General features: G+C 61.0%; 4 protein-coding genes across 21 annotated transcripts; 3 read left to right on the top strand and 1 right to left on the bottom strand.

Moving 5' to 3' along the window:
- Positions 1–1,685: 1,685 nt before the first annotated feature.
- On the top strand, positions 1,686–8,281 carry PMVK (phosphomevalonate kinase). Of its 2 annotated transcripts, none has more exons than XM_045982258.1 (5): positions 1,686–1,985; positions 3,190–3,253; positions 4,773–4,925; positions 7,020–7,149; positions 7,893–8,281. In XM_045982258.1, the coding sequence occupies exons 1-5, from the start codon at positions 1,891–1,893 to the stop codon at positions 8,075–8,077; spliced, it is 627 nt and encodes a 208-aa protein (XP_045838214.1). In that variant the 5' UTR covers positions 1,686–1,890; the 3' UTR covers positions 8,078–8,281. The 2 variants fall into 2 exon arrangements, with proteins under 2 accessions (XP_045838214.1, XP_045838215.1); XM_045982259.1 differs by lacking the exon at positions 1,686–1,985 and adding an exon at positions 2,634–2,736.
- A 25,056-nt stretch (positions 8,282–33,337) lies between these two features.
- KCNN3 (potassium calcium-activated channel subfamily N member 3) lies at positions 33,338–157,696 on the top strand. Of its 6 annotated transcripts, none has more exons than XR_006815485.1 (10): positions 33,338–34,463; positions 65,409–65,504; positions 102,415–102,833; positions 129,612–129,753; positions 135,474–135,584; positions 142,917–143,044; positions 143,689–143,758; positions 148,388–148,627; positions 148,869–149,409; positions 149,607–156,163. XR_006815485.1 is itself a non-coding variant. In XM_045982229.1 (10 exons), the coding sequence occupies exons 1-10, from the start codon at positions 33,591–33,593 to the stop codon at positions 157,346–157,348; spliced, it is 2,640 nt and encodes an 879-aa protein (XP_045838185.1). In that variant the 5' UTR covers positions 33,338–33,590; the 3' UTR covers positions 157,349–157,696. The 6 variants fall into 6 exon arrangements, 5 of the variants coding, with proteins under 5 accessions (XP_045838185.1, XP_045838186.1, XP_045838188.1 ...); XM_045982229.1 differs by lacking the exon at positions 149,607–156,163 and adding an exon at positions 156,891–157,696 and having other exon boundaries at positions 148,869–148,971; XM_045982230.1 differs by lacking the exons at positions 33,338–34,463; positions 65,409–65,504; positions 149,607–156,163 and adding exons at positions 90,572–90,673; positions 156,891–157,696 and having other exon boundaries at positions 148,869–148,971.
- Positions 157,697–180,768: 23,072 nt separating this feature from the next.
- LOC123927567 (translation initiation factor IF-2-like) lies at positions 180,769–188,862 on the bottom strand. 8 transcript variants are annotated; one of them, XM_045982251.1, is made up of 4 exons: positions 187,276–188,862; positions 185,504–185,630; positions 181,139–181,304; positions 180,769–181,037 (listed from the first exon to the last, which is right to left on the bottom strand). In XM_045982251.1, the coding sequence occupies exon 1, from the start codon at positions 188,755–188,757 to the stop codon at positions 187,627–187,629; it is 1,131 nt and encodes a 376-aa protein (XP_045838207.1). In that variant the 5' UTR covers positions 188,758–188,862; the 3' UTR covers positions 180,769–181,037; positions 181,139–181,304; positions 185,504–185,630; positions 187,276–187,626. The 8 variants fall into 8 exon arrangements, with proteins under 8 accessions (XP_045838207.1, XP_045838206.1, XP_045838210.1 ...); XM_045982250.1 differs by lacking the exon at positions 181,139–181,304; XM_045982254.1 differs by lacking the exon at positions 181,139–181,304 and having other exon boundaries at positions 187,479–188,862.
- Positions 188,863–188,927: 65 nt separating this feature from the next.
- On the top strand, positions 188,928–225,084 carry ADAR (adenosine deaminase RNA specific). 5 transcript variants are annotated; one of them, XM_045982227.1, is made up of 15 exons: positions 188,928–189,398; positions 208,213–209,612; positions 211,198–211,381; positions 211,736–211,884; positions 212,292–212,436; positions 212,536–212,726; positions 218,802–219,024; positions 219,200–219,371; positions 219,720–219,813; positions 220,105–220,227; positions 220,426–220,559; positions 221,952–222,134; positions 222,368–222,480; positions 222,769–222,896; positions 222,987–225,084. In XM_045982227.1, the coding sequence occupies exons 2-15, from the start codon at positions 208,924–208,926 to the stop codon at positions 223,222–223,224; spliced, it is 2,766 nt and encodes a 921-aa protein (XP_045838183.1). In that variant the 5' UTR covers positions 188,928–189,398; positions 208,213–208,923; the 3' UTR covers positions 223,225–225,084. The 5 variants fall into 5 exon arrangements, with proteins under 5 accessions (XP_045838183.1, XP_045838181.1, XP_045838182.1 ...); XM_045982225.1 differs by lacking the exon at positions 188,928–189,398 and adding an exon at positions 203,644–203,797 and having other exon boundaries at positions 211,736–211,812; XM_045982226.1 differs by lacking the exon at positions 188,928–189,398 and adding an exon at positions 203,644–203,797 and having other exon boundaries at positions 218,802–218,949.
- The last annotated feature ends 573 nt before the right edge of the window (positions 225,085–225,657 follow it).

Genomic DNA, 225,657 nt, shown 5'->3' with positions numbered 1-225,657 from the left:
TCCCCCTCCGCAGCACCCGGCCTGCAGACCAGGCCTGCTACCCTAGAAGGAGGCCTCACGTTTGTGCAGAACCGCACAGCTTGCAAACGCTTTTCATGCACGCTAACGTATGTGAGTTCTCTCGGCGGTGGCGGGGCCCGAACTTCAAGGGCTGGCGGTGTCTCTGCGAGGGAAGCACGGCTTTGTGGAGTAGGTGAGCGAGCGGCCCTGGAGAGCAGGGCGGCTCCGTGGGGGACTCTGCAGGCTGAACGCTTCTGGGGACAAGGCCCAGGGTGTTCCAGGGGAGCAATGTCTGAGGTGAGGAGGAGGAAGAACCCTCTGGCCATCTGAGGTCAAGGGTCACCCTGCCGCAATAGGCCTGGGAGACAAGCCAAGCTGCGGTGCTGGGAAGTGCTGGGACTGCCGGCTGCCCGACCTGACCAGGGAAAAGGCCGCCCAGCCGGGTGGTTAGGAACCTTGCAGGAGCTGGGGTTTTCCACGAGGCAAGGGAAGCCGACATGGAAAGGAGGGAGGCCTCGGACACGAAGTCTGTGCTGAGGTAGGAGGGCTGGGGGGGAAACCCTCCATCCGAGAGGGCAGCGGGGGGACACTGAGGCGACTCTGAGAAGCGGTGAGACTATTTCCGATGGGATCGTCCGCTGGGAACTCCTGGGAGCTCCGCGCAGCGGGGACGGGAGAGGATCCGGGTCCGGTGCAGGAAGGACCCACGCGGAGTCCCGAGTCCTTCTAGCGGTGGAGGAGGGCTCCGGGCCTTCCGTGGGCCCCGAACGCGTGCTTGCTGGGGGCGCGCTGGGAGGCCGAGTCCTCGCTGAATCCGGACGAGGGGACAAGGGGCGCCTGCCCCACTGCGCGCTGAAGACGCCGCAGCCCCGCGGCCCGCGTTCTCGCCCCAGGCCCGAGCGGGTCCGAGCTGGAAGGGAGCCCCACGGTGTGCAGCGCCGAGCCACGGACGAGCGCGGGCACCGCACGCTTGCTTCGAACCGGCCCGAACACGGCACCTTCCGGGAGCCCGTCCTCTCCGCGTCCGGCCGCGCCCAGGCCCCGCCGGGCTTCTGCGCCCAGGACGCCGCGAGTCCCGGGCTCCCCCGCCCACGCCCCCTTCTCTGCCCGACGGCCTCGGCCCTGGCGGCTCGCAGCAGCGGACAGGCGCAGACGAGCAGGCCGGCGGGTCGCTGCTCTGGGCCAGGCCGCTCCCGCCGCGGGCTTCCCGGGAGCCGGCGGACCCCCGCACCTCCAGGGTCCCGGCCCGACTCCGCGTAGCACGAGGTCGTCTGGGCCCGGCTGACTCCCACCCCCTTCAGCGCCCCCCAGCGACGCCAGCGCGCCAGGTGCGTCCCACCCGGCCAGCGCCCGCCAGCCGCCCGCGCGGGGATGCGCCCGCGGGAACCGCAGCGGCAGCTCCCGCGTCCGCAAACCCGCGAGCGCACCCCGCCCCGCCTGACGTCACAGACACGCCCCCCCGGAACCGCCCCCTCCCGCCCCTCCGGGAGGACCCACGTTCACCGCGGGGCACGGACGAGGTCGCTCTTAGTCCGTGCGCCTCGGTGCCCCACGAGGAGGGAGGCCCGCAGAGCTGCTCAGCCTGATCTCGGCTGTTCTTTCTCTCCGGTTTCCAGGGCTGCGTGGCGCAGCCGTGAGGCTCAGCTCGGGGCATTTCAGGGCTTCACCCCTAGAAGGAGAATGGTTGTGTCCGGGTGACGTCAGGCTCCGGGCGGGGCCGGGCCGTTCCGAGGGAGCTCCGCGGGGGACCGTCCTTCGGGCGGAGCCACGCCCCCCGTCGGCGTGCGGCGCTGGGGGCGTGTCCACGGCGGCTCTCTCTGCGGCTGCGCGGGCGCTGGCCGGGGGTCCCGGCGCGGGCGGCATCCTGGACGGCGGCGGGAAGGCGGCCGCATGGCTCCGCGGCGAGGAGTCCCGTGCCTGGTGCTGCTGGTCAGCGGGAAGAGGAAGTCCGGGAAGGATTTCGTGGCCGAGGCGCTGCGGAGCAGGTGTCCGCGGGGTGGGGCGGAGGGGCGCCAGGTGGCGCGAGGGCTGGGCTGGGGGAGGCGTCCGCGGGCGTCCGGGAGCAGGTGACAGCTTCAGCGGCGGCTGCCGAGTGCGTCCCCTCTCTAGCTCCGGCCTGTGTTCTGTCTCAGCGAGGTGCTGTGATCGGAGCAGTAATGCCGGGCAGGGGCGGGGCGGGGGTGCTGGACGAGGTCGTGGGGGGCCCGGGCAGACGTCGCCCTGGGCTCACACCAGGGACCCAAACCCCTTTCCCTTAGCTGCATTTCTCCTTGCCCCCACCCCGCCCCGCACACACGAGTCGACTCGGTAGGCGTCAGAAGCAGGGCCTGTGCAGTGCACCCCTGGGGTTTGCAGCCTGACTTTCCACCTCCTTGTTCGGGATCTTGCAGAGTCTTAGCCGCTGGCGTCCCAGTCTCCTCATCTGCGAACGGAGATCATCATAGGCTGCTCATAAGGCTTCCAGGAGTCACACCTGCGAAGAGCTTAGAGCAGTCCTTGGCGCCTGGGAGAGACCGGAGCGGGCTGGTGGCCATTGCTCCCTGCCCTGTTGCTTTGGGGCTATCAGTTCCCACCCTCAGGCTCCTCACCTGAATGGTGGAGGTCAGAGCGCTGGACTCCCTGGCCGGTGTGGAAGGACGGGGCAGGAGCGGTGTGTTCCCGGGGTCCAGATCCAGCGCCCCACAAATGGCCGGTGGAGTAACTGAACAGGGGAGTGAATGAGTGATTCATGCTGTGGTGAGCACCGCGGTGGAGACCGAGATACCCTGGCTGTGTGAGAACTAGGCCAGGGGCCGGGCAGTAACCTCACCCAGGGAACATGGCCAGTGGAATTCTGGTTGTGTTTGTCCTGCTTGTTAGTTTCAGGACTGTTGACATGCCCCTGTTTCCTAAAAATCCCTCAGGACACAACAGAAAGTGCTGTCCCCACCTTACAGGTGAAGAGTTAGAGTCAGGGAGGAGGAGATGTGACAGTCACAGAGATACACAGCAGAAATGCGACTTCAGAGGGCTGCCTGGCTGGCTCAGGCCGGAGCGCGTGTGACTCACACTCTTGCTCTCAGGATCATGAGTTCCAGCCTACTGAAATAAACAAAGAAAGAAGGAAAAAGGAAAGGGGACCTCAATGCCCTGGACTTGTTGGGGTCCTGGAAACTAGGTTAACTGGGTTTGGTTCTGCCCGTCCTGCAGACTCGGCGAGGATGTCTGTGCCGTCCTCCGACTCTCGGGTCCACTCAAGGAACAGTACGCTCAGGTAGGTGAGGGCTCTGGGCGTCGGGTGGGTCTGGAGGAGCCTGCTTGTGTGCTGGCTGTCATCCTGAGCACGGTCCCCACGACCGCTGGCGGCAGGGGGTGGACAGCTCCTGCTTTTCTGTGGCGTGACTGCTAGGGACAGTTGCTCCTTAAGCTTCTGGCCACCTCCCCAGAGTATGTTCAGGAAAGCCTGTTCAGGAGAGGCTGGAGAAGCGAGCTGCCAGATCTGGGGCTGGGTTATTATGAGGGCCTGGGGTTCTTCCCCGAGACATCGAATCATCTGGGGCGTCAAGATATCTCATTAAGTGAAAAGCAGGTTGTAGGACTGTGCACAGAAAACACTACGTTTGTATAAAAATGGAGAAAAGTTGTAAATATATTTGCTTGTATTTTCAGCCACGTAACAAGTATTTCTGGGGTGCTTGAGGCGTGAGAAGCCAGGGTGGGGTACGTAGGAGGCTCTGTCCTGGGCTGCCTCCAGGGAGGGGAGCAGTGGTGGGAGAGAAATCTTTCGCTGTAAACAAATATGCATCTTTTGAACTTTGAACCATGTGGATTAAAAAAAAAAAAAAGATTGTAAAAAAAACACTCGGGATCTCTTAGAGCCTTGGCGTTCAGACAGGAAGCCCCGAGGGTGAGACCAGCTTCCCAGACTGGAAGGGGCCCTCGTGGCTTCCCTTTCTGCCCCTGGCTTCTCGGTGCACCTGTCCAGGGACCTGTGCGCCGGCCCCTTGTTCAGCTGGCCTGAGTCTGGCCTTCTCCATTTTTATACGTGGGGACCTAGTTTCCCGATGTGGGGTGGCGGCCGGCCTCACTGTGGAGCGGGGCGCAGGAAGGTGGTGGCCCTTTAGTCTGCAGACGAAGAAACTGAGTCTGGGAAGGTCCAGCTGCAGCGAGTTAGAGGAGCCGAAATCTGCCCCGAGTGGCGAGTTTCAGACCCCTTCCCACCCTGGCGCCCCTGGGAGGACCCCTCCTGTACTCTGTGTCCCCAGGAAAGGGAAGGCAAGCAAGGATGGCCTGAGCGGATGGTCTGAGCTGCCCCTCTTGCCCCCAGGAGTCCCTGGAGCCAGATGGAGGAGCCCGGACCTTGGGGGTGGGGGAGAGGAGGGAGACGGTGCCTGGGGCGGGGCTGGGGGTGGCTGGGCATGCGCTGTTTTCAGGTTTCTTGCTTTGTTGGAGGCCAAGCCAGTGCCCAGGGGACGCAGACTAATTTCAGGACTAGTTTAAGCCAGAAATACTTGGGGAGGTAAAGCTGTGCGGAGAGAGAAAAGCCACATCACCCGTTTTAAAGATAACCCGGATCAACTTCCGGATCGCCCCAGGCTGGTCTCTCTCTGCTGCTCTTCGGGATTTGTGTTTCCAGCTCCCTGTCCCTGCAGACTGGGTCTTGGTGGCAGCCTCCTGGTCCTTGCACTGCCCCCGCGGGGTGGAAGGGGGAGGGCGGGGACGGCTCTTCCCCTGTTTCGGGAGAGACCGGGGAGGCGGAGGCTGGCAGTGTGGACATTGTGCGCTTTGGGCAGGAGCATGGCTTGGACTTCCAGAGACTCCTGGACGCCAGCGCCTACAAGGAGGCCCACCGGAGGGACATGATCCGCTGGGGCGAGGAGAAGCGCCAGGCAGACCCAGGCTTCTTCTGCAGGAAGGTTGTGGAGGGCGTCTCTCAGCCCATCTGGGTGAGTGGCTCTGGGCGGCCTGTGGCCACTCACCTTCTCTGTCCGCGTCTTCACTGCCTTCGCCTCCTGCTGGATCTCACCGGCCGTGTTCGCTCCTGCCCTGGCCCAGGCCTCCATCCTCGTCCCCTACGGCCCCTTCCCCACCCAGCAGCTAGAACGGCTGTTTGGGAACAATCCAAGACCGGTCACTGCTCTGCTGAGAACCTTTGTCCATTGTTCTGTTCAACCACGCTGACGTCCGCAACAGGCTTCCGGGCCCTGAGCCGTCCGGTCCCACTGCCCGATTAGCCGCCTGCTCCCTGCGCTGCGGCTGCGTCGGCGTTCTCTCCGGCCCGCGAGTCAGCCTCCTTCTGGAGTCAGGGCCTTCGTGGGTGTTCTGCCTGCTGGAGATGCCCCTTCTTTCCCTCCTCACCGGGTTCACCCCAGCCTGGCTGGCACGCCACCTCCGCCAGGGAGCCTTCCCTGATACCCGGGCCTCGACTGATGCTTGCCGTCCAGTGCTCCCACAGCACCAAACCCCTTCCCGACCTCCTCGTTCTGGCAGCCCGTATGCTGTGTACCGGCCTGGCTCCTGGCGATGTGGGGGGTTCGTCACTGCAAACATACGACAAAGTCCCTGCTCTCGGGGAACTGCCGTTATCACCCAGGCGGAGGGAGTTAGGAAGACAGAACATGTCAGGTGGGGGTCGGTACTCAGCAGCAGGGCGAAGCAGACCGGGGCCGTGAGGCTTCCCCGGACCCCACGGCACGGAGCGGGCCCGTAGGAGGCGAGGGCCTGAGCCAAGTAGGAATTCCCGAGTCGGGGGCAAGTGGCAGGAGGTGAGGCTGAGTCAAGCCGGTGCTTTGGAAGAGTGGGGTCGGCTCCCGGGAGGCACCTGGGGGTCAGGCGAGGAAGTGGAGGCCAGAGTGGGGTCTTTCTGGACGGGTAGAGGGGCCGGGGTCAGATGCGGGGACGAGGCAGGCTCTGCACAGGCTGCGGACGTGGGTGTGAGGCGGGAGGCCGTGCGAGGGTTTGGCTCCGAGCAGCCGGACAGAAGAGTTCTCTGAGCCGGGGGAGGTGTGGGGACAGGACTGGGAGCTCGGTGTCGCTGAGGGCACCCGTGGCACGGCGGCGCTGGAAGCTGCCGGGCTGACGTCTGGGCTCTGAGGCTGTGAGCACCAGGTTGGCGCCCTCCCGGCACGGGCCGAGGGCCTGCATACCAGCGTCGCTGTGACATACCAGCGTCGCTGTGACATGCACGTGGCTCCTGGGGAGCCAGTGTGTCAGCATCAGCAGCGGCCGCTGGTCTCTCTGTTTGCTGCTTGGCTGGTTCGTGGCCACGTGCTGCTGCTGGGAGCGTCCCCAAGGCCTTCCGTCGTGGAGCGGACTCCGGGGAGGGCAGCCACCGGCCACGAGCAGCCTAACAGACGGTGATGGTTTCAGGGCCCTGCTGCTTGGCGGGACGTCCCCAGGGGGCGGGAAGGGAGCCAGGGTGGTAGGAAGCGTCCCGCAGGAGGAACACTGCGACAGAGATGTCTGCCGGCAAGGGAGCCTGGCCTGCGCTTGGCCGGGCAGCAGGGGCCGCGTGCGTCCCTAAGAGCACGTGGGTGGCGTCTGGGGACAGACCAGAGGGGTCCAGTGAGGGGGGTGTTGCGGGAACACGGTGGGTTCCAGGTCATATGGGGCGCTATAAGCTGGCCGTAGACTTCAGATTTTCTTAGAGCAACAGGAGGCCTCTGAGGGGCTTAGGCAGTGATCTGTCTTCGGTGGTAGAAGGTGTTGGGAGCATCTCCGTTTCTGGCCTCCGTCTGTTCATCTGCCCAACAGCAGCGCTGGACCCGCTGATCCGACCTCCAGGCCCGAGCCTCGGCTTCAGCTCAGCAGCGGCCCCAGAGTGTGGCGGGCCCATGGCGACCGGGAGGGCAACCTGCAAGTGGGGGACAGCGCGCGACCGCGGGGTCACGGGTGACACCTGTCTGGCTTCGCTAGCCCCTCCTAGCCCTCTGTGCTGGCTCGTGTCGGCGCGGGGAGGGGCTGGGTCTTCCCGCCACCGCCTGGGCCCTGCCCCTCTGCCCTCTGTCCTGCTGGTCACCTGCCTGTACTCTTTCCTGCAGCTGGTGAGTGACACACGGAGGCTGTCAGACATCCAGTGGTTCCGGGAGGCCTACGGGGCTCTGACACAGACGGTGCGCGTGGTGGCCTCGGAGCAGAGCCGACAGCAGCGCGGCTGGGAGTTCACCCCAGGTGAGCCGCGCGGCCTTCGTCCCAGCCCCACGCTCTCCGTCTGCGCTCTTCTGGCGGGCTGTGGCGGACCGAGCCTGGGAGGGTAAGAGGGGATCTGGGGCCTGGGGCTCAAGACTGCCTCCAGGTAGAGACTGGAGTGGGGTTGGAGAGGGTGTCCTTGGGGCTGACGGTTTGCCCATGATCTTGGCCTGGTGCCCTTACCTGGGCTGGCCCCTCTAGGCCAGTGGGACCCGCTGCTGGGTCCTTTACCTCTGTGTCCCGGGTGTTTGATGAGCAGCGTGTCTGTGTGGGGCAGGCAAGCCTGGGTCCTGCCCCGTGGCTTCTTTGTGCCCGAGGTCCCAGGACCCAGCGGGCGCTGCTCTGTGAGGCTGCTGTCCCCTGGTGTCTGCTGCAGACAGGGCTGTGCTGGCATTTTGCACGCACGATCTCACTCTGCGGTTCCTAAACCTGCCCGGCAAACCCTCCCCGGAGGATGGGATCAGAGGCTTCCTGTAAGATGAAGCCGCCCGTCCCACTGGGTTCTGTGGTTTCAGAAGACCCATCCACGCTCCGTGGACAGTGGCCACAAAGGGCAAAGTCAGGGGACACTCTGGGGGCGCTCGGCCGGCTGCGGGTGGGTGCAGGAGGCTCTCCGGTGGCCCGAGGGAGGCCAGGAGGGGCAGCTCCATCTGGGGCCAGCAGGCCCTCGTGCCCAGGGGCCGCCCACGTGGACGGGGCCTGACCTCACCACGCCCCCTGCGCAGGGGTTGACGATGCCGAGTCAGAGTGTGGCCTGGACAACTTCGGGGCCTTCGACTGGGTCCTTGAGAACCACGGGGACGAGCGGCACCTGGAGGAGCAGCTGGAGAACCTGGTGGCCTTTGTCCAGTCCCGGTGTCCGTGCCGGGTCCCGGGAGCGGCGGCCGCTGCGCCTCCCCTGGATGTGTAGTCTCCGACGCCGGCTGGGGGCCCGGCCAGTGCCAGATAAGCCAGGACACCCTGGGGACCTCGCCTCCTCGGGCACAGGACTGCCCCGCCTCTTTAGGAGGAGACCGAAGGGCAAAGAGGGGCCCCTGGTGCCGGCCCGGCTGCTCTGTCTGGACGCCCTCGGCCCAGGGCTCCCCAGCGCGGACCTAATAAACCGTCCTGGAGCACACTCAACTGCCCACGGCTCTCACTCCCCCACGCCAGCACAGCCGCATGGGGCCGGACAGCCGGTGGCGCTGTGGGCCCCGCTCTGGCTCCCATCGGGGTGGCCGCGTCCTGCAGAGCCCGGCCTGGGTCGCGTGGGGGGTGGTTCCGCTCGGAGGGAGGCAGGTTTGGGGTCCGAGGGTCTCGTCTTCAGGGACGGCCCCACGAGAGGCTCCAGGTGCTACGCCACCAGCAAGTGCCCAGAGGGCCTGGGGTACCGTAGAGCCACAGCCGTGCTGGAGATCCACGGACTCCCTGTAACCGTGGTGAGGCCCTGGGCTGGTCACGTCACCGGATCGAGCCTCTGCGTGCCCATGGTAGGGCTTGGATGTGACTTGTTTTATTTTACTTTATTTTATCTTATATTTTATGTTATTTAGTTTGTTATTTATGTTATTTATTTATGTAAAGATTTTATGTATTTATTTGACAGAGATCACAAGTAGGCAGAGAGGCAGGCAGAGAGGGAGGGGGAAGCAGGCTCCCCACCGAGCAGAGAGCCCGATGTGGGACTCGATCCCAGGACCTCGGGACCATGACCTGTGCTGAAAGCAGAGGCTTAACCCACTGAGCCCCCTAGGTGCCCCATGTTACTTATTTTTAAAGATTTCATTCATTTGAGAGAGACAGCAACAGAGAGAGCGAGAGAACAGAAGCCGGAACGAGGGGAGAAGCAGGCTCCCTGCTGACCCAGGAGCCAGACGCGGGGCTTGACCTGGGACCCAGGTTCACAGCCCCTGCCGAAGGCAGTCACTTCACCGACTGGGCCCCCCAGGCGCCCCTATTTTGCTATTTTTAAAAGATACTTTATTTTACTTTGAAGAGAGATGGGGGAGGGGTAAGGAGAGGGAGAAGCTCAGCAGACTCCGTGCTGAGCCAGGAGCTCGACACGGGGCTCGACCCCAGGACCCCGGGATCATGACCTGAGCCGAAGGCAGACGTGTGACCCGTGGAGACCCCCAGGCGCCCCTCAAGCACTTTAAGAATTTATGAAGGAGAGGACAGCTCAGAAGGTGCCTCCTGGACCGGAGCCGGAGGCGTGGGTGCAGCAGCCACAGCCCTGGTGGTTGTGGAACGGCCCGCGTTGCCAGGGTCGCCGTCTGCCACACAGACTGGGGTGTTCTCACCCCCACGGAGCCGGGAGCGGCCTGAGGGTCCCGGACGGCAGAGCCTGCACGGGGTCAGCATGTGTCCCCGAAGCCTGTGTCTGTCCACCTTCCCTGGTGTGCGTCCTTCAGGGTCTGGGATACTGGCCCCCCCACCCCCCGGGAGGGCGGCCGTCCCTGCCCGCACCCGAGACCCCGGGCTCAGGAGGGGTGTGAGCCTGGCGAGGGCTCGCTCCTCATGCCTCCTCCTGGCGTGGTGACGTGGGTCCACGGGACACTGTGTCGGCGATAGCATGCGCGTGTGTGTTGTGAGATCGTCAGCGCAGAGGGAGGCTCGTTCGTGCCCCCCGTCACCGCCCCTCGCTGTCGTGCGTGCGGGAGGCACGTTTTCTTTATCTGCTCTTCCGGCCGTGGAGAGTTTGCCGTTTCCGCGTCTTGGCCTCCGTGAATGTGGGGTGCGGCCGTGTCCTCGGCGTGGGGCTTCCCTTCCCTGCGGACATGAGTCCAGCAGTGGGATTGCTGGGTGGTCGCCGGGGGATCCTTACGTCTAACATCGAGGAGGCAGGGGGGAGGAGGGGGGAGGCGGGGCCGGTGGGCTTGACCCGTCCCTGTCCTCGTGCCCATGCCGGTCCCCACCCCGGGAGCGCGGCTCACGTAGCCCCTGGCTCCGGGAGGTTTGGAAGGTCAGGGCGTCCGTCCCCCACCCCTTGACAGGTTGGCACTGAGGCCTCCCAAAACAGGAGGCCCTGGTGTCTAACCAGTCCCTTCCGGATTTGAAGTTCCTCTGTCCTTAAGAAATGCTATCTGTCTAAATAGCAAATCCAAGCATAATCCCGACTTTTGCTTCTCTGTGGCGACGGGAGCTCTCCGGCTTTGGTTCTGAGGTGTTCCCCCTGCCGGGCTGGTCTTCACTGACTGTGGTCCTGGCACCCCGTCCTGCTAGGAAGTGTTTCAGTTATCACACGTCTAGTGTTCCAGTGACGACTTGTAGCAGCGACATTCCCGTACTCGCGTGTTCTGTTCCGCTTCTCAGCAGCTCTACTGAGATGTACCTGTTCGCAGTAACCGTGCGTAGTTGGCGTGCGCAACTTTGAATAGAGCAGCGGCGGTGGCCTCAGCCATGGTGCACACGTGGCCGTCACCTTCGCCCCGCCCCGGGCCACCCCTGGTCTGTTTTCTGTCTCAGAAGATAAGTTTGCATTTTCAGGAATTTTACGTCAAGGAATCCTACAGCGTGAATCTCATTTGGGTCTCGTGTCTCGCTGAGCGTAATTATTTCGAGAACCGTCACGGTTTTGCTGGTTTCCATCGTGCACCGTCTTGCTGCCGGTCCGCGGTGACTCTGCGGTTGATCCCGTGGCTGGTCTGTTCGCCCGTTGACGAGGATTTGGGTGGTTTCCCGTGTTTGGACGTGACCAGTAAAGTGACCGTGAACGTCCATGTGCGGGATTTTGCGTGCACGTGCGCTTTGGTTTCTGCGGGGCACACGCCTGCCTACGAGGCAGCCGCTCCCACCCTCGCCGGTGCTCGGGTCGATGGGTCTGAGTGCAGCCGTCCCGGTGCGATTTTATCCCACTTCGTGGGATAAGACCGCGGGCCCCCCATGGCCGAGAGGGGACCGGGGTGCCCGCCGTAGGGCCTGTTCTGCATGCTGCCCGAGGAGGTCCCAGCCCTGGCGGCGCCGTAGGAAGAAGAAACAAGGGGCATCGGGTCGGGAGGGAAGATGCGAAGCCGCCTCCGTTCCTAGTTGGGGGTCCTGGTGTGGAAACCCGGACAGAACGGCCACGAAGGCTGTCGAGCCGACAGGTGAGTTCACCAGGACCGCAGGGTGCGAGGTCGCTTTGTAAAAGTCGGCTGTGTTGGTAGATTCAGCACTGGACAATCAGAAATGAGTCACGCCATTACAGCCGCGCAAGCACGTGAAATAGAGACGAGTGTGATAAAGACGGGGGAAGCTGCCGTGCTCCTGGGAGGCTGGAGACCCCACGGACAGATGCCACCGCGCCCAGAGACGGGACTCATGTGGAGGGTCTCACTGAGATGTGACGGCAGTGAAAGGTACTGATCCTTTTATTTTTTTTATTTTTTATTTTTTTTTAAGGATTTTATTTATTTATTTGATAGAGAGAAGATCACAAGTAGGCAGAGAGGCAGGCAGAGAGAGAGGAGGAAGCAGGCTCCCTGCGGAGCAGAGAGCCTGATGCGGGGCTCGATCCCAGGACCCTGAGATCATGACCTGAGCCGAAGGCAGCGGCTTAATCCACTGAGCCACCCAGGCGCCCCGGTACTGATCCTTTTAAAAGTTATTTTTATCGGGGTGCTTGGGTGGCTCAGGCAGTTAAGGGTCCAGCTCTTTATTTCGGCTCAGGTTGTGGTCTCAGGGTCGTGGGATCGAGCCCGCGTGGGGCTCTCTGCTCAGTGAAGAGTCTGCTTGGGGTTGTCCCCTTCTGCCCCCCGACATGTGCTCTCTCTCCTTCTGTCTCCGACAAAGCAAGAATCATTCCTGTGGCGTCCGTCTGACACTCGGTGTTACGTTAGCTTCACGAGTGTGTGGTCGGGGCACGCGTGTGCCCCTGACTCTGTCCTGTACTGTGCCTCCCGTCTCTCTGGCCCCTCCCCCCCCGGCCACCCCTCCCCCCACACCCCTCCTGCCACATTTCCCTTCCCCTCCCACACCCCAGAACCACCAGTTTGTTCCCGCATTTGTGGGTCTCTTTCTGCCTTTTGTTAGTTTTGCTTGTTTCTCATCCTTGCACATGGGGGAAATCCCGCGGCAGCTCTGAAATGGACTGAGCTCGCAGGCCCGTTCCCACCACCTCGCCGGAAGTGTAGGATGGTGTCGCCTGTTGTAGAATTTCTCATACATGGTTAACATTCGGTTTTCAGACATGTTTAGAACAGCAGTTTATTTCCAAGGTGTAACTGTTTTACTGCTCATTTTGGTCCTTCCTTGATGCCTCAGCTTCCCCATTTGTGAGTTTTGTATTTTAATTCCTCTCCAGACAGTCGATGTGCCTTCAAAGACTCTTCACAAAGGGCGTGTGGGCGCGCGCTCTCTGAACCGCTGTGAGCAACAGCGCCGCACGGTGTCGCCCGTCTGTGTGGACACTGCCGAGGCGGGTGTGGGATCGTGACCTGGATCACGATCCTTTCTCTTTCTGGAGGCCTGTGGAAATTTTTTTTCACCGTCATTTTTGAAACTCAAGTTTTGGCATTCCCCAGGGCCTAACATGGGCATTTCTTAGGAGAAAACGGGTAGTGCTCGCTGTTCCCCGTAAAGCGTGACTGAGTCACGAGATGGCCGGCTGGATGGTCCTCAGGTCCGCGTGCCCGCCTCCCCCAGCAGTCATCCTGGGTGTGCAGGGTCCTCGGGGTCGTAGCCTCTCAGGCATCTGGATGCTCTTTGCGTTGAGGAACTAGTCTCCGGGATGGCGGATTCTCACTCCTGAAACTGGATTTGGATTTTAGAAAAAGTCAAAGGAAATTCGGTGCTAAATTCTGGTGAGAGGGGCCAGGTGAGGCGTGTACTTTTTGGCTCGAATAAACACTGCCCAGAAAGGAAGAACACTACAGCTTCCTCCAAGCCAGACCTGTGGGTTTTAAGAAGCTTTTTCATCATCTGTGCCTCGGTCCCTTTGCACATGCTGTCCTCTGCCGGGGGTGTCCCTCCTGTGGTTCGAGCTTGGACCAGTCACTCCCAGAGGGTCCCCTAGTGTGTGTTCTTACTGCCCTACCACCTGTGAGCCGTGCAGGAAATGGTTTTCTGGTTTTCGAGTCTGCCTGGTGCTGATCAGCGTGTGTGGAAACGGAAGTATTGTAGAGGTGTTGGGAACATGCGGCATTCCTGGGCTCTCTGCCTGGAAGTGGCCAACACCCAGCATGGCTCCACGGAAGAACAGAAAAGCCCTGGGTAGGGACTTGGGAGCCCTGGGATGTAGAGCCCTTTACCTGAGGGGGGCAGAGAAGGTCTGGCATGAGACTGGGGTGCTGGTCTGGGTCCCTGCTTCCCAGGCTTTCCCAGACTCCCCTGAGGAATCTGGAGGTGAGTCAAGCTGGCAAGGGGGCCGCGGGGCCACTTCCCGGAGAGGAACACTCCTGGCATGCTGGGGACAAGGAGTGGAGAGATGGGGACCTTTGGGGCTGGGCCTTGGTCTGGGCCTCGGGGGGGCGGAGGGTGTGTCTGCCATGTGGGGACGTTCCCAGCACGGTCCCTCTGTCGTGACACCCGGACCCAAGCTGGTGGCCTGTGGGTCCCTTGGGCTCCAGCTGCCGCGGCCGGCTGATCCCGGACAGGACTGTGGGCCAGGGCCGGGCACCGTTCCCGCCGCTCCGGGGTGTGCCGGGGGCCGTGCAGCCAGTCCTGCTGAGCAAGGGCCGCGCCGGCCGGGACGGGCAGGGAGCTGCCTGCTGCCCCGCAGTGTCTGCCCGCTCGCCGCCAGCGCCTGGCGGGGGGCTCGGACGCTGTGGGCACCGCGCTTTGCTGTTTACTACGTGCACACGCGGGGTGATTCCCTTTCACGTCTGCGATTGCGCCCTTCTTGTTCCCATTTCAAAACTGAAGACACGGGGGACACGGGAAGGTGAGGACACTCTGGGCGGTGCGTCTGCGGGGGCCAAGTCGGGCCCCTCTGAGCCTCGGCCTCACCCTGCAGATGGCGGGCGGGGGGGGGGGGGGTCCTGCCCCTCAGGTCCTCCCAGACCCTGCAGCCGAACATGGGGCTTAGGCTGGAATTGAGCTTCTACTGAAATTTTATTTTTTTAAGATTTTACTTATTTACTTGACAGAGAAGTCACAAGTAGGCAGAGAGGCAGGCAGAGAGAGAGAGGAAGGGAAGCAGGCTCCCCGCTGAGCAGAGAGCCCGATGCGGGGCTCCATCCCAGGACCCTGAGACCATGACCTGAGCCGAAGGCAGAGGCTTTAACCCCCTGAGCCACCCAGGTGCCCCATTTTCCATGTATTTTCAAAGAAATTCCTTTTCTTTTAAAATAGTCATCTACTAAATAAAAGGCAAAATTCTAGCTTAAGTGAATTAATGTAGGAAATTTAAAGCAAAAAAACCAAATTTTTTTTGGAGAGGGAGGGAGGGATAGGGCGCCAGCGGGTGGGGCTGTGGAGTGGGGGAGGGGCAGAGGGAGAGAGAATGTCCAGTGGACGCCCTGCTGGGCCTGGGGGGGGGGCGCGGATGTCATGACCCTGAGGTCATGACCGGAGCCGAAATCAAGAGTCAGAGGCATAAGCTGTGGGGCCACCCAGGTGCCCCAAAGCAGAACTTTTTAATAAAGTTGGTGATTTTAAGTCTTTTTTTTTTTTAAGACTTTATTTATTTATTTGACAGACAGAGATCACAAGTAGGCAGAGAGGCAGGCAGAGAGAGAGGGAGAAACAGGCTCCCTGCTGAGCAGAGAGCCCGATGCGGGGCTCGATCCCAGGACCCTGGGACCATGACCTGGGCCGAAGGCAGAGGCTTTAACCCACTGAGCCACCCAGGTGCCCCGGTGATTTTAAGTCTTATGAAAATTTATTTTTTTCAGTTTTTTTCACATTTTATGAGAATTTAAATTCTGAGATGCTTTTATCAAAGTGAAATTACAGCAGTTCTGATTCTTAGTGGTCGTCTGGGGGCCCGTGCGAATCCGTCTCCCATTTTACGCTTTTACATGAGACCCCCGCATTTATGGGTTTAGAGGTTTTACTGACTTAATGTAGAGCGTGTGCGAGCGGGGTGGGGGCAGAGAGAGACTCCCAGGGGACTCGCCGCGGGGTGCCTGCCGCGGGGTTCACCTCCTGACCCTGAGGTCCTGAGCCGAGCGGAACCCGAGGAGGCAGAACTTTAAGTACAAATTTAGGAGCTCGAGGAATGTCGCGGCTGAGGCGACGGTCTCGCACGGTGGGGACAGACCAGAGGAGCAGTAGGACAGCCCTGGGCTGCAGGGGGCCCTCCCAGGTCCATCCCTGTGGCTTCCTCCCGCCCCGCCCCCCCCCAAGTCGCTGGCCCCGGACATGGGTCCCTCCGGGGGGGCGGAGAGCTGGCGGCCGGAAGAGGACGCGGGCAGGTGGCCCGGCGGCGTCCAAGCGGGAGGGTGCCTGTGTCTGTGGTTAGCACAACGGCCACATGACCGTGTTCACGTCGCGTGCGGCGCCCCCGTGACCATGGAGGCACGGCCTTGTTTCTGGGGTCTCGTCTGGTCACGTGCGAACACGCGGTCAGCAGGCCCAGGCATCCAGGCTTAAATTTCGTGTTCAGGTTCTGTGGGGCCTCCCCATCCGCACGCGTGAACCTCCGCCTTCCCTCCCCTGTGCTCCGGGTCCGGCCCCCCTGGCAGCACGACCTCGCGGTTGCCCGTCCTATTTTCCCACGACGAAATAGGGCGCAGATACGCAAACCTCGTGCAAGTCCAAAGCGTAGAAGGCGGAGCCCCCCACGCCGAGCCTCCCAGAAATCTCCTTCACGAAGATGGAGCGAAGATGGAGCGTCTCCTGTCCCAGAAGCTTGTGCGCATCCGAGCACACTCATTTCTTTTCAAAGTAAAAACGGGAGTGGACGGAAGGTTTGTCCTGTACCTGGTGCTTTCTCCTTTAAGGAAATGCGGTAGACGTCTTTCCCTGGAAATGCAAATAGGCCGGCAGCATTTTTCTGCGCGTCCTCTGCCGCCGTCCTGCAGTCAGGCCCTGTCGGGGACATTTGGGTTCTTTCCAGGTCTCTGCAAACGGTGAATGTCCTTGTGTACGTGTCTCTTTAGACACTTGTGGGACTTTTCCTGTAGGATAAATTCCCAGAAGGGGAAATGCTGGGTCGGAGGACACAACTCCTGCCCATTTTACGTAGAGACGAACTTTCCCTCCACAAGCTGGCACGCGTGCGACCCTGTGCGACCCTCTCCGATGGCAGGCCCTGCCCTTCGCGGGGGGGGGGGGGGGGGGGGGGGGGGGGGGTGTCCGATGGCAGGTTTGTCCGGTCCTGGCCGGTCTAGCCCGCCTGTCCTGATCCCAGCTCCCTCCACACCCAATTCTCTCCGTTCGCAAACTCATCTGTCCTGCACTGAGGTTTCTGTTCGCTCGTTTTTGAATTTTTTGTTATTTTTTAGAGAGGGAGGGGCTTGGGGGCTCTCTGAGGAGCTGGAGGTGCGGTGGGGGCGGGTGGGCGGGGAGGGGCGGCTCCGGGAGCACAGCCAGGCCCTGCAGCCCCAGCCGCACCGGGGAGGTGGTCACCCTGGGAGCTCCAGGAAGCCCTCTGGGGCCATCGCAGGACCAGACCTGCGTTTCCAGAGGACTTCTCTGGGCTGGACGGGAGGGGGTTTGAGGGCACAGCGGCGGCCATGGGCCAGGTGGGGCGAGGGGTAGGGGGTCGGGGGGCCACGTGAGCTGCAAGGAGGCGGGGGTCAGCAGGACCAGGACACGCAGGAGCTGGGGACACGTGCTGGCTCAGGTGCTGGTCTCTGCCTGAGGGGGAGGCTGGGCGCGGGCCGGCTTGGGGAGCACCCCAGAGCCTGTGGAGGACAGAAAGGCGGGCTCTGCAAGGAGGGTTGTGCATTATTCACCCCGACTCCGGCCTGGGGCCCTGCTCTGCCGCCGAAGGCCTGGTGCGCCGGGGAGCCCCGTGTGTTCCTCTTCCGCCAGCAGGTTCCCTGCCCAGCCAGCCCCCCCCCGGACGAGAGGAGAGGTACAGGGGGAGCCGTGGCGTGGGGCTGGGGCGGGGGGTCCTGGCGGTTCCTCGGCTCTCACCCCGGAGCCAGCTGTGGGCTGCCCCACCACGCTCTGCCCGTGGACTTGGCACATCGTCCCCGCGCTGACCTGCGACGTCCCCGCGCTGACCTGCGACGTTCCCGGACTTCCCTGCGGCCGGGGCTCTGTTCGCCGTCGTGGAGTAGAGCACGCGGAAGGCACGGCTCACCCACGCCTTGTCCATTCATCCGTTCGCCTGCCCGGGCCGGCTCCGTGGAGGGCCCGGCGTGTCACGGCAACAGGACGGGCTGGTCCTGCCCCTTGAGCTCACTTCACGTGCGTCCAGACCCTGCGCCGCCTTCAGAGCCCGTGGACACTGCCGCGGGCGGGGTCTGCTCTCTAGCCGGGCCCGCTGGAGGCCCTGGGCGGGCGCAGGGAGCCCGGCCGAAGCCGACTGGTGCCTGAGGATCGGGAATGGGCCGTGCTCCTGCGAAGGGGGCCTGGTGGCCCTCTTAGAAGCACGAGGCAGAGAAAGGGGAGCCCTGCTCCTCTGTCGGTGGGAACACAAGCTGGTGCAGCCACTCTGGAAAACAGCATGCAGGTTCCTCAAAAAGTTGAAAATAGAGCTGCCCTACAACCCAGCAGTCGCACTACTGGGTATTTACCCTAAAGATACAAATGTAGTGATCCGAAGGGGCACGTGCACCCGAATGTTCATAGCGACAATGTCCACAATAGCCAAACTATGGAGAGAACTAGATGTCCATCAAGAGATGAATGGATAAAGAAGATGTGGTATATATACACAATGGAATACTATGCAGCCATCAAAAGAAATGAAATCTTGCCATTTGCAGTGACGTGGATGGAACTGGAGGGTATCATGCTTAGTGAAATAAGTCAATCGGAGAAAGACAACTATCATATGATCTCCCTGATACAAGGAAGTTGAGAGGCAGAGTGGGGGATTTGAGGGGTCAGGAAGGAAAAAATGAAATAAGATGGGATCCGAGGGGAGACAAACCATAAGACACTCTTAATGCTACAAAACAAACTGAGGGTTGCTGGGGGCCGGGGGGTCGGGATAGGGTGGTGGGGTGATGGACATTGGGGAGGGCACGTGCTATGGTGAGTGCTGTGAAGTGTGTAAACCTGGCGATTCACAGACTTGTACCCCTGGGACTAATGATACATTATAGGTTAATAAAAAAGCGCTGGGCGGGTGGGGTTACGCCGATGTGTTGTGGGTTGCTCTTGATTATGCTGACCTGCTAGTGAGATGAGATCTCGTGTGTCCCTGGCTTCCTTTAGCGAAGGAAGCAAAACACGAAATCTCAGGTTACACCCTCGTTGCAACAGCCCCGAAACCTGTGTTTGGGCACGGGATCCCTGCTGTGTGAGGAAGACACGAGGCAGAGCGAGGACTGAAGTCTGCTATGTGTTAACAATACTCAGGTGGCTGGATGATACCTGCTTTTTCTGCTGCTTTGTTGTTTTCTAGTCGTTGCACATTTTTTTAAAAAGATTTTATTTGACAGACGGAGATCACAAGTAGGCAGAGGCAGGCAGAGAGAGAGGAGGAAGCAGGCTCCCCGCTGAGCAGAGAGCCTGATGCGGGGCTCGATCCCAGGACCCCGGGATCATGACCTGAGCCGAAGGCAGAGGCTTAACCCACTGAGCCACCCAGGCGCCCCCATCGTTGCCCATTTTTATAGCGAGGGAGCGAGCATTACTATGAAAATTCAGAAAAGTCAGTGAAACACTGAAACCATCGGTGTTCCCTGACTATGTAGATCAGAAGAGCGTTCCCTGGGTGTGAGTGGAGCTCCGCGAGCTCTGGGGCCTGTCGTGTGCCGCATGTGGAATGACACACTCCGATGTGTGGGAGGGGTTGGGCAGGCGCGCAGTCTTGGGTTCAGGAGCTCTGGGATTCGGTTTCACTCGGAGCGAGTTGAGAAGCTCACAATCTAGTCAGGAATCAGACTGACTGACTCATTCATCAATTCACATGTGTGTATGGAGTTCCCTTCTGTCCCTGGTGTCCCACACGCCAGGGACCACAAACTCGACAGTCCGTTGCCGCATGATGCTCGGCCCTGGGGAAATGGAAAGCAAACCCACCATGAGGGGGAGAGTGTGAACCGGGGTTGGTGGGGGGCAGGGGTGGAGGAGAAGCAGGCTCCCCGCTGAGCAGGGAGCCCGACACGGGGCTCGATCCCAGGATCCCGAGAGTATGACCCGAGCCAAAGGCAGATGCTTAACAGACTGAGCCCCCCCGGTGCCCCCCATAAGAGACTCTTAACTGTGGAAAGCAAACGGAGGGTTGCTGGGCGGGGTGGCAGGATGGGGTAACTGGGGGATGGGCATGAAGGGGGCATGGGATGGGGTGAGCACTGGCTGTTGGAAGCAACTGAGTCACTGATCTCTGTCTCAGAAGCCAACAATAAAATATACAGTAATTAATTGCATTTAAATAAAAAATCCCGATCCCACGTGAGAAGTGCCTTGGTGGGCGTCTGTACAAAGTGTTGAGGCCCGTGGCAGAGGAAGCAGCTGACGCTGTTTGGGGCTGTGGGGATCAGGGAAGGCCTCACAGAGGAGGCTCATTTGAACAGGGCTTTGAGGGATGAGTAGGAGTTTTCTAGGCAGCGTGTAGAGGGAAACAATGCTGCGCTGGGCATTAGTTTTGGAGACTCCTGCATGTGCTGTGAGGGAAGACGGGATGAGTGCGCTGTTTGTGGACCTCACGCCAGCCAGGGCACAGAGAAGGGCCAAAGGTCTGAGCGCACAAGCTCGACTAGCCCTGTGCGTCCTGGCTGCTTCCGCCCTCCCCTCTGCTGAGTTCTATGTGTTCAAGGACCCCTTGGCCCTTCCGTACTGTCTGGTCCAGGAACTGGAAACATCTGGATCCTGCTGGCCTGGAAAAACAGTGTGTGACCCCTGGATTTCTGTCCTCTGCGGCGAGAAGGTGACCCCGGCTGGAAGTTCCCACAGTGAGTGTCAGTGTTAACAAGAGTCCCTGAGAAGGTGGTGGTGGGGTGGCTGTGTGCCAAGCTCTGTTCTTTTTCCTCCTCATCCCACGACCTCCCCCCTCGGGGCCCCCCTTCTTCTGGCCTCCCCCCTTAGGGCCCCCCGTCCTCTGGCCTTCTCTGCCTGTCCGCTCTGTGCGGCCCCTGCCAGTCCTGCCGGTGCTGCCCTGTTTCCCTCTGGCTCCTGGCAGCTTTCTCTGTCTCCTCTCCTGCCTGTCTCTGGGTCACCTCTTCAGCCTTCCCTAACTTGCCCCTGAGAGCATGTGCAGAGGGCAGGCTTGGTGGGGGCCCTGGACGGGTCTGGCTTCCGCACAAGCAGCTCTCCCTCAGGGGCCTGGGTCTGTGGTGTGAGACACAGCGGCCTCGCACGCCCCTGCGGCAGCGGGAGCATCTGCAGACAGATTCGGTTGACTTTCCCACAGGAAACTAAAGACCCTGGCGCCGTGCAGCCGCTCCCAGCCCCTGTGTGGTCCGCCGGATTTCACCCCGCGCCTCCCGCGCATCTGCGGGACGCGTCTCTAAAAAGATTTCTTCCCCAATTCTCTCTGATGAGTTGGACGTGTGTGTCTTCTAGATAAGCCCGCTCCCAACAGGGCCAGCGGTTCTCACTGCGGTGCGAGCCAGCACCTCACCCCTCCTCGTCTGGGTCACGAGGACTCTGAGCTGGTGCAGTCTTTGTGGTGGACGCTGGGGAGCTGCCTGGGGGAAGGACCCTCGTGACGAGGTGCACCTGGGCCTCTGGCCGGCCGGCCGGATGCGGTGCTGGGCTCACTTCTTCCTTGAAGCCCTGCTTTGTCCACACTCATCCTGTCAACATCTGCTTCAGAGGAAGGCAGGTCCCAGTCTAGCCAACGTGGCCGTCCGAGCCCCCGTGGCTGGGGTTGGCTTAGCTCTGAGTAGGTAACATGGTTTTAACCAGTGATACGGAGAGGACAGTTTTCCTCACTGTTAAAAAGAAATCCAAGACAAGGCTGTCTCTATTGTTTCTGGACTCCGAAGGGTGGTGATGGCATGGCTGGAGAGGCTGCAGCCGTCCTGTGATCATGAGGGAGTGGCTGGCATGCTGAGCACAGTGGGGCCCAGAGTCATGCCACCGAATGAATGGCTCCGGGAACGGTCTGCCCGCTCAGGTTCTTAGTGCAGGGTAATGAGCGTTCTCGTGTTTAAACCCTCTCAAGATGGGTTTTCCTCGATGCCGATGTGGACAGAAGGTCCCAGACAGGCCCGCCCTGTTTCAGGGAAGTAAGAGTTCACGGACGGAGGGCTGTGGTGGGAAGTGAGCCTTGGAACCTAGTGGTTCCCCACGGGAGCACCAGCCTCGCTGTCCCGCGCTGTGACAAGTCATGGACGGGTCCGCAAGCCTCTCTGAGCTGAAGTGCCCTTGGCTCAAGGAGAGTGTCAGGAGCCACAAGAAACTCAGCGGTGGCCTGTTCTCCCACACCCTGTGCATTTTCCTTTCTGCTATTTTTAAAAGTGAACGAGAGGGGCCAGGCCCAGAGAGCTCTTTAAGGACACTTCAGCGCTGGGAAACATTTCCTGCGGAGACCGAGTCCCTTACCCACCGTGGCTCCCAGTGCAAATCAGGGCTCTGGCACCCGCAGCAGCTCTGAGGGGGAGGCGGAGACGCCCCGTTCTCGGTTCTCCATGGTGACGAGGGCCGGGGACCGGTGGAAACAGCTTTGAGTCACTGGCTTCCGCCGCCCCCCACCATCGCTTCCCTGGGGCGGCTGACAAACGGCCACGTGGACGCGCGTCTCTCTTCCCTCTTCGGGGCATCGCGTGGCAAAGCTGCTTCCAAATGGCCAAGGCCGGGTTGATGGCGGAGAAGCAAGGGCTCCACCGGTCCCCTGGCTGGGGCGGCCGGGACCTGCCGGGCAGAGCGTGGCCTCGGGGCTGGGCTCCACCGACCCTGGTCCACTCTGGCCGCACTGCCTCCCGGCTCCATTAGGAGGTCAAGGATGGGAAGGTGCGGGGTCCTGTGGTGGGAGTGTGCACCGGGGATGCAGGCTCCCTACCCCGCAGGGGGGCACAGCTAATGTCACGAATGCTCTAGGGCCTTTCCCTGAGCTGCTGTGTGTCCCTTGGGAACAAGGTACCTGCCCCCTCCCTCTCCCGAGTGGAGGCAGGACGAATGCAGGCACTCATGGAGTTCAGGGCCTGGGGCTCCTGATCAGGCTGCAGAGGCCCTCCCCACCCACTGACGCGCCTCTCCTTCCCGGAAGAGGGAGGAGAAGCAGGAGAGAAGGAAGGGAACTTTCGCCAGGGCCGTGCTGATGGCTCCCCGCCCGCGGCCTCCTGCGGACAGCGCGTCTTTCCAGGGAGAGCCGGTCCAGCCCTGCGGAGGTGACCCCGGCTGCTTGCTTGTCTCTGGCAATCGATTCGGGACAATTCCTACCTTGGTGCCGATAACACACGAATCAGTTTTCTGCAGCTCCAGACCTGGGGGTCGGATCTCTCTGGATCTCTTGTGAACTTGTCCTTTCTACCCCAGAAGTCCGTCAGCCAAGGTCCCGGGTCCGACAGCGCTCGGCCTTGGTGAGCAACTGCAGACGTGCCCGCTGATGGCGTCAGGGTGCAGGGAGCAGCTCTGGGAAGGTCTTGGGGCTGCCTTTGTTCTTCTCCCTCCCAGGCCACCTGGCTGGTCCAGAAGCTTCTCTAATGGAAGTGGAGGTCAGAAGTGAGTACCAAGCCACCGGCCTGGCGAGCACTCCAGGGCTCCCTCACGCCTGTCGTGGGAGGCTTAATCACTAGGTTTGCAGGAGGAAAAAGGCCTTGTGCTGGGAAGAGAGGATTGGCCCTCCAGGAGGCCCCCAACGGCCACAGGGAACCCGCATAAAATCTACTCTGGAAACACCTTGGGAAGCAAGTAGAGGAGAGGAGGCGCGTGCTCCGGGCTGCAGGGACTCACTCCCCGTTAGAATACGGCGGCTGCTGGGCTCGTTCTGGGACGGACAGCCCTGTCCCATCCCCGTCCTGAAGCGGGACTTTCAAATGCCAGGCAGGAACAGGGACACAGCCAAGGCGAGGGTGCTGGCCGAGGGGGCCCGAAGCTCAGGTGTTAAGTCTTGGGCAAGGCCACAGCCTCCCTGGGTCCCGGCGGCTCCTCACAAGAGAGGGTCAACAAGAAGCGTCATGTGGAGGGTCACAGGGTCCCAAGCGCGGGCTGGGTCTGGTTCTGAGCTGCAGAGTCCAGGTCTGGTGACAGGGCGACGGAGGGAGTGTCCCCCTGCTGCCCACACCCCCCTCCTCCTCGTCCGGTGACAGGCAGCCTGGAAGTCCCCAGGAAACGCGTTCCGTCTTCCACTGACCCTCCAGCATCTCGGGGGGCCGTGAGCAGGAGAAGATTCCCCGGGTGGGGGCAGGGCCGGGTCCGGAAGTCCCCTCGCGCTCACCGGGTCCCGTGCCCCCCATGCTGCTGCTTGCTTTCTCTCCGTGCCTGAGCCCTCCCCACGGTCAGCGGCTGCCGCTCCAGTCAGGGGCTCTGCCGTGGCCTCAGGACGTCCCAGGCCCAGCTGTGGTTCTGTCTGAAGGGGGTTCCTTTGCCCCAAGTAAACACCCGGCGCGCAGGGGCTGGGGTCCTCCTGTCCGTACAGCAGACCCTCCACTCTCCGGCCCCAACACTTGTGACACGGACTGTCCTTGAGTGTCCTTGTGTCCGGGACAGGCCGTGGCTTGTGCTCTTCCCGAGCATGGGCTGGAGATTGCTCGTTGCAAAGTCCGTGTCGGGGCGAGTCGGTGCTGGTGAGTGGGCCTCGTGGCCTGCCTTGCATCCGCGCTCTGGGGGCCTCCGGGGCCCTCGTTCCAAGCTTGGCTCTGGGACATCCGTGACAGAGTCTGGAGGAGGAACGGCTCTCTGTTTTGCTTCCCTGTATCTTTTTTTTTTTTTTAAGATTTTATTTATTTATTTGACAGACAGAGATCACAAGTAGGCAGAGAGGCAGGCAGAGAGAGAGGAGGAAGCAGGCTCCCTGCTGAGCAGAGAGCCCATGCAGGATCATGACCTGAGCTGAAGGCAGAGGCTTTAACCCACGGAGTCCCCCAAGCACCTGCTTCGCTGTACCTTGCAGCAGGAAACAAACAGGAGAGCAATAAATGCGGGGATTTGGCAAGACCCTTGATCCCACCCTCCGCCCGTCTCTGTACACGCACACAAGTATGTACACATGTATGCGTACGCGTGTGGCCTTACCAGCATCTGTGTTGATCTCCAGGGCCTTTTGGGATGGCGATGGGCTGTCCACGTTCTTCCTCCGGGGTTAACGCACATGGGGAGGGGGTTTTAATGGTCAGGGTGAGGCAAAGCTACCTCTGTCCCTGTGGCTGCACCTGCGAGAAGGTCACCGCAGCCACCGTGCATGCGTTCAACGCTTACAGGGCCCAGCATGCTTCCCCAGATGCCCTCTCTTGAAAGGTCCCTTGTGGCTACCGGGACCCTGCAGGGGGAGGCCAGCCGCGCCCAGTGGCACGAGGCCTTTGGGTCCACACTGTGAAAGGAGGCTCCACTTTGGACTGTCCTGTCCAGTTGGAGCAGAGTCTGTGGACGCGTGGAGTGTCACGGTCCAGGTGAGCTGGGCTGGTGGGCAGGTGGGCAGCGGTGGGACCTTTCAGGGTGGGCAGCCCAGCGGCTCTGCCAGAACTCCTGGAGGGATGCGCAGGGAGTAGGCTCCCGGCCTTGGGGCAGAGGCAGCAGCGGGCGGAGGGTTCTCAGGCCACACGGTGGAGCTGAGGCCTCAGGTCTTTGTGTGTGGGGGGGGAGCCAGCCGGGCGGTGGCCATCGGGCACCCCTCCCCTGCGAGGGAAAAGAAGGGGCCCCTCCCACGGGGCCGCTGAGAATCTCCCCGAGTCCCCGCTGCTCTCCGGGGCGAGGGGCGGGCGAGGGGCCCCGGAAGCCCGGGCTGCTGCCCCCACCCCGTCCCGCCGCCGGACCTCTACAAGCCCTCCCTGCCCTCCGCACTCCTGCCCGCGAGGTGCCGGCCCATCCGTCGCGTTGGGCGCGGGGACACCTGCTCGCCGCCCCGGGCCGCATGGGCATCGGTTCCGCCGCCCCGCGCAGGGCCAGTTGGTGCTTTCGGGCGACTCCCGCCTGGTCGCGCCGCTTCGCCCGGCCCCTGCGGCCCCGCTTCTCCGCAGCCGGCCGGACTCGGGACTCCGGGCTCGGGCCGCGCGGGCTGCGGACCATCCCCGAGGAGGGACAGTGTCCGCAACAGCCCCGGGGCTCCCGAGGGCGGAGGAGGGAGGCGAGGCGGGGTCCGTCCTCCCGCATCATTCACCGCGAAGTGCGGGGCGCGGAGGGGGCGGGGCGGCTCGAGGCCGCCCCGCCGCTCCGCCCCCTCCCCTTCCGAGGCCTCGTCCCGCCGCACCCTGGGGTGGTCGCGGGGCTGATCTGGGCGGAGGGTGACCCTTGGGAGTGTTCCCCAGGGTGGATCCTGCACCAGCCGAGCCCCGGGCCCCGCGGAAGGAGGCGGAAAGTGAGGGCGGGCGGCTGGGTCTGGGGTCTGGGCGCCGCTCCGGGCTCTGCAGAGCGGGGCCGCGCGCACCGGTCACCAGCAGAGGGCGCCACAGCCCTCGCCAACCCGCCCAGGTGGGGCCGCGCCCAGGTGGGGCCGCGCCCAGGTGGGGCCGCGCCCAGGTGGGGCCGCGCCCAGGTGGGGCCGCGCCCAGGTGGGGCCGCGCCCAGGTGGGGCCGCGCCCAGGTGGGGCCGCGCCCAGGTGGGGCCAGGCTCTCCTCTCAGAGCCAGAGCTGGGCGGGGAGACCCCAGGCCCCTCCTGCTTTAGCGGCCCCCGGCCCCACGGCAGGCTGGCGGCCACACCGGGCTGTGGCAGGTTCTGAGGGCTCCGGCTCCCTGACCACTGCGGGGCGGGGGTGCTGCCCGAGCTCAGGGCCGTGCTCTGGGTCTGTGAAACTGTTGGAGGTGATTTTTCTCTCTGAGCTTTTGGGACTGGGGCCGGGAGCCCACTCTAAACCAGGCGGCGTTCCAGGCCCTGGGGATTCCGTGGTGAACAAAACAGACACAAATCGCGCCCCTCCCCCCGCCCTTGAGGCTTCATCCCTGCTGGGTGGAACAGAGCCGAGTGGGCTGGCAGCGGGCAACCCCGCGGACCCAGGGCGGGCTGGCGACCTGCTCTCTCTGCCCACTCAGTCCTGGATATGCGGCCCTTTGCCCCTTACCAGACTCCAGGGAGGAGGCCCGGCTGCTGTGTCCTGGCTGGGCAGGGACCTACATGGGCCTTCCCTCCGCCTCCAGAAGCCCACAAGGTCCTCGCCCTGGCCCAGTTCCCGTGGGCAGCATTTCCTAGTTTGCAAATTCGGGGCACCCCTACTGGCTCCTGGTGGGCCTGGCAGAACATCACAGTGACGAAGTGTTGGCCGTTCGCAGCCCCACGCGCCATCAGCACCTTGCACTTGACCCTTGACCTGTCAAGTAAATAAACGTGACATCTGGACTGACCCATGCGGACAGAACCGCAAGTTTTCACAGCAGCACTGCGCAGGACCGGTCAGGAGAAGCCCTAAAAAGTGTATCTCGACTTTCCCAGACCGGTTGTGCAAGGAGGCGTGGACGGGCCCAGCTCTGTTGGCTCTGAGGGGCACACGCACCGGCCCATGGGCCGTCGGCGGGAACCAGAGGTGTCAGGCTTCCAGCCTAGGTGGTGCCTGGTGGCCCCGCTCTGTCCTCAGGGCGCCCCCCACGCAAGGACAGCTTCACAGCCTCTGCCAGATGGGCCCCCGCAGGGCTGCTCTGAAGGCCCCCCCCACCCCCGGCTCTTCTGCCTGAGGGAGGGTCCCCGAAGCTGAGCAGGGGCAGGGGCCCAGCATTGGTGGTGGCGGGAGTGGGGGGACCCATGAGCGGGCACACCTGGCTTCGGGCGGGGCGACTTGCCTCCTCCGAGAACAAGCCTCAGCTGGGTTTGCTCCTCTGTAGAAGGGGGTACAGGGCTGACCCCTCTGGCTGGCTGAAGCCACCCACGCACGCACAGAGCACGCACCCCCCACCCCGTGCACCCGGGTGTGGGCTGTGAGCCTGTATGTCCCCATTATTGTCAGACCCAGACAAGGTTCCGGTCCTCCACCCAGGCATCTGCATCCCTCCACCTACACGCCGGAGGGGCCTCCGCTCCCACAGCAGGCAGGGACTTGCAGGGGCCGCGGTGGCTCCCTCGCTCAGCCCGGCCTGGGGAAGCGTGGGTGGACTTCAGAGGGGAGAGGCCTCCCCCAGGCTCTGACCACTTGGGGGCTCAGACGGAGAAGCACTGACAGGGGGCTTCGCTGACCGGCTGGGAAGGGGCGAGCCGCATGTCCGGCCAGAGGGCGCCGAGTCTCGCATCTCATGGCTTCAGTGTGCGGTTTGGGTGCGGCGTGCGGGGTGCAGAGCCGGTGTGCGCGTGCGCTACAATTCGTGCCATAGCGTCGGTCCCCCAGGGGCTCGTGGTGCGAGTTAAAACGCACAGAGAAAAGACACGAACACAGAGAACTCTAAGACAAGGCAGGAGGTGAAAAGTGTCTCCAGAAAGGTAGGAGGAAAGTGTGAAGGGAATTCAGAAGAGGGAGATGGTGTCACACTGGGGCCAGGAGCGGAGGCAGGTCCAAGAAGGCTTTGAGCGCTCTCCTTAAATCCCAGCAGGGCTGTGTGCGGGGGTCAGGGAACGGCTGCTCAAGTGGGAGAAGTGGGGGTCTGGGGTCAGTGGGATTCAGGTTCAAATTCACGACTCACTGGTGACCCAAATGAGTCACTTAAACCTTTCTAAAATTTAGTTTATGGGTGAGAGCATAAAGTATAGAGGGTAGATTCTGGTCTGCCTTCAGGGCTGCCAGTGGGTGGAGATGGGCTATTTTATGAGAAGGCGCTGGGCAAACACTGGTATTCTTTTATTAGTAAAGCATTAATGGGGCGCCTGGGTGGTTCAGCTGGTTGGGCATCCGATCCGTGGTTTGGGCTCGGGTTGTGATCTGAGTCATGAGGTCGCGCCCCACATTGGGCTCCGTGCTCAGTGAATAGTCTGCTTGGGATTCTCTCCCTCTCCCTCTTCCCCTCCCCGTGCTTTCTCTCTCTCTGAAATAAATGAATAAATCTTTAAACAATCGTTAATTGAGGGGTGCCCGGGTGGCTCAGTGGGTTAAGCCTCTGCCTTCGGCTCGGGTCGTGATCTCAGGGTCCTAGGATCGAGCCCCACATCGTGCTCTTTGCTCAGCAGGGAGCCTGCTTCCCCCTCTCTCTCTGCCTGCCTCTCTGCCTACTTGTGCTCTCTCTGTCAAGTAAATAAAATCTTAAAAACAATTGTTAATTGACCTAGTAACAAAGCTTCATAATAATGACTGAGCCTGAGTGGGCTAACGAGCTGTTCGGTTCGGAGCTGTCTCTGCTCCAGCCTTCCAGGGTCTGAGGGAGGGCATCGCTGACTTTATGATCTTGTCTATCCCTGGAAGGTTAAGGATATCCTTTAAATACACAGACTTTTCTAAAAACCCACTATTATCTATCACTATATCTAAACTCTATTCGTCTACCCATCCACATGTCCATCCATCCATCCACCTGCCCGTCCACCTGTCCACATGTCCATCATCCGTCCATCCACTTATCCACCCATCCAACCCTCCATCATCCATCCCCCAACTCACCCACCTGCCCACCTGTCCACACATCCATCCATCTACAAACCCACCCACCCATCCACCCATCTATCATCCACCCACCCACCAGCTGCCCAACCACCTCTCCATCATCCGTCCATCCATCCACTTACCCACCCATCATCCGTCCATCCACCCAGCACCCATCTGTCCGTCCATCCATCCATCCATCCACTCTTCACCTATCTAGCCATCCAGTAAACCTTTAACGAATATATCCATGGCCAGGCACCTTGCTGAGTTCTGGGGATACAGAAAAAACATGAGACCCCCTTCTCTGTGCTTATAGAGTTCACAGTCTACTGGGAGAGGCAGCCACATTAACCACAAATCGTTATTTTTCTTAAACCTATTTTCGGTCAGTTCTACTAATTAATTTTTTTAATTGGAGTAACAATTTCCACAGATCACAGACTCTGGGATTTTCAGGTTAGTGATCACAGGTATGACCTCTTCTAGTTCATTCATTTTACTGATGAGGAAACTGTGGTCATTATTGGTTGTGGCAAGTACTACAACTTCCTTTTCTTTGCCTCCAAATGACCTCTCCTGGGTTTCGATCTCAGTTTAGCTCAGTTAATCTTTATTAAGCATCTATTATGGGCAAGAGCTGCCGACCCAGTGCTGGAGGAGACCTCATGCCTGTCCTCAAGAAGGTCACAGTCGAGGAGGAGAAGGACACACAAGGAGGGAACAGCCGGACCACTTGGTAAAGGCAGGGACACAGGGGAGAGCAGGGTGCGAAGATGTGGATGCAGGGGCTCGGGTCTGGATTCGAGGAGCTCAGGGAGCCCTTCTAGAAGGAGGCCCTGTGAGTCACCTCTTGAAGGGCAAACGCGATGTTTCAGATCAAGGCGTAGCGAAGGGCATGTCAGGCAGAAGGAACAGAGCTTGCTGGAGGAGTTGGAGGAAGGTGGTGTTGTTGGGGGGCGAAGAGGGAGGTGGGCAGGGGTGAAGTGGAGGGGACCGAGGGGACAAGTGGCAGCAGGCCTGGCGTGCAGCTGGAGGCCACCGCCCATCTCTCCCTCACCGGTTTGAGGAGCACCCTTGCTCCCGTTCCCCGTGCTCCCTGAGCTCGGAAGCCCCCCTGTGCCCGCTTGCCTGCATCTATATACGGACACACACCATTTACTCCTCTCTGCTCTGTTGTGCCTTACAGACACTGCTTTTTTTTCTTTAATAAATGGAAGGTTTGTGGCAAGCCTGCATCGACAAGCCTATCGGTGCTGTTTCTCCAACAGTATTTGCTCCCTCTGTGTCTCGGTGTCATGTTTTGGCCATTTTTGCAGTATTTCAAACTTCCTCATTATTCTCTTTGTTACGATGACCTGTGATCAGTGACTATGACTTGCCGAAGGCTCAGGTGATGGTTAGCACTTCTTAGCAATAAGCTCTCTTTGGGGGAGGATTTTAAGTAACCTGTACCCCCAAGGTGGGGCTTGAATGTACAACCTTAAGCTCAGGAGTTTCGTGCTCTTGCGCCTGAGCCAGCCAGGTGCCCTGCAATGGAGTATGTTCCGCTGGACGTAAATACCTTGGTTTTTCAGACATCACGCGTTTGCACACTTAAGAGACTACACTATCGTGTAGACATAACTTTTATGTGCCCTGGGGATCCAAGAATCCTCTTTGACTTGCTTTTTTGCAACGCTCGCTTATTGCCGTGGTCTGGGACGGAGCCCATGACGTCTCTTGAGGGGGTCCTGGAGACCAAAGCGGCCTAAAGTGTTTGAAGGAAGAGCCCATTGCTCAAGGTGTGGCTCAAGACCCCCCGCCCCCCGAAGTCGCTGCTGCTGCCCTCCTGCCTTCGGGGAACTCTGCTGTCCGGGCCACACTGCGGGGTCTCCGCTGTGGTTACCGTCCGGTGGAGGGTAGCTCACCTCCGTCGTGAGCCCACAAGCCCCCAAGGGCCGACGACGTGAGTCGTATGGTACAGCTTTGTTTCATAAATATCAGTAAGACTGAATACTACTGATAAGGATTTCAGGACGGATGGAAAGTGCTGGAGTCTTCGGGTTGGACAGACCTGAATTGGAGCCCAGCTCCGCCACGAATTCCTAGTTAGTAACTGTAGGCAAGTTTTAAAACCTGCCTAATGCCTCCGTATGCTCATCTGTAAAGTGGCTGATGGCTCCACCTCTTGGGTTCTGAAGACATGGTTACGGCCGGGGGCTTGGGGCGGTGCTGGGGCTTCCCGACCAGGAGGGTTTGGACAGGCAGCGTGGACAGCAGAGAAGAGTTGGCCAGGACGGAAGACCTGATGTGGTCAGTCCCCGGGGCTGAGCCGCCCCCCGTGCGGTCTGGTGCGATGGCCCGCTCATGTGGACCTGCATTGAATCCTCCACACCCGGTGACAGGGACTCTCATTTTCTCAAGCAGGACGCCGAGGATTAGGAGGGTGTTAGCCTGCCTGTGATCCCGTGGCCACGATGTGGCAGCGAGGACTCCAGCCCGGGCCCTCAGGCTCTGCTCTCCCCAGTCCACCAGGGCGGCTGCGCGGATGGCTTCTGTGTCTCAGCGCCCAGCTCCGGCCCATTTCCCGATGTGTCTGCCATCCATCGTTGGCTCTGACAGTTTGGCGCCCCCCCCCCCCCCGGCTGTCCCCCACCCCGTGACAGCAGGACACACTCTCACAGTCCCTGTTTGGATCCAAGAGGCACATCCTGTAGAGCCAGAGGCAGGAGGCTGGCCCAGAAAGGTCAGCTGAGGCAGGAGGCAGGTCACGGGGTGGAGTGGGCTCAGAAGTGCCCAGACCTGGAGTCTGTCTCTGAAAATTGATTTTTTTCACAGCCCAGATGCTGTATCTGGGACTGAGAACCAATACTAACAGCATGTTCTGTTACTAACAACATAGTAATGGTAATTTATTAGGAAATCATTAAGCCTAAGTGTGTGATTTGGAGCCTTGAACTGAACTGTTTGGGCGTGGGGGGAGGGGAGGGGGGGCAGGGCATTCTGGAGGGCGGGTGGGCTCTGGAGGGCCTGCACCGCGGGGAAGACAGGGTAGGCGGCAAACTTGCCTCTGACCCTGGCTTGATGACTGGAGGGGCAGTAGGGGTGCGCGCGGGGGGGGGGGGGGGGGGGCATCTCGCTGGCAATGATAACAGCAATGAGGGTCATTGTGTGTGATTGTGACTATTCAGGCTTCTGGGGCTGTGACTTAGAGTACAAGTAATATTTAGTTCCTAGTCATCGGGGCCACTAGGGGCCTGGAGAAGTGAGCCCCGCATGATGGGGTTCTCTGGGCCCATTTGTGGGAGCTCCGCCCACTTGCTGCTCGCTGTTCCAGGGAGCGGTTCTAGCGACCCGCTGTGCGTGTGTGTGTGCGGGTGCGTGTACAGGGGCTCGTGGGTCAAGGCGAGTATACCTACGGACATGTGCGCCTCTGTGTGCGCGGGCCACTCTCCGACTCTTCCCCCTTCCCAGGCAGGGAAGCCGCCGGACAGAGTCATTCCCCCTCCTAAAACCCCAGGTGTGCCTGGGGAATCCCGTAATGACCCCTTCCGGGCTGATCCCTGAGTCTGCGGCGGTTCGAAGTGGAAATGAGTTGTTCACCTGGTCCCATGTCTTCGGAACTCCCTTTGCACACAGCGGGCGCTCAATAAATTCTCGGTGATGGCCCCGAGCCCGGGAAGCCGGCCGCTGTCCCCAGCTCTGACTCTCAGAGCCCCGCGGCGGGCAGGTGGGGGAACTTCGGGCCTGACCCTCTGCTGACCCCAGGCCCCAGGCGCCGGCCCCTCCGCCGGGCCTGCTTCGCGAGGCCGGTTCTTCGCGCTCGGCCGGCTCGGTGCTCCCGCAGCATCGCCATCGCCGGGGCCGCTCCCGGAGCGCGCGTCGCGGCGGGGGGGCCTGGGAGAGGGACGGGAGCGGCGCGCCCGCCGGGGCCGAAGCCCAGCACCGCCCGTTCCCCGCGGGGCACGGCTGCCAGGCGACCCCTCCGTGCTCGCGTGACTCTCCCTTCGGCTCGCGCGCGTGGAAGGAGGATGACATCACTCGCGCGGGGCGGACGCGACGGCCGGGAGCGACCAAGGGGCGCCCTGCGCGCTCACTGCGGCGTCCCGAAGCCGAGCGCCCGCCCCTGCGGCCGGGACGCCGACCCCGGAGTAGCCGCTCGGCGCGTCTGCGCCCCGGGTGCGCGCTGGGAGCGCGAGGCCCAGCCCCGGGCGCTCGGGTCCACCTGCCGCGCCCGCCGCGCGCCTTCCCGCCGGCCGCCCCCGCTCAGGGCGCGCCGCTCCCCCCGTCGCGAGGCCCCGCGCCGCCTCCCAGCGCCCCGCGGGCGCGCACGTCCCTGTCGCCGCGGCCCGCGGGCTCTGGCCGCACCTGTCGCAGGAAGAAGGGCCGGCCCGGGGCGGGGGCGGCGGCGGAAACTACAGCTCCCAGCCCTCGCTGCGCGGCCCGGGGAGGGGGCAGCGGGCGGCAGGCCCCGCCTCCGGGGAGGGGCCCGCGCGGGGGCGGAGCCAGGAGGCGGGCGGGGGGGGCGCGGGCCGAGCCAATGAGCGCCGCGGCCACGAAGTGGGCTTGGCTTCCGAGCCCCGCCGGCCGCAGGAGGGGAGCAAAGCTGTTGAGCCCGCGAGGAGTGAGGCTGAGCTGGCCCTGCGCGCTCCCCGAGGGCCACCTCCGGAGCCGGAGTTCCTTCTCCGCTGCTTCCCGCTCCAGGCCCCTCCTGCCCCGTGCAATGCATCCTTGAGTGGCGGCGTCTGGACCCCAGGCCGCCCCAGAGGACCGAAGCCAAGGAAAGAAGACGGGGGCTTGGGTGCCCGGCTTTCTCTGAGGCCGTCTTCGGAGCGAGGGTGGCTTTGGGGTGGGGGCTTGTGCTGCAGGGAATCCAGCCCGGCCCCGAGATGGACACTTCTGGGCACTTCCATGACTCGGGGGTGGGGGACCTGGATGAAGACCCCAAGTGTCCCTGTCCATCGTCCGGGGACGAGCAGCAGCCGCCGCAGCCGGCAGCAGCCCCCCAGCCGCCCCCCGGACCCCTGGCGCCGCCTCAGCCCGCTCAGCTCCAGCAGCCGCCGCCGCCACCAACACATCCCTTGTCTCTGCTCGCCCAACTCCAGAGCCAGCCCGTCCAGCCCGGCCTGCTGCACTCCTCTCCCACGACGCTCAGGGGCCCCCCTTCGGCCAACTCCACCGCCGTCCTCCACCCTTCCTCCAGGCAGGGCAGCCAGCTCAATCTCAATGACCACTTGCTTGGCCACTCTCCAAGCTCCACAGCCACAAGTGGGCCTGCTGGAGGCGGCCGGCACCGGCAGGCCAGCCCCCTGGTGCACCGGCGGGACAGCAACCCCTTCACGGAGATCGCCATGAGCTCCTGCAAGTACAGTGGTGGGGTCATGAAGCCCCTCAGCCGGCTCAGCGCCTCCCGGAGGAACCTCATCGAGGCCGAGCCCGAAGGCCAGCCCCTCCAGCTTTTCAGCCCCAGCAACCCCCCCGAGATCATCATCTCCTCCCGGGAGGACAACCATGCCCACCAGACCCTGCTCCACCAGCCCAACGCCACCCACAACCACCAGCACGCCGGCACCACCCCCAGCAGCGCCACCTTCCCCAAAGCCAACAAGCGGAAAACCCAGAACATTGGCTATAAGCTGGGACACAGGAGGGCCCTGTTTGAAAAGAGGAAGCGGCTCAGTGACTATGCTCTGATTTTTGGGATGTTTGGAATTGTTGTTATGGTGATAGAGACCGAGCTCTCTTGGGGTTTGTACTCAAAGGTAGGGGCTGCGATTTCTCTTTATACCTTGAACAAAAGGGATATGTAGGTAGCAACAGAGAGAGGAGAGAGAGCGAGATTGATGGAGGGGAGAGGCGGTGGTGGGAGAGGCGTTTGCTCAATTACATGGAACACTCGAACTTCCCATGGCTTTCCCTCTGGATCCCGGGAGAATTCATTCCTCGCTTTCTTGGGGGGGCACCCCGTACACTGTGTGTTGCAGGCTGTGTTAGGGAGGAGGAAAGATTCCCTTCTGAGACGTCGCTTTCCTCCCGGTTCACGCGTACCAGAGCGGAGCCCAGCGGCTTAACGCACCAATTAATTACCCTCTGCCTTGATGTGCCTGCCAGTTCCTGCGACTTCCCTCCTCTGCTCCCCGCCCTGCTCCACTCCATTTTCCTGAGGATAGAAGAGAAATAGATGTCTGGGTGGGGGGTGGGGACTCGATCCTCTCCCTTCTCGCTCTGGCTTCTCCCTCTCTTCCCAAGTTTCTGTTTTCCCCCTTGTCCCTGACAGACTTCGGGCTAGATGGCAGAGCCCCGGTGACCCAGGTCCCTTGGGGGCTGGGGTGAAAACGGGCAGAAGGACCCCCACAGTCTTTTCCCTCAGGAAAGAGCCCTCAGCAGAGGCCGTTGCCTGTAAACAGCCGGCAGACCGGCTACAGGTGTCCCCAGCAGAGCAGGTGGGCGCCGCCTTGGCCTTGGCCCGGGGGAGCGCCTCTCCTTCCTATGGACTGATGGGTCTTCCCCACACCCCGGGATCAGTAAGGCGGAGTGTGTGCACACCCGGCCGAGGCAGGCGGCTCAGGAACCACGGCCTCCAGGGGCGTGGGGGATGGAGGCAGGTGGGTTTCCGCCAGGGCTCTGCCTGGTGGGGGCCCTGGTGTGCCGGCAGGCCAGAGGGCTGGGGCGCCGGGCACTCAGCGGGCAAGCGGATCTCTTCCCGCTCTCCCCTCACCCCGGGTCTGTTGTGGGGGAGGGCGTGTGTGCGTGCTTGCTTGTCCCTTGGATTTCTCTTATTGGTCATTTGGGCAGGGGGAGGCTGGGAGGGTTCAGCTGTCGGAGGTTTCAAACAGCTCGTTTCGGGCGCAGCTGCTGCGGGATTGCCACATTCCTTGCTGAAGCCGCAGAACCTGGGAGGCGCCGATCCGATTTCCCTCCTTCCCGGCCTCTCTCTCCCGCAGGCACGGGCAGACCCGTCAGGCCACCTGAGTAGCCAGCACCAAGGCATCCTCGCACGCGGAGGGTCCCCCAGGGATGCGCTGCTGGGGAGGGGGCTGCCCCAGTGGAGGGCGGCCCTGGAAGCTGCCTGCATCCGAATAGTGCACGGCTCGGAGCCCCTCGGAGAGCAGGAGTGAGTGGGGCTTCCCCGGGAATAGCAGCTCACTTAGTCATCCCGGGGCGAGCCTCTGAGCCTGCTGCTCTCTCTCGGGGCGGCCTCTCCGGCAGGTGCTTGGGAGGGGGCGGGGAGGGGCACCGTCCTCGGCACAGCCCTGCCTACCCCCAGCTCCCCATGGGGCCAGGAGCCCTCCCCAAGGGCCACTGACGAAGGCCCGAGGGCAAGGGGGTGAGGGCAAGGGGCGAGACCAGCCTCCCAGCCACCCCCGTGTGCTCAGAGCTTTTAAGGGAACGGCTTTCGGTGTGGGGTACGTCAGTCTTCATGCCATGGGGGGTTTGCTGCCGGCAGGGGCGGGTCTGGAGCGGGCGCCTCCCTGAGCGAGTACTCGGGGGAAGGGCCTTACCCAGAGCCGGGGAAACCAGACTCTGGTGCGAAGGAAGGGGGAGGCAGGCCCTCGGGGCTGGGCCTCTCCCGGTTCTGATCTGCTGACCCTCGCGGCCGCGTGCGGGGCTGGGACTGTTCGCCCCAGCTGTGTGCCCTGAGACAGTGCGGGTTGTGAGCAGCAGCGCTCATGGGAACCTACTGCCTTGCTCCCCAGACTTCCCATCTGCCCCTCTGTGCACCGAGTCAGTCTGGGACACGCGTTTTCCGGGTGCCCCGCGGGTCAGGCCGCACGGACCCCGGACGCGTACGGCGGCGGTGACCCTCGGCGCTCCCAGTCACCAACAGGGTCTTTGTAAAGAGCCCGGGTGATGTCTGGGTCCCAGCCTGCTGCTCCCAGAGCTGGGATCTTGGACGAGCCACAGGGTAACTTCTGCGAGCCCGTCTCCCCAGCTGTCAGCGGGGACGGCTCCCACACGGGCCTGTTGTCAGTGTTATTAATAGTGGCGACGAGGGGAGAGTCTTTTGGCCCAGCTCTGGCTGCAGAGCTCGGTCTCCACAGGCTGGGAGCTCACCCTTGGCCATGGCGTGAGAAGTTGTGTCCTGTCAGGGAGAAGGTGTGAGAAGGGGCGAGGTCTTCTGCCTGCAAATGGCTCTAATCATGGCTCTGTTGTGGGGACAGTGCGTCTGTCCCCTGCCTCCCCGGCCTGGCACACGCGCCACGTGGCCCCAGGGCTCGGGTCAGGACAGAGGCCTCGCGGCTGTCTGGCGGCCCCAGGGCTGGGCTGGGCCGCTGTGTCTCGAGCCGGAGAGCTCTGGGCATCTGTGGGCTTTCCCGACCAGTGTGGCCGTCACACCGAGGGTGGCGCGTCCCACTCAGAGGCCCTCGGGAGAGGGACACGCGTCTTCACCGAGCGATGGGAGGCCGCTGGCCTGCGTGGGAGCTGCTGCTTGCCGGGGCTCTCTGTTTCCTTCCTCGGGGCTGCGTCTCCGGCCCATGTCGGCTGCCGGGAGGAATCTGCCCCTTGAGAAGGAGCAGGGCCTGCCCTGAGTTTGTTCCGAGTTCGTGGGGAGGGGGGCCCCATGCGAGGAGGCGAACTGTCCTCAGTTCCCTTCTCGCAAGCCCCAGCTGACGGCGGGGCGCGGGCCAGGCCCAGAGATCCTGCCAGGAACTCTGAGTGATGTGGGCTCTGGTGCGTCTGTGCCAGTCGGAATTCAGGCACCGCGTCTTCGGGGAGTCCTGCTTGGCGTCCTGTGACCTTCCCAAGCCGGCAGGAGGCCTCGAACTGCCTGCTGTGTCTGTCCGCTAGTTGGAGGGAGAGCCGGGCCCTCTCCTCCCCGGGCTGTGGACCCCCTGCCCCAGCCTGCCACCTCGCCGTGGCTCGCCTGTGCCTCTGTCCAGCTGGCAAGTCCCGGGGGGCCTGGTTCTCAGGGACGTCTGGGCTCAGGCTGTGCGGCCACCTCAGGGGAGGCCAGGAAATGCTGGTACAGCGAGGCAGCTTGCCGTGTCCCCTGTTCCTGTCCAACCCCCAACCACCCCCGGGCTCGCCATCCAACTGGGTCTCACCTCCTGGGCCGAGCGGTCCTCTGCCTGGTCCAGCTGCTGGGCTTGCCCGGGCCGTGGGTGGGGGTGGGGCAGTGGGACCGTGCTCCCCAGGCTGCCCTGTCCCTCAGCCCCCATGCCTGGCTCCCTGTCCTTCCGCACAACACCTTGGGCCCCCCGGCCCCCGGGAAAGGGCAAGTCCCTCTGCATGCCCAGGGGAACTAGGTCTCCTGGCCATTTACTGCTCAAGGAAAGTGGGGTGCCTTAGGGCCAACAGGTTGTGTGTCTTTGCTGACCTCGCAGAGGTCAGGGAGTCCACACTCAGTCTCTAGCCAGGATGACTGAGTAGGTTTGCAGGTCCCAGTCTCTGAGCCCCCGCCTTCCCCGGCCACGTGTTCGGCTCCCCAAAGACCTTGTGTGCCGAGGGGCAGAGCAGCAGGCCGGCTTGGCTGGGAGGACGGCCTACACCTGCCAGACCCAGGAGCCCCCTTGGGATAGGCGGGTGGCTGTCAGGGCACCCTGGCGTTTGGGAGGAGACGCCTCTGTGGTCTCAGGAGCGTCGGCATCTGAAGGGGATCCCAGACCCGATCCCCACCCCGAGTGGCGGCCTGCAGGACAGGGCTGCGGGAGGTGGGAGGGTCTGAGCCCCGGCACAGGTTTTCCTCTGAGGTCACGCTGACTGTGTCTGCCCGGGGAGGGCCGTCACAGCTCTGAGAATATGGAAACGAGGTTCTGCCCCCGCCCAGGGTGGTGGCGACTGTTTACAGCCGTTGTGGCAGTCCCACTAATGAGTCAAACGTCTGTGACCCCAGCGGGGACCACAGCAGCGCGCGCCTGTCCGCGGCGCATCGTGGTGCCGTCTGGAGCCGTCCGGGCTCCACAGGTCCTGTGCGCGGCAAGCCGTGCCTCATGTCCCCGGCGGCCCTGGGGTCACTACGGACAGCGGCAGGCAGAAAGCAGGGCTGCAGAGTGGGGTGTGGTCTGCGCCAGGGGCCCCTGGGTGGGGGATGGTTCTAGAGCCAGAGCGTTGGGCGGAGGAACGAGGCAGTACTTCGGGGCCCCGGAGAGCCCAGGTTTCCAGCGCCTGCTTGTCTCCCTGTCCCCAGCCCTGCCATGGATCTCGGTGGGGGATTCGAGTGAGGGACTGCCACAGGCTTCTTGTCCCCGCGGCTGGAGTTTACCTCTTCATCCTCAAGGCCCAGTTTCCTCCTTCCCTGGCACGAGGCTGTGTTTGGCTCTGTTAGCGACAGTCAGTGCTCAAGAAAGGCCTGTCTGCTTCCCCTCTTGCTTCCGACTCGCTATGCGGCCGTTGTCAGGACCCTTGGCCTCTCTGGGCCTCTGTTTCTTGGACTCGAGAATGAGGGCAGGGTTCTCCCCCCCCCATTCCAGCACTTTCTGGTCTCATGACACGTGCGTTTGCTCTGCTGCAAAGACCACAGCCCACGGTCCTCAACTTCTGTCGTCGGGGGCCGGGTTTGCTCCCCGGTGCACCCCTCCAGGCTGACCTCAGCGTCTGCTGGTGGCGTTGGGCGTGCTGAGGAACAAGGCAGCACTTCGGGGCCCTGGAGAGGCTCCCTGTGGACTGCGGGTGGTCCCCTCGGATTAACTGGACAGAGTGGAGGGAAGGGGGCTGGAGCCATCCGTTCTGGGGGCAGGGCACAGGGCGGGGATGGAGGACAGGGACGCACGGGGATTTCCTGGGGCCAGGGCACCGGGCGACTTAGCACGTCCCGGACACCTGCAGTTTGCGGGAGCTCAGCGTCCGCACTGACGACCTGAGGCTCTTTCCTCCCAGCTGACGGCACCAGCAGAGCCCTGCTAGCGTGGCGGTCAAGGGCTTGGGCTCTGGGTTGGAGTTCGGACTCGGCGGCCTCTGATGGGTCTCCAGGGAGTTTCCTGAATTTGAAGCCCATCTCTCCCGTGTCTGGAGGGACTCCCAGCCCCTGCTTGTCGGTCGTGCCTGGCACGGAATCAGGCACACCTTGAGCCCTGACCCTTGCGACTGCTGCATTGACGAGCCTGGTGCCTAGAAGCTGCTCCTGTGAACCCGCAGGCTCCTGGAGGGCACGAGAGTGGGCAGGGCACCCATCACCCTCCGCACCATTAGCCGCAGACGAGGGCTCTGGAGGAGGCGAGCAGGTGCGGCCTGTGCCCCCTTCTCGTCCTTGGGTGACAGGCCACCCGTCGCGTTTCTGGATGGGTCCCCGGGGTGCATCTGCACAAGCGAGGGGAGGCAGGATGTTCCCCGGAGGGCGGGGCTGCCGTGGTGGCCTGGCCTGGGCTTCTGGAGCCTTCCTGCCTCAGGGGACCCAGTTGTCCTAAGCCACAGGCAGCAATCCGTGGCCCGGGCACAGCTAATTGGGTGTGTCCGCGCAAACGGGACAGGTGGAGAGAACAAAAATAAGGCCATGGAGTCAGGCCAGAGCCTCAGAGTCTGGGAGGAAGGTCAGGGGGACGCACGATGACCGAGCAGAACGAGGCGGTGTGCGTGGACGGCCGTGGGGAGGGCGGGGGGGCACCAGGAAGTCGTCCTGGCACAGCAGCGGGGCCGAGGAGACGTGGGGCTTCCTCGTGGGGCTCAAGACCACAGGCTTTCGGGGGACTCGGGACAGGGAGCGCGGGGCTGCGGGGCGAGAGGCTTCTTTTCCGGCTCCCGGCTGCGGGCCGCTGCTGGCTCCCCACGCCGGGCATGCGAGGGCGCCAAGAGCCGCCCGGTGGGGGGGACACGCCGGGGGTCAGGGCCTGCCCTGTGCGGGGGACAGTTTTTGGTTTTTCTTCCCTTCCACGAGGGCCGCCTGGCCGCGAGGTAATGGGAGTTGGACTCGGAGCCGAGCCGTGGGGGCCCTGGATGCGCGCCACGCGGACGGCGTGTGAGATGATCCGCAGATTGGCATCTGCTACGTTTGAGTCAGCTCGGCGGGCGTTTTCCGAGGGACAGGCGTGGCGTCAGTGTCCGACGGGCAGCAGAGCTGTGCTCAAGGCCCCTCCCGACGGCTGAACCCCCGCCGCGCACCCCCAGGAGCGCGCGGCCCGGCCTGCCAGCTGCGTCTCCGGGAGCCGTGGTTTGCCGTTGGGCACTTACCGACGGGGAAACCCGCGGAAGTGGGGGCCTGCCAGGGGCAGGGGAAGGAGCCCCCTGGGTAGTGGGGGTCTGGTTTGACCCAGCCCCTCACCGCTGGGGGCCCTTAGGCCGGTGACGCCGGGTCCCCAAGCCTCGCTTTCCGGCTTGTGCGCGGAGGGAGTGGCCTTCAGCAGCCCGGCGAGGACGATGGGGGCTCGTGGCTCCGGTGGCCACACGTCCCAGCTGCTGCCGAGCGGAGGCCTTCTAGCACCTTTGCCAGACTTGGCACCTGCTGGCGTCTGCACGGGGATTTTGCAGAGCTTTTCTCCTTTCCCGATGTTAACAGAGCCCTTTCCTGTCTCTTCTGGCTCCCCTGGGGTTGGGTGCTGGCTTGCTGGGCTGGGGGTCCCGTGCGTGGGCGCGTGTGGGAGCGACAGGAACCGCTGACTTCGGCGAAGTTGCCTTCCCGCAGGATGAGGGCTGGGCTGAGCATGTCACTGTGGGTCAGGCTCAGGGCTGATGGGCTGTGGCCTGAGGCGCAGCTGGGGGCGTACCTGGCCAGGTGTGGCATGAGCCTCTAAGCTGGGCGGCAGGTGTGAGGAAGGCAGGGCAGGCCGTGCTCTTTACAGGATCTCAAGCCCAGAGAGGTGACTTGTCCAAGGCCACTCAGCATCGCGAGGGACAAGGGTGCAGGGAGTCTAAGCCGTAGTCCTGCCAAACTCCTGCAGGTGGCCGGCCCTGCTCATGGTTCCAGAACTGCAAAGGTCTGTGCCATTGTGAACTTGGTCAGCGTCAGGTCTCGTCACTGAGGTGGGCGGCTGTCTGCCGCCTCTTCCTGAAACAGCTCAGGCTCTCGACAGAGGCCTGGGGTCCGACCCTGACTGTGTACGATTTAGCCGAGTGCCCTTGGGCTGTGGCCTCTTTGTCTGAAAAGTGGGATCATCATTCCTTCTGCCGAGGGGGGCAGTGGGGGACCCAGCATGGCATGGACCTGGCCCTGGGGGCTCCTTGGCCCACACGGGTCTCCAAGGCTCGGCTTTTCTTCCCAGAGCCCATTGGCCATGGGATTCCAGGGGACCCTTCAGCTGGTCCCCTGACTCTGGTCCCCTCCCTGCCCGCTCCGGGCTTGACCGGGTGTCTGCGCTGCCCGGATGCCTCCCCTGCCGTTGAGGGTCTAGTGGTGCCGTCTGGGCGGCCGGTGTTGGGCACAGGAAACCAGGCCGGGCCGCGCTGTCGGAGGGTGAGAGGAGGATCCCCCGGAGAGAGAGGGCTTGGGTGGGGCCAGGAGCCGCCGCAGGGTGGAGTGGGCTGGGTCGGGTCTGATGCCCCGGCCTCAGCAGCTCGGGAGAACACGTTGCTCTCATAGAATAGAAAGACTTCACCCTAAAAACGGCTCCACGTGCGTCCCATTCCAGAGGGAGAACAAGGACAGAGCGGGGAGGGGAGGGACGCACTGAGACTCCTCCGTACGCCTGGTCTCCTCGGTCCCCACAATGGTCGCCGATTGACAGGCAACCCAGCTGAGGTCAGGGAACTTGCCCAGAGCCACAGCCAAGAAGGAGCCGACCCGGGAGTGCCCTCGGTGCCTGTGCCCCGTGTGGCCGCTTCCTGGCCTCGGTCCTTTCAAGCCCCAAAGCCATTTTTCTCCTCCAGGCGTCCACCCCGCCCACAGCAACCCTATTACCCTGTCCCCTTCCTGGCCCTACCAGCCTCACCGAGAGCCTCGGTGGGCAACCGGAGCTCAGGGGAGGGAGGGCCGTCGGCTGACGGGTTTGTTGACGCTCCGGGAACCCCGGGGTGTTGGAGCGCGGGCTGGGCTCCGGGGCTGAGGTCCCCCACGGGGGAGGTTAACAGGTACCAGGTGTCCTGCTTGGCTTTGGGGTCCAACACTCGCTGAGGCCTGGCTCGCAGGCTGGTTGGGGAGGGTGTCCGTGTTCTAAGGGACAGAAGCAGGTGCATGCGGCCTGGATCTGACCCCCAGCCTGAGGCTCGGTCTCCCACGTGGCCTGTCCCCCGTGGCCCCCACCTCCCTCCTCGTCTGTCATCCACCTGCGACCGTCTCCCAGCTGGCTCTGCGGCTCCCACTCCCCGGGAGAGCCTGGCCTCGGGGGAGCACAGCAGATCTGGCTTTGAACCTGCGTCTGTCACTTGCGCGTGCGTGGCGGGGGGCGAGTGGCCTTCATGCTTCTCTTCTGTCTCCTTGGGGGTTAACCGCAGCCCCACGTCTTGGGCATGTGGGGGTTCAACGGGACAGCAGCATGGGCAGAGCACGTGACCTCGTTGCCGGCCCAGGCTGAGCACCAGCAGAGAAGCGGGTGCCGACGAAGGCCCTGGGCTGGGTTTGGGACGCCTGGCTTCTGGCCTCAGTTTTGTCGTCTGGAAGATGGGAGAAGTGAGGTTGTGTACGGAACGGCTCCTCCAGGAGGGAGGTGAAGGCCAGATGGGGTCAGGAAATGAGTGGGGGGGATGGCAGGGCGAGGTTTAGCCCCCGGTCCCGGGAGCAAAGCCTGTCAGGTCATTGTGGCTAAGTGGGTTTTGTCACTCTCGGGAAACAGCTGAGAGAGACAGGCCCTTCTGGCCTCCCTCCCTCCCCACTGCCTGCTTCCCTTGGCTTGAGGCCTGCTCCCTCCCGAGCTCTCCTAGCAGCAGGGATTTAATTACTATAATGTACGTAGCCATGGCTTGAGGCCTTTTGGTGGAAGGGAAACAGATTTGTCTTCTCACTGGGAGAATAAAAATCGATGGGAAGGAGAGGAAATGTACCTTCCCCTATGGTGCCCACGGCGGCTTTCCTGGGGGTGTGGGGCAGGGCCGTGTCTGAGGCAAGGACCTTGCCTTCCCTGGTGAGACTGCACCGGCTGCCTCTGTTTCCCCAGTGAGGCCGGTAGCAGCCCTACCTGCACCCGCTGTGTGCCCGCGCTCCCCAGAGAAACCTCCAGCTACCGTTTGTCGAATGTCTAGCGTGTGCCCGTTCCCCTGCAGGGATGGTGGAAAAAACCACAGCCAACGGAAGCCATGGCCTCCGGGAGCACCCGGGTCGTGGCTAAAACGGATGCTGAACTCTGACACAGGCGCCCTGCTGGGAGGTGTTGAACGCAATCAAGGGAAGCAAAGCTGGAGGGGAAGGCACGGGAGAGTCGGGATTCTGAGCCAGTGCCCGGGGAAGGCCTCCCCCAGGGGACATCTGAGCAAGGGTCTTCTGGAGGTGAGGGAGGAGGAAGGAGGGCCGGGAAGGCTGGGTGGGCTGGCTGCCCGCTAGCCGGCGCAGCTTCTCCCTTGCGGACGGGATGCCCGGCGCCCGGCGCTGCCCAGGAGCCCTGTTCACGTGGAATGGAAGACACGGGAGGTTCCTGTCCGCGCTGTTTCGTACTGAACCCAGTGTTGTGGAGAGACCACCGTTGCAGCGCGCCATCAGCGGAGGGGATTGTGCACGCTTCGCGCTCCGTGTGTCGTCGGAGTCTTTGAAGTCCAGCGTGTGCCTCGCAGTGCCGCCTGCCGTCGGACCCTGACCGACCGTGGAATCCCAGATCCGTAATGGGGCTCAGAACTGACAGTGAGAGAAGCGACTCACACGCCCAAGCTGTTGCAAGTATGTCTAAACGTTTCCCGATAAAAAAATGGGCTTCCTGTTTTTAGAAAGGATTTATTTTAGAGAGAGAAGGAACGTGAGTGGGGAAGGGACAGAGAGAATCCCAAGCAGACTCCGCACAGAGCCCGAGGTCGCGACCTGAGCCACAACAAGAGTCAGGTACTGAACCGACTGGCGCCGTGGGTCCTACTATCAATACTTTCTTAGAGTTTATTTATTTATTTGAGAGAGAGCTCGCGAGCAAGGGCAAAAGGCAGAGGGAGAGAGAGAAGCAGACTCCCCACTGAGCAGGGAGCCCGATGTGGGGCTCGATCCCAGGACCCTGAGGTCACGACCTGAGCCGAAGGCAAAGGCTCAACCCACTGAGCCCCCCAGGCGCCCCACCAACTATCGATTTTTAAATGTCAGTGCTAGAAATGAAACATATTTTAAATCCTATTGTAGTAGCTGCGTGGCACGGCCCAGTGGTCACATGGCCAAGGTCCACTGTGTTGGACAGTGAGGTCTCAAGGCTGCGAGGGTCTGCGGGGCCGACTCCCCAAGGGACGAGGGCCTGGGGGGTGCATGGCGGCGGGGACGCTACAGGCTCCATGGCATGAGATGAGGCACATGGAGGGCCTCTCAGTAGCATCACGAGGTCTGACTCACATTTTAACCCTCTGGCTGCCGAGGTGGGAACAGACAAGGGGGGGGAAAAAGGAGCCCCAGTCCAGCGGCCGGCGAGGGCCATGGTGCCTGGCAGGCGGGCACGGGCTGACGGTGAGGTGTGCCGGGACCCTTGTAGTCCCGGGGTGGGGGTCATCCCCGGCCGGCTGTGGGCTGCTCTGGTGCTGGGAGGGGGGCGGAGAAAGGGGAGCCGGAAGGTCACCCAGCAAATGCAAGGATGGAGTCTCCGTGAACCGCGTGGAGGCCAGGGGAGAAGCGGTTTTGGAGGGAAGATGGGATTTGGAAGATTCTGGGCTTGGACTGAGGTTGAGGTGTGTCGGTGGGTAGCACGTGCCCCAGAGACAGTGGGAGGTCAGAGGACAGGGCCTGGGGCGGGGGCTCTGTCTGGGTCCCTGCCATGACGGCTGGCTCCCTGCCCATTCCCGAAACCCATCTGTGGCACCCCGGGCCGTGTTTAAAAAAATTCACCTACGTTCCCTCCAGTCCCACCACGCGCCCTCCTCGGAGGCCCCGGAGGCCGCAGGGGTCTTTCTGGGTCAGAGCCACATGTCAAGTCGTGCTTTCCTGCTCTCGGCTGACCCCGGGGCCGTCTGGCGCATCAGGAGGGTCCTCCGTGGCTGAGAGCTCCGCTGGGAGGCCTGACCTCACACGCAGTCACGGAAACAAGATGCACAGCCACGGGTGCACGTGTCTGAGTTTCCTGCGCCTCCACCGTGGGCCTGGGGCAGGGGTGAGGGGAGGCGGCGACAGCTCCTCAGGGTCGGCCTGCCCCACGCTCGCCTGCCGTCCAGCCCAGTGTCCAGGGCTCTCAGGGGCATGCGGGGAGCCGTCCCACCCGGCCTCCAACTGCCGGGAGGGGTCGGGAAGGGACCACGAGTGACCCGAAGGCCTTCTTCATCGCCCGCCGATGCTGGGCCCTGGGCCTGGAGGGTGAGGTCTAGACCGGCCGCAGGTGCTCTGTGGGGCAGACCTGGACTCTGGGCCTCACTGGCTGGGGGGCTCTGGCGGCTTGATGTTTGCGTCTGTTTGCCCTCTGGTGCGGGGCGGCTGGCGCCTGCCTTGTAGCGCTGTGAAGCCTCGTTGATGCGGGGTCACCGCTAGGGACTAGATGCTTGGTGAGCGCTGGCTCTGGGCACCTGTGCGTTCCCGTCCTTCCCTGGCCAGGCCTGCACTGCCCCAAGGGAGGGGGTGGGGCGCAGGAGGCCGGCCGCTCTGGCACAAGACAGGGAAGAGAGAACGGGGGGACCCGTCTTCCCCTCGTGACGCACAGGACCCGACTCTGGGCCTCTAGATCAGGCTTCTCAACTGGGGCAATTCTGCTTCCCCGGGGGGCGCTTGACACCGTCAGCCAGCGTCTCCGGTTGTCGTGAGTGGGCCAGGATGTTGCTAGTGGGGCGGGGCCGGGGGTGCGGCCAAGAGTCACCCCAGACGTTGCCCAGGTTGGGAGACCCTGCTTTGGGCGACACACGCTCACAGGTTCTCAGGGTGAGCGAGAACTGCTCACGTCTCATGGGGGGCAGCGCAGCTCTCTGACCCGCCACCCTGACCCGGTGCCCCCGGCCTTGCTCACGGACGGCCCTCGCGGCCATGGGCTCTGGGCCAGCACCGGGGGCCCAGGTCAAGGCTGGATGCTGCAGGGCGTTTCCTTGTTCCTAGTGTCTGCGTCTGCCTCCCTGCAGGTCGGCTGTGGTCTGTCATCGAGACCATGGTGTCTCCAGGGCCACTCAGGGCAGGAGGTGGGGGGGTGGGTGTGGGTGGGCACGGGGATGGTCACCCCAGCCCTAAGGGGACTGCTGGGGAGGGGAGCCCAGGACCCACTCCGCCCCTGCCAGGCCACACGGCCTCCTCCCAGACCCGCTGCGTCGGGCCCCGTGTTTGGGGTTTCCTTGAACCGGCGGAGCTGGTCCCCGTTCCTGCGCCAGGAGAGTGGGCGACAGAGCGGGGCGAGGGGGAGGTTTTCCTGGCAGGGGAGAGACAGCGGAGTGCGCCAGCCTGGGCTCTGCCAGGGTCCTTCTGGGTGAGCGGGCCAGGCGTCCCCAGGGGCTGCCGCAGGAAATCAGTGTTGCACACTGACGGCACAGACGGGACCCACCGTGGGGAACGGTCTCCACCCACGCACCGAGGCCCCGAGGACACGCTCCTGGGCAGACTTCTGCAGATGCCCCTTCTATGCTGGGCACCAGCCTCAGAGTTGCTGCGGGGCACGGAGGTTGGGGGGTGGTCGGCTCCCGGGGCGAGGCCTCCTGGGGCAGGCGCGGTAGCGTGTTGAGGGCACACCTGTGACTCTCGGTGTCTGGAGCTTCTCAGAGGAGGCGCGGGGCGCGCTGGGCTGTGAAGGACGGTGAGGCTGTGTGAGGCCAAGGCGGAGAGCGTTCCAAGCCGCGGGGACAGCCTGGCCGAGGCCCAGTGTGGACAGTGCCGGGTGTTCTCAGGGAGGGACAGAGGAGACAGGCTTTCCTGGAAGTGCTGGGCGCCAGGGACTGGAAAAGGGCCCGGAAGCCGGTCACGGGCCCGGAGTCGGCCTCAGGTCTGAGGGCACAGAGCGTGGCGGGAGGCGCTGGAGGAGGGCGGTGGGTAAACCACAGCAGGGGCGGCTCGTGGGACGGGGGAGCAGGGCGTCTGGCTGGACGGGGACTGGCACCGTTCGCAGAAGTGCGGGGAGGTGAGGGGTGGGCGGCTCACGTGTGGGGCTTGACATCTCCGCGCCCCGGGGAGCCAGGCTGTGTATGAGGGTCGAGGCCGGCTCTGCTTTGCTCTGCTCAGAGCCTGGGCCCTTGGAGCCCCGAGCTGCCTGCCCCCCGCCTCCCCGAGCTGCCTGCCCTGGGTCCGGGGCCCCGCCGGACGCTCAGGAGGTGGAGCGCGGCCTCTCCTGCCTGGGAGGCGTCCTGGCGTCCGGCCCCCAGAGCTGCGTGTGGGACCTGGGGTTAGGCGCCTGCACAGGGAGCTTGTGTGACCGCTTCAGGTAAGGGCACAGGTGGGCTGTCCTTCACTCAACAAATGGTCAGGAGGGGGCTTGGGGTCGATGACCTGGGCAGAGGCCTGGGTTCTCCGAAGGGCGGCATCTCCCACGCAGCAGGCACGTTGGCAGGCAGGTCCCGTGAGGCGAGGGCTGTGGTCCCCCCACGGCCGGGCGAGGGGCTCCGGGTGAATGTCCGCACGGGAATGAAGGGCGGCTGGGCTGGGAGTGGGAGGGGATCCCCGGGCCAAGGGTGGGCTGTACCGGCCATTTCCAGGATGGCTTCGGCCTTGGGGTCTGCCTCGGTGTCCCCACGTGCGTGGGCAGGGGTGAGGACGGCACTGGGTCTGTGGAGCTTCCCTCGCGGTGCCGCGGCGGGTCCAGATGGCCACAGGCGCCAGGGACGGACACTCCGCATTCACACGCCCCCGTCCGCCGTGAGGGCAGCACGCAGCAGGGCAGAGTCACCCTGAGGGCGGCCCCGGGGTGGGGGGCGCGCAGGGAGGCGGGGGTGCCAAGGGGCCCGGCACGGCGGGGGCAGGCGTGAGGGACGTTGTCTGCGCAGAGCGGGGAGAAGCAGGTACAACTGAGGAGAACGAGCACAGGTGAGTCGCCTCTGGCTCGAGCCGCGGCCACCGTCCTGAGCCCGGTCAGTGATGACCTTTGGCGTGTGGTGCGGAGGTCCTGCGGCCGCCCAGTCCCCAGAAGCTCTGAGGTCCGACCCATCGCCACGTCGGGAGGGGGACTTCCCAGGGAGCCTTCAGGACGGCAGCGCCGGGGGTCTGGGGCCTAGAGACCCCCACAGGGAAGAGGGAACAGGGCAGGATAGGTGGGAGGCATGCGGCCGTGGCTGCAGAGGCCTTGCCAGGCCCTTTGGAGGTGACAGGGAGAGGGTGTGCCCCCGCCCTGAGGGACCAGCCCTTGGGGGTCGAGAAGGAAAGCCCCCGGCCGGGGACGGCAGGCTGCCGCTTGCCCCGCGGGGAGAGATGCGGAAGACGGGCTGGACCCGCGGTTCTCCTCCTCCCATGAATGACAAGGACGCCCACGAGCATCAAAATGAGCTTTTCCAGGGTTTCACTGTGATTTAAATGGGGTTGTGGGATGCCCCGTGGCAGAGTTGTGGAAGGATTGTGAACATCTCTGTCTAGACTGGAAGGGCTCAGCAGCCCGGATGAGGGGGACAGTGGCCCCAGGACTGGCTGAGGTCCGGGGGCCCAGACGGTGAGCTTGGCCTCTTTCCCACTGGAGGCTCGAGGGCTCCGGTGCACCACGAGTTCGGGTCCGCTCTGGACTAGACACCTCCGGCCCCACGGCGCCTGAAGCAGATGCGCGCATCAGGACCGGCCTCTGGGCACCTGTGTGGATGGGCCCTGCGGGGAGAAGGGGGTGCTTGGGGCCGGGGGGCAAGCAGGCGCCTTCCAGATCGCTCCCCAGGGCAGGTGCATCCGGTCCCATCCGGAGCCCACGTGGACCCAGGCAGGTGGCTCCGTGGCTCTGGGCGCTGAGCGCTCAGGTCCTTCCTGGAGGCGCCCACGGCAGGGTTGGCGGGATGTGGGTGCCTGGACGGGGCTTCTCCAGGGTCACGTCCACTGAACAACAGGGCTAACTGCCAGAAGGGCGGTGTTGAGAAGGATTCTGAGGGGCAGTGTGAGCTTCATGGGGACAGTGCTGTGATGGACTCGTGATGTCGTCCTAGGGCATGGGGAGGGGCGCCCGTTCTCTCTGGGCCAGGCACTGCGCCCTCTCCCGCTGGCCTGCTGACCCCCAGCCACCGTTTCTGCCCAGACGACCTGCCCTGGGAGTCCCCAGGCCACCGCATCCCCGTCGCAGTGTCCGTGTGGGCCTTCCCCGGGCGCTGGGGCAAGTGCGGGCGAGAGACCCTCGCTGACTTCCCGGCTGTTCTCCGGCACCTCTGCGTGTTGCCTCCCAGGGTCTCAGCCTCTGTGGCCAAGCAGCCCCCCTTCTGCGTGTCCCTCCCGGCCCCGGGGCCCTGGCCCACCTGAGGTGGGGTGGGGGGCACGTGGGTTCCGATGCCTGGCGGGGGTGGGGGGCGGCTTCTTGTTTGGGACAAGGGCAGCGTCTGCGTGGAGGCTGCAGGGGTGAGCCCAGCCGGAGAGGGGGGCGTCCAGCTCCTGGGAAGGCCAAGTGGCCTGTCCGGCTGCGGACGGGCTGGTGTCCAGCTCAGGTCCTCACGGAGCAGATGCCGCGCCCTGGGGGCCGGGGCTCACACTGGTGTGCGGACCGCGGAGACAAAACGGAGCTCATTGCTGTCATTTGCCGACCCCCCAGCCCCCGCAGTGGCAGGCGCTGCGCGACCCCCCACAAGCCGCTCATTTCTGGCTCACGGCACTTGGCGTAGCCCCGCTGTGTAGACCGATGAGTACGGGCTTGGGCCCCCTGTCGGCTGGTGGCCAGGCCTCCTGACCTGGAGGCCTCAGCTGACACAAGCCCAGACCCTTCTCTCCAGGCAGGGGGGCTCCGAGGCTCTCGGTGGGTCTTAGGGCCGCGCGGTGAAAGCAGGTGGTGGGCGCCGTCGGTGGGATGTGTGTGAGGAGGGAGGTGTGCCCAGGAGCAAAGTCCCACGGGGAGTTAATTTTGGGAGGCCCAGGAAGGCTCATGGGGCGACCTGAATGGCGCCTGTGGGACCCAGATGCCGTGTGGTGCCTGGAAGAAGACAGTGAGGGCTGCAGGTCGGGTTGGGGAGGGCGGGGCTGATCCCAGGGGCTCGTCTCCTTGCCCCCTTCTGGGCTCCTCCCCGGCCTGGCCAGGCCCCCCCGAGGCTGGGGGTCTGTGGGTGCCCCCCCGCCCGCGTGTGGCCTCCGTTTGCCTGCAGGGGGGGGTGGTGTTCCTGGGCCCACGCAGAGCCTAGAATGGGGGCTCTGAGGTTCAGAGAGGGGACGCGATTGGCCCCAAGGCCCCCAGCCAGTGGCCAGCCGTGGGTTTCTGGTCTCAGGCCCCCCTGTGCTCGTCCCCGGTCTTCTCTACAGTGGCGGCCGTGCGGACTCACTCACACACGGGCCCTGTGAGTGTGACCCCCTCACCTCACCGTGCTCTCGGGCCCTCTCCGGCCTGTGTTGTAGAGAGAACCGGAATGGGGTTCTTGGAGGGGCGGGGCAGACCCAGCGCTGCCCACAGGGTCCCGGCCCCGGGGCTGCTTGGAGGGGTGCCGGGCGCCGGAGCCGTGCCTGGTCATGCAGATGTCCTGTGGGAGCTGGGCGGTCGGGGGCCCCATGCTGGACTCAGACGTGGGAGCCTGTGGGAGCCTGTGGGACTTTCGGCGAGTTCTCGGCGGCTCTGAGGGTCGGTTTCCTTACGAATTGGGGGTGAGAGCACGCGCCTCGGCCGTTGCCAAACGGGCTCCATTTGGAGTCGCCTGTGGATCTTGACGTGCAACGTCCGGCTGCAGCCGTCCAGGTGGATCGGCCCAGGGCAACTTGTCCGTCAGGGACTTTGGAAACTCCCCAGGGGACACTAACAATGGGCAAAGTCTGGAGCGGCCATCACGGGCCTGGGGGTCGGAGGAGGTAGAGGGTTTTCCGGTCACCCCCTCGGCTCAGCGTGGGGTCTGGCAGGACAGGAAGGGCTTGCCGAGGCCTGACCCCGATGGCTCTCCTTGGCCCATCTTTACTCAAAAGGTCCCTCCTTAACCCTGGAGTCACTCGAGTCTCCTCCTGGTGGCTTCGGGGACGGGAGCGCTAGACCCCACGAGGTCACCGGGAGGCAGAAGCCCAAGGTGCCCACAGTGCGCCTGGCCTGGGTGTGGTGGCCCGATCTCGGGGGCTCTGGGCGGGGTGTCCGTGGGGACGCAGTGGGGGAGGGGCTTGGGCGGAGGAGTGAGGGACCCTAGAGCCCACAGGGGTCCCAGCCTGAGCTGAGGGAGAAGGGGTTTCCGCCAGCCCCGGGGTCTATCTCCTTCCGGCGATTCCTTATTCCTTTCCCTTTGAACCACGGAGGTTGGATTTAGCAGATGGAGCCCAAGAGGGGAAGTGAGAAGGGGTCCTTGGTCTCGTACCCAGGTCCCTGCCCCAGGGAGGGGGGCTGTATAGCATTGGGTGAACCCCAGACCACTTCTCTGCCTTCTCCTCCGTCCACAAATCCTACCCTGCAAGTGCCTTTGACGCCTGTTCTCGCCACCCCCAAAACACAGGGGATCTTTTAATAGCACAGGCCCTTTGGATCTCTAACCAGTCGGTCACCAAATCCTACCCCAAGTGTACTCAGAATAGATGCTTTTAATAAAATATATTACCTTTAAGCCAGTGTAAACCCGTGAAATTTGTACATTTCTTTTAGAGCATCTCTACAAATTTTACAATATTGAAATCACCACCCAGTGACCTTTTGGGAAACACTAGATAAATTACAAGAGACAAATAGAGAAACCGAGCAGGGAAGTCCGGTTTCTGGTGCTGCTCCTGCCTGGTTCTCAGGCTGAGCTGGAGACCCCCGACTCCCCAAGCGCCGTCCCCAGACTCTGGGCGGCGCAGCTGTCCGCTCTGGGTACGGCTCCCCGACCCCGTCGGTTTGCCTCTGCTCTCCACCGCCCGAAACTAGTGCCCTGGTGGCCAGGGTCCCTGGAAGTGTTCTCGGGAGGCCCGGACTGCTTTGGAAACACCCAGATGGTCTGCTGAGGGTCTGTCCCAGGCACACGGCAGGAGCCCCTCGGCCATTCAGGTGACAGCCGAGCCTGGCTGAGCCCAGGGGTCCTGGTGTGTTCTGGGGTCCCGGCCCGCCCACTCCGTGGGCGTCTCCTCCACCCGCAGGTCAGGTCCTCTGCCCTCCTGGCCCTTGGGCAACCTTCCTCCCTACCGGTCGGTGATGGCCAGGGGAAGCCCAGCAGGTGACCCCTGTTTCTCCTTTGAGTGCAGAAAGCAGAATTTCAAAAGGAAATGGTCTATCAAACCACGTCTCTGTGAGCCCCGAGGGGACTCTCAGATCCTCTCGCCAGGAGCTGCTTCTCGTAATGCGGGTGCACAGGCTGGGGACCGGGCAGGGCCGGTGGGTGTGACATCGCAGGCGCCCTAGGCCCGCCGGGCTGCTGTGCCGTCACCGTCTGCGACCTGCCCCTGGTCGGCTGAGGCACAGCCGGCGGCTCCGGGGCCCCGCCGGGGCTTTCCCGCACAGACACCGCCTCCCTTGAGCGCTGGTGGTGGTGGCCGCGGACACCCTGGGGCTTGGGGCGGGCGGGAGAAGAGAAGGAAAACGGGGGCGCAGAGCGTACCCTCACCTGCCCGGGCCAGAGGCTGCTGGCCCCTTCTGTAGGTGGAGAAGCTCCGCGAGGAAGGGAAGGAGGCCCTTGCCGTGCGGCCCACGGGCCACGAACGTCTCGTTAGACACTGAGTCCCGCAGACACGAATGGAGTTTTCCTCAGGTACCAGGCGCCGCGCGAGGGGCAGGGGCGCGAAGACCCCCCGAGAGGATGGACAGCGGGTCCCGCACCCTCGGGGCACGCGGCACCTGCCTCTCCACGCTCGCTCCCGGGGAGGACGCAGAGAGCAGGGGTCCGCGTGGGAGGGGGCACTGCCGGGGGTCGCAGGCCCCCACGGGGTCTCGAGGACGCCCGAGGAGCGTGTGGGCTGGCAGGGGGAGGTCTGCGGTGTGAGTGAGGCCGGGGAGGGCAGCAGGAGCCCAGTCATGCAGGCGGCTTGCTCAGGCGACCCACCTCCGTCCTGCGGGCCCTGCGGGGCTCGGGGCCTCCGGAGCTACCGTCCAGGTCTGGGCCCAGCTGCTGGGTGACGTGGGCCAGACCCCAGCGCGGACGTTGTCCATCCAGCTCTGGCCACCTGACCTGCGTCTGCTGGGTGTCGCCGCACACAGCTGGGGGCAGCTGGAGGGAGCGGGCAGAGTCCCCAGGAAGGATGTGCCCTCTGACCCCCATGGCTCACACGGCCTGGCCCTTCCCAGCCCGCGGAACGCCGTCCCGGCTCCCCCGAGCCCACGGCCCAGCTGGGCTTCTTCCGCGAGACCGTCCGTCCAGCTGGGCGTCCCGGCTGCTGGCCCCCCGGTGACACCAGCAGCTGATCTGGGGAGGCGGCCCGGAAACTGGGGCCACGTCAGTGTGTTTGGACGCACCGTCCTGCCCCCCTGAGCCGATGGATGAGGCTTTGCGTGCTGCCCTCTGTGCTGGGGGCTCCGGGGCCCGGCGTCCGCTCCTGCCCTTGCCAGTGGCACAGACAGCTGTGGGTGGGAGGACGGGCCATCCCCCGGGAGCGCCGTGTCTCCCTGGTCAGAGCCGCCCAGGGCAGGGAGCCGGGTGGGGGCTGCGGGGATTCGGGTTTCCCTCGCCGGAGCTCCCAGCTGGTTCGTGTGGAGGCTTCGACAGTGTGTTGTTAGCCAGTGAGAATCTGCTGAGTCCGGCAACCAGGAAGTGACGGCCACCCCTCGCCACCCCCCACCAGTCCCACATGCAGGGCTGGGACGGCCAGACCTGTGACGGGGTCGTTTGCCGTGCTCTGCCCTCCTGTCGCTCACGCGCTCATCCAGTATTACTATCAGGTCACGGGGACAGAACGAGGACCTGGACCCTGTGCAGGACGACGCGGAGTCGGGGATGACCTCCCCCGGGAGCCCAGGCACTGCGGGGTCTCGGGGCCCAGCACGGAGCGTGGTTCAGACCTAGACCCGCGAGCTGACAATCGCCAACCCCATCCTTGGGAAACAGGGACACAGCTGTGGGGCGGCCGGGGCAAGGGGGCACGGCCGAGGGGAGCCTGCCGGTGCCCTGCCACAGCGAGAGAGGACCCCTCGGAGGGACAGGCCCCGTGCTGGCTTTTCCTTCCTGTCATTGAGGAAGGTTCCAGGTCCAGGCCCATCTGCGGGGAAGCCTGTAGGGACAGATGCCTCGGCAGGCCCAGCCTCCGGTGTGCTCAGAGGCCGTCCCTGTCCCCTCAGCCTGGGGGGGGCCGTCCGGCCACTGCAGCTCGAATGGCACGTTCCCGAGAACTGCCGGGCAGGCCGCATTCACGGGTCTGTGAAGAAAAGAGTGTTTGGGCAACACAGTGTTAGAAGATTTGGGGTCCCGAGCTGTGTGGCCCTGGGACACGTGTCAGTTTTCCTATCTGTGAGCTGGGAATGGCTGTGCTTACCACCCAGAACTCAACTAGAAAACCAGGCCAAAAAAATGCTTCGTAAGCAGGAGACGCTCCGCTGGTGTCTGGGACACAACGATCTCGTCGTAAACACGTTGTTCAACTCCTCTGGGCTGAGAACTTCCGGTCGGCAAGGGAAGGCCCGCGAGGCCCGAGGTTGCCCACGACAGAGGCAGCAGTGGGAGCAATGACAGACCGTCGTGTCGTTATGAAGGTGCAGCGACGCCGTGTCCACCAGGCTTGATCCAGAAGATGATGCTTGTCCGCGAGCCTGGGGGCCGGGACCGTGGCCGAGGGGCTCCTGATGGCAGCCTGGAACGCCTCCCGCCGTGGCTCCTGGCGGGCGCGGAAGCCGGGAGACATGAGGCCCTTAGGCCTCCCAGACCTGACAGAGGCTCCGTATCTGGGACGATGGTTAGATTCTCTGTCCGGACGGGGAGGCTTTGGGGAGTAGCACGTTCGTGGTTACTATTCGTGTTAATAATCATGCCAGGCAGCAGGTGCCGACTGTCCCCCTGCTGGGAGGCGTGGCCACGCCATGCACAGACCCTGGGGTGCTGTCCGCCCACTCTTCCTCGAAAGAACTCCGGAGGGAAGAAAGGACTCTTCCTCCGTGCTGGTAGATGTTAAGGATGGGGATGGAGAGGACCGGTCCAGTTGTGGGCTGCGGCCTGGCTTCCCTGTGGTCAGCCCCACGCAGAGACGGCCAGCTGGCTGGGGTCAAGGGCTCTGTGACCCGGGGGTGAGAGCCAGCAGCTGTGGCTTCAGGCCAGTGGCTGCCAAGGGACCGCACGCACCGGGAGCACGGGCCTCCGCACCCGAGGCTGGAATCAGAAAGCTCCTGCACTCCCCTGGATCTCACCAGATAGTGCAATCACTCTGTGCTTCAGTTTCCCCATTTGTCAAGTGGGGACGACAGTTCCTTGTTGTGAGGATTAGGTGAGATCCTCTGTGGAAATGGGGGACAATGAGTAGACTTGGAGTCTGGCAGGTCACAGGACTTGGGGAATCCTTGTGGAGTTTGCTCCTGCCGGCAGGGTCCCCAGACGGCACCCTGCGGGACCCATGGGCTCCTGCCTCAGAGTGGTTCTGCTGCGAGCCCACTCCGGGGGGTGAGCTCCTGCCAGGAGGTCGGCCCGTCGAGTTCTTCAGGACGGGAGCAGATAAAATAAACGCGCGGAGGAACAGAGGTTTGCGACTCCCCTGGGTGTGGACACTGTCCTGCCCGCACTACATGGGGCCCGGCCGCATCCCAGGGACCCTCGGGCCACGTGAGCCTTGAAGCTCTGCACAGACAGGCCCCCAGGCCGCCTCTTCTGGGCCCGCGGAGGAGCCAGCTCGGACATGGACATGGGCAGGGGATGTGGCTCGCGGGGTGCCCGGTGCTGGAATGGGCGGCGCCTCTGGCCAAGGGTGGGCCAGAGTTTGGTGCTGGGTGGGAGAAGGGGACGTCGGGAAAGTGCCAGGTGGCCTAGTCCCAGCCTGGGTTCGGTCTGCGTTGCTTCCTCGACATCGTCCGGCACTTGCAGACAACCGGGGGCCTGTGCCTGTGGCCACGAGGCCCGGAGTGGAGTTTCTGCAAAGCAGTTTTCCCGGTGCTGACGGGGTGGGGCCAGAGCACCCATTGTTCCACGCCGACTGGTTATTTTTCCAGATTTTTCCAGACCGTTTCCCTTTGTTTGTGTTTAAGCTCTTCTATTTTTAAGCAACAACAAGATGGAGAACCTGCAGTAGGTCGGGGTTGTTTCCCCCGATTTGCTCTGAATTAACCGTGGAAGAAATGCCCGCCCCCCCAGACCAGGCGGAGCCCCTTGGAGGGATGGCAGGGGGCTCAGATGGGGGCCCCGATGTCAGGTGGCCAGGACAGGACAGGGGCAACACCAGTCCGGCCCTCAGAAGACTCAGGGCGAGATGAGCGTTTTCTGCTACTGGTGTGTGGCCTGGAGCAGATCAGAAGGAGAGAGCCCTTCTCTGCACCTCCTTTCCTTGCTGGGAAAGGGGGTGTGGGGCGAGGTGACCTAGAAGCCCCCTCCAGCTGAGTCTGTGTGCCCGGGGTGGTACGCGGCTGTGAGAGGGAGGGAGGGGATGCTGTCCTCCGCGTCCTGCTGCCGCAGCCCAGCCCGGGGGCGCACAGGGGCACATGGTGTGGGGGCCGGAGTGCGGACAGGGCTCATTCTTACCTGGGATGCTCCGATCAGCCCCCAGAGACAGCCTTGCAGCCGGCCCCGCCGCGATTTTCACACCACGTGGGATTCCTGGGGATCTTAAGATGGTCAGTGGGCCCAGACATGGCCAGGCTCAGGGAACACTTTGCCCGTGTGGACGGGCTTGCCTCGGGCACCCAGCGGGGAGTGGGCCGTGGAGTCATCTGATGAGGCCAGAAGTATCGAGATCCTGGTGTTGCTTCTGCCCCAGCCGGAGAGGTGGGACTGTGGGCAGAGGAGGGGAGGGAGTGGGAGGGACAGGGGTGGGCGGGGGTGGTCTGCAAGCCCCACGTGGCATCTCCAGGACCAGCATGAGCTTCTCTGCCCCTGGGGGTGCGGCTTTCATCTCAAGTCACTTGCATCCAAGGGCCAACTCCCCGGTTCGCAGCCATGGGCTGACCCATGGGCTCCCGCAGCTCTGTGAGCGGGGCTGCCCGTCCGGGGCAGGTGGGAGGGGCTGGGCGGGACTGGAGCCCGGTGCGAGCACACAGCCTCCAGGGAGCGAAGTGACTTCCTTCCGTTTCATTGGTTTGGGGCCCGATGGACTTAAACAAGAGCACGTGAACGACTTTGAAGCCAGCCGTCGAGGAAGCACAGTTATTTGTTCAAACCTTCTAGAACACTTCAGAAGCCGGGGGCTTCTGCCAGCTGGGAGACACGTCGGAGCACGTCCCAGCAAGGGGAGCGGCGCCATCTGTTCAGGGTGATGGGAAACCAGGCCGTCTTCCCCAGGGTTCTGTCCCACCTGGGGCAAAACAAGGTTATGTGGTTCTCTGTGACTTGGGACCCTGAGGCTGTCGGGACTGACGCTCCCAAGAGCGTCTCCTGGGATGCAGGTGTGCGTCGGCCCCTGTCAGAGAGACCCATGGTGGGTGGGCACCTTGCAGGGCGGGAGTGAGGCCGGTGCCCGCAGGCCCAGGGCACGCACATTTCCCGGGCAGGGGAGGGCCAAAGACCCTCAGGAGTGTTTACTGGAGAAGGAGACACAGTGGCCAGGGGAGAAACTGGGAGGTGATGTCCAGGACAGGGATCCGGCATATGGAGAGTGCGTACATTCAAGGTGGTTTTATTTTCATAAGCAGAGAAGAGAGGGTGGGCAGGCCAGCACCCAGGTTCTAAGCCTTGTTTCGACCCCGGCTGGTGCTGGACGGGCGCTGAGCCAGCCTGTGCTCACCGTGTCCTCACACCGAGCGAAACCTGCGTGACTAGCTGGTCTCCAAGGATGCCTCGGGGCGTGGCATTCTGTGCCTGGGGCAGGGTCCCGCTGATCCAGGACTCTGGTGCTGGCACCTCCAATATACCGTCAAAATGGGGCTTCGTTTATTTCTTTACTGGGTGCAGAGCACCTGAGAAGGCAGAATCCAGGTCTTTGAGAAAGTCAGAGCCTTTCAAAGTAGTGATGGAGAGTGAGTTCCCTGTCCCTGGAGGTAATCAAATAGACTGACCAAATGCCAGGACTCTCACAGAGAGTCATGTGTTATTTAACTTCATGGCTTTTGAGTTTCCTTTTTTAGCAGAGTTTATTTATTCATTTATTTATTTAAGAGTTTATTTATTTATTTGACAGAGAGAGGGAACACAGGCAGGGGGAGTGGGAGAGGGAGAAGCAGCCTCCTGACGAGCAGGGAGCCTGATGCGGGGCTCGATCCCAGGACCCCCGGATCATGACCTGAGCCGCAGGCAGCTGCGCAGTGATGGAGCCATCCAGGTGCCCCTTGAGCTTCCTTTTCACTCCAAGGTTCTGGGGATCCACACACCTATTTGGCAGTGTGTCCTGAGGACTGGGGTGGTGCCCAGCTTTCTGGAATTTTCTTGTGCCTCTGGAGCAGCAGGTCCCATCCCTGGCCTGCATGTTAGAATCGCTGAAGTTTTTCAGATGTCAGTACCGAGGAGTCAACTGTTTGGCTGTGGCCCCAACGTCCCTCAGTTTCTAGAGTGGGCTGGGCTGCCCGGGCCTGGTGGCTACTCTCGGGCCCCGTGCTGCCTGCCGAGCTTGGGGGATTGACCCCGGGTCTCACTCTGCCTTGGCGTGGAGGTCCCCCCCGGGGCTGTGGGGACAGAGCCTCACACACCCACTGCCTGGCGCACGTTTGTTGAGCGCTTCCCTCGGGGGGCCGGCTTTTGGCTGCCTTTGGAAGGACCTCCTCGTGTGGAGCCGGGCCGGCACGAGGCTGGCGTGTGACGTAACATCGCGCTGAACCGCATGGAATCTTTGCCCGTGTTGCGAGTGGGCAGGAAGGTGGACCGTGGATGAGTGTGCGGTGGAGAACGCACGCCCTGCCGGCCCCCGTCTGCTCAGACCTCACAGAGGAGACCAGCTCCCTAATTGGAGTCATGTTTGTGGCCTTGGGAGTGACCCGTCGGACTCAGGATTTTAGTACCATCGTCTCCCAAATGACTTTTTCCTTCCTTGGGGCATCAGGCAGAGGAGAGCCGGGCCAGGGTGGGTCATGTCTTAGCTGGCGTCGGGGCGGTCATGCCAGCTTCCCTCTGCTCAGACCCGAACGTCCTTGTTACTAAGTGCCTGGTGTCCTCAGACGTCAAGCTCTACCTCCTTCTAGGAATGACTGAGTGGAGGCCGTGGAGAAGGGCCCCAGGCCAACCTGACCTGATGGGTGTTGTTTTGGGACCGCTGCCCTCCCCACACCGGGCCAGCCCCGGCCATGCCTGTTGGGATGCGTCCTTCCCCCAGCCCTGACCTAAGGCTACCCCTGGTCCGTCATGCCAGAAGGGGACGGGAGTGCCGTGGTGAAATGAGGGGGGCCTTGTCGGGGGCAGGTGAGACAGGGTCCATCCCACCGGGGAGGCAGGGCCTGGATGGTCCGCGGGCCAAGACTCCGGCTGCCCCCGGGCCCTGCCTCCTCCCTGCCCAGGGGTGCTGGGCGAGGGAGTGGGCGCCCCGGGCCTGGCGGGGTGGCTTGGAGGGTCCAGAGCAGGGCTTGCAGCACCTGGCTGTGTCTGCAAAGTCAGGACGGAAGTGGCTCTTCAGAGTTAACACTCAGCTTGGCTTCACTGACCTACGGTGTGCCTGACGACACCTGGGAGTGGACGAAGGGAGACCCCGTCCTTCTGGGGCGTCCACCTGGCGCGCAAGCCAGCTCGCGGCGGTGGGCCGTTGGGCTCCCGTGGCCGTGGCTGCGGGCCACCCCGCGGAGGTGCTGATGGCGAGGCGGGCGGGTGGGTGTTCCGGGGCGGGAGCAGAGCTCCCAGAAGCAGAGCCAGAATCCCCCAAGGGCCGAGGACAGGGAGAGACGCCGTCTCCCACTGGCTGCGGGTCCGGGCCCCGCTCCTGGCCCCCGTCCGCCAGCTCAGGGTGTCGCTGCTGGCCTCAAGAACATCCCTCAGGCGCCCCAGACTCGGTGGGGGAGCGAACCAGCTCAGAGCCCCTCAGTGGGGAAGGTGCTGTCCACACTCCTCACCTCACCGGCAGCGCATAGGGTCAGGGTCAGAGTCAGGGGCTCTCGTCACCGAGAGCGCGGCCTGCAGGCCTCTTCCCTCCCCTGGAGCTTCTTGCCCGTTTCTGAGCATCCTAGCCCGGCTTCTCGGGGCCCTGCGCACCCGCCCCTTCCCCAGCCTTGTGGGATCCCAGCTCAGCGGGTGTGGGTGGAGGAGATGGGGAGCCCTTGGCGTTTTACAGGTGCCCAGCGCAGGGCCTGGCCATGGCTGAGCACTCGGGAAACGCTTGCAGGGTGCATGGATGAGTGAAGGAGTGTTTGGGCCCCGCAGATAGCCAGTGCCTGGGGAGCGTCGTGGTGCACGGTCGCAGCCTCGAGTCGCCGGTACGGGAGGCGCACTGGGGCCGGACGGCTGAGAGCACTGCGGGGAAGGGCCTGAGCTTGGCCAGGAGCCCCGCAGGGCACCGCCATGAAGGACAGGGAGAGTGGGCAGAAGGAGAGGTCCTGGGGCAGGGGTGCAGAGGGCGGCACCCAGAATTCAGGCTCCCTGCGCCCCAGGGCTGGTTCCGACGTGCGCCACGTTCCCGAGTGAGTGTCCAACCGGGACCGCCGTTCCAGAGCCAGAGGTCACGCCGGCACCGAGCGTCCGGCGGGTTTGCAGCGAGGCTGAGGGACAGGTGACCTTGCAGACGAGAATGTTTCTGCTACTACGGTTTCCCGGGGGAGGGCAGCCGTGCAGAGCTCAGTTGAGCAAATGCAAGTGTTAGCTGACATCCCCCGCCCTGGGGTCCTGACCGGCGACAGAAACCACGGGGCGACCACAGACGCAGGAACACGCACGCACGCTTGGGGGGCGTCCGTTCGGCTCGGGGGTCCCCTGCGCGCTGCTCCCTTGGTGAGCCTCATGCCTGTCCCCCGGGACTCCGATTCTCTCTTATTTTCAAGTGTCGCCAACAGTCAGCCACATTTAGGACTCCAGCGTCTCTGGGAACATCTGCTGTCACCGCTACGGTCGTGCCCCGTGTTTGGAGGCCACGAGGCTGGGCAGAGACGGGGGACACACGCCCCCACCCTCCCCCCGGCCTCGGGGAGCACAGGCTGGGGCAGGACGGGTGAGCAGCTCTGAGAGTCGTTGCTGCAGAGACTGGAGGCCACGGGGCGTGGCCGGAGGGTGGGCAGGGGTGCCCTGCGTGGGCGGGGCTCGGGATCTGGGGGCGCACAAAGGAGGCTGCGCCCTGGCTTCTGGAGTCCTGCCTCCCCGTGTTGGCGAGTGTGTCAGGGTCTGTTTGGTCCCGTGTAGACGTGGCTCCGTGAGGCCCAGCGGGCGTGGCAGGCCTTCCGCTGTGCCGTGGGCCAGCCGGAGTCCTCGGCAAAAGGTCACAGCGTGCGGAGGGCTCGCCGGTGGGTGGGGGTCCCTCACCAGAAGGCAGCACCCCCCACCCTCCCAGGAGTCTCGGCTGCGGCCCCGATGGACGGCCGTGGCCAGCCTCCGCAAGGACGGCAGAGCGGTCTGCGGAAAGTCCGGTAGATGGCCGAAATCCGGGCTAGAGTGTGGCCTTGGCGAAGTCACCTTGTCTCCCTGATTCTCGACACAACGGAGATGTCGTGGCCTGGTCAGTGGGGCCACCCGGCGCGTGGTGGGTGGAGGAGAAAGTTCTAGAAGCGCTTGTCAAGCCCCTGTTGTGCGCAGCGCTCTCGGGGCGGCAGGCTCCCCCTGGCCGGCTGCAGGACGGCTCGCGACGGCCCGTGCGCCCTGACGCTCTGTATCGTGCGATGCTGTAGTCTCAGTTGTTTTTGTGTTAAAAAAAGTAAAACAATTAAAAGTAAGTGGAAGGACCATCCAGACAGCTTTGGCGTCGGCGGTTTTCAGCGGGTATCACGGGCTTTTCCTCTTCACGTATTCTCAACAGAAATGGTCTTTACTGGCTACCTGGTGGCCCCTCGCTGGCCACTCTCGAATGTATGTGACCACTCTGACAGTGTTGGGCATTTAGGAATAATGGCTTTTAAAATGATTGATCTGCGGGGATGTTCCCCAGCGTTCCTGTGTGCTGGGGTCAGCGCTCCGCTGTGAAGAGCTCCAAGACACCGAGGAGAGGGCTGGCGCTCAACGGGACCCCCTCCCAGCCTAGCAGCCCCTCGGCCCCGCTGGTGGGAGCCTGTGGAGCAGAGCGGGTGGCAGGTGCCCTACGGGGTGGGCTCCGCTGACTTGCTCACGACTGTCCCCCAAAGAATGGTATCGATTCCAAGCTTCGCTGGAGTTGAGGCAGCAAAGAAAAGACGGAAAATCCACATTTTAGCAACTGGAAGACATTTCTGGTCCAGCTAGACTTTGACATGTTTTCCCGCTATTAAAAATTGTTGATAGTTTATTTTTCATGGACACGTGGCAGAGAATGCCAGGAGGTCTGCAGGAAGGAGAAGGTCCCGCGGCTCCAGGACAAAGCTCGCCCCCCGTGGGGCTGGAGCTGAGCGGACCCAAGGAGTGGGTGGAAGGCGCCTCTTATGTAAAGGCTTTGAGTTTTAGAACAAAAGGAAGAGGCCCAGAGGAGGGCTGCCCCTTTCCCTCCCTCTCTTCCTCTAAAAATGACGGGAATAGACTTGGGTTCGGATTTTAGTTCATTTCTGCCAAAAGAAATAAATTAGATGTTGAAATGTGCAGCTGATCCTGAAGCCTTCCCAGGGGAGGCGTGATGCTCCCCAGAAGCCTTCTGAGCCCTTGAAGGGAGAAATTAGGGTCGTTTCCGGCTCAAGAGCAGGGAGAGCCGGCCCCGTCGTCCCTGTCGGGATGGTCTTCTCGTCCGGAAGCGGCCGGGTCCGGGCTGTGTTCAGCGTCTGTAGGTCGGACCTCTAGGCTTGGGTGGTATTTCCAGCACCCAGTCCCGCTCTCAGAGACGGGAATCTCCCCGGGGTGTCCCGAGGCCCTGTCCACGCGTGTGCTCCGAGCCAGCGGCCACCGGCTCTGCGCTGCGGTGTGGACCACAGAGCCTCCGTGGAGGCTGGCCGAGGTGTAGACGGTCACCTGGGCAGTGGGAATGGACGGCTCCTGGTTGGGGGGCCTGCGCGGCGTCCAGACTGGGGCCTGTGCAAGGCCAGATCGGCGGGAGCGTCCAGCAGGCAGGGCGCCTGATCACCCCCTGGTCCCGCACTGAGAAGGGCTGAACCGTCATGGAGGGAGGAGGGCAGGCAGGCAGGCATGGTTGCGTTCATTCTCCTCGGGTCCCCAGCACCAAGGGGCCCCAGCCAGCAACTGCATCAGATGCCTGCAGGGGGGGGCGACAGACCCAGGGAGAGGTTCTTGCTGTCTTGGCCTGCAGGGGGAGGGCCGGGGAGCGTGGGGCCACTGCGGGTCCGGGGCCTCCCCGACCCCCAAGCTTGCCCTGCTGGACGCCACCACCCTGCAGACCAGAGCCTCTGTCCTTTGAGAGCCTTTGAGAGCCTTTGAGAGCCTCCAGGGTGGTCTGTCCCCTCCGGCCGTGGGGCCCTCCCCAGCCCTGCGGGGCCCCACTTGGCCGTCCATCGCCTCCTAGCTCGGAGACGCCTCCCACGACCGGAGCTGCCATTCGGATCTGCTCCCATGGGTCCGACCTCACTCCCGCTTGTTTTGGGTCCGATCTCACTCCCGCTTGTTTCTCGCTGCGACAGGGCCGGGGGTCTGAGGGCAGGGCTCTGGGCGCCAGTCAGAAACCTTGGCTTTGAACCCGGGCCCAAGCCAGTCACCCCTGGAGCGGCCTCCTGTAACGTCCGGTTGGAGTAGAGGCCAAAGGCCGCCGTGAGCACGGATGAGAGCAGCCATGGGCCGCCCCCTTGCGCAGCAGAAGCTGCCTTGTGGGGATCCGTGTGGGCCGGAGCCGCCAGGCGCGGGGCTGTTGCTGCCAGGCTGTGCGTCTCAGGACTGAGCCCTCAGACCTGCTGCCTGGCCCACCGGCTGCTCTGCTCAGGTGGTGTCCCCATCTTCCCGGGGGACCGGGGTCGTCCATACCTCCTGGCTTCCCAATGCCTAGCAGGGCACTGCGCCCCAGCCTGGACACCTGACCCTGCCGGGCATAGGTCTGGAGACTTTACATCTCCAAACACGCCTTCATTCTTCCCGGCGGCCCTGGGAGGCAGGGTCTCACGTTACCCCCACTGGACGCAGGGGACAGTTGGGGCAGAGAGAGGAGGAGCGGACAGCACGAGGTCACACTGCTGGGAAGGGGCCGTGTCCAGAGCACATGAGGCCCGGGGCTGGCAGAGGCAGTGAACACGGGGGCCCACCCTGCCCGCCTCACCCGCGCAGGGAGACCCCTCTTGGCTCCCCAGCAGCCCCTCTGGCACCCCTGCCTCCCTCCCCGCTCCTGACCTCACCTGAGTGGAGAGAGCACCTGCGGGACCTTCTAATCATGCCCGAGGAAACCCCTCGTGGTCAGAGGTAGAAGGAGCCCAGGAGTCCTCTGGTTTAGGTTCAGAGGAGCGGGAGGTCCAGGCTGGCAAGACATTGACTCCCCAACTGTAGGAAAGCAGGGCAAGCAGGAGGCATGATCGCACGACTTAGGAGCCCGGAGGCAGACTTCCAAACGCCTGCGAACTGAGCCCGAGGAATGCAAACAGGCCTGAACTCTGGAAAACAGAGGCCAGGAGGGGGGATGCTCAGCCCGAGGGGCCCCTGAGCCCCACTCCTTTTGCAGAGCCCTGTGGCTGGCCCCCTTCCTGACTGTCCTAATGCTCTTTCCGTTTCTCCCGCAGGACTCCATGTTTTCGTTGGCCCTGAAATGCCTTATCAGTCTGTCCACCATCATCCTCTTGGGTCTGATCATCGCCTACCACACGCGGGAGGTCCAGGTACGTGCCTCTTCCCCCCTACCCTGAGGGCGCGGACGGCAGGGCCCTTCCCTTCCAGGTTGCACCCTCATGAGAGAGGGAACTGGGGTTGCCCCAGTTCAGAACGCTTGTGACGGCATCTTCATTTGGGGATCCCAGAGGCGAACATGGCCTCAGATATGGGGGGCAGCCCCGGCCGGGACCCTCACCAGGCAGTGTGAGAGCCCCGTACTTTTTCTGTCTCTTGTGGACAGTTCCAGGGCTTGAACCACCGACCTCCTGATCCGACCGAGGCAATCCCTCCTCATGTCCCCACCCACGCACACACGTGCACACACGCACACACGTGCACGGCTCCAGACACCAGCAGCACTCTGTGTGTCCCACTGGTGTGGCCTTTATGCCGCTGGGCCCTGAGGGCTGGGGAGGCGTCACTTTCTCAGTGGAATGCGAGTCTGACGTGGTAAGGGGCTGCTGTTCCTCGCTGCTCAGAAGTGACTCGGCCCCCAGAGAAGTGTCAGTTGGGCCTCTGGGTGCACATCCTGGCCGGAGACAAGCAGGCCCTCTGGGCCAGGGCGGGAGGCAGGCGTGAGGAGATCTGCAGCAACTTCTCGGGACCCTGGCCCCCGCCACCGGGCCCCTCCACGGCAGGCTGGGTCATCCTGGAACTCCAGATGCTTTCCCTCCAGTGCATGGGAGTCTGGACAGGATCCCCGTCCCGGGCTGGGGGAACGCCGCCAGCTGCACATCTGGGCTGCGGGCGACAGACGGACAAAGACCAGAGCTCACCGTCAGAAAAACTGGGCTGAGTCCCGGCCGGGACCTCGTCCCACAGTGAGTCCTTGGCCAGCCCTGACCTTTCTCCGTCTGAGGACGGAGACAGGACAAGGAGTGCTCTGTGAGCCGGAAACGCCATGCAAATCTCGTCCCCATTGTGGTGGGGCTTCTCGGACGGGGCTGGCAGGTGCTCTCAGACGCATCCACGGCCCGGCTTGCTGGCAGGGCTCCCGGCTGTGGATGACCCGAGGACACGGGTCTGGAAGCCGCACCTCTCCGGGCTCACAGGCGCTCAGACAGAACATGTGCACTGAGGGCTGCGTCCGCACGCCATCCTGGTCTGTCAGGCGCTCGGAGCTGCGTGGAGCTGGGGGCCTTTGGCCCTGACCGCTGTCCAGTCAGCCCCCCGCAGAGGCCACGACAGGCCGGAGGGCCCAGGTTCTCCCCCGGCCCAAACCAGCTGTGGGGCCCGGGGATTCCCTTCACCTCTGAGCCCCTGTATTGGCATCTGGAGGGAGCCCGTTTGCTACCTATCGACCGGCCTCTGTGGAAGGTATCACCAGGCCCAAGAGGAAAGCCAGAATCCTGGAGCTCAGCGGGGACCCCGGCTTGAGGGAGGGGCACGGGGAGCGGACAGCAGCCTCTGCCCTACGCTGCGGTTCCCACTCTAGGCGATGGGACTGTGAGAGCAGACGCCCCATCCTCGGACTCCTGTGGGGTCCGTGTTCCCAGCTCGGGCTGCAGCCACGGCTTCAGAGCTGGCCCAGCCTGGCCCGGCCCCGCACCCACAGCTCACTTGGCGCCCTCTCCGCTTTGCCCAAATTACGGGCAGTAGGGGACGCTGGTCTGGGCTCTTATTTCAGCCTGGCCCTCACAGTGTGGAGAAACAGAGCGAAACCGCCGGCACCGAGTTTTGGCTTGGACACCTCGGCCTGCATGACCTGGGGTCAGTGACAGCTTCTCCGGGCCTCAGTTTCCCCATGTGAAGTATGGACGTGCCCTCCCCCACTCTGCTGGACCCTGAGAGGGGGTGGCAGCGGAGTCCAGGGCGGGTGTTTATGAAATGGAAGCTGCCGGTCTTCCTGTGACCTCTGTTCTGTGCTCCCCCCAGGTGGACGACCCTCCCCCCTGCCGCCCCGCCACGGCCCCGGCTTGCCTGGGCTCTCAGCCGCCAGAGCTGTGCCCCGTGGTCCCGTGCCCACCCCCCAGGTCATGTGGGGAATCACCAGTCGCTGGCTCCCTCTGTCCCCTTGCCTTTCCAGTGAAACGATCTCTGCGTGGAGCTGGACCTTCTCGTGCCCGAGGGACACAGGGCTGGTTTGGGTCCTGGCAGTCGGCATGGGGACAGCTGGCTCCTGTGGGGCTCCCGAGGACGCACCCTGCCCGCCCACACTGCAGTTGCCTGTTCTGGGTCTTTCTCCCCAGACTTAGGGATGGTGACGTCACGAATCTTTGCCTGTCCAGGGGCCCACGGTGGCTGACAGAGCAGGGTCTGCGGCGTCTGAGTAAAAGGGCATTAGATCACGCGCACTTGGGCCTCTTCCTCGGCCTGTGGTCTTGGGCATCGGTGTCCCCATCTGTTAAGGGGGGACCCTAAGCATCCTCCTTCTGTATTGCTCTGGCTGAGGTCTGGGCGCAGCAGCTGCTGGGGGAGGGCCGCGCTGGGGACACCTGCAGGGGTGAGGCAGTGTGGGGAGGCCTTGGGGCCACAGGAAGCAGGGGTGTGGCCCGGCTCCGCAGAGGGGCGGAGGCAGGGGCCTGTGCGAAGGGCGCCCACCATGTCCCTTGGCCGCACCAGCTGCGGGGGACGTGGCTCAGACACATGACCCTGTGGGCACTGCCCTCCCCGCCCTGGACGTTCGCATCTGGGCCCGGCCCTGGCACGTGGGTGGCTGGGGTGCCTTCTGGACTCGTCCCCCTCCTGTCAGTCTGGATGGCTTGTGTCTTTGAGGGAGGATTCTGAAACCGGGTAGCTCTTAACCCAACTCTGGCTTAACCCAACTCTGGCTTCCTGTCATGGAGCCTCAGGCTTGCAAGGCTCCCGGAGGTGGGCGGTGGGCTTGGAAGGCGCACCGAGGGGGGCTCTTGCCCGTCGAGGGGGGCTCTCTGATGGTGAAGGGTGGCTCTCCATGATGGGCAGCACCGGTTCTTGGGAAGTCTGCCCTCCACCGAGGGGAAGGGGGCTTGCGGGGACGTCTGCTCGGCCCCGGGCAGGGTGAGTGGGGGCCCGGGGCTCCCATGGGCCAGCTCTGCCGTTGGAAGACGGCCGCCCCATTTCTCCTCAGGTTCTTCTGCTTGGCTTTTGGGGGCAGGGAGAGTTCAGAGCCTCAGGTATCTGTAACCTCAGGCCAGCGTAACCTGGAAAGAAATGCACGCATAAAAACAAGGCGTTTCATTTCTTTACCAAAACTCTGACAGCAGCAGCGGTCTCCCTGGGGGAGCCCAGACCGGTCTGGCATCGCCCCCAGGCCCCGGCAGCGCCCGTTCCCGTCCCGGGGCCGCAGCCCTGCTATTAGAGGCCACTGGCGCCGACACACCAGACTCCTTGTCCTCTGCTCTTGCACTGGCCACACACGCAGTCGGGTCCACTCTGTGGTGTCTGGCACAGGAGCCCAGTGCTTGGCGCTAGAAACCCCGGAATCACCTTTGCTCCCGAAGACGTACCGCCCTTGAGCGAAGCCACGGCTCCCACTAAGGTCTCTGGTTCCTCCCAGAAGGCAGGGTAGCGGGTCGCAGGGAATGTGGACTGTTGGGTAGCCGGGTGTGCGTTCAAATCGTGCTCTTCGTCACATTTTCGTGTCTCTGGTGGCATTAAGGGAGTTACTTAATCCCTCTTAGTCAATTTCCTTTCTGCAAAATGGGGCTGATCATGGTGCCCACAGCAAAGGGTCGTGGGTTAGAGTTTGTGCAAAACACTGCAAAACAAACCAAGGCCTGGAGAGGGAAACGGCAGCGTGCACCCCTCTGTCCCCAGGACAAGGTCCTCGGCGAGAGGACGTGGATCCATGGAGTATGGCAGCCCCAGTGGGAAGCTATGTGCCCCGGCTTGGTGATGACCTAACCGGGCAAGACGAGAGCCAGGACAGGAAGGACTGTGCATGAGGGAGTCGAGCAGTGAAACTGCCCAGACTTGGGCACTGGTTGGGACAGAGATGCTGTCTGCAGAGAGGGGAGGAGTCTCCTTGCCCTCGGTCGCTCAGGGGCTGGGAGTGCCATTCAGACTGAAGCCCCAGAAGGAGCCGGAGGTAGGCGTGATCACCAGGTCAGTCTGCGGAGTCTGAGGTCTGGCAGGGGAGGGGAGGGCAGGGAGGAACAGAGCTGTCTCCAGGCCTGGGCTGCAGAGGCCCCTGGTAGGGGGGCGGTGGTTGAGAGGAGAGACACAGCAGACCCCCAGAGGAGAAGGAACAGTCAGGGAGGCCAGAGGAGACCCAGGAGGTCGAGGAGCTGGGGACATGGGTCATGGGCATTGGACTGGGGCAGGGTCCCTGTGCCCCTCCTCCAGTGGGCAGGGCAGTCGCAGGGCAGTGGTGGAGTGAGATGGGGAGTGTAGGCCAGTCTTGGAGCTAACATGTTGGTTGCAGGAAGCCAGAGTGGCAGCTGGAGAGGACGCACCGCTAAGGGAGGGGTGTCTGGTCCGCTTTTACAGAGACTGCGTGTGTCCGTCTGCTGCCAGGAAGGGGCCAGTCGGGAGGGGGAGGAAATGATGGGCCAGGTTCTGGTCCAGGAGCCTGCAGGAGTGGGCGGCGCTCGCTCTGGGGAGGAGCCTGCGGGAGTGGGCGGGGCTCGCTCTGGGGAGGAGCCTGCGGGAGTGGGCGGGGCTCGCTCTGGGGAGGAGCCCGAGGGGTGGGGCTTGCTCTCCTGGGGAGGAGCCTGCAGGGGTGGGCGGGGCTCGCTCTGGGGGAGGAGCCTGAGGGGCGGGGCTCGCTCTCGTGGGGAGGAGCCTGCAGGAAGCAGGGTGCATGGGGCGGGCTTTCCGCGGGGAGGAGGTTCCCTGGCTGGGAGCCTGGGGCCGGGGTGCAGGGGAGCACCCCCATTCTGGAGGGAGGGGCAGAGCCTGGGTGAAGCCCCAGGGCGGGAAGCTGCAGGGCCCAGAGCAGGGGCAGAAAATCCGCGCGTCCAACCCCGCGTGCGCTGGAGCCTCAGAGGCGGTTCCTCTGCCTGTGGTTGCAGGTCGGTCCGAAGTCAAAGGACTGAGGCCGCCACTCCTGTTTGGGGGCGCGATGTCCTCCAGACCTTCCAGAGGACCTGAGGAACGCAAGGACAGGAGCGAGATGGGGCCTCCAGCCGCATGGGTCGGGACACGCACCTGCGCAACGGGACACTGGGATTTGGCAAGTGCGTCTCAGGCGGTGTTTCCATTAAATGCCAGTGAGCTCTCGGCGGGCAGGGCAATGACTTCAAGTTGTAGGACGTACATTATATTCAGGAGAATATCCCCTTACAGAGGGGCTCGCCTCCCGTGGCGTGTCGCGACCACAGGCCTGAGCGCCCTCCTGTGTGTGTCACAGGCCGCGCAGGGACATAGCCCTCCGGGCTGCGGGAGGCCTTCCTGGCCCAGAGGCTTTGAGGCCCCTTGTCCGATGAGTTGGTGGCGTCTCCCGCTGGGGAACGGGAGGACCGTCCAGGCGGAGTCTGGCTCCAGACCCTCACCCTCGCTCTCTCGGTGGAAGAAGGCCCCCCCGAACTCACCCCCACCCCAGGACTACCTGGTCAGATGCTGGGAATCCAGAAATAATTCAGGCCCTTCCCTGCCTTTGGAGGCTGCTTGTCCTATACCTTGACACACAGGGACCAGGCTAAGAAGTGCCATGACATGACGTATGCGTGAGTCTGTGTGGCTACGGGGGGTGAGGCAGGGGCCACAGGGAGATGAGGCTTTGGGTGAGTCCCGTGTTCATCGGGAGCAGCGACCGGCCTGGAGCATTTCAGGGCAGTGGAGAACGAAGAGAAGGAAGGCCTGTCTGTCCTCCAAGGGACGTGGCGGTTGCCTAACCACAGTGGGTTGTCGTCTCTGTCCTGGAAGGCCTCTGGGAGACATTTCCTAGGGGTGGGTGTCTCTGGCTGGCTGGCTGATCAATTTCACTTGCCCTCACTGGCTCCAGGATGGGCCAGTGGCCCAGGCACTCCCCGAGACCCCAAGACCTCCAGGACTGCCCCTGGCCACCCTGGGCTGTGGGTGAGGAGCTAGGTTGTTGCTGGCTCCGACCCCTCCATCGACGGTAGCCCCGCTTCGTGCCGGCACCGCTCCCTGCTGTGAGTCCGTGCGGAGGGGACGACGTGACTCACTGTCGTGTCCCGGAGCTGGAGCGCCTCCCAGAGCAGGTGTCCAGTGAGAACAAAGAGAGGAATGAGGACAAGCATGGGGGCAGGCAGGCGGACGTCTTCTCCCCTCATCTAGGAGAGCAAAGAGCGTCTGTGTGGCCGACTGGCCCCGCGGCCACAGCCCTGTTCTGGCCTCTGTGGCTGCGTGGCTTGGGGCCCGGGTCCGTGAGCCAACCCTGTGTGGCCTCCTCCCCGACCACCGTCACGGGTCCCTCCTCTCCTCTGTGCGCGGCCACTGATCGCCATGGTTACCGCACTAGCCTGGCAGTCTCCATGTGACATTTCGGGTTTATTTGCTAAATCTTTAAACCCTTGGGTTTAACCCTTCCTGCCCCAAAGAGGGCTTTCCTGCCCTGTGGCCCTCCCGGAGCCCCTGGGGCCCGTGTTGTCTCCGACTGCGCTACTGACTTTCTGTCATGTCACCTAGAAATGTCGCTCTGTCTCGGTGCCCCAACAGGGCGCCTGTGTCTGTCAGCAGGTTCGAAACGGTGGCCCTGGCGGAGCTCCAGTGACTCCAGCCTCTCACCGGCTCTTCCAGAAGCTTCCTCAGCTCCAGGAGCCCGACACGGAGGGGGGTGTCCTCCGCCCTTGAGCCCTCGTGGGGCCCTGTCTCTTTGTGGGGCGGTCCGGGCGGCCTTGCCCTTCTCCGGCCCCCCTGGCCTCTGTCCAGGAAGGGAGCGGACTCTCGCCTCAGAACAGCCTCCAACCTGAGACGGGGAATATCGCGGACAGTTCTTTGGCTCGAACATCTTGGAGTTGAACGGGACTCCTGGTACGTCCCTCACAACTGTGAACCGGCCCGACATCTAAAAGCTTTTAGGATAATTAGAGTCAGTGACCGGCCTCCCTTCCCAGGGCCAGCTCCCGGTCTCCTTCTCTGAGGATGGACGTCCAATTGCCCGAGGCCCCGGGGCCCAGTGCCCAGCGACACGGCGCTTTTTGTGTCCCTGTGGGCCTGTGTGTGCCGCCCATGACTTTCCCAGAGTTAATCCGTCCCATTTAGTCTCGTCATTGCCACTGTCTTCACGGGACGCTCTTCTCCTCGACACGGCAGTCCTCCATCAGGCCCGGGCCCCCAAGGCCAGGGAACCCCTGCCTAGGACTTGTCCTCTCCCAGCTGCCGCCGGTGCCGGTCACCGCGTGGGACATCGTGGGGATGCCATGATTCTAAAGACAGCCCGTTCTCCGTGGATTGGGGGAGTGTCTCGTGTTCTGGACGGTTGTCATGCTGTTGGGCCACCGAGAAGATTCTGAGTGTTCTAGTGTCCCCAGAAAAAAGGTGGTAAAATCACCACCGGTCAGATTCTCCAGCACCCAGTCACTGGAGAAGACATGAGCCGGGCTCGGTTTATCTCTGAATTGAAGAAGTCAGGACAGCTGAGTCGAGCAGGGCCTCGAGCTGGACCAGGGCACAGCTCCTGCCCCGGCTGTGGCGCGGGCACCGGCGGGGGGTGGTGGTGGGGTGCCAAGGCTGTGGTCCAAAGGGCACATCCTGAGTCTGTCCCTTCAGTGTCCTTATAAAGCACGTGGTGAGCCACACGTAACCGAACATCAGCCACTGTGACGGCGGGGACAGCCCCGTCAGTGAGTCCCGCACACGGCTGTGCAGCTGTCCCCGCCGGCCACCCCCGGAGCTGGCTTTGTCTTTTCCTACGTAACCTTACGCCACGGATGGTCCGTGGGCGTGGGCGCTCCCCCAAGGCCCCGGTTCCCGCCAGCTTGGCCTGCGCAGACGTGAATCTGCCTCCCCTGTCCCCACTCACGGCCCCGCCGCGCCCTGACCCCCAGGTTAGATCGGGAAAGTGGTTTGTAACGTCACGATGTCCGTGGCGTCTCCTCCGCTTGCTGATCTCCTGTGTGCAGGGCTGTGCCTCTGTGACCTCAGGAAGGCCTCCTCATGGTCCTGGGAGGTGGGTTCTGTTACCGTCCCTGTTTGCAGGAAGCCAGCCGAGGCCTCGAGGCGAGCGATAGGCCCAGCGTCCGGTGGCAGGGAGGGGGCGGGCTGGAGCCGGGTCAGCCCTGCCCAGCCCTGTGAAGCCTCAGCGCCTCGGAACAGAGCTCCAGCCATGGACCGTGTCTCCTGTCTCCGCTCCCACAGGGCCCAAAGGCAGCCCGGAATTTGGGCTGAGCCAGGGGGACTCTTCTCCAAAAATGGGCGCGAGTCACCATGACAGAGCCCAGGGTGGGACGGTGACCTGAACATACCAGGCGGCAGCTCCTGGTCCCTCGGCCCCGGCCGCCCCTCTGGCAGGGACCCCAGCCTCTGCTCGGCTCCACGGGGCCCCTCTGCCAGTTAGAAACCCCTTCCTTCCGCTAGTTTCCCTGGGGTCCTCCCCTGGGTCCAGGGCCAGCCTCAAGATGAGGCTGGGCACCTTCAGGACAGCAGCAGCCGTCTGACTTGGGGCCCGGCCTCCCGTCCCACCCCTGCCAGGCTGCAGCCTTCCTGGCTAGCTGGCCAGGCCCCCTCCTGGGTCTTGTTCTTTCCTGCCCCTGCCTTCCCCGGGCCCCAGAGCCAAGGCCTGCCTGGAGTGCAGCCGGCCTTCCCCTTAGACGCCGAGCCTCGGCCTGTCGGTGGCCTGGGGTGGGGGCCAGGCTTCAGCGGCTTCCTCTTTCCCGTCACACCTCCTTGTCCTTCTGGCTGTCCCATGGTAAGGGTCAGCAGCCTTGCCCCATCGCCTCCCCGGTTGGACTTGCCAGGGTCTTCTCCCCCCCGAGAAGAAACATCCCCGACCTCCCCGGCGTGGTTAGCCGCCTGTCTGCCTTGCCCCCTGCTTGCCGCTCAGCCCACTTGGTCTGCACCTGCCAAGGCCTGCGAGCTGGTCGGTACGGAGCACCATGCACCTGCTTTCGCTCTGTTCCCGCAGCCAAGGACAGCTGGCGCCGTTGCCTTGCTTCCAGCTTGGTCGCGAGCGCGGAATCTCGTGCTCGTGCGAACGCTGTCTGTCGCGGAGCTGCCAAGCCGCCGGCCGCCGTCCCTGACCCCGGTCTCCCGGCCTTGCTGGCATAGCTGGCGTTTGGGGGGAAACCTCGTCTTTGGTTTGCCTGTTCGGCAGCCCCCCACTTGCTCGGCTCGTCCCTCTCGCCTGTCCGGGTCTTGTCTGCGTGTTGGGGGCCCTCCTTGCCTCCTGTCCTCCTGCGTTTGACCTATCGCTTCAGCCAAACCATTGATAGAAACCTGGAGCCAGAAACGGCATCTGGGGAGAGACTCTTCCTTTCAGTGGGTTAAAGACAGAAGGGGATTCGAGGACTTGCGGGTCTTTCTTGTCCCAAGCATTTTGTGGCCTCTGCTTCGGCTGTGGCTTTGTGCTCCCCCAAACCCACCCTCCCAGAAGATCTGCTCTCCATTCCCGGAGCCACGCTCCCTGCCGGGGAGGAGCTGTGAGCCGTGGGGTGGCCGCCGTGGGGTGGCCGCCGCTGCCTGTGGACCCGCCTGCCTGCAGGATGGGGTCAGCACGGAGCTGCCCCACTAGGTTTCACAGCAGCGTGTTTCCACGACAGTCCCGAAGCCGCTCCCGGCCACAACCACCGGCCCGGCATAACGGCTGACCCGTGGCTCTGCAGGCCGCAGCCCCACGCCGGCATCCGCGGCCGGCCATGGCGCGGCCACCCGTTCTGACCAGGCGCAGGATGGCCTCGGTCACTGGACTGGGCTCCGCGAGGCCTCTCCGAGGGACTGTCTTTTGTGGTCGCCACCTCAGGCCCCGCCCTGCCCTGGCCTCAGTTCCCTCCTTTGTGCAGCTGGGGCGAGGCTCCTCCTGCCCTCTCTGGTGCCTCTTGACAGAATGTGCTAGAAACCTTGTCGGTCTGAGAGCCAAGAGAAACGATCACCACTGTGTGTGGAACTGGGGGGAGGGGGAGCAGGGCGGTGTTTGTCTTCCTGCCGCTGTTAGAAATAGTAACCGTCGTCCGCCGCCTGGAGCACCGGACAAAAGGTGATTATTTCATTTGATTCTGAGCCATTGAAGGTCTGTTCTGAGCCGGGCACCGCGGGGACGGCAAGGTCCCTGCCCTACACGGGCTTGTGATCGAACGGGGAGATAAGCCCTCGAGTCCCGCCACCGCCTTGGCCGCGGAGCGCTGGGATGACGCAGGCGGCAGGTGTGGGGGGCACAGCACGGACCCCCGGCTGCCATGCAGGCCGGTTGGGATGGGCCTCCAGGGCTGGGCAGAGCTCCTGGGCTCAGGTGGGATGAGGGGGCTTTAGGGAAGGGGTGTGCTCGGGCAGGCGCGGCGCAGGGAGTGGGGGATGGGTGCCACGTGGCCCTGGTGAGATGTGGGGATCCAGGGGGCTGGCGAGCAGGACGGGGGGCGGCTCGTCGCCCACACGTAGAGAGGCACAGCCCCGTCCGCCAAGAGGGGCTCAGGGATGGGGAAGCGGGGAGCTCATCCCCAGCCACACTAGCAAAGCGTTTTGTGGGTGACTGGGAGGCCTCACTCACTCTCAGTGCTGAGCCCCGGGGGTGTGGGAAGAGCCCCAGCCCCAAGCCAGCACCAGGGCCGACCCACAGCCCCGCACGGGTTAGAGGAAGTGGTGACGGGTCTCCCTCCTTGGGGGGTCCTTAGGGAAACAGGCAGAACCCCGGCGCACTCTGCCGGCCTAGGTCCCCCTGGAGCCGGGGCCTCTCAGAGCCTGTGCTGTGGGTCCCTTGCAGATGTGGGGTGGGAGCGGAGCTCGTGCGGCTTCACCAGAGGCTCAGTTTGGTAATTTTGCTCTTCCCTGAGACTACATTATTCCTCGCGGCCTGGACACCGAGTGGCCCAAGGCAGGGCGCCTGTGTCCTTGCGTGGTCCGCGGCGCCCCAACTATAGGCTTGGATGCGTGGTGGCCACAAGGCCACCCTCCCGCAGTGTGGCGGGGTGGGCTCCTTTCCCGCGAGGTCAGTGACATCACCCAAGCCTGGTGTGGGGGCTTCTCAGTTTGCCATGGGCTGCAAAGGCGCGAACGCAGGGAGATGGCTCGTCCAGAAGCAGCTGCTGTGGGGCAGGAACCTCCCGTGGCCCCTGCTGCCGTGGCTCCTGCCGCTCCCGGGGCCCCTGCTGCCGTGGCTCCTGCCGCTCCCGGGGCTCCTGCTGCCGTGGCTCCTGCCGCTGGGGCTGGCTGCCAGGACACAGGCTTCCTCTCCTTCCTCCCCTCTGAGCTCCTGTGGGCACTGTCCACACCTGCCTGCTTCCGCTGCTGCCCGTCCCTCCGGCTCTACTGGCTGGCGCGCTCCAGCCTTGCCCCACCCCCCGGCCTATCTGAGCGCGTGGTGTCTGTCGCCGTGGGCTGGCTTCGTGCGTGTGGCTTTCAAGGCGAACTGACGGGGCTGAGCCAGCACCGCCTGGCTCTGGAAACAGGACCAGGAGGACGCCGAGGGAGGATCAGGCAGCAGAGGACATTCTGATCCGGGTGTCCCTTCAGGGTAAATTTAGTTCCCAGGCCGGTGCCACATTCCTGTGTGGTGGGAGCCGTCCGGGTGGCAGGGCAGTATCCTGTCGTCCGTCACCTGCCCAGTCCGGGCAGGGGCCACAGAGAGCCCAAGGTTCTGACCGTCATGCAGGGCGCTAGGAAGCCGCCTGCCTTGTCTCTGGAGGACTGGCCAGGCCCTCGCCTGCTCAGGGCTGATGCATCCCGGGTGGGGTGCGGAGAGGGGGCAGCCCCCCAGAGGACGGCCACGGGAGACGTGGTGACCGCAGCTAACCGTTCCCAAGCCGTGTTTGCAGACCTCGTCTCATTTAACCTTGACACGGCCTCTGGCTTCCCCGCACACATCTGCCGTCCGTCTCCTGCAGCTGCTGTGACAAATTATTATCCATTTAGTGTCTGAAAGCAACACACATTTACGGTCACAAGGTTCTGGAGGTCCGGAGGCTTGAATGGGTCTCGCGGGACTAAACCAGAGCGGTCACCCAGCAGCAAGCCTCTCGGACTCTGGGGGGCTCTGTCCCCTTGCCTGTCCCCACTCCCAGAGCTGGCGTCTTCCTCCGTTCTCACCTGGGTTCTCGGGCACCGACCCCTCCTGCCTCTTGTGGCGGGACCATCGCGCTGTGCCCCCGGTAAGCCGGGCTTCTGTCGCCCTGCTCTACGGGCACCCGATCACCGCACTAACCCCGTCTGCGTCCGCCGCCCTCTTCGCTGGCAGGGTGAACATATGCATAGGTTCTGGCGATTAGGACGTGGGCGTCTAGGGGGCCACTGTCCCCTCATTTGCAGATGAGGACTCTGCATTAATGGCCTGTCCCAAGTCGCGAGCCTGGAGTTGCGTCTGGAGCTGCACGGCCTGAGACCGGCCAGCTCTTGCCAAGGTGCCCCAGAAAACCAGGGCAACTCATTCCCCCGGGACGGGCCCGAATGGTGCGGGTGGGGGGGATGGAGGGAGTTAAACTGGTTCGAGTCTCCACAGGAACAGCCGCGGCTTTGCTGAGTCACTCTGCATGGGCTCTGGACCAAGGGTCCTCAAAGCTGGCTGGATCCCCCAGCAATCACCCTTTACTTATTTTATTTTTTGTAAGGATTGATTTACTTAGAGACTGTGCGAAGGGGGGAGGGGCAGAGGGAGAGAAAATCCCAAGCAGACTCCCGCTTGAGCAGGGAGTCCCATGTGGGGCCTGACCCTACGACCCCCAGAGCATGACCTCCGTGGAAACCAAGAGGCCAGGGCTTTGGCACCCGAGCCATCCGGGCACCCCAAGCACCACCCTTTAGAACAGCGCTGCGGCCCATGTCCCTCCCGAGACTGGACCTAATTGCTCCAGGGAGGCACTGGGCATAGGCTTCCCAGGATGCACAGGTGATTCTATTTTTTTTTTTTTTTAAGATTTTTAATTTATTCATTCGAGACAGAGACAGAGATAGAGGCAGAAGGAGAAACAGACTCCTCGCTGAGCTGGGAGCCCGACATGGGGCTCAGTCCCGGATCTTTGGGATCATAACCCGAGCCAAAGTCAGACGCTCAGTGACTGAGCCCCCAGGTCCCCCTCCAGGTGACTCTAGACGTAGCAGGAGGTGGGTCACGGCTCCGAGCCCGTCCATGGCTGTCTGCCCCGCAGACTTAGTCTCATGACCGTGGGGACAGCCCTCTTGCCCCAGACAGAGCTTCATGGCCCTTGTCCTGAGTGGCCATGTCTCTCCCTTTCCCCCTCGGAACCGGCCGTGCACGGAGGCTCCCCGGGAGTGGGCCTGTTTGCCTCCTGCACCTCTCGGACCCTTGTCAGGGCTGTCCACGGGGCTGATTGTATTAATTTCCCCTTTGCGTGTTCTGTTTCTCTGAAGGGTTTCTCCTAGAAAATACAATGAACTGGTTTTTAAGACATCCTCACTGACGTGGAAGTTTGGGCTTCGAAGCCGACGGCCAGGAAAGAATTCTTGAGGCGTCCTCAGTGCAGAAAGTGGTTTTATTGAAGCAGGGGGCAGGCCCGTGGACGGGGAGATCCGCGCCGGGGGGTGAGGAGTGGCCCATTATGTACTTTCAAGCTGGGAGGGGTTAGGGAGAGGGTGCTTCGGAAACAAGGTTCCCAGGATCGCGACGGGCCGGCTCTCGCTGGGAAAGGTCACTTATTACTGCTTAGTGAACAGTCGTGAGGTCCCTCGAATGTGTCTCCATGGGTCCTGTGCTTGGAGGAGGGATTGCCCATGTGTGTCTTGGGGCAGGGGATGTGGGGGTGGGGAGCGGTAAAGGAGGTTTCCAGAGGAATCTGTTATGTTACCGCAGACTTAAAGGTCCGGGCAGTTGGGCTAAGGTCGCCTTTGCCCTCAGCAAAGTCCAGCACAGGCAGCAGAGTCCCTGGAGGAAGGTCACTCTGCCTGTCTCAAGGCCTTGGCGCCGGGCGTGAGATTTTCTGTCCCGGCCGCTGGGGGGGGGGGGGGGGGGGGGGGGGGGGGGAGACAACGCGTGGGTGGGGTCTGACTGGGGTCGGGCTCCGGAGCCCGGCGGCCGAGGTGTGGGTCCCAGCCGTGCCAGCTCCTGCCCTTGACCTGGGGGTGAGGGTCCGCCTCTCTCAGCGGCCTCACCTTCGTGACAGGGACCATCACGGTGCCCGGGGTGGGGGGGCCGCTGGGACTGTGTGAACGGGAGGAGAGCGTCGGGTGCTCGGCGGGACTGTCTCGCTCGTGTCCCTCCCCTCGGCTGAGTGCCGCTGGGCTCCCCACACCCAGTTGCCTCCTCGGTGCCAGGCGGGGACGGCGCGTGGTCTCAGGAGGGAGTGAGGGGGGCTGAGGGGAAAGGGGACACATGGGCACCCAAGTGCAGCGCAGTGGTGAGGGTCGGAACCCAGAACTGTTCTGGGGTCATGAAGAGGGGGACGCCCATGCCGTGGGGACTCAGGAACTGTGGAGGAGAAGGTACGTCCTGACGCGCAAATGAAATCCTAACGGGTTCCCTGTCCACACGCCGGCGCCTTCTGTAGCCGCGGGTTCGGGGAAGCGGGCGGTGCCTGCTGGCGACGGCGTCCGATCCTCTCCGGCTGCAGGTGCCCACACGCAGGCGCAGGGGCGGGCCCCCTGCGAGGACGGGCGCACAGCCCCCTCGCAGCACCCCTGCGGGCCGCTGGAGTCCGGGGCCTCTGCTGGGCCAGGGGCCGTTGCAGCAAAGAGCAGGCAGGGCAGTGGCCCCGCGGTGCCAGGGACAGGGACGGCCACGCCCGTGGGGCGTTCGGTGGCAGTGAGGTTCCTGGGAGGTGTCCCTCCATCCCCGCGGACCCCACGGACCCCGTGCGTGGCGTTGGCCCACGGTGCCGGCGTCTGCCGCACATCTGCCAGCGTGGGGACAGCTGTGCCCCTGTGCTCGCCGCTGGCGCGCTGCCCGCTGGCTCGGACACGGCTACAGGACTCAATGCTCCTTGGGTTCAAGCTGTGAAACGCGCCCCGAGAAGGAAGCGGCTGTCGGCCCGGAGGCCGGGGGTGGGGGGACGCTGGATGGGGCTGCAGGTTTCCTGGTCTTAAAGAAAATCCGCCGTGTGCGGACGGGCAGAAGCGGGTGCTTCCAAGGGCCATCCTGGGAGCCAGTAAGGATGCCAGGTTGTTCCCAAAGTGACAGGTGTCGCTTCTGACCTGCAGCTCCCGGGGTCTCACTGTCAGAAACGTTCAGATGCCTGACTGTCCCCCTGCAACCCTGACCTGGCCTCTTGCCACACGTTGGCAAGTCCGGGGCCTGTTTGCCGGCCCCCCGCGGCCCCCCACTGTGCCTTGTAGGTGCACTCTGATGTCCCCTCTTCTGGCCAGAGCCTCTGTGCAGGGAAGCGGAGCCCCAGGGCACTTCGGAACAAGGTCACAGGGCCCCGCCCGAGACCAAAGCCCAGTCCCACAGCTGGAGCCGAGGTGGGGCGACCCAGGGCTCCGTCCCCCAGTGAGGCGCCCCTGGCGTGGCCCGGACAAGCCTAGCGGTTCCCCACCTGCCACGTTTGAAAGGAAGGGCCCTCGTAGACAGGGGCGGGCTCTCCTGACCGGCATCGGGGCCGCTCCCAGGAGGGAGGCCGCCTCCCCCCAACCTGCGGGACGGCCAGAAGCAGGAGCAGCGGGACGGCGGGGCTGCAGCCGGAGTCCGCCCGTGGGCACGCGGCAGAACGGGTTTCCTCAGGCCGAATCGGAGGCCCGGTTCGGGCTGGAGGGTTTCCGTCGGTGGAGCCCGTTTTCTCGTCACCGTCCAAGCGCTGTGTTGCCTCCTGTGCTGGGGCGTAGGTACTTGCCCGCCGCGGGCCGTCTTCCGGAAATAGCTTCGGTGATGTCCAGCTGAAGCCCCTTCCCCAAGCCTGGATGGTAGACCCTGGGGCCACTCACCACAGACTGGCTCTTACCTCCCCCCCCACCGTGACTATGAGCTCGCCTCCAGCCAGAGCGAGGCCCCCACCCCTGGGCCACGGCCGGGCCAGGCCGGGCTGAGCACTCGGTGGCGCAGGAGGCGGGAGGCGCGGGAGGCCAGGATGGACGCGGGGAGGCCAGGATGGACGCGGGGAGGATGGATGCGGGGACGCTCTGCCGGGCTCTGGCCCAGGCTGTAATGGGAGCGCGGCCAAGGCTGTCGGCTCGTCCCAGCAGTGCCCGTGAGCGGCTGGGCAGGTGCGGTCCTGGAAGCCACGAGGGGCAGAGGGCAAAGGCTGGGCTCTGCTCCCGTCCCTGCTCTGGAGGGAGGGCCCCTCCCCGCGGAGGCTGCCTGGGGCGGAGGGCTTAGGTCACACCTCCTCATGCAGTGCGGGAGGGTTCTCTGGGCTTCCCTCCCCCAGGCTGCGAGCAGCTGTGCGTCCGGCACCCTCCCGGCCCGTGTCTGCTCCGGCCGTTCGCAGGCAAGTGCACTTAAAAATAAGTCACGGAAGGGACCTTTGTGTGAAGCGTGAGAGATGTCCCTCAGCGGTTTTGTTCTCCGTACAGAAGACAGGAAATAGCTACCTGGTTAAGGACGTTTCTGGTCAGCTCTGTGTTCAGGGGCGGGCGCAGGCGTCCTCTGTCCTTTCGGCTGGGCCAGGGGAGGAGTGACCGAGCCCTTCAGAGCCCCTCGGGCCCGGCTTTCTCACTGATCTATTTCCCGCGTGAATGGGCCCCCAGAGGCGGCACAGAGATTGCCCGTAATGGTAATGTCGTGGGAGAACAGAATGGAAAGTGGCTCTGGGGCGTGTCTCGGGATGGTAAGTGCATTTCAGGACACAAAGGGCCCTGCTCCCTTTCTCCCAGGAGGAGTGGTTTTCTGTCATCAGGGACAGTGAGGGAGGAAGCAGGGCTTTCCACGTAAACCTGAGAGACCACCCCTGGGTGCATGGGGGTCTCCCTGCACCCCTCATCCTGGGTTCGCCCAGAGTCTCCAGCAGAGGAGGCTGAGTCCTCTCGCCAGCTTGGGGGACACAGTCCGTGTAGCAAGTGTCTCTGGGGGAGGCCTGGCGTCTAGGGAAGGATTTCCTGCTTCCTGGGCCCGGGGAGACTCCTGTCCCACTGCCCAGCCCCAGAGTTGATGCCCGGGAGGGGGTGTCCGCGCTGGTCAGGGAAGGGCTTTCCCTGGGGCTCCGGCGTCCTGGCCGGTTGTGCCAAGCCCGACTCGAGCTCGCCCTGTGAGCTCACATCAAACCTTAGCATTGGCCTCCAGTGGAGGGTTTGGGCCAGAAAAGGGCCTGAGCCAGCTCTGGCTCGCCTGTCCGGGCCCTGGGGTAGAGCCGTGGCTCTGTGAGGACAGGGAGGCCACCACGGCGCGCCAGCATCGGCAGGGGGCCTGGCCCGGTGGGGGTCTGAGGGGCACTGACTCACAGGGAGCCGGAGGCTGGACGGAAGCGGTGCTCACTGCTGCTTCTCTGGCAGGGCTGTGGCCTGGTCTGCTGGGCCGGCCCAGGGCCACCGGGAGAGACCGGCTTTCCTCTTATTTCGGAGTGAGCCGGGCAGACGGCCCGCACTGTGAGAGCACAGCCGACCGTCTGGTTGGGGTGCAGACCCCGGATACCCCAGCACTCGGGGCCAGTTCAAACCCAGCCGCACAGGGTTTCTGGGGACCTTCCCGAGGGTCCTGCCCTCGGCTGCCTGAGGCAGGTCGGGAGCGGCTTGCTGTCAGCCCTGGGCTCCCTGTCCCCAGGGCACCTGGGTGCTCTGGAGGGGCCCCGGGGGCTCGCCCGTCCCGCCTCTGACCGGCTGGTCCACAGGGACTGTCCACATCAGGGCCTGAGCAGGACGGGGCAAATGCCTGGCCCCACTGGGCACTCACCCAGTGAGGAGCAGTGACCTTGAGCCTTTGACCCTGTCTCAGAGAACCGGCTAGGCCGTCCACTGACAGAGTTCAGACTGGAGAGCCCTCGCCTCTTTCATTCCCACTGGATGGGACTCACCTGCCACCACGGGCAGAGTCCACGGTGCCCTGTGTGTGTGAGACCGTAAGCTAGTGGGACAGAGACACGGGCCCCGCTGCTCACGGGCTTCAGCACCCCGTCTGCTCGGCCTGGGGGAGTTGAGGGGGCGGGGAGGGGGCCCCAGGGTGTGCCTCAGGCTCTGCCCCTTCTCCCTCAATGGCCCCCTCCCCCTCCCTCACGGGGGCCCGGAGGCTGGGGCTGCCGGCAGCCGGGCGGTGTGCAGGCCGGTCCCCCCAGCGGTGTGGCAGCTCGCCCCACGCTGTCATTCCCTCGCGGGGACAACGCTTCCCACAGTGGTGGCTCCGGGACCAGCCGAGGCTTCGTGCCTTGATTCTCACTTGGAGTGAACCCTGAGTGTCAGTCAGGAGGCGTCTGGCGTCTGGCCCAGCACGTCTGCAGCCGGGGAGGCATCCTGGCAAGGGCTCGGCCTTAGTTCCTGCTCTGTCGCTTGCTGCTTCTGGGGATCGCCAGTGCCCCCCATCTGGGAACGGGGACAGTGACACCCCCCAGCTAGGTCCCTGCCGGCTTGTTTCCTCCCTCCCCGTCCTCCCTCCTTCCCTCCCTCCCTCCCCGCTTCCTCAGCTCCTCCCTTCCTTCCTGGGTCAGGTCCAAGGCTGGTGAGACTCTGCCAGGTCTGATGCCTGGCGGCCAGGCGGGTGGGCCGGGGAGTGGGGCTGGGGGCGGCTGCTAGCTGTTCACACGCCACCTCCCCCCGCAGCGGTGCTCGGGCCTCTGGCACGGCGGTTGTGGAGCTGAGGGTCGCATGTGGGCTCCGGTACCGGGGTGGCCTTTTCCCGTGGTCCTGTCTGGCCCAGAGTCCATGCGGAGCCAGAGAATCCTGGAGAGGGCCTCAGCGGCCGTCTTCAGACCATCCTCCTCACTGAACGGAGGAGACTGAGGTCTCTGGGGGAGGACACTCACCCAAGTCCACACTGTGAGTTACAAAGTCTTGTTCCAGGCCAGACTTGGGTTTCTGCTCCAAATGCTCAGCCGTCTGGGTGTCCTGGTTTCCTGGTGTCCAGGCGTCCAGATGTCCAGGTGTCTGGGTGTCCAGGCATCGGGTGTCCAGGTGTCTGGGCCTCTGGGTGTCTGGGTGTCTGGGTTGGACTGACCACCATCCTCTCGGCACCTGCCACAAGCCGGGCACTCTGCCCCGTTCAGGTCACTCAGCACAAATTTAAAGGGCGCTGCTCGTTTCTGCGCACTGGGACTGCAGTCGTGAGCATGACAGATCCCAGAGCTTCGGGCCTGAGGGGAGGGACAGGGACAGGCTCTCGTGCACGTCAGGTGAGCCACTGTAAATTCCCACGAGGACAGTGGACAGAACTGGGCAGCAATGGGGGGCCTCAGAGTGGGCTTCCCGGAGAACCTCCTTTCCCGAGCCCGGCCGTGCTGCTGCTCCGGAGATCGCGGCTCGGAGGGGCTCGTTAACGTCCCCAGATCATGCAGCTGGTTCCTAGAGGAGCTGGACTGGCGCCCTGCTCGGTCCGTCTGCAGGGTCCCGCTTCTCCCCATCCCCATCCTCGACGGTGCCCAGGAATCAGCACGACCCTGCCCCAGCGTGCGTGGTCACATGGTGACCATCGGTGCACTGAGAGACCCCACGGGGAAGCTGTCTCTGCCTCCTGTCCTCGGGGAAGGGGTGAGGCGGGCATGCCAGGGCCTGCCTTCCTCCTCTCAGGACTGGCCCCGGGGGTCGGGGGGTGGCCCCGTCCGAAGAGCAGCTGCTCGGGGCTGCCCCGGGCTCCTCAGGAAGCAGAGTGGCTCGTGGGGCCATGCACAGCGGGATGACACGCCGGACCCCGGCTCCCAGTGGCCGTGGCCATTTCCCGGTTCGGTCACTGTTTGGGCTCCTCTGGCTTCATGCGAAAAGCACGCTCGTTCATCACGAAAGCCAGCCACAGTCAGAGCCGCAGCCCGCCCTCCGCACGCCCCACGTCCCGCCCCACGTCTCCACCGTTGACGGGCGCCAGGAGCTGGTGCACGCCCGGTGGTCAGCGTGGCATCCGCGGACCCGAGGGCCGTGTCCCCCTCCCTCCCGGCGCCCAGCCTCAGCCCCTGCGGAACCCACCGCTTTACGGACACGACAGTTCCTGAAACACGACTGTCTCCCAAACCGCCAGTTTGTCCCCCGCTCCCGTGAGCCTTTGTGGACAGAAGGACCGAAGCCGGGCGTGCAGACCCCTCAGGTTTCCACTCTGGTGGGAGTTCTGTCTACGCACCTCCGTGCACGCGAGTGTGTGGCGCGGGGCCGGCAGGCGGAGGACAGAGACGTGAAGGAGGCCAGCTCTGCCCTCAGCCTGCCCGCTCACGGGGGAGGGACGACGCTCGGACCGTATCTGGGGGGAGATGGACAGACGGTGAAGAGTCCTGGAGACCAGAGTTCAGGTCTGGGGGGAAGGGCCAAGAGTTCAGATACAAGGCGGAGACCCGCGGGCTCTCGAGAGTTTAGGCGCTGTCTGGTGTTGCTGAGCGTGTCTCCGGGGACAGGACACCTCTCGCCGCGGCCTTCACGGCCCCCAGTCACCTCCCACACCGGGCCTCACGTGGCTTGTTCGGGAAGTCTCTGGCCGGCCCCCCGCCTCCTGGCCCTCCCTCGCGGCCTCACCCCACCTCCAGTGCTGCCGAGGAATCCAAGAGACACACACGCCTGTCCTTGTCTGAACCTTCAGCGGCCGCGCTCCGTCCCGCAGCGAGGCGTCCGCTCCCCCCGGCTCCGACGTCGCACCCGTGCCGGCGCCCCCCCACCCCCGCCAGCTCCCCACACCTGCCTCCAGGCCTTGGCTGGGGCCACCCCTCCCCACCACTGCCCCCTACAGCTCCCGTTCCAGCCTCCTCTGTCCAGGTGGAGAGTCCCCAGAGCTACCTCGGGGATAATTGACTCCGTGTTCATGGGACTGTCGTCTCCGGGGCGTTCTGGGGGGCCTTCCAGGCTCCCGCATCCCTGAGCCCGCCGCCCGCCATGCCTTATCTACCACTCCCATGGTCCTTCGACGTCGGCTGGGGAGGTCCCACCGCCGAGCCCCGGCCTCCAAGAAGCCTTCTCTGTACAGTGCGGCCAACGGGCAGGGCCGCGTCGCTGTCCCTGGAGCGGCCCCCGCTGCGCTCTCCCTTACGTGCTCTCGTGGTTCAGAAAGGGCTTCTGTCAGGTGCTCAGCCCGAGGCAGCCAGGATCCTTCTCAGAGGCCGGTCCAGCGGACGAGACCTGCACGGGGAGGACCGGGGCCTCCAGATCGCGGAGGTGCCCTGATGTCCCAGCCTCTGCCACCAACAGCCGCACGGGTCCTCAGGCCACGGAGACAGGCCCCGGCCACAGCCAGATGCCCTTCACACAGACTCCACAGTGTCCCCGAGACACACACGTGACCTAAGGGGGCGACTGCCTCAGTCACCTAAGTGAGGGCAGGCAAGGGCCACCAGGAGCCCAGGAGGGACCCACTAACCGGTCGTAAGCTGAGGAACAGCAGGCGAGGAGGCCGTGTGTTCGGAAGGAGAGCGCGCCGGCCTGAAGGAGGCCAGTGCGGCTGAAGTGGGGAGTGGGGAGGGGCCGTGACCCACGGGGCGCTGTGGAGAGGGAGGCCGACCCTGGGGGCCCGCAGGCCCCAGCAGACAGATGACAGGTCCTCCTCCGCACAACAGAGAGCCTGGAGCAGAACCGCGGCTCTGTCTGTCGCTCCAGGGACAAGGCCTCCCCTATGTCCTTGGCGGGCAGCGGCGGGCCCCTCCCCCGGTCTGAGCTGGGGGTCAGGTGCAGGCTGGCCTGGTCACTGGGGTCTCTGGCAGCCCCTGACTGAGGCAGCGAAGTCACTGCTCTGGGCCAGCTTACAGGTAGTTTATGAGGGAATGTTGTCCTCTGTGCCCCAGCCCGAACAGCTTGGGTCATAGTTCCCAAGCTCTTGAATAAGTTATGAGACTTAGTACCGATTCGATGCTTCCTTTCTTTATTTTAAGAATCGTCCAGGACTCACTGAAAATGTGGGGTTTAGCAGCTATCAGTAATGAGAACCCTTTCCCGTGGCTTGTGCGCTTCAAATGGGGTCTGTCGGCTGCGGCCCTCCCTGGCTGCCTCTCGGGTCCCACGCCCCCACGGCCCCCCCGCACTCCGCGTGTGAACTTGGCCATGTCACCCCCGCTGTAAGGAGCAGGCGTCTGGCCCTCTGGCCGCGGGGCAGGTGCCCCGTTACCCAGGCGGGCCTGGGCTGTGGGCGGAGACAGTGAGGCCCTTGCCAGCCCGACAAGCCCGGGGTTTTTGCAGCTCCGTCCCCATCTGCCACCTCGCTTGGCGCGTGGTTTACTGTAGCTCCTGGACTGAGCGGTCCGTACCCCTTTGGAACGGGCAGGCCGGCTTCTGGGTGCTCGTGCTGAGCGTGTTCCTGTGTGGGGTGGTTTGGGGTTGGGGCCTCCCGCTCCTTCGGCAGAGCCAAGGGCCCTGCTCGGGGAACCGCCCTTGACCCGGCTGGCGGCGCAGGAGGTGAGGCCCTGTCCGGACACCTGCCGCAGGAGGGACTGTGCACCGAGCCTTGTAGTTCCGCCGACATCTCCAGGGACAGAAACGCCTCACAACTTCACCTGGATCAGAGGCGAGGAAAGGTCCTTCCATCTGGACAGACTGGGAAGGACTTTCTTTCCCAGATGGATGGGTCGGGGTCGGGACTCTATTTAGAACATACTTCCCTGAGGGGAGTTTCTCTAATGTCCTTCCCTCCCCTCCCTCGGCAAGGTTTGGCCATCTGCGGAGCCAGAATCCCTCTTGCTGCACTGAGAGCCTCTTAGGGACCAGTTAAGCTGGAATAAAGGATGGTTATTCCAGAACCTGCAAATTTCCTTTCCTTTTAAAGAGAGCTCGTTCTCCTGGGTGTCACCTGAGTAAGCGCGTCTGTTGGTTATTGTGGTTCTGGGATTGTAATTGGGAAGGACGCTTGCCGGGATCCCAGTGAAACTCTTCGGTGCTCTGTGTGGGGAGGGCAGGTCCTGCCGGCTTCCTGCGGAACATTCTGGTTCCCATTGTTCGCCTGTGTTTATAGACGGGCTCCAGAAGAGCCCCCACCTCCCATGGCTGGACGAAAGGCCATCTCACACAACCGTCTGGTAAGAGAGGAGGATTTGGCTCTAGAAGCAAGGCTGACCCCTGGCAGAGGGACCCCCGTTAGCAACATCGGGGAGCTCCCTTTCCGGATCCCCACAGTGGAGACAGGACGTGCGCTCCTCTGCCTGCAGACCCCTCAGGCGGCCCAGGGCCCCGCGCGCCGTCCTTCCACCGCCGCTTGGACGTCCTTGCGGTCCTGTCCCCTGCGCCCCCCGCCCCAGCCCCGCGGAAGGGTGCTTTCACGGACGGGGAGCTCTTGGACGGGTTGGCGGTTTTCCGAGGCGCTGGCACGGTGCCCGGAGGGATGCGAGTCCCCCCTGGAGTAGGTCTGTCCTTCCTGCTGGGTCCCCGCCAACAGCAGAGCAGTTTAAAAACCCTCAGGTAGCTTGTAACCATTCGTTTGGCAACAGGGGACACAACTGCCCCAAGTCCATGCGCTTTAAGCCATGGGAGAGGCATGGCTTCGCTCTCAGATTCCTTGCGAACTCCTGGTCCGAGCGTCTGCTGCCTCTGGAGAGTCCCGGGAAGGACGGGCCATCCGTGTCCCTCCAGCACCGCCGACTACTCGGTCTGGCCGCCTCCCCCGGGCCCAGCGCTTCCTTTCTGTCTTGAAGCGGGGGATGGCTGCTTCCTCGGCAGGGCGGGGCTTCTGGAAGAGCCAGCCCCCCCCCAGAGGTCACGGGCAGACAGCTGGGGAGCCCCTGTCGCACCCGCCACAGGAAGGGACAGACGTGACCCCGCTCTGCCTGGACTCTTTTTAAAGTTGCAGTAAAACACACGACAGGACATCCACCGTGTCGCCCGCTTGAAGGGCTCACACTGGGGGTACCCAGCACGCTCCCGCCGTCGGCCTCCAGAACCCGTCGCCGCGCGGGCCTGAAACTCCTTCCGCCGAACCGGGACCCTCTGTTCCTTCTGCCCCCGCCCTGCAGCCGCCCCTGCTCTGTCTCTGCGGGGCTGGCAACGCGGCGGGCCTCCTGCGTCGCGTGGGCTCGTCCTGATGGTGACCGGTTATTCCGGGCGCTGTGACGTCCTCAACGCTCGTGCCTGTCCCAGCAAAGCGAAGGTCCCTCCTCAGGCCCGAGTGATAGTCCCGTGGTGACCTCTGCTGCACTGTGCGGCTCCGGTCACCCATCGGTAACGGGCAGTGGGGCGGCTGTTTCCACCTTCGCTGACGGTGACTAAGACTGGGGCTCAGGGAACCCAGGGGTGCAAACCCCTCGAGATTCTGCTTTCCAGATGGAGCGTCCTTCACCCGGTGCCTCTGAGCTCCCAGGGAGGCTCTGCCGCCGGCGCGTCACGCGGGAGGGCAGGTCAGAGCTTTCTTGGGGCCAGAGGGCTCATCTAGAGGGTAACAAGCGGCTCCTGCTTCCACCCCCCAGGGCACCGCACACCCGAGCCCTCCAGCAGCGGGCGCAGGGGCGGGGGCGGGTGCAGGGGTGCAGGGGCGGGACACAGGGGTGGCCGCAGGGGCACGGCTAGTTCTCCACGTCTGCCCTCGCTGCGCCCTTCCCCCCCAGGGGACCTTTGGCAGCTCACTGACTGCCCAGAGACTCAGCCATCCTGGCTGTAGGATGGCCACAGCCCCCGGGGTGGCTTCAAGAATCGCGCTCACGGAGGAGGGAGTTAGAAGCCGTGACAGGCTGGATGCGGCCCCCAGGTACCCGGCACGGTCCCTGGACTCGGCGAGTCTCACCTTCCACGGCAAAAGGGACTGAGCAGGTGTGGTCCGGCTCAGATCTCGACGCGGTGGTAATGCTGGGTGTTCCGGGTGGCCCTCACCGTGGTCATGCGTGTCCTTATGGAAGCGCGTCGGAGAGGAAGCGCGAGGTGTGGGAACTTGCAGGGAAGCCAGCGGTGGGAGGGGCAGGAAAGGGCGCGGGGCCCAGCAGGAGCCAGCCCTGCCCACGGCCTGGGCTTCCGTCCAGTGCGGCTGATGTCAGACGTCTGGCCTCCGACTCCACGAGAGCAGAGCTCGTGTGGTTTCACGTCACGGGTTTTGTGCAGACGTGTCAGGGCAGCCGTGGAAGGCTGGTGCACATGGACTCTGGAGCCAGACGGCAAGGCCTGGGCTGGCCTCCTCCCTGCCCAGCTGCGTGACCTTGGGTGACCATGGGCAAGCCCTGCCTCTGCCTCCTCATCTTTAAATTCGATCATCATACGGCCCCACGTCGGGGTGTTTCGGGACTGAAGAAGTCTGTCCTTGTAGGTGAGACCTGTGCCTGCCACCTGGTGAGGGCGGCGGGCTGTTTGTTCCCGAATTTCCTCCACAGACCCGGGATGTGGCTGCTGACGGGAGCCAGCGCCCCGGGCTGCCGCAGCCTGGCCCCTGCTCCAGGGTGCCCCTGCTGAGGGAGGCGTGGGTGCGCGGCTGTCCGGGGCCACGGAAGCACGGGCCCCTGGTCTCAGGAGACACCCCTGCACCCCACACTTCCAAGTGCGCCTTGAAACAGAAACCAGAGTCCGCAGAAGTCCGCAGAAAACCACCTCCCCGAGACCGGCAGGTTTCTTTCCTTAGGGTTTCTCAGAACCCTTCATATGCAAACAAGCCCAGGGAACCTCCAGGGGAGTTTCCAAACAGGGACCCCACGGCCTTTTCATGGGTAACACCCAGCAGAGCCCCCGTCAGCCCCGCAGGTGGGCGGAGGGAGGAAGGGCTGGAGAAGAGGGAGCAGCAGAGTCCTGTCACAGTCTAGAGAACACCGCGGCTACTGTCTCCCCGCCGACCCCCAGACAGAAAGGGCATGGGTGGACCCTGAAGTCCGGCCTGGAGCCAGCACGCAAGCCCCAGCTCTGGGTCCCCAGCTCTCGCATTGCCCTGAGGACTCTCGGGTCGCCTCAGCCCTCGGGTGGGGATCTCGCCCATCCTCCCCCCTGCCCCAGGGCTTCCGGCCACGCACAGGCAGCCGCGGGGGGCCAGCTGGGGAAGGGGCGTGTAGCGGGGGCGGCAGGCTCGGGTGGAGAAATCGGACATCTACAGGGCGCCTCCGAGGTGGGGAGGGCACGGCTCCATGGCCTGGAGGAGTTCTGGGGCGCGGCCTTCTATCTGGGAGACCAGGAGCAGGAGCCCCAGGGGTCTGGGTCCATGCCGCGCGGACAGTGGCCGCCCTCCGCTCGCCACCCGGCTGGCCGCGTTCACAGCCTCGTCCTTGCTTATGCCTGCAGATGTCCCAGCTCCCAGCCGGGCAGGAATGGACGTCCTCGTCCCCGCTGCACCCATGGGGTCTGGTGCTGTGCCTGGCACGTGGTGGCCGAGTCCCCAGTGAGGCTTCACCCCAGCGGCCACCTTGGTGACTGTGGCTTCTGGCCTGTCCCCGCCCCTCCCTCCTGATGCAGGAACGGCAGAGAGAGATGGTACCAAGGCCACCTCCTCCCCTGGGAACCCAGGCCTCTGGCCACGTGGGGCAGGCAGGCAGGGGGACTGTGGGCGAACGTGGCCTTCCCTGCCCGTGAGTGTGCGCGAGCGCGAGCCTGGAGGGGGTGTTTGTGGAATTCCTCTCTGCGGGAGGCTTGGCTGGGGAGCTACGGCCGGTGATGATGACGTTGGCCTGGGGCGGCCTGTTGAGGGGATCCTGGCTTTGTTCCTAGCCTCCTGGGCCTCAGAGCTCTCTGTGGAACATGACGGGGAGGGCTCGGGAGAACCGTGTCCCTCCAACAGCGACCACGGAACGTCCCCGTGGGGCTCCGCTGGTAGCGTCCCCGGGACGGTTCTTCAGAAAACATACTTCATGGGGTTTCCAGGACTACAAAAGCAACATGCGTGTGTTTTCACACGAGCGAGCCCTCGCTGTTACAGCGACGTAACCAGCCGCCGCCCTGGTCTCAGCATCCTTGGCTTGCTGAGAGGGCCAGATGGCCCGAGGGCACGCTCCGCCTTGCTGTGTGTGTCTTTGTGCGTGGACAGGCACGGCTTTGGCTTCTGCACGGTGCTGTTCGTTTTTTGTTTTTAAGATTTTATTTATTTATTTGACAGACAGAGATCACAAGTAGGCAGAGAGGCAGGCGGGGGTGGGGGGGAGCAGAGAGCCCGATGCGGGGCCGATCCCAGGTCTCCGGGATCATGACCTGAGCTGAAGGCAGACGCTTAGTGACTGATGCACCCAGGCGCCCCTCTGTTTGCTTTTTTAAAAAAAGAGGAATCGCACTATGCGCGCCACACGGCAGCTTTCACTCCTCAGGCGGTATTATATCACGAGTATTTTGGACGCTGATACCCCGAGGTCCAGGCCGCTCTTAAAACCAGCAGCCGCGAGTCCCGCACGGAGCCCCGCGACTTGCCCAGCGGCTTCCCTCCGATGCGTGTTCCGCTGTTCCCACGCCGGCTTTCTTCTTCTTTCCTTTCATTATTAGCAGTCGTTGTTGGCAACTCTTTACCTTGTGCGCATATCGCGAGAGACGATTCTGCCTCGGACGATCATAGAAACGGTGAGCACTTAAAATGTTTTTGGCTTTTTTTTAAATAGTCACAACGAATCGTCCTAAGACTTAACCTGTCCCACTCAGAGAATCTGCCACCGTTTGCACGGTCACTGGGATGCCCCGTTTCTGGAGCCCGGGCGCCCTTGTGGCCCCGCCCCGCCCCGCCCCGAGGCCTCCTGTCCTCCAGGAGCCTGGTGGGAACCCAGGCAGCAGGGCCAGGCCTGCGATGCTGCGGCTCCGGTGGGGACCACCTCTCTTAACGGGTGAGAGCCCGGACGGTGGGCGGAGCCCTGTCTCCACCCCTCGCTGGCTGCACGGTCTGGACGTCAGCCTGCAGATGGGAGGCCGCAGCGAGCGCCAACACGGACTCGGTCAAGCCCAGCCGCCCCCTCTGCCCGGCAGGACAGCGCCCTGAGGGCCCAGCGGTTCCCGAGCCGACGGGCCCGTCAGTCAGTTGGGGACAGAAATTCCCACCACCCGAACGCCTGGTCCCGACCTGGTTCCTCAGCTCCCCCAGCTGCTGCAAGATCCAGAAGCGACTTGTTTTTCGCAAACACGCTGCCCGTGGTGGGCAGCCCCGTGGTGGGCAGCCCAGGGAGGGCACCGCTGCTCCGCACGCTCAACGGGACGGGTTCCCGCGGCAAAAGCAAATGGAAACGATCAGAAGCCCCCGTGCGGAAAACGGTCCTTCTCACCCCAGACGCTGCAGGTGCTCAGGAACCTTCTCGCCCCCCGACTTGCCAGAGGCACCCGCTGCCTGGGCCGCGTGGGCAAACCCCGGGGGCCACCCCCCGAGACCCCTCGCAGGGCCCGGAGTGGGACACAGGGCTTGGGGTCGTCCACACTCGCTGTGGGGCCCAGATCTGCTCCTTGTGAACTGTGTGTGGCTCGGACAAGTCGCTTCATCACCTCAGTTTCCCTATCTGTATAGTGGGAATGACGACACCCATCCCCGAGCCCTGCTCAGGGCCAAATGAGGGAGTGTCCAAGTGCAGGGACGTTGTAGCACATGGTGTCCGGTGCGACGGGGGATGGAGATGGCCAGCGCCCTGCCGCTCCCTCCCCACACACCCCGCAGCTAGGGTGAGCACTCCGGGCCTTCCTGGCTGCTCTCTGAGCCCGTCCGTGGCGGCCTGGGGCACGGGGCTGGGGGAGTCCCAGGGAGGGCACCTGACTCTGCCTATGAAAGGAGAGACTTTGATCTGGGTCCTCAGGGGCGAGAGGAGCTCCCCGGGGAGGATGGTGACCGAGGGCACTGCTCATACGGAACTCAGAGGGACACGAGTTCTGCGATCATGAGTGACCAGGGTTGGCTGGAAGGAGATGCCACGTGGGGCCACGTGGGGAAGGTCCCCTGTGCCACGTACACCTGGGAGGTTGGCTTGGGTCCTGACCACTCTGGGGAGCCACCGAAAGGCCCTCCCAGAAGGGCAGTGCTCGGCCTTTCCCATCACCTGCTCTAGTAGCAGTGACGGTGGTGGTGATGGTGGCCGGGCCCAGGCCGCGGCCGCTCTGACCCGGGAACGGGCCTCCTTGTTCTTGCTTCACGTGGAGGCGGGCGAACTCCCGCCCCCCACAAGGACGTACCTGTGTCTCTCCGAAGGTCTCTGGGGACTCTTGGGGACTCCCGTGTCTCTCTCCGCAGCTCCTCGGGTACCAGACTCCTGCTCCTGCTGAATGCCGCAGCCCGTCCTGCACGTGGGGACCCCGTGGGCACCGTCACCTCTGGGTTCTTCCCCACAGGACAGGCACGACCAACCACCTGAACCCCTGACCCTTCCTGCCCCGGGCGGCGACAGCTGCTCCTGAGTGGGCCTGTCCTCCCGCCCGGTCCCCGCTGCCTCTCGGCCACCGCTGACCCTCTCCTCCTGACACCCCAAACCCCCGGCTCTCCTGTTCACTTCCGGGGCAGGTAACGTAAGCCTAGAGGAGGTCTGTTCCGAACCCCGCAGGTGTTCGGATTTCAAAGAAATCCCCTGCATCAGCAAACATGTGGCAGGCGCAGGGGCTCCTAACAAAGATGGTCTCTTCCCACTGGGGCCTCCGCCGCCATCCGATCTGCTCCCAGGAGGGGCTGAGCACGGTCAAGGAAGGGGACAGGAGCGTGTCTTGTGGGAATGCAAGCCCCTGTCCTAGCTCCCCAGCAGGAGACCGGTCTGGCCGACCAGTCCCCCGCGGGGCGGGGGTGGCTCCCAGAGCACGGCAGGGCTCTGGCCTCTTGTGTACTGACCGTGCGCTTAGGGAAGTTTCTTCTGAAAGAAGTGGCCTTGAACTTTCTTTACAAGGAAGAAGGTAGAACCCAAACCGGCTGGTCCCTAACCTAGAGGGCTCTGCCTGGCAGGCGGGCAGCTGACCGGGGGCAGGTTCAGCCTCTGTGAACTTCCTTCCTCTGCTCGACGGGCACCTGCTGCTTCCTTACAGGAGACGGCGAGGCTGTGAATGACGGCCTGTGTGGACTCAGCGGTCGCAGCCTGCGGTTGGGCTCCTGGGTGGCGTGAGCACACAGGAACGTCCCTAGGGGCTGCACCGGGTCCCCTCGGATCCCCGTGCCAAAGCCCTAACCCTCAGTACCACTGTGTTTGGAGATGGGTCTGCGGGGGGTCATTAAGGTTAAATGAGGGCTGAAGAGTGGCTTAGCAAATGGGACTGGCTCAGAAGAGGAGCCGGGGAGAACAGTGGCCCCTCGGCCTCAGCTGCGTGTGGGGAGGGGCACTGGCCAGAGCGTGGCTGTGCTCCCCTCTGATCTGGGACCTCCAGCCTGTGGGGCCAGACAGAGCCGCTCAGCGTGTAGCGCCTGGGGTGGTTGCTCTGTTATGGCCCCTGGGCTGGCGACCGTACCCATGGGCAGTCTGTGTTCGGGGGTGGGCCTGGCGGGCAGGGACTGGAGGCCTTCCCGCCCCCAGAGACAGATCCCCCGTGGCTTCTGGGCCCCCATCCGATGCTGCCCTGGCTTATTTCTCATGTTGGCCTTCTTTCTTTCCTCTCTCAAACTCTCTCAGCCCCATCGTGCCCCAGGGCCTTTGCACCTACTGTCCCCGCCTGGGATGCGTGTCTTTGCAGGCTCACCTTTCACAGGTGTGCTCCTCAGGGAGCTGCCCTGGGCGGCCTGCTGGGGACGCCTGCTGTCTGCTGCTCTCATCGCCTCTGCCCTCTCTCAGTCTCCTGAGACCCGGCATGGCACCCTGAAGTTCAGTGTTTACATGTTTATTATCTGTTTTGTCTCCACTGGAATGTAAACTCCCTAAGGAAAGAGGCCTCGTCTACTCGTTCCCGCTCTATCCCTAGAGCTTGTCACGGAGGCCATCACATAACAGGGACAACCCATGCCGAGTGAGTGAGTGAATACATGAGCCGACCAATGAACCAGTGTGGGTCCGTGTCATGTCCGAGCATCAGCTTCTCTTGACTTAGATCCAGGGCACCTCGATATCCAGCCCCATCCTTATCCCTCCCAGCAACCAGAGGCCAGCTGGTCCCACCCGTGGATTTCCAACAGAAAGGCTGTCGGAGGCGTACGGGGCCACCACGGAAGGCTAGGCTGGAGAGGCTGGTGAACGGCTGGCCTCCCACTGCTTCTCTCTCCCCTTCGTGGAGCAGCTCTGAGTTTATCTGTTCCCCACCCCGGGCGTCCGTGAGAAGTCCCATTAGAGGACACGGCTCCACAGCTGGGAGAAAACAGGCACCAACTGACCTACCCTTCGGCACTTCAGATGGGGAGTCTGAGGACCAGAGAGGGACAGGGACTCACCCACACGTGGACGGTCAGTGACAAACGGCCATCCGCAGTGGTGTTGTGGCCAGAGGTCAAGGATTCTTGTTACGCGTGAAACAGGCTCGCCTCCTCAAGTGCCACCACTGACTTTCGTTCCCTGAGAGTGGGGGACGGGAGAGGGTGTGTGGTCACCCTGGTCCCCAGCAGTCCCAAACCAACCTCAGGCTCAGAAGTCCCCGTGGCTCTCATGCGTGCCGCGGGAGCCCTTGGGCTGACTCTGCCAGGCCGAGAGCCCCGTGGGACCCAGGGCCCAGCACTTTCCGACGGGGAAGGTTTCTTGGAAAGACACAGCTGGCGAGCGCACCCCAACCTGCCGTCGGTCTCCGTGGCGGTGGAGTCATCAGACTTTCCCGGCAGCCCACGTTCGCGCCGGCCTCGTTCAGAGGGTTCAGAGGTCCGTTTGAACACCTCTGCTTTCCCCGCTTCCTCCCTTTCTTCGGCAGCAACATGGCACCTTCACTGACTGGGGATTTTGTGTTAACCGTCCCTGCAAACCCAGACACGCGTTTCTTCCCTGGCAATCAGCGCTTGTCCTTGGGGAAACCTGATCAGGTATTACAGCGCTTGCGATGTTTCCATGGAAACCCCCATAGTCATAGTGTACGTACATAATATATGCTCCAGGATTAAAACATATATATGTCATATAATATATAAATAATTACTGGATTTTAAGAAAATATTTAATTTTTTTTGCTTTTTTCCTGCATATATATATTTTTCAAATGATGAAAACCTTCCCTGGAGTTTTTCTCCCGCAGAGAGAGAACAGTAGAGAACACAAAAGGCCTTTTCCACTTCCTCTCCTTTAATTTAAAAAAATTCCTAGTTGCATGAGAATTAAAGTTTTTCAGGTTAGTCAGAAAATGTCTGAGCAGGATCTCCCCTAACAGCCGAGAACATCTGATGAAAGGTGTTGCTTATATAAAGAGCCTGAAAGGCCTCGGGCTTTCAAAATAGCACAGGGAAGCAGGCAAATCCAGTGAATCAACTCCAAACTCAGTTTGCCTAAAAGGAAAAACCCCAAAAGGCTGGTTTCCTGTGTGGGAAAGGCAGGTGCTCTGCCGTCAGGGTGACCGGGGAGCTCAGGCTGGTCCCCGCCTGCCGGTCCCGGACCCATCGCCGACCCCCCTGGGCTCGCGCTGCCGCGCACCTGTCCTGAGGGGACCCGCTGGCCCTGCGCGGGGGTCGGTTCTAGGGACCGAGGCAGCGCGCCCACTGCTAGACTATGGCAGGGCCGCAGCGAGGGACCCGCTCTCTGCCGTGAGCCTCAGCTCCAATGGGACGGTTTCTGGAGAATTCGTAAAGAATGGAAGTCGGGGCTTTTCTGTACCTTGGACGGGCCGTTCAACGGAAAAGCACCCCGCGGACCCCTTTGCTTGTTGCCACTCATCTGCTAACCCCCCGATTTGCCAGCAAGACTCGGTGCTCCCGAACTTGCAGGTTTCCGCGTGCGGACCCGAAAATCCTGTCTTGCCTTTGTGGTTGACTCTGCGGCTGACTTCCTCACGGGGGAGGGGCGCTTCACAGGCAAAGTGACAACACGGTGTGGGGTCGGGCGCAGGCCTGTGAGATGGCGTGTCCCCAGGATGGGGCAGAGGTGGAGGGAGCCGGTGTGCCCTTGTCATGGTCCCGTCCCCAGACCGTTGCTCCGTGCCGGCAGCCAGACCGCCCCGCCCGGACTGGGGAGCGTGGGGGGACACTCTGCCCCCATGCCTGCTCCCTAACTGCACGAGCCAGCTTGGTGGTATGTCCCTTTGTGGCATAAGAAGGCGCCCCCGGATGAGTGTCTTGAGACGACCCTCTATCCGTCATGATCTGTGGGTCGGCGATCTGGCCCGGTCTCCCCGGGGTCGTGCGGCTGGCGCGGGCGGCAGGCGGGGGCGACGGGGAAAACAGGGCATCCAAAGCAGGCTCCACGGCACGGTCCCTTCCTGACCCCTGCCATACCCCAAAGCCAGGCATGTGGCCGGGTTCAGATCGCAGGGCCCAGAGGCGGACGGCCCCTGGCGCTGGGAGGAGAGGCCAAGCCCTGTGTGAAGGAGCAGCCAGCAGGACCCGCCTGCACGAGCAGCCGCACTTGGGCGTGCGGGACGGGATCCCAGCCCTGCCTCGTCCCAGGAGCCTCCTGGGTGCGCCCCCGCCCTGCCGCTCATGCCAGAGCTACATGAGGTCACCAGCTGGTTCCTGGACAAGGGTCGGACTCGTTTTTAAGTCCCCACCGTGTCCTCACTGTGTCCCCACCTTATCGGTTCTTTTCTGTCGAGGAATAATCGACACAGAAAAGTGTGGACGTTGCAACGTGCACCGTGGAATGACCGCCACAGTCCAGCTCACGGACACCCGTCCCCACAGCACTGCGTCCTCCGTGGGGGAGAGCACGGGACAGCCCCTTCCTTAGCTCACCTCCGGGGTCCCCGACTCAGGACAGCCCGACTCAGGCCTCTGCTCCACGCTGCCACGAAAGGCCGTGCGCCCAGTGGCGAGCGCACTCCGAACTTTGGAGACGGGTCTTTTCTCCGGTGGGGAACATATGAGAGGGTCCTCGGTCACGGTGCATGGCGGCCACTGGGGCCAGGCGTGGGCATGGGGATGGGCGCTCTGTCTCCGCACAGCCGAGGGCTCGGCCCTTCCCCGGCGGCGTTCCCAGGGCGGGAGGCATCCCGCGCTCCAGTGTGGAGTGGGCTTTGTGGGTGAGGCTGCGGGCCGCGGCCAGCACTGGGGTTCTGAACTCAGTTGGGGTCGGCCAGGCCGAGCTGCCAGGTGGGGCAGGTCAGGGACCCGCTGCAAGTCCCGGAGCGCCAGCCGTCGGCTCTTGCCAACTGTTCTGTAGAACGGAGTTGAGCTGACTTGGTTTTCCCTTCTCTCTAGTCCGAGCTTTGTGAAGGGACACATGGGACCTTTCTGTCGTGTTAAATCTCCATCCTGCAGCCTGGGGCTGACCCTCACAGGCTGGAAAGCCGGAGGCGAGGGCGCCGTCCGCGGCAAGAGAGGCCCCGGCCTGTGGGCCTGCCCTGTGCCCTGCTCCCTCCGGCTGGCCAGACCCAACGGGCTGAGATCGCTCCTGGAGGCTTAGGAGGAAGAAAGTCCCAGCAACGGGGACCATGGGGCATCTCCCCCTGCGGGAAACCAGTGTTTGAGGAACCACAGTAGGAGGAAACTCACTGGTCAGCGTGGGCCTCGGAGGCAGCTGCTCCGTGACTGCCCAGAGCTGAGCGCCCCTGCCCCAGGCCAGGCCCCCACGTCCCCTTGGCATGCTTCCACCATTCTCAAACGGAGTGCTGCGGAACCCTGGCTGTGTGGCTGGGACCACAACTCAGGGGAGGACGGTCCTTTGCTGGACTTGCCTCCCCCTTCCTCTCACCCCTCTGGCCCAGCACTCTCAAGAGCCCTGTTCCGGAGTAGCTCCAGAACTCTCTAAGCTTTATTTAGTCCAGCTGGAGCACCTCCGGGAATGGAGGTGCCCAGCCTGTGGTACTTCATTGGTCACAGGCTTAGGAATGAGTTTTCCTCAGGAATTCCCATCCCGGGCGGTCGACAAGGGGCCCAGGCCATCTTTTTCACATAACATAGTCATCCTGCGACACCGCTTAGTCGCTGAAACGCTGTGCCTGCCCACGGTGCGCCCGCTGCCCCCCCGGGGCTGGAAAGGGAGGACGCGCGCCAGGAGTAGGTCCTGTCGCCGGAGAGCTCACGAGCCCCTTGGACACACAGGAGGGAGGCGCCGAGCCAGACGATCTTCAGAAGAGACGGGTCTTGGGGACTGTCTGACCTGCCCCTCCCTCCCTCAGAGGAGGAGACTGAGCCCAAGAGAGGGGCACTCACCCCGCGGGCTCTCCCAACAAGCCGCTGTCCCCCAGACACTAAACACACGTCCGCCCAACACCTGCTCCAAGTGCAGAACGGGGCTGGGTACTGGCGGTGCCCCAGGGAACAAGGAGGACACAGCCCCTGTCCCTCGGGAGGCCTGTGCGGGTGACTCCCAGTCCCAGAGACACTTTAGTCCGCTGGGAATCTCCAACAAAAATCCCAGTGCCTCCCACTCAGAGATCCGATCCGAGTGTTTCCACAGACTCTCCCGGTGGTTCTGGCATCCCAGGGGGAGCCAGACAGGAAGCAAGGGCAGCCTGACCTCTGCCGTGTGTCAGGGGCTCGCAGGAAGCTGAGTGAGCACAGTGTGTGGGGGACCGCCAGGTCGAGAGGCAGGGTCTGCCCCGGGACTCTGGTGGGCAGAAGGGGGTCCTTGTGTGGGACAGCAGGGCAGTCTCCTGGGCCGCGTCGGCTACCCTGCAGACCCCCAGCGCCCTGGCCTGGTGCCCCAGCTGGCAGAGGCTGTCCGTGGGCAGCTCCATCCCCCAGCCCACCCCAACCCCCCCCCCACCGTGTTGATGGGTGCCCGTGGGCCATTTTGAGAGTGGCCGGTGAAGCACATTTCCTCATGTCGTCTGTACTGCTGGACCCCAATGCTCGTCCCACAAGGTCGGCAGGCCTGAAAGGAAGAGCTCCGTGGCGGAGAGGTGGAAACGGGCTCGGAGCAGTGTGAGGCCTGCTGAAGGTCACGCAGCTAAGAACCGGATGCGGAGCCCTCCGTGTGGCTCCCCGCTGTGCTCCAGGGCCGCAAACCCCTCCTCCTGCACCGGGAAACCTAGCCCGGCGGAGCATGCGCGAGAGGCAGGGGTGTCTGTGCCTCCAGACCAGCCCCTTCCTGGCAAGCTGGGCAGAGCCGCGATGTGCTCTCTCGGAACACGGAGGGCTGCAGTCTCGCTCCCCATCGGGGAGTCACAGAGGTTCCTGCCTACGGGGAACCCGGTTACTATAGTAACCCGCGGCAATTCTTTATTATAGGGCGCATGGTTTTCATTTCCTATTTGGAGAGTGTGGCCAGCAGTCACGTTGCCATGGCTTGGCCCGTTGGTGGCAGTTAGGAGCAGAGGGGACCCACTGAGCAGCCATTTAGGGCTTTTCTGTGTCTGCAGATGGTGGAAAGCTGTGTCTGGAAGGCTTCCCCCAAGCCCCGGCTCAGCTGCGCTGGGAGAGGCGAGAGGGCGTGCTGTCTGGGTGCTGGGCTGAGGACCTCTCCTGACTATGGGCCACACCTTCCTCACGGGCCCCGCTGAGCCCCACCGGTCCCACAGTGCCTTCTAGTTCCCCTTGTGGGATAGCTCAGAGCTGTTCTGTTTCGCCTGGACTCTCAGGTGGGACCTCCTTGGGGCCTGAGCCTGCCCCGTGTGTGGGCCCCACCGTCGGCCAGTGGAGGCCACACAGCACGGGCTCACCTTCCTGGCATGGCCGCGGGGGTCTCAGCTGCCAGGAGGGCGAGGGCGGTCTGCGGCCCTGGGCCTGTCCACCTGTGGTGCTGATGGCAGTCCCCGTGAGGGCTTCCGACCCCCGTGCACTCGGACCCAGAGCCGCGTCACAGCGCCGGCCGGCGGCGGGGCGGCCCGGGCACAGCGAGGTTCGCTGACCCAGTCACAGTGCTCCTCCGCGTTGGGGTCGGGATCCTTCCCCAGGCAGTGTGGCTCCAGGGTGTTCACGGGGGACCCTCGGCGGCTGGGGCCCCTTCTCTGAAACCCCCGGGGGTTTGCTGGGTAGGAAGCATGACTCATTCATCTCCACACCCCCTCCAGGGCCGGGGGCAGGGGCCAGTTTGAGCGGGACCCGCGGCTCCTCCGGCCCCTTCTGGAAGAGCTATTTCAGGCCACGGGCGGGACAGGCCAGCAGGCCCGAGCGCCCCTCTAACGGCCCTGTGCTCCCGCCAGCTCTTCGTGATCGACAACGGCGCGGACGACTGGCGCATCGCCATGACCTACGAGCGGATCCTGCACATCAGCCTGGAGATGCTGGTGTGCGCCATCCACCCCATCCCCGGCGAGTACAAGTTCTTCTGGACCGCCCGCCTGGCCTTCTCCTACGCGCCGTCGCGGGCGGAGGCGGACGTGGACATCATCCTGTCCATCCCCATGTTCCTGCGCCTCTACCTGATCGCGCGCGTCATGCTCCTCCACAGCAAGCTCTTCACCGACGCGTCGTCGCGCAGCATCGGCGCGCTCAACAAGATCAACTTCAACACGCGCTTCGTCATGAAGACGCTCATGACCATCTGCCCCGGCACCGTGCTGCTCGTCTTCAGCATCTCGCTGTGGATCATCGCCGCCTGGACCGTGCGCGTCTGCGAAAGGTACACGCGCGCTCCTGGGGGCTGGGGGCGGGGGGCGCGCGCTCCTGGGGGCTGGGGTGCACAGGCGCAGGCTGGAGGACCGGCTGGTGCCCCAGCGCCCGGGGGGAGGGGAGGGAGGAGGCGGGGTGGGGGTTGGTGTGGCCAGGTGAGTGGGGAGCCGGGCGCAGTCCAGGCTTCTGCAAACCGCCGGGCGCATGCGCTCTGTGTCGTCGCTCGCTCTTTCTCACCGGGGACACTTGCCAATTCTGCATCATCTCTTCCCCTTGGATGGTACCGACAGTCACCAGCATCTTCAAGGCTTTGGCAAGGCCTACAGTAAGGAATCTGGTTTAATTTGTTTAGTCCAGATAGTCTCACAAGTACTCACCCCAAAACCCTTTTCACTGTGCACTACTGAGGAGTGGGGCCCGGTGGTGCGGTCCACACGCCAGTGGCATCGGCATCCCTGGGAACGTGTCGGAATGTGGAACTCAGGCGTCATCCCAGAGCTACTGCGTAGAATTTGCACGCTAACAAGGTCATTTTGAGAAGCTCAGTGTGGCAAGAACATACTCTGGAAACACCATTTCAGGAGCTGGTGCTGGGCAACTGGGAGGATGTGGCTTCGTGGAGACCCACCCGTATCGCGGAGCACCGGCCCTCTGAACTGCCTCCCTGAGGCTCAAGGACCAGACAAGGTCCCCTTCCACCGTCACCCCCCACGCTGCCCTTGATGACTCCTGACCCTCTCCAGCTAGCCCTGAGTATTCATTTTAGTCTGATTTCCCATGTGGCGACTGAACACATCTGTTGGAAACCTGGATTCTCTCCCTAAGTTGCTGTGAGGCCTCCGGCAAGTCCCTGAACCTCTCTGGGGCTCAGTGTCCTTGTTTTAAAATGAGGATCTCTTGAGAAGGAAGGAAGAGAAGTTCACTTGAGATGAGTTACTTTGATCACGTGGGGAGGCCGGGCAAGACCCTGGGCGGTTTGCACGGACCTGGCGGCGCCCCTCAGTCTGCTGGCGGCTCTGTGGCCAGCGTCCCAGCAGAGACAAAGCGAGAGAGAGAGGGTGGAGGAGAGTTAGCCGAGAACGTCTCACGTGTGTGTGTCGAGCCAGATCCCCCCCGTTTGGAGATGTTCCGTTTGCAGGTAAATGTCCAGCAGACACACTGTCAGATCAAGAGGGTCTCTTCTGCAGCCACAGGGACCCCTAAGCAGGACAGGGTGGTCCCTGCGAGCCGGTGCAGGGTGGGGACACATTTCTCGTGTGCAAAGCCCCAGAGGCTCGTGATGCCCTCCTCCTCAGAACCCCGCCTTGTGGCCGCTGAGCCCGCAGCATCTGCTCTTGGGGGGGGTGTGTGTGTGTTGGGGGCCTCATGAGCCTTTCCCGGGTGAAACCTGGTGCTTGGATTCCAGCCTGAAATCCCTTGACGTACTCCGGGCTCAGCAGCATTGTGCCGGTCACTGTACCTCTCTGGACCCCGGTTCTGTCCTTGCAAGCTCGTGGTCCCCACCTTCCAGGCTTTGTTGCTGGAAAGAAGCGAGGGAGCATGTGGGCCTGCCCGCTGCGGCGCGGTGAGAGTGGAAATCGGCCGCGGTGATGGGAGATTGTGGTAACCGTCAGGAACTCTGTGGCTCTTTGTGGAAGGGAACCAGCGGATCCTTCCACAGGCAGGGCCCTGCCTCGCTGTTCTGCTTTCTGGTCGACTGGAGCCGAGTCTTCCAACAACCGTGATCGAATCTGCATATCCCTTAGGGTGTGTGGAATCTCCCACGGCTCCCATCCTGCCTGCTTGGCATCTACGCTCACGCCGTTGTCCGGGCGGGCCCATGCGCTGAGCGCAAAGTGTCTGCGAGTGAGTGTCATTGTTTACTGAACCTGCCACGAGGTGGGGACCATTTTTTACCGCAAAACAGGCAGCTTCCAAGCGTGTAGTTTGTAAAGCGCTTCGTTGCCTTTCCATTGGCGTTGACCGGACCGCCAGGGCCTCTGAGCTGAGGCTGGGCTGCCGCTCCCCGCAGTCCCAGCAGAGCCCGAGAGTCAACGAGCAGATCCCCATCCTCGTGCCGGTCCCCCTTGTCCTGCGGAAAGGCCAAACGGTTTCCTTCCTGGCGGAACCTGAGGACGTCACAGCCTCGGTGAGTGTCATTGTCCCGCCGGTCCTGGGTGGCATGCCTTCTGAGGGTCACCTCGGTTGCCGTCCGTCGGCCAGAGGTAGAGGCGCCATGACTGTCCCCTCCTTAGAGCTGTGGAAGCACGAGCAGAGGCCCCAGGTCGCAGGGTCAGGAAGTGGGGAGTCAGTTTGAACCTGGAGCCCGTTTGTCCCCACCCGCCGGCGGACACTGGAACTCCCAGGGTCGCTGTGGCCTGGACTCTCCCGGGGCTTCCCCGGCCGGCGAGTCTCATGGCCGCTCAGGCTGGCGCTTGGACCCAGGCCTCTGCTGTCTGTGCCCTTGCCCTTAGTTGCAGTCTTCGGCGCTGACTCCGTGGTAAATTCACACCCGGCCGCCGTGCGCCCCACCCCCCGCATGCCCACTCTGGACCCCTGGCCTTCCCGCAGGGGCTGGCGATGGCCGGGCCCCTCCCTGGAGCCACCCTGGCTGAAGGGAGCGGCCTCCGCCAGGTCAGGAACGGAGTCCGGGGCCACGGGCATCCAGGCCCGGTCCCTTGTGAGTGTGAAGGTCCAGGTCCCTCACCTCTTGTAGGACGGTCCCCGCAGGGCCTTCCCGGCTCCAGGGTCCCTGAAGGGTCGCCCCAGACCCCCTCTGGCTGCCGGCGCTCCACCGTTCCCTCCGCGCCCCCACCCCGGACCCCCAGGGGCTGAGCTGAGCGCAGCCCAGTAACGCTCCCGCGTGAGACGCCCAGGAGTCTGGCCTCCAGAACTGTGAGACGCGTGTAAATAAGCATCGTTCCTGCAGCTCAGGGAGGCACTTCTGCCGCTGTGACCGAGCAGTTTCCTCTGGAATCCAGCGGGGAGGGTCCCTGTCCTTTCCCAGCAGCCAGTACAGGGTGGGGCAGAGACCTTGACACGGGAGCCACCTGAGCACAGACTGGACAGAAACTGGATGTGGGGCTGCTCTGGGGGACGGAGGGCCGGGCAGGGGGCGATGCGGGCAAGAGGGCCTGGGTGTGGCTTGGCGGACCCGAGGAAGGCTTTGGCACCCACGAGGGCACAGAGGGTGTGCGACCTGCACCGGCCCACCTAGCAGCACAACAGGTTCTAGAACATTCCCGCCTGCGGATGCCCAGAGCTCGCGCCCGTGCTGGGCGCCCTTCGCCAGCCTGGACGCGTGTCCGGTTGTGTCTGCGCTTCCCAAGTTGCTACGGAGATCCCTCTCCAGCGAGGCGCATTTTAAAAGGCGTTTCTCATCTCTTAGGTTGGCTTTTATGTGACAGTAAAGGTTTTTCACGTTTCCTCCTTCTGAGGAAGGAGAGGGAGTGAGCGATCACGCGGTGCGTCTGCTCCGGGGAGGGCCGGGACAGCGCAGGCCTGTTTCCCGGAGCCCAGAGCGGCCTTCCGTCCCGCGCTGCGGGCCTGCCAGGGGTTCCTCCGCGTTCTCAGGGATTGTCCTGGCCGCGTGCCCGCCTCCCACAGGCCTCCCAGAGCCCATCCGAGGAAGCCCCTCATTAACCCTGGTCACGTGCAGCAGGCTGGCTGTGGAGAGCCCTGGCCCCAGGCGGCGGGCTGGGGAAGTGGGCTTTCCTGCCCGCTCCCAGACGAAGGCGTGTCTCCCCGCAGGCGGCAGAAAGGCCTCGCGGAACACGGAGAAGGCTTGCTGGCTTGTGATCCCAAGGCCGGTTTTGTAGAGCATCTCCAGCCTGTTTGATGGGATCGCTTCAGACTCCTGGCTGTGAGCCCCGTGCACAGCCAGCCCACCAGCAGGCCTCCGAGCGACGGTGTGAATTTTCATCAATTTCTACATATCGGTGTTTTCACGAGAAACTGGCTTCTGGAGGCCCTGCCCCCGAACCAGAGGGGAACGGCGCCTTCTTCCTCTTGCCCACAGCCACCTTTCCTGTTCCAGGATCAGCAGAGGCCTCCTTCCTCTCCTCTTGCAGCCCGCGTCCCTGGTGGCTGCCCTGCTCTGGCTGGCGCTGTCAGGAGCCCGAAGCGCGGAGAGCCCCTCCTCTGCCCCTCCTCCCTGCACACCTCTGGCAGGGGGGCTCGGCCCTAAGGAACGAGTAGGGACGCGGTCTGCAGCGGGAGCCAAGGTGTGGGGCTGACCCCAGCTCCCAGGCCGAGCCCATGTGGGCAGACGGAACTGCGGGCAGGTTGCACGTTTGTCCGGGGCCCCTCTGGTTGGAGGCCCAGGCACACCAAACTCCACTGGGACGGTGGGAGGACGTGGCCAGAGCTTCTAGTCACAGCTACTGTTATTACAAAACTTAAGATTTCAAACAAACCAAAAAACATGTATCTACTTATTTATTTGGGAGCGAGAGCACTGGGAGGGGGAAGGGCAGAGGGACAGGGAGACACACAGCTTCCCCACCGAGTCTGGGGCCCAGGAGCCAGGAGCACGATGAGGGGCTCCCTCTCGTGACCCTGCGGCCATGACCCGAGACAAAATCAAGAGTCGGGAGCTCAGGCGGCTGAGCCGCCCCGCGGGCGACCCTCCGGACTGGAGCCCTCGTGCGTCCCACATGCGAGCGGCTGGCAGTGAGCGCACGCGGGGCAGGACGGCCGCGCTCAGCGTCCTTGTGCTAACAGGTGCGCGTGGAGCCCGAAGCCTGCGGACCGCTGCTCTGGGGTCTCCCAGCACTCGCCGGTGAGGACGGGGAAAGTACCCGCCACGCTGGGTGAACCTGCCCTCCCGCTGAACGAAGGAGTCGTCAGTAGCCCTGGTGGCAGGGGCAGCCCCGGGGTGCGGGTGCCAGGTCTGGGCAGGTCCCCCCAGGGGCGCGGCTTGGTGAGTTCCCTGCGGAGCGCGGGGGGATCCGCCCCGAGGCCCCAGGAACCAGACGGACGAACTGAGAACGAGCAGAGGGATGGCAGATGCGGACACTGCGCCGTCCGGGGGCGGCTCCAGAGGCTCTCCTGCCAGGGACGGGCGAGGGAGCAGACATGAAAGGAAACCGTGTTTGCTTCACAGAGGCACAGAGTTCCAGAAAACTAAAACTGTTTTAGCACAAAGAAGATTCACTTTGGAGGCACTGAGTGTTTTAGAACGTGGACCGCGGAGGATGCACTTGAAAGTTCCTTCCGAATGTGGAGCAGGACACAGAGAGGAGAGGTGGACGGCAGGTCAGACCCGGCGGCTCCAGAATCAAGGCTCAGCCCGGGAGCGAGAGGCATCTGGAGGAAGAAACCGGGCTGGTCAGACAACAGCATAATCAAAGACAAACTCCCAGAAGACTTTTCTGGAACTGGCAGCGGGGGGGGGCGGGGGGCGGTTAAGATTAGGCGGATGGAAACAGCGGTTCTCAGTCACATAGGGATGCAAAGTCACTCCTAAACGTCTCCTAATAGACTCTTTCTGGAAAGTTTACTGAACCTAAAGGTTAAGCAAGTCCTAGGACACGACAGGCAGCAGGACGCAGACCCTCCTCAGGAACCGAACGAGCAGACCTCAGTGCCACCCTGTGGGAAAACGAGCACAAACCTCATCGGAGAGTTTCACGGGCTCAGAAGGTAAACGAGCCGCACGTTTTGGGGAACGCATCCCAGTTAAGGCCTTCGTGCAGCGGCGTGAAAGTCGGATGGGTGCGCAGCGGCGTGAAAGTCGGACGGGTGCGCAGCGCGGCAGCCAGGGAGACGCGAGATCCAGGTCTGCCGGCCACGACCGCAAAACCAAATTCTGACGTCAAACAACATGTAGGCCGTGGAAAGAGCAGGTGTGTGATAAAAGATTCCGTGACAATTAGAGAGTTGCAAAGCCCCGGACTAAAGAGTTGGGAGAAGGCTGAGAGAGTTTTGTAAACGCTAAAATCATCATCTTGGGTGGAAGAGAATGTTAAAAGCCTCATCAATTTCTTAACCCGCCGGCGACCAGGTAGAAATTTTGCGTGTGACAGGAGCAGCAGCTTTAGTCATTTAACCTGCACCCCGGCTCCGCGCGCGGTGGGGGCCGCTGTGATCTCCACTTCCCGTGGGAGGGAACCGAGGCAGGGAGAGGGTGGAGCCGCACGCCGGGTCCCAGAGCGCGGGACTGACAGACCTGAGACCCCAGAACCCCTGCCCGAGAGCCCCACTCTTCCCTACCTTGAGAACGTGCCCTGTCCACATCCCTGGGGGAGACACACAACGGCAGAGACAGAAAGACCAAAGAAGTAGGAAAAATTTAAAAACACAGAAAACATGAAAGAAGATGAGAAAAAACAAACTGAGAATTTATAACAGTCAACATAATTGAGTTTTCCTCCCCGGTTAGAAGCCAGTGACTCTCAGGATGGGATTTAAAAGCAAAATTTGATTTCATGCTCTTTACAGAAGAGGTTCCTAAAGTGGAAAGACCTAGAAAAATAAATGAATAGCAGAGATTTATTACGGAAATACAAAGGGCAACTGACTAGAAGTTTTAAACCAACTTGAATTCGAAGCAAAAAGCATTAAACGGCCTAGAAGAACCATTTAATATGGATAAAAGTACCACACACAGTAAGCCGTGAACTTTTACACAAAAGTAAATAAGGAGCTTGAGACCTGAATTATTAACTGTTTTAATAATTGATAAATATTGAACTTTGTAGCCCATAAACAAATAATATATCTTCTTTTTAAGCATTCATGAAACATTCACAAAAAAATTGATCAATTTCTTGGCCACACACTTCAAAATATCAGAAAATATCTTCAGACATATTTTCTAACCACAAGGCCATAAAAATCCAATTAAAAGGAAACTTTAGGGGACCTTTTAAAGCAATCTCCTCAGCTACAACTTGTCCAAAAAAGAATTACTATTCAAAACCACCATTAAAATGATTTAAAAAATTATAATGACTCTGTGTATTCAAACTCATAGTGTGACCTAAGTAGCACACACAGGAAAATATCCTGAAAGTTTTTTATTTAAAAAAAGGCAGCATGAAAATAAATAGAATAAATTGAAATTCACTAGGAGAACAAAACCTCGGGAGAACAGATTATAAGACAGGAGTTAATAAAGTGAAAAACAGAATCCATACACCCAAATGATATCAGCTTCCAATAAGTTTAATCAAGAAAAAGCTATGGGGCGCCTGGGTGGCTCAGTTGGTTAAGCATCTGCCTTCGGCTCAGGTCATGATCCCAGGGTCCTGGGATCCAGTCCTACATCAGGATCTGCTCAGCAGGGAGCCTGCTTCTTCCTCTGCCTGCGGCTCCCCTCACTTGTGCTCTCTGTCTGACAAGAAAATAAAAAAAATCTTTAAAAAAAAAGCTAGAAAACAGAAGATTAGGAATTTTAAGGGGAGAGTAAGTACTGATTCTGCGGATGTTTTAATAAATGACGGCAGCTTCCCTGTTTTGAAAGGGAAGACCACTGAGGGGACTTTGCTGGGTAGTAAAATGTATTATAAAACTAAAGCAATTAAGTCCCTGGGGCATTATTGAAAAAATCAGAAATAAGGGATGCATGAATCGTGGAAAAGCCCCAATTAGCGCTACTGCGTGAGCACCCAGTGATGAGAAGGAAATGCAGTTGAGAAGCCGTGGGCTCGCGGGGAGACCGAAGATGAGAGACTGGGAGGAGAAATGGGATCCCAGCCGCCCCGCCAGCTACGACGAAAGTCCAGGTGGCTTAGAGGCAGATGCGACAGCAGCAGCCCCGCGGGCTCCGGGAGCGCGACATTTCCTCCGCCCTGCGCTGGAAGGAGCGGGAGCCGGACACCCGCGCAGGAGGCCGCGGCTGCTTGCGCCCTGCCCGCCGCTTTCGGCCTCCAGAGCGCGCGGGTCACCGCAGGGAAAATGCCCGCAGCAGACGCGGTGAGGAGCGGCCGTCCCTGCTGGGCAAGGCCGTCCCACAGCCGACCCGGCGACAACGAGGGAAAAGGCTGCGCGTGACCCGGAGCCCGCCTTGGAAGCGGCGCGGACCACCTCGCGGGTCCCAGGGCCGCCGGCGGGGACACAGACGCACCGGGCCGCCCGGTCGCCCCCCCGCAGGGCAGGAGGAGAGGCCGCCCCAGGACGACCGCGGACCCCAGGCCTGCCGTCCGCCCGCGACGCCCCCGGGACGCTCTGCTGCTGCGCGTCGAGGGACGCGGAGGTGCCCGCGCCGCGCCGGTGGTGCGGGACCCGTCGCCGGCCGAGGGCGGGATTTGCGCCGCGGGTCACGCGCGCCCGAGGGATGCGGGATGCGCAGGTGGGACCGCGAGCGCGGAACGGGCGGCCGTGCGGGGCGGCGGAGCTGGGAGGCGCGCCCTGCGCTCTGGGACGCTCCCGCGGCGCCCCGGGGCCTGCTGTGTCCCCACGGCCCCGCGCAGGACCGTCCCCAGAGCCCGGAAAGCGGCGCTCGGTTTCGGTACCGTTTCTGCGACGGCAGCGCGGTCCCCGCGGTCCCGCCTGTCGCTCGGAGTCCTCTTCCCCGGGGTGCGCGCCGGGACCCCACGGCGGGACGTGGGGCGTTCCTGGGAGGACCAGAGCCCGTGTCGGGCAGGCGGAGTCTGCAGGGGCGCTGCGACCCGACGCACGGCTGCGGGGGACACTCGCGCGGGTGGACCAGTGCTCCTGCGGCGACCAGCGGCTGCCCCGAGCGGACGGGTGGGGCCGGGGCGGGGCCGCAGGGGCGGGGCGGGGAGCGCGGAGAGGTGGGGGCTGGGGGGCCGGTCTGAGGCAGGGCGCGCGGTGAGGTGGTCACAGGGACTTGGGGCCCCGCCGGGCTCCGCTCCCTTTCCTGGCCCCAGCAGCCCACCCTGGGGCGTCAGGTGCTCGGCGGCCGCTGCCCCATCTTTACTCCTCGACAGTCCCCTTCTCTCTCGCCTCTTCCCGTGCGCGGTGATTTTGTGCTCTGACCCTTAAGCATGAAATGGCTTCTTTGTGGCCGGTGCGGCTCTGCTTTTGTGCTGAATAACAGAAAAGTACTTGCGCGGTGGCGGTGGCGCCTCCCAGGAGAGTGAAGACCTGGGGAGCTGGCGACAGTCTGTGAAGTCAGGCCGGGGGTGTGGAACGCCGGTGCGAAGTTGCCCATTTCCCAGCCAAGCCAATCCCCAAATCGCTCCAGCCTGGGTCGCACCCTGGGTTTCCCTGACCTCTCGCTGCTGGGAAGGCTCAGGGGCTGTTTTGGACGGGAGTTTGCCCTCCCAAGACCCGCGTAAAAGCCAGCGGGGGGCGGGGGGGGGGGACATGCAGGCCCCACATGCCTCTGAGAGAGGAGGCCTAAATTAGGACCATCGCCCAGTTCTGCCCGGGGGAGCACACAGCTGGGCTGTGGGGTTGGAGAGCAGCCCAGGGACTCTTACAGGGAGGCCTGAGGGCCTCCGGCTTCACTCTTACCCCTGGGGCCCGTGGAGGAGGCCACAGGACCACAAGGCCTCTGAGTGAGCGACGGTCAGGAAAGGGAGGGGTTCCTCGAGGCCACGTCAGCCACGGCTATGTGTGGGCTGGCATTAGTCAAGACAGGAAAACCGCATTCTGTCAGCTTTTCCACTGCGGGTTGTTCTGTCTGTCCCCGGTGACCCCACTGTGCCCTGCATCTCTAGGGCAGGCGCCCACCAGCAAGGGACGGGGCCTCAGCCACAGACCTCCAAGCGTTCAGTGTCCCAGGATGGGTCAGTGTGCTCTCCCCACCACCTGGGCTTCCTGTTGTCCCCGCCCAACCCCCTCACCACCACCTACCCTGCTGTGGAGCCCTGCGGTCTGGCTCCCCCCCCTCCCACCACCACCGCCTCGGGGTACATTTTCACGGGATTTCCTCCTTCCATGTAATGCAGACTCCCCCATCCCCTGAGACTTGGCCACAGGCCCTCAGAGGCTGAGCTGGGAAGGAACCGGACAAGAACACATTCTACTCCAAATGGCACCTCCCTGCACACACTCCCCTCTGCGGGCTCCCTCCTCACCCCTGCACTGCCTGAGCCGCATCCAGTGAGAATCCACAAACCCTAACACCTGGTCGCGCTGCTCTCCCAAGAGGCCCCTGGTGCTGCCCACCAGCAAGGCCCCACAGGCTGCCCCGTGCACAGGCTGCCCCATGAAAGAAGGGGCACGAAGCCTAGGGAGCAAAACTCCTTTGGGAAATTTTAAACCTGTTTCAGCTGAGCCCACAGACAGCAGTGTGAATGCATAGAGGCTGAGTCGGTGATGGACGTGGCCTGAACTTGGGGCGAAGGACAGTCTGGGTCCTGGTCGTACATGTACTTAACGTGACCAGAGTCAGCTTCGACTGGACACGCCCTGGGACGGGGAGCTCACCACTTCCAAAGGCAGCTCTGAACTACAAGTACCTTCCTAATATTGGTTAAAATTAAACTCCTAGTGGCTTGTGACTTGGGTCCCAGCTGTTTTTTGCATCAACACAAAAGAAAGTCAAGCAACACAGCTTGGTGGTTAAACCATCCCCATCTGGGCAGATGTGGTCTTGGGCCTTGCTGGGGTGGGCTCTTAGTGGCGGGCAACCCTGTGGGCAATCTAGCCTTAGGACATCTGGGAAACGGAAGAACTTGCAGAGAGCCCCTCGCAGAGAGTACAGTCCTTAGCACGGTGTGAACCCCCAGGGAAGCAGGCTTGTGTCCCCTCTTCCGCTGGGGGCCCTAAATACCAAGGACCTGTCTAATCTTCTTCTTTTTTTTTTTTTAAAGATCTCATTTATTTATTTGACAGGCAGAGATCACAAGTAGGCAGAGAGGCAGGCAGAGAGAGAGAGAGGGAAGCAGGCTCCCCGCTGAGCAGAGAGGCCGATGTGGGGCTCAATCCCAGGACCCTGAGATCATGACCCAAGCCGAAGGCAGCGGCTTAACCCACTGAGCCACCCAGGCGCCCCATTATTCTCCCTTTAACGCAGCGTGAGAGCGGCCCATGGGAAGGGCCCAGGCCCCCAAACAGGCTCTCCGGGCTGGGAACTGTGGAGGGAGACCCAGGGGGGCACGTCCCTGCTCGGGGCTTGCACTTTTGACAGCCCCGCTGCCTGGCATGGCCCACCACGGGACAGGAGCCACGGGTGAGGTCAGTGCCAGAAGGCTCTTGATGTCCAGATGCTCATGTCCTGCTCCCAGCTTTAGTAAGGGCTGGGGGTCTAGCCTGGGGGTCCACCCCTCTGCCTCAGCTCTCCCTCAGATAAATGCGATCATTTATCCGGCCAACGCCCTGAGCACTGGGTGCTGAGCTCCCCTCCCCGCTCTTGGGACCATCCTTCCAGGTCGTCCTCCACCTGCTCTGTGTCCCTGAACTGGGCTTGCTGCGTCTCGCCACCCCCAGCGAACCCGCCCCCCGCTCACACGTGTGCGGCGCCTCCCAAGCCTCTCCCCTGAGCGGTGATGCTCTATTGCGAACAGTTTGCTAAATAGTAATGATGTTAATCACAACGAGTCCAACTGTTCACCAGGCACTGTGTTAGGGGCTAAATACACTCAGAAAATAAGACAGGGCTCCCTCCTCACAGAGAGTCTAGGGGAAACTGATAGGAACCAATAAGCATTGCAGGTCCCTCCTGCCTACTGCCAAGGAGTTAAAGACAAGGTCGCAATGACCTTTTTTGGTAAGTAGTGGGGTTGGAGACTGAGCCACTCAGCTGGGAGCTCCCCGGAAAGTCATTCTAGGGAGGGTGTGTGTCCACTGGGACCTGAGGAGCCATTTATGGACCATGGGGGTGAGCTTTCCAAGAAGAGGGAATGGCATGTGCAAAGGCCCTGGGCTGGTGAAGAGTGCAGAGCGTGGAGTCACCTGAAGGACAGGAAAAGGACCAGCGTGTGGCTGTGGCAAGGCCTGGGCCACAGAGAGGGCGGGAGGCCTGTGGCGGTGGGGGTTGGAGGCTGGGTGTGTTAAGGGGTCGTAGCCAAGGGCTCTGGGAGCTTCTGAAAATGTTTAGCTAGAAGGTCTGGCTCATTCTAAGAGTGGCACCTCTAGGCAGAAAACCCACTGGGGAAGAGGCCCCGGGGAGAAGAGCTCCACACAGTCACAGCCTGGAGAGGAGGCCGGCGAGCACTCCAGGACCTCCTGACTGTGTCACGGGGAATCACGGGCATTTTCTCATGTGCTGACAGTCTCGGACTTCAAGTCTCCATTCAGAATCGTCAGGCTGCCTCTAATTTCTCTCTGCTTGTCTGTGTTTTCTTCTTTTTCTCAAGAGCTTTCTCGGTTAGTGCTAACTTTTGGCAGCAAGGGACCGGAAATCCAAAATAAAAGAAGTCTCTTTGTTATGCAGAAGAGGACTGGACAGGGTCAGTCAGAGCCGGTAGCCGTGCTCCAGAGCATCAGGGACCCAGGCTCCTTCTCTCTCGTTGCCCTGCCAGCCTTGGGTCATGGTTCTTCCTCAGAGCTCAAGAAGGCTGCAGGAGCTCCAGCCATCCCATCTACTGCCTACGCTGCAGGAGGGAGGAAGGGACAAAATCAGAGTGTTTTCTTTTAAAGACATTTCCTGGAAGTAACACAGGTCATTTTCATTTGCCTTCACTGGTCAGTTGCCCGGATGGAAAGTAGTGTGTGTTGTGAATCGCCGTTGCTCGCTCCTGGGTTCTTTTACTGCTGAAGAAGGGGAGGAGGGCCGTTGGGCCATTAGTATCTTACGCTTGAAGCCGTCCACCACCCCTGCCCCCCTGCTGCCCTCCCTCCAGCTCTCTTCATGCACCGAGCCCTGTGGTTCTTACTCGGTGACATCCGTCTGTAGCCTCTTCTCCGGCCTCGGCCCTGAGGCAGAACTCGGCCGTCGCAGGTGGGATGTCAGAGTCAGTGCTCTGGCTTCAGACTGTTCCCCCCCGGGTAGGTCCTGTTACCTCTAGAAACTTCGACCGCTCCCCCTCGGAGATGAGTCCACACCCCCCAGGCATCCGGCCCTGGTCCACCGTGGATAAAACCAGCGTGGCTCCGTTTCATCACGTTAGCGACGCTCGCAGCAGCACCTCACGGTTCTAGACGGACGGCTCCTGGTGTGCAGGACGGAAGGCAGCGGCCCCAGAGCCAGAAAGCCCAGACTCGCAGCCGGGTTTGACCGTGGGCGGCGCTGTGGGGCCACGGGCAAGTCACTTCCCCTCCGTTAGCTAAGACAAGTGCCTGGGCCTGGAGCTGGATCCTGACAAGCAGGGGGTCCTCTCCGTCCCAGGGTCTCCGACTTCTGGCCTGTGGGTTGGAATTGCAGCGCCCCCCGCCCAGAGGGTTATGAAGCTCAAACAAGAGGAAGTGTGAAAGCTGGGGAGACCATGAACTCCAGGTCCCGGCGGCCCTGGGAGGGGAGCAGAGTCCCCACTCAGGGGCTTAGGGCCTGGCAGCTCGACCAGACTCCGTGACCCGTCCTGTCCCCCAACTTGCAGGGTGGAGACCTGGGACCTTGGGGTCCTGAGGGCCTGCGCGCGGCTCTCGGATGTCAGTAAAATTAGGGGTTGTCTGCTGTGACCATGTTGGGGCCAAGGGAGAAAATGTGAAAGGAAAGGTAGGTTCCTTCTCAGTTGGGGCTGTGACATCGCTTTGGAGTTTGCGTGAGGGCGCGCTCTCTGGGACCTGGACGGGGAGCGGCTGGTGCTCCCAGAGCGCGGGTTTCTTGCGGGGAGCCGCGTCCTGCTGGCAGGCCCGGGGAGCCTGGTCCGTCGCCTCAAATGCCGCACGTCGGCTCGGGGGGCGGCGCTGGAGACAGGCTGATGTTTTTCGAGAACGCGTGTGTCAGAATTAATAAAGCGAACACTCATGTTGCACACTTCCGGAGTTCAGTAAACGTGAGTGTAGTTAACCGGGCGGAGATTTATAATTATTTTGTCAAGCTGAACACACAAAACCGCCCCCACTTAGTTACCAGCATCCTTAATTTGTTTTCTTCCTGTTCATAATTTAAACCGTGGCTTTTATTTAGGGATAAATGTGTCTTGAGGCTTTTCATTAGTTTAGAAACTAGACGGTACCGTCCCGAGGCTGCCAGACTGTTCCTGTGGCCGCACCGGGCCAGCTTCAGGGCTACGGGGCCGGGGGGGCCGGAGTCCTGTTCACAGGTGCTGGCTCCTCGCACCGGCACCTGTTCGAGGCCGGCTGGAAGCTTCGTAGTGCTTTCTCCGGCCTGGAAGGAAGGATGGGCCCAGGGCCCTGCCGGGTCTTGCTCACTCTTGTGTCCTCGCGTGAGGTTCTCACTCCGCTCCCCAGCGGGAGGTGGGTGTGTAAGCGAGCGCCCATAGGAGGAGAGGAAGGAAGGACAGCGGAAGGAAGGACAGCTGTCCCGCTGTCACAGCTGGGGCCGGCTTCTGGGTCCTCCTGGCCTCCCTCTGGGTCTCTTGGTGGCTGTGCAGCCGCAGCCTGGCCCTCCCTGACCCACCTGGGACTCCAAGGCTCCAGAGCCCGAGGCCACTCCAGCTAACAAGCGAACAAACCTGTGTTTGGGGGAGCGGGTGACAAGGAGGACAGTGCTGACCCTCGTTTGGGGACAGTGTGTCTCCCGGAGAGTCTGTGGGGGGTCGGGCCACCGCCCAGGCCGCGTGGATGAGAATCGCTCGCCGGTAGACACAGGAGCCGGTGGCGGGGGGGCGGGGGCATTTGGCCGCGGGAACCATCCCCATCAGCAGCCCCGGATCTGATCCCAAAATAACCAGACAGAGGAGGCCTCCCCTCCCCTCTCTGTCTCTGCTCCGTCCCAGCCAGGCAGCTTCCCCTCCTGCTGCTGGCTCCGTGGGCGCCCGCCTCCGTGTGCTCGCCTCCGCGCTCCGGCCCAAGCAGGGTCAGAGGTGGGTTGGATGGGTTGGAGTTTCCCGGCTGGTTTGTTGCCGGGCAACGCGGGAGGAGCGGCTTTGTTATCCTGCCCCCGGGAAAGGAGCGGGGCTGGGCGACCACAGCCAGGAAGAAGCCAGGGCCCCCCGGGGCTGGCTGTGGCTGGGCTGAGGGGAGGAGTGGGGGAGAGTGTCCCGGGCTGGCCTGAGGCTCAGCCTCTCCCGTCCCCCTGCAGGGGTCTGGTGCACTCAGGGGTGGAAGGTGTCTGTGAGGCCCCAGACGCTCCAGGCCTTGCTGCAGCTCCGGGCAGGACGAAGGGAGGAGCCGGTCACGGCCAGTTCCATCGGACTGCATCGTCTCCCTCACCGGACGCCAAAGGCCACCTGTCCGTGAAAACCCCTGTCATCTGTGTGCACTCGGTGCCAGGCGGCAAGCTCCCCGGAGCCTGGGCAGGAAGGGGCTGCGGGGGGGGCAGAGTGTGACCGAAGACCCCCGACCGCAGAGCCAGAAGGGGCCGTGCAGCTCGCTCAGCCGCGTTCTCCCGTGTGACGGACGAGGACACCCAGGCCCAGAGGACAGAAGTGAGCTGCCCAGAGCCCACAGCAAGTCGGAGAGGATCTGGGCCCCAGCCGGGGGTCTGTCTTGGGGGGCCGACCATGGGCACACGCAGCAGGTGCCCCGGGCAGAAGGAGGCAGCGGGTGGCAAGGGCACCGGGGCTCCCAGGCCCCTTCCAGCCTCCAGCTCTTCGCCTGAAAGGAGCGAGGTTCGCCATGGGGGAGGTAACCCCGGCCTCCGTGACTCGCAGGGACAGAGACGACCCAACAGGCAAAGCGCCTCCTGCCCAGGTTCTCCCCGTGAGTCCCTGTCTCTCCCTTCCTGCGGGAGTCCTGGGACTCTGGGCTAACGGGTCCCAGGAGCAGCCCATTCCGTGGGCAGAGACCATCCGCACAGACACGGGTCACAGGATCGCCGCGAGTCCGCGTCTTCCCAAACGTGGCCCGTTAGGCGGCCGGGCGGGGGGCCGCAGCTCTCCGTCCCGTGTGCGCTCTGGACGGAGACGACGCCCTCGCAGCCTGCCGCCCCGGGCCGAGGCCCCCTCAGTTCACAGAAGAGCAGATGGACGAGGGTCGTCCTCTGTTACGTGGGAGGGGAGGCGGGCCCCACCGGGGTCGGGTGCCTGCCAGCTGTCTCCGTTCCTCCGAGTTCACATGATTTCTGGTGTGTTCCAGGACTTTCCATCTCATCGTGTCAGCCGAGGTCTGGGCAGTTTGGCTGAGGCCCAGATGGGCTTGGACCAGCCCCTGAGACCCAGCCTCCCCCAGACCGGTCACTCTCGCAGCCAGAGCCCACCCCCAGAAGTCCAAGGACTCGTGCCACCAGCACGCCCTGGCTAGTGGAAAGAGGTTAGAGACAGCCACGCTGCACACACCAGCAGCCGGCGGTCTGGAGAGTCCCACAGTCCTGCCCCCTCCTCCTCTGGGTACCGGCGCTTCTCCATGGCAGGGGAGGCTGTCCAGGCAGAGCTCTCACGCCCTGACCTGGAAGCCCCACAGCTCTGGGCATCAGCAACAAGGAAACTTCTTCATCCTCTTCCTTTTTGTTCTTGGTCCCCGGGTGGGCCCCACCTCCCCTCCCACAGTAATACTGCCCAGGTAAGACAGCAGCTCCGCGCCCTCCTCAACAGTTGCTCGCCTGGGGAGCTGCCTGCCTTTAATTCTCTTTGGAAAGCATAACTGAGAGGAGGAACACACCCTTCTTTCTCTTGAGGCTGCAACCAGGACCACCGCCTACACAGCATTGCCCTCCAGGGGGCAGCGTTCACACTGAAGTCTCCACGAATGGCACTCCCTGGAGTTGCACAGTGTGCAACCTGTCCTGCTGAACAGAGCAGCCCTAGCTCTGGCTTGCTCCCTCGTGAGGCCGGCTCATTGTGATACAGATCCAGGATCAGGTACCCGCAAAAGGCTGAGTTCTCGGCAGTCTCTCCGGTCAACCTCTCTGGGCCTTCACTGCCTCCACGACCGGATATGGTTGAAGATGGGGCTGTGGAGTCGGCCAGAGCCAAGCTCACGCTTCGGCTCTGCCGTGGTAGGTGTTTTATTCTGTGCAAGTTCCCTAATATGACTGACCCTGAGTTTCAACTCAAGAAAACAGGAAATGACGTTAGGAATCTCATTATTGTGAAGATTAACGGAGATAATGCACATAAGGTTGGCCCGGTTGCCTCTGGCCGGCAGCTGACAAACAGTAATGATCATTGTTGTCTTGTAAAACAGCCACATCTCCAGGCCTACCCACCGCACAGAGAGCGTCCCAGAAATAAACTGAGATGAGAAACAGACTGTGTCTACGGGCTTGGAGGAAACGCTCTGCAAGAGTCCTGGCCACTGGGACTCCGGTCTCTGTCCATGAAAAACTAAGAGCTTCCCAGTCAGTGACTGACGGTGGTTGTCGGGAAGAGCCTCAGCCAGGAGCAAAACAGCTCGAGTGTGGCAGACTGGGCGGGCGGTGCCGAATGAAAACCAGGGGCAGCGGCGGAGAGAAAGCAGGGGCCCAGGGAGGTGGGCCAAGCAGGAGGGCAAGCCCGGGAGGAGGAACAGCATCAGACCCCGCGGTGGGCGGGGACACGGAGGGAAAGCGAGAAAGGGTGAGGGAGAAGAGAGCGCAGCAGAGGCTCCATAAGGAACGTGGATCTGGGGCGGGGGCGGGGGCCCCGCCATGCAGGCCAGAGGTGCCCACGGCTCACGGGCTCCACTCACGGGGCCCCGGGCCGGCGGCTTGGAGAGCACCTCTTCATCCACCTGCCTCTCCTCCCCGCCTCCCCCTGCGCTTCCTGACTGGCCTGCGTGCCCTGTTCTCAGAAAGTCCCCACGGGTGCTGGGGGCCGCTCCTGGGCACTCCTGTCTCAAGTGAACTTGGCCTTTTTTGCTTTGGTGCTGCCTGGCATCAGTCTCCCTCCCGGGAAAGTACGGCCCATGAGGGAGCAGCCAAGGCCCGTGGGTCGCGCGGCTGCTCACAGCTGTCGGCTGCAGGGGTGCGTTCAGCGAGCCCCAGACACGGGCGGCCTGGCCGGGCCCACGGACTGACTCTCAGCAGCCCCCGGGAGGGGCTCATGTCACGGACGGAAGGACAGAGGAGCGGAGGGGCCCGCAGCGTTGGGGAGGGACAGCTCACAGCCAGAGGGGCTGGGTCGCGCCCCGTGTCCTCTCCCATGCGCCACCTCCAAATGCCGCGGGAGAAAGGCTTCCCGTGCTACAGCGCTTCTCCAAACATGTTGTTTTTCTCCGTTTTCATGCATTTTTATGAAACATTTCCAAATCAGGAAACAGGGAAATACTTTTTAATAAGAAGAAAGAAAGCATCGCACCGAGACACAGACTCCGACGGGTTTGCCGGGTGAGCCATCCGGCGCGCCATCTAGGAGCCGCTCGGAGAGGTCGCCGCGCCCCTCGGTGGCCAAAGCGGCCTGTGCGGTGAGGGCGCCGCCGGCCTGGAACCGGAGAAGCACTTCTCAGCAGAACAAAGGGAGGCAGAGCCCAAGAAGAGGGCAGCATCCACGAGAGGAGCTGAACTGGCGTCCCTGCTCAGGCGCCCCTCGCGGCCTGTTGCGAGACGCGCCCGGAGGTGGACGCCAGCCCCTGGCCTGCGTCTTCCACATTTGGCAAAAGGCTGCGGAGAAAACTCCCAGGGGTCAGGTGCGTGTCCGCACATCTGCGAGGAAAGTCCACCCCAAGCTACGTTGACAGAAGGGCAAGGGGCCGCGTCCGCTGGGTGGGAGTCGCAGCTGGTTGGTGCTGTCGTGCTTTTTGGTGGAGGGGGTTCTCCCCTTTCAAAACTAACTGGAGACCCTGCGCCCTCGCCGGCGGCTCTTGGGGCTGAAATAAGAGATTAGACTTGCCTTGGAAGGATCCAGGGCTATTGCCTTGATTACCAGGCGGAAGGAAGCATCCCTCCTGTCCTAAGTTCAAAGCCAACTCCAGAACTAGGCCACTGGTTCTTGCTACAAAGCCGAGGGGTCGCAGCGCTCACCCCGGCCTGGGCATCCCAGCTGGTGGGCGAGCCGGCAGCCTTGATCCCCGAGGCCGTTCATCTCGCTCTTCAAGGTGTGTGTAGGGAAATTGTTTTTAAGAAAAGATGTGAATCACGTGCAGCCGGCACACGGCGTGCCAGCCCTCACCGCCCGGCGGACTCTGCGCCGGGCTCTCCCACCCCACGAGTGGCTCCCAGAACCCCCTCGGGACTCCGGACTCGGCAGCGATTCCCACGAAGCTGGGATCACACCCCAGCCTTCTGAGGGCGGGTGCGGCTAGCTGAGGGGACTGGCGGCCTGGACAAAGGCAGGGGCAGGGCCAGGAGTGAACCCAGGACTCATGAGAGCGCCTTGTGGAGCCAGAGCTTGTCTGGTTGCAAGGAGGGCCTGGTCCCTCCCACAGGGCCTGAGCAGGTGCCCCTCACCTGGCCCCACCCGCCCCTGCTCACTGCCTCGGCAGCTCTTCTCCGGGAAGCTGCTGTGACCAGTCACTCTCCTGAGCTTGTCATGGCTTCAGGATAAAGTTGGGGCCAGAGGCCTGGCCCTGCTGGCTTGTGACGACGACGAGATCTTTTACTCGTTCATTCACTCAGCCAACACCGACTGAGCGCCAGAGACACCGCAGCAAACCAAGTACCGAGTGAGGCTTGTGTTCTAAGGTGGCCGCACAGTCCGTAAACACAGAACTAGCCCAGAGTGTGTTGTGGGGCGGGGAGGGGGGCGGTGCTGAGTCCGGGTGGGCGGGCCCGGTGGGGGGGGGGTCTGGGGGAGGGGCCTTGGCGGGAGGGATCTGGGTGGCTGGGTGCAGATGGGAGGAGCCCGGTGGGGGTGGGCGAGTTCCAGGGCAGGGGTCTGTTTGGAGGAGCCCGAGAGGGAGGGGCGAAGAGGCGGTGGTGCGAGTTTGCTCCCCACAGCCTCGTGACCTGGTCAGGGGAGACAGGACACTCCGCATCCCTAAAGAGGAAACGCTCTGAGGCGGTGCAGTGCTTTGTTCCAGGTCGCAAACCCGGTGGGACTGGGAGGGCAGGCTTTGGCTCCAGATAGCGCGCTTGCTCTGCTGCGGCCAGGCCGGGCTTGCACGAGGTGGTGGTCGCCAGCCGCGCGGGTGCTGCCGGACGCCAGCTCGGCTCGGCAGCCCCAGCAGTGCCTCTGGGCCTGTTGCGCAGTTCTCCCCTTTTACCGACAGCAAAACTGAGGACAAGGTCATGCAGATACTAAGGGGCAAACCCAGTTTCGAACCTAGGCAGTCTGGCCCTCCAGCCCCTGCATTCCGACCACGACACCTAACAGCCCGGGGTGTCCCACACCATGCAGGCAGCGCGTGGACGGGCCCAACGCTGGGCCGTCCGGGGTTAGAGGCAAAGAGCTCACTGTGGCTGGGAGGGGCAGGCGAGATTCGAGCTGGGTCTTGAAGCATCTCGTAGAAGGGTCAGTGAGGACAGTGCCGGCGTGATGGGAGCAAGAAAAGGGGTTTGCCCAAGGTGAGCATGTGGCAGAGAGGGCCAAACAGGACGCCAGACAAAGGATCCAAGAAGGATGTCAGACAGGAGGAAACCAGGACAGCTGGCTCCCGGCAGTGCCAAAGGAGTGGGGTTCTGAGGAGGGAGGCGGCCGCGGTATCGAAGCCCACCAAGAGGTCAAGTCGAGGATCCGAGGGGTCCCTATTACTGGGATTTTTCTTGCAGAACTTAAGCACAGGGTCCCTATTACTGGGATTTTTCTTGCAGAACTTAAGCACAGGGTCCCTATTACTGGGATTTTTCTTGGAGAACTTAAGCACAGGGTCCCTATTACTGGGATTTTTCTTGCAGAACTTAAGCACAGGGTCCCTATTACTGGGATTTTTCTTGCAGAACTTAAGCACAGGGTCCCTATTACTGGGATTTTTCTTGCAGAACTTAAGCACAGGGTCCCTATTACTGGGATTTTTCTTGCAGAACTTAAGCACAGGGTCCCTATTACTGGGATTTTTCTTGGAGAACTTAAGCACAGGGTCCCTATTACTGGGATTTTTCTTGGAGAACTTAAGCACAGGACCCAAAGCTTGGGCGGCTCCCACTGTGTGAAGCTGGACCATGAATGGAAGGTGAGGACAAGGCAGTGCACTTGGCTCGATCCCTAAAAGTCTCCAGCAAACAAACCAGACCCAGGATGAATGGCCATGAAATCACTAAGATCCATGTGGAAAGTCAGGTCACAGCTACTGGCAAGGAGCTGAGTTCTCTTCAATGGCGAGAACGGACTCCAAGTCCAAGGAACCTGGCAGCCAATAGGACTTTACCTGCTGAAGAGAGTTTCGCTGAAAATGCTTCGCTGGATGTCTGAAGCAAGCATCGCTTTCCCACGGGGACAGGAAAAGCAACAAGCGGCCACAGTCATTCTACAGATACTTACTGAGCACCTGTTCCGCTGTAGGCTCTGGGAAGGGATGTAGAGAAGGCTACAGAGGGGAGCATAAAGGAACCACCGGGCTTGACGCAGGCTGATGGAGCAGGAGAGAGAGCCCAGAAGTTGTGTCGCTTCTGTGTAAACCCACAGTGCTGGGGGCGGGGGGAGACACTGCTCATTGTGCCGGCCGGGGATGACTGGCTACCCGCACGAGGGAGAGGAAGGCATATCCCTACCTCACACCGCACACAAAGTCACTTCCTGGTGAATTAAAGACTTAAGTGTGAAAGGCAACATTTAGAAACATTTGAAAGTCTCGTGTCTGCAGGCAGGCAAGGGTTTCTTTAAAAATTATACGTCACTGGTCACGAGTGATGATGATGAATTCAGCCGCAGAAGAGCTTAGAACGTCTATTCATCAAACATACTACAAAGAAAATAAAAAGACAGGCACAAACTGGAAAAAGAATTTTCAACACAAAAACTGATAAAGTTCTTCTTATCTAGAGTATAAAAAGGACTCTTAGAACCAATAAGAAAAAGAGACAAAAACAAAGCAAAGGAAAAATGGACAAAAGTCAGGAACGGTACTTCAGAGAAGAGAAGCACCACCATCGGCATAGGAAGGGTCCCCAAGCTTTGGTCAGAGAAACGCCGTAAAATAGGAGCATTTACCCATGGGTTTTGGCCATTTGACCCATGGGTGTCAGATGACGGATGGTGGTGGGTGTTGGTGATGACACGGAGCGACAGGAACTATAGTCCCCTGCTGGCGGCAGCCAGGCTGCGGGCCCCTCCCCAGGCTCCGGAGAGGGGCTCTGCCTCGGGGCTCAGTCGCGGGCCGGGGCCACTCGTCACCAGGGCCTCTCCAGGGGTCAGTCGGGCAGGGCACGTGGCTTCTCCTGAGCTAGAGGTCACCCGAGACGGGGCTGCCGCGTTTTTACAGCGGGACTTCAGAGGGGACAGCCGGTCACCTCTGCCGCGTGTTAGAAACAAGCCGCCCGGTCTGGCCCGCGCTCGGGAGGGCGGGTTTACAGACGCGTGTGCGGGAGGAGGAAGAGGACCGCTGGGCACCTGCTCCTAGAGTGTGGCTTCGTTTTTATGGCACTCGGGGACAGGCCAAGCACCACCAGATGCCATTCCGGTGTGCCCACCGGTGTGGGAAGGCCACGGTAGGCGTGAGCTCGGGGACACGGAGCCCGGGACAGAGGGAGAGCGCCACGGGCCCTTCCGTGGGCGGCCGGCGCGGGAGCTCGGCCACGCGTCTTCGCGTCTATGAACTGAATTTTACGTGACGTGCATTTTTGGTTTCTTCTCTTCGGCTTGGTTTTACGTCGGCTGTCACAGAAGTTCCGCGAGGTCCCCCTGCAGAGTCTGTGGCTTGGTGCCTGTTGCTCCCCCTTGCCCTTCTCCAGAGGGAGCCCTCCGCGGCCTCCTGCTCAGGGCGGCCCCTGGTGACCTCCCTGTGTCTAAGCGACACGCGTGTGCTGCTGGTTTTCAAAACTTCTGTTTTGGTGCCGTCTGTCGCTTCCCACGTGGGAGGTGAGCACGTGGCCCCCTGCCCGCCCCTACCCCCGGGCCTCCTGCCGCTGTCACCAGCCTCCCCTAACCCCGGTTGGCCATCGCCTCCCGCCAACGTGCGCTCGGCTCTGTTCATCGCTGTGCCTTCGGGAAACAAGGGTGACGCCTGTCCTACCGGTCTCGTTTGCTCCCGGCGAAGCACCGCATCGGCTCACGTGCTCGGTGCTCTCTGTACACTTGTCACTGACTCAGCTCCACGTTCCGGCCATGGTCCAGCCTGTGCTCAGGACTTTCGGGCATATTCAATTTTCTATCAATTTTGTCTTCTTGGGGAAATGTCCCCCAGGTCCTCTGACCTGCTCTAGCCGACATCCAAGGACCACTGGGCCCCATCCCCCTGGTTCCCATCTCCTTGGGCTCCTGTACCCCTGGGCCACCACCCCTCTAGGCCCCATCCCCCTCCCTCAGTCCCTCATCTGCCTCCCTCCCTCGCTGGCTCAGGAAGTCCGCGGCACCACCCCCTCCCCGAGTTCTGGAAATTTTTGTTAATGATTTCTTCTTTTTTTTTTAATATTTTATTATTTGACAGACAGAGATCACAAGTAGGCAGAGAGGCAGGCAGAGAGAGAGGAGGAAGCAGGCTCCGTGCTGAGCAGAGAGCCCGATGCGGGGCTCGATCCCAGGACCCTGAGATCATGACCTGAGCCGAAGGCAGAGGCTTTAACCCACTGAGCCACCCAGGCGCCCTGTTAATGATTTCTTTAATGATCACTTCTCTCCTCCTCCTCCTTTCTTCCGGTTCTCTTTCTGAAACCATTATCGTTTGAATTGGTTGATGGGTCAGTTATATGCTCACGTTTTCTTCTCTGCCTTTTGGGAGCCCCTCCGTTGACCCCAGTCCTTCCAGAAAGACCCCCTTGTCCGGCACACCTCGCGTCTCCTGGGTCAGTGTTGTCTCTCTCACAGTGTTGGCTCTGGACAGGGTCACGCCATGCGCTGCTCCCTGCGAATGGTCTGCACGGGATCTGGAGCTCGTTTCTTTGTTGAACTGACTCGGTCCGCGTCTGTCCCGTCCGGGACCCCGCGTCTCGGTCCGCGTCTGTCCCGTCCGGGACCCCGCGGGTCTCCGGGACCCCGCGTCTCGGTCCGCGTCTGTCCCGTCCGGGACCCCGCGGGTCTCCGGGACCCCACGTCTTGGTCCGCGTCTGTCCCGTCCGGGACCCCGCGGGTCTCCGGGACCCCGCGTCTCGGTCCGCGTCTGTCCCCCGAGACCCCGCGTCTTCCAAGTGTCGCGCGATCGCCTGCACCTGTCGTTTGTTTCGTAATATCAAAAAACGAAAAAAAGAAAAAAATGAAAAATGAGAAATTAACACCTATAATAACTATCCTCAAAAAGAAAGACGCCTTTTCCTCCGGGTCCTTAAAGAAAAAGATGGTTCTCTGCAAGATTCTCTGTTGAAGAAAATAGCACGACGTGAACGTGTGGATTCGTGGCACGTGGAAACCACTGTAAAATTGTCAGTAGCTTTGGAAACAGCTTCTCCTCTCCAGCCGCACAGCCGTCCGTCCCCAGCCTGTGCCACCGCCTGTCACCTCCCACGCACTGAGCCCCACGCCTCTGTCCCCATGACGCGGGACAGTGGGTGTCTTCGTGCATCCCCCCCGAGGGGACAGCCCTCGAGTCTGACAAGTGAGCGGTGAGTGGCATCCCTGAGAATCGCTTTTATCCCCGCGCTCACAATGACCGCCGGCGAGGCTGTGCGTGTGAACGAGAGAGAAGTTCCCGGAAAGGGATTCCAAGCAATGAAACGGTAAACGGGGCATCAGGGAGACGCCGAGACGCCTGCCTATTGCTGACACCCCTCTGAGCTCTTCTTTCTTTCTCTCGGAGGCCACTCACGGGGGGCCTCTGAGCCCCGGGGACACTAGGTTAAGCCTCGGGTTTGCAAGGAGAAGGACACTGTGCGGACCGCGCGCAGCAGGACCAGGAACGCGGGCAGAGACAGGCTATGGATTCAGTCCTGGCGCCGTGGTCGGCAGCCACCTGGGTCCCCCATGGCTCTCCGTCGCTTCTTGGGCACCAGCAGACGTTCCAGCAGGTCCGTGTGGGGCCGCCCGCCAACACCACGGCTGCCGGCAGCTGAGACGAGCCTTTCCCCCATACCCAGTGTCCCGTGTCCCTTCTGTGTCCACGAACTGGCAGCGGCTCCTTCCTCCCCGCATCCGGCAGCTCTGCAAGCACGGCCGCCTCCTCGCTCCCCGGTCGGCACCCGCCTCCTCTCTCAGTAGATGCTTCACGGACGGAGGCCCCTGCCCTCGACCCCGACTGGGCGGCCACGTGCTGGGGCGGGCGCCGCGCAGGTGAGGCCCGGGAGTACAGTCCCGGCAGCAGGTAAGTTTGGTCATGTATCCGCGGGCTGGAGCCCCTTCAGAGGGAACTGGGGCTTGAAGCCGGCGAGCAGAGCCCAAGGCCACAGGCTCACGTCCTCTCTGTCCCATGCCCCAACCTTGCCGTCCGCAGACCTGACGGGAGACGCCTTCAGGACGAGCGGTGACCCACATTTGAGTCCGTGTCGCGGGCTTGCAGCGTCGGGCTGTCTCTACGTGTGCACCACGTTCCGCCTGCCCCTGAGTCTGGCTGCTTCCCAGACCCCGAAGCCCACCGCTGCCCCGTAGGGTTCCACACTGCAGCTCGGTGCAGGCCCTAGAGCGGGGGTCTGCCCCGTGCCCTCCCCGCCCCAGAGCAGCGCGCAGGAATGGAAGGGACGGGGCCGAGGGGGTGGGAGGGGGTGGCACCTGGCACAGAGCAGGGCACCCTCTGTCTTGGGGGTCCAGCTGGGCAGCACCAGCCGCTACCACTCCTGCGGGGCGTGTCGGGCACATGCAGGAGGAGGGCAGGTGGGGCGGCAGCCAGAGGGCAGGTGGGCATCCCGGAGACCAGTGTGCGTGCCCCGCAAGGACGGCTTCGAAAGGCTAACACGCACATCTCTGCGGCTGGTCCAGGCGTCGGGCTGGGGCGGGACAGCCCATGACCAGTTCTCACCCTGGGATGGGTGCAGGCTGGGCGCGGGTGGGTAATGAAGGCTGTCACCGGGGCCTCCCGCGTGGCACCTTCCGCCTGCCTCGGACCTGGCTGCCTCCCCTCTGTGCCGTGGGGTCAGGCGGGTCCTGTTAGCAAACATTCAGAGAAGGGACCTCCATCTGCCCTGCGCCCCAGGGCAGCCCCGCCCACCTGCCACACACAAGCCCAGCCCCAGGCTTTCACCAGGGCCTTCCCTCTGCCTGAGCACCCCACCTCCCGGCTGCCTGGCAACCAGCCTCCGACTCGCCTGCCCAGCCTGCCGTGCTGGTGCGGAGGGCACTGCCCTTTCCCGCTGGAGGCCCCTTGCCCACCTGCGTCTGCGCATGTCTGCCTCCTCGCCAGCCCTCCGTGCGCTGTGAGCCCCGGGGGCAGGGCTGTATCTGGATGGCGGCATTAGCACGGAGCCTGGCACACAGTGGGTTGGCGTCTGGGGTGAAAGGAGGCAGGGAGAGGATGCCCTGGGCAGTGAACGGGGCAGGACTATTCCGGTGCGCGCCTCCCCAGGCGGGCAGCCCAGAGCCCTGTCCAGCTCAGCAGGGAGACGCCAGCGCCCCCACAAACGGCCCAAGAGCCCCCACGGCGACAGCCTCCCTCTCCGCCCTGGGCAGGTGCCCCTTCTCTGGGATCCCTCAGCTTTCTTACAGGAAACTGCTGGACGCGTTGGTGACTATTTTTACATCCTCCCTGCTCTGGGGCCTGTGGTTTCTGATCGGTCACGTCTACGCACACTCAGGCGGTCGCTAGGAAAAGAACTTTATTCCCGCATGATTTCATCCAGAGCTGTTTGCGCAGCGCTCGGAGGGCGTCCGCGGCACGGAGCACCTCGGGGGCAAGCTGGCGGCGGGGCGGGGTGGGGGCTGCATCAGGCGCTGGGTGGGCAGAGTCGTGGCGCCTTCGGTCCCCGGCACCTGCCGTCTCCACCTTGGCAAAGACCCGTTTCCTTCCCAGTTCGGCCGTGCCCACAGCCGTTACCCCAGGGCCCGCGGTTCCGTCCGCTGAGCCCTGTCTCCCCCCTCGGCAGGTACCATGACCAGCAGGACGTGACCAGTAACTTCCTGGGCGCCATGTGGCTCATCTCCATCACATTCCTGTCCATCGGCTATGGGGACATGGTGCCCCACACATACTGTGGGAAAGGCGTCTGTCTTCTCACTGGCATCATGGTGAGTACATCCCCCCTCCCGGCCCCCCCCGCCGGCTCCCCCACTCGGCTCCCGCTCCCTGCTGAGCTGCACAGACCAGAGCCTTCCTGGCAGCTCACGGGGTCCGCCGGCAGGTTCCACACGCTCGCACTGCACGGTGGGGAGGGCAGGCGCTTCTCACCGGTTTGCCTTCCTTTCCTAAAACAGGAATCCTCCCCGGTTCTGGATAGTTAATGGCCTCTTCAGGGCCCCCCAAAACGGGCTGGGCAACACCGGCCCGTCTGACCCTGCACCCCCACATCCCCTCCCCCGCCCATGTAAGCTCCCCACAGTAAGCCTCAGGGCTTGCACTGGCCTGTCCCCCTCCTGCCCTGGGGCCCCACAGACTTAGGTCTGAGAAAGCTAAGCTGGAGGTCCCGGCAGGGGTGCTGGGCAGGGCCCTGGGCCTGGCGCCGCTGGCAGAAGGGGACGGAAGGCCTGCCCTGTGCTCCCGACGGGCCGCCTGGCGGCGAGGGTGGGCAGCAGCGCCGTCTCCAGCGAGGAGCCACCGGCCGCCGCGCCCAGGGCCTCTCCTGCACCGGCCCGATGACACGAGGCTGGGCCTTCCTGTCTGTAGGACAGCCACCCCCCACCCCGGGGACCGCGAGGCCCAAAGGAGAAAGCCTGAGGCGAAGCCAGGCTGGCTGGGGTAGGGTGTGGGGACGCACAGCTCTAGGTACCCTGTGGGGGTCATAGTCCCCCCAGGGGAGCCCCTCCACAACCCGCACACTTGGGTGAAAGTCTTTGCTGTTGGTGCCCCTCGGGTTTTCCCTCGTGGAGGGAACCGTTCCTTTCCGCGGCAAAAAGGGCGCTAAATTCTACCTGGGGAGCTTGGCCCCGCCCCACCCCTGCAGCCCGGGGCCCTTCTGACACTGACCTCAGGGACAAGGCCGGAGCGTGGGCCCCTCAGAGCAGAGGAGGCCCTGGGGTCGGGGCCGGAGCAGGAGGGCCCAGCACCACCGCCTCCTGCCGGGACACAGCTGTGCCGTCTGCCCCCTGACGGCCCCCCACGAAGCCAGCGGGCTGGGAGCAGCGGCCGCGCGGTGGGCGGTGGGGCCAGGACGTCCCGGGTGAGTGGAAAGCCTTAGCACAAAGGCTTCCGTCCGTTAGGAGCACAGGAGCGGCCTGTCTGGCCGGGCTCCAGCAGCCACCAGGAACCAGGCAATGACCCTTCCTTCCAGAAAGTCGTGAAATGCTGCCCCGAGGCCAAAGTCCATTTGTCTCAGTGGCTCCCGGGCAGGCTCTGTGGCTGGGGCGGTTCTCCGGCCAGAGATGGGTGGGGAGCACAACCCCTCGGCTCCGAGCTGCACCCCGGGTGTCTCCCCCTTCTCCGGGCCTGTGCGCTGACAGTCTCAGGCAGGCGGGACCCGGCCCCACCCCTGCTCCCTGGGGGCGGTCCCAGCAGGGGGTTTGCACCTGCTCCAGCAGGGCTGTTGTCCCGGCTGAGCTGTGGCCCCAGCGAGAGGACACACCGGGAGGAGGGCCTACCCTCTCCCACGTTAGGCACACAGCACGGCCCCTCCTCTTCTCTTTGGCCTAAAATGCGCACCTCTCCGTGTCCAGGCGCCGCGTGTTCCGGGCTGGTGTTTTCACCCACATCCGGGTGCACGACCCCCCTCGGGGAGGCCCCAGGGAAGAACCTGGTGGTGTCTGTCTTCCTCCCTCCCTCCCTCTCTCTCTCTTTCAAGGTTTTTTCTATTTGTTTGACAGACACACAGCGATAGGGAACACAAGCAGGGGAGTGGGAGTGGGGGAAGCAGCCTTCCCAACAAGCAGGGAGCCCGACGCGGGGCTCGATCCTAGGACCCCGGGACCATGACTGGAGCTGAAGGCAACATCCCCGGTGGCATTTTTCTAACAAACGACTCTTCTTGCTGAGTCATTCTTGCCTGGGTTTCGGGGAGCCGCCCTCCCCCCCCCCCCAGCTCACAGCCGAGCCTGCACTCCAGGTAGGGCTCCCCGTGCGGTTGCCATGGACACCGGCTGCCCGCGGGGAGGGAAGGATCTGTGTGCGGGGCTGTAAATAATCTTAATCATTGTTTTCTCCCGGCAGCCCCAGAAACGGTGTAATTAGCAACCATTAGGCAGGGTTAGTGATTGTCTGAGCAACTTGACGTTGTTGGCCCAGACCTGGTGTGTCCGAGGGGTTGCGGCCACAGAAGCCGGTCGGTCGGTCAAAACGCGCCTCTTTCCCTGAAGAATGTGAGGACGGCGACAGAGAAATCTGTCGATTCTCAGTCTCCAGAGTGGGATGTGGCCACACCCTTCGGCCGGCCGTGGGGGTTTTCCTGCGTGGGGTCCCCAGGACCACCTGCTGGGAGCCCCATGTCAGGATGGCTAAGCTGCACTCGCTCTGCGGACCCTCCCTGAGCCGGGGACAAACAGACGAGAGGAAGGGAGGGGGAGCCCGAGCCCCCTACCTGCCCCCGCTCCGTGGCCTCAGGGAAGATGCTCTCTGGGCCGCAAAGGGTACGTGGGGGCAGGTTCTGAGTCGCTTTTCGGAGGCTCAGCAGGACGCGTGCTTCCAGGCAGGGTGAGACCAGCTTCTCCCCCAAACACCTGCTTTCAGACCAGTCGTTTCGTGGGGCCTGTGGGAGAAACAAGCCTGCCTGAAACCCCGGCTTCCGTCCGCAGCCCGGCCCCATCTCGGATGCTGGGGAGGAGGGAGAACTGGTGGGGAGGACCACCCTACAGAGGAGCCAGCGCTTCCCCAGCCCCGGCCACTCCCTCCACCCACCCCCGTGCTCCTGCTCCCCGAGAACCCGGTAGGGGGGACCCCGCCCGTCCTGGCCCGAGGAGACCCCGGAGCCCAGCTGCCGTGGACTGTGGCTCAGGACTGAGCACATTTGAAGGCAAAAGTCCGAGTCACGGCCGTCACGCCGGCAGCCGCTTACCCTCTGCTGTCCCCCGCGGGCCTCACCCTCTGCTGTCCCCCGCGGGCCGGCGGGAGCGTGCCCGAGGCCTGTGTGCCCGGCTCCCACAGTCTCCCCAGGCCCGGGCGCAGCCTCCCCCCCGGGGTCCCGCCGACCCCCAGGAGCGCAGGTGACCAACAGACCGCTCACAAGAGAGCACCGGAGGAGGGGCAGGCTCGGGTAATGTGCCCCCAAAATGGACGCGGCCTGTTTTCTTTGTTGAAGATCTATTTCTTTTAGGGAGAGAGGGAAGCAGAGAGTCTCGAGCAGACTCCCCGGGGAGCGCGGAGCCCGGCTGGGGCTCGGTCCCACCACCCGAGACCAGGCCCCGAGCCGGAATCAAGCTGTTCAACCCTGTTCCTCCTGCCTTCCTGGCTCAACCCGGTCACCCGGCCTCTCCCTCCTCCCCTGGTCCAGCCCGGCTGGAGTGTCCCCTGCCTGGTGTCTGCTCCAGCTCGCTCCCTGTGCCCTCCCTGCTCCCGGCTCCCCGTCTCTCTCACACACTGTGCGGAGGACCCACAGTCTGGCCGTGGCTGCTCCCCGCTTGCCGGAGGTTGCCCAGGTCTGACCCCATCTTCACAAGGTCGCTTCTTAATGGAAATGACCAAGTGAGGCTTCATTCTGGGCGACTTCTCAAATTACATCCAGTTGATGGGTTTTCTGAAAGAAAAATTAACTTGAGAGAATTCCTTGTATCTGTTCAGGTTAGACTTTACGGTTAAGAACCCAGTGTCCCCCAGAGAATTAGCCACAAGGGAGTCTTGGCATCTTTAAGTCGAAGGAAATTGAAAACATAATCCTGTCCACCCTGCCATCTCCATGCAGAAATTTATCTTAATTGTACAAAATAACTGGCTTCCAGTTAGAGGCCTCCTGCGCTCACCGGCTGGTCTGGGAGCCACGGCGGGGGCCAGGGACCCTCTCCTGGACCCTAGAAGTCCAGGGTGGTGCGTGACTGCTCGTTTGGTGGATCCCCAGTGCGGCGTGAGGAGTGGGGGGCTCCTCCTCGGCGCCTCTGCCCCCCCGGCTTGTAGGGGCGACTGAAGTGAGCTCTGCTTTCCTGGTCCCAGGGGAAGCGAGGGAGATGCCTCATTTTTAACATTACGATGCGTCCCTCTGTTCGGGCTTGGAACTCCCCACGGAGGAAAGGGATCGTCCTCCGTCTGGCTGAGGGGAGTGGAGTTCTCCCCTTTCCCCCGGAACAGGACCTCTAAGCCACGTGCTGCTTTCGGAGGCCTAAGTCAGCGACACCTCTGGCCCTGGCCGTCCAGGGTCCCCGTGCAGATCCCCTGAGAGTTGGGCATGGTTTTCCGCAAGACGCAGATGCCGGGAAAACACAGCCGTCCCCGAGCAAGCAAGGCGGCGGAGGGCAGAGAGGGGACGCTGGCAGGGACGCGTCCTTTCCCGCTTGCTGCGCTGGGAGTGGGTGGCGGACCCCAGTACCGGGAAGCGGGATCTCATTCGGAGGCTGGCTGAGGAGCTGGGGGGCCCCTCAGCCAGGGCCTCACACCGGCCAGCTCGCCTGCGGCCACCAGCTCTCCCCCAGGGCAGACCGTGTTCCTTTGAAAACATGCGTCTGGGTGGGTTGCTAAGCCCTTCCGGCAGACTGATGCCGGGTAGGCTGAGGTCTGGTCGGCTGGCGTCTGCGAGGCCGATGAGCCTGAAATGTCATGGACGGGGCCCTTGCGTCCCGGGACCTCCACGGGCTAAGCCAGGCTCGCAGTAACTGCAGTCCGAGTTTGGCCTCTGGCCGGTCAGAGTTTCCTCTCTTCCCATGAGGGAGGGCAGAGCAGTCTCGGCCAGTGTGCAGGGCCGAGCAGGGACAGGGCAAGGGCAAGGGCAGGGGCGAGGCAGCGGTGTGGCAGGGGCGAGGTAGGGGCAGAGCAAGGTGAGGTCAGGGGCACAGCAGGGGGAGGCAGGGAGAGGGAAGGGGTGACACAGGGCCAGACTGACTGCTGCCCCTGCAAAGGGATGAGTGTGTGTGTGGGGGGGGGGCTTTGGCCCCTGAGCTTGCCGGCGGTGGGGTCTAGGACACGTGCTTGGCTCCTGGGGCAGTCAGGCTAGTGCCCTGAGGGCCCGCGGAGGCGGTTCTGCGGGACCCCGTGTGCCCCGCAGGATGAGAACGTGGTGGAGGGACGTCCTGAGGGCTGCGGCAGGCTCCCCCGAGCCAGGGTCTGGCCGGGAGCTGTGTGTTCCCAGTGTCTGTGGCGAGTGTCCTGGAAGGTCCCCGGGTCACAGCCAAGTGCAGAGCAAGCCCCGTCCCAGAGCTCACACACTCGAGCCAACCCTGTTCTCCTGGGGCGCAGCCTGGGGTGCGGTGTGGGGTACAGTCCGGGGTACGGTGCGGTGTGGGGTGCATGGCTGGAGCTCTGTCGCCGGACTCTGGTGTCCAGCACGGCCTTCTGTCTTCCCGGCCCCCTTATCTGGAGCCGGTGGTGGGCTCGGACGAGCAGGAGGGAGACAGGGCCTGGTGTCGGGATCCTTTGCCCCCGCACAGCCTTGCCTGTGAATGTCTGCTGTTTTAAATTCCCCTGACCCTAAGTCCCCCCTCCCGCGCCACTGGCAGCTGGCGGGGCCCCCGAAGACTCCGGAGGGAGGTCAGCCCCGAGGCTCAGCTGGGAGCAGGGCAGGCTCCTCCTGCGCACGGCAGTCAGGGCCCGACCAGCCAGAGACGCCAGGCACCCCCACGCTCCTGGAAGCCCGCGGTGGGCCCGGCGGGGGGCGCGGTCTTCTGCCTGCAGCCGCGCGGTCATGTGCTCTCCGTGCTCTCCCCGCTTCTGCCCCCCATAGGGCGCAGGCTGCACTGCCCTGGTGGTGGCCGTGGTGGCCCGCAAGCTGGAGCTCACCAAGGCGGAGAAGCACGTCCACAACTTCATGATGGACACGCAGCTCACCAAGCGGGTAAGCACCACGGCCGCGTCTCGTCGGGCCCTCCAGCTGCGTGGGGAGGAGACGGTCGGGCGCCGCAGGTCAGGGCCGGGCGCCGGGGGCCCAGACACCTGCGAACGGCTGCCACGCAAGGGGCGTGCCGTGTCGCATTCGGGGCTCCCGTCTCCCACCAAATCACCACGCAGTTTGGACAACCTAAAGGTTTTCCTGCCAACGGAATCGCACGTTTGGTGTGTCCACTGCCTCCGCTAACGGCGGGCAACCAGTCACCGGCGGGAGGCGGCGTTAGGAAGGGGCATGGAGTCCTGTCTTTCTTTCGTTTGTTTTTGGAGTGTATTTATTTAACTCCTTTCTACATCGAAAGTGGGGCTTGAACTTGCGACCCCAAGATAAAGAGTCTCGTCCTCCTCTGACTGAGCCGGCTGGGACGGAGGAAGCGGTACAGTGTTAAAAACGATATGTATCTAAATCCAATTGTTTTTTAAAAAATCTTTAAAGACGCTCATCCCTGCAGAGCCCCCGTTTCTAAATGACGTTCATCGAAGTGTCCTCTGGTCCCCCTTGGGGGCTTCGGGGCAAAGCTTCTCCCTTGTGGCTGAGGACGCACAGGAGCGGGGGTCGGGAGCTGGAAGTCTGCCGCGGCTGGGCTGTCCGAGAAGGGACAGAAACCGGTCCTTCCAGGACAACAGCCGGACGAGCAGGGCAGGGGCCGTTCCATCGTGCCCGGGTCGTTGGAGAGTTGTCTAGAGCTGCAGGCCGGATGGCGGTCAGCTAGAGGATGTCGTGCAAAAGTCCTCGTTCTGAGACGAGCGTCGGAGCCCGTGCTGGGGGCTGGGCCGCTGGGGCCCGTCCTCCAGGTTCAGGACTCGGGTGGGTGAGGGGGCCCCCGAGCGAGCAGGAGCTGGTCTGGGTCTGAACGTCAGGCAGGACACCGTGTGCGGCCGCCGCAGCGGGAACGCAGCATCGGCTGCAGAGTCGGGGGCGGGGTGAGAAGGGAGGCAGCGAGGCCAGCGCCACGGCCCAGCCGCGCTTCCCAGCAGACTGTCCACGGGGCTGAGTGCCGGGTCTTCGGCTGCACGTATCGGATCCTTCCAGGAGGCTCCCAGCTGTGCAGAGGCCCGGCCCCGGCCGACATCCAGCCTGGTCGGCGGGCAGGCGCGTGCACGGGGCACGGCGCGTGTGAGCTACAGCAGGAGCAAACGTCACGTCCAGAGGGCCTGACGGGGGGCTGCTGCCGTGGCTCCCTGAGTGGGACTCTCGTTGAGTGGGACTCGCCCCGAGTGGGACTTGCCGCGAAGCCGGTGGCCCGGTGGTTCCCCTCGGCCCCACAATGCGCACACGAGTCCGGCTCCGCACGGAGCAGGTTACCAGCGTGACTGGCCCTGCCGTGCAGGGGTGATCGGGGGGAGGCAGGGGTGCGGGCAGGCGCTTGTGCCTGCAGCACCTTCCTCAGAGCAGAGAGCCCGGCGGGACGGTCCGCGCATTCTGGTCCGCTTCACGACGCCGGCGCTGCCCGGTTCTTCGAGCCGTCCACGCTCCCTCCGTGTCTCCCCCCGTGGGTCGCCGGGAGAGGGAAACGCAGCGGAGAACCCGCTCCCTCCCACGGCGGGAAAGTGGACAGTCTGCCTGCGCCCGACGGTGGAAGGACCAGGCCGTGTCCCGGATTCCACCCGACGAAAGTCTATAAATCCTCCTCAAGGCTACTCCGTTTTGAAAAGCTGAAAATCGAATCGACGCATGCGTGTGGCCCGTCCACCAGCGCCAGGTGCCTTTGAACTGGACGCATCTCACTTTTCTGAGGACACTTCAGTGCACGGAAACGTCCCTTTAATGTCTAGAATCTTCTACCGGGAGGCCAGCACCGCGAAGGGGCGGCTGCTGCAGAGGCAGGGTTCTCGGAGCCGGCGGCACCGGCCGGCCTGGGGCTTCCAGAGGCTCCTCGCCAAAACCCTGCTGGAGGGAAGGTGCGGGTGAACTTGGCAAGCCCTGACCTCCGCTCCCTGGGGCTGGCGGTGGCCTGGACACAATCAGAAACCTTCTCGAGGGCGGGCCACTCGTGCGTCCCACAGACGAAAGCCATCTACTGTGACAAACACAGGCAAACCTAATTCTTCAAACACCTAAGCAAACAGAGAAGAGCTGTGGTTTATTAGTCCTAAAAATACACAGACAGTTCTAGCTTGTGTGTCCTGCCGGGCTTGCTGTCCCAGCACCAGCCTCGCGGTGGCCCTGAGAGTCACTCCTGTGTGAGCGAGGAGGGGGCAGGGCCGGCTGGCGGCACCGGGGAGGAGCTCTGGCCCTGGTTCTCCTGAGCCCACGGCCTTCTCGCCGCTTGTGTAGCTGGTCGACTCTGGCGGCAATGAGATCCGGCATTTAGTGCGACCAGACCTTCCCGTGGTGACCTCCCAGGGTCGCTGCCGCTGCCGTTCCCAGGCTATCATTTCTGCTGCTCTCCGGGCTGCAGATAACAGGTAAAGGCCGCACAGGGAGGCTGTAAGAAGGGTTCCCGCTTTCCCCCACACGGGGCTGCGTGTGCCCGCGTCTCTGTGTTATGGAACCGGCCACGCCCATCATCGGATCTCCCGCTGGACACCACCCTCTGCTCCGGGGACACCCCGACGGGCACCAGGCAGTTCTTGCCCTCAGAGCACACCCCCTCTTCTAACCAGCGGGCGGGCTGCCCACGGACACGCGGCTTCCGCTGCGGCACAGACGGGAGATGTTCTGTTTCCCGTGTCGACTGTCCCCACGGGACCTCGGCCAGCGCCACAGGTGCGCCGCTGGCCGAACACTGCGTGCCCTTCTCCTTGCCATGGGGTTTCCTGAACTTTATCAACGTGCATTTCCCCACGAGCTCAATGAGTAAGACCAAAACTGATCTCCCATCTTCCCATTGCTAGTTCCTTCTCCTGCCTCCCCCGGTCTCCAGGTCTGGGTGCCCGACAGCACCTGGGACTCCTCTCTGCCCTAGCCCCGGGACTGAGCAGCTCCCGGGCCTGCTTCGACCTCGCCGTGGCCGTTCCCGCATGCCGGCCGCTCCAGGCCCGCTGCTCAGCACACTCAGCGTCGCCTCCCCCTTCCTGAGCCTCCCTGACCCCAGTCATCCTGCCCTTCGCTTCCCTGCGGGTCTCTCGAGGCTCCCAGACTCGCGATGAGCATGTCACTGCCCTGTTCAGAACCTTAGTGACCCCCGGGCCTACCGATTCACGCTAAAGGAACCTTTTCTTTGATTACGAGCAGAGACCAAAGTTTTATTACGATCCTGCTGAAACGCTTTTTCTTCCAGCTGGAAAGTTCAAGGGTTTTCTCCTCACAAGTCTTAATCTCTTAAGAATTTATCAGGTCGTTGACAGATCAGCTGTCCCTACTAACCCCCTGGAAAGTGCCTGCAAAACACCTCACTCACAGAGCCCTGTCCCAGACAGGTTTGGGACAGGCTGACCGCAGACACAGCTGCTGGGCCGGAAGGAGTCCCAGGGACGAGGCTCGCAGCCGGACCCCAGCAGGAGCGGCCGGCACGTGGCCTCCAGCCCCAACCCTGTGGGTTTTCTAGAGCAGCGGGTTCCAGGGACATGGCGTGGGGGCTGGGGTCCCAGGCCTGCGGGGGCGAAGAGCCGGTTGGCCGGGGCAAGGAGCTCCGAACCCCATGTCCCGTGGCAAAAATACCGCCCTCCTGCCCTCCCGCCAGCCACGTGGCCTAGCCCAGTTCTGAGCCTGAGACCAGCAAGCAGAGAAGCCTGAGAAGGGGCACGGACAGGGCTGGACGGGCTGGAGACAGGGAGGGAGCCGACAGGGGAAGGTCTCTGGAGGTCGAGCGCACAGAGCAAGGCCCCTCGGAAGTCCTGTCCCTCGTCAGCGCCTTCAGTCACGTGTGGAAGGAGGACTGATCCGCAGGTTCTCGGACACGATGCTCACCAGCTTTCAGGTCACCTAAACCTGACCCAGGGCTCCTTGAACCCACTCCTGTCACCCCCACTTGCCAGGCCTGGTCTGCGTTCTCTCCCCTCCCCAGCCTCCCCCCAGGGAGCTTTCTTCCCTGGAGGCTCATGGGGGGGTGTCCCTGAGGTTTCTGGAAGTGTCCGTCCTAGGCTGTCTCGCGTCCTCCTGCAGCTGGGAGGGCGGCCTGAGCAAGCCGCGGGTCAGGAGCTCAGGGAACAGAGCATTTTCTCTGGCTGGGGCGGGGGCGGGGAGGAAGCTCCCATCCCGGGGCGGGAGGACACCCGTGCAGCTGCCGGGAGCGGCAGAGCCCATGGCCAGTGACTGTGCGCAGAGGGTCCCCGTGCGGTCACTGCTGTGTGCTGTCTCCTCCCCCGAAGCTCTCGGTCGTGATACTACCTGACCCCAGAAGCCACGGACGGCCTGGCCAGACGGGGAGCCCCCGAGAGCTGAGGGCTCCCACCTCTGAGCGGGGTCTGCGTGCTCGGTGCTCCTTGTCGTGGGAAGGAGTGAGGAAGTGAGCTGCGTCTCAGGGAGGCTGAGTCGCAGGACGGGAAGGGGGCACGGCCCCTTGTGCGGGTTCTCTGGGGGCTGGTGAGGCGCTGGACACGGCCTGGGGCACCGTGAGCGCTCAGGGTGGGCAGCCGCTACCACCACTCACGCCCCCTCCCTGCGCCGGGCCCAGCCGGGCGTGAAGGTCCCCAAGCCCGCACTCTGGCCACTCTCGGAGGGGACGCACATGCGGTTTGGGTCTAGAACGCGTGCACCCCGACAAGCAGTCAGCTCGTGTGAGCTCGTGTTTGGGGAACAGAAGAGCCAGCGCCCGTGTGCAGGCAGGACCGTCGGACGGCAGCCCGCCTCCCTCAGCCCTGCGCGGCCCCTGGCCCCCGGCCCCAGGAGCAGCTTGGGTGCCCCTGCCCGCCAGGAGCGCTCAGAGGGTGCCCGAGCCCCCACAGGAGCTCAGCGGATCCCAGGAGGGACATGCGACCTCAGCTTCTCCTTCCCTGCTTGATGGTCAAGGTCGTCAGCCATAGGACTCGGCTGCCGCATTTCTGGTTGGTCGGTGGGGGGCTCGGTGCCATAGAAGCTGGTGTCCGTTTCTCTCGTGGGCATTGATTTACTTGGCCTTGTGCCAGGCTGTCAATCAACTTCAGAGTCGGCACCGAGGCTGTCCTTTAACGCTGCTTTCCCCAGCACACCGGCCTCCCCTTCCCGCCCACGATGCTGCCGCCCCGGCGGGCAGTGACCTCCTGGCCTGGCCCGGCCCGAAGAGAGCTGGGGCCCGGGCTGCCTGCTCCGTGACATGGCCCCGCGGGGGCCCCAGGAGGTGAAAGAAAAGGCTAATGTTTCTCCGGTTCCTTGGTCCTGGGAGACAGGAAACGGTGCTGCGGAGAGAGGGTGTCTCGGCGGGTCACTCTTCAGAGCACACGGGAACCTTCTGTTCGTCTCGGCCCTGGCCCCTGTGGCCCCTGTGCGCGCCTCACTGGCGGCCGGCCCCGTGACTCTGGTCCCGGCGACGGTCTCCGACGCGCCCTCCTCCTGGCTGGGCTCTGGACTGGGCGACGACGCTGGAGCCCCGTGTGTGCACAGTTCGGTTTAGCGCAGGCTTCACGGTGTCCGTCTGCGTCTCGCTTTGCTCCTCCGTAAAATGGGGGTCGCCCCAGGGACTGTCGGGTTTGTGGGGAGCAACCCCCATGCGCGGGAGGCACTCGGACGTCGCCGTCCCTGCCTCCCGGGGGCCTCCCACGCACCCGAGGGGGAGGCTCCGTTGGGCCCACCTGACAGGGCAAAGCCTTTATTCAGTGACCAAAAGAACGGGCAGACGCTGTGGCTTTGCCGCTCCAGCTGCCCCAGCAACACCCACGCGAGTGTCCACGGCGTCCGCCCCGGCGCGCCGGGCTCGGCCGGCCTCCCAGGCAGGACGCGTGGGGAGCGGGGGCTCTGCCGTCGTCCTCGCCACCGAGACAAGCTTTTTCTCCCGTGTTTCTGGGACGCTTGTCCTGCAACCTGAGCACCCAGGAAAAGTGAAGAATTCACCCGTCAGGAGAAGCCGGCGGTGGTACACAGTCTACAGAGAGAGCCGGGGCGTGGGGGGCCTCCCACGCGCCCCCTCCCTTGTCCAGGAGGCTCCTGTCCACTCGTGGCCTGGACAGACCCCGCGTCCGCCGCTCGCCAGGGCGCTCCCTGTTCCTGGCGTCCGCTCCCCACCACCTGCTTCCTTTCAGGCGAGGAAGCACCAGAAGTGGGCAATGAAGTCGTCGAAAACCATTTTCACAGTGGATTTTTACTGAACAAGAAAGCTGTGTTTAAGTCACTTAGACATTTCTGAGAAGACCGAGCTGTTCTTTCAAAAACGTCACTTCGGCGCCAGGGAAAAATAGAATCCAGCCGCGGTAATAAATTTTTAAAACGTACACACACAGAAGTGATCAGCCTGGACAACTGCGCCTCCCAGGCCTTCCCACACGCCTCAGCACCCTTGCAAGGTCCCATCTGCTGTGTCGGTCGGACGGCGAAGCCCCGGGCTCCCCGGCTTCGTGAAGATCTTTCCTGGCTGCTGCCCCTTTCTTCCAGGCAGAGTGACGGACCCGCAGCCCTGGCCTCTGGGCCTGGCCCGTCTGCGCGGCGCGCAGAAAGGGGAGCCTTTCCTCACGAAGCCGTGTAACTCGTTTCCTCTTGCTCGTTACTGTGTTTGGATTAAAATTTTGTCCCCTGCCATCTGGATGCCATCGATGCGTCCCAGCTCCAGGGAGTGTCCACACCCACAGATGACAGCCCCGTAGGTCGGAGCGCGTGGTCGCTGCGCCCACAGAGGAGCCCGGCTTGGCGAGGACACACCGTTGGCTTCGCAGCCAAGCATCATCACTCATTTTCAGACGCCGCTTGGAAATGGTGTCAGCTCGAAGCCAATTACATTTACGTGTAAAATTACAGCGTAAACAGTGTCAGTGTTTTTGGCCGTTTGGAAAAGGACACGATGGACTGGCACGGGCCTCCTGCTGCATTTGTGGGAAAGGCGTTTCCTCAAAGAGACCTTTGAAACCCTCCAGCCGGTGGGAAATCTGTTCAGTGTCTGCACCCAGGAAAGGCCCCGGGCGGCAGGAGGAAATGTCAGGTGGAGCGCAGGGTCTGCTCGTCCAGGGGGCGCCGGGACCGGGGGTGCGGGCCGGGGCCAGTCTGAGGTCATTAAGAAGGAAACGGCTCCGGCCCGTCCACCGTGTCCACGACGGGAGTCCTAGGACATGAATCATGATCCTCCTTTCTGAGAGTTCGTGAATCAGGGAAGGGAACCCCAGATCTGGGCTGAACCGTGTCCTTATAAGGCCAACGGTCTCAGCCGCCGCCAGAGACAGAGGGTGCAACACCAGGAAACCGCCTGCGAGCCGCTTGCCGGATTTGTCTCCCCAGATCAAGAACGCAGCGGCCAACGTCCTCCGGGAAACGTGGCTCATCTACAAGCACACGAAGCTGCTGAAGAAGATCGACCACGCCAAGGTCCGGAAGCACCAGCGCAAGTTCCTGCAGGCCATCCACCAGTGAGTAGTGGGGCGCCGGCCGCGCCTGGCACCTCCGGACCCGGGCCGCAGGGACACCTGTGCAGGGTCCCCGACAAGCCCCGGGGGCCGTGAGCCGCACCCAGATCGCTCTGTTTCTCTGCTTACCGCCGCCCCAGCCCGAGGGCCCGGGCAGGATGCGATGGAGGGAGAAGGGCAGAGCCTGCGGGGACACCCCCGACACACCCCCGGGGGCACCTGCCGCTAACGCTCTCCAGAACAGAGACCCTTGACAGTGGGGTGGAGAAGGAGGGAGGAAGGTGGTCGGGGCAGGGGGTTTCTAGTGGCACCAAGCCAGGGAGATGGCCTGGTAGTAGCGGTGAGGAGATAGCGGTCACTGCATGGAGACGAGATCCCCTTTCCTGGGGACCCGGGAAACCCGTGACCGAGGCCCCAAGACCGAGACCCCGTGACCAAGACTGAAGCCCAGTGATTGAGTCCCCATGATTGTGACCAAGACCCCGTGACTGACGTCCCGTGATTGAGGCCCCATGATCATGACCGTGGCCCCTGGGAATTGTGCTGCGAGCCAGAGTCAGGCACATGGGTTCAGTTGTGGAACGTGTAGGCGAGGCTAAGCCGTCGTGGGCACGTGGGAGTGCAGCGCTCACGTCTCTTCCCCACAGACTGAGGAGCGTCAAGATGGAGCAGAGGAAGCTGAGCGACCAAGCTAACACACTGGTGGACCTCTCCAAGGTGAGTGGCGGCACCCAGAGTGTTCTTGGGCTCTCGGCTCTCCCCCGTGGTTGCAAGGACCCAGCCACGTCCTAGCTACGCGGTGCCGAGCCGGGAGAGCAAGGACAGCCCCTCCTCGGGCAAAGGAGTCCAAGGTTGAGTTCCTGCCAGGGGTTCTACTGACGGGAAACCCAGCCACGGTCACAGTGCGGCCACGGGTCTGCCCACGCCCGTGGGTCCGTCTGTGCCCGTGGGTCTGTGTTCGCCCACGGGTCTGTCCGGGTCCATGGGTGGGTCTGTCCGTGCCCTTGGGTCTGTCTGCGTCCGTGGGTGGGTCTGTCCATGCCCATGAGTCTATCCGTGCCCCGAGTCTGTCCACAGCTATGGGTGGACCTGTCCGTGCCCATGGGTCTGTCTGTGCCTGTGGGTCTGTCCGTGCCCATGGGTCTGTCTGTAGCCCCCTCATCTCGTGCTGTGCAATGATGACGCCCCACGAATGAGCTCGACTTGCAGGGAAGCAGCCTACCAGGCCCACCTGGGGCCACGGGGGCCACACTGCCTGGCACGTGGCGGTAACACCTGGCGGCTCATTTTGCCTCCTCCAGTCCTCCCAGACCAGCTCTGCCGGCCCCCGCTGGCGGTGGGGACGGCATTACTTTACTTCTCAAGAGGCCGCTTCCCCCACAGTGAGCGTAAAGCCCGGGTCAAACGCGAGAACCTTGGAGCCCCAGGACTCAGCACCCCCCGGCCTTTCGGCCGTTCCGCATTTCCCGGGCAGACGGACCGACCATACCGTGAGCTGCATAAAGACGCTGCCTCTGCTCTCGTGGACTCGGCAACCAAGAAGGGAAGAGCCCCCGCGGGCCGAGCCGGGGCTGCTGCCCCCCCACCCCGGCCCTGGCACGGCCCCTCCCCTCCCAGCCTCTCTGTAAAGATTGTACGTCAAGCGTTTGGCCCAGGGCCAGGCTGGCAGAACATTCCGGCAATGTCAGTTACCACCATGGAACCCGTTCCCTGGGTGACCCAGAGCTCCTCTCTCGGGCAAGTTCGCGGCCCGGGGACGGAGAGGCCGTCGGAGCCGTTGCCGCCGTCCGCCCACATGCGGGCGCTTGCTTGGTGACGGGCCCAGGCCCCAGCCAGGGCCTCCCCGGCCAGGCAGGGGGACTGCGGGCAGGGACGGCGTGGGCGCACAGCTCCGGGAGGCCCCCGGGCCTGTGTGCCGACGGCCGGCTGCTGCCGCGGAGCTGGGGCCCTAGAGCCTGGACGTGGGCGACGGCAGGGGACACGGGACGGTGGGCGGGAAGCCCCCAGGGTCTCGGGTATCCGGAAGCACAGACGTAGGTTTACAAACGGAGGCGTTTCTTAGAACGACAGAGGAAGCCTCATTCCAGAGCCTCAGAGCAGTGGGCCAGACTCGAGGGGGGCCACGGAGAAGGGGCCGCAGGCACCCCCCACGCTGGGGGAGGGGCTCACCCTCTCTTTCCTCTCCTGTGCCAGAGCTTCAGGTCTGTCCCCTGCCGGCCCCTCTGCACTGTGGCTTCTGTCCCCCCGGCAGACACGGGAGCCCCGTCCAGAGAACACGTGCTCTCGCTCTGGCTGCCGGGGAGGACGCAGTGGTCTCCGGGTGGTTGGCTCTAAACTCTCAGAGATGAGGTGACTGGCCAGCGGGCACGGGTCCGCACTCAGACCAGCGGCAGCCAGGAGGAGGCCGTGCAGGGCAGACCTGGCGGGGACCCACAGCGCGAGGCAGGAGCACTCAGCCTCCCGCATGCCCCGGACTTTCTCCCACAAGGAGCGGGCTCTCCCGCCTCCCCCCTCACCTGGCAGGCCACGCTGTCGCCGGCCTTCTCCTGGGAACATCGGGCCAACGGACGTCAAGCCTGCGTCGGGTCAGTACCTCTCGCAGCGCCTCCCAGAGACGCAGCCCCCGGAGCGGCGGCCTACGATGGCCGCCCTTGCACTTGCCGAGTCGGGCTCGGGGACTCACATGGGGCCTGAAACCCCATCAGTATCGGCAGTGAAGTGCCTGGAAGGAGAGGTGTGTAGGGAAGGGCGAAGGGACGGGGCGAGCCCAGATGGGGGCTCTGCCTCGCGGGGACTCACGCAGGCCCCCGGCTGCAGCGCAGTGTGTTTGGGTCCACATGCCCCCTCCCCCGCACCTTGTCCCCAGCAGCAGAGCAGACGACATGGCCGTGTCCTCCAGGCCCGCCACCCTCCCACCCCTGCTCGTCAGTCCTCGCTGGGTCCTCCAGGCCCGCCACCCTCCCACCCCTGCTCGTCAGTCCTCGCTGGGTCAGGAAAGCGGCGGACGGGCTGGAGATGCCATTTTCGAGAGGGAACGGCGACCTCCCAGGGCAGCAGTGTGGGCAGGACTTGGGTCTTCTCGGGCTGGCGGCAGTTTCTCTCACTGGAACTAGACAGAATTCCTAGCGTCTGAGGCTCGAGGACGCAGTAAGACGGTGTCTGTGGAGGACCGTTGTCAGCGACACGGAGGTTTTGCAAGTAGTACTTCTCGTGATGAGCACCGATGAGGAGGCCAGGATCCAAAGGGACAAAGTGGCCGCCCTGAGGTCCGGCAGCCAAGATCCAGGGCCCGGGCCCTGTGCAGGCACAGGAGGGAGTGGCCTGGACGTCCCGGGAGCCGCGTGTGTCCCACGGCCGCCCTTGCACTTGCCGAGTCTGGTCTCCACCCGGGCGTCCTGCCCTGGCCCGGCTGCCTCCCACCCACCTTTGTGGTGGCCTGTCCCCACCCCCTCCAGCCCTCATGCTTGGTCACCTTCTTCACTCTGCCTTTCCCTCTCACCTCTGTCCCTCCCCCGTGGCCATGGCTTCAGAGTTTTCTGCATCTGGCTTGGAGTAACTTGGAGTTTCGGGCAAATAGGATTGCGACGTGACCTGCAGGGGACCCTCAGCCCTGAGGGCCGCACTACCGGGGAGGGGGCGGGGGGCACGGAGCAATGGCCTCTGCGGCCACAGGGCCTGGGAGACCCAGGGGCTGAGGGTTCGCAGGGCGGTCACGTGTTAGCTGACAGAGAAGCAGAGCTGTCATAGGGTGACCTGCTCTCGGGGCTAATTATAACCAGAAAGGGGCCTGGTGAGGGACCCATCAGACCACGGGACAGCCTTGGGGGTGCACCTGCGGGACGGCCCTTGGGGCGCACCTGTGGGAGGTACAGGTTGGAGCGCAGGTGGCCCGGTCGCCATCGAAGGAGCCGGCTTTGAGGGGTGCGGGAGGGCTCAGTGGGGCTTTGTGCTGGGGCGGTTGGGGCTCCCAGTTCTGTGGTCGGGCAGCCGGAGCGAACGGTGCCCGGCCTGAGCCCCCTCTGTTAGCTCTGCTCTGACCCAGGCTTATGACATAATTCTCAGAAGCAAGTTCATTGGATTCCTTTTAAGTGTCCTTTGTGTCTCAGCGCCCTGGGGGCTCCCCATAGGCCCCCTGTCCTCCTGGCCTCCCGCAGGGTTCACTCCCAGGCAGTCCTAGGTGGGGGCCTCGGGCTCTTCATTCCTTCCCTTTAGCCACACAGTCTCCTTGGTAAATGCTGAGAAACCTTCTAGGTACCTGGGAATAGTTCTGTTGTGACACGTCTGTCCCCGTCAGTGGAATTCCTACATCGGGCCAAGGGTGTTAGGGACCCATACCTGCCTCCCTCACTCACCCATTTGTTCGAGGGCCTCCTTCAGGGACAGCCGCCCCCAGGCGTGTGTCTGCATGTTTGTGCGTCTCTTAGTTGACCATCTCCCACCAGCCAGGCGCCGTTTCAGGCCCTTGAGACACATTAGTGACACGGCCGGCAAAGGCCTGTCCCCTGAAGGAGGGTCCCTCCCAGAGGGTGACGGCAGCCCAGCCCAGGTGCAGCAGAACCTGCAGGTTCTGTCGCTCTTGCAACAGAAGGTGGGAGCAAGGGGACGAGCTGAGCGGCTGGCAGGGGCGGGGCGGGCCGCGTGGGGCGGGGCGGGGACTCGGGGAGGCAGCAGTGGGGCGGGACGTTACTGCAGGCCCCACTCGGGAATGAAGGAGACGGGACAGGGCAGGGGGGCGGTCTGAACCGCAACAGATGGACGAAGGCCTCCGCCGGCCCACGGGAGCTCTGGGGGTGGACTGGCCCTTCGGGATGTCCCCGATGGGACAGCAGACCTCTCGTGGCCCAGGCAGTCGGGGGGCTGCGACCCCGACCCCGCATGGCAGGTCCGTGTGGCTGCGGGCCAGGCCGGCAGTGAGTCTCCGTGAACGGCGTGTCTTCGGCGGCCGTGCTGCCGACGGCCGAGACCGTGTGACGTTATTACTCCCGTTTTATAAGGAAGCCAAGGCCTAGTCTCCTCCGGCACTGGCCCATGGCAAGTCCCCGCGCCGGCCACCGCCCAGCATGGCGCCCCCTGACGGTGAGGCTCCCGCAGCCCCTGAGCCGAGAGGTCGGTCCACAAGGACTCGGGGCCGGCGAGACTCGCCCGTCTTCTTCCCCAGGACGCGCCCCCGCCCCGCCCCTGCGCCGTCCCGCGTTCCCGGCCGCACTGCGGGTCTTCTTGCGGGCGGGCCGGGCCGCACGTGCTGGCGTGGAGTGGCTCCTGCTGTGATCTGGGAGCATGTCCTTTCTCCAGCCGCGGGGCCGCCTGCCATGACCGCGGTGTCTCGTCCCCCGTCTCCCCGTCCAGATGCAGAGCGTCATGTACGACCTGATCACGGAGCTCAACGACCGGAGCGAGGACCTGGAGAAGCAGATCGGCAGCCTGGAGGCCAAGCTGGAGCACCTGGCCGCCGGCTTCGGCTCCCTGCCCCTGGTCATCGCCGACGCCCTGCGTCAGCAGCAGCGGCTCCTGTCCGCCCTCGCCGAGGCCCGGGCCGGCCCCGCGGGGGCCACCCGCACGCCCCCGCCCTCCGACAGCCCCCTCGGGGTCAGCTCCACCTCCTTCCCGACCCCGTACACGAGCTCGAGCAGTTGCTAGACAACCCCCTCCAGAAGCATTACCCATAGGTCTTAAGATGCAAATCAACTCTCTCCCGGTCACTTTGCCATCCAGGACCCTCCGGACCAGGGACCGGCAAGAGTTGAGATTGAGCTAATTACCCGACTCGTGTCCATTCAGCGTGCTTGGTTCGATATGCCTTGAAACCAGAAATCTAATCTCTGTTTAGGTGCCTCCGCTTGGGAGCAGGAAGAGGAAGTGGCAGGACCGGGCCCCAGGCGGCGCCCTGGCTGCAGGGCTGGGGCGGAACAGAAATCCACGCTCCATCTCAGGTCTCGGGGGAGGGGCGGGGGAGGGGCGGGTGCAGCAGGGCGGCCCTCGGAGGAGCCCAGGACAGGGTCCCTCGGGGGTGGCGCCAGGCTTGGGCGGGGGTCCCTCACCACTGGGGTCCTGAGCACACCCCTCTCCACGCCTTTTGTCTCAGAAAGCCTCTGGACGACAAAAGGCAGGGAGAGCCCCACAACTTGCCAAAACAGATGTTCTTTCCTCCCATACTTTAACCAGTCATAAAACCCAATTTAGACTAAAAGAGAGAGAGAGACAGAAATAAAAAGCCAGATTTTGCTGTGTGTCTCCAAGCGTGTGCACGCACACCCCCTGCACTCAGCGCAGGCCTGGCCTGGCTTGAGCCCGACCCGAAGAGAAGGGACCTGACACGGCAAGCACCAGACGCCCGTGGCGGGAATCCGAGTGCGGTGCCTTCAGCTCAGGTAGTCTGCGGGCATCGGGCACATTCTGGGCTTCCCTGAAGACGGGGACCCCTTCAGACACGGCCCAGGCGCCCGGCCTGGGCGCACACCAGCCTTGCTGGGTTTGAGACGAATGCCGGCCACGCTTGCCGGCTCCTGGAGAGAGAAGCAGCCTTCTGAAAATAACAGCCTGTGCTGAATTTTCTCCTTATTTCCAGACTGCTGTGTTCCAGGGAAGCAGGTGACCTGCGTGCGTACATGTGGGGAGGGGGCGTGCGCACACAGGTGCAGCCCCGGCAGACCCCCTGGAGGAGGTGCGGGGCCTCCGCTCAGCCTCGCGCTCCCGGCGGCGCTGCTCCCGCCCCGGGGTTAGGAGCGCAGAGGGGTCCGTGCCTCCCTGAGAGCAGAGCTGGGACACGTGGTGGTGAGAGGCCTATGTGGCCCCTCCTCCCAACCCGCGACCCCCTCCAAAGGAGAGATTCTGGGGACCAGGGAGCTTGTAGGGAGGCTTGTGGGTTAGGGGAGGGGCCACAGATCTGTCCCGTTCCTCCTGTATTTTGTTCATCTTGGTGCAAAAATGCATTCAAACTGGTCTCAAACTACAAGAAACCTGAGAAACACCTGGTCCCGCGCGGTGACGGGTGTCGGGGGGAGGCGTGCGGACGCCGTCTTTCACGTCTATACGTGACCGCTCGCTGCATTCCTGGGTCTCACCGCTCTTCTCGTGGTGAGGGCTTCGCTGCAGCGGGTGGGGCCGGACCAGCCGGTGGAAACGTCACATCTGTTTCGGGGAAAGTGTCAGGGCGTCCGCTGTGTGTGGTGCTTCTGGGGACTTCGCTGTGCATGGGACACTCTCACATCCTGACATCAGAGCTGGGCCAGGTCCTCTAGGGACGGGGGCGTGGCTAGGCTGCTAAAGGTAGATGAGTCCGGAGCCCAGCTTCTCCTCCTGGAAGATCTGGTCTCCTGCTAAACTTCCTCTTTTCTCCCTTTCCTGCTGTTGTCCCCGCATGGTCTTGCCCTCATCTCGGTAACGCCCGGGAGTGTTTCCATTGGCGGCTTTGCAGAGCCACACTGGCTCTTTATTTTGTTACTTGTTCTTCTGATGATTATCGGAAAGATCCCCTCCTCTTTTATGTCCCGAGAATGGTGCTCCCGTTCCAGGAACAGCACAGCCCAAACCGCAGCCCGGCGCTGTCCACGCAGATGAGATTAGCACACGGTGTCCTTGTGGCCAGAGTTCTCTCTCACAAGGTAGAGACCGCGGCAGGCGGTGCTGATCCACGGCTCTCCCCCGCTCCCCTCTGCTCGCCCTCTCCATCCCGCTGGAACCGTGACAGTGCACACGTGTGTGCACAGTCACACGTCTAGGGACTTAGTCTTGACCTCGAATGAATGACACGCAAAGGTCACCGCCAGCCCCAGCCAGATTGCCGTGGGCCCGCCCAGGTCTGCGGAGGATTCTGTAAGCCCTCGTCCCCGCTGTGCCCCTCGGTGAAGCCTGAAGACCAGGCCAGCAGCCGTGGTGAAGGGGGAGCCGGACTCGTCCCTAGCAGCAGCGGCCCCAGCATCCCAGGAACACGTGGGCATCTGTGGCGTGACCTGGCCTATTTGTAGCGCCATAGCTGGGTATGGTCCCTTTCCTTGGCGAAAGAACGGTGATGGTATCTGCTTTTTGACCTCGCGCCGGTAGATGGGGGGCTGCTCTCTGAACCCGTGTTTCAGCCGCGCGTGGGGAAGTTCTCCATCCTCCAGTCAATCCCGGTGACCGCAGCACTGATCACCCAAAGTGTCGTCCCTCCAGGTGTCCTCCCCTTGGCCCGCCTTTTGGCAAATCCCGCTGTGCCTCCGCGTCACTGTCAGACTGGGAAAGGCGTCAGGTGCCTTCTGGTTCCTTATTCTCACGTTCAGGGACAGAGGGCGTTTCATTAGCTGCTCTGGAACCGGCTGTGTGTAAGAACTATTCAGTACGATGACGTCTCTCTAACACTCAGCCGAGGGCGTTCTGCCCACTCCTGTGAGGCTGCCCCGCCAGCAGAGCCCCACTGGGACCTTAGTGACAGGGCGAGAACCCCAATAGTCCCCAAAATGTCTGGACACTTGACTGAAAACCATAGAGCCACCGTCATCGAGTAAGCCATACTCTAGCCTCCTGTACTGCAAAGTCAGGGACGCACCATGACCCTTTAAGACCACAGGTCTCTGTGGGATTCTCGGACGTGGCATCAGTTGGTAAATTATGCCAGACTAGGGACTCCCTCTTCCTTACACTGAAGTCCAAATACAAATCTGCACCTTTGGGTCAAAGGCCACCGCTGTCCCATCATCATCAATAAATTGTCGTAACGCATCTGAGCTGCCCTTGCCCTGTCCCTTATGTGCAGCTTCATGACGTCACCTCTCTCCAAATGCTTCCTGAGATGCAGGGGCGTGGGGGGCGGGGAGGCCCCAGGTCACCACCGGCTTCCGGCCTCAGCAGGTGCCCGTGCCCCGGGGAACGCAGGCGCGGCAAACTCCCAGTGAGCACCTGCGGCTCTCGGCGCCTGTTAAAGGCCGAGAAGGAACAGCAGTGAAGAAACCATGACTTTAATATATTTGAGGATTTCCCCCTTAGATTCTCAGTGATTTCTGTGTGAGTGAAGGAAGGAAACAGGAAGAAAGTGATAGAAAATCAGAGGAAGTAAGCTCTAAGGCCAGACCCACATCTTGGGCCAATTAACGTGACCACCTCGTGCCTCAGTTTCTCTGTGTGTAACAGGAAGACGAGAGTCACGGGCTTGGGTACGACGTACTTGGTAGATTTTAGGGGAGTCCATAGCCGGGCTGTTCCCATCCCGCCCCCTCTCGGGTGTTGCCTCTGAGTTGACAGAAAGTAATCAGTAAGTCGGCTGCGTAGTGACTGGCGCATGGGGCCTCTGTCCCCGTTAGGGGGTCCCTCCAGCCACAGCACACCCCAGATTAGGAACAGGAGGTGTTCCTCGCCCCACTGAGGTGCTGGGAAGTCATTGCTCCGCCGCTGGGCTCCTGCTCGTTGAGTCACTGCCTTCAAACCCTCAGCTCCGACCCCCGTCCACGCAGTCATTCTGCTTCCCTGAAAGTGGCGTCAGGGCAGAGCAAGGATCCGCTGGTGGCCGCCCCCGTGGGCTCGGGGCGGCACTGAGTTTCGGTACCGTAGACAGCCCTCTGGGGGCCTCCCGGTTGGCGTGGGGCAGCTCCCCCTTAGTCGGCCGCCCTGGCCACACCCTGCACCCGGTCCCTTCTTCCTCGGCTGCCGCCAAAGGAAGCACCGCGTGGAAAAGGGGCCACCGACGCCACCAAGAAAGGGGTGTCCCCGGGACTGCGGCGTGGACTGCAGGCCCCTGGCCGTGGAATGTAGGCGAGTGCCCGTCATCCCGAAAGCTTCTGTCAGGGCGCGTGGGTAGACGTTAGGAGGAACCGCTGGACAGACAAGTCACACGCAGATTCTGTCCCGAGAGATGGAGTCGTTTTATGGGCGCCCGGCGCGGCGTCTCACAAACACCCTCAGAGCAGCCGTCGCTGTTCTTCTCACATCCGTGCTGGAAACGCCCAGACGCGAACTGCTGTTCCTTCTGAACAGAACCACTCACAAAGCGTCAGCGGACAACGTCCGAATCCAGGTGCCGACTGCCGTGCGAAGTCGTTGATGCGCCGAGAAGCACATTCTGGAAGCTCCGTCTTGGGCCTGGACCACGCGCTGGAGCAGACGAAATGCTGTGACCGGCCAAGCTGACGGAGGAAAAGCACAAAACGCAGCACCTGGAGTCAGGATCCCCGGAGAAATGCTGACTTTATAGCCAAAAAAAAGGGAAAGAAATCAGCGACAAATCAAATTCGGATCTGCCCGGAGCGGCCCGCATCCAGGTCCGAGGAGGGACCGGGAATAAATGACGCTCTCCAGCTGGGTCCCGCCGTCCAGCCCAGGACCAGTCCACCTGCATCGGACATCTTCATGCCGCGACGACTCGCCGTGGTCCCAGACTCGCGCCGGGCGGAGGAGAGCAAGAGCGAGAGCGCGTCTCTGTGGCGAACTCGGGAACGGAAGCCTTCGTGGTCAGCACCGTGTGAGCTTCGATATGAATTTGCGTCTTGCCTCTGTACCGCTTGCTATTTTTTAACGATAGGAGAAAGCATAACAGTTTATTTTAAATATGAAATATATTGCTATATTATAAAATATATTGTAACTTTCAATGACTGTCTGTACCCGCCTGGTCTGCAGCAGCCCAGGGTCGCTCGCTGCCCCCCGACCGTTTCTGAGTACATATCGCTGCCAGCGGCGGCCAGACGCGCAGACCCGGGGCTCAGCCCCCAGCGCGGCCGCGTCCTCGTGCCCTCAGACCGGCCCAGTAGAGACAAAGGAACATTGTTCCAAACTTAGAGGAATCGTGGTCCCTGAAACTGCACCAAGCCATTTCAGAGGGGATTTTAAAAGCCGTGACTCCCTTAGGGGCTGCGCCAAGCCAGCCCGATCCGCGCCCGGGCTCCCTGTGGAAATGCCAGGGTCCCCTCGCGCAAGTGATAGGAGTCTCAGAGCCAGCTGCCCGGGCTTTCCTTTGGGAATGTCAGGATCGGGCCTTAGGAAGTCTCGTTCTCGGGTGACACAAAGGACTCAAACTTCTAGGTGGTCTGTGCTGCTCTCTGCCGGAGTCAAGGAGCGTCCCTCAGGCAGGGAGACCCCAGTGAGCCGACGAGCTCCTCCCGGCTGGCCTGAGCTCAGAGGAAGCAGGCTTCCCCGTGCGCGCCCCCACACCCCTACTGGGGAGCACAGCCCCTGGGGAGTGCGGGAGGAAGCAGGACACCCCCAGCAAGACCCAGCACCGCGCTGGGCTTCCCTTCCTCCCCGGAGCGGTCAGGTAGCTGGAGGAAGGGAGCTGCCGCCGAGGCGCTGTCTTTGCGGGCAGATCTGGGGGACACTCCCCACCCAGCGGCCCAGGAGCTCCGCGCCCTCTGCGTCTCGATGGCAGGTGAGATGCGTGGAGAATTGCTCACGTCCCTCCTCTGAGGGACATCTGAGGCCTATTTCCAGACGAAAGCAGGGTGTGTTCAGTTACAGAACAAGGGTTTTCTAGAATCAGCGTCAGCATCACTCTGGGCTGATGCCGCCCTGGGTGGGGAAGGGGCGCCAAGAAGCATCAGGGCCCCTGAGCCCGCGTGTCTTCCCTTCTCAAACCGAACGCGCGCCGCACAGACAGCAGGCTTCTCCGGGGGAAGCCTCGGGTCCTGTCAAACTCCGCTGCCGGTCCCTCTGAGGGAAAAGCACGCGAGCACCCAGCTCCAGGCCGCGAGCACAGCCGAGCTCACTTCCACACACAGTTTCTTCTCCGTGAGCGAAGTGCTCTCGGCGTCTGCTACTCCCCGATTCCGGGGGACTGGGTTCCGCTGAAGCCATCGGAACTCCAGGGCACCTGTTTGAGCAGGTCCCTCGCTCGCTGGGTAATGAAATTAGTTTTTCTCAATTTGATAATCAGCCGACGAATGCACCGGTGGTAATTGGTTTGTCTCCTAATACTTTTCCGCTACTAAATAGAACCGTCTCTTCTGGCTTTTTCTTCTAGCGCTTCTCAGACTAAGACTTTCACTTAGAGACAGCAAATATGTTCTGATCCCCCCCGAAGTTATTACTCAGTCTAGGTCAAGAAGCCAATGCAAATTCCTGCTCTGGGGAAGGCAGACCTCTGGACGGTAGCTCGGGTGTGTGGCCACGCGCGGACCCTGGCTTCTCGAAGTGGGGTCCGCAGACCAGCAGCGTCGGCATCTCCTGGGAACTCAGAAGGGCAGACTCTTGGGCCCCATGCCAGACCTGCTTAATCCAATTTGGCATTTTAACGAGATCCCCAAGTCATCTGTGCACACATTAAATATTGAGCGCTCTGGCCTCACCACACAGCAACGGTAACCAGCATCGTTAGTAGCTGGGAAAGGAAACCGTTTGCTCTTTGACCCCCCCATTTACAGAATCACTTGACAGAGGAAAGTCCTGTATCATCATAAGGATAAAAACAAATGCATCGTACAGTTCCATTCCAGGTCACATAACGTGCCTGGCACGCCCAACGGGCAGCCTCTTCCCGGTCTGATTTTTAAAAAGGGTTTGCTTTGTAGCCTCGAAGCACTTTGAAGGCCCTTTCCGGGTTTCTGCTTTTAACCGACGCGGGGAGGGCCATCGGAGTATCGGGCAGCCCCCAGGGCAGGTCCCTCTGGAAGGGTACCCGGTCCCGGCTCGGCACAGTACCGAAAAGCTGTGTCTGGCTCCTTCCTTGAGCAAGTCAGCACCCCCCAGCCCCGGCCCCTGCCCCGCGAGGCCCGTCCTCCCCGGAGGAGACCCAGCAAGAGAAGTTAGTTCCACCATGTAGACACATTCCGAAGCTCTTTTCCAACCAGTTCTCCCAACCGTTGCCCCAACCAGAGACACTCCAGGGCGAGCGAGGGAAAAGGTGGCTTGTGACTGTAGCGTCGTCATTGATATGTACCCAGAAACGGTTCCGTTCCCAACTAATGGCTTTAACCTGTTCATTGTAAAAAGTGCCTTGGACTTCGATCTAAAGAGGTCGGTATAAACGTGTGTGTCTGACACATGTAGGCAAATCCTCACGCGTCTGCCCGCACGTAGGTGCACACACGCACCCGCACATCCGTTCGCGATGTACACGTCCACAGACGCTTCGCGACACGTCCTCTCGCTACTCGCAGCCCCGTTTCCTTTGTCTGGTCCTGTGTCATTCGTCAAGTGCCGCCTTTACACAGAGAAGTTCTGTTCAGGACACCGATGTATTTTTTTGTTTGTTTTTTACTTTTTATTAAAAAGGTAAAAGATATTAAAAAAAAAAAAAAAAGTCAAGTGCCTGAAGGTTTTGAATGGAATTGTGGTGAATTTTCTCAGGTCACCAAAGAGGAAGCTGATCTTTCCTTTGGAAAACCCTTTCGTGTTGCAGTGACTTTTGCTTTCCCCTCGGTGGGACGTGATAAACACCAGCGGTTTCGGTGATGCGGCCCTTTTGGTGCGGTTCACTCTGCGGTCTCCGTAGGCAGCGGCAACCGCGGCCAGACCGGTGTCCGCTCTCCACGCACCCGCGTCCGAAGGGCGCACTCCTCACGCGCTGCACACGGCGTGGCCATTCGTGGCCTGAACTGCCGGGCCGGGCCGATCGGTTCCGGATACTGTGCGAGCTCGGGACACCTGGGCGGTTCCTTCCTCCGGCGGGTGGGAACCTGCCCTAGGGGCGGGCAGAGGGGCCCTAGGGAAATTGCTAGGCTCCTGCACCCTGTCTTTCTACAGTAAACCGACCATCTGCACCAGTCAGCTTCTCTACTCAGCCAGAGGTCCTGTCTTTCCAGCGGGACAGCTGCTAAGGGACAGCCTCCCTGCTGAGAAGCCCCCAGGGATCCAGGGAGAGTCTCCAGGCTGCCACTGCTCCGCTCGTGTGCTCAAGGAGACATTTTACATCTTGAAGCTGACAAAATCTCTCCCCCTCCCTCCCCAGGTGGTGACAGCCTCATGACAGCCAGGGCCGTCCCACAGGGGAGATGCCCCACTCACAGTGGCAGTCAGAAGAGACGGCACAATGGAGAGGGGGCCAGAAAGACAAAGGGTCTCTGCAGCTGCCCCCACAGCTGTCCCCCAGCTGTCCCCACAGACGCCCCCCAGCTGCCTCCACAACTGTCCCCACAGATGCCCCTACAGATGCCCCCACAGCTACCCCACAACTGTCCCCACAGATGCCCCACAGCTATTCCCATAAATGCCCCACAGACGCCCCCACTGTTAGGGTCCGTGATCAAAGGAACGAGACCGACACAAAGCGAAAGTCAAGCAAAGCTTTATTTCGCGCCAAGCCTCGAAAATCAAACCAGCCAGTCAGGGCGTCTCTTACAAAGAGGCCACGACGACCAGGACACCGACCCCGATTACTTCCCTTACCCCACGACTCCCGCCACCTGACGACGGCCGCTACCCCATGGCCCCCTACCCGACGAGGGCAGTCCTGGTGGCCCCGCTCCCCCACGAGGCCGCGTCCCGATGATGATGCTCCGGCAGCGCTGCTCCCCAGCGAGGCCGCTCCCCGGCTGGCGAGGCTGCTGCCCCGCAAACCTACGAACGCTGCTCCTGACGAACTGAGGAACCAAAAAAACCCCACACTACCTCACACGCTGACCTTTATAGGGGTGGCCGAGCCCGGCCCCCACACAGGTGGCCAATAGGACTGCAGCATACAGGGAAAGCTGCGCAGTCACGTCGGTCAGCAATACGGGCGGCCAATAGAATCCCAGTTTACCATAGTAAATATGTGTGCGCCCCACTGATTGGACGTCTCCATCCAGCTGGCCCGCCCCTACATCCGGGGTCTGCAAGCAAGTTCCTCCGGGAGGGGCAGGGTCATCCAAGCCCACAACAAAAGGGCTCCCTCCGCCCAACCAGGCCCCTACATTCCCCTCTTTTCTTTGGAATTTAGTCAAATCCTTGACTTTCCAGCCAGTTTTATGTCCTTCTGTTGTAATGGGTTATACTGAGCATGTAAGACTAACATTTTTTATCGCTCTAATTTCCCACCTATACTTTTTGTCTTATGAAGTGACTCAGAAGCTCTTACACAAACATAACAATAGGAACAACAACAATGAACTCATCGTCTTCTGAGTCTTAGCTTTAGTCTACGGTCAGCGGGGACCACTGGCTGTGGCTTCCATCTCTGGGGGCATCTTTATCCTCGGCTCGTGTGATGTGACCCACATGAATCCAGGCCCTGATGCCTTTTACTTTTACTGCCGTGGGGTGGTCAGGAGGACAGTAAATGGTCCCTTCCAGCAAGGCTGTTTGACCGGATCGCAAGAGGCAGCCCAAACCTAGGTATTATTTTCTCTAGTGGCTTTTTGGCTACCACTCCTGCCGTCTCATGTTTGGTGGAAAAAGCCTCTGCCCAGCCTGAAAAGGTATCTACAAAAACTAACATATACTTGCGCCCATATTTGCCGGGTTTTATTTCTGTACAGTCTATTTCCCAATAAATTCCTGATTCCTTACCTCTTTCTCTTCCCATTCTAGTTTTTCCCACATTAACTGTCTGGCATTGAGCACATCCATCGACTACATCCTGAACCATACGCCCTAATTTAGAAACCTGGAACTGCTTGCCTATAAGCTCTTTGAGTTTGCGTGTCCCCAAATGAGTACCTGATGTATCTGGTCTACTAACTTCTTACCTAGTCTTTGAGGAAGAATTATTTTTCCTGCTTTAGTCTTAGCCCAGTCCCCTTTCATAGTCCAGTTTAGTCCATTTTTGTAAATATTTTAAATCTTCCTCTGAATAGTTCGGTTTTTCTGGTAGGGCTGGCGCCGGGAGTGTAACCAGTTCTTGCACTGTCTCTCGGGCTGCTTGCTTTGTGGCTTGATCCGCTAATTGGTTTCCTTTTGAAATCAGATCAGTCCCCTTTAGGTGTCCCGGGCAATGCACAGTGTCTACTTCTTTTGGGTCCCAAATAGCCTAGAGGAGAGCCAATATTTCTCCTCTGTTTTTAATTCCTTTTCCTTCTGCTGTTAATAGGCCCCTTTCTTTATAAATAGCCCCATGTATATGGAGAGTAGCAAAGGCATACCTGCTGTCCGTATAGATGTTGGCGGTTTTACCTTTGGCCATCTGCAGTGCCTTAGTGCCTGCAATCAGCTCCGCTTTTTGTGCCGAAGTTCCATGTGGCAGGGCTGCTGTCCACAGTTTCTGCTCAGGAGAAACTACCGCAGCCCCCACATACCTCTTTCCATTGACCATGTAGCTACTTCCATCTGTGAACAGAGTCATCTCGGCATCCAGGAGGGGAATGTCTCTGAGATCCAGCCTTATTCCTGAAACTTGGGTTAGAACCTCCCCGCAGTCATGTGGGGGGTCAGCCAGCTCCTCTGGCAGCAGGTCTCTGAGATCCAGCCTTATTCCTGAAACTTGGGTTAGAACCTCCCCGCAGTCATGTGGGGGGTCAGCCAGCTCCTCTGGCAGCAGCGTGGCTGGATTTAGCACCGCCAGGGGCCGGAAGGTCACTCTTGGTTCATTGAGGAGGAGGGCCTGATACCCTGTCACTCGGGCATTTGTCATCCATCGGCCTGGTGGAGTCCGGAGAAGGCCCTCAATAGCGTGTGTGGTGGTTATGATGAGATTTTGACCCAAAGTCAATTTACTTGCATGCTTGACCAGGAGGGCCGTGGCAGCAATTATGCGGAGGCAAGGGGGGATCCCAGCTGCTACTGGATCTAGTTTCCTGTTAATATAGGCTACTGGCCTTTGCCAAGGCCCCAGGGTCTGAGTTAAAACTCCTTTGGCCACCCCTGCTTTTTCATCCACATGAAAGTGGAAGGGCTTGGTAACATCTGGGATGGCCAATGCTGGGGCACGCAGTAAAGCTGTTTGTAATCCCCTTTTGCCAGTTCGTAGAGAGGTCGGGCAATCTCTGCAAACCGCAGTATCCACAGCCTACAGTAGCCCACTGTCCCAAGAAACTCCCTCACTTGTCAGGGCGTGGTGGGGCGGGGGTATCGGGTGATCACCTGTTTCCTGGTCAGACAGTGAACGCACTCCCTCGTGCAGATCAAAGCCTAGATATGTGGCATGGCTCCTACAGAGCTGTGCTTTCTTTGCTGACACCCGATACCCTTTTTCCTGCAGAGTCTGTAAGAGAGTTCTCGTCCCCTGCAAACATAACTCATAGTCCTCAACGGCTACTAGTAAGTCATCATCATATTGTAACAGAGTGACTCCCAGGTTGGAGGTTCTGTACTCATGCAAATCCTCATGTAGGGCCTCTTTGAAAATGGTGGGTGAATTCTTGAACCCTTGGGGAAGTCTTGTCCAGGTGAGCTGGCCTTGGAACACTTCCTGTGGGTCGGACCACTCAAAAGCAAAAAGGGCCTGAGACTCCCTTGCTAAAGATATGCAGAAAAATGCATCCTTGAGGTCTAAGATGGTATACACAGTTTTGGGGGGGACCAGGAGGGAGAGTAGGGTATAGGGGTTAGACACTGTTGGGTGGATATCTTCAACCCGTTTATTAACTTCCCGCAAGTCCTGAACAGGTCAGTACTCCCCAGTCTCGGCCTTTTGATGGGCAGCAAAGGTGTGTTCCATGGAGATTTGCAAGGAACTAGGACCCCATCTCCTCAGAGGCAGTTGATGTGTTTTCTGATCTCTTCCTTTGCTTCCCGGGGAAGGGGGTACTGCCAAACGCGAATAGCCATAGCTGTCGCCTTTAATTGTACCACCACTGGAGGTTGTTCCTTGGCCAAGCCAGGGGGCTTCCCTTCTGCCCAGACCTCGGGAAACTTGGCTTGCAGGATTTGGAGAAGGCTCCCCACCTTTGTCTCTGGATTTGAGACTGGCTCGTAAAGGAGGTATTCATCTACTGCTGCCATAAGCACCTGTACAGTGGGTTGTCTCAAGGTTACAGTCATGTCTACTTCCAAGAACTGAATGCCAGCTCGTAACTTATGGAGGAGATCTCTTCCCATCAAGTTATATGGGGCATTAGGGAGGACCAAAAATCGATGTTTAACTACTCCCGAGGCCAAATTTAAGGTCCTTTCTGTTGTCCGCTTATGTCTCTCTGTGCCATTTGCTCCTTGTATCCAGACTTCTTCTCCAGATAGTTTCCCCACAGGTTTAAGTAATGATGAAAATTGGGCTCCCATGTCCACCAAAAAAAATCAACTGAATTCCCCTCCACTTCAATTTTTACCCGAGGTTCGGGGAGGGGCTCCGAACCATGGCCCCTTCAGTCTCTGGTGGCGAGCATTGCTGTCTTCCTTTTGGGGCACTCCCTGGTCCAATGCCCTTTTCCCTTACAATAAGCTCACTGATCTGAACCTAAGTCTTCCCATCTACCTTCTCTGCGCTTAGGCTTTTCCTTCCATTTACTATCCTCTATCTGTCTCCTCCTTATATCTGGGGCTGACTGACTGGCAAAAGCAAGGTTCACTGCCCTCTGATTTTGGGGTGCCTCAGGGTCAATCAGGGTATACATTTTATAGGCTTCAATAAGCTTTCCTAGGAAAGCTCCTGGAGACTCCTCCTTACCTCGAGTCACTGTACTAATTCTGGCTTAGTTTGAGTGCGGCCTCTACCCCTGGAAATTCTTACCCATTTCAGTTCCAGGACTTCAACACATTAAAGACCTGTATTTGTTCTGAAAGTCTCCCATATGAATTTCCTTTAAGGCGGAATTCATCCCACAAGATAACCAAAACAATCACATATGACAAAAACTCAGAAGAGATATGGTTAAATATCAATTGATGACCCTTATCAAAACATTGAAACTCCAGGAAATGTACAGAACCTCTGGAGTAGTTACAGCATTTACCCAAATGTAACCCAAGGTTTATCATTGATTTAGCAGTACTTCCTGAGTAACTCAGAGTATTAAGGAAGAGTCTTATGAGTCAAAGAGATCTCATTTACAATTCAGGGCAGTCAAAGAGAAAACCGCTTACATTTTAACCAATTGTGAACTTCTGCAACAGCAGCTAAACAAAAAACATGTTTACCAAGAGATTTCAAAAGCACAAACCCAGTTCCAGCAACCAGCACCCTAGCATTTTATCCCATTTGTCATCCAAGCAAAACTTCAAAGTTCCAGGTTACCAAAGACTGTGAAAGCCATTTTAACAACCACCCATCAAAACCCTGAGACAGTCAACCATCAGCCCAGCCATCCCTCCACCAACAGACCTCACGTTCCACCTGGGCCCATTCCACTTCAGACGCCATGCTTTCCCGCCTGCAAGGGGGAGGGGCTAGGCAGTCCACATCGGGCCAGAGAAGGCAAGGAATTCCCGGAAACAGAGGGAGTTTCGGCAGCTGCTTGGGAACATTCCTTCAAGTCTCTGTCCCAAGTTAGACTAACCCCAGTTGGCTCCAGTCATAGCCCTTAACACACAAAATGAGGGGGAAGCCCCACATCCATTATGAGGAACGGAGAGCTGAAAGTCAGAGTCCCCTCACTCTCTGCTTGCCCAATTCCCCCAAACACAACAAACACCACAACAGACAACAAAAAGACAATACAAAGACAACCGCAGGCCCAGCGGTCCTGCCACCGGTGGGGATTTTCTAGGGGGACTCGAACCCCTGATGACCACCTAGGGGGACTCGGACCCCCCCAGTCACTGCCCAGGGGGACTCGAACCCCCTGACCATCCAGGGAGACTCGAACCCCCCCAACGATCTACCAGAAGGATGGGGCGTCCCCACATCCACTCCAGCCCTGGGGAGCATGGCCGCGTCCAGTGGGCTATACCCTGGAGCTCCGCAACCAGACAGACAGATAGACAAGATCCCAATACCTCCGGAGGCTTTCCCAGAAATTCCGATGCTGGCTCAGGGCTCGTCATTTGATCCCGGATGAGCCCCCACTGTTAGGGTCCCTGATCAAAGGAACGAGACCGACACAAAGCGAAAGTCAAGCAAAGCTTTATTTCCCGCCAAGCCTCGAAAATCAAACCAGCCAGTCAGGGCGTCTCTTACAAAGAGGCCACGACGACCAGGACACCGACCCCGATTACTTCCCTTACCCGACGATTCCCGCCACCCCACGACTCCCGCAACCTGACGACGGCTGCTACCCCATGGCCCCCTACCCGACGAGGGCAGTCCTGGTGGCCCCGCTCCCCCACGAGGCCGCTTCCCGATGATGATGCTCCGGCAGCGCTGCTCCCCAGCGAGGCCGCTCCCCGGCTGGCGAGGCTGCTGCCCCGCAAACCTACGAACGCTGCTCCTGACGAACTGAGGAACCAAAAAAACCCCACACTACCTCACATGCTGACCTTTATAGGGGTGGCCGAGCCCGGCCCCCACACAGGTGGCCAATAGGACTGCAGCATACAGGGAAAGCTGCGCAGTCACGTCGGTCAGCAATACGGGCGGCCAATAGAATCCCAGTTTACCATAGTAAATATGTGTGCGCCCCACTGATTGGACGTCTCCATCCAGCTGGCCCGCCCCTACATCCGGGGTCTGCAAGCAAGTTCCTCCGGGAGGGGCAGGGTCATCCAAGCCCACAACAAAAGGGCTCCCTCTGCCCAACCAGGCCCCTACACCCACAACTGTCCCCACAGATGCCCCCACAGATGCCCCCACAGCTGGCCCCTCGGTCGTTAGCTGCCACCGTGAGGCGGCGCGGACGCCCCTCCAGGACTGTGCCGGGAGCCTGCGCCGAGGAAGACCGGCAGCTTCAGAGGTTGGCGTCGCGGCGCTGTCGAGGCTGAGGCCGTGGCCCTCGCCACGTCCCCTCGCGCGGAGGCCAAGGAGGGCGGCGCGGGCCCCAGCAGACGCGGGCGCCATGGGCGTCAAGGGGACCCGAGGGAGCAGCCGCGCCCAGCGGCTCCCGAGCTCCCCCGCCCCACCTGCTTCCCGCCCGGGGCCCCGCAGTGCAACCAGTTTCCCGGGAGGCTCTCGAGGGCCGGTGCCCACACCCCGGAGAGCGGCCCCGGGCAGCGACACCCCCAGCTGCGGGCTTTCCCCTGCGGCCGCGCGCCGGCCCCTCCCCCTCCCGGAAGCGCCTGCGGACGCCGACGTGCGCGCCCCCGACGTGCGCGCCCCCAGCCCCGTGGCGGCGGAGGGCGGAGGCGGCGCGGCCTGGGCATTGCGGGGGCGCCTGGGTGGCTCAGTGGGTTAAAGCCTCTGCTTCGGCTCAGGTCATGATCTCAGGGTCCTGGGATCGAGCCCCGCATCGGGCTCTCTGCTCCGCGGGGAGCCTGCTTCCCCCTCTCTCTCTGCCTGCCTCTCTGCTGCTTGTGATCTCTCTGTCAAATAAATAAAATCTTTTCTAAAAATTTAAAAAAATGAAACACGCGGGGCCCCGCCCGCTCCGCTGGAGGCTCCTGTGACTCCATCTCGGGGTCGGGGGTTCGAGCCGCACGCTGGGCTTGGAGCTTACTTCCAACAAAGACACAAACGAGTTTAAATACGGAAACCAGAAAGGTGAAAGCGGGTGATGCGGGACGGAGGGCCACGGAGGCACTTGTTACGTGAACCAACTGGTCTGCGGGGAGTGGCCGGCGCTGACCCCGGGCCTCACATGGTCCCGCCACACGTCGCGCCGCACCGTCAGAGCTGGGATGGGGAGGCCGCTGAGAGTAGAGAGTGAAGGTAAATATCGGTGACCTGAGGATCTGATGATAAAAATCACAGCGTAATAGAGAGTTTATACTGGAAAAAGTTATGGGGCGCCTGGCTGGCGCAGGGGTGCAGCTGGAGACTCTTGATTGCCGAGTGTGAGTGTGAGCCCCATGCCAGGTGTTAAGAGTACGTAAAAATGAAAATCTTTTTAAAAAAGAGAGACAAAAGAAAGTTTATGACTTTCAGATTACCAGAGGTTGAAAAAATGAAGAAAAATCAAAAGAAGGAAGAAAAAACCAACACCAAAAAAAGTGGAGAAAAGCAACATATCCAGATATTTCCATAATCATAGTGAAAATATTGGACTAGGTGCTCCAAGCAAAAGGAGAAGATTATCAGACCAAGCATCGTAAATTATGGAAATAAATGCTATTTACCAGGGACATATCTAAATCATAAGGAAAAATTTAAAGTACGAATTTTTTACACCAAGTATATTTTAACCAAAAGAAAGCGGGTATAGCTATCTAAATGTCAGGGGAGAAATAACAGTTAACGTAAAAAGCACAGAGTTCATCATGAAAAAATAATAATTCGAAATTTATATAATACATTTAATCCCTTTGCTTCAAAATACATGAAACAAACATTTATGGAAATACAGCAAAACACAGACAAACATAATAGGAAATGTTAACACATCTCTGAGTAAGTAGTAGATACACAGAAAAATCTGAAAGGACATAATTAATGACCTTAAAAGCTAGAGAACACACATTTTCCTAGTACATGGACCATAAATGAAAATTAACCACTCGCAGGACTGGTACCATACAAACAGCACTCTGACCGCAAGGCGATACACACTAAAAACAGGAAAACAAAACTTCCTTTGGAAATTAAGAAACATAATCCCAGACCCTGGGATCATGACCCGAGCCGAAGGCAGAGGCTTTAACCCACTGAGCCACCCAGGTGCCCCTGTAAAACAGACATTTAATGAAAATACATCTTTTTAAATTTTTTTTTTAAATTTATTTGACAGAGAGAGATCACAAGTAGGCAGAGAGGCAGGCAGAGAGAGAGAGAGAGGCAAGCAGGCTCCCTGCTGAGCAGAGAGCCCGATGCGGGACTCGATCCCAGGACCCCAAGACCATGACCCAAGCCGAAGGCAGCGGTTCAACCCACTGAGCCACCCAGGCGCCCCATGAAAATACATCTTAAAACGAGTTGAAAACAATTTTAAGAGAAGCAGAATGGAGGGGCGCCTGGGTGGCTCAGTTGCTAAGCATCCACCTTCGGCTCAGGTCATGATCTCAGGGTCCTGGGATCGAGCCCCGCATCGGGCTCTCTGCTCGGCAGGGAGCCTGCTTGCCTCTCTCTCTCTCTCTGCCTGCCTCTCTGCCTACTTGTGATCTCTGTCTGTCAAATAAATAAATAGAATCTTAAAAAAAAAAAAAAAAGACTGCCCTCACAAAGCTCTAGTCATTAAGGGGACATGGTCTTTGAACAATGGGGCACAAGAGAGCCTACAAATAGCCTCATCCGTCTATGGAAACTTGACTGATTAGAGGACTGGCCTAGCAGATCAGCCGGGGAAAACGGACTTTTCAATCAACAGCCTGAAGCAATGATTATCTACATTCATACACAAAAATGAATTCTGGTTGGGTTAAAAACATAAATGTAAAGAAAAACTGTGACACTCAGAAGACAACAGAAATCATTTCTTAAACAAAACCCCCAAACCCAGACCGTAGGGAGAATGACGGACGCGACTGAGTAAGTAAGAGTTCGTCTTCTCCTTAACCCTTGTCTTCCGCTCTTTCTAAAGTGCAAAGATGAGGCCGGACTTGGGAGACGTCTGCAACTCACCCACCTACAAACCAGGAAGCCGATGCGGGAAACAGGCGCAAGAAAGGGAAGGGGAATCAGTACAGGCCAGAGACGTGAAACGCTGGTCCACTTTGCTAGTGACCCGGGACATGCAAACGGGAGTCACAGTTCACTAGTTCACACCCCGGGTTGGACGGAAAACACCTGAGAGACAGGGAGCGCTGGGCGCCGGGCGCCGGGCGCCGGGCCGCTGCTGGTGAGGCTGCGACAGGCGTGGCTTCGTGGGAAGGAGCTTGGCCTGGCGGGGGAGGTTGACGGTCGAGCATTATTCGTAAGACGCAGGAATGCCGCGGGAGCTGAGCCGAAGGACAGCAGAGGGGCGGACGGAGGACCGTCCGGCGGCGAAAGCGCCCCAGGACGTGAGGGCAGAGCAGGCTTGCAGTGCAGAGTTGGGCACAGCTAACCCCGCGGTGGCCACAGACTCGGGGAGGTGCCCGAGAACCTCTGAACCTCTCCCAGGCTTCCGTCTGGGTAGGTCTGGGTAGGTAAGCCCGGGCGTTCGTGTCCTCGTCCGTCTTCAAACACGCGGTGCGGCAGGTGTCCCCCCGCGGGCACCGCAAGCTGCTGCGACACGCGGCGACACCATGTCAGGCCAGCAGGAGGAGGGATCCGACGCGGGGACCGGCACGGGGCCACGGGCACAGCACTGCGGCGGGGTCCAGGACTGCAGGGCCCAGAGGACGTGCCTGTAAGTGACCTCCGAACTCCGCTGGTCAGGAGCAGAGCCTCGGTCCGCAGAGACCGTGGGGCCCGTGGCAGGGGGTCCTGCGCGCCGAGGCGGGAAGCTGCGCCCGCAAGCCCTTCCCCGAGGAGCGAGAGCCGGGCCGGGCCGGAGTCCTGGACCCGGAGCCGACCCCACTGGTGGACGGTGACTTGGGGGCTTACTGGTTCCTACTCTGCAGGAGAAGGACAGCAAGAGTGCTGTGGGGGGAGGCTGGCGGCGAAGACAGGTGCGTCGACAGCTGGGGCCACCACCACCCCAGGCACGGCCTCCCTGTGTGTCCTCCACGGGGTGCAGTCTGCCCCCACCTTCCCGCTTCGCCCAGAGGGAGCGGACTCCTCCCCCGTAGCTTCCCCTCTTCTGAGGACGACGGTGTCCTCCCCTCTGAGGGCTGGGAACCCCAGCAGGGCGTCCCCGTGGGCCCCACACAGAGCGCGGGGCTCACACAGCTCACAGTACAGCCGGGAGTCCATGAACCGCCCTCTGTCCTGAGGTTAACCCGGGGCGTCCCGGCCTCGAAAGCGCAGTCCTGACAGTCGTGCCGTCCCCGGGAAGTGGGGGGAGCGGACAAATCGCCCCCAGTCTGCTCTGCCTGTCTCCTTCCCACAGGCGGGGATGCCCAGAGCCGCGGCCCCAGGCCAGCAGCCCCCACAGCTCCGGGCTTGTCCTCAGCCGGTGATTCAGGCTGTCCTCACCGCCCTCCATGGGATCAAGGCCCGGCCCAGAGACTGGTGTCCCCCGCCCGTCATGCCTCCCTGCCCCACTCTGCGAAAATACCTTCTTCCTCCTGTTTCTTGAAGATGAAGTCAGCGAAATAACACTTCACAGTGCATCCAATTTTCAACATTCTACTGCCTGCTCTCACCACACGTACTGTGATGCTCGTGGCTAAATCAATTATAAATCGCTGTTTCCTTCCCTGCTATGCTCGTTTCCTTCAACATACCCAAGTTCTTGGACTCAAAAAGACAAGCTTCTAAATAAAGACCATCTACAGATCAAATCATGTCACATCCCACAAGACAGTTCCGCAGGTGCTGCCCCCGTCTGTGGGGACCCGACCCCCTCCCCAGCTCCCCACCCCCCATAGCTCCCTGGCTCACACTTACACACACAACTCAGGCCTGTGAGCCTGAGTTCGTTCCCATGGCTTGCATGCTCCCTCCCCCTGGAGCGTCCTTACCCATGTTTTGCCAAGAAAACCCCGCCATATCCTTCCATGCCCACTTTTGGGGGTGCCCAGGTGGTTCAGCCGTTAAGCGTCTGCCTTCAGCTCTGGTCATGATCCCCGAGTCCTGGGATCGAGCCCCACATTAGGCTCCCTGCTTGGCAGGAAGCCTGCTTCTCCCTCTCCCACTCCCCCTGCTTGTGTTCCCTCCTCGTTGTGTCTCTCTCTGTCACATAAATTAACAAATATAATATTAAAAACAAAACAAAATGGACCCACTTTTGGTCTACACGTCCCTCACTCTGATGACAGTGACTCCCTTTGGTTTAAACAGTGCTGGTTCCCAGCCTGGACGTCAGGGTCACCCGGGCTCGCCTCCCTGGCTCTCGTCCCCGACCGCCCGAGTCAGAACCTCCCATGGTTAGCACAAGGGGCTCCTCCTTCCCAAGCCCTGCAGGTGGACGGCTGAGAAGCCACGTGGGGCAGCGAGGGAGACCCCAGCCGTGGACCCAGACACTGGATTCGGGGCCCGGCTGTGTCGCAGACCGGCTGGCTGGCCTCGGGCAGTCTGCTCAGCGCCCCTGGGCCTCCAGAAACAGGTGGGGGTTCCTGCCTCGTGGGGAGGCCGTGAGCTCCAAGTGGGTGAGTCTAGGAAGCGCGCCTGGGACGCAAACTGAGTGTCCAGGCAACGGAACCGGCCGTGCGTCTCCGCGGCACGCGTTTCCAGTCGACGTCCCACGAGCCCGGAAAGGCAGGTGTTCTGACCCCCGCTCGCCGTAGACGAAGCCAACCAGGGTTCGCGCCCAGGTCCGCCAGACCTCAGAGTCCGTGTCTGCTCCAGCAGAGCCGCACCGGGCTTTCTTCGGTTTTGGGGCGAGCCGGTTGCCTGGGGGAGCCTTCCCTCTGGGGGGCCGCCCGACTCTGGGTGCCGAGGGGCAGCAAGCCGGGTCCACGCTGGGGCGTGTCTGCATCCCCAACGCCCGGCACGGTGAGCAAATATCGGCTGAAATATGAGTTAGGCAAGGGAAAGCGGAGAGCAGGTGAGAGGTGGCCGGCAGGCGTGTTGGAGTCCTCGAGCCGCTCCCGAGGCTGGGGTCCTGCGGCAAGCGCCCCCCGCAAGCAGCACACAGGTGGGCCCCTCCGCCCGCCTGACCGCTGTGACCAGTGCAGTGGCGTCCTGCGTCTACAGGTCGGAACGTGGAGGAGGAGGATCGTTGTGGCTCCCGATCCACGTGGCTTACCTGCACTTTATAGAGTTTGTATGTTCTCTGTGTGTCTCTGACTAGTTTTCATGAAGGTCGCGTTGACCGACGGCACCGTAGCAGTGGGACGTGCTCAGCCCAGCAGTTCCGTGTCTGCATACCACGTGACCTAACACAAGTCTGCTCAACAGCCGTCTCCACACGGCTACGATCTGGTTTCTCGAGATGAGGACTTTCCAGATGGGCTCTCTGAGCATTCGGTCGAAGGCAAGGCGCCGTGACCAGCCTGAGCCACCGTGCTGGGCGTCCCGTCCCCGGGGCTGCCTTATTTTCTAACTGGGACTTTGTTTCCTTTGACTCACCCCAAAACCCCACCTCCGGCACCACCGATCCTCCGTGCAGGTCCTCCGTGTCTCTGAGCTTGGGAGCTTGGGGTCCGGTTTTGTTCCGATTCCGTGGAGAAGCGAGATCGTGTGGTCTGGTCTTTCTCTGACTTGCTTCACTCAGTGCAATGCCCTCAGGGTCGTCCATGGGGTCCAGACGGCAGGATTTCCTTCTTTTCTGTATCTGAACAACACTCCATTGTGTCCCTCGGGCTTTCCTTATCCGGGCGTCCATCCGTCAGCGGCCACGTAGGCCGTCTCTGTGCTCGGGCTGCCACCGCAGAGCTGCACTGAACACGGGGCCGCGGTCCTGTCTGGGCGATACCAGCGTTTCCTGTGGGTGACACCCAGCAGTGGAAGTACTGGATCATAGGGTAATCCTCCGCCCCCCAGGGATTGATTCGGTATTTTAGAGAGAGCGCGTGAGAGTTCAGGGGAAGGGGCAGAGGGAGAGAATCCCAAGCCGACTCCCTGCGGAGCGCAGAGGCCGATGCGGGGCTCCACCCACGACCCACGAATTCCCTGCCTCCACCTGGACCTGGAACCAGCCCAGGAGCCCCAGCCTCCCGGAGCAGAGCCGCTGAGCTTGGGCTGCGGCCGGCCAGCGGACGGCGGGTGCTCCGGTGACAGGCGAGGAGAACCTGGAGCCAAGACCACCGGCCGCTGCTGCAGCCCGGGAAAGCCGTGGCTCCCGACCTCCACCAAGGAACATTTTCACGTGCTGTTTTTGCTTTGTCTAGTAAAGCTTCTCAGTTTACGATCTTGCTTTATGGCATTCTGTTCCTCCAAAGCCACCACAATTTCCTGGAGAGCTCACAGCCCAGCGCTTGGCCTGCGGTCCTCCTGGGGAGCGGGAGTGGCCGCGGCAGGCTGGGGGGTTGGGTAGGTGATGCTCGTCCACACTCCCTGTTCCCAGTGCTGAGCCGGGTGACTCTGCTGCTCTGGGGACCACCCCGGACCCAGACAGAGGTGCTCGTTTCCAAGTACCTAGTGGTGACCCTTTTCAAGGACGGGAGGAAGAGGAAACACTCAGGAACCCTCAGATCTGGGGCGGCTCTGGAAGTTCAGAACAAACAGGTTCTAACAACTGAGTTTCTCCCTAGAGACCGCTCGCCCAGGTAGCAGGGGAGACTCACCTGCTGGGGGCTGGGCAGCCAGGCAGCATCCTCTCTCAAAGCCCCCAGTGGCCGGCCTCTGCCCTGCCATGACTATGAACAAGACCTCTTCGGCCGCGTGTGAAAGCCCCGGTGAGCCTGCTGGGTCTGGACCAGGCAGGTGAGGCCTGACTCCAGAGGAGGCGCGGGAGCCAAGCCGGAGCCTGGCCACAGGGAGGAGGCCATGGTCTCCAGCCAGACGGGCAACCCCAGCCAAGGTCGCCTGTCTCCACCTTCCTCCATGTCCCCGCCCTTCCTGCAAATAAATAAAATCCATCCCTTCCTCTGAGAAATCAGGTTTCATTTTTTGTATGAATTCGGGGTGGGGGGTGGGTGGAGGCGAGTTGCGCCTGGTGAGAAACAGAGACCAGGTTCACCTCAGTGGCTGGGGCCTGGCGCTGAGGCCTGAATGTGCTGACTCACTCCCGGAGAAAGCCGACCAGCTTTTAGTTTCTCGTTTATTTCCATGGACAGACTGTGTCTTCTCTCTATGGCAAGCTAATGGATTTTATAATTACTTACTTGTGCCTTATTTTCATGTCCCATTCCAGCTTCAAAGTTGGAGTTTGGTGATTAAAATACCTACAACATCGATATTTTGTTTCCAAAGACATTTTAATTTGAAACGAGTAGCGCAAAGCCTCATGTCCCTTCACGCACCAGCGCACCTGCTGCGGCTTCGGCCGCCCCCTCCCTCCCTCGAGCTCCAGAAGACTGGCAGATCGACTGTCACGGATAAGCTCTTACAAATTAACCCTAACCCGTTTTCCTAGGAATCAGTGTGGGGGACAGAGAGGGGTTTGGGGTCGGGCTGAGCAGGGTCTGAGCCCAGCCCCTCTTAGCGGGGTGTGGCGTCAGGCAAATAGTGAACCCTCTGTGCCCCTGTTTGCTCGTCTGCAAAACAGACACAGTAACACGGACAGCAAAGGGCCGCTGAAGACCAAACGTGGCAGCTTAGAGCAGCGTCGGGGGCACTGGGAACCCACTGAAAGGCAAATTCTCAGGCCCCATCCCAGACCCACTGAGTCAGAAGCCCTGGGGATGGGTCGGCACCGTGAGACTGAACCACTGCCCCCGGGACCGCGATGCCGGCTCACCCATGACCAGCCCTGCTCTAAAGCACACGGCTCCAGTCATGATCCTGGGGTCCTGGGATCGAGTCCCGCATCAGGCTCCCTGCTCAGCGGAGAGCCTGCTTCTCCCTCTGCCCCTCCCCCCTCTCGTGCTCTCTCACTCTCTCTCTTTCAAATCAATAAATAAAATCTTTTTTAAAAATGAAAATAAAAACACAGCACACAGCACACAGCAAGTGCCCAGTCGTTGGTCTCCTCCTTCCTCTTCCAGTAACAATTCTTTCACCAATGACGTGGGCGCGATGTGAGCTTCTGACTCCGGCTCGCTCAGCTTCAGCCCCTAAAACTCTAGCCCCGGAGAGTCGCTCCGCAGAGGGTGCCACAGCCCAAAGCATCATGTCGTTCACCCGGGAGCAGGTGGACCAGCGCGTGCACGGAGGATGACCTGTGGTTTTACGCAGGGCTCCTTCGCAGGAGTCCTTCGTACTCTCCATTTCAGGGAGAAGCAGGGTACTTCCCCACCGAGGCAGCCAGGCCCCTGGTGGGGAGGAAGCCTTGGCCAGATGCTGCCATCCTGTGGGCAGAAGCGAGACCGAGCGGTGACCGCCCGGCCGTGCACCCAGAGCTGCGGGGCCAGTCCCGTGCGTGGCCCGCGCGGGAGCCCCAAGGGGCAGGTGCTCACCGCCTGGCGCCGGAGAAGCGACTCGGGGACACGACCTACTCCCTAAGGGCGGCAGAGAATTTGCAGAACTACTACTCAAGTTTCACAAAACAACAAATTACAGATTTTTAAAAATAAACTAAAAAAGAGTCAAGGCTTCGGTTTCTAATTAGTCTCCTACTGGAGCAGAGGCCGTGAGAAGCTGCTCTCGCTGGTATCTGTTCGGGTTCCGCGGGGATCTTCCATTTTAACACGAAATACCATCCTCTGAGCTCAGCGGTTCGCTTACGCTCTGCATGTGCCTAATTCAGCCGTCGAGATCAGTGAAAGGTACTTCTCTACCCGCCGAAACTGTCGCTAGAAAGAGTGACAGTGTCAAGAGGATGTGGAGGCGCCTTGAACACCCCCGAGGCCACATCTGGAAAAATCAGTGCATCAAAATAAGCAACAAAGTAGCAAATCACAACCCACTGCAAGACAGGAAACGCGACTCCAGGCTGACGTAAGTACGCGCAAACGGGACGGTTTGAGGACGGGCCGGCCGCGGCCGTAGCTTCACAGTACCGTCCCCAGAAGGACGTTCCGCAGACAGGGAAACACAGACCCAGCCCGCGACCCCGCGGTCCCACTCCCCGTGGTCTACGTGCGAAGGGAGCATCAGCATGTCCAAGAGAAGCACCACTCGCGTGGTCGCTGCCGCCTCATCCCCCACAGCCACGGCGTGCGACGGCTCAGGGCCAAGCAGGCGAGCGGAAGGCGGCCCACGTGCCCCGCAGCCTGAAAGCCACCGGACGGATGCACTGGGGACGCCGGGGCGCACGACGCCGAGTGCAGGGAGGACGGGAGGGCCCCGCGCGGCGCGCCCTCCCCGTCTGTGGGACCTAGAGCAGAACCCGCGGAAGCAGAGAGTGCGCGGGGGTCGCCGGGGGCGGGCACGGGGAGACAGATGCTGGTCCGAGGCCACCAAGTCTCGATTCCGCAGGACGAGCAGACCCTGGAGAGTGAAAGCAAATCTCAGGGGCCACAGTTACTGACACGGCATCACGAACTGGAAATCTCAGAGCGGCTCTGGTTTGTTTCTTTTCTTTTTATTCCGGTATAGTTACCGCCGGGTCACATTAGCCTCAGGTGCCCAACACAGCCACTCGACCGTTGCGTGGGTTAAGAGAATGGCCACCGCGGGAGGCGATGGCGTGTGGCAAGCATTTCACACCGTATCCCTGCATCAAATTAGATCACATCGGGCGGCTGAAATACACACGCATTTTATGTGTCAATTATACTTCAGTAGAGCTGGGGCGGGGTAGGAAGAAAGTTAGAACCACAACAATAATCCAAAATAAAATGAAATGCCCCCGAGTCGGGCGAGGGGGCCATACGTCAGCACAACGGGGCCAACCAGAGCCTTGTCCCGTGTGACCCCACCTTTGCCGAGCCTAACCCGACAGCGGTGAGCCCGCAGGTGCACGGCACACGGCAGCCAGACACCCCCCACCGCGGCGAGGTCGCCGGGGGCAAGCCAAGTGTGAAGGGAAGTCAAGAGATGGGAGACCCCGAGGCAAGATGTCGCTCTGCAGGCCTCGCAGCTGTGACCGCGAGACCGGCGTCGGCGTCGACATCCCAGTTGTGACCGACGCACGGCCGGTGTGCAGAGCGTGTCCCCGCGTGGAGGACAGGTGCCGGAGTTCTGGGGCTCTTGGGGTATCAGGCTGACGACTTAGTCTCCGGTGGTTTGGGAAGGGGGGAGACGGTACTAGCGACGTTTCCGTCAGTTTGTGATCTTAAAATTAAAAGGTAAACTCCCTTTTTAAAAAAGGAATGCCGGTTCCGGCGCCAGATTCCTGGGGCTGTAGCCCAGCATCCTCCAGTAGTCATGGGATCCTGGATCTGACTGAACTCTGGTCTCTGTTTTTGTATCTTTCCAAGAGTAGTACGGTGATACCTACTTTGTGGGGTTATTATGAGGATTATTTATTATGAGAACAATAAATGTCGTATATAACAGAGTAACAAATTCGTAATAGGAATCATTCAATTTATCACCCAGACTGGGATTCCTTTCAGAGTAAAAGGGGTGTTGACTGCTGATTCCTCAGGGAGATCATCAAAATGACCTTTTTGAGCAACGTTCAGTTGGTTGCTTAATGTGAGAAGTGGGGCCCCTACGTGGACAAACCACTTCCTCAGTCCTCTCCGAAGAACTTCCTCTCAGAAGGAGGCAGTCGTGGATGCCAGTTGGGAAGCTCTGGAGGGATGGTTTCTGGGAGGGTGACTGGGACGACCAAGACCGTGACGTAACAGTTCAGGGTGGTGAACGGAGGGAGGCTAGGGTTTTGAAGGGGGCCTCAAGCAGCAGAGAGGCCTCTGTTGAGCCAGTTGAGTGATCGATCAGCTGCTGGGAAAAGGGGCTCTGACCCCGACGACCCGCTGAGCAGTCCAGATTCAGAGAGATGGAGTCTCTGGAAATTCCTGAAACAAACAGCAAAGCTATTTGCCCCCTTCATCTTCTTGGGCATGACTTTCTTGGAGTTCAAGTCACGTTAATGCAGTCTTGGTTTTTAATCCTGTTAAACTACGTGGGGCCGTAGCTTGTCTCCATTTGGTTGGCCATTACCCAGACGTGGGGACCACAGGCATAAACCGGGATATATGGTAACCCTACCTACCACGAGACAGATACCAAATCCACACAGCAAAGGGATAATTATCTGCATTTGGCAGATGGAGGAAAGCTTCCTGGAGGGGATCAGAGTCGATGTCGGTTGTGAACAGTCAGCAGGAGCTCACCAGATGACAGAGTGAAGGAGGCTGACATGGGGTGGGGCGATGGGAAGAAGTGAACCCAGTACAAAGAGCCCGGCCCTCCTGGGGAGCTAGACAGCACTGCAGGGGTGAGTGGAGCGGGACGGGGAGGATCCTGGCTGCCTCATTAGACAATCCGGGCTCCTTCCCAACGATGATCGTGAACCACTGGAGAGTAGTAAGCGGGTCGCGTGTCTACACAAGGACGTGGGCAGTCAAAGAGCTGCATCTCGGGAAGACAGATTGCCAGGAAGCAACAGGGAACAGGTGTTTCATTTGGGAGGGAAATGGGAGCCTGAACTAAGTTCAGTGAGAGCGGACGGAAGAGAAGTCAGCAGTGAGGCGACTCCCCACTGAGGGGTCGCTGGGGGCCGAGGAGAGGAAGAAGGGGATTTTGTTGGATTTGCAACTGATGTGCTAGGAATTGCCCTATCCATGAACACGGTTCATCCTTTTTTAAGAAATTATTTGATAACATGGTACAATTTTCTTCATAGAGAGCTTACATGTGTCTTGTCTATTCCTACATGTAACAGGTTGCTTTGCTATCATACATGTATCTTAAAGCCTCAATTCCCTGTCCCAAGCTGATGGGATAAATGTGGCTATTAACACAGCAGCCTGTTTTATCACTGGGCCAAAGACCCAGCCACTCTGGGACGCCAGTGTTTAGAGAGAACCGCACCAGCCGGGATGGCAGCCAAGTGGCCGAATACGAAGTGGAGTGGTTCCCGGCTTCTTTCCTCGGGGACAGCAGGACCACACACGCCCCACGCTGTCTCTTCTCCCAGAGAGAAGCTGCATGGGAGCCCTGGTCACTGCGAGGCGGTGAGGGGCTGCGGCACCCCAAAAGGAGCCCCTGAAAGGCTTCTCTCTGGGAAGCGGTGCTGCTTGTTGAAACACTACTCACCAGTAGCAGTGGGCGAGGAGGGAAGCTTTGGCTCGCCCTGAGGTCCAAACCCATGCGGGAAACACATGACCCTTGGATGCCCGAAACTGCCCGTGTTCTCATCCCAGTGCCTGGGTTTGTGTTTCGTTGTGGTTGTCGGTGGTGGTGGTGGGGACCCGGGAACTGAGTAAGGAAGTCACTACCGAATTTGCGGGAAGCGGTGAAGTCACACACAAGCAGAATCTTGGTAACGAGGTGGACAAGTTACAATGAATGAAGGACTATTTCAGAAACAGCTCGGGTGCTATGGGGTAAGGAGCGACGATTTTATCTAGCACTTTTTCACTCCCAAAGTCCTTTCCAGCTGTTACACCATGTGATCCTCCCAGCAACTCCGTGAGCAAAAGGAGATCATTATCCTGGTTACAGAGCTGTGAACACTGAGACCCCGGCGATTTCAGGACATGGCCAGAGCAGGTCCCAGAGGAGCACCCAGCAGAGCCGGTCAGAGGCTCTGAGGCCCCGGAAACAGGGCCCTTTCCCTGTGCCTGTTACCCAGGAATCTCCCCTCAGCTGAGCACGGTGACTTGCCAGACTGAAAAGTGAACAGGAAGACTGCTGGGGTGGAGAATAAGAAAGGAACCAAAGACACATGTAACTACGGTTGTTGCGCGAACCCAAGGAAGTATTTTAGCCCCATTGATCAGAGAGTCGTAGGGGAGCGTATGGTAAAAGAGACTTCGGACAACGAACCTGGCCTGAGAGACATGAGTGCAAGTGTTTCCTCCCCTGCGTCGCTGGTCCACAGCCTGCCCTCAGTGGGGACCTCAGCCCCGCCCCAAAGCCACTTACACCTGCCTGGTTTGGGGGTGATTCTTTCTAAGCCGATGGAACCGTAAACAGGCCACACATCCGCTGGGTGGCCTCCTACACTCTTGGGCTGGGACGACAGTGATATAAAGTAGATTTGCTTTCGTTAAATATGGCCTCAGACACAGACGGGCGCTTCCGCGTGGTAACGACGCTACTCCCAACAGAACACCGTTCTTCCTGGAACAAAATGGAGAAATTTGGTGCCAGCTGCCGAAGTAGCTTCAAGCTTCATCCAAAAATACTGAAGACTCTCTAAGAAAAGTTGTGTTTTTTAACCATTGGGACATTAAAAGAAATTGGATACAAAGACCACACTGAGAATTGGTTTAGTCCTCACTGGCTGAAGACAGGAGAGTGGGAGGGGACCCTCTGAGTGACACAGGGACCGTTGGGATTGAGTGAGTTCCCCTCAGGTCCTCGCAGCCGATAGCTAGCATTTCTTCTCCTGTTTTGCATTTTTATTTTTTCTGAAAGTGGATCTTTTTTTAACATAAAAGAATATTCTGCTTATAGATCAGTCTCCTCCTTACGACTTTCTCCCCTAGTAACTTGGAGTGACCTAACTGCAGGCCTAGGGCTTACATTTTAAGAGACATTTGTTCTCCTTTAAAAAGAAAACAAATGTGAGGGGATATGTTTGTTGGCCGACTGGTTAGACATCGGAGGCGGCTTTTAGTTTTTGAGACGAGTGACTAACTTGTTCACTGAGGTGCCTCGCGGTCAATACAGAGCGCGCTCACCTCAACCCCGAAACGTTTTCACTATGTGTCTTGTTTGGCTTTAAAGGACCTTCTAGAAACTGTTTCCAAGAAAGCTGTATCTCAAGGTCAGTATTTCTTCCACTTCCAATTTTGCTTTGTTTCTGTCAAACTCAACCGAAGACCCGTGGAACGCAGGTCCCAGGCAGCTGGTTCCAGGCCGCTTCTCCGTCGCTCGCCCCAGATCAGGCCCAGGGCCTCACAGGGCAGGGCTCGCCGTCATCCCTCCCTCCTTGGCTCGCTCCCCCGGGGACTAGCTGGCCTCTGGAAGGGCTGAGCTCGCAGCCGTCCTCCATCACAGCGGCGGCAAGGGGAAGCCTCCCGAGCCCCTCACGGGGTGGGGAAGGCCCCGCGGCCGCGTGGGGGAACCAGGCCCACCCTGGGGAGGGCAGCAGCCCCGGCTGACCTTAGATGCATCCCAGAAAGGGGTTCTGCTGGCCCCAAGGCACAGTGGACCCGCCACAGCAGACACTCGCTTCCCTGCTTCTAAAGCCTTTCTCTGGGGCGTGGGAGTAGAAGTCAACTAAGATTTTCTTCTGTACGTGTCAGATTCTCGGGGAAGACCACGTTACAAACAAGGAAGGACAATGACGACAGTTTCGCTTCTAAGGCTGGAGCTGCAGGGAAAGGAGACGAAGGGTAGGGCCAGGACGGCGGCTGGAGCAGGATCCTAGCGGCTCCGAGGGAGGCGGGGAGAAACGAGGGTTCCGTTACCCTGCAGGGCAGGCGGGAGCGGGCTGAAGGGGGACAGCGACGGAGGGGTCGTGCTGGGGCAGGAACCTTCCGAAGTCAGTGGATCTTCACGGAGCGCTCCGTGCCCGCGGACACTCAGTCTGCAGCAGGTAACGATGCGTGACTGTGACGGTTCCGGTCACCGGGTGAAGGGAGGACAGAGCGGCTCCCCCCGCGAACCGGGCGGGACACGGCACACAGGAAACGGGCAGATGTGGACAGATCCGACCTCATTATAATTAAAAACATGCAAGCAATGCGTGACAGCACAGGCCGGGTTGGGAGGTGAGAGACAGACTGGGGAAAAGGTTTGTGTGCAGGAGGCAGACGGCTGCGCAGCAAACCCCCACCTCGGCCGCTCAGGGCGCCGGGACCGCTGGGGAGACTGGCGGGGGCCGAGACGAAACCCTGACGGAGAGTCTGTTGCAGAAATGGCACGACCGTCTGCGCTCCCTCTTCCCCCAGGGCTGCCTCTCGCTCCCTAGCGGGGGGCCTTGAGCTTTCGCACCTGGTCTAGGGTCACCAGATCCAGCAGAGGCGAGAGCGCCTGTTAGGAGGACGGAGGGATACAGGGAGAGCTTCTGTTTTGAGCAGTAAGACGCCTCGGCCCTCTCGCCCTGCTCGACTTCCAGAAAGCCAGCAACCAGGTTTGTGCCTCCAGGCAGGAAACTGGAAGGTTCTTCACCGGGGGAATCTGAACACGCTTAAGAGAGGGGAAAAACAATCCAAAGACACGGACACCGGGGGTTCTCCAGGTCACCCTCTGAGGTCCTCAGTCTCGGGTGCACGTTAGATCTCCGGGGACCTTTTGAAATGTCACAGCTTTGTCCCCTTTTTGGTGCTGGTTTTCTGTGCCTTGCTCCTCTGGGCTTGACGTGGGCCCAAGGCTTTTCTCTATTTTATCAGTTATTTCAAAGGACGACTTGCACCCTTACGGAGTCTGCTGTGACTTGTGCTCTGTCTCGTACTCTGCATTATCGCGGTCCTTCTACTCTGTTGTTTGTTCCGTTTCTAACCTCCTAAGATGGATACTGACATCACTAATTTTCAGCCTTCCTTGTTTCCTACTTTGTCTATTGTGACCCAGATGCATGGCACGTATTCTGTACTTTCATTGACGCACGATCAATTTTCAGGTCACAAATTCTCCCTCAAGCAGAGCTTTCCCTGCCTCCTACAAGCGTAGGTATTTTCAACATAGTTAGTTCAAATACGCGATCCTCTCCACTGCGGCCAGGTCACTCCGCCACGTTCACACACGTGTTGCTCGACTTCTGAACATTTGGGGTATCTCAGTTCTCTTGTTTGATGCTGATTTCTCAACTAATTCTTCTGCGACCAGAGGATATTCTTGGTTTGATCTCAATCACTCAACAGTTGCTGAGTTGCTTTACGGTCTAACATGTAGCCAACTGTGGCGAATGTTCTAGAATGTTCTGGCACTTGAACACTTACCGGCTGTGCCTTGTCTTCAGTCCTCCGGTGAGTGAGAGAGGCGTGCTGGAGTCTCCCACCTCGACGGACCACTTCTCTCTTTCTCCCTTTACTATCACTGTTCCTGTCTTCTATATTCTGATGTTTTGTTCTCAGGTATTTACTAATTTTATACTGTTATCTCTTCTTAATGAACTGACCTCAGTATCATTATGAAATATTCCTCTGCAGGGGCGACTGGGGGGCTCAGTCGGTGAAGCATCTTTCTTCGGCTCAGGTCATGATCTCAGGGTCCTGGGATCCAGCCCCGCATGGGGCTCTCTGCTCAGCAGGGCACCTGCTTCTCCCTCTGCCTCTGCCTGCTGCTCCCCCTCCTTGTGCTCTCTCTCTAGCTCTATAGAATAAATAAATAAAATCTTCAAAAATAAAAGGAATACTCCTCTTCATTTCCTATCTTGCTCTTGACATTAAAACTCCTTCATGCAATATTAGTGTTACTGCATTTATTTCGTATACGCTAATAACAGTTAAGCCCATTTATTACTAGTGTCCTTCATGGTACTGTTCAGTTCTAGAGTTTCCATTTGGTTCTTTTTTTATAGTCTCCTGTTCTCTCCTGAAATTGTCCAACTTATCATTTAATTTCCGGAACACAAGAACTCGTTACCGTAGTTCTGCGTGTGTTGACTCTAGGACCTGCATCTCCTGCGGGGCTCTCTTTATCTGGCTTCTCTCCAAGGTTTGGGTAAGGCCACTGTTTTCTAGGTCTGTTTTTCATTAAGTGCTGGACCTAATGGACAAAAAAGGTTAGAGATCATTTGAAGCACTGGACTATGTTCACCCAGAGATTTACGGTTGTTTATAGAAGGGGTTAAGGTAGGGACAAACCACCTGAATAAGCCTAAGATCGAGGGCCGCTCAGTCGGTCAAGCGTCTGCCTTCGGCTCAGGTCAGATCCCAGGGTCCTAGGATCGAGCCCCGCGTCGGGCTCCCTGCTCAGTGGGGAGTCTGCTTCCCCCCCTGCCGCTCTCCCTGCTCCTGTTCCCTCTCTCGCTGTCTGTCAAATAAATAAATACATACATAAATAAATATCTTTAAAAATAAAATAAACCTAAGATTGGGAGACTCAAGCTGGATTTCAGTCTTTGTGAGTGGAGGCTATTTTGGTTCACTGTTCCTCCTGGGGTCCAAGAGGAACCCTGGGATGCTTACCAGGACCCCTTCTCACCGATGAGCCCTGAACTCCAGGTATCACCTCCCCTGTGAAACTTCCAGAAGCTCTTCTCATCCTCTCAGCTTCAACGCTGGAATTGGCAGAGAGCTCACGTGGGGCCGAGCGTTGGTCTCCCTCCATGGGACTCCCTCTCCTGCAGCGTCTTAGCCCACACGGGCTGTGCCGTCTTGGTAGTTTTCCATGCTTTCAGACGGACCTTCTAGAAATACTTTACCCAGCGTTTTAACTGTGCTTGACCTGATACACTCTGGTTTGAAACAGGTTTGCTGGATTTTTATCTATTCTCACCTACTTCAGTGAGTCTGAGAAAGGAAGCCCTTAAGGGCACCCAGAAGTATTTCTTGAACTCTCTCTCACATGAAAAATTCTGCCAGTAATACCTCTGAGAACCCTCAGAAAACAAGAGAGCACTCTGATCTGGCTCTCTCAGACGTCTTAACGTATTTAGTAACATTCCTGGAGGGCTGCTGAGAAAGGCCATTTCAAAGGCTTTTCTTTGCCTTCGTTTTGTCTCTTGCAAAGGACCACAGCGAGAATGTCCACGCCCACACACACTCCCGGCAGCCTGCTTTCTCTACATCTACTGACTCCCAACGCCATGGGTTCGCACTCATGGTTATCCAACCGCAGACGACAGAAAAGTCACAAAAGTAAAAGCACATTTACAGGAGCTCACATGAAGGGAATCCTCATTCAGCGAGAAATCACTATTACCGCATCTCTCCCCCCACTTTTTTTTATTTATTTGACAGAGAGAGATCACAAGCAGGCAGAGAGAGAGGGGGAAGCAGGCTCCCCGCTGAGCAGAGAGCCCGATGCGGGGCTCGATCCCGGGCTCGATCCCAGGACCCTGAGATCATGACCGGAGCCGAAGGCAGAGGCTTGAACCCACGGAACCACCCAGGTGCCCCTATTACCGCATCTCTTAAGGGACTGGTGGTTTTCCCCGTAACTGTGTCTCCGAAGTGCTGCTCCCTCCTTGAGAACAGTCTCCCTCTTCAGTTTTCCTCATGGCTCCACCTCAGCCTCTTGGCCTCCCCGTTGTCCAGAGCCCACAACCTCGGCTCCAGCCACTGGTGCCCGGCTGGGCCCGTGTCGGCATAGACTCCAACCACACTCATGCAGGCACACCCGACCTCCTCCTCCTGCCAACACCGCGATGCACCTTTCCTGTCCCCCGCCCCGTGCCACCCCCCTGAGGCGGAGTCATCAGATGCCGACGGACACACGTGTACACGGACACCCGGACAACACAGGAGGGCGGGGCAGCTGACCCTCACGACAGAAGGAAAACAGGAGTCTGCAGGGAGGTTCCTCCGCTCCTTCCCAAGAGAGTTTACTGAGTGACTGAAGGTGTCTTTAAAATACTCCCCAGGCAGACTTCCCTGAGACAGACTTCGCACGGCTGCTTGGAGGCTGGTGCCGTGAGGCTGAGTCATCCCCGTGGCACTACGTGGAGCTGGTTTGTAGGCGCACCTCACCGGCTCCACTTCCTTCTCTGCACGAGCACCCAAGCAGACGTCTGAGGACGACAGATGTGTGGCGTTCACACAATCAGACCACAGTCCTGTGCTCGTCAGAGGTGAGCACCGGCCCGAGAGCATCAGCCCTGCGTCTGGAGCCTTTAGACCTTGTTCAACTAAGATACACGGTAACTTTCAAGAATAGCCCAAAAAAAAGACGCGATTCCAGATCTTAAGAAAGAAAAACACGGAATAGAAAAAAGGTTTCAAAAAGAACTCAGGGGCGCCTGGGGGGCTCAGTCGGTTAAGCATCATGCTCTGGATTTCCACTCAGGTCATGACCTCAGCGTTGTGCGACTGAGTCCCACGTCAGGCTCTACGCCCAGCGTGGAACATACTTGAGCTGCTCTCCCCCAACTCCCCCCTCCATGCTTTCTCTCTGAAATAAATAAAGTTTAAAAAAAAGAATTCAGTTAATCCAAAAATACTAATGCAAAAAAGAAAAAAAGCCAGAAACAAAATACATGGCGAAATAAAAAAGTAAAATAGAATCAAAGACTAAATATATCAAGAATTACAACAAATATATGTGAACCAAAAGTTGCAAGTTACAAAACATAGAGTGTCAGGTAAGATTTTTTAAGAATCCGGCAATCTAAAGCAAAACAACTTAGAAAGGTTGAAAATAACAGCACCAAAATGGTATTCCAAGCAAATTTTCACTAGAAGAAAGTTGGTTTGGCCATATTAAGATGAGACAATCTAAGCCTTAAGATAAAGAGCATTAAAGAATTAAAAAGAGATAACTGTGTAATGACGTAAGATTTAATTATCCCAAAATTATAATAACACAATTCGAAATATATAGGCACCTAATGAAATATGTCTAAAATATAGAGTATAAATTGATAAAAACTACAAGGAGAAACTGACAAATCTACCACCTTTATCTATGACTGGCGAGCCAAGCAGACAAAACTCAACAAATTTCAAAGAAGAGTATTACAAAAACTACTTTCTGGGGCGCCTGGGTGGCTCAGTGGGCTAAAGCCTCTGCCTTCGGCTCAGGTCGTGATCCCGGGGTCCTGGGATCGAGCCCCGCGTCAGGCTCTCTGCTCAGCGGGGAGCCTGTTTCCCTTCCTCTCTCTCTGCCTGCCTCTCTGCCTGCTTGTGATCTCTGTCTGTCAAATAAATAAAATCTTTAAAAAAAAAAAAAAAACTACTTTCTGACCACAATGCAAGTAGATAGAAGTTAATTTAACATTTCTATAGATTGGGGTGCCTGGGTGCCTGTCTGTTAAGCATCTGCCTTCAGCTCAGGTCATAATCCCGAGTCCTGGGATGGAGCCCCATGTCAGGCTCCCTGCTCAGCAGGGAGTCTGCTTCTCCCTCTGCCTCTGCCCCCACTCCATTTGCACACGAGTGCTCTCTCTCTGTCAAATAAATAAAATCTTTAAAAATAAGAAAAAATAAAATTTCCATAGATTTTGAAATTAAATAACATGCTTTTTAAATAATTCATGAGTCAAAGAAGAAACCATAATAAAAACTTACATTTTATGATTTAATGATAATGAAAACAGTATCTATCAAAACTTGTAGGATGGGTGCCTGGTTGGCTCAGGTTGCAGAGCCCACGGTCATGAGTTCAAGCCCCATGTTGGGCACAGAGCATATTTAAACAAGAAACAAAAACAAGAAAAAGAAAAAACCACCAAGGGATATGAAAAGTAGTGCTCCAAGGGAATCTTATTGCCTTAAATGCTTTTTATATAAGGGGAAAAGGCTAAAAATTAATGAACTGAGCAAAAAAACTAAGCAGAAAATAAACTCAAAGAAAGTGGAAGGAAAGAGATAATTGTAAGGGCAGAAACATAAATAGAAAATGAAATAGAAAACCAAGATACAATAGAGAAAATCAACAAAGCCAAAAGTTGGTTCTGTGAAAAGGCCAAGAAAAATAACCTCCACAATGATTTATCTAAGAAAAGAAATAATAGAAGATATAGATAAACAATTCATCAGTCAGTTTTCACTATGATGCGCTGTGGTAACTGACAAAATCCCAAACCTCATTTATTTTTTGCTACTGCATATTGCAACTACAGACCCATTGTCAGACTTTCCTCCACGCGTCCTCTCTGTCCTGGGACCCCCAAGTACAGACATGCCACCTTTGTGGAAGAGAGAAAGATCAAGAGAGCCAGGGCAAACACACAGGGTATCTTTTTAGGTTTCTGCTTGGATAGATGTCATCTTGACTACAGTGACGGTCAGCTGGGTGGGTAGACAAGAGGCACTTCACATGACAATAGGTGGGGATGTCTGGTCCTCTTCCAAGAAGGGGAGCTGATATTGAGGGAACAGTAACACCGTCTACTACAAGCAATATTGTAAGTGAAAAAGAAGAAATTAACTGCAAACACAGGAGAGACTGAGAAGAGAAGACCCCCAACAACTACATGCCAATAAATGTTAAAGCTTAGACGAAATGGGAAAATTCCTAGAAACATATTACTTAAACCACTTCAGGGAGAAACAAGATATCTAAGCACTCACGGAAGTATTAACAGAATGACGGCAGTATCGCGAGTGAGGTCTGCCCACCGGGCACTCGTGGGGCTCAGCCGGCCCACAGGGCAGCTCTTGCTCTTGCGCTGGGGCTCCAACCTGGGCTCAGAGTTTACTTTAACAAGAAAAAGAAACAAATAAATATCTTCCCACGAAGATAACGTCCATCCCTTACAGTTTTATAGGTGAATTATACCGAAAGTTGAAGGGAGAGAGCATTCCAATCTTATTCAAATTCTTCCAGAGGACATATAAATAGAACACTCCTTCTATCATTCCTTGAGCCTTCAAACACAGATGCAGGCAAAATGAGAAAGGGAAATCACAAGCCCGTGTTGTTCATCAACACAAACGCAAATCCTACACAGCATACGAGCTGAGCACAAAGGCATGTCAGATTGGTCATACTTTATGGTCGAGTAGTTTATCCTAAGAATGCAAGGACAGGGTGCCCCAGTGGTTCAGTCCGTTAAGCATCTGCCTCTGGCTTAGGTCATGGTCCCAGGAGTCCTGGGATCAAGCTGAGCGTCAGGCTTCCTGCTCAGCAGAGAGCCTGATTCGCCCTCTCCCCCGCTCCTGCTTACTCTCTCATGCTCTCTCAAATACATAAAATCTTAAAAAAAAAAAAAAAGCAAGGATAACTTAATAGTAGGAAGTCTATAAACGGCATTTACCATATTAATATATTAAAAGGTGAGAAAAATATGATCATCTCAATAGCCAAAGCAAAAATTTGATTAAATGCAATGTCCATTCAAAATAATTAAAAAAAAACAAAATAAAGAATTTTCAGTAAACTAGGAAAAAGAGGACCCTTCTTTCACAAAAGGGATTTACAAAAAGCCTATAAAAATACTGCTCTAAATTTATTTACCAAAAAACCTAAAAAATAATTCTAAATTTCCTTTTCAAAATCAGGATCAAGTAAAGTACCCACGTCAAGAACGTCAAGAATATATCACCGTTTCTACTGACGTTATACTAGAGGTCCTAACCAGTGTTATACTTTAAGGAAAATAAAAAGCAAAATGACTGGAACTGACATTATTTTCATACAATGATTGTTTACACAGAAAACCCCAATCAACAAATTATTAGAAAGAACAGACAAATTACTGAAACCAATGACAAACTTTTCTATCCAGCCACAATTTACAAAACTCCTACTTATTTCTACTTTAGCTATAAATTATTACAAAGTGTCAATTTAAAGGATATCACTTACAATAGCAAAAAAACTACAAAGTATCTAGGAATTAACCCAACACAAAATGTGTAAGATCTGGAAACAGAAAACAATAAACCTTTACTTGGAAGACATAAATGAAGACCCAATAAAGAGATAGCTATCCCTTGTTTATGAATTTGAAGACTCAGAATCATAAAGATGTGAATTCTACGCAAACTGATCTGTATATTCAATGCAACGCCAATTAAAATCCCAACAGGCCCAGTGCATATGTCTGTGTGACTTGACAAGCTTGCTGTAAAATACGTATGGAAAAACACAGAACCAAGGATAGCCCAAATATAAAATGAAGAAGAAACTTTAGGAGGATCTGCCCTACTGAATAATCAAGACCTTTTATACAGCTATGGTACTCGAACAGTGTGGCGTGGGTACTAAGTAAGCTATCTTACTTGTCCAGAGAACAGACTAAGCAGTTCAGAAATTCAGCCATACATGAACGGAACGTTACTATATGACCCAGCTGACATGACAATTAGTTGGGAAAAGCGGGGCTAGAGAAAAAACAAACCTGGGTTGGGCGGAGAGACATTTGTGTGTAGAAAGGAAAACCGTAAGTTAAATTCCAGAGAGCATAAGAATTCAAACGTCAAAAGCAAAACTAAATATTTTTAGAAGAGTAAGTTAATATATATTAGGATGGGGGAAAACAGTTTATAAACTCAAAGTTAACGACGTGTAATTATCAAGATAGGAGGTGAAAAAACAAGGCACCTATGAAACTTGCAACACATCAGTACAATCCAGTAAAGAAAAAGGAGCAAAAGACACGAACTGGGTATCATAAAAGTGAGCCAAGGACGGCCTCTGCGTATTGGCCCCCAGGTTACTCGTTCCTGTGCAGCCATTGGGGCCTGTAAGTTCAGCGCCTGCCAGTAGGTACCAAGCGCAAACTTCTACACCAGTTGTTCTGGAGCTGATTGTGCACTTCGGGAAACGCCGTCCAACACCTGCTCGTCACAGGGTAAGGCCCGTGGTTGTGAGGGCGAGGCCGCCACACCCAGGCTGCCCTTCGGAGCTTTCCGACCCGGAGACTTCCTGCTGGGCTGCGGCCCGCGGTCACCATCTGGAGACTTCCTTGCCCTCCTCCTCTTCTGGATGCCGGGGGTCCCGGGATGGTCCAGGTCCGGGAGGGGCAGCCGGCCGGAGAAGCTCCTGCCACCTCGGGGCACAGTCTTGCTCCACGCGCCCCGAATCGCGCGCAGCCCGGACGTGACACGGATCGCGGGGAGTGCGCCGCGCTAACCTCGGGGCCACGCCAGTACGGCCGCCGTGAGACCCCCGGCCCCGAAGTCTGGAGCAGCAGCGAAGACGCGGGCGGCGGCGGGAGCGCGGCCCCTTGGACACGGGAGTGACGCGGTCGCAGCGAGCCCCGCGCGCCGCCCTGCAGGGACGCGCCCCCGGGGCAGTGACGAGAAACGCCAGGAACCTTCTTGGGTCTGAGCGCCGGTGCCGGCGGCGGCAGGAGGTGCTCCCGGGCGGGCTGCGTCCCGACGAGGCCCGCGGGCGGCCGAGCACCGGCCTCTGGGCGTCGCTCCGGCGGTGACGGCAGGACCTCGGGCGAGCCCCGCGGGGACCCTGCGTGGAGCCGGACCCCGTCTGCGAGCGAGGGCGCGGCCGCGAGCGCCACCGGGCGAGAGGGAGCGACCAGAGCGTCGCGGAACCGCACGCACTCGGCCCCGCGGCCGCGCCCTCCCTCGGAGCCGGCGGGGCTCGGCGCGGGCGGCCGGACGGGGAGGCCCGGCGGGCGGTGTCCACCGGCGCCGCCTTCGGGAGCAGCCGGGGGCGCGGGGCGCAGCGCGGGAGCCTCACGCAGCTCAGGCGCGGCCGCGGGGTGCCCGGCCGCCGCCCCGGCCCAGCACCCGCCCGGGCGAGCCCCGACGGCAGCCGCAGGGACAGCCCCGCCGCCGCCGAGCGGACGAGAGACGCGGCGGTCACGTGGGGCCGCCCACGCCCGGCGCGCCGTGACGTCAGCACCCGGCGACCCGGCCATTGATTCCCGGCGGCGGCGGCGGCTACGTGGTGGGGCGGGCGGGGAGGGTCCGCGGCCGTGGCAGCGTCTGGGGTCGGGCCGGGGCCCGGAGGATCAGCGCAGCCGGTAAGGAGGCCGTTTCCTTCCCCGCACCCGCTTCCCCACCCGAGCTGCTGAGGGAGAGGGACGCCGGGGGGAGGGGGCCCGGGGGTGCGCGCCGGGGGGGTTGCGTGCGCGTGCGTCCGGGCGCGTGCTCCCGCGTGCGCGCGCGTGCGTGTGCGTGTGCGGGCTCGGGCGCGCCGGGTGCGCGCGCGGACGCTCGGGCGCGCGTGCCACCGGAGCCCAGCGGCTGGGTACCACCGGCGCTGCTGCCCTGGGCGCGGACCGCGGCCGGACGCGGGGCTCCCGGGGCTGGTCCGGGGCCGCGCCGCCCTGCGCCTCCCCGCCGGGACCGCCTGCGCGCGCTCCGCAGCCCCGGGGCAGCCCGCGCGCCCTGCCTGCCTCCCGCGGGGAAGGCGTGGGCGTCCGCCGCGGACCGCCCGCTGCGGGTCGCGGCCACCGCGCGGTGCCTCGGCCGGGCCCTGCTGCAGGAGGCCCAGTTGCGTCACCGCCCGGCCCTGCGCCCTGCGTCCGCTCGGCGGCTTCTCGGGCCGCGCCGGAGGGTAAGCCACCCGCAGGTGCCGCGCGTGATGTCGGACGCGGGGGACTCGCCTTTCCGCCCGGGATGCTTGTGCCTGGGCGCGGGGGAGCCCCGCAGGCGCTGGGCCGAGGCGGCGGAGGCTGGGCTGCCCGGCCGGCGGACCCGCGCGCAGGCCTGTGCTGCTGCGGGGCAGGGAGGCCGGGGAGGTCACGGGGAGCGCAGGACGCAGGGGCACCCGAGCAGACCAGCGACGCTGCCGGCTTCTCGCCGCGCCGAAGAAGGCCCGTTCCCATCGCCCCGGAATACCTGCCTCGTTGTGCACACAGTCGCGCGCTCGCTGTAGGGGAGGCCGAGGAGTAGGAGTGGAACCGGGCATGGACTTTGGAGTCAGGTCTGCGGTCTGCCGTCTGGGTAACATTCAGTGAGTTATTTAACTCCGCCTCGGCCGGACTGACCGAATGAGGTCGTTACACCTACCTGGCAGGGGGGTTGTCAGAATCTGAAGTGTCCCGCTGTGGTTCGTAAGGGTACGGGACCCGGACTCTGGAACTTGCTCTCGCGCTGAAGGCTGCCCCTGGGTACAGCCGATGGAGAAGGGGCGAACTTTTTGCTCTTTGGGTGTTTGCTATTTTGCCAGATGTGATGAAGCCGACTTGGGGGGATAGTAGGCGGAGGAATCTCAAAATCCATAATCTCTCCACTAGAGACCTCATAAAATTTTAGAACTGAAAAGAGACTAAGGCCTCACTTAATTATAGCTTGTCTTTATTGAGCACTTGCTATGTGCCTGACACTGTACAGAACACTTTACATCAGTGCGCCTGGCGGGCCCAGTTGGTTGAGCGTCTGCCTTAGGCTCAGGTCATGATCCCGGGGTCCCAGGATGGGGTTGGCTTCGCCCTCTGACCCTCCCCCTCTCATGGTCTCTCTCTCTCTCTCATTCTCTCTCAAATAAATAAATAATAATAAGAAGAAGAAGAAGAACACATTACATCCACTAATTTAATACCTCCTGCAACCCCATGCAATAAATCAGCATATCCCCGCTGCTGAGATGCAGAAGTCTCAGCCAAAATCCTGGCCCTAGTCAACGGCAGAACTGGAACTGGAACCCAAGCTTCTCAGGCTTGTTATTTCTTAGTGACTAGAGTCGTAGCCACATGAACTTGGGGTCACGGGACAAGGGAGGCGCAGGCAGAGCTCAGAGGGCCAGTATTTACTGAAAGAATATTTCAAATTGTTCGGTGATAAATTATCTTTTATTTTACATTGTACCCAGCATTGTCCAGATGTGAACCGAGGTTTGGCCTTTTCACCCAGAGAAAAAGGAAAGGCTCATGGGCACACAGTGCTGGGATTGTGGGCACACAGTAGGTATTTGGTAATTACCTTTAGAAAGAATAAAAAATCTTGAGGTATTGTTATTTCTGCCAGAATGAGACCCGTTGCTTAATACACAAAGGCTTCCCTAAGCTGTTCTTATATGATAACGGTGTTATGTGAGCATCTTTCTTATTCACGGATTTAAAGATTAGGAGGTGTATTTCAGACAAGACCGCTGTTATTATCTGTGACCAGCTGATTAGAGCTTTCAAACTTGCAAGCAGAGGGTCCAAGCCTTGGGTGTCTGTAGCGATCTCTCGAGGTCACTACAGAACACACAGCAGTGTGTTTTGCTTTCACATCTGTTAGAATTGGACTGTAGTGGGTCTAGCTGCCTGAACTAAGTTTTCTGGAGAACACTGGGTGATTGGTGTAGGGTAAAGAGTTCAAAATGTTAAGTTTGTGGCAACATTAAATACTTGGTCGAGGCCTGTGGCTGATGCGCATTCGTGTGGGATGGTAAGCTGGTTTTAAACAGAGGTATCCTCGGTGTCTGTGGTCAGCTCTTCCGTGTTCTCCGAAGATGACTTAGGGCCCCAGAGTGAGTTATAGAAACTCACAGGTTTACGTTACTCACCCATGTAGACTGAAACTTACAACCCGCCCCTCCCCGGACTTGTCATTGCTGCTTCTCTGCCCTCCCAGATGCCTCAGAGCCACCTATCTCACTGTCTTTATCAAACGTGCTGGGAGAAAGTCTCCCACAATATATCCTTCACTGCCCCTGTACCCCATCACCACCATGTACACAGTGAATCTCTTTCCACAAAAGAAAAAGGTCTGTCCATCCAGTTGCGAATGGCAGAAACCAACCGTAAACTAAAAAAAGAGTCCCCCCAGCCCCCTGCGATCACTTAACTAGAAAGTCCAGAGATGAGCCTCAGGTATGGCTGGATCCTAAGGCTGAAAGAATGTCGGGAAGACCTTGCCCTGCCTTTCTCTGTCCCTTTTTGGTTATTGGCCTCATTTTCTCCTGCTGCTTTCTCTAGACGTGCTGAAAAAGCTGAGCCCCGGCAGCCCCACGCCGGTGACTGTACGGTCCTCATCCGCATTGTAGACTGATGACAGCGGCATCACTAGTGACAGGTCCCGTGGCTGGCCAGGGCTGCGTCACAGGCCCAGTCCTGTCCCTCCACCACCGCACGGGGTGACCACTGTGTGTGTGTGTGCGCGCACACGCCCTTAGCCCGCCTCTCTCAGGCCCTTCCAAAGCCTTCTGACTGGAGCGAGCGGCCCTGGTTTTGTGTGTCCGTCGAGTTGTTGCTGTGCTGTGGCTCCGACCCGGAGCCTCCTGACCCTTCCCGTGTGGCCGCTGCAGCCGCCCTAACCCCCCAGCTTCATCCGACTGACCCCCTCCCGGGAGCCGTCCGGGACCCCCATCAGTGAGTTAGGCCCCTTCCCTCCTATGCGTGGGTAAACACCGGACAGAGCGCTGTGTAGGGCCGAGCGCTGCCAGCCCGGGTTGGCATTATTCCTCCTCCAAAGTACGTGAACCAGCTGATACCAGTGGTTTGTTTACTGCCCGTCTCTCCTCGTTGGCACATCAGCTTCGTGAAAGTAATGAGGAAAAGAATTTTATTTCTCTAGGACCTAGGACAGTGCCTGCACTACTTTGTGCTTAATAAATGTTTATTAAATGAATGAATAACGATCTGCCCACAGGGAGAAAACGCTGATGTCATGTTGGCGAGGACTCCAGTCTGTACGACAGACCGCGTTCTCACTGAATTCTGTAACCCGGTACCGCGGGCCCGCCCTGGAAAGGCAGAGGCGCTCCCCAGGTCCCTGCGGAGGCCAAGACTCAGGCCCCAGGAGCAGCCACGTGGAAATGCTTCCCTCCACACGCAGCCCTTTCTGAACCATGACAGCTTGTATGTGGAGGTTCTTCCCATGGTTGGAGTCCGTCTCCTGGGGTATTTATTTTTAAAACATTTCTTTGAGCCCCTACACTGTGCCAGGCACTGGTCTGAGCCTTTTATAAATAACTCATTCTTCAGCTGGAGTTTTGAGAATAAGGGTTGTGAACTTTTAAACTTTTTTTTTTCTTCTTAAATACCAAAACACTCAAGAAAGTCTAAAAATCCCAATTAAAGGGGCGCCTGGCTAGCTGGGTCAGAGGAGCAGGCAACTCTTAATCTCGGGATGCGGGGGGCAGGGGGGGTCCTAGCCCCATGTTGGGTGTAGAGATTACCTAAAATCTTTGGGGAAAAAATCCCAATTAGAAAATCCCGTGAGCAATGAGACCCCTCTGTGCAGCCCCTCTCACCCCCCAGAGGTACGCGCCTCCTTCCAGGGGAGGAGTTAGTGCAGGCGTTGAAGAAGTGAGATTAGATCTACGTACCCAGGTGTGTATACACCACATGGACATGCGATCTCGCTGTGTGTCTGGTCGTCTGGTCATCACCCAAGTGCGTCCATGCTCCGCACGCCCAGCCACACGCCTTCTCTCCCCTCCCGTGGCCTGCGTGCCTCTGCACCCACCACGGGTCCCGGGGACACGGAGCCATCCAGCCGGGGGTGGAGGCAGCCATCAGGACAGGGTTGCTCAGGTGCTGGTCTTCCTCTCCCAGGGAGGGCCCCGAGCCTCGCAGAGCACATCCGTGCTCCGGCCTTGCTGCGTCTTTCCTCCCAGGAAGCTGCCCTGCCACACCCACTCCCTTTTGTTTCTTCTTCTCACACCAACCGGTAGTTCTGGTAGCAGTGGAGATCTGGGGGAGGGGTGAGTGTGAAAGCCCGTACTTAGCCTCCACCTGCTGCGGTGTGCGGAGCAGGCCAGCCCTGACACGCTTCCAGGGAAGTGAGTCCCCACGTCCGCTGCCACGCCCGGCGCGCCTGGTGCCTGCCCCAGCCTGCCCGCCCCAGGACTGGGCACTTCACCTAGAAAAGGAAAAGCTTCACTACACTGTCTGGCTTTAATTTGCATCTACTGTTACAATTAAGTTTGAAATCTTTTTGCATATGCTTACCTTTTTTTCCTATTTTTTAAATTTTCAGTTATTTCTCTACTCACCTAGTTGCATTTAAGTTTTTTTTTTTTTGGACATTACACAAATGCCCTAAAAAACCTGAATATTTGCTCATGATAAAAACAAACAACTTTATCTGCTGTGAATATTTTTCTAATTTGTTGTCTGCCATCTACTTTTGGCTTTTTCATTAAACATACAAAACCTATTTTTCATTATTCTGTAGACAGATTTTGTACTTTTTGATTTCTTGCTTTGCTTGTAAGCTTTAAAATGTTTTTTCTTCATTCTGTATTCTAGTATCTTATGTTTTGCTTTTTTGTTACCTTAAAATGCTAATATTCAGTTTTCCAATTTTAAAATATTTGATGAAAATATTGTATAATGTTTTAAATAAAATCAGTTTGAATTAGACGAAGGTCTATGTTTTATTTTATATTACACTAGTGTATGTATCATACATTTTTCCCTTTTAAAGTAACTTATGAACATTTCAAAGCCTGTTGTACGTAGCCGAGGTTGAAATGTAAGTGTGATTCTCATAGTTCTCTGTTCTTAGCTGCGTGGGCAGCGTTTCTCTGTGGCCACCGGTCCGCTGGCAGAAGCTCTTGTCCCACCGGCAGCTCTTCCGTGTGCAGCCAGGGCGATGAGTTGAGCCCCTTCCAGTTCCTCATCCCACTCTTTCCCTAAAACTTTTTTATTGTGATATAATTACGTACACTAGACAACAAGTGTTCCAACGAATACTGACAAACACATACCCATTGAATCACCATCCAGATCAGGAAAATAGAATATTTCCATCGCCCCAGAAAGGTCCTTCCTGTCCCTCCCTGGTCATCGCTGTCCCCAGAACTCTGCCGTCCCCACACACTAGCTGTGCTGCTCTAAAACCTCACGTGAGTGGGGTCCTACAACACGCACTGCTCTTGCCGTCTGCGTGGACACACATCAGTGTCCGCACGCGCCACGGGACGGGCCTTCGGTTTGTTTCCAGCTTAGGGCTTTCAGGAGTAAAGCTCCGAATATTTTCTCCTTCATTTTTATTTGAGGTATAAAGCACATACCATGAAACTTACTGTCAGCATTTTCACGCATACAGGGCAGTCGTGTTACCTGCATTCACACTGTGAAGCTTCCAGAACTTACTCTCTTGCAAATCTGAAACTCTGCGCATTAGGCAGCGGCTCCCCCATCCCCGTCGTACCCCTGGCTCTGAGCGTCCTCATGCAAGTCTCCTTGTGGCCATGTCTTTGTGTCTTCCGTGGTAAGTGCCCGGGAGTGCCCGTGCTGGTTCGAGGGTGGCCGTGTGCTTAGCCTCCGGAGGAAGCGGCAGCCTCCGCAACGGCGACTCGGTTTTGCGTTGCCACCAGCAGCGTGTGAGAGTTCCAGTTGCTCCATGTCCTCACCCGGTTGAGAGGCCGGGAGTTTGTTACTTTAGCTCTCCGGGCCGCTGGGAGGTGGTGTGGTGGTCTGACAATGCTCCCGCGTGGGTGTTTTCATCGTTATTTCCACGGCTGCTCCCATGACCGGGCTCTGAGCTTCTTAAGGGCAGGTTTCATGCCTTTTGTAGTTATCTTTTCATTCTTACTGATTCTCCCTATTTTGGGGGTGATAGATTCTTTCTAACAGAAAACTTGAAAATTGTAGGAGACTAAGAAATGAGTGAAAGTCCTGGTAATCCAACCAGTCCATCCATGTCGGCGTCTTTCACACACGTGGCGCCATGTTGCTCGCACCATGGGCTCGTGGGGCCTTGGTTGACTCAGCCCCTCCGCAGTGTCCCAGCCCGCCCTGCACTGCCATCTCAGGGCATCTCCTGGCCATGGAAAGGGACCTTTGCCACAAGAAACCCAGACAGCTTGTTGTGTGTTCCTGGCCAAAACTGTCACGTGTCACTGCCAAGAAAAGTGGAATTGCCAAGTGGAGGTCGTTAGACTCAGCACAGTCCGCCCTCTAGGTCTGGGGAGGGAGTCTGGCCTCAGGGAAGCGGGCTGTCTCCGGGAGGAAGGGTTATTGTGGGGCAGTGGTCAGCAAGCCCTGCTCCTTCCGTATACTGTCTTCCGAAGCGAAAATTGTTCTGTTCACTTACTATGATTTAAACATTTGCCATGGCATTAACTCTGTAAATACCACTTTTGTGTGTTGTAGGATCCATGGCTCTTCCAGAATCCACATGACCATGTCTCCAGCCAGAGACATTAAAGCTGTTTTCAGTTTTTTCCCTGTTGTAAACCATGCTATAGCCAACATGACGTTTCATACTGGATTTCAAATTCTCTTCCCCAGGATTCTCTTTTTAGGATTTTATTATTATGTTTATCAATCATAACTAGTAATAGGGTTATATTTTTTTCAGTAAGCTCCGTGCCCAATGTGGAGCCCAACATGGGGCTTGAACTCCTGACCCTGAGATCAAAACCTGAGCAGAGACCGAGACTTGGACCCTCAACTGACTGAGCCACCCAGGAGCCCCTAAATTACATTATTATTAATAATTGTTGACTATTAACTGAGGTTACAAACATTTAAGACATTTGACACACGACGTCCAGCTACCTTATAAAACAATGGAAGCTGTCACTGGTCTCACCGCCAGTGTAGTAAAGCGTCTGCGTCTCCTCCTCCCCTCTTTCCTTCCCCCCGTCTTTCTTTGATACGGTCATCGATGTGCACTCACCCCGCAGATGTTTGCTGAGCACTTCCATTGCCAGAGCACTGAGCTCGGTCACAGGCGTATGAGGCTCGCGTGCTCAGGACAGACAGACATTATGAGTAATCAAACGATCCCGCAAACGTGTAGCTTCAAGTGGCGATAAAGACTACAAAGAAAGCTCTCCTACAGTTATGGGAACTGTAAGTCTTATATGCCTTCTGCCCTCGGGCGTAGGGACAGGGCTTGAGGAGAAAACAGTGTGTGACTTGGCTTTCTCAAGGCGGCAGGAGTGCTCTGTGGCCGTTGGACAAATAGAATGGAGCGTGACTTCCGTGAAGTCTGAAGAGCGGAGGTTTGGTGGGGAAGTGGGGCCTTTATCCAAAGACCAGTGGGTAGCTGTTACGGGTTCAAGGACGGGAGATGGCAGTGGCCGGATCATATTTGAGAACATTCTGGGTAGGGCCAGAGCGGATTCCTAGAGTCCAAGGCTAGATTGTGAAGGTTAGCATCGCGTCCCCAGCCAGCACTGAGTAATCTCATGGTGCGTTGCCAATTTTGTGAATGGAGACATAGACCGTACTACATTTCACGTCGTTACTTACTGGTGTGGTTGAATGTTTTCCCGTGTTTCACAGGCCGTCATTGTGTGTGTGCGAGTGTCTTGTTACTGGCTGCGGTTCCAGCGGGGACAGCTCAGTGTCGTGGCCCTGGGAGCTGCTGGCTGTGTTACCTTGAGCAACCTTTCTGGCTTTGGTCTGCCTCAGTTTCCCCTTCTGCAACAGGAGGTCCACAGGAGTGTCCCTCTCTCCCTGGTGATGGCGGTATGAAAGGATAGAGCACAGCGCCGGCCCCCGTGAGCTCTGCGTCTGTTCGCGCCATCCCGTTTAAGTAGCTGATGTACGTGTATGTTTATGAGCTCAGCTTTGCCTGTGTGTTGTAACAGGGGCTCCCTCCCTGGTTTCTTAAATACATTTTTGAACGTATTTTCAAACAATGTCATATTTTCTGAAGTACAAAACTTCTCTGCAGTGAACAGATGTCCTTCTCCTTTCTGATGTCTCCCGTTGCTATGAAGTAAGTCATACATATGACTTTGTTTCTTAGTGTTTTTATTTAAATACAGATAATCCTTTAATCCATTTGTCATTTTCCTGGCTTATTAATATAAGGCAAGGCTCTAAATAGATTTTTCCCCCAAAAAAGCCAATGAATTGGCTGAGCTCCATGTTTTGACACACCCTTCCTCCCCTCCCTGCTGCTTTTGGCTTCCTTCGTACCACCCTACCATACACTGGACACGCACACACACCAGGTCTGTTTAGGGAATGTGGTTCTGCTCTGTTGGTCTGAAACTCCATTCTTGTTTGATGCCAGGACGGCTGTGAATTAATTAGTGTAACTGTCTTCTTTCCGGTCATTTGGTCACATAGCCGCTCCTTACTGCTCTAACCTCATCAGAAATCGCAGTAAACCGTTCCTGCGTTCGGCTCTCGCTGGCGTCCAGAAACTGTCCTGCCGTCGCATGTGGGGTGGGCGCGCCTTCTGTCTCGGACTTCTTCTTCGGCGGTTTATACTTCTTCCCACGTAGGCTGCTCACGTTCCTTGAGATTATTCCTGGATGTTTCTCTCCCCTTTTTTAGAAAATGTTTTATTTGCTCTTAAAAAATACATTATCTTTGTGCTACATATTAGGAAGAAGTTGTGTTTTGTATAGTTTTCTTATATCCAGCCATATTCCTTGACTGCTCTTGGTTTCTCAAAGTTTTTCATTCTGCGATCAGTTAGAGTTTTGATATTATCTGCACATAATCTGTTGTTTTTTTTTACTTTTATCTCATGTTTCTGTTTTCCATTATATGCTAGAGTTTCTAAAACAACTTTAATACCATATTTCTTTCATTCCAAGACAGTTGAGCACAGAACATGCTACTGATTCAATAATAGCTTTTGGGGGCTACCACATGAAATGTACCACACATTGTAACTCACATTATAGTATCAGAAATGTTAGGGGTGCGTCTCAGAACTGAAGAAATAAAATAACAGTAGTAATGGCAGCCCTCCGTATTTTCTCATTCTAGTGGGAATGCCCAACCAGTTTTAGATACGATATTGGCTGTTGGAAACAAACTATGTTAATTCTGCTGGATGGTGACAGGAAAGGGGCACCGTTGGCTTAGCTAGCGAGTGGAGCTAGGGCCGCGCACACATCCTCACCGACAGCCGGTCCGTGTCCGCCTTCTGCCCTGGGTGCTCTGGATCCGCAGATCCCTGGCTACAGGGCAAGGGCTCTGCTTGTTTTGCGGTGGGAGCTCCCGGGCCATCCCTGACCATCAAGGACCGGATTCGTTCCCCAGAGCTGCGGGACACATCGCCGCAGAACCGGCAGAGTTTCAGAGGCCAGAGATCCGAAATTTCTGCCGCTGGGCCGAAGTCACGGTGTCACAGGGTGGGCTCCCACCAGGGGCTCTCGGCGAGAACCCCTTCCAGTTTCTGGGGGCTGTCTATGTTGCTTGCCTTGTGTCTGCATCACTCCTGTCTGCAAGGTCAGCCTCCTCAGCTGTCTGTCCACTCACCGGCTCCTACTATGTGTAGCTGGTATGTTTGTGAACTTGTCAACGCTGAAGAAAAGACTTTTAAAGACCTATGTTAGGAATAGCAAAAGCCTTTTTCATTCCCTTTTGAATAACACTGTGGACCCCTGGAAATGCTCTAGTTCAGGGTCCAGAAAGTGCACCGAGTCCCGCGGGAGTCCCGCAGCCTCCACCCCTCTGCTGTCCCCAGTGTCCCCCGCAGTCTCTAGCTCTGCGGCGGCTGGGAGAGGAGACGGGCAGAGCACATTCCTTCTAAGACTGTTACGAAGACAGCATTAAAAACTCCTCAGTTAAGACTAGAGAGCTAAAAGAAAAAAGTGAGCATATCATTTATTTAGTAAATTGGTCCTTCAGGTAATTGGCCATTTGGCAAATGGCTGTTCAGCAAAAAAATGGCTGTTGGGGACATCAGGCTGCTCCCCCGGGAGCAGTGCAGGGCTGAGGGCAGAGGCTGAGCCCGCCTAGCCCGGGGCCGCACCTGCCCCTCTGCCTCCTGTAGATCATGGAGATGGGACATTACGCCCGCAGGAAGCTGGGGCTAAGCCCATCCACTTGCAGGCCGGGCCCCAGGGATGAAGAGAAGGCAAGAGAGAATGGGAGGTCCCCCCCTTCGGACCCTGACTCAGAGGAGCCCCAGTGTGGGCCAGTAGCCAGACCAGAAGGCAGTCATGCGCCCTGTGCCCGGCAGGCCTCACGTAGGAGAGGCAGATTGAGAGAGTCTGGACTTGATGCATCAAGTCACAAGAAGATCATCTTGTGGGGTTCTAGAAGACTAAATGCGTGTTGATGGTTCGAACTTGCGTGTGAAATATTTGGCACTGGCCTGGCAGCCAGTGTTCCTACACAGTTTGGATATTATTGCTCACACTGTATCTTTCACGTATGGTAACACTTGCTCTCAGCTGAAAGTTGGTAAATACCACTTTTTTTGCTATTGGAGGGGCTGTTGGAGACCTCTGTGTCTTCTGGAGTCCTGGAGGCGTCTCTTCCCATAGCTTCCGAAGCCAGTCTGGTGACTGACCCCGGACGTCAGTGCAGACACAGCCGCAGAGCGCGGCTCGGCCGTTGGGCGAGTCACCAGCCCGCATGCGGGGAGCCTCACGGGCTGTCAGAGCAAGTGGGCTCGTTGTGGGAAGCCCCTGAGAGTGCCGAGACGGTGTTCGTGCGGCTGCCGTGGTAGCTGTTCCAGAGAAGCAGTCAACCTAGTGACGAGAACTGAGGGGGACCGACAGCAGAGGCAGGCAGTGCAGGCGCGCCCCAGAGCTCTGCGATGTGCTTGTCACGGATTAACTAGGAGTGAAGAACAGGACTTTATTGGGGTGCCCATGTGGCTCTGTGGGTTCACCGTCTGCCTTCGGCACAGGTCATGATCCCGGGGTCCTGGGAGGGAGCTCCGCATCTTGGGCTCCCTGCTCAGCAGGGAACCTGCTTCTCCTCTCCCTCTGCTGTTCCCTCTGCTTGTGCTCTCTCTCTCTGTCAAAGAAATAAATAAAACCTTAAAAAAAAAAAAAGAACAGGAGTTTATTTTTGTGCATGCCCTGTTCTGAAATGATGCCTAGTTAAAAGTAACTCAGTAATTTGTTACTTTTTTAATAACATGTTGCGAGTTAAGTAGCAAACACTTGCAGGCAGGGCGGTCTTGAGGCAGCGGGGTTCTGAGCAAATATTGAAGGAGTTTGCAGACGGTTGCTTTCCAGAAGGGACGTAGATGGTTCCGCTGGGCGTAGCCCGAACCCGCGTAAGGTCTGGCTGTAGGGAACGCCGGGGTCGGAGGACCGCTGTACCCACGCCGTCAGGTTATACGTGAGTAAATGAATCGTTTCAAAGCCAGACTAACGTTCATATTAAAAAGCAAAGATAAGCGAGATTGGAAACTAAATAACGCATCCTTCCCCATGGTCGCGGGCCCCTAGTGGCACGGAGCCCGAGCTGGGCAGCGCGGAGTGAGGGGCTGTTGTGCGCACGCCGTATCCTGGGCGGTAACCCTGGGGCAGGCAGTTGCTGGCAGGAGCTCTAGGTGTGTGCACCCAGGGGAACTCAGCCAGTGGACCCTCTTGGGCCCTGGAGGGGGCATTGCCCGTTCACGGTGCCATTATGCCCAGAGGAGGCACGGGAAAGGTCTGCACTGGGAAATTAACAGCAGAGGATTGCGGCACTTCATTCCCATTTTCTGATATTTTCTGCAATTGACATGTTACTTTGGGTTCATTTTTTAAGTGCTCCATCCAGCTTGTTGAGTCCCTACACAAGAACAGGATGGAGAGTGACATCAGCACCTCATTACCGAGTGGGAGGCTGCAGGGTGGGGGTGGGGGGAGCCAGGTGCTGTCGGGGGCAGAGGCTGGGAGCCCGTGTCCTTACACGGCCCCCGCTGACCCTCCGGAGCGCGTGTCCCTTTCTGCTGCGGCACTGCATCCCAAGTCAGGGCCAAAGGGACGGAGGTGGTGGTGGGGGCTGCGGCTGAGGCTTTTCTAGACGAGCTTGTAGAAGGGCAGAGGCTGTGGGATTCTTTAGCCACAAGGCAGGAAAACAGACGTAAGACCTAACACGTTGTACTCTCGTGGGAAGCAGAACATCAGGAACAGGCTGGAAGGACAGTGGGGAGAGCTTAGGGCTATTTCTAACCTTTTCAGATTGTGAAGCGTCGCACATCCGTGCACAAGTGTGCAACGTGGTGAGCCGTGGCAACGGTAGCCGGCACCCGCGTTAAGAACTAGAACGCCACCCACACCCGGAACGTTCCTTCCGAGTCAGAACTCCTCCTTCCTCCCTAGAGGTGGTCCCGTCCTGGCTTTGATGCAGTGCCTGCAACGGTCCCGCTGGTTTGGGACGGCATGTACGCAGGACCAGAGAGGATGCGTGTGACTCCCCCCCGCCCCCCACCGTCATGTTTCGGTAATTACCCACTTTGTTGCATGTGGTAAAGTTCTGTCACGCCTGCTGCTGCAGGATATCCCATCATCGGCATGTGCCACCCTTCATCCGTTTTCCTTTTCACGGACTCTGGGATGCCTCCAGGCTGGGAGCTGTTAGGAATAAGGGAACTGAACTCCGCGCACGCGCAGCCACGTCTGGAGGTGGAATCGCTAAGTGTGGGGCACGTGTACCTTCCTCTGTAGTGGTCAGCCGGCTTCCTGCGCTGACCGGGAGCGCTCTGCACCCGAGCTCCCACCTGGTCCGCCCCCACGGTCAAGCATGGTCAAGGCGCCTGTCTGAGGGATGGGCAGTAAGTCTCTGGGCTTCCGAGCATCTCCCCTAGGCAGTGAGAAGTATTGAGTGCTGTTTTGTGTAGGTTTGTTGATCTTTTCAGTTTCTTCCTTGGACGTTCCTGTTCTTTCTACCCAGGGTCTGTTGGTCAGCTAGCCAACCCTCTGAAGGTCGCTGTCTGGGGGTTGTGAGGCTCTGTAACACCTGTTCCTGCCTGGAGGAGACTTGCCGCAGATACATAACCCAGTAATTCACAGCATTGCCACCATTCTTGGGCCGCCTTTCCCCACCAGGCTGGCAGCGGAGGGCGCTGTCCCCTGTGCTTTCCACCTTCGGCAGCGCGCACTAGGTGCTTTGGGAGGTTCTGTTCAGTGACGAGTCGTTTTGGAGGATGGGGAAAGTGCTGAGTCATGGAGAAGCACAAAATGAGGTATGGCGAAGGGCAGCCACTCCCCAGGCCAGAGTGGACTGACGCTTCCCTGGGAGGCGACATCTTGATCAAGCAGGTTTTGAAAGACTGGCTCATCGGGAGTGGAAGAAGTGCATTCCAGGCCAAGGAATAAACGTGCAAAGGCACAGAGCAGAGAAAGCTCACCGCACTGGAAACATGGACTCGGGATGTCACACACTGGGAAGGGGGGATGGTGGAGAGAGGCCCCTTGGGAGCTCAGGCCGGGAAGGGCCGCCTGGTGAATCTCACAGGCAGCGGGGAGGAAGGCGGATGAAGCACAGGATGAGGTTCTTGCTGGGGACGGCCGGGGACGGGTGGGGACGGCTGGGGACGGGTGGGGACGGCTGGGGCTGGGCTATCCCTGGAACTGATCTCTTGGACCAAGCAGAGCAACTGTGTAAGCTTCTCAGGAAAGCAGTTGCGTTTCCCTCTAGTTACCTCTTGGAAGTCAAGGAGAAACTCCAGTGAGCCAGGGGGTGCTGCAGAGTGAGGCCTGGATTTACAGCGCTGTTTAAGCCTCAGTTTCCACGTCTGTCATTTGGGAATCGTGTCTACCTGGCGGAGCTGGGGCCATGACCATGGGGGAGGTGGTGCCTGGAAAGGACTTAACCCCTGCGGGGGGGCGGGGCCGTGTGGACCCTGAACTGCCCCGGCCCGTGCAGTTGTCCCTTGCGGCTCGTTTCTAACAAGCTGGCAATGTGCGTAAATGGTCCACGGTGGGGACTCAACTGCAGGGCCCTGCCGCCCGCCGCCCCACTCCCCCCCCGCCACGCGGCCGCCCAGGACACCAGTGCTGACCGGAGGCAGAGGCCAGGGCCTCCGGCTGTTTCCGCAGGGCGGGGGCGCAGCGGCTGGCCCCTCGCGCTCCCGAGCAGGGCACGGCCTCCGCTTCCCTGCACACAGCTGTCGGCCCGCCGCCCCGCACGGAAGGCTCCGGTCCAGCCCCGCCCCCCGCGAAACTTTCCGGAGGGGACGGAGGGGACGTCCTTCCGCAGAAACGAAAGCGAAATCGAATCGGGGCCATTTCCCGCGGCCGCGCGCTCCCCTTACCGGGCTCCCGGCACCTGGCGGGGGGCGGAACCGCCCGGGGAGGTCGCGCCCGGGGGCGGGGGGCGGCCGGCACCGCCCAGGACATGAGTCCGGGACGCCATGGACCCCAGGCAGGTAAGCCGGCCGGGCCGCGCGCCCTTGACCCCGCGTGCGCTGGGGCTTGGGTCGGAGACTCGGTGCGGGGCTGTACGTGTGCGTGTGCGCGGGGCTGTGCGCGGGTCCTGCCTGTTACCTATGCGGCGCCGAGCCTCGGGGCGAGCCGCGCCTGTGGGGGGAGGGGATGCGCCGGGGTGAGGGTCGCGGCGGCCCCTCCCTCCCTGCGAGGGCCCAGCCTTAGCGCCTCCTGGGAAGCAGGCTTCACTTCCAGTCCCCTCTCCGCATCCTTCCCACTTCCTTAAGGCTTCTGGGCGGTGCAGATCAGCCCTTCTTACCTGTAGGAGCAGGTTTGTGCACGTCACAGCTGTCTTCATCGTTGCCAGGAACTGGCAAAGCCCAGACGCCCCTCAGCAGATGGGTGGGTAGCAGGCCGGGTTGTCTCCAGTCCAGAAGCGGAAGGAGCTCCTGATGCCCCCCGGGGAACCTCCCAGTCACTAGGCCAGGCGGCGAGGCTGCCCTCAAAAGACTGCGCACTCCTGGGCCCCTTTCCTGGGCACTATGGGAAGAGGGATTCCGGGGGCCTGGGAAGCACATGGTGGCTGCCCGGCCTGGGTGCGGGGGAAGGAGCGAACTGCAGAGCTCTGGAGGGCTTTCCCGGGAGATAGAAATGTTGTGTATCCTGGCGGGCAGTAGTAGCAGGGCTGCATGTGCTTTGAGTCTGTACAGTCAAAACTCACAGAGTGGCGTGCCTGGGCGGCTCAGTTGGTTAAGCAGCTGCCTTTGGCTCAGGGCATAATCCTGGAGTTTCCGGATCGAGTCCCACGTTGGCTCCCTGCTGGGGGGGGGGGGTCTGCTTCTCCCTTTGACCCTCCTCCTTCTCATGCTCTCTCTCTCTCAAATAAATAAATAAAATCTTTTAAAAAGAAAACCTCACAGAGTAGTACACAAAAAGGATAAACTTTATGTAAGTTACACTTCCATTTTCAAAAGTTACATATATTTTTTTCTTTCTCCTCTTCCAAAGGATTGGGGGGCCCTGGCCTGAAGGAAAAGCCTCTCTCCACACATACCAGTGCACCACTCAGTGGAACCCACGTGGTCCGGGCGGGGGCTCAGCTCTGGATCCTAAACGTAGGAGAGTGGCTGAAAGTGAGGGGTGGGCGCGGCCATGACCGGTGTGGGGTGTTGAGGGTCTTAGGAAGGTCCCACCGGCTGCTTCCCGCTGGCTCACCCTCACGCCATTCAGTGGCTCTCCGTGCGGCTGTTCGCAAACCATGCTCTGGCTTCGCTCTTCAGAGACTTGGGGGGGCGAAATAAAATTAATAATCTCCCTGTAGAGTTCCTTAGCATAACTGTTGGAACAAACACACGTCTGCTCTTTCCTCCACACACAGACTTTCCTTCCTTCTTGCCTCTGCGTTCGCTCCAGGGTGCGCACAGGCGCACGTAGTGTGGCAAGGCTCTTCGTCCCGTTTCCGAGATGAACCTGGAGCTTGTTCCTCAGCTCTGTTGTGGCTGTTAGTTCAGCCTGTGTCCTTGCTCGATGTTCTCCAGGTGGACGTGAATAGATCGTAACACACTGTTTAAAACAAAACAAAGCACCGCTGTTCTGCGGCATGAATGTGTCATAATCTGTGGGTTCCTCTTCTATAGACAGACGGATATTTCGCAGGTTTTAGCCAAGCAGCAGCAGTTTACGTTCAGCTAGAAGCTGACTTGAACCACTTTGCGAAATAATTGCTTCACCAAGGCCCCTCCGACAGCTAGTGGGAAAATCCCTGAAGTCCCCATAATTCAGCGGGGAGCCAGGCACTCCGCTCTGTACCCACATACACTTTGGTCCCTAGCAGTGTAGTGGGGGTGGGGTAGAGTCAGCAGGAGGAGCAGCGAAGGCACAGACTGCTCGTCGCTGCGGTCACTGGTTCAGCAGATGTTGGTTCAGGATCCACTTGAGGGCAGGTGCGGTCTTCCGTGCTGGGAGCACAGAGACAACGGAGACTCTGTCCTCGCCTCCTGGGCATTCACTGTGAAGTAGACTGTGTCCCCCCATTAGTATCGGGACTGGGGCCGTGAAGGTCCTTTCTGTATGCCCAGTCTCGGTAATCGCCTCGTGATACACAGTGTGTACGCGCCGGTCAAACACACACACACAGAGGTAAAGGAATGGACGGTATCCTAGGAGTTGAGAGGGAGGGGCTCAAGGAGAGGAAACACCGTGGGCTGAGAGTCAGACGTCTCCAGAAGAAGGTGGCCTTTAAGGAGATCTCGAAGCAGAGGGTCAGACTTGTAATGGGGCCGCAGAGAAGCTGTCAGGCCCACTGGACTGGAATGTACGGGTACAAAGATCACGGCTGTGTGGCGGCCTGGTGAGAAGCAGTTAGAGGCCGGAGCTGGGAAGAGACGCGTTTATGAGAAACGGCGGGGCGGGGGTAGACGAGGTAGAGCTTGGCGACTGCCTAGTAGACGTGGGAGGCGAGGGGGGAAGGCAGCAAAGCCGGCTTGGGTCTCTGCCCTGCATAACTGCGTGGAGAACAGCGCCATCAGCAGTCGTGGAATCGCAGGCCGGGGGCGTTGAGGGAAAGGGTTCATTTGGTTCGGAATTTGTGGTGTTCGAGGTGGGGCAGGGAATCCAAGGGGACAGGTGGTCCAGGCATTTGGAGTCAAGTCTTAGCTTTGCCGGCGGTGGCTGGAGGAAGCAGAGGAGAGAGGCGGGGGGCGTTTCTCCGGAGCCTGATTTGCGCGGGGTGGTGAAGTGCCCTGGGGGAGGAGGGTGAGGCCCTCCTCACATGTCCCTTCCCTCCACACTCAAGGGAGACACAGAAGAAGAGAAGGCGGCGTGAGGGGCGTTTGTGAGGAAGAGTCTCTGTCCAGGGCGCGTTTGGGAGCCTGAGTGGACCACCAAGCAGGGGACACGGAATCCAAGTTCAGAGGAGGGTGTTCACCGCCCGTGTCCTTCTCCAGCATCTTGGGGAAGCCTCCGTGCGGGAATGGGGGCTGGGGCCTCAGGCAGAGGAGGGAGCCGGCCGTGAGACCCGGGCTGAGTGGGGGCGTGTGTCGGGTCAGAATGAGGAAGGCTTGGGGGCTGCTGATCCACAGCCACAGCGGCCACTCGCGTAGGGGCTCCCCGGGAGTCCCAGGCCGAAGCAGGAGATGCACAGGGAAGTCGCCATCGGAAAGAGCAGGACTCAGCAAACTGAGCCCACAGACCCCGGGGCTCACGTGTTGCCCGCGGCTGCCTCTGGGCCACAGCTGCAGGCCCAGCCAGTCCTTCCTGGGAGCGTGTCAGGGTTCGAGGGGTGCTTGTCGCCCCAGCTAGCAGAACGGGGAGAGTGAGTGAGGAGTGGACCAGCCAGTCAGGTGGCCAAAGGAGGAGGCGGTGGTGAGCGTGACTAGCCGAGCGCTCGGGTCCCCAGGTCATGCCTGGGTGTGGGGGGTGACCGCCACGGTTATAATTGCCTGTGGTCCCTGGAGCTTTCAGGACCTTCCGATGGGGGACGGGGGGTGGACAAGCATGAGGAGATGATGTTGCTAGAGGTCGCCCCCCCAGGTCCCTTAAATACCTCCTGCCCCTCCCCCTTCCAGTGAGCAGCTCCAGGGACAGGGTGAGCGCTGCCCTGGGTGGGGGCAGGGGTCACAGGAGCACAGTGTTCTGGGAGGTGCCAGTTCAGGGCAGCCCTTGTCCTGGGGAGCAGGATTCTGAGGGACGGGGGTGGAAACAGCTCTGGAGAGGGCAGTGTGGGGACTTGGGGGGTGAGACCAAGGTGTCCAAGAAGGGGCCCTGCCGACACCAGACACGTGGGAGAGGCTGGGCGGTGTGGGCGCAAGTGCCCAGTGTCTCTTCCAAACCTGGCCGGCACGCTGAAATGTGAAGACCGTGTCTTCTTCCTTCCCCAAGGAAAGCATCCCCCCACCCAAAACCAAATTCTGGGCTTCCCGGGGAGGCAGTGGCGAGCAGGTGAAGCTGTGAGGGTTGCCCGTGGGAAAGTGCGTCCCTCGTGGCCTTGGGGGGCTGGGCTCCAGGTCGTGAGTTTGTTGTCCTGCCCAGAGCGTGTCCTGACCTGGGGCTCCCTGGGCATTTTGAATTTTTGTTTTTAAAACAAAGTAACATTTATTTCTTTGTTTTTATCTTAAAAGGGAACTTAATTTGCAAAGTGGAAGGATTCATTTCAACCCCCCAGAATCCTGCCGAGGCAGGAGAGTGCGCAAGGCTCGCGGGAGAGGCCCAGCTGCCACAGCCGCCCCGGGCGCCCCCGACGGCTCCCCTTGCCCTTCCCGGCGGCGGCCCCTGGGCAGTGCCGGGTGGGTTGCCCGCCCGCCTCGCCCTTGCCTCTCCACCCCTCGGGAGGCAGGTGTGGCCTCCCCAGGCAGAGAGAAGGGACAGGTCCACGGCCCAGGTCCTTGTTCACATTCTCTTCCCTCTTCTCGTTCCGCAGGGGTGTTCACTCACCAGATCCCGCCCCCAGAGCCTCCGAAGCCATGAGCACAGCAGGCCCAGACAGCAGCAGCCGGGGCCTGCATCTCCCCCGAATCTCTTCCAACTCCAGCAAATAGAGTTTCTCAAGGGGCTGCTCCCTGAAGCCCCCCTGACCGGAAAGCAGACGCCATCACTGCCACCGCTGGTCTCTGAACTCCGGCCGAGGTTTCCAGGCCTGCCTGCCGGGAGCAGGGAGCTGGGGGCCTGGGGTGTCCGGGCGGGCGTGCCTCCCCGACATCAGGTGCTCCCGAGGGCGTGCCCGCGTCCTCCCCAGCGGGGCCGCGCTCTGCCGTGGAGAGGTGTGGACAGGCTCTCCTCGCACTTCCAGGAGCTCGGTATCCGCCAGGGCCAGGACGAGAGAGTCTCGCAGCTCGTCCTGCAGCAGCTCGGGGAAGGGACGGCTGCCACGGCCCATGATCTGGCTGGGAGGCTCAGAGTCCCGAAGAAGGAAGTCAATCGAGTTCTGTATTCTCTGGAGAAGAAGGGTCAGCTGTGTCGGGAGGCAGGAACACCCCCTCTGTGGAGAGTCGCCGCTCAGGCCGGGAGCCGGCACAACCAGGTAGCCAGCGCCTGCAGCCGCAGCTGGGACGTGCCCGCCTCGGACCCCGGTTTGGAAACTGAAGACGGAAGCTGCGAGCCTGGCTTGGAAGGCCCTCCCGAGCCTTTGGACATGGCCGAGATCAGGGAGAAAGTCTGTGACTTCCTGTTCGACGTGTGTGGCGCCTCTGCCCTGAACGTGGCGAAGAACATCGGCCTCAGCAGGGCCCGGGATGTCAACGCCGTGCTGGTCGACCTGGAGCGGCAGGGCGACGTGTACCGGCTGGGCGCCACTCCCCCGGTGTGGCACCTGACCGACAAGAAGCGGGAGCGCGTCCAGATGAAGAGAAGCGTGGCCGCTGTCCCCGAAACCAGAGGCGATGCGGTGCCCCCCTCCCGTCCCCCGGCTGCACCGGACACCTCGGACAGTGTCGCGGCCGCCGTGGTGCGGAACGGGCAGGAGCCGGTCCTGAAGCTGGAGAACAGGCAGGAGGCGGTGCCGGAGCCGGTGAGGCCGAAGCCGCCGGCGCACGACAACGGCCCCACGAGGACAGGCTACGTGGACTTTGAGAACGGCCAGTGGGCCACGGACGACATCCCGGACGACCTGAACAGCATCCGCGCCGCGCCGGGCGAGTTCCGTGCCATCATGGAGATGCCGTCCTTCTACAGCCACGGCTGGCCGCGGTGCTCCCCCTACAAGAAGCTGACCGAATGTCAGCTGAAGAACCCCATCAGCGGGCTGCTCGAGTACGCCCAGTTCGCCAGCCAGACCTGCGAGTTCAACCTGCTGGAGCAGAGCGGGCCACCCCACGAGCCTCGGTGAGAGACCACCGCCAGCCAGACCCGCACCCGTGCCAGGCAGCCTCGCCCCTCGTGGGGCCCCCGCCTCTTCCCTTGGCCCCTCTATCTTGCGGGGAGCTCGCCCTGCCGCCGGCCCTTCCTCCCGAGGTGCGGGCCTCGCAGCAGCCAGTCAGGGGGTGGCCGACCCTCGGGCTGGGAGGCAGCTTCCTCGAACCAGCTTCCGTACCTCAGTGTCATGCCTCCGAGGGCTGGAGGACGTGGAGCCTGGACCCCACCCCCATGCCCGGGTCCTTCCCTCCCTTCCCTGAGCTGAGTTCCCAGGACAGGCACAGAACAGGTCGGGTGGCCCGGGGCGCACACACGGGAAGCAGGGGCAGGTCCTCATGCGGCTCAGCTCCCCCGGGGACCAGGTAGTGTGAGCGCCCACAGCTGCCCGCCTGTCCGAGGTGGAAGTTACGGCCTCCTGATCTGTGCAGTCAGAAAGTTTCTTGCTCCAGCAGCCAGCCGGGCCCCACACCGTAGGCCCCTGCAGGCCGCTGAACAGACCGGGCGAGATGGGGGGCTGCCTAGATGGGGCTGCTGAAGACCAGAGGCCGCACCGTGCCGCCCCCGAGTGGGCCATTGGGGGAGGGAGAGAGTCCCCTTGTCTCCTGGGTTCGTGGGCTGGTGTCCAAGGGCGGGGCTTCCCAGCGGTGACCCTTGCTCCTTCTGTCCATCATCTTTATGACAGAGACAGCCGGCAGGAGCACAGTTGAGACGGGGGTGTGTGTCCGGAAGCCGGCAGGGCCAGGACTGCTCTATGTCTGGGACCGAGGGTGGGGGGGAGGGCGGCAGCGGCGTGCCCTTCTTTCCCTCCACTCCCCACCCCCCAGAACTGGGGGCAAGCAGTAGGTTTTGTGGTTAACCTTTTTTTGGACTCCAGCTATGAGAAACGTTGGTGCAACGTACAAATACTTCAGAAGACCTAACGGGTAAGAGGTTTGACCCGCTTCTCTCAGCGAAGTCGCGGGTTGAGCAAACACCCAAACAGATGTGAGAACTGGAGCGCAGGAGGTCCAGGTTAAGTCCAGGGGCCCAGAACGAAGGCTTTTTGGTCTTCTCTGTGACCAGGGGCTCTGGACAGATGGGCCTTAGCTGACTCAGACCCAACCGTAGGGCCTGGTCTCCAGGGAGTGGGGGCAGGGGAGGACCCAGGGCCCACAGGTGCCTCAAGTGTGAGGCCAGGCAGGCTCGGGGCTCTGTGCGCGCGAGGCCGTGCGGAAGGAGCTTCACTGTCTGCAGGAGCCGCCCCAGCGGCCGCCAGTGGACCCGCTGCTCGAGAACGAAGGCTGCGGGTCGCCGCAGTGGAGGCTTTGGCTCGTGTTGTCTGTGCTCTCTGAACTCTCTCTTGACTCGTTGGTGATGGCGGGTCTCCCCGCAGCCGTGTTTGCTCTGATGAGCTCTGGGAAGGGTCCCTGGCTGCTGTGTCTCCGGAAGGTAGCAGCTGAGGCTCCAAAGGGACGGAAGCCCCCATGCGTCGCAGGAGGGCCCTGGGGTGCGGGGCCCCGCGGGGAGGGCGGCAGGCACGGCCAGGCCCGCACTCACCCATCTCCTCACTTTCAAGATTTAAATTCCAAGTCATCATTGGTGGCCGAGAATTCCCCCCGGCGGAAGCCGGCAGCAAGAAGGTGGCCAAGCAGGACGCGGCCCTCAAAGCCATGACCATCCTGCTCGAGGAAGCGAAAGCCAAGGACGGGGGAAGACCAGAAGAGCCCTACGGCTGCTCCACAGAGAAGAGCTCAGAGAAGGTGGGCATCTTGCCTTCTGGGGGCCCCGTGCTCCGCCCCTGCCTTGGCCTCACTCCCCTGCCCCACACCCAGCGCCCCTGCTTGCCCGCCTCCCAGCACAGCTGGGGTTACAGACCACCAGGCTGGAGAGCGGCCTCAGAGACGGCCGAGTCCAAGCTCCGTCGCTGGCAGATGAGACACGGGACGCAGGACGGCTTAGTGACGCGGCCTTTGCTGCCGTGCCCTCCGCCTCCCTCGGCCCTCTCCCTCTGGGCCGTCAGCCCCTCGCGTGGGGTTGACCCCTCGCCAGTCTCCCCGCCGGGACGCAGCAACCGCGGTTTCTCAGCCGTTTCTCTCATCTCTCGTTTTCTCCAGTCGGCAGAGTCCCAGCCCAGCGCCCCTTCCGCGGCAGCCTTGTTTTCGGGGAAGAACCCGGTCACCACCTTGCTGGAGTGTGTGCACAAGCTGGGGGCGTCCTGCGAGTTCCGCCTCCTGTCCAGAGAAGGCCCCGCCCACGACCCCAAGTACTTCTCTGGCATCGGGCATCTCCGCCGGGCTTTCCCGGAAGAGCGAGAATGCCCTCCTCGCCTTCCGAGGGGCGGCCGGTCATCCTGCCGGGCCGTCGCCTGTCCTCCACACGGGAAGCGGGGGGCCGTGCGGTGCGCTCACCGCCGTGCTGCGACAGTCTGGGATTAGGACCTCAGAGGGCGACGCGGGGACCGAATGCTAGGGAGCCTCTTGGCCTGGCGGTAGCTGGTGGTGGGTCTGCAGATCTGCTTGTCCCCGGGTCTCGGCACACTCTGCGTCCCGGAGGACGGCTCCCGGAGGAGGTCCCAGGGCCCCGACACGTAGGGCCGCATGGGTCGAGGCGCAGAAAGGCCATACCAGCTCGGAGAGGCCGCTCTGACCCTGCTCCTCTGTGTCCTGCCAGGTTCCAGTACTGCGTGGCCATGGGAGCCCACACCTTCCCCACCGTGAGTGCCCCCAGCAAGAAGGTGGCCAAGCAGATGGCAGCTGAGGAAGCCATGAAGGCTCTGCACGGAGAAGCCACCAGCTCAGCGGCTCTGGACACCCAGGTGGGCCATCGTGGCGACCCCGGGACCCAGCACCGCCCCGGGCACCCCCCAGCTGCCCCCGTGCTCACGGTTCCTCCTTGTGCGCTGACTCCCCTTCAGCCCGGGGGCACGAGCATAGAGCCCTTCGATAACCTGCAGTCCGAGCTGCCCAGCAAGGTCAGGAGGATCGGCGAGCTCGTCCGGTACCTGAACACCAACCCCGTGGGCGGCCTGCTGGAGTACGCCCGCTCCCACGGCTTCGCGGCCGAGTTCAAGCTGGTCGACCAGTCCGGCCCTCCGCACGAGCCCAAGTGAGTGTCTCGGCCCGCATGGCCGCGTGCCGGGAGGGGAGAGGACAGGCTGCCCCCAGGGCCACAGGGGCAGGACGGCCTGGAAGATCCCCGTGACCGTCTAGAGAGTACAGTCCCTCCCAGAGCAGGTGTGCTCCGTTTTGATTAATTTTTTTAAGGTTTTATTTATTTATTTGACAGAGATCACAGGCAGAGAGGCAGGCAGAGAGAGAGGAGGAAGCAGGCTCCCAGCCAAGCAGAGAGCCAGATGCGGGGCTCGATCCCAGGACCCTGGGATCACGACCCGAGCCGAGGGCAGAGGCTTGAACCCGCCGAGCCCCCAGGCGCCCCTAAATCTTTTTTTTTTTTTAACATAAGCTCAGCACCAGGGCGCTTGTCGGGAGCCCAGGACCGAGAGTCGCCGTGGCCCGGCTGGCTGGGCACCGCCGCAGCTGCACAGCCCACAGCACAGGTGCTCCGGTGTTGAGGCTGTCTCGTCGAGCAGGGACACAAAGTCTCTCCTGAAGCGGACGCCCGCAGCCCTCACTTTGGGTGCGGAGCGGTCCTGCTGCCAGAGGCCGTCCTCGTGCTCTGCCTGCTCGCGAGGGCGGTTCCGGGCCGGGAACAGTTTTCGAGGGTTTCGCTCTTTGTGTAGGTCATGCGCGCCTTAAAATGCAACGCGAGAATCTTGCCCCCCCCTCGCGCCCCGACACGCCGCCGCACGGTCCTCACGCCTCCGTGCGTCCTTCCAGACCGTCTTCCCGTAACCGCGAGCCGGGCCGGCCTGCGGCCACTTCGTCACAGACGCGTGTGTGCCCTGAGCCCTGCGGCCGTTCATGCGTAACAGGGCAACCTCGGCGAGGTGTCAGGGTCCCGCTCTGTTCTCTGGGAAGGTGCTCCGTGCTTCCCCAGTGCACTGACCGGGCTACCCGCCAGACCCTTGTGACCAGTGTGTGGGTCATTTCCACTCTGTGACTCCCGTGAATGACAGCTTCGTGGGCGTCTAAAATCTCGGTAGACGTTGCCGAATCGCCCCGCAGCGAGATTAGAGCGTCGCCGCTTCCATCGGCCGGGAGACGGCTCGCCCCGTCATGGCCAGCGCGGAGGCAGGGGACTCCCTGCGGTCCGTAAGGACAGAGCGCGTTTGGGATTTCCTGCCCGGCCGGTGCTGGGTGCGGTCTTCACTTCTTGCCTTTCTTCATAAAGGCAGAAATCCTCTTCAGATGGTCTTCGGTTGGCAGAAGCGGGTACTCACGTAGGTCTTCAGTAAAGGGTTAGGACATCTGAACCAATTTTTACCTTTGCCGTTCTAAAACGTGAGAAATGGGGTCTGGGTGCCATGCACAGATTAGTCTGTGGCAAGATGTTTGTTGTTGTTATTTACCGAATAATAATAAGGACGAAGCTCAGAGTCCTCTCCAGGGATGCCAGAAAGGCTTTTAATAAAATCCAACGTCCGTTCAGATTCAAAAACCAAGCCGTTAATCAAGTAGACATCACTACGGGCCTCCTCAAGAGCGGGGTCCCCGCGTAGGTCTGAAGTCAGCCGCCAGGCGTTCACTCCATGTTGGACAGGGAGCTGTTTGCGGCAGGTCGGGACACGGGGGTGCCCGGGTCCCCGTGCTTCTCGGCACGCTGGCGCCGCCAGCCGGTGAGGACAGAGAAGGGGGGGAGAGGACGCTGCCCTCGGGCGCAGATCGGGATCGGGCTCGTGCCCCTGAGCCACGCGGGAGCGGCGGGTGGGCACACCCTGCCGAGGGGAGGCGGAGCGCAGGGACTTGGGAAACAAGGGCCGACGTGGTGAGCCTCCCGCGTGCGGTTCGCGGACGCGGGACAGGAAAATAGCCTGTTGGCGGCAGCCGCCGAGCAGGTGGAAGATGCGCACGTTCTGAGCAGGAAACGCGCCGGCTCCGGGGCTCTGTGATTCGGTAGAAAACCCGGTTTCGGGACCGCAGCTGGGCCCAGACGAGTGGTTACGTTTCACGTGATCCTGCTGGGGACGGGGTGCACCTGACTTCTTGGAGACCCGCGAGACCTGATTCCCGGGTTCACACGAGAGTCCGTGTGGGGCGCCCGGGTGGCCCAGTGGGTGAAGCGTCTGCCTTCAGCTCAGGTCCGGATCCGGGGGTCCCAGGGTCGAGCCCCGTTCAGCAGAGTCGGCTTCTCCGTCTCCCTCTGCTGCTCCCCGTGCTTGTGCGTGCTCTTTCTGACAAATAAAGAGGGAAAAGGGAAAAGAAAAAGGAAAATCCAGGAGAATAGCCAGAAAGTTCTAAAGGACCTGCACGGCCCGTGGTCCCGGCCGGCTCTCACGGCAGACACGGGGGGAGGGGGCTGCCCACCGTGTCCCCGCAGGACATCATTGGCGTCTTTCCCCGTGCCACATGTCATCTCGTGTCCAGGACTTCAATATAAGGCAGGGGCGCCCGGCTCGCTCGGTGTGGTGCGACTCTCCATCTCGGTGTTCTGGGTTCGAGCCCCATGTTGGTGTAGAGATTGCTTAAAAATAAAATCCTAAAAATATATACGTAAAATAAATCATAACATCACAGGTCAGAGTGAGGTTTTTACTTGAGAACTTTGGAATGGCAAAGCTTTTCCGTGAAAGAAAGTCAGGAAGACAGAGGTGTGGTGTCGGGAGAATTGGGGTCTCAAAAGACCACCTGAGGGTAAAACACTGGCAGCTGATTTCTTTATAAGTAAGGGGTTCTTTCCACTGAGAGGCGTGTGAGCTAAATGCGCACGTGCTCAGTGTGCTCACGTGTCCGTGAGGTGTCCTCCGAGCGTCACAGCGGGGAGTGGAGAGCAGCGCTTCCGGGGGGGGGCCCTGGAAACCCTCCCGCACCCTGCATGGCTGCTCTGCTGTTTCAACGGACGACCCGAGGTGGTGTGTGGACTGGCAAATCGTGGGGGGCGCCCACCCCGGCGCCGCGCATGGTGCGTGCAAACGGGCGTGGAACACCTGTGGGCACAGCGGGGACTCGGGGAGGGCTGGGATGCAGGCGCAGGGCCAGCTCTGCGAGGACGGAAAACCGGGCCCAGTGTTTGCTTCTGGAGATGAGGGACACTTCCTCCCCTCGTGTACTTAACGACGGGAAAGTCTACTTACGCGGTAACCCACTGCTAAGTTGTGTTTCTTTTTTAAGTATTTATTTGACAGAGAGCGCGATCACAAGTAGGCAGAGAGGCAGGTGGGGTTGGGGGGGGAAGCAGGCTCCCCGCTGAGCAGAGAGCCCGATGCGGGGCTTGATCCCAGGACCCTGAGATCATGACCCAAGCCGAAGGCAGAGGCTTAACCCACTGAGCCACCCAGGCGCCCCCACTGCTCAATTTTAAAAGGTGGTTCCAGGAGAAGAGCTCACAACCCAGTGTCTTATTTTTTTTTTTTTAAGGTTTATTTATTTATTTATTTGATAGAGAGATCACAAGTAGAGAGGCAGGCAGAGAGAGGGGGGGGATGCAGGCTCCCTGCTGAGTAGAGAACCCAATGTGGGGCTCGATCCCAGGACCCTGAGACCATGACCTGAGCCGAAGGCAGAGGCTTTAACCCACTGAGCCATCCAGGCGCCCCCGGTGTCTTATTTTGAATTTGTCTCCTTAGTAAGTGATGTTGACTCATTTCTTCACGTTCACATGTTATCTGTGTTTCTTGGATATGAACCACCTGTTCGTGTCCTTGTCTGTCTTTCGGCTCTGACTTCCTCCCAGGAGAGTGTGAAGCCCGGTAAGAAGGACTTGAGGACACTGGCCCAGGGCACCGGAGAACCTCCTGGCCTGTGACGGGCACGCTGGCTCGCGGGGCCTGCCCTTGGCGCCTAGCGGCCTTCCCATGTCGCCAGCCTCGCTCCTCACGCCGTCCTTCTGTCCGGCTCCCCTTCCGCTTGCGTGAAACCCTCCCTCGGACTTCCGGGACTCAGGCAGGGTTTAAGAACTTACCAGGAGTGAGGGGAGGGCGTGAAGACCCCCGGGGCTGCGGGCAGGGGGCCGCCGCAATGGCTCTGCGACAGGAGAGTACTGCTTCCCTCCGTCTGCTCTGCTCCGCGACCGCATGCCAGCATCTCGCTGCTGGAAGCCACCAGCTGTGGGGGCCGAGACCTCTGCAGGACCCTGGGTTTCGCCTCTTACGCTGTTTTCCTCTGGTCCTTCCCATCTCCATGGGCGACCTCACTGTCCCCCCAGTAGCTCACACCAGTGGCCAGGTATGGGTCATCATGTCCAGCCCCTTCCCCTCCCTCAAGGAGACCAGTCTCGGGCTCTGTCTTAGACGTCCTGCTTTCCAGACCCTCCCTCCTGCCACCAGGCCTCTCCTCTGCACCACCGTCCCTCCTTTGTTCCTTCGTCCGGAGAACGTTTCTGGTCGTTCTGTTTGGACAGGGGCCAGGTTGGACCCAGTGATCCCCTAGGGAGACGTAGGGTCTCCCGTCTCGTGTGTGTTCTAAAGAGCTCGAGGTGCGTGATGGGTTGCGAGTCTGCTCAGCGTGGCCTGACTTCGTGCGGACGGGAGCCGCGCCACGGCCCAGGGACGGTTCGGAGGAAGCCGGAGTTCTGGGCAGGGCCTGGTTCAGCGCAGGCCTGTGGTGGGAGGGCAGCGAACCTGCCAAGGCAGGAGGCCCGGCCCGTCCACACTGGCCACAGAAAGCCCCTAGGGACGGTCTCTTGCTCCCTGCTGCCCTTGGCCCTCTCCCCAGCATTTTCACTGTTTCATCCTCACTCCTCTGTCCTGCTCGTAGGATCCTTTCCTTTGTTCAGACTTTCTCCAAACCCCCTTCTAACTCCCACCTGACGCCCGTCTGCTTCATCGAGTGACAGGAGAGACGCTTTCTCTTCCCGTCGCCTTCCGTGCCCACCTGCACCTGCTCTGCTGTGCGGGTCCCCCCTCCTTGTGCCCCGCATCCCCTCCCAGCACCACCTCCCCCTTCAGCCCTGCGTGCCCGCAGCGGTCAGCAGGCCTTGCTGTGAACCACCTGGCAGGGCCCCCCGGCCCCCTGCGCCCCTCACCACCGCACCTCCTCTCGTCTTCGGGGTCTTGGCTTCCTTAACTTGGTGTCCCCAGCGTGCTAGGAAAAGGCAGACCACAGGCCTCCTACAGTTACTAGGCACAGGGAGCGTGGCTGGTGGGGGTCCCGGCATCCGACCCCCAGCCTGACCCCAGCCTGCGCCATGTTTGGTCCCACGTACAGTGGCCGTTTGCCGTGTACACAGCGGTTTGCTCACAGGGATCGTGGAAGCCGGCGTTGGGCCCTTTCTCCAGTGGCGTCTGCTCACGCCATGTCTCTGGGCTCATTTCAGTGATTCTCACGATGTCTAAAATTCTCCGTAGTTAGCAGTCCGTGTTCTGTGGTTACGAGTCACTGAAAGCTCAAATGGTGGTTAGCGTCTTTTTAGCAATGAAGTGCTTTTTAATTAGGGGACGCGTGTTGTTCAGATCTAAGGCCGTTGCACACCCGAGACGCTCAGTAGCCCTAACTTCTGTTGCACTGGAAAACCAGGAAGTTGGTTTTGTCTCACTTTATCTTGGTACTGGCTTTACTGTGCCGGTCCGGGACCCGGCCACGACGGCTCCGAGGGGAGCCTGTGTGTGTGTGTGTGTGTGTGTCTGCGTGCAAAACTCGTGTCCTTTTCAAACACGTGGAACAGACGTGAGATTCTCCTGAGTCTCGGGCAGGACCCCACTGCCTTCCGGCATCTTTCACGCCATGTCCCCTCCCCCTGGGGCTTCCGTCACCCCCCAGCCCGCGCCCAGCTACTGGCTGGCATGAGGGGAGGCATGAGGCACGTCGCGGCTCAGGAGCCCGGCCCCGAGCCTCTGTGGACCGGGGCGCCTCGTAGGGGCTCAGTGGCCCGGTGTGTCTCTCGGTTCTGGGGCCCCCTCCGATCTCTGGCGAGGGACTCAGGACGCCCGCACGCAGCGTCGTGTCTTAGCACGTCTCCCGCTGAGCAGAGTCAGGGTAGAGGTGAGCACGCGGCGGGAGCAGACAGGTGGCATCTGTCTCTGCAGAGGCCCCCGTGCGAGTCCCCGGGGCCCAGGTCCGGGAGGGGCTGCCTGACGGACGGCCGTCCGGTCGGGCGCTGTCTTTATCCCCTGTTTCTCCTCCCAAGGTTCGTCTACCAGGCAAAAGTTGGGGGTCGCTGGTTCCCAGCCGTCTGCGCGCACAGCAAGAAGCAGGGCAAGCAGGAGGCGGCGGATGCGGCGCTGCGCGTCTTGATTGGGGAGAACGAGAAGGCCGAGCGCATGGGTTTCACAGAGGTAACCCCAGTGACCGGGGCCGGTCTCAGAAGAATTGTGCTCCTCTCCAGGTCCCCAGAAGCACAGCCAAAGACAGTTAAGACGTCGACTCTTGGTGCTCTCTCTTCCTGGGGTCCTGCTGACTCCTCTCTGGGTGGACTTGGCGCTTCACTCGCCGTCCTGGGCCGTAGGCGGGGGCTGTGGCGGGGGCCCCGGCGGCACGCGGAGCCAGGCCCGTGCGCGCGCCCCTGACGCAGCCTTGTGCCCGCAGCTCCCGCTCAGCGGCAGCACGTTCCACGACCAGATCGCCATGCTGAGCCACCGCTGCTTCAACGCGCTCACCAACAGCTTCCAGCCCTCGCTGCTCGGCCGCAAGATCCTGGCCGCCGTCATCATGAAGAAGGCCTCCGACGACCTGGGGGTGGTGGTCAGCCTGGGCACAGGTCAGGGGGGGCTCGCCGCCTAGGCCCAGGCGTGGGGGGCAGGGGTGGGGCTGGAGGCAGGCCCCACCCTTCGCCCCCCACGGACCGCCTCTGCACCTCCCACCCCGGGGCGTCTGGGCTCAGGCCGTGATCTCAGGGTCCCAGTCTCTGGGCAGTGGGCTCCAGGCCCTGAGAGGTGGGATCAGGCTCCGTGGTCAGCGGGGAGTCCCTTGTCCGTCCCCGCCCCACCCCTGCCCAGACCCTCCTCGCACTCCCTTTCTCAGAAAAAAAAGGAGAAGCCAAACAGCCTCTGTCCTGTTTGTCTTCACTTCCCGGGGAAGGGTCACGCTTGTTGTCCCTGCCTCCCAGGGAACCGCTGCGTGAAGGGGGACTCGCTCAGCCTGAAGGGGGAGACGGTGAACGACTGCCACGCGGAGATCATCTCCCGGCGAGGCTTCATCAGGTGGGTGGGCCAGGGCCGCGCCGCTGCAGAGCCCGCCGTCCGCACCAGGCCCTCTTGGTCCCGTCGGGGCGCAGATGCCTTCCACCTGCGTCTGGGGACCGGGGGAGCCCCTCGCCGGCCCGCCCGCCCTGCCCTCTAGCTCACGTCTTTAGCAGGTCGGGGAGCAGAAGCGAGACCGACCTGAGAAGCCGGCTGGCTTTCCGAGGTGTCCGGGCCTCGGGCGGAGGCCTCCCCTGACGGAGGGCCGGGCCACATAGGCCACTGCGGTCTTAGCCACAGCTCCCCTCGCAGGTTCCTCTACAGCGAGCTGATGAAGTACAACCCCCAGACGGCGAAGGAGAGCATATTCGAGCCTGCGAGGGGCGGAGAAAAGCTGCAGATAAAAAAGAGTGTGTCCTTCCATCTGTACATCAGGTCCGTGTGGTCTCTGCTGCCCCCAGAGCCAGCCTGCCAGTCCCCGGGGTCAGGCGTCTGAGTGCCGTCCTGGCCCGTCAGGCGGAGCCATTCCCTGGGCTGCACTTGGCTCAGCGACCCGCGGGAGGCTGTGGGCGAGGCCCCGGGGACTGGGGGGCCCCCGCACAGCTGGGCTTTCACGGACGCCCCGTCCTGCAGCACGGCCCCGTGTGGGGACGGCGCCCTCTTCGACAAGTCCTGCAGCGACCGCGCCGTGGAGAGCTCCGACTCCCGTCACTACCCCGTCTTCGAGAACCCCAAACAGGGCAAGCTGCGCACCAAGGTGGAGAATGGTGAGTGGTGCACTCCCTCGCGTCCACGGGAAGGCTCCTGCTGGGAGGGGGTGACCTGGGGACGGGGTGCGGCGTAGAAGGCCAATTCCACTTGGCATCTGTAGTCGGGGAGCTGCGCGAGTCAGGTAGGAGGCGCAGTGTCTCTCCTGGCTAGAGACAGAGGCGCAGGAGTCCCCTTCCCATCCTTGATCTTCCCGGCCGGGGGGCAGGGGGAGAAGGGACGTGGGACCGAGTCCGAGGAGTGACAGGTGGGCGCCAAGTGTGTATCTGCGCAGCCACCTTCTGTCCGCCGGCCCCTCCTCCTCCAGGGCCCTTGGGGGGGGGGGTGTCTCCTCATCCCCGCCCCCCGCCCACTCAGGCCAGGTCACCTCCCTGCTCAAAACCCACGGAGCTGGCCAGGACCCAGCAGCTCGCTCCGCGGTGCGTCCCCAGGAGACCAGATGAGTGCATGCTGGTTCCTAACGGCGAGGGGCGAGAGTCACCCCAGTCTGGCCGCTGGCGAGTGACCCGAACGGGGTCTGTCTGTGTGGTGCGGTCGACTCGGCCGTGAGGGGGTGCAGCTCCTGCTACGACACAGACGAGCCCCGAGAAGGCAGCCAGTCACCAGAGGTCCTGCGTCTCGTGCCTCCGTTGGTGCGGAATGTCGGGGATACAGAGCAGGCCTCCCTGTAGAGACAAGAAGTGGACCTGTGGCCACCTGGGGCCTGGGCTGGGAGGGCTTGGTGCACGTGGGGATGCTGCTTTTGAGGGCAACGAAGGTTCTAAACTTGACCATGGGGAGGGCAGTGCCCCTGCGAACATACCAAAAACCATCGTGGCTTCAAATGGGTGAGTTCGATCTCCGTAGAGCTGTCACTGAACACGGCCACACCGTTTCCCACCGCCCTTCCCGCAGAAGCCAGGCCTGCACGCAGGTGCCTCAAGCCCACTGGCTCTTCTGCAGCAACCTGGGCAGCCCCGCCTCTCGCTGCCACAGGGCCTTTGCTTGTGCTGTTCCCAGCATCTGAAACTGTCGTACTCGGCTGTTGCTTCTCCCTGGTGTCTTTGCTACCCTGGCAGTTCCAGCCCTGGAGGCCCCCCCACTGTCCACTGCCGTCCCTCCTTCCCGGCTCCAAGCCCTGTTCCGCTCAGAGTCCCGTCCCTACTGCTTTGCTTGCTTGCTGTGGGTCTGACCCTTTCCGGCCCCACCCCCATGAACGTTCCAGGAGTGCAGGGATCTTCCGGTTTTGCTTCCGTTGTCCCCGCACGGAGCAGCGTGCCCCGCACCAGCCGGTGTGGTCCGTGAAGACGGACCGCGCGCAGCCGTGGCCCACGTGGGAGGCGCGCGAAGGCCACGCTGGGAAGGGGCCCGGCCCAGGGGCCCGCGTAGCTCTGACCTCAGTCTCTCCGCAGGGGAAGGCACAATCCCAGTGGAGTCCAGTGACATCGTGCCCACATGGGACGGCATCCGGCTGGGGGAGCGGCTGCGCACCATGTCCTGCAGCGACAAGATCCTGCGCTGGAACGTGCTCGGCCTGCAGGGGGCGCTGCTGACGCACTTCTTGCAGCCGGTGTACCTCAAGTCCGTGACCCTGGGTGAGGGGCCGCTGCCGCCCGCCGCCGTCCCCGTCCCGCACACCTCACTGCCCGCGAGCTGGGGGGAGGCGCGTCCCCTCGTGGGGGGAGACCGTGGCTTCCGGCGGCAGCGTCTGGGCTTCCTGGCCCCGCGCAGCCACCGCCAGCAAGGCCTGCCGCCTTGGTCCCCACCACCCCCTCGCACGTCCACGGCAGCGCCACAGCGAGCTCAGGTGCCCGCCTTGCCCACGCAGGTTACCTCTTCAGCCAAGGGCATCTGACCCGTGCCATCTGCTGCCGTGTGACGAGAGACGGGCGTGCCTTCGAGGACGGGCTGCGGCCGCCCTTCGTTGTCAACCACCCCAAGGTGCTGTGGCTCACTTTCTCTCCATGTTTGCTGTGGCCGGGGGGAGGGGGGCACCTCACGGACGTCCCCGGAGCTGGTCCTTCCGTCCTGTCGGACGCCAGGGGCTTTCTGCTTGGTCTGGGACCCGTCCGAGTTGAGCTGGGCTCGGGAGGACCAGAGTCTGTGCCAAACAAGTCCTGGCCGAGAGGAAAGATCCCGAGCCACCCCCCCTCTTGGGGGTCCCGAGTCCCTGCGGCAGGACCTTCCGGACGGTCTCCATCTTTCCCCTGTCGCCCCCGGGACCTCTAGGTTGGCCGAGTCAGCGTGTACGACTCCAAAAGGCAGTCGGGGAAGACGAAGGAGACGAGCGTCAACTGGTGCCTGGCGGACGGCTATGACCTGGAGATCCTGGACGGGACCCGGGGCACCGTGGACGGGTGAGGCGCCGGCCGTCTGCGGCGCGCCCCTGCCTGCACCCCCCGCTTCTCAGCTCCCTGGGGAGTAATGAGCGGTGTTTGTTCCTCCAGGCCACGGAACGAATTGTCCCGGGTCTCCAAAAAGAACATTTTCCTCCTGTTTAAGAAGCTCTGCTCCTTCCGGTGCCGCCGGGACCTGCTCAGACTGTCCTACGGCGAGGCCAAGAAAGCCGCCCGAGACTACGAGATCGCCAAGAACTACTTCAAGAAGAGCCTGAAGGACATGGGTTACGGGAACTGGATCAGCAAGCCCCAGGAGGAGAAGAACTTCTACCTCTGCCCCGTGTGAGGGGCCAGGACGGGGGACACCGGTGGGCTGGAGCTCTCCTCTGCGCGTCTGTCCGGAGCCGTTCCTTCCCTCTTTTCTTTCTCTGGTGGGAGCACTTCGGTGACACCGGGAGCTGTGGTGTCCCCGTGCCCTGCTTCTGCCGGGGCCCGCCCGCCTGCCCCCTGCCCTCTGCACCGGGAGGGAGGCGCGTCGTCCCCTCTCGCCCACCACGTGAGCCCCCCCGCTCAGGCCCGCTTTGGTCTCTGCTTCCGCCCCGTGTGTTCGCCGCACCCACGTCTCGGCGTCTGGGTCGGGCCTGGCCGCACCGAGTCCGGTCAGGGCTGGAGGCCTCTGTCTCCCTCTGCCCTTTGCGATTCCCTCCTTACGATCGTTATGTTTCTCCTTTCCTCCGCGAGGGCGAGAGGGGACTGTCATTCGGTGAAACAGGTGTGAGTGAGGACGGAGCTGACGAGCGCGTTCAGTTCTTCGCGGGGCCAGGCGGTCGGGACCCACAGGGGGCGCTCGGTGACCTTCAGGTCTTGCACTTTAGCCAGGGGGGTGCTGGGCAGCAGGGAGGGCTGGCCTCGGACTCGAGCCCACAGGAGCCCCACAGGGTGACACCAGCCGCCACGCAGACCGGCCTCGCGGGACCACCGCCCCCGCCGTCCTCCGGAAGCATTCCTGGGGCCTGTCCTGCTGGCGGGGACACAGACCCCAACCCCCGGCAGAGAGAGGTCCTGCACCGCGAGTCCCCTCTCCCCGATCATCAGGACTGAGAGGATGGGCGGAACAATCACGCCGGGCCGGGTCCCCGCGCCGCCTGTTCTCTCTCAGGACCAGGGGGAGTTGGCCGAGTCATGGGTGTGTTAGTTTTTTAAAAACTTCATAAATGCTGATTCTTAACTGCTACAGAGAACCTAGAAGTACACAGATTTAAAAATCAGATTTAGTTTTTCATTTACCCAAGACTTCTGGCTGCCGGAGAGCTCCAGAAGGTCAGGCCTCGGGCTGTCAGGGGTAGGGGGTTTCTGCAGGGCTGACGCCGGACCCCAGTTGAAACCACGTGGCCTGTCTACACCCCCGGCCAGCTCCCTGGAGCTCCACTCTGCCCACACCAACCAGACCTGAGCCCACCTCTAGGTGACCCCTTGGTCCCTGCCAGGGGCCAGGCCAGGCCCTCGGGTGACTGTCCCCCACCTCGCGCCCCACTCACAGCTAAGGAGGCAGCCCTTCCAGACCCCTCCCCCGCAGTGTGTATCCGCACACTCACACTCCGTTCTTGTGGCCACGATTCCCTCTGCTTCTGACCAAAAATTGACCAAAATTTAAACAAAAAACCAAGTTTTTTAGAAGGATACTAAAGAAGTCTGAGGAACAGCCAGGTGTCCCGAGGAGCTGGGCAGGACCCGGGGCCTGTGTTCTGGGGGCGCCCCACCTCGACCTGGCTGGAGGATCTCGGACCGGGAGCCCCAGGGTCGGCCTCTGCTGCAGGAAGGGGCTCGTGGTGCCCCCAGGACTGGAGAGGCAGAGCCCCCCCCAACAGTGCTCTACTTTCTTGTCTGATCTTTGTTTTTAGTAACCAGGACGCCCTTCTTCCTTTTTTTAAATGGTCTTTGTAGTTGATTTGTCCGAACTGTGGCTGTTGTGCATTCTCTGAATAATCACTTGTGAAACCGTCGCTGCTCGAAGCTACTTCCTTGACTCACGTGGAGCGACTGCGGGTCTGGGTCCTGGTGCGGCTCCAGGAGCGGGTGGGAGGGCCCAGGCACGGACTCGGTGTGGGGGGCTGCCCCGGGGTCCTCGATTCCGCTTTGATGTGTCCCCTGACAACCGTGACTAACAATATACATTCCTCAGAAATAAAGAGAATCTGAATTGTTAGGAAGTCTCCGGTCGTGGCTTCCCGGGGGAAGGAACGTGGGGGCAGAGGCGCCGCGGCCCTGCGGTTTCTGGGGACGGAGCCCCGGCCCGACACCTTGTCCTCGGGGCGGGAAAGCCAGCACATCCCACGGCACGCGCAGCCTCGTGCTTTGCCGGGGCGTCCGTCCCAGCCCCTGGCCCGAGCAGCAGCAAGTGCGTGCGCAGCGGGGGCTCGGGGCGCCAGGAGCAGCCGGACCGCGGTCTCGGGGGCAGGCGCGGGCGGGTTCTCGCGACCTCCACAGAGAATGCGCTCCTCCCCACACTGCCATGCCTGCCAGAGTCCCTAGCACAGCCGTCCTCCCGGGGGACACAGTCACTGCGAAGCCTCCCCACCCGGGACAGGTGGGGCAGCTGAGGCCAGGAGGACCAGTGATGAGTTTGGGGGCACATTAAGGACCACAGCTGTGTGTGGGTGTCGTTCGCGGTCCTCCGAGACCGGGACTGAGTCAGCTGGAGATGGGGAAGGAGATGTCCCCCCTGCAGGGACGTCTGGGGACCCCTCAGGCTGCTGCTGCCCCCCCACACCGGAGGAAA

Source organism: Meles meles, chromosome 17 (assembly GCF_922984935.1).
Source record: "Meles meles chromosome 17, mMelMel3.1 paternal haplotype, whole genome shotgun sequence".
NCBI classification, from domain to species: domain Eukaryota; kingdom Metazoa; phylum Chordata; class Mammalia; order Carnivora; family Mustelidae; genus Meles; species Meles meles.
This window is presented reverse-complemented; position numbering and strand designations above follow the sequence as displayed.

Coding starts and splice junctions, on each gene's coding strand:
- PMVK (XM_045982258.1), top strand. CDS start 1,891: ATGGCTCCGCGGCGAGGAGTCCCGTGCCTGGTGCTGCTGGTCAGCGGG. Junction 4,926..7,019: donor GCGTCTCTCAGCCCATCTGG/GTGAGTGGCTCT, acceptor TCTTTCCTGCAG/CTGGTGAGTGACACACGGAG. Junction 7,150..7,892: donor CGGCTGGGAGTTCACCCCAG/GTGAGCCGCGCG, acceptor CCCCCTGCGCAG/GGGTTGACGATGCCGAGTCA.
- KCNN3 (XM_045982229.1), top strand. CDS start 33,591: ATGGACACTTCTGGGCACTTCCATGACTCGGGGGTGGGGGACCTGGAT. Junction 65,505..102,414: donor ACCACACGCGGGAGGTCCAG/GTACGTGCCTCT, acceptor TGCTCCCGCCAG/CTCTTCGTGATCGACAACGG. Junction 135,585..142,916: donor ACACGCAGCTCACCAAGCGG/GTAAGCACCACG, acceptor TTGTCTCCCCAG/ATCAAGAACGCAGCGGCCAA.
- LOC123927567 (XM_045982251.1), bottom strand. CDS start 188,757: ATGGCCGGGTCGCCGGGTGCTGACGTCACGGCGCGCCGGGCGTGGGCG.
- ADAR (XM_045982224.1), top strand. Junction 212,727..218,801: donor GGCCCTCCGCACGAGCCCAA/GTGAGTGTCTCG, acceptor TCTCCTCCCAAG/GTTCGTCTACCAGGCAAAAG. Junction 220,228..220,425: donor TCCTTCCATCTGTACATCAG/GTCCGTGTGGTC, acceptor CCCGTCCTGCAG/CACGGCCCCGTGTGGGGACG.